Source organism: Rousettus aegyptiacus, unplaced genomic scaffold (assembly GCF_014176215.1).
Source record: "Rousettus aegyptiacus isolate mRouAeg1 unplaced genomic scaffold, mRouAeg1.p scaffold_m13_p_9, whole genome shotgun sequence".
Lineage (NCBI taxonomy): Eukaryota > Metazoa > Chordata > Mammalia > Chiroptera > Pteropodidae > Rousettus > Rousettus aegyptiacus.
The window spans coordinates 4,378,592-4,659,098 of record NW_023416312.1 but is presented as its reverse complement, the minus strand read 5'-3'; the positions used below and the strand labels follow the sequence as shown (position 1 = coordinate 4,659,098).

The 280,507-nt window shown below is 38.7% G+C and overlaps 3 protein-coding genes, 1 long non-coding RNA gene, 1 other non-coding gene and 7 pseudogenes across 14 annotated transcripts; 5 read left to right on the top strand and 7 right to left on the bottom strand.

The window, feature by feature from the left end:
• The first annotated feature begins 1,316 nt into the window (after positions 1 to 1,316).
• LOC118608090 lies at positions 1,317 to 1,435 on the top strand (annotated as a pseudogene).
• An 8,092-nt stretch (positions 1,436 to 9,527) lies between these two features.
• LOC118608087 lies at positions 9,528 to 9,646 on the bottom strand (annotated as a pseudogene).
• A 59,036-nt stretch (positions 9,647 to 68,682) lies between these two features.
• LOC118608376 lies at positions 68,683 to 68,801 on the bottom strand. The gene has a single exon (XR_004952997.1). It is a non-coding gene; the product is annotated as a 5S ribosomal RNA (ribosomal RNA).
• Positions 68,802 to 90,298: 21,497 nt separating this feature from the next.
• Positions 90,299 to 90,417, top strand: LOC118608199 (annotated as a pseudogene).
• A 25,960-nt stretch (positions 90,418 to 116,377) lies between these two features.
• Positions 116,378 to 116,496, top strand: LOC118607930 (annotated as a pseudogene).
• Positions 116,497 to 152,452: 35,956 nt separating this feature from the next.
• On the bottom strand, positions 152,453 to 196,078 carry LOC118607701. Its single transcript, XR_004952764.1, has 3 exons — positions 193,589 to 196,078; positions 192,904 to 192,963; positions 152,453 to 155,964 (listed from the first exon to the last, which is right to left on the bottom strand). It is a non-coding gene; the product is annotated as an uncharacterized LOC118607701 (long non-coding RNA).
• On the bottom strand, positions 164,373 to 164,491 carry LOC118607887 (annotated as a pseudogene).
• LOC118608069 lies at positions 179,704 to 179,824 on the top strand (annotated as a pseudogene).
• Positions 196,079 to 196,291: 213 nt separating the features above from the next.
• Positions 196,292 to 222,805, top strand: AP1S2 (adaptor related protein complex 1 subunit sigma 2). Of its 6 annotated transcripts, XR_004952763.1 has the most exons (7): positions 196,292 to 196,453; positions 198,678 to 198,856; positions 204,974 to 205,082; positions 205,684 to 205,821; positions 210,333 to 210,427; positions 220,523 to 220,531; positions 221,314 to 222,805. XR_004952763.1 is itself a non-coding variant. In XM_016118781.2 (6 exons), exons 2-6 carry the CDS (start codon positions 198,678 to 198,680, stop codon positions 221,359 to 221,361), a joined length of 483 nt encoding a protein of 160 aa, XP_015974267.1. In that variant the 5' UTR covers positions 196,292 to 196,453; the 3' UTR covers positions 221,362 to 222,805. The 6 variants fall into 6 exon arrangements, 4 of the variants coding, with proteins under 4 accessions (XP_015974267.1, XP_015974264.1, XP_015974281.1 ...); XR_004952762.1 differs by lacking the exon at positions 220,523 to 220,531; XM_016118781.2 differs by lacking the exon at positions 210,333 to 210,427.
• A 1,638-nt stretch (positions 222,806 to 224,443) lies between these two features.
• Positions 224,444 to 247,676, bottom strand: ZRSR2 (zinc finger CCCH-type, RNA binding motif and serine/arginine rich 2). Of its 2 annotated transcripts, none has more exons than XM_016118764.2 (11): positions 247,251 to 247,676; positions 246,799 to 246,878; positions 242,658 to 242,739; positions 239,774 to 239,882; positions 239,493 to 239,579; positions 236,739 to 236,777; positions 236,006 to 236,124; positions 231,012 to 231,225; positions 228,301 to 228,356; positions 227,469 to 227,578; positions 224,444 to 225,370 (listed from the first exon to the last, which is right to left on the bottom strand). In XM_016118764.2, exons 1-11 carry the CDS (start codon positions 247,289 to 247,291, stop codon positions 224,925 to 224,927), a joined length of 1,383 nt encoding a protein of 460 aa, XP_015974250.1. In that variant the 5' UTR covers positions 247,292 to 247,676; the 3' UTR covers positions 224,444 to 224,924. The 2 variants fall into 2 exon arrangements, with proteins under 2 accessions (XP_015974250.1, XP_015974257.1); XM_016118771.2 differs by having other exon boundaries at positions 246,669 to 246,878; positions 247,251 to 247,294.
• Positions 247,677 to 249,621: 1,945 nt separating this feature from the next.
• On the bottom strand, positions 249,622 to 278,452 carry CA5B (carbonic anhydrase 5B). 4 transcript variants are annotated; one of them, XM_016118821.2, is made up of 9 exons: positions 278,356 to 278,437; positions 277,137 to 277,282; positions 269,353 to 269,547; positions 264,353 to 264,550; positions 258,744 to 258,862; positions 257,403 to 257,498; positions 256,845 to 256,907; positions 255,744 to 255,899; positions 249,622 to 251,700 (listed from the first exon to the last, which is right to left on the bottom strand). In XM_016118821.2, the coding sequence occupies exons 3-9, from the start codon at positions 269,492 to 269,494 to the stop codon at positions 251,521 to 251,523; spliced, it is 954 nt and encodes a 317-aa protein (XP_015974307.1). In that variant the 5' UTR covers positions 269,495 to 269,547; positions 277,137 to 277,282; positions 278,356 to 278,437; the 3' UTR covers positions 249,622 to 251,520. The 4 variants fall into 4 exon arrangements, with proteins under 4 accessions (XP_015974307.1, XP_015974295.1, XP_015974303.1 ...); XM_016118809.2 differs by lacking the exon at positions 277,137 to 277,282 and having other exon boundaries at positions 278,356 to 278,452; XM_016118817.2 differs by lacking the exons at positions 277,137 to 277,282; positions 278,356 to 278,437 and having other exon boundaries at positions 269,353 to 269,900.
• Positions 258,344 to 258,462, bottom strand: LOC118608417 (annotated as a pseudogene).
• Positions 278,453 to 280,507: the final 2,055 nt, after the last annotated feature.

Below are 280,507 nucleotides of genomic sequence, written 5' to 3'. Positions count from 1 at the left end.
ACGAAGCAACTACCTTTTCTCCAGAGAAGGTGACATTTGATTCTTAAAGGTTAAATGTTTGGCAGAATCTTTTTAACAGAGAAAATAGTATGCGCCTAGGACAGATGCATGAGGGAATGAGCATGACATTGACTGGGGACAACTACAAGTCCAGAAAAGCCATACAGATTGGAAGAGAGGGAGTGGAGAAAGAGCAGTGTAAAATGCAGCTAGAGGCAGGTTTGGGGGAGATTGTGATGGATCTTGTTTTCCTGTTAAGGGTTTTAGTCCACAGGGTATATATTGGTTCGCAAAGAGGACTCCTGGATGCTGTTTCTCTTGATTTGTTTAGACACCCCTCTGTGCTGACTCAGAGTCAGCCTCACTTCTTGAATCCAATTGAGCCATTAGCGTTTCTTCCCGTGTAAATTAAGCCGATGCTGCTAGATAATGATTTCTCATGCCAATGTTAGCATTATGTGTTCCACAGCACTAGAGACGTGTTCTAATGACTGTTTAGGAGTGAAGATATATTGAGGTTCTACACCTAATATTTTCTGGGATCAAGGATGTTTAAAAAAACTGATTAGAGAATCTTGATGTCATTTCAACTCATTAGTTTTAATGACTCTTTCCATCCCTAAATTATGTGTCACCTTCCGGCAGATCACCAAACATATTCAGACATTTGCTTAGCTTTTTATTTAATGGTGAGCGTGCGATGCTTTTGACTTATGAAAGCGACATAGAACAAATATAATAAAGTCCCTGTCCTCAGAGACTCCAGTTTCCAAATAGAATTGGAGTGTGACTCAGCATCCTTTCTTATGTGTCGGGGCAGGGGTGTCATTTCTATTTCTATTTCAGTCAAGCAAGTCACATTTTCCATTCTTCCAGAAAAGTGGATATTCTGTGGGACTTGAATATGAGGGGTCAGTGACCTGGTAGAATTGGGAGAATAAGTTGACTCAATAGGACCAAAGAGAGTAAAGACAAAGTCTTTTCCCACCAGCTATGTATACGGCACTGTGGCTTCCAGTAGTTGGTGTTTCCGGTAGAGTGACAATAAGCATACACAGATAAAATAAATTAATCATAGAGTGGGTGGAATTTGTAGGTGAAACCAGAGTAAAGAGAAGGGGATGCTCTGGGTCTTTTTGAGAGACAGTCTGCCAGGAACAAAGGTTTGAAGGGGAGAAACAAACGAGAAATAAAGGAGATTGGATCTGCTGGGGAAGACTTTACAGTTAAGCTTTCAGTAGCACTTTAGCTTATAAAACACTGGCTTTTAAAAAATCATCAAGATGGCCTGGGGAGCTTCTAAAAATACGGATTCAGTTTACAGCCATGCCACCCTGAACGTGCCCGATCCCATCTGATTTTGGAAGCTAAGCAGGGTCGGGTCTAGTTAGTACTTGGATGGGAGACCACCTAGGAAGACCAGGTGCTGTAGGTGTAAAAAAAAAAAATACAGATTCAGAGGCCCTATCCCAGACCTACTGATTCAGAATCTCCAGGGATATTACCTAAGAATCAGTATTTTTCATGAGGTCTCCAGGGGATTCCAGCATTTTGCTCTGATGGGGACCAAAGATGCGGACAGTGTGCAATCCAGAGATCATGACAACATGACAGTGCTTGTGTTTGTCCTTTTGCAAAGGGAGAGGGTAAGCAAGAAAGCACATTTAGGAAAATGTTGCTATGGGCTCTTTATAACCAAAGTGTGGTCCTTGAGCCAGCAGAATGGGTATCACCTGAGAGCTTAATAGAAATACAGAATCTCAGGCACCATCCCAGACTTCCTGAATCAATCTGCATTTTAACAAGATCTCCAGAGATTTACATGTACATTAAAGACTGATAAGTGCTGATCTAGGCCTTAGGAAGATCTGGCAGAAAAGGTTAAGAAACCAGAGCTGGATCTGAGAACTGATAGGAGACTGGAATCTTCAATTCAGAATGAAACCAGCAGCTGGACCATCATGAAGCAGAATGAAGAACCACTGAATTAGGGCTTTTTGATATTCCTGATAATGGCTGGGAATTATCCCAGACTACATGACAGGTAAACTGTTTTTGCCGCAACACAAGAGTAAGAATCTCATTACAAATGTAGAAAAATAAACAAGGAAAAGCCCAAGATGGTGATATTTTTTTTTTTAAGACTCATGACTCAGAGAATAAAGAGCAAGAGCAAGAAGGCAGCCACTCTGGAAGGAAATGCTAAACCTGCTTTTAGGCATATTGAGTTCACTGTATGAACAAGGGAAAGCAAGGAAGGCAACAGAAATAAAAACTGGAGTCTGAAGGCAGAGAGGCTAATGATTAAGAGGACTGCCTGAGAATCAGAATGCCAAATGCCAAATAAATAGTTTAAACGTATAGAGAAAGGCTCACAGAGGGTCAAGTGATATCAGGCTTTGAGGAGAAGGTCATGTGGTGAAAGTCAGTGGGAACTGAGCATGATTTCAGCATTATGTTTGTGACAACACCGTGGAGAAGCTGCTGGAAAGATTGCAGCACCCCTTGCTTGAGAAGAATCAGAGATGTCAAATTGTAGTGCTGCAGCAGGAACAAAAGAGACAGGTGACTATATCCAGATCCTGTAAAGCTGGGAACCTGTCAAGTTGCCTTCTCTTCTCAACACTCTGTGACTTTTCATGGGGCTGGGAAACTTAGCAGAGAGATGGGGGGAGTCTACTGGAAGAAAGCATCAAGTTTCATTTTGAGCCACGCGAAGCTGCAGAAGTAAATGTGGATGCCCAGAGAAAGCCCAGAGTGGAGGACAAAACTCTTGGTCAGACCCAAGACTAAGAGAACAGCTGAGATGGTGGTTTTAAAATGTATCCATCAGTACTTAATATTCTTTTCTTCGAGAGGATTAATTTCTTTCCCCTTGTATGTGAGCTGCACTTAGTGACTGGCTCCTAACAAATAGATTGAGGCAACAATCAAAGTGCTTAACGTCTAGATTAGATGCCAAAGGATGCTGCAACTTCCTCTGTGCTCTCTCTCTGAGATCATTTGCTCTGGGGGAAGTCAACCAACATATAGTGAGGGCATTCAAGTGACCCTATGGACAGGTCCACACGGTAGGAAACTGGGGCCTCCTGTCTGCAGCTGTGTGAGTAAGTCCGTTTGAATGTAGATCCTCCAGCCCCGGTCAAGCCTTCAGATGACTGCAGCTCCAGCTGATGTCTTGACTACACTCTCAAGAGACTCTCTGAGCCAGAACCACCATCAAGCCACACCCAAATTCCTGACTCACAGAGACTTAATAAATGGTTTTTCTTTTAATCCATTGTTTTATGGTAATTTTTTATGCAGCAATAGATAATGGCTGGTAAGTAGAATGGTAGAGTTGGGGAGAAGAGAACACCACCAATAAGACAAATACGACAAGAAAGAAATACCAGAAAAGGCAAGTGCTAAAGCTGCAGTTAGACCTTGAGTGGGCAGATAGTGTGTGAGGGAAAAGAAAGTGGTCAAATCCAGACAAATTATGGAGACTAAAGTCCATTTGTTACTCAGTAAACACTAAAATTTCTTATCTGGATAAAATATATGTATTTTTAAAATATTACAAATGAGCTGAACTTTCTTACACAACCATATATCTGGAGATTAAACTATTTATATTACATTTACCCATTTGATAAGCAAGCTTGGGCAAATCAAATAAATTCAAATCAATTCAATGAACTTATTTACCACTAAATCGTTCTATGCCGCAGAGTCTCCATCCATAAAAATACAGGGGTATTTTCCCCTTGCCTATGCTCCACGACAACTGGGGGCATTAGTACTACCCAGGGGCACCTAAGTGAGAGAGTGGCACCTTCCCTCTACCCTCAGTCATCTCTCTTTCCAGCTCTTTCTCCCTCTCTCCTGGAAGAAAGTGATCAGTGCAGCCCTAGACCCCCCTGCAACACATCCCTGTATCATTTCTACTTCCCATTACAGATCTGACAAGACAACACGTTGCGGGGTGGATTCCTTTTTAAACATTTTATTTTGTAATAATAGTAAAAAGAGTTTCCTTTTGTTGACATCTACAAAATTAAGAAGTTAGCCTGAGTAAAATAATCTGATCTAAACTATAGACTTCATTCAGATTTCACCAGTCTTTCTGCTATTGTCATTACCTACTCCTGGCTCCAGTCTAAGATATCACACTGCATTTAGTCATCGTGATTCCTTAGTTTCCTCTTATGTGAGACAGTTTCTCAGACTTTCCTGTGTTTCGTGATCTTGACACTTTTGAAAAGTATTAGTCAGGTATTTTGTAGAACATCCCTCCATTGGGGGTTTGTCTGATCTCTTTTCATTTTGAGACTAGGAATATGAATCTTGGGGGGGGAAACATAGAGGCGAGGTGCTCTTCTCATCACATCATATCAAGGGGGAATGTATTAGTTGCTGCTGTAATAAATTACGATGAATTTAGTGCTTTAAAACAACAGAAATTTAGTCTCTTTCAATTCCGAAGGCCATAAGTCTGAAATGAGTCTTACGGGGCTAAAATCAAGATGTTGGCAAGCCTCGTTCCTCCAGGATGCTTCAGGGAAAATTGTTCCTTGCCTCTTCCGGCTCCTGGAGACTCCCAGCATTCCTTGGCTGGTGGCTGCATCACTCCAACATCTGCTTCTATTATCACATCGCCTTCTCTTCTTCCATAGTCAAATCTCTCTCTGCTCCCCTCTTATATAAGGACTCTTGGATTACACTGGGCCCACCCAGATACCGCAGGATCATCTCCCCATCTCGAGTACATCTGCATCCCTTTTGCCATGTAAGTTTTACCATACAATATAGTCACAGGTTCCAGGGATCGAGACCTGGGTATGACCAGGGACCATTGGGTAGGCAAATACAGGCTGCATGATATCCACATGATTTATCAGTAGTGAGTTACCTTGATCACTTGGTTAAAGTGGTGTTTGCCAGGATTTTCCACTGTAAAGTTATTATTCTTAATTACCATAAATATGACCATGCTCACACCTAAAGTAATGATGGTGACATTACTTAGCCATTCAACACCACTTGTATTAAGTGCTACTCCCTGCCAGACCCAGTTCTAGGCCCTAGAAATAAAAAAAGAACATGGTCCAACTTTTGAGGCATTAATTGCCTAACTAGGAAAACATTTTCAATTTCTTTATGTTTACAGATGGGCTTTCTTTCTAAACAATCTGGATCCTACTTAGGTGACGACCTTTGATTGTATAGAAAGTTTCAGGTCACGTGAAAATGGAAACTAATTTTCTTATAGTTTTTGGAGTATGATTGGACTTTCTGTGACTATTTCCCACTTTTATATGCTCTCTTGGATTTCACCCCCCTTCCCCCACAAAGTGGAGTATTATTCATGGGCAAACCAATAAAATTGCCATCAGGTTGCTCACAAGAAAATTTGGCTTTTATTTTGCTTCCAGATAGTTTTATAGGACAAAAATAATACACCATGTTCTTCTCTAAGGAAGATGCTAGGAAACCGGATTACCAGGAGATTTTTCTCCAGACGCCTCTATAGCACTTCAAAGTCAGAGTGGTTCCACAGGAACTCTCACTCAATATAAAAACCCCGTTATTTCTACTGCTTGGAGGAGGTTTGCCTTAAATTAACTTCAAGTCGTATCTGAAATATATATCCCATACCAGGTTCTTCAAGTCAAATAGTCTTAAAATGGAACAACCGAGAAATACACAGGGAATTTATCATTCTTATACTGTAGAATTCAAGTTTCCTTTCACCCTGCCACAATATAGTGCAGGCAGAATCTTACTCAAATTAACTATTGGTTGTTTGCCTTGGCTGAAGTCACTTTTAAACTCTCTATGCTTCCATTTTTCTTCATATGTAAAAAGGATTTAAATGACATTGAGGTTTTCTATCTTTATTTCATAGAGTTGTTCTGAGTTCAAATGAGATAACAAATTTGAAGGTATTTAAAACAATTTTAAGTTACTATGTAGTATTGTGAATTTTGGAGGTGTGGTAATGGTATTATAGTTAGGTTTTTAAAAGTCCTTATCTTTTAGAACATGGGTCAGCGTAATTTTTCTTAAAGGTCCAAATAGTAAATATTTTAGGCTCTGTGGACCATAGGGTCTCTGGAGAAAGCTGGCAACAGACAATGAATAGGCAAATGAGTAAGTATGGCTGCATTCCAAAATATTTTATTTATAAAAAAGGAGGTTGATTCATGGGCCAGAGTTCGCCAACCTCTGTTTCAGAGAAACTTACTGAAATTCTTAGGGATGAAATGATACGATAGCCAGGAGTTACTTTAAAATATATGGGAAGTAGAGAAGTGGGAAGGGGCAAAAATAAAGCAGGACTGGTCCTGAGCTGATAATTGTTGAAGACAGGCGAAGAGTATGAGGGAGTTCATGTTATGCATCTGTCTATTTTGTATCTTTTAAATCTCCCACAACTAAAAGCTTGTACAATGTTAAAAAATGGAATTTAGAGTTAACAGGATTAATAGCATCAACCAAGTAACTACATATGTATGTGTATCTGAGCCCTCGGCTGCCTCGCATAAAGTGATGCTTCACAGAAGGGTAACGCCATCATTCCAGCCGTTCAGATATGCATTTCTTTGGCTCCCCATCAATCCGGAGGCTGAAGATTGAAGTGTCATGGAGCCCATATGATTTTGGATGGCATTGATTTCAGACTGGCCATTGGACTGTCAGTCTACAAAAATGCCTCTAAGATGCAGTAGAAAAATGGACTGATTTTTTTTTTTTTTTTTACTACCTTCTCTCTCTCTCTCACATCCTTTCTCTTTCTTCTCCATGGCCATACAAGTATATTTTAAATTCTGCTTGTGTCCTACAGAAGCCAAAAATGGAGATCAATTTTTAGTCCAAATTCCTTTTTAAGACTAGGTGTGTTACACAGGGCTCTCTATCATGGATATCAGAGAAACTAGAAACGGCAATGCATTTATCCTTAATTTCCTATATGAAGTATATAGGCTCAAATGATTGTTCTAGACCCTTATACAAAAATCCTAGAGTCTTTTTATATCTCGGTGACAACTAAGTGTTCCATTCCCTACCACCATCTGAAAGCTACTACCAGCATTTACCTTCCTATTTTTTCTGAGCCAGATTTCTCTTTCTTTCCTTTAAATTACTAGATAATGAGTAATACTGAATCTATGGGAAGAAGTGAGGACAGAGGATCTAATAATACAAAGAGCCAACATTGCTTCTAGCTGTCTTACACGTGTTCCCTCATGAGGTCTTTACAATGACGCAATGATATAGTATTATTTACATCCCTTTTACAGATGAAGAAATGAGGTATAGGGAGGGGAAGAAACTGACCTGAATTTAGACGGCTAATAAGTGCGTTTCGGTAACTGGGTGCTTAATCACTATACCACACACCTCTCAGCAGGGTACAAAGGAGAGACAATCATACTCCAGAGTTCTCTGGGAGGTGAAATGGGCAAGCAGAAAAGAGAGAAAAGTGTATTGAAATGCAAGTAAATAGAAACCAGGAATAAATAATTAGGGAGCTGAAAAACTAGTAGGGGAAAAAAAAAATACAGAGCCCTGCAGCTGTGGTTTCTATTTCTTCCCTGGCAATGCTATCCTGTGTTTTTTTGTTTTTCTGTTTTTTGGTTTTTTGCTCTAGGGAAATAAACAGGATGTTCGGTTCCTGTCTCATGTCTACAGTCACATTTCTTTAATATCAAAGTAATTTAAGATGTAGAGTAGAGAGAAGAAACTCACTGGTTCCCAATGGTAACAAGACCTCAACTGTGCTTTCTCTTTCAATAAACAAGATGAAACATCCTCACGGAAACATGAAGGAAATTATGCACCATTTTGCTGAAATGGCTTCAGGGTGACTCTTAACAAGGAACATGCCCCTGTTTGCGATCTCATAGCAAAGAGGCGACTCGTAGGATCTGAGCAACTCCTGCATTATGCTCCGTTTCCCTCTTGCACACCTTATTCCCTGTCCTAATTCCATTTTTGTGTCCCTGTGCCAACAGTGAGGATGCCACCTTTCAAAACGAACAGCTAAATTGTTCTGTTGGGATTAGAAAGACCTCACTCCAGTCATTCAAAAACACCCACTCCTCATCCTCATTTGTAAATGTTCCTTTTGATGATTATGATCAACAATAGTCTTGGTCTTTGCATTTTGTACCATTGGAATCAATTCCTAAAACACATTCCCTTTCCTTAATCGAAGGGCTGAAAATGTGGGAACTCTGCCTTTGAGAAAAGGTTAGCCAATCCCCATCCCAAGGCTATGAGGCTGACTTAAGGGCAATGCATCATTATGGTTATAGCAAAGAAAGCCTAGTTGTCAAGCACCCAAAAAATATAAGGACAGAAAGTTAATAACTGAGCAGGCTGTAGCACACGATGATGTTTATGAACTTCTGAGGCATTTTGTTTGAGATCCAGTGACTTGGAATGGTCAGGGGAGCAGAACTCAATTAACAGCTTTTAAAAAACCTTTAATTAAAAAAATTGTTCAGGTGAAAACCATCAGATCAGAAAAAAGAATGGGGAGACACTTCTGTTACTAGGTGATTCAGAAGAAACACAAACTGTACTCTGCAGGAAAAATATCTTTCATCCTTCCTCAGAAACAAGTATGTACAAAAAGCAGTGTTAAAGCATTTCCTTACACGTAGCTGCTGCAGAGCCTAACCTGGACCCGTTGGACCCTTAAATTCTCACTGTGAGCTCTGGGTCCTTTCAGGAGTGTCGGTATGGGGGAACATGTGTAGGCAGGGGATGGGAGTTATAACTAGCATTTGCTGAGTATTCACTGTGTAGAGTTGATTTTCAACTCTATTAGGTAAGTACCATTATTCGCCCTATTTTAAAGATGAGGAAACCAAGGTCCAGAGAGATGTTATAACCCACCCAAGATTACATGATTTGTTGGTGCTAAAACAAACTCAGATTTCAAACTCAGGCAATCTGGCCCAGAGGCCATGCTCTTCATACCACTGAAGTTCCATGGGATTTGTAAATAAGAACTCTGGCTATCTAGAATCAAATATTTCCCAGGTTTCAAATATCCTCTTCTGCAGTCCCCAGCCAAAGACCCAGTATGGAGGGAACACTAGGACCTGGTCATTTTTTCCCAGTGGTATAGAAACAACAAAATTTCTTCCTAGTTCTCATTGCTTGCCATCCATGTATGCATCCCACTGTGGTGAGGAGCAAAGAACATGACTCTGAGCCATGCAAAATTGGTAAAAACAAGCAGTGCAACTCTCAATACCATTTTCCCCCATATGAGACATGCGACTTGGAGCAAGATTCACAACCTTTATGTATTTCTGTTTTATCATTGACAAAATAGGAATAATAATCTCTAACTCATAAGGTAGTCATGAGAATTAATGACGCATAGTGCTGCTCAGTAAACAGTGGTTCCCTTTCCCAAGATCATTGCCAAATTTTGTGCTTTTTTTTTTAGGTGAGGCAACCCTTGGTCGACATCACAGATTGCAAGGACCTTGTCAGTTTACAATCCCTTATTTTTTATTTTTTTACGCCTACGGCACCTGGTCTTCCTAGGTGGTCTCCCATCCAAGTAATAACCAGGCCCAACCCTACTTAGCTTCCGAGATCAGACGGGATCAGATTTGTTCAGAGTAGCATGGCCGTAGACTAAACTTTGTGGTTGATATTCAGTCAGCTCCATTATTGTCTCTTGAAATTAGCTAATTCCCATCTTTTATGGGAAGACTTGATTTTTCTCTATAAGCACACTGCCTTTATGTGACTATATAATATACAGTATAATATATAATAAAATTAAATGTCATAATCGATATACTTATTTTTTTGGACAAACTAAATGATTTGATGAGGAAGTTGATATATAAATTTGATTGAAAAAAGTAAATCTTATTAGTGAGTGGGGGAAATTTTGTGTAATTCATGACATGATAAGAGGAGATGTTACAGTTCTAATAAGGCATGGAATGGTAAAAGGATTGTTAATTGAATGTAACCCCTGGGTAATTTATGGCTATGAGAAAAAAAAACGCTAAGAAAATTTTTTTTTTAATTGCTGTAACATTTATTCACACATAGGCGAGTGCTCTCACCTATGTACTTTTTCATCTACCCACCCATTATTCACCCATCCCCCATTCATGCATCCATCTTTCGTATCCACCCATCGATTTATTATTCAGCCATTCATCTACCCATGTATCCATTCTTCCATTCACCTATCCATTCCATTGATTCACTAAAGGTAGTAACATTGCAGTAATATAAACACACATAAGAAATGGTCGTTACCATATGGGAACTTTGCATTTAATAGGGGAGAAAAGAAAATAAGAAGAAATATGAGAAAAATGTTCCTGAGAGTTGTATAATAAGTCTACAATAAGTCTACAAGTTTCCAAATCATGAGACATCACATCTGACTGAAGAGAAAGACAAAGTTCTTCAATAGAAGAAACAAAATTCACTTTAGACTTTGAAGTTTCTTGAAGAATTGTTAGGATACCAAAAACAAGAGAGTGACTTTCTAGCAAAGAAGTTGGTAGAGGAGGCAAGTGGTAACTCCGGGAATGGTGAATATTTTGGTTCAGCCAGATGATGGTGATAGAACATTAAACCTAAAAGGTATGTTGAGGGGTGGTTCATGGAAGTTCTGCAATAACAGTCTGGGAGATTTTGTGTTTTTTGGCAGGCAAGTGAAAACACTGAGATTTTTAAGTAGTAGACTGATATAGTCAAAGTTGCATGTGCCAAATATTTTAAGTTAATTTCAACTTTCTTTTAGCTATTCAATAGCTAAGATATAATAAACCAGAGGTTCCAAAATTTTCTAAGTTCACAGCATTCTGTGTCTCTGTAATTTTTTCATCAGATCCCTAGGCCAAAAGAAACACCTAACAGTTATATTTTTAAGTGGTTACGTCCAAATAACTTATTAAAATTTGTACCCTAACAACTTAGTAGCCATTTTAAAATATAATGCATATAAATAAAAAACATATTTTAAAATTTCATTCTTAAACGATGACAATTACTTCCCAGTGGGATGTGTGTGCCTGCTGGGCACTGTACAATTTCTCAAACCTTGGAATCAGACTGGTCGCCACCACCCTCATTTCCTGTTCTACACCGATTTTCATTTGGTATTTGTTGTTTACCACAGAAACTGCCGAACGTCCAGCTTCACAAAGACATCATGTTATCAAAAGCAATGTCACTAGATCTAATGCTGAAACCAAACTACATCAAGCTAGTAGTTTGCATACATATACAATGCATATATATATGAAATCAGCGTCTTGTACATTTTAAATATATACAATTTTATTTTTTAATTATTCCTCAGTAAAGATGGACATAAATAAATCAATTGATGATAGATAGATGATAGATTAGATAGATAGATAGATAGATAGATAGATAGATAGATAGATAGATAATCCTGCTGTACCCTTGTGAATATACTGCAGTGCCCCAGGGTAGGTACCTCAGGGTGCAGAACTTGGGAATTCAGTATTAAACCATTATCATTTGCCAGTGTGGGATGGCACTTCCACAAATGATTGGGGGAGGGCAGTGCTTTTCTACAAGGGTGAATCAAAATATCTGGGAGGTATATATAGTTTGTAAAACCATACCTAACAGAACATAAGTTTATATTTAGAAAATAAAAAATATTTTTTGGTTTGCATTTCCTCGGTTGGTGAATATATAAGAAGACGCTAATTTTCAGGAGAGTTCGGCATAAAAGTACAGCATTGGGACAGATGTGTCTCAGAAGTATGTTGTGGTTTAAAACGTCTAAGAAGGACTAAGCCAGATCCCTCACAGCAAAGCGGCAGCTAAGGAGAAAAGCATTTGTTAATGTGGGCTTTCCATTTTGTTTTTCTAGCCAAAGGGAAGCAAGGTACAGATTTCTCAAGTGAAAAGGAAAGCTGAAATTACACCTACATCTTCAGGGCCATGTTGCCAGTTTATCTCGGCAGGCGGAAAATGACCTTTGGGAATATGCACAAGCATTTAGCAGAAAGACTGTTTCTAAATGCGTTCTCAGCAAAATTAAATGGGTTTGCCATGCTCCAATTCAACTTAGCCATGCCCCATGAAACTGAGAAGTTTCCTATAAATTGCATTTTAGAAACCATTAAAAATGTCAAGGAATAATTTCTAAGGGGGGAAAAAAAGAGAAGTACAAAGCGAGTCACTAAAACGGGCTATTCATCATTAATCTTCCTTTCCTAATGGAAATAACTGACTCATACCTTTGCTGAGTTCCATTTTGGGCAACAATATTCTTTATGCTAAGTTGAGAATTTATCCTTCAAACAAAATATATGGGAGATAGATAGTCTTAGTTTTGGCCTTAACAGTGGTTCAAATATGTCTAGTGAATTTATATCTATAAGCTGATTTGCATAAGCATCCTCGGCCAAAGATAGAGGATGCTCTATCACTTAGAGAAGAGTCAAAAATGAGCTTGGAATATAGGTCTCTGGCCTGGCCCTATATGCTCATGTCTGACTCTCTGGAGAAATGGGATAACAAGAAAAACTTGGAACCCATTTTCATGAGAAATTCTGAATATGCGGGTCCAGGCATATTGTACTATAGCTCTGCTGAGCCTGTGAATGAAGGCTATAGGGAACCCGCTGTCACTTTGGCAACTGGAGGGTTCATAGTTTTGGGGTACTGGGACATCGGCGCTCTTCTCAAGGAGTTAGCCGTAGTGATGAACAGCACCAAGTAGCAGATATTCTTGAGGTGTTCATAGGGAAGAAGACGAGAAGGCTTCTCATGAGCCACCAACAAGGGATTTTGTAAAACCAGTGAAATCTAGACTTTTCTTTCTTAACATGACCACTTTTAGTACACACAGGTTGGAGAAATTGAGGTTGGCGTTGAATGAAACAGTACCACATTTAACATGCATCAATGTGTCATATACCTTTGCAGATAAAAATTATGGAAATCTATGAATGACTTTTAATTTGCGGATGGAAAATAAGAAAAATCTAGATAAAATAAAAGTAAGCGGTTGTGCAGTGTTGCATCATCTTGATGATTTACACTTCCAGAGAAATATTTTAAATATATCTATTATATGCTCCAGTGAGTGCCTGCCTGGTTAATGAGTAAAGCCCTGGGTTAGTGCGGAGGTGGGAGGCGGATCAGGAGACCTGATTTCTAGCTCCTTGATCGAGTCGTTATGTAGCTCGTTGACTTAGGCAAAATTTGCATGGATGATTAAATGACTGGCCCTATTCTTCACCGCATCCTCAATCCACACTCTTTGAAGGGCCTCACTATGGACAGAGAGTATTTCCCTGCCCCTTGACTTTGGGGTTCGCTATGTGACTTTGGTCAATGATGTGTGGGTGCAAATAACTGTTTCAGTTCCAAGTGTAGACCTTAAAGGTCTTCTGCACATTACTTGCTCTCTTGTGCCTCCACCATCGCCATAAATACAGCTTATTCTAGTTGGCCCACTGGTTGCAGGAAGATGAGAGTCATTTGGAGCAAACTAAAGCACCTAAAAGGTGAAACAGAATTGCCACACAAACCTAGATTGACCAAAACCCGAATCAGCAAATACCCAGAGATGCATTAGCTAAATACATGCTCATCGTAAGCTGCTAAGATTCTGCAGTTGTTTGTTATGCAGCTATAGCTGACTGACATATCTTGTCTTTCTAGGCTTCAGTTTCCCATCCATAAACTGAATAAGCTTATTATATCACTTCAGATCTCTTCTAGCTTTAACTCTTTTTTCCTAAAGCAAACTTTTCTTCATTTCTATGTGGCCGAATATGTTTCTTTATCTTTTCTTGTACTTCTAAAGCACACTGCTGCACCTGTGAGTCGGTATGTCAGTTCTGTATTTAATGACACTCACTGGGCAATAGAAAAGTCTTTAAACCATAACTAAAGAGCCACATGAAATGTGCAGAGATAGAGGCTCAGATAAACAGTATACATTTAATTTCTGACCTTCAAAGTAAAAGTTTCAGAAAGAGCCCCTCGTTTCTTTAATGAATGAAAACAAGTATGTCTCCTGGACAGATGGGTGTGAGAAGGAGAAAGGTCAGCATCTCCCAGACTCCTGAGAAGCATTTATATTTTTGGCTTACAGAATTCCAGCCAAAAGGATTCGATGAAGCTTTATCTTTGGAGACCAGCTATCATCAGAATCCTCCCTGGTAGAGTATCTCTACAGTCATTTTAAAAAATGTTTTTATTTTTATTTTTTTTAAAGATTTTTATTAAAGTATAGCTAACATACAATGGTACATCAGTTGCAGATGTACACCATACTTATCAACATTTATATACCTAAAGAAGTGATCACCGTGACATGTCCAGCAACCATCTGACACTGTACGAAGCTGTCACAAAGTTATTAGCTATATTCCCTGCGCCGTAGACTACAACCCATGACTTTCTTGCTTTATATCTGGAAGTTTGAACCTCTTATCCCCCTGTACCTTCCTCTCCCTTTTTTGATTTTTCCATTACGGTTGATATTCAATACTTATAGCCGTTTTTATAATAATTCTTGACAACATCGTATGATTTCTTTACATGGCAAAATAATAGTATTCAACTTCTTTAAATATGGAAAGTTAACTTTCTCCTTTTTTTTTTTCTTTTCTTTGTCGCATTAGAGGAAGCCTCAAAAACCTACTTCACTATCAGCACTGAAACTACAGGTGGAATGCAAACACAGAGCCGAGCTCTCCAGGCTACATATTTGGGTCATTAAACTCTATTGAGAAAGAAGACAGGAGATGGACAAGAGAGAAGGGTGTGTGTGTGTGTGTGTGTGTGTGTGTGTGTGTGTGTGTAGATAAACAGGGTACAGGGCTGAACCCTGAAAGGACTAGGGGTAGAACAAGATATAAAGTATGGTAGGCTGAAAAATGCACCCCCCCCCAAATATATCACATTCTAATCTCTGGAACGTTAAATATTACCTTATATAAAAACCAATTCATAATATATAGGCATTATATAATGGAATTTCACTTTCAAGAATAATGACCATGTAATTCCCATGTTCAACACAAAATTTCATGAAACCTGAAAAGAAGATCTTTGCAGATGGGACTAACTTAAGAATCTTGAGATGGAGAGATTATCTGAAATTATCAAGGTGGGCACTAAAAGACAATCATATGTATCCTTATAGGAGAGAGGTAGAGAGGAATTTGAGAGACAAAAGAGGAGAAGACGATGTGGACACAGAGGCAGAGACTGGAGTGATATGGCCACAAAACAAGAAAGCCAGCAGCCACCAGAAGTTGAGAGAGGCAAGGAAGAGAGGGAGGCCAGCCCTGCTGACGCCTTGATTTCGGCTCAGTGACACTGTCAAGATCCTTAACTCAATCACATCTGCAATGGTTTCCCCTCACTTTAGGTTCCCCAATCTCTAGAAATTATTTTGTTCTTACCTTCCAAATACTTGACATAGCTTCCTATATAGAAAAGAGAAAATAATTCTCTATATAATTATATATAATTCTCTCTCTCTGTGTCTCTGTGTGTCTCTCTCTGTCTCTCTGTCTCTTTGTCTCTCTCTCTCTCTCTCTATATATATATACACACACACATACATATACATATATATACATATACCCACATATATGTATATATATAATTCTCTAATATACATTGTGTATATATTTATTAAGTCATATTCATTAAGTCATATTTTCTCAAGCAAATTTAAGAATATAGGCATATATATTCATCAACTAGTGAAACTTTTGATGCAAAGATAAATTTACATCTTTCTTTTTTGAAGAGCCATTGCCCACGTCCAAGCCTAGAGACACTCAGGAGGAGATCTGGTATAATCTGGCCTTTTCCTATTGTTCCAGTGGCTCAGAACATTGCCTAGAAGCCAATTCAGTTCTGTGTGGTTTGTTTAAGGAAGATTAGAGTTCAGGCTGATCTCTTTTTATCTTCTTAATTGTCGGAGAGCACAGTGGGGTCCTGAGGCTGTCCCCCACCAAGCCTTCTGCTTCATGATCACTCCTCTTCTGCTTCTGAGCACTTTGTGGAAAGGAGAAGATCGGTGTCTAACAGAACCAGCTACTGCGTTATGGGTTTATTATTTTAGCCCCTTCTAAGCACTCAAATAAACCTTGGATACAAAGACGATTTGTCAAAGGTTAGAGAAAAAGCTCCATAAGCCATAAGTTGTCAATAAAATTCTATTGAATTCACCTCCTCATTCTTTTTCTGCTTGTCTTTAAAATCTCCAATTGATTTTTTTTTTTTTTTTTCAGAATTCACAGTGTCATCCAGCTAGGGCTGTTTGTAGTTTTTGGCAGGGAGTTCTCAGTGAAATAACAATTATTTGGTGCTGGTTTTGCAAATTCAGCAAGTAGACCACAAAAAAGGGAAACCTATCCCCCGCAGCTCTTCTGGGGACGTGTGTGTGTGTGTGTGTGTGTGTGTGTGTGTGTGTGTGTGTTTGGTCAAATTCATTTCTCGTGCTCACTGCCTTTTGATTGTGCACCTGCAGTTGATCATGTACTATATAACTCAGCTTTGCTTAATCTGATTGTACTTGACTGAAAATGAAAAGCAGTGTTTATACTATCTATTGAAGGGTTTGTAAGGGGAAACTGTTTAAAATTTTAGCAGATTGTTATAGTTAAAATGCAGGGCTTCTTTGCCTTATCACTGTTGAAATTTTGGGCTGAATAATTCCTTTTTGTGTGGGGGGGAAGAATGTCCTGTGCATTAGAGGATGTCTAGCGGTACCCCTGGATTTTATTCATTAGGTGCCAGTAGCACCCCTTCCCCATTTGGAATAATCAAAAATGAGCATTTTCCAATGTCCCCAAGGAATTAGGGGTTGAAAACCACTAGTTTAAACTGTAAATCCATTTTGAGAAAATTCTTGGAGCAATCTGAGGAGACCGTGATGAAAACTGTATTAGAAAGTGTTGTAGCCAGCCTCCAAGATGGCTCCCAAAAATCCAGCTTCCTAGTATTCACACCCTTAGGTAGTCCTCCTCTACACTGAATAGAGCTTGCCTGTGTTGTGTGACCAGTAGGATACTGTGGAACATGTTTTGAGCTATGTCGTAGGAGACAATACTTTCTTCCTTACCTTGGGGACAGTAGAGCCATGTCATTAGGAAAGTAAGCAGTGCTATGGAAAAGTGCACATGGCCAAGAGCCTCATGAGGAAGCCACCTTGGCAGTGGCTCCTCCATCCGCTGTTGAGCCAAGAGGTGACTATAGCCCTGGACAACGTCTTGACTGCAACCTCAGGAGAGGCCCTGAGCCAGAATCACACAACAAGCCCCTCCTGGATTCCTGATGTTCCGAAACTGATTATTCTTTATTATTGTTTTAAGCCTCTAAGTTTGGGGATAATTTGTTATACAACAATAGGTTACTAATAGAGAGAATTTTGAACAGATGAAAATCCAAGCAAAGAAAACATTTCTCTGTCTAGTAGTTTGTTTTTTTTTCAGTCAGAGAGGTTTCCTTTGCTCTAGTTAAACAAAATTTTCAGAGTAGAGTACTACTGATCATAGCATTACTAACAGAAGAAAGATAGAAAGCATATCAAGAGAATGAAACTAGAGTTTTCGTTGGCGAGAAGAAACAGAAAGCCTACTTTAACTGGCTAAATTTAGGGAGAAGCCTAATTTGTAAAATAATGGAATGAAGCAAATAAATCATGTCTTATCTTTGTAAATGTTGGCTGTTTATGTATTAATAGATTGGGTTCCACTTAAAATGTCATTATAGGATATTACAATACGAATCTATCTTTGTTTAAAAAATTAAAATAATCAGTTTATTCTGTGAAATTACGCCATCAAAGTTGTGTATCAGTTAGCTATTGTCACAATAATATTGCACCACAAACCACCTCAAAACCCAGGGATGTAAAGAAACAGGTATTTATCTCTCACTCATGTGCCCTAGGGTCTACTACAGTCTGGCTGATCTTGACTGGACTTAGCTCCAGGTTGTAGGTTCAGTTCATCTCTGCTTCACACGTCTCTCATTCTCCTTAGGACAGCAGCTTGTTCAAAGCATGCTCTTCTCATGGCCACGGCAGAAGTCCAAGAGTGTAGAACAGAAATATATGATATCTCTTAACGTCTTGACTCAGAACTAGTAGGCCGTCCCTTCTGCCCACATCCCACTGGCAAAAGCAAGTTATATGGCCAAGCTTAACATCACGGGGAAGGGAAGTACACTCTACCATCGAGGCTGGGAGAAATGGGGTAGGAAGAAATAAATAAATGTTAAATAATTGTCTAATCTATGGGTTGTATTTTTCTTTCTTTTTGTCCATTTCTGTACACATATTAATTTTCTAATATTGTAGACAAAAACTTGTTTCACAATTTGCAAGCATGACATGTTTCACAATTTACGAAGTTGATTAAATGTATTATAAGTCTCTACTTTCTATCACTTGTCTAACAGGTACAGTATTTTTTTCCTTTGGTTCACCAGGTGATCATATTAAAACATTGTGGGGGATGGTTTGGCTTACACCATGGCGGAGGTATTAATTTGGAATGCATTCAACTGTAAATATGAAACTCAATTTATAGTTGCTGAAACAGATAGTTTATTTTTCTCATATGACAAGCACTTTAAAGGAAGGCAATATTGGGTGGGTGATATCATCGAAGATCCAGGTTTTTATCTCTTTCTGCTCCATGATTGTTAGTGCATTGGTTTTTGTCTTCATGGTCATAGTACGGGTGGCGCGGTTCCATATGTCGAGGGTACATCCCAGACAGAGAGAAATGACAGAGGACCATGGCAGCTGACACAATCTCCTCTTGTGTTCAGAAAGCAAAACATTCCCAGATCCACCCTCAGTGCAGTTTCACTTATATTTCATTAGAAAATAAAGTTTCAAGCATTATAGCCTTTAGTTATTATTTTTTAAAGGCAAAGGTGAATGCTGTTGAAAAGGGGTGTTGAGTCAATCTACAGTCTCTACCACGAGGAGACACACATGATCCCTCTCCCCACATGCCCCTATCTCTAAGCAGTCCTGATCTTCAGGTATCTACTTGTAACACAATATATATCTCATGGGTACCCCCTGACAAAATGATAACCTTGAACCTAGGCTTCTGTTCCACTTAGGAACTTGTCCATCTGAGCTTTTCATCAGGACACATAGAAATTAATTCTGAGTCTTCTGGCTCGATTTAGAAGTTCTGGTATTTTCAAGCAATGCTATAACTTTTACTAATTTAAAAAATACCAGGCAACGCTATTATTTTAAATTTGTATCCTTGGGCAAGTAACTTAACTACTTCGATCTTATTTAAAACACGAAACAAAACAAAAACAAAAACACTGTCTTGTTGTGATGATAATAGGCCACGTTTGAAAAGAACTTCGTTTGAAAAGAACTTCGCACTTTGCCTGGCACTTAGTAGTTGTTACTTGTAGCCAAATGCATTCTTAATTGATATACTCGGGGTGCTTTCGGCCTCATCATCTACTGCAATGTTTCCAGGTAACACTCTGATGAACCGAAGAGGTAAGATGTACTGTCAAAAAAGGAATACTGTGAAATTTTATAATCAGCAGCTGATATCGTACCATTATTGTTTCAAGATACTTCAACTCATTCTAATCTGCAGTTCAGCCTCCTTTAAATATTTGGTGGCTTTGCAAACAGTTCCAGAGCGTGATAAGGCTACCAATACCATGTCCAGAGCCTCTACCCAGTATTGCTTTCATCAGGCTGCCAAGTCTATTGCATTGCATATCAGGCTTCTAGAATAGTCATATGGAAAGAGGATGGGTGAATGGGACTTTTGAAAATATGAAGGCGAAATGCAGACTAATAGAAAATATCATACCTGAAACAAAACCTCTAGGCCAAATAGAAATTGGACTCCTTCCCTTCCTGGCCCCTGATCACCAAAGCTCCTTTCTGCTCCCCCTTAGGGCTGAGATAGGGCGCTGGAGAGAGCAAGACAGTTTCTGCTTGTGCCACCTTTTTGTAGAAATAGAAGCATTTGCTTTTTTCTTTCTCTCTTATTCCTCAAATTCACCAGTTACCACACTTAGGCATATGTTATTTTCCACTCACGGCTCTAATTGGGATTTGGGTCCAATTGCTCACCTAAAAATTTAACTAGATCAAGAATCAATTAGACTATTCAGTCACTAATTGCATGTGACATTAACCCAGATAAATAGACACATGACCTGGTTATAAACTCATTGGTAGGTGGAGTGTTCTTGTTGAATTTCCCTCAATCTCACACACTGGAAGTAATCATAGGTTCTCTCCCTTTATCTACGAAAGATAACCTCAGTAATTTGGGGATGAAGAGAAAGCAACCATCAAAAATTTTAAAGGGAATTATTTCTTCCTATTGTTATTACCTCGAATGTGAGAGGGTTTAACTTTAATGACAGTCCTCAAGTAGAAGGTGTCATTTAAAATTTTTCATTCTGCACATACTTCCATGTTTAGATTAATTTGCATAATCTCTGAGTAGGTACGTGGATACCTATATTGCTCTCTTGTCAACTGAAAGGCATAAAGAAAATGGTGACATTGGTGGCGGTGGGGTTTTCTAAGTGTCATTAGCACCTAAACAAGGGAGAGGACAATTCTGACACTTCAGTAAGGTTTACCTAGACCCTGGATTCGCTTAAATTATCAAAAAAGACTGGGGCTTGAGAGTGCCTTAACAATCATACCCTTATTATAGAGACAGTTGTTTGTTTAGTGTTTGTATATATGCATATCAAACGAAGAGAGCTCTGATGTGTGCGATACCTACACCCACAGGTTCAGTGCTGTTAGGGTGTCCACATAGAGGAGACTTGCCTAAATCATACCTAAAAAAAATTGATGTGAACATTGCATTCCACTCCACCAATAGGGATATGCCCCAATGCCAATCACCCTGGAAAAGGTAAGACATCGCCTTAATGCCATGCTAATAGCTCATATAAACAGTACGTCATGTTGATACAAATGTTCTTTAAGAGCGATGCTTGATGGAGGAGAGTTAAGGGAGCATGAGAATGTTGGGTACATGAAGTAAAATGGGGAATGAAAAGAGGAAGGAATGGAGCAAAGACAGGGGAAACTGGGGAAAGATGAAGCCAAAGCAGCCATGGAACCAGTCTGCCTGGCTGCTCCTGAATCCCAACGAAGCATAAATATCTTTGACGTGAAACCAATGGTTTTCAAAGTGTGCTTTCCAGACCAGCAGCAGTGGCATCACTGAAGAACTTGCCTGGGCCCCACTCTAGACTCACCGAATCAGAAACGCCCCCTGCAGGTGTCGCTAATAATGTACACTCAAGTTTGAGGACCGCCATATACTAAATGTTATCAGTGATGTCCATCTGGGTGTGAACGAGTTCCTATTAGACCATGGACATCTCAAGGGCTATGACCAGGGATCACCAAGGCATCTCCAGCACTGAAGCAGGCTGGCATAAAGCCACTTGGTATATATTGCTTGAATCCATAAGTTATTTTTGTTTGAGGACAGGTAAGTCTATTTCATATCAGCAAAAATTTAATACAGTAATACCAAGTTGGAAAGAATAAAGGAGAAGGAAGTATTGAAAATGGAGTAAATGAGAAGAATAGCAGTTCCACAGTTGGGTTGGGCCAGCGCTGTTTCTTTCTGTTTAGGAAAACAACAACAACAACAACAATAACAACATACTCAGGTGTATCACTTTAAAAGTAGGTTCCAAGTATTACAGAAATATTTGCAACATCTTCTCTCCTCTTTATTTTTCACTTGGGCAACAGGTTAAAATAGCAGTCATCTCTCATGATGTGGGTGGACCAATATTTCAGATTCAATACCCTTTGTACAGGATGATGCTCCATTCACAGAAAACATTAATTTACATGAGAAACAGTAATAATGCCTGACAGATTTTTGAAGTAAATATTGTCCCATTAGGTATTCGCTTTAAATAGTTTTCTCAAGATTTTCATATTCGGAGTTCAAAAAAAGCAAATAAAATATTCTTGGTCGGTTATATTTTAGACTCTTGTGACAGCCTGGTGAAGTGTGGCTGGCTGACCATTGTCAAGGTCGTCATCTAGGGCAGAGGTTCTCAACCAGGGTGATTCTGTCTCCCAGGGGATTTTGGCTGTCAGAACTGGGAGGGAGGCTGCTAAATGTCCTTCAAGGCACTGGATACAGCTCCTCCACTATGACGAAATATCCAGCGCCAAGTGTCAATAATGACATAGTAGAAAAATATCGGTCAGAAACAAGAGGCTCTGCTCCCTAGAGGAGGGGAACCATATAATTTATCATCTAAACCAGGACATGCTTGAGATCAAAAGGGGATGATGCTATTAGTAGTTATGCCAGGATAACAGACATAAACAGGGGCAGTCTCAGGCAAAGCCCCTGGTCCCTGCACCTAATGACTATGTGAACCTGGGCAAACAGCATCCTCATCTGTAAACTGAAGTGATAAGATTAGCCCCCGGGTCTCTTCAGGCTTCTAAGGATATAAGCCCTTAGTGTCTCAGGCATACATTCTTTTTTATATGTCACCTTTGTCAGTCCATCAACTCTTCCAGAGTAGGCCTCTGTCCTATTTATTTTTCTGTCTCTTTTACGCTCTTAACACGAGCCCTGCAGAAATAATGCTTTTTGAACCATATACTTTCCGGCAGATTTACAACTTCCCACACCAGCAAAATGTTAACATGAAAGATTTTAAAAACAAACATATTTTGGTCATACTTCTCCATGGGGAAGGCGGATGGGGTTTGACTTTCCCTTTCTGAGTTATTACTGTGACCATATAGTTTATCTTCTAACCTCTGACACTTTTGAGAGCAGAAGGGAATGCTATTAATAACTACACCAGGACAATAGGCATGAACTGGGAGGTACGAGTGCCCTAACCAGTATGAATGTCATTAGAATTCAAACTGTTCACTAAACACACGCATGTGACTGGCAGACATATTATAACTGCTGACCTCAATTATAGGGCCTCCGTGAAGATAAAACACAGCTAATTCCTCTCATCCACTGGAAACTGTTTGAATCTTTCCTTCATTCTTGCAAAGCCCAGAGCTCACCTTTCCCCACACATATTCCGCATTACACTAGCTGACCTTTTAAGCAAATGGAAAAAGTCCAGGAGCTCGGCTCACATTAATCTCACTGAGTTTTAGCCCATTCCTCAGCTCATAGGTTTGGACAGCACATCATTTAGAGAATGCCAGGGCCCTTCGTGATTCACGTGGGCGGGTGAGGAAAGGGAGGGCTCTCGTTCTGTCATCTCTCTCCTGAAAAAAATGGCAAAGCGTTTCTCTCACCGGCGGAGGTTGGGAGGTGAAAACAGACTCCTCCCATTTACTTATAGACCTGTTTCCCTCTTTCAAAGTGTCCTCGTGAGTATTACTTACCTCTCTATCTCAAGATCTTACGCAAAGTGCGTGTTTAATATATGTTGATTGAATGAATGGATGGATGGATGAGCCATTGAGAAATCCACTTGTCTCCAGTATGGATAGAGATCAATGCTGTACCCCGTAACAGTCTTGGGACTAAATACTTGAGCTGGACAGTCCCTTTCTTACCTCTCCTCTCTTGTCTTTACCTCCTTCACCAGATTGTCAGGCCTTGCACAAGCCACGTAGCATTCCAGCTCTTTGCCACTTGTTTGAGGCAGAGAAACCAATTTGATGAAAGTCCATTCCCACTTCTGGATATTTATGTGAAGAAAACAAAAACATTAACTCAAAAAGATATCCACACCTCTGTGTTCATTGCAGCATCATTTACAATGGTCAAAATACGGAAGCAACGTAAGTGTGCACTGATGGATGAATGGATAAAGAAGATGTAGTGTATACAATTGATCCTTGATCAATGCAGGAATTAGGGGTGCTGACACCTCCCACACAGTTGAAAATCTGTGTATAACTTTTTAAAAAATTAATTAATTTATTTAAATTAGTTTCAAGTATACAATACATTGGTTAGACATTTATATAGTTTATAAAATGATCCTCCTAACTGCTCCTTCTCTTCTCTGGCTCTCCACCTAGCCATTACCTTACTGCTGACTGCATTCCCTATGCCGTGCTCCCCATCCCCGTGACCATCTATCAACTACTGATTTGCACTTCTTTAACCCTTTACCCCATTCTCCCAGGCCCTCAATACCTGCTCTCTTCTGTCCGTTGCCAGGTCATGTAACTTTTGACTCCTCAAAAACTTAACTACTAGCAGCCAATTGTATATTACTGTGTATATTTTATTGTAATAAATGATAAAACAGATTAGTAGCTACATCTATTTTATGCATTCATGACATACCTTTTCCTTAATTTTTTTCTTTTGATATTTCGAGGTTATGTGGTTCATCTGCAAGTTCTTTTCAAATTGTCAGAAATCTCAAAAAAAATTCCTATATATATATATATATATATATTTTTTTTTTTTTAAATTTGTATCGAAGTGGCCTCATGCACTTCAACCTGTGCTGTTCAAGGGTCAACTGTACATACAATGCAATATTATTCAGTCATGAAAAGAAGAAACTCTTACTATTTCTGAGAACGCGAGTGAAACTTGAGGGCATTGTGCTAAGTGAAATCAGTCAGACAGAGAAAGACAAATACTGTATGATCTCACTTATATGTGGAAACTAAAAAGAAAAACAAACAAACTCAAAGATACAGAGAAGGGGGGTGGGCAACATGGGCAAAGGGGATCCAAAGGTACAAACTTCCAGTTATAATTTAAATAAGTCTTAGGGATGTAATATACAGCATGATGATTATAGTTAATAATACTGTATTGTACATTTGTCAACTACATTTCAATAAAAAAAAAAAAGAAAGGAAATGCCATACTCTCCATCTAAAATTACAATGAGCTGATGTCTACAGAGGGGTTTCTCAGCTGTAAAATACCATGATCACAGCAATTACCATCATTAAAATTATTTCAGTTTGCTGGTGTCAGGTAACCTTTGTAAAATGCTATTTTCTGAGCAGAGGAAATGAAGCTAGAAGGTTGGAAAGTTCCGTGCACTGGTAGTGATGATGCGTGGTCTTCTCTGCGGACCTGGGCCTTTTATGCACAGCTTCTCACATGCAATGCGTCGTTCTTCTTGCATCTTCATTCCCTAAATGCAGATGGAGAACTTTGTTTATTCTGGGCACTGTGCTACATGCAAGGACTACAAAGTGACTAAGTAGTCAGGACCACTATCCTGCTTCCGAAGTCATGGTATTCGAAATTGAACTGCCATGTCACTTAAGAGAAGTTTGAAAAACCGTGTAATCTTCTCAACCATTATTCAGCGTATATCTCAAGTTTTTCATCATAAGTTTAAATATTTATAAAGGTTAGAATTACCAATGATTATAAGTATGAAAATTTAAAAACAGATACATCGCTCATTTAAATGTATCTGACAGAATCTAAATACCCTTTGATACCTATCATTATTCATTTTTTTCATATAGAAAGAAATTTTGTAGTATTTCTTTTCTTTTTCAATCTAATATTTTCATTCTACTTCTTCCACAAAATGTTATCCTAATGAAATTTATTTTTATGTTTGAAAGACTCTTGTCATTCTCTCTCTCTCTCTCTTTCACACACACACACCCACACACACACACACACACACACACACACAAACACACACACACACAAACACACAAACACACACACACACACACACACACACACACACACACACACACCACACACTTTTTCCCATGTGAACATCCAGTTCAACTTTTTTACCAAAGTATAGTTCAGCCATGGATGGCGCTGTTGGGTTCAAACCCCAGCTCTACTGTGTAATAGCTGTGCCTCTGGGTAAGTTATTTATCCTCTATGAACTTCAATTTCCTCTTCCATAATATTTGGGAAATTAATATTCCCTACTTTGTAAGGTTGTTGAAAGCATGAAATGAATCGATGTATGAAAATGCTTATTCCAGTGCTTGGCATATAGTAAGCATTTATTAGATGATGGTACATTATTAATCTACCATGCAAAATACCTCTTCACTCACAATATGAGAATGACCCTGCACATTTTCTTCCATATGTACTAGATCCATAATATTTTGTCAAACCCTACTTTTTTACTCCTAGAGCCCCTAACAAATCACCAATTTGCCAGGGATTCTTTTTCCAAAAGTATCTCAAAATTTGATGAATGAGCAAATTACTACTTCTCTCCTGACTGTCTGCCCATTGCCAGGACGAATGGCCAAATTTCTTAATGTAAAAACACTAGAAACTAGAGCTTTCTGACCATTCTAACAAGCTATGAGGAAATGATAAACTATCATGCACATTTTCCCCACATGTTATTTGTAAGTCACACTGTAGCTTTAAATTGTTTTAAGATGATTCATAGCTAATCCTTAATTAAAAGTCACATCGAATGTGATCAATGCATGCTATTTTCTGGTAATCCTAGTAGCTTAGAATAACCTTTCAAGTGAACCTTTGCTAGTAACAGTGATCGTTTCTTGGTTTCCTTAGGAACACATCCAAGGGAAATAAATGCATATGATAAAAAGAAAAACAGAGTGGCCAGGGTGTGGAGCACCTGGAACTCTCACACATGGTTGGGAGGGGTATAAAATGGTACAATTACATTGGAGAATGTTTTTAGCAGTTCCTTATTCAGTTAAAATCTACCTATCTTATGACTAAGCAATTACATTCTCAGATATTTACTCAAGAGGAACACAGCCATATGTTCACTGAAAGATTTGTACAAGAATATTTACTCTGCTTTATGGCCAACAACTCAAATGTTCACCAACAGGAGAATGGATAAAGAGATGGTCATATATGTATGTAATGGAATACAACTCAGCAATAAAACAGGGTGAACCGCGGATATACACAAAAGCATGGATGAATCTCAACAACAATATGTTAAGTGAAAGAAGCCAGATATAAATGAGCACATAGTATATAGTTCCATTTTTATGAAGTTCTAGAATCTGTGTTAATAGAAATCAAAATAGTGATTACCTATGGAGAGGGGACATTGATTGTAAAGGATTACAAAAAACTTTATGGGGTGATGGAAAGTTCTGTCTTAAATGAGGAGGAAGTTTCACGGATGCATATCTTTGTCAAAACTTATCAAACACTACACTTAATATCTGAGTCATTAAAGGTAAATTATACTTTACTGTAAAAGAATATTGAAGAAAAAAATGATAGCATGCAAACTTACAGTTGTAAGGGAGCTTGAAGATCATTTTACCTTAACCGCTTCCATTTCAGTGCCCCCAAATTCCATATAACAGCTCAGGTGGATGACCACTAAGCTTCAGCTAGGAGAAACATAAAATTATAGCCAGTCTATTCTACCTTCAGGCTGAATCACACTGCTGGCTCATGTTGGGCTTGCATTTAACTAAACTTTTGCCCCCACCAGCTAGAACTTGTCATGTGAACACTTGTCAACCCTGAATGCTGTCATCCAGTTGTTCATATCTTAACATCATTAATATTTACACTAAGCATCACTTTCTTCAGTGTCTTTAGAATTCCTCATCTATACGCCACCAATGGCCCTTGGAGTAGATTATCTTAGACAACTTTAGGAAATTTGGGGTGTAAGATTAGTCCCACATAGACATATTCTACGAATATGCCAGGAAAGAACTGCAGTCCAACACAAGAGACACGCATCAGAACAAGAAAGCAGGCTACATAACTCGTGTAGGAAGCCTTATAATTAGACTGTTGTACTTGATGAAACCAGGGTTGGGAACAGAGCTCAAAATCATGACTGATGGGGATGTTTCTTTCCTCTCTCTTGAGAGGTTACAGCATTAGGTTACACCCAGGCTGCAGCTGTAGGAATGAAGGGAGAGCAGTGACCTCCCCTCCATGACTGGACTTGAAGGTCCAGGAAAAGACAAACAATCCCATGAACGGGGTGGGGGGAGCACTGTTGTCCACAAGGAAAAAGAAAATACGACTACATTCCCAGGAAATGATACAATTGAATCAATCCTCTCCTTCAGAAATATAAAATGTTTAACTTCTCTGATTTTTGTTTTTTTTTGTTTTGTTTCCAAATAAGACAGGGCAAAAACTTTATTGAATACACACAAATGAATATTAAAATTCTATTAATTTCTCACTATGACCCTATAGATAAGGAGGAAAGAGAAAGGAAATGGTTAAAGAGATACCCCAAAGATGAGCCACATACCAATGGGAAAGATTTGCACATTTCCATATTTCGCACCTCCCAAATACTAATAGCACCCATTTATCGAATGCTAACTATTTCCCAGTCACTGTGCCAAGCAGCTCAGGACTTTCTTTGATAAATCCTACTATTACTCCCATTTTACAGGTGAGGAAACTGAAGCTTAGAGAGATTAAATAACTATAACATATATGTATATAGGGAATATATAGGGAAGAGTAGGGCTGCAGTTTGAACCCAGATAGTTTACCTACAGAGCCTGAACTTTCTACCACCACATTATACTACTCACAGGCCCTGATCTCCAATACATCTCCATTATGGGGAACACTAACGTCTCACTCAAAGATCTGCAAGGAAAAATCCAACTAAAAACTCAATCTCTCAGAGCAAAAGAAAGTATCTCAAAGTAAGTCTTTAACCTTTACACATACCCATGGACATATGGCAAACAACAAAAGGGAATCAAGAAGACTGTTGAAAATTACAAGTTCTACTGAAAGTAAAATAAAAGAGCTATAGCATTTTCATCTTAATCCTTTTTTCTGGGTTTCTGTTAGGTTAGAATTGTCAAGTAATAATTTATTTTAAATTCAAAACTGGCACAGACTTTAAAGTTAAATGAATCCAAACTAAGGGGGGCGGGGAAAAAAAGGCACCCAGCTGGCGAATTCCTCAGATCAGCTCTTTGTTGTGCATTATTTCATTCCTGGTATGTCTTTCCGATGATCACATTTGCATCACTGAGGATGGCACTGTCAGGACTCCCTGTCTAACATTAGTGACTAAGTGCTCCAGCTATTTAACTGGGATTCTTCTCCATTTGCTAAAAGACTAAGAAAGACTTTCACATTACATTTTATTTTAAAATTATTTTTCCTCAAAGGCCATGATACTTCTCCATAAATATTCTGACTTTCAAATCATGGTTTATCAAATAATAATATTTTAAATGTTAAAAATGAGGCTCTCATACAAATATAAAGCGAACACGTGCCACAGATGTATTAATCTCATTAATCAGAGAATAGCAAGTTAGTAAATTTGGTTCGAAGGAGAATGTCAGGGACTTGAGTATATATATAGGCACTGAAAGAAGGAATGCAGGAATAAGATGACTAAATTAGATACAAAAGTAATGTCTTATGGAGGAAAACTGTAACCTTTGGAGTTACCTGTTTTACTGGAGAAAAATTATTTGCATCTCAACCAGACCAAAAAAGGTTCAAGTCATCATATAACCTTTCAGGGGTTGAGCCCTAATCAAAAGCAAATAGTAAATCAAATGAAGGTACATTTCCATCTAGGATTAAACAATCCTTGGATGGGTCTGTTAGGAAAAGCTCCCATATGGCACCAAAAGGACATGCAGTCATCCTTCTACCTTATTGCCAAGTTTTAGATAACTTTTCTGAACAGATTTTATATCTAAAAAGTATTCGATTGGCAATAGGCATAGAATTTCACGGTTTCACAGTCTTAAAAATTCCCATGAGCAAAAGTATTCTTTGTAGGACTGACTGTGATTTATGACTCCTAACTTCCAGCCTGACCCCTGGCAATCAACTTATTCTAGACAATGTCAGGCAAATTCACTCCAATCCTGTGACTCCATCAACACGTTTGGTATTATTAATGGAATCCCAGTCTACTTCCGAGCACCCTCACCTCTCTTCCCTGATACTAATTCCAAAGCCTGCAGGATACTGTGAGAAAGTACAGCCAAGTGTCTTCAGTGAGGAGGATACCATCTACTTTTGTGTCGCCCCACCTTTAAGTTCCTCTGTGTTCATCGTTGATGTCTTGTTATCTGTTCTTTCTAGAGGGACAATTAAGCTTGGGAGCTGGTACATACAGTCCTGCCGACACGGTGCCTTCTCCCAATTTACTTTTACCACCAAGCAGGCTTGTGTGGCTCAGAAATGCTTCATGAAGGACAGCATATTTGACCTAGCCCTTGAAGTATGTGTAGGACTTTGAAGCATGGAAAGAATAGTTAAGGGTATTCCAAGCAGGTATAATAAGGCGAGCAAAGGCAGAATGTGGGAACAAGAATGCAGCGACTATGGCTTGACTAGAACCAGGGTTTGGGGATGTGAGAAATAAGAGTGACAAGCAGGGGTTATGGGTTATATGACATAGTAGAAGGTAACGTTTGTTAAGTACCTACTATATGTTAGGCACTTTCAAGACTCATTTTGCAATGTCAATTATAAATATTATTCCCTAGTCTACAAATCAACATGTTAGAGAGAGATCTTCCATGATTAAAATATAGAAGCAGAGTATGCCTTTTCTTAAGATTATATGCCTTCCATTTCCTTTATTAATAAACCACTATCAAATGTCAACTGTTTATAAATTTGGCTTGAGAATGGCCTCAGCTGAAAATTACACACAATCTATTCTCCGATGCTTGGGTCTTACATGACAAATCATGCCTAAAATTGATATAGCCATCACAATAATCATCCTAGCTAATGTTTACTGAGAAATTATTATGTGCCAGGCAGATTCTAAGTAGTTTATGTGTATTATCCCCTTTGATCCCCACGACAGCCCTATGAAGTAAGCACTACAATTAATTTCCATTTTGTAGAAAAGGAGTCTATGAAATGAAGACATAAGTAATAGAGACAAGGTCATAGAGTGGGTAAATGGTGGCACTAGGATTTGAATCCAGGCCTCTGACTCTACCTTGAAGAGAAATCTGTGAAAGAAAGCCTGATGCAATGACTACATGATAATCGTGGCCTTTCCAGGACTTAAAGTTTAATATGCGCCTCTCTCACTGCACTCTCGCGCCATCTTACCTCTGTCCTCCCAGTCTAACCAGAAGCCAAGAACCAACATGCTGATGGAATTGCTTTAGCTAAAAAAAATAAACTAACAATAGCATTAGAAAAGTCAGAACATCTCAATCAAATATGGTGATGAAGTAGAGGGTAAAGGAATGAAGAGACCAGAAAAGGACAGTGGACACGCTGTTTAGGCTCGGATTCTGGAACCAATCAATCTTCCTGAGTTCAAAACCCAGCTTCATCACTTACTAGTTATGTGATCTTGAATAAGTTACTTAACCTCTCTGTGCTTTAGTTTCCCCATCTATAAAATGGGGATGATATACCCCAACTGAAGTTCCTTATAAGGATTAAGTGAGTGAATATTTGTAAGGCATGTAGAACAGTACCCAGCATATACTAAGCATATAATAAAATAAATCAGAGAAATTGCAGGTGGGCCAATCATAGCCCTCGTTCATGGCTAGAATCACACTGAGATGTTTCAAAACATATAAAATAGAGAAACAAATGCAAGACTATATTAGCAGCTCCTCTACAGAAAGCAGATAGGGTTTCAAAACCTTTGATCACAAAGCTACATCAAGGGTAGCAACTGGCATATGTTGGGCGTAGGCATAATTACCTTGCTTTGGTTCTAGCACATCAGCATTGACATGTATCATAGTGTGTGTCTTTAAGGTTCAACAACAGAAGAACTTCTGAGTACAAGTCTTCAATAAAGAGAGATGAATATCGCCCCCAAAGTAATTCGATTTTCCTAGTGGGTGATCCATTCATTGTGCTCACTAAAAATGGCCAGTAGCCACATCAGATAATATTTCTCAGGAATGGGAATTATCCCTATTTGGATAACATCCCACCAAAATTATGTAGTGGAAGTCATAAAATTGCAGGGTTGTATATATCTCATTAGGAAATTGGACAGGGACAAGATTGGTAGGCTGAGTTAAACCAGTTTATCTAGATCCTCCTATTTCTTTTCTCCTGAAGATTTCTGCCTCCTATACCAGCTAAGTTCCGTCATTTCCATTTCAGGGACTTTTTTTTTTTTTTTCGTGAGCCTCACTGTGACATTGTTTTATCAAGGAACAGACTTGACAGATAATGACTTGCATAGCTGGATGCTTAGACAAGTCCAGAACAATACATGATAAAAGTATGTGTCCTTTGACACCTTGCAGAGTTGTTCTGGTGCTCTGCTACCATTATTTATCTTTTATTTCCTTTTCAGTGGTTATTTCCACTGCTTTTCTTCATCAATTCCTTTGTTCCCAGATCATTACTGAAAGGCAACTCTTCCATCTCATGCAAAGAAATAGGTTCTAACAGGTATAATTGTAGACTGTTGGGGAAAGGAGGTTGATAAAAACCAAGTTAATTTTTAGTTCAATTCAATTTGTCTAAATTCAATTTAACATTTTAAACAACATAGTTGTTGTGACAAACAAGCAAAATATTCCAGCAATATTTAAAATGTGTGTAATTAGTAGCACTATTTTCTCAAGTTATTCTTTTTTTTCTTAAAACACAGATTTTGCTGTTAAAAATATTTTCTACATCTTTCAATATGATATTCTTATCTCAGGGCCAAAATCATCTTCAATACTTTGATTTTACAATATATCAATTGGCAAATGAAGGCAGATTCATTTTTCAGACTAGTTACTGATTAGAAATGCATCTACTTTTCCCTCAGGCTCTATGTTGTCCCCTTTCTTTCCCCTTTCTCTTTACAGTTGGAATATGTTGGAATATTTCTGTAGGAGACTTTCCTTCTTGCCCAGGACCCTCACTTCCTCTCAGCATACATAAAACACAAAGGTTCTAAAAAAAAAAAAAAAAAAAAAAAAAAAACATTTAATTTGATTATAAGCAAAGAATCCCAATAAGAAATTATGTATAATTTCATGTTACTACTGATAAATACCAGGTGTTGTCTTTTGTTAAGGGATTACTTGTATCTGATGTTTTACCAAAATTACCGTATGTGAAGTTGTTTGGTTGCTAAGTTCCATCTTAATATTGTGCCACAAATATCCAAGGCAGCTAACTATAACTCCTACAAAGGATGCGATTCTTTGTTTTTGAATATCATGCTGCTGATTCGCCATCAACACACATATTGGTATTCCCCTGCCAAACAGTTGCTTGTTCCCATTTGTGATAAAGACAAACTGATATCAGAGGAGCAGGCTATGTCTATTTGCTGTCTTCAAGGAAAGCCGAATGGTCTATAAAACTTTCAAACCAAGAACCTTTGCTTTATCTAATAAGTAGACTTAACTCAATGATTCTTAGTCCTGGATTTTCAAATCTTTCTAATTTTTTCCAACTGTCTTAAAGTGTGTTGTGAAAGCTTTTAAGAAATTAGCAAGTGAAGTTAACTTCGGCTCAACTTAAACTTGCTTGGATGTATTCACTTTGAAGTTCATACATCTATTAAATTAAATAAAAATATGGTAGAGACATTAAAAGATACTAAAAAAATCCTAGGTTCTCTGTAGTAGAAGTAGATACTGATTTATTAAAGACTCAGTGAACTAAAAAATAAATAAAACAGTACAAAAACAAAAATTTTATATATATATATATATATATATATATATATATATATATATATATATATATATATAACTGAGTGTTGAAAGTTCTAGCCCTATTTTACCCTCCCTGGACTATAATCCCTAAAATCGAGGCCTGCTGTTGAAATCACATTAACTAACTGGAGGAGATGAGCCTGCAATGAGATTGCAGTTGTCAAAAATTAAACAGGAAGAGAAAAAGCTTTTTAATGTTAAATATTCCAAATGTTAAATATTAGAACAACAGACAGGCATATAGTAGATCTTCCTTGGTCTCCCAGGTTCTGATATAAACAGGAACCTGACTTAGCTTCAAGCGATCTTTGCTTTAAACCAAAGATGTAAAAATGCCAGAAATAAAGTCTCTTATTTTGATCATATATGGTATCAAATACATCTAAGGCTTACCTACAGACATAAGAAATATATTGAAATAATTTATGAATGAAACAGACTTATCATAGCATCCCATGGTACCCTTGAGTTAAAAGAAAAAAAATATATATATATATATATATGACATGTGGAACAAGAATAATCTGGTTTCTGCTGAATTTTGCTTTTTTAAAAGATTTCATCGCACTAATTCTTAAATCGACACTTCTCCTTAAACAGTTATTTTCCAGCTTTATTCCAGTAAATATTTTGGTATATTAGGATAGGAAAAAAATGTTTTCACAAGATAAAAATGCTGGTATTTTCAACCAAATAAAAAGTGATAAAATTTTCATTAGTTATGATTTTCAAAATGCTCATTATTTGTGTGAACTCAGTGAGGATCTTAAGCCAGAATAAGATAATTACATAGCCAATAGATAGAAGCTCAGCAGGGTCTTATCAGGGACTCATGATGGCTCCAGAAATGTGATTTAGGGCTCATGTGTCTGAACAATAACTGACAGACGATGTGTCAAATCTAAAATGGACACACATTTTTCCGCCGCTCTCATCTACACGCAACATCTGTTTTGCCACCCTCTGCATCTAGGCTGGACGGAAACGGCTTTACCAACAGAATAACAAAATACAGCACAAACGACGCTGTGTCCATACCAGACTTAAGCCTTTAAGAAGCCTGGCGGCGTCTGCATTCTCTTCTGGAAGCCAGCTGTCATATAAGAATTGCAACCACCCTGAGCCCATTGTGCTCTGATAATCCCAAGCCACACGGAAAGACCCCAAGGGATGAGATACTACATGGAGAAAGAGCCCAGTGAGCCCCAAGGCATCAGATGTGTGAGCAAAGAAGCTTTCTTGAAAGTGGACTCTCTACCCTCCACCCTCTTCCCCACCCCCACCTCTTCTTGCCTCTGCCATGGACAGAACAGAAAGGAGCTGTCCATCTAAGCCCTTGCTGAATTCCTGACCCGTGAAATCATCATCAAAATAAAATAGTTGTTTAAACCTCTAAGTTTTAGGGTGGTTTGCTAAGACAAATGGATAAACCAAGAGCATCTGTGAATACAAATAAACTACTAAATTGAAGCGGGACAAGACAAATGTCCCCGAGTGGGGAGGGAGACGAAACCCAGCACCGAGGAGAAGAAGAGGGTCCTTTGGCGGAGAGTGTGGAAAGAATTCAACACACACACCAAAGTTAGAGCCAAAAGAAAGTTGATTAGAAAAGGAGTAACACTCCACAGACAGTGTGGTCTCCTCTCAGAGGGAGAGAGTGAGAGGGACAGTGAGAGGGACCCTGAGTGTTAGGGGAATTCGGTTTATATATAATTCCTTAGAACTTGTGAGTTATAGTTTAAAAGACTTTGTCAACCCATTTGCTTTGACTTGCACATACAGTGAGAAACGAGAAGAGTATGCTGCATGAAAAGGTAAGAACGCAGAGTGAAAGGCCTGCTTGTACTTCTCAGTCTTTTCAATCTTAAGGTTCCCCATGGTTTTAGCCATAGGGAATGAACGGTTTTATTTTGTGTAGGCCACCACTCAAGGGCTCTGTTTTTCCTCTTTCCCTTTCACAGGCGTGGGGAATGGGTCGTTAGCAATCCCAGCAGAAATTGTCCCTTGTTCTACAGGTGGGTCCTCCTGGCCTGGCCGCAGAGCTGACCAGCACATCGCAGTCTCTGACTGTGATTTGATTAACATTTTAATTCTCTCGCCTCCTCCCTACATTAAAATGCTAAAAAAATACGTAGCCTACTTTTACCATTTCCAAATGCTACTATTATTGGTACATTTATTTCACTCCAGCCTTGTCAAGTCTCTGAAGGTAAGTATGTGATATGTTTTCATCTGTCTGAGAACCCTGTTAAACATTCTACACCTTGCTGGTCTTTTTTCACAGCCTTGTAATCATGAGTTTCATTAGTCTATTTAAAATCTTCCTCTTCAAATCATTCCTGAATTATTCCCATTTTTATAATTTGTAGAGCTGCGTGGTCACACAGATCCAAGGACTCAATGCTTGGCGTGGAGGAGGAAAAATAATTTTCTCTTTATACTTCTAGGTTCTTAGCTAAGACTCATATGCAGGAACCCCACTTACATGAATGAGGCAGAGACCCACATACAGGAGAGGTTCCAAGACAGAAAGAGAAAATGAAGTACATCTGGCATCCTGAGCCAAGGAATGAAGATGCCTGAGGCTTCCGAGGGCAGGAGGGTCATTCACAGGATAATAAGAGCAGATGTTCAGTAATTAGAACTTTGCCCTGCCCTGTTGAGAAGCCATAAAAGGTTATCTCCGGTAATAACTCCTATTACATACAAGGCCCCATTTTGATTTCTTTAAGAGAGAAAAGTTTCTCTGGAGCCTGCAGGGTCTCGATTGCCTTCAGCACAAAATAATTCATATGCCAAAGTGGCACATCTTGGGGAGGCGGGTTCTGAATCCCTTTGATGCAACACAGGGCAAATTCCCCTCCCCCCTCCCCCCAGCAGAGGAGAGACGGAACCCAGCACTGAGAGGAGAGGGTGTTTTGGTGGAGAGTGTAGAGAGAATTCAACACACACCAAAGTTAGAATCAAAAAGGAAAGTTTATTAAAGGAGAAAAGCAAAGACTAGAGAAAGCAAAGACAAAAACCCAAGAGAAAGAAAAAAAGCTCCGAGTTTTGGGGGATCTAGTTTATATAACATTTTTTAGTTCCTGTGGTGAGTTAGAGTTTAAAATCTTTGTTTACCCATCTCCTTTGATACCGACATACAGTGAGGAAGGGAAGGGGAAGAGGAGGAAGCATGAAAGGCCTGTCGGAAGTTCCCAGCCTCTAACCCACAGGTTCCCCACGGTTTCAGCCAGAGGGAATGAATGATTTTATTTGTGTAGGGCACCACTTAAAGACTGTTTTTCCCAGCTTCGCTTCACAGTATGGGGAATGGGTTGTTAGCGATCCCAGCAGAAATCTTCCTTTGTTCTGCAGGTGTCCTGGCCTGGCTGCAGCGCTGATCAGCATATTGCAGTCTCTGAATGCAGCTCGATTTAACATTTTAGTCGTCTTGCCTCCTCTCTACATTACCTTCAACAGAAATATGTTCCGTATAAATGACAGACACAGGAAAACTGCGTAACTCTCCAAAATGGCCAAAGACACCACCTTAACTACCCACCCCCAGCTAGAGACAGAAGATGTTTGGGGATGAAGGCTGGTTATGGGAGGCTATCAGGCTAAGCACAGTCAACAAGGGTCCGATTGTTATGCAGATTTAAGTCCTCGCCTTGTCCACTGATGAGAGTTTGTAGAGATTTGGTCATCTTTCCCTTCAGGGTACAAAGAGGGAGACACCGTTAGAGATGGAGATTTCCCTTATAAATGTAAATGTCTCTTACAAAAGGATAGCTTTTACTGAGATTTCAGAGCTTTTCCAGTGTCTGCCGTTACTTAGAAATAACCAGCTGAAGATAATTCTTATGCCAAAGAGGCATATTCTGGAGCAGTAAATTCTGCTCTCCCTCATTGCTTTAATATCTATTGCTGTTGTTTTGAAATTCTTAATAATTTTATAACAAGGGGCCCTGCATTTTCTCAAATTATATAGCTAGTCCTGCTCTTATACACCAGGAAGAAAAATTAATTAACTTTCCATTTCCTATTTATAACACCGTCAAGCTGTACAAAAAGTTTGGCAATAAGGGAAGTTAAATGACTTTTATTCCTATGTATAGCTCCACAGAAATGTTTCCTACTGAAGGGGGACAGAATGGACTGTCCCAGAATGCGCCACTTTGGCATGTGTATTATTTTGAGCTAAAGGCAATCAAGGCCCAAAGACTCCGGAAGAGCTTTTAACTCCCCCTTAACTGCCTAAAAGAATTTGACATTAGGCCGGGTCCAGGAAGAGAGCTGTCACCAGAGATAACTAGAGTATGAGCTAAGTGTGGTGGGCTGGGCAGAGCTAGTAAGTCCTGCTTGTCCAAATTCCTGTGTCCCATTGTCTTTGCATGGCATGGTAAATGTTTGTTTACAAACATTTGTTCTTCCCAACTTCCTGTCTTCCTTCTCTTTGAAGTCCCAAACCCCTACCCCTTTCTCCTCAGTTCAGGATGCCACATAAGCCTCAGCTGCATGATTGTCTTTGAGCTTCTCATGACTATGTGAGCTCTCATATGTACAAAATTAAATGTTTTTCTCCTATTAATCTGTATCATGTTTAGCTTAATGATTAGACCAGCTGAAAGAACCTAGGAGAGTAGAGGAAAATTTTAATTCCCTATACCATATTCTTTTATCTCTTGAGCTTGGTTTGACTGAAGAAAATTAAAACGAGGAAAACTCTTTAAATTATGTTTAAGTTTATGGAACATCTCCCTACCACCAATTGGCAGAAATAGACTAGCAAGAGTTGTAGATGCTCAACTATAAATATTAAAGGGTATTTTCGTCCTCTTACTGGAAATACAAAAATACTTCACCCATAAAAGTAATCTTAATATTTTAGTGTTATGACAGTATTAAGAACTTAAAACCAAATCATAATTATATGCTATTTGCATAGTTATAACTTAGTTATTTTCTGGTCAAAATGAAATACTTTCAAAGTACTAAATTAAACATTTCCTAGGAATTCACCCGGTGATTCACATAGAAGGAACAAGTGTGCTGATTTTATTACCGGAGAGTGGGGTCCTCTCCCGGCGTGTTCTCTAGGGTCTTGATGTCTTGAACAAAGGATCGAGCAAGACACCGGAATACAGGAGGAAAGAAAAGTTTTACTAGAAAGGGAAGTATGCTTCCAGACATAGAAGTGAGCCCTGAACAAAAGAAGCGTGGCTCAAAATGGCCTGGTAACAAACACTTCAGGGTTTATCCTTTTTAGCTAGGGGTGATTACTTTTCTTACAGGAGTGGGCTTCCTTGATTGACAACTAAGATTGAAGGATTCAGTGAGTCATCATTTTGCCTTCTGCGCATGTTTGTTCCCAGAATTCAGTCTGTTATAATGATATTAATGAACTTCTGGGCATATGCATCACATTATATTGATGGTATGAGACTCAGGTGAGTTGAAGACATTGGGGTCTTCATTGCACAGGTTCGAGTGACTGGCTTAAACTGGTACCTAAATCTCTGCCAACTGGTTTCTTCGTATAAGTTTTAAAAATGCCTTCTGACTTGCTTAATTGTGTGCGGATTATGACGGACCGTTCTAGGATAGGATGACCTCAGTGTCTTTGCAGGCAGACCTGAAACCCCCTAACTTTCCTGCCTACCTCTTTTCTAAGAGCCATGAACCCCCTTATTATTAGTATGGATGCTGAGGGACGGGAGGTCTCTTCTTCCGTATCTGCTTCCTGCTGAGAATGGCCGTAGTCCCTGCCCACAGGGGTTTCATGGAGCTGTTTCCCTCTCTGCCTCAGTCAGGGTGGGGTCTTGGGTTTCCTGCTTAAGTGCCATCTCAGTTCCTAGCCAAGGAAAAGAAAATACAAATTTATTACTTAAATCATACATCTATCTATTCATTTCTATTATTAATTTGCCTATTAAGTGAGGAAAGGGAGGCAGCCTTGGTTAACGTATTTCTTAAAGAGTAAAAAGAAAGACCTTTAGCTTAAAGTCTCTTCCCCCGCCCCTCCCCAGACTCTAAGGGCCCTGCCTGGCTTAACACCATTTCTGCTTAACAATGGGCTGATGACCCTTGTCAATAGCCAGAGGATCTGAGTCACCAGGGCAATTATCAAGATTTGAGGGAAGGAGCATTTTTCCAAAGAAAGGAGGGAAGAAAACGTAACTAGGTTTACTAAAAAGATTAACTCTGCAAGAGATGTCCCATTTCATTTCCTGCTAAAAGATTCAGAATTTTACAAGTGATGCCCTTTCTCATTTTGAATGCTTCAGTACTCTACTTTTACCGTTTAGCATACAGAAGAGGCTCAGTGATTGCGTTGCTCAGAAAGCAAAGTGTGAACCATGACTGGCTCTATCTGAGAAGAAAGGAAGCTGCTGGTAGTACACGGGCATTGCCTAAGAGCAGCAGCAAGATCTCAGTGGTCTGCTTTTGATTTCTAAATCACACCGACCAGTTTCCAGCCCTCCACAATTAGTTATTCAAAGGTAAACAGACAACTGCATTGTTTTTTTTAAAGGAGGGGGAACTCTTTGTCTTGTTCACAATGGGGATAAAACACTCTAATTCTGAAGAAAGCATATTTACATACAATAAACCTATCCGTTTTTTCTAAGTAGCTTGCAAGTCAAGGGAAGACAATACAATATGACTTCAATAGTGTTTTACTCAATAACAAAAGTTGTTTAAAGTTTCTACAGTCAGGTAAGCCAATGTATGCTAGTCATGTAGCCCCAGAAATGTTACCCCAAAATTCACGCCTGCCTATTTACATAGTAAAGAAAAGAATGATCTACGCCTGCCTGTTTATGTACTAAAGAATGACCTAGCCTGATTATAGACATTGCATACATATACATATGTATAAATTCACATATATACACACACATTCATAAAATACACACACATAGTAGCCCCAAATATTTTAGTTTTTCCTATGTTACATAAAAAATAACCAGTCATGGCTATTTCTTTATGATTTCTAATATTCCCACTGCTTGCCATCATATCCAAGTAGCATTTCTAAAATTTATGCGGGGTTTTCCCTTCTTCCTATTTCAGAATTTTTACTATTTACTTTAAAAATATTAACTCTTCATTAAATCACAAATAATGTACCATTTAAGTAATTAAAAGGCTTTAGCAAACACAGGGTAATGAGCCTAAGAATTCCTTCGGTGTAGCTTCAGATATGGACAAAGGACTCCCAGCAAATGTATGCAAATCTGTCCGTTTTGAATATCTAAACCTTTAGAAAATATCAGAGCATTTAGGTCTCGACATGAGTTCATCCCATCCTTTATTTTAAAAATCCAAGTTTCTATGTATCTCATGGCTGTAGGACTTTTTACCTTTCAGGAAAGAATCTGGTAAAAACACGTAGCTTTCATCCTGAGTCCCTGCTTTCTGAAAAGTCATTATTATCTGGCATTTTCTCATCTAAACTTTTCATTAATATCTACAGTGCATCATGATCATTATAATAACATGTAGCTTCTGAGTCTTTAAAAAATGAATTTTGTTTTAGTGCTTAGTGTTTTATTAGGTTCTAGGTTTTGAAAATCACTACTCCATATATGACATTTGCTAATCATGTCAGATGATAAAGAAGTGTTCTATTCCCATAAGAAATTATATAGGACAAGCACTCATTTTCATCATTTATGATCAAGGATAAGTTACACAGGCTAAATTATTTTTGCTTCTGGATCAAAATTAATTTTGATTAATTAGTGGATGGGGAGCTGATCCATTTCTTAAAAAATATATTTTTAACCTGCATGTAGTATAGAATCTATATGAAGAAAATTTTAAAACTCTACTGCAAAGCAGAGAGAGGGAGGGAGAGAGAGAGAGAAAGAGAGAGAATCAACTGAAAAATCTACCTGTTTTTCAATAGAGAGAGTCAATATCTTAAAAATATTAATTCTCTATATTTCTATCAGGAAGTAAAGCATGATATTATATGGAACCATAAAAGACCTCAAATAGCCACAGCAATCTTGAGAAAGAAGAACAAAGTTGGAGGTATCATGTTACCTGATATCAAATAATGCTACAAGGCTATCGTAATCAAAACAGCATGATATTGGCACAAAAACAGACACATCGATCAATGGAGCAGAATAGAGACTCCAGAAATATATCCACGCCTATGTGCTCATTCAATCTATGAGAAAATAGGCAAGAATATACAATGGGATAAAGACAGTCTCTCCAACAAATGGCGTTGGGAAAACTGGACAGATCCATGCAAAAAAAGAAAATGAAACTGGTAGATTAAAAAATTAAATGTAAGACCCGAAACCATAAAACTTCTAGATGAAACCATAGGTAGTAAATTCTCTGACATTGCTCTTAGTAATATTTTTTTCTGCTATATCTCCCTGGGCAAGGAAAACAAAATAAAAAAATAAATAATTGGACTACATCGAACTAAAGTTTTTGCACAGCAAAGGAAACCACTTAATGGGAGGAGATATTTGCCAATGATACATCTGATTAGGGGTTAATATGCAAAATTTGTAAAGGACTCATAAAACTCAACACCAAAAAAAAATCCAATTAAAAAATGGGCATGGGACCTGAATAGGCATTTCTCCAAAGAGGACATACAGAGATGACCAACAGATATATGAAAAGATGCAATTCATTAATCATCAGAGAAATGCAAATTAAAACCACAATGAGATAACACTCACACTTGTCAGAAAGCTGTCATTAATAAATCAACAAAGGTGTTGGTGAGGATGTAGAGAAAAGGGACCCCTCGTGCACTGTTGGTGGGATTGCAAATTGGTGTCCCCACTACGGAAAACTACATGAAGTTTCCTCAAAAATTAAAAATAGGACTACCATATGATCCAGAAATCTCACTTTTGGGTATTTATCTGAAGAAAATCAAAACAGTTAATAAGAAAAGACATATGCAACCTTATGTTCACTTCATTGTTATTTACAATAGCCAAGATATAGAAGCAACCTATGTGCCCATCAATAGATGATTAGATAAAGAAAAACTGATACATATATACAATGGAATATTACTCAGCCATAAAAAAGACAAATCTTACCATCTGCAATCACATGGATGGACCTAAAGGGTATTATGTATGCTAAGTGAAATAAGTCAGACAGAGAAAGACACAAATATATGATTTCACTTATAGCTGGAATCTAAGGAACAAAATAAATGAACAAACAAGACAAAAACAGACTTACAGATACAGAGAACAAACTGGTGATTGCTAGATGGGAGGGCGTTTGGGAGCTAGGTGAAAAAAGTGAAGGGATTAAGAAGTACAAACTGGTAGTTACAAAATAGTCTTGGTGATATGAAGTTCAACAGGGAATATAGTCAATAATATTGTAGTAACTATGTATAGTGCCAGGTGGGTACTAGACTAATTGGGGGGATCACTTCATAAATTACATGTGTCTAACCACCATGCCGTACATCTGAAACTAATATAAAATAATACTGATTGTCAACTCTAATTGAAAAATAAAAATTAAAAAAAATTAAATCATGATAAAATGGCTATAATGAAAACAGTTTGATTCTGGCACTTAGTAGAAAGATAAATCAATGTAACAATATACAGAGTATAAAAATAAAATAAAGCAAGCAATTCAGGGATTTACAATTCAGTAAATCATAGGAGTAACATTTTATATCAGTGAAAAGAATATGGATTATTCAATAAATTATATTAGAACAACAAAATACCTATCTGTGGACAAAATAAAATGAATTCATTTCTCATTCCTACAATAAAAATAAATTTAAGATACTTAAAGATTTAAATTCAATAAATATTAAAGCAAATATATAGTAAAGCTGGAAGTTATTTTTAACAAGCATAATCATGAATAGGAGTGGCTTTTCTAATTCAGATGCAAAACCCAGATGTCATAAAATAATGGTTCTCAGCCTTGGCTATACATTAGAATCACCTGAGGAACTTGAAAAAAGTTTCAACTCGTAGATTCTGCCCCAGACAAAATGAATCAGAACTTCTGGGGATGGGGCCCAAATCTCTGTTTTTGTTTGTTTGTTTGGCTGACTGATTAATTTTTTTTAAATGCTTTTTGAATGATTTTGATACACGGTGAATCTTGAGAACAAATACCATAAAATATAACTTTCAAATTATTTCCCATATTCATGAGGAAACTATCTCAGATTTTCTTCGTTAAGAATGGCACATTGCCATTTTTACTTTGCAGCTACCATACCGAACCCTCCTCTGTCAGAGGCTTGCTACCTTCTTGCTACCTTCACCCAGAAATAAAAGGGTAGATTATTTCCACTCTTGGAATGTTGAAAATCTAAGTGTCCATGGGTAGGAAACAGAAAGCATGCTCAAATTGGGTAATTTCAAAAGAGTTTAATAAAAAAAAATTATTTACAGATGGAACCAATCATAACTTGATTGTGGTAGTGATTACATGAATCTACACATGTAATAAAATTTTACAGGACTATACAAAAAAATGAGCGAATGAGAAAACTGATGAAAGCTGAGAAAGTTCTATAGTGTAGTCACTAGTATTGTGTCAATGTAAATTTCCTTATTTTGATGCTCTTACATGTGTAAGACGTTATCATTGGGGGAAGCTACACAAAACTTTTCTGTATTATTTTTGCAAGTTTCTGTGAGTTTATAATTTATTTGAAATAAAAAAGTTGAAAAAAAGACAGAGACTGTATATGAAGATGTAAGTGAGGAGCAGGAAAATCACACAATGGATGTGGTAGAAACACAGATCTCAATAACTGGGACCTGTTCCCCACTCCTAGGCCTGAAATAACAGGAAGAATTGTTAGAAGAGAAAGAGAAAGAGTGACTATTAGCATGAGCTTTATGGAAAGGGCTGACAAGTGCTGTGATCTTGAGACAAAGGATGCCATATGTGCCAAGGCATGGCGTTCATCGAAACTGGGACCTGGCTCATTGTCTGAGGTTGAGCAAAATTAGTTAATGGGCCTGAGAGGAATTGTAAAGTTTGGAACAACCATTGGAAGGGAATTTAGGAGGCAAGGAAAGATTATACAGGAAGTCAATCTGGGAAAAGTAAATAATAACCGAACACATTTGTTATCACATTTTAAGCAGTAATAAATCCCACCAGCATTACATGATTGCATCAGTCAGAAATCTCCAGAGAAACAGAAGCAATAGGAGATATAGATATTTTGTTTCAGGGAATGAAGCATGTGATGATTATGGAGGTTGAGAAGTCCCAAGGTTTGTAGTCAGCAAACTGGAGAGTCAACGTCTAGTTCCATTCTGAATGCAAAGGCCTGAGATCTAGGAAAGACAATGGTATAAGTTCCCGTCTGAAAGTTGGTAGACTTAAGACCCAAAAAGAGCTAATGTTTCAGAGTCCAACATCGGAGCTCAAAGGTCAGGCAGGAGGAGTTCCCTCTTAGTGGGGGAAAAAGTCAGCATCTTTGCTCTATTCAGATCTTCAGTCGATCAGACGAGGCTCACCCACAATCTGCTTCAGTGGCTCTGCCAATTCAAATGTCAATCTCATCCAGAAAGATCTTCACAGACACACCCAGAATAATGTTTCACTAAATATATGGGCATCCCGTGGCCTAGTCAAATCGACATTTACAATTAACCATCACAATTATAGACATTTAAGTTTTTCTTAACAAGGAGTAACTCATCAGAATAGATAGTTGAATGCCTCATTACTTTGTTTCATTCGTTGTGAGATACTCTGAATAATAAAACGTGGATATTGTCTTGGAAGGGTCAAATGATGTTTTAAGATCAAATTTTTTTTTTCTTTCACTCATGCTGGCCATCCTTTCCACAGAGCTGAAAAATTGACTTGAAATATATTTTGACGAGTAATAACTTGGAAATGTGCTCACCGGCCTAAGAAGCTCATCTACACTTTGGATTGACCCCAGTAGGACTATAGTTGTACGTGCACATTATGTTCCATAAGCAATCAACCTGATATAAACCACACGGGGCTCTTAATACAAGCGGTGGTAATGCAAAGAGGTAACACTCTGGGTACTTATATTGCCTATGTTTTTACAAATCAAATGTTACTTAATCTTTTTTAGAAGAATGGGTAGCTGACCTATAATCCCATTATACGTGCCACAAACTATAGCCAAGATGTAACTTCTGATGCTACCGTCACCTTCACACTCAAGAGGTCATCGGTTTTCTCCTTGGTCCTCCACCAGCAAGGAAGTTAAGCTGAGACCACACATTCAGGATATTGCTCCTTGGTATTAAAAAAAAACAAAAATCAAAAAAAGTCAGCTGTCTGCTGTATACATAAAAAATACCCCTTTTTGTGCATTTGTTCATTTATTCAATCTATATTTATTAAGCACCTACTATGTGCCTGGAACCATGGCATGCTGTTATCTGATGCAAGAGCCCTTTCAGAGGGAGCTGTAAGTACCAGGAAACTAGACCATGCGGGATCTCCTTGTAGCTCATTTAGAATTTTCAGAGTTATATAAGAAGCCATATTCAATTCTTTTTACCAAAAAAAAAAGTTTTTTAATTTAAAAGCAATGTATAGTCCTATAAAAAGATAAAATTATTTTTAAGATAATAGATCTTAACAGAAAGTTTTAAATGAACTGAAGAAACTTACAATCATTTCCATCTATGTCTAACATAGCCTAAGGTGACTCCCAAAGAGTCACACCCTTGTATAATGACCCTGTCCCCGCTGACCCCTGAGTGTAAGTGGGAACTCTCTTGCTTCTAACCAACTGAATATGGCAAACACGCTGGGATGTCACTCTCATGAGTACTTCATGTTACAAAAGATTTCATCTTAGCACACTGGAGACAGAGATTCTTCTGCTGGCCTTCAAGAAGCAGTCGTGTTGTGAATTGCCTGTGGAGAGGGCCATGTGACTGGAAATTGTGGGAGGCCTCTAGAACTAAAGGCAGTCTCTAGTTAATAGCCAGTTAGAAGCTGAGGACTTCAGCCCTACAACCACAAAGACACTTGAATTCTGTCAACAATATATGAGCTTGGAATAGGTGAGATAGCAGTGCCAGCTGACTCCTTGATTGTAGCCCAGTGAGACTCTGGAGAGGGGACCCAGCTAGGTAGGACCTGGACTACTGAGCCATGAAGGCTGTAAGATAACAAATGTAGGTTGTTTTCAGTCAGTATGTTTGTGGTATCGTGTTATGCAGCAAGAGAAAACTAATACTCAGTCTAACCTTGGTTTTTTCCTTAAGCTTAAATAAAATATCTTTTTTTTTTTTTCTCCACCTTTCCAAAGCTAGTTCTCTCTTGGGGCTTGTTCATGAGCTCAGGAATATTAACCGGTTCAGCATCAAAAACCCTCTTGTCTTCTCAGAAGCCCAACTTTCTTGGTGAATATTCCTACTGCCACAGAAATATTGTCATCAGGGAAATTGATGAGGGAAAAGGAAGACGTAGTATTGAATTTCAGCATTCTTCAATGAGAAAGTTTTTTTTTCTTTCCTACCTTCTCTGTTTTTATGGCTCTCTTGGTTTCCTTAGAGGAAATAATATCTGAAAACACCCATGTTGATCCTAAGTAAATAGGCCTGTGCTATTCATTTTCACTGAAGACTGGAGTTTATCTAATACACTGGTGGACACAGAACGGGCATGTAATAGCCTCAGTGTGAAACAGAGTTTTTAAGAGGTAAAACACTGAAAGAAATGAGCTTGTCCATAAATCACGTGTCGAAGTGACAATCCAATCTAGCCAAAGGGAGAAAGTGAGGATGATCAAGATCGTAATAAAGGGAGGGGACATAAGGGGATGCAGTGGAGACTGTTGGTGACCTGCCCAGATCCTTAGTACTGTCTGGGGCATCAGTCTCCCAGCTATTATGATTGTCAGATGCTAAAATGAGTCACAGCTGCCCCTTCCAGAATTGGTTTTGGTCAAAAGGAAACTGACTTACTCAGGAGATTTTACACACACATTCACATACACACACATGCTGAAGGGGAGGAAGCTCACAGCCAATAATTATCTCTGTTGAGTAACAAAGGATATTTAAAAAAATCATCTCCCTTGCTTCCATTTGGGATCATACTGTGGTGCTATTCAAGTTCCCGAGCTCCCCACTGGCTCAGGCTGGGGCTGGTCCACACTTAGCTTTCTGTTGCTTTCCTCATGCACCTTCTCCTGAGAACACTCCCTCAGGAAATCCCTTGTACAACCACCATCTCCGGTTATGTTTCCAGGGAACCTAATCGAAGACAGACGAGCTTCTTGGATGTTGACAATGTTCTACTTTTTTTTTTCCTCCTCATTTAAAAGCTTCATTGAGATATAATCACATACCAAACAAGTTACATATATAAAGTATAATTCAGTATTTTTTAGCATTTTCATAGGGTTGTGCAATCATTACCACAGTTCAGTTTAACACATCTGGTACCCATTACTTCTCACTCCCCATTTCCCAACAACCCTCCCTACCCACCTCTAAGCAACCACTAATCTACTTTTTATCTCTATGGATTTTCTTATTCTGGACATTTCATAAAAATGGAATCATAAAATATGTGATCTTTCGTGACGGGTTTCGTCCACTTAGCATAATATTGTCAAGGTTGTCAAGGTTCATCAATGTCGTAGACTGTATCAGCATTTCATTTCTTTTTATTGCTGAATAATATTCTGTTCTATGCCTATATCATATTTTATTTATCGATTCATCAGACAATAGACATTTGAGTTGTTTCCACCTTTTGGTTATTATGAATAATGCTACTATGAACATTCATATACAAGTTTTGTGTGTGTGACATGTGTTTTAATTTCTCTTGTACATATACCTAGGAGCTAAGTCATATGGTAATTTATGTTGAACTTTTTGAATAACTCTGAAACTTTTTTCCAAACTAGTAATACCATCTTATACCACTGAGGTCTTTGAATCCTCAAACGCTTCAGTGATGCTCGCCTGTATGCACTTGTCATCACAGCATACCTTATTGATTTAGTCCAGTTGTATTCAAACTTTGGTTTAATACTAGGCCCCAGTAAAACAGAACTATTTTGATTGGAGCTTAGGTAGGAATTTAGAGCCTCAGTTACTCACTCCTCCCCTTTTAGTGGAAGCCTTTGTAAAGGTCTTCACAGCCCATTTTGAAACCCACTACAATATGGTGAGTATTTTACAGTTACAAAGGCCACTATAGGTAGCAATGGCTTGTACAAAATGACTGTAGATGACCACAAATAGATAAAAGAAATTGTCTAAAATATTTAGAGGAATACAAATGAGGAGCAGGGTTAATTTAGTAGGAATATCAAGGATGCTGGATCCCAGCTCTCCCTCCATATGTGTTAATTCTAGATCTTTAAGGGTTTCTTTGAAACATCTAGATCAGCAAAATTTACAAACATCCAAAATGTTAACAATAGAGATTAAAAGATGTTCACTATAGATCTGTGTAGTAACTATATATTATTTTAAAATTATATAATGAAAATTAAGTGAAAGGGCAGATATGCAAATATCATGTATATTCTGAAGGACTGTGTAAAATACATGTGTATAAATCTGAACAAAGACAAACACAAAATTCACAAAGGTGAACCAGATTGTTTTGTTATTATGGCGATTTTTGAGGAGATAGTTTTATTTTTCATAACATTCCCTAAATATTATGTTATTTTTTAATCAAAAAAAGCCTCAGAAATTTTTTTCTGGAAGATAAGTTATAAAAATAAAAAGACACAATGTAAAAAAAAAATGCCATAAAAGCAAAAATGTTTTCTGAAGTATCAAAGAGAGGAAAAGGTTCTTTTTCTCATTGTACCATCAACATCATTAAGATGGAAAATAAAAAGTGGTTCCCAGGAACAACTGCTGGAGCCATGGTGATCCCAATGGGAAATGTCATAATGCTTATTCAAGCCATTATACAGAGCAATTATGAGTCTAAAAGATAACTTTGCAAGTGATGTGTTCTGCCCGTTTCAGAATACCCATAAAGTTAGTTCCTTAAATTACTACAGTTTGTATGAGAATTCTCCATACTCAAATATTCATGTTATTTTCTAACACAGATTTTTTTTAAGCTTCATTTTGAAATATTCTTAATTGGCATATTGATTCTCCTGAGTGTCTCCTTTTAGAATTTTATATATTACTTGCTGGGAATCTAGCCAATGTTTAATTTTTTTTTGCTGATAAGCAATATCTTTAAACTGGAGAGGAAGTTTTAGGAAAGTGGGTGGCCCAGTATGTTTCCAAAGAGATAATATTCATAGCTACCAGATAGGCATTGTTTTGATTAATTTAGGAAGAGGTAGGAGAGAACTTGGAGTAGGGAGATTTGAAAGATCGAAAGATTATAATAACCTCAAAGTACTAACACCCTGGTTTTTAAAGTAAGTAGGCGTTTTTAAACTAATGGATCAGTGGATTAACATGTAAACTAATTTGAGAGAAGAAAGGAATTCTGCAAAACACCCCTCTTCCACAAAGTTCTGTAGCTCAGTAGTTTGTTAAAGCCAGGGTACCCAGAGCAAGAACTAAGGAACTAGAAATGATGAAAATGTGAGGAACAGCTCCCATCAGGCAAACGAAAAGAGTCCAAAGATCCAGAAAGATTAGTAGAATGTCATAGTTGGGTCCTCCTGTTAAATGGGTAGAATGGCTCCCTTTGATGCATAAGTAGAAAACCATAAGGAGACTTTGGAAGTGTAGGTAGATTCTTGCTCATTCTAGTTAGCGTCACAAGATGACATAAAAAGACAACAGAACTTAAAGCATTGAGGGTATCAACAACATCAATAGACTCTTATTCATACATCATTCTAGAAACAAGCCCACACTCCCTTATTTCCTAGACCCGATGATAAATAATTGCATGAATGCATGAGTAGCCAAGTAGTGGTGGCTAAACAAACTAGGCTCCTGATTGGTGGCTCACAAAAATGTATTTGCTTCAATCTCGGTTGTCTTGAGATCATTTATGCATCACATTGGGTAATAGTCAAGACTCTTTTTTTTGGCTGCAAACAACAATAACAACAACAAACCCTAAAATCCAAATCAAACCATCATAAATAAAGAAAGGGATTTATTAACTCAGTAAAGAAGGTTCTTAGGAGAGCTCACGAAACTGAATGAGGAGAAACAAAAGCCAACACCAAGATGGGTCAAAGCTAGGGTATATAAAGCAAGGTTGGGAGTTACAGAGTCAAAGAGTCAGGAATGATGAAACAAGAAGGAAAATGTCCCAAAAGGAAAATGAGAAGAGTCTAGAAGAAGTCTCGAATCAAGGGCTGGAACCAGGAACTCGATGTCCTCTGGATTTCTCTCTATTCTTCATCTCTACTCAGCTCTGCTTCTATTTGTGTATTGGCCTCATTCTCTCCTACTAGAAGCAATCTTGCAATATAAGATAAATTACATACCTTTCAAGAGTTTCTGGCAAACATCCTAACACAAAATCCAAGAAGAATCATCCCCCATGCACATACACTTTGAATCTAGATAATTCTACAGAAAACTTGAATTGGCATAGTGTGGGTCACATGGTTATCCCCTGGGCCAAACACTGTAGCCATTGTGTAAAATGCCCATTCCTGTGGCAAGGGAGGACAAAGACTGCTATAAAAAAATCCTATCTGAATGCATGGAGTGGTTGTGGAGAGGTGGGAGAAATTCTCCAAAGAGAAGAGAATGCTGAATCAGAAGGGAAATATGAAAGGATCATGGGCAGACAAAAATTATAGCTACCTGAATCCTTATACATCTTTCATCCTCCATATTATCAAAGAATGATTACTCCTGAGGGTAAGCCACATTCAGCTATTGTCAACAATGATATGAAACCATTTACCTAATGATGTTGTTTATTTACAAATACGATCAAACTCCAATTTTTTAAAGAGGGAAGCTGAGGGTATGAGTTCAAATATAATAAAACAGTATTTTCACATAGTTGTCAGAGCTGCAGTATGGCACAGAAGTGTTGAACTTCAAAGTTTCAAAGCTGATTGAGACCTCTCTTCTAACTCCTCATAGTACAAGAGAGGAAGATGGGGCTTTGGGGAGTTCTGTGTCCAGACAATTCCCAAAGCTTGCAAGGAAGAAGGCCAGGATCAGAACACAGATCTTCTGTCATGCAGCCCAGTACTCTTTCTATTAGAGAGAGCAGTGTCTAAATACAAATAACAGCGCAGTTTCCACTTTTAAAATGAAGAATGTAGAATGTTATCTTCTCCCTTGAAACATGTCTGTTTATCCATGGAAAATTTTATTTTCTATCCAACGCAGCTCCTTCGTGACATTGTTTGCATATACCATTAAAGTTAAGTATACTAGTGGAGCTCCTTTCAATCATCGAAATGTGCCTTATTAAAACTAAGAGAAATGAACTAAAAGATATTACTGTCAGAAGACCACATAAAAATGTCTTGAAAACAGGAATAGGATGTGATAGATGGAAGTTTACATGATTTTCAATTAGCTTTAATTATAAAATTTCCAAAAGACAATGCTTTATTTATATTTAAACTTGCCCTTTTTATAAGGCAAATACATAACAAACTTAAATCACACAACCAAGTCTACACATTGAAAAAGGAAAGTCTCATAAAATGTTGCTCTTCTGTAACAAGGAAGAAGAGAAATATGGAAGGCAAAATATTTTTTTTCAAGAAAACTTGAGTAAGAGTTACCTTAGGTCTATTTATTTAATATGATTTTTTAAGATAAGGCTATTTTTTTAAAAAAGATGTTTTTCGTGTTCAAGCATTATTTCTGACATAGTAGAATTAGTTTGAAGCTGATAATGGTCCAATATATACTCACATCAATCATAAAGCCTCTTCAATTCAATAAATACTTCTTTGAGTTTCCTCTATGTGTGAATTCTTTTAAGGGACAAAAAGATAAGGCACCCACTCATGCATTCAATCAACATACATTAAATGTCATCTCTGTGCTAGGCACTTAAATAGAAATAGAGGGTGAAAAAAATGAGTATGTGCAATCTACTATTGTAGAGAAGGAACAGTTCTTCCTCCTACCCTTCTAGGTTCTCTAGCTGGGGCCCTGCAAATTATACTGACAAAAGACAGATTTAACAAGAGAAAAGCGAACATTTATTCAACAGAAGTTTTACATGGCAGAGGAGCTTTCATAAGGAAGTGAAGACCCAAAGAAATGGTTAAACCTGAGTGTTTTAATAGTAGGTTTGATGAAGAGTATAAAGTCATGGGAAAATATGATAGGACAAAGGGTATGAGCTAAGGATAGTAAACTGGGGACAACCTAGTGAGGCCTCTTCATTCAGATTCCCTTCAGCATGCTTTGGTCTTTGAAAATAAGGATGCTCCTTCCCTTGGTTATGGGGAGGGCATCTCTCACATGAGGGTCTTATGACCTGCCTGAGGGGAGAGGACAGGGTTAGAGGGTCCTTTCTGCACCTGCTGTTTCTCAAATTCCTTCAGCTTAAAATATTCAATATGCCGAAGCACCCTATTTTGTGGTAGTGTGTTCCAAATCCCATCACTATTTTCAAGGAACTGATGAGTCAGGTCCAAGTGAACAGACAAGGGAACAGAAACTTAGTGAAATGCATCCATATGTTCGTTGCCGTAGTATTTACAATGGCCAAGATATGGAAGCAACCTAGGTGTCCATCAATAGATGAATGGAGAAAGAAGTAGTACAAACATACAATGAAATATTACTCAGCCATAACAGAGTGAAATCTTGCCATATGCAACAACATGGATGGACCTAGACAGTATTATGCTTAGTGAAATAAGTGAAACAGAGAAAGACATACCATATGATTTCACTTATATGTGGAACCTAAAAAACAAAATGAATGTACAAACAAAACAGAAACAAACTTATAGATACAGAGAACATTTTGATGGTTGCCAGATAGGAAGGGGGCTTAGGGGATGGGTGAAAAAGGGGAAGGGATTACGAAGTACAAATTGGTAGTTACAAAATAGTCATGGGGAATATAGTCAACAAATTGTAATAGCTATGTCTGGTACTAGATTTACTGAGGTGATCACTTCATAAACTATATAAATGTCTAATCACTATTTTGTACACCTGAAACTAATATAATATTGTATGTCAACCGCAATAACAATTTTTTTAAAATAACAATTTTTAAAAAAGATTCTGGATGTTTTCTGGGAACGCAAGTAAAAAGCATGGCTGGGAATAATTTGCAATGGTATGGGATGATTTCTGGAATATATGAAAGTAAAATGCATTCTATTGTACCCAGTGGACAGCCCTAGAATGCCAGTTGGTCTATGAAATTGCACTATCGTTCTTTATAAAGAACAGGCTTGCAGTTTGAGCTTTAACAGGGTTTTAAGATCTAACTCTTAGTGATCCATGAAATATGACTATTATGAAGATGATTTTATAAAAATTATCTATTCAAAACTTTATGTGAGAGCTGCTTAAATGTAATGCCTGGTATATTTTCACTGGTTGATTTTTATATTTGCTTTATTTTTATTTTATTTTTTTTTTACTTAGAGAATTTTGGGTTTTCTGGTTGTCTCTGACTTTCCTAGTTTGCTGACAATTTTTAAGAGTGCTAAGTGAGGTATTGTATATATTTTTAAAAGCTACTAATGTGATTAAAGTCAAGTTAGAAACTAATAAATACATACCTAGATTCATATATACTTAGACCTCTTGTCATTGGTCTAATCTAAGTGGTTTGATTATTTCTAGAGATAAGTAGGACAGAGGTCTGTCCTTTTTCACTGGAGACCTCCTATGAAGTCAATATTTTTTACGCCCCATTCTATGGATTAGATAGAGCCTTTACATCTGCCTTCCAAAAGCAATCTAGAGCTTCTTTAAAGTGAGGTGGTACCAAGTCCCGTGTGTGGTGCAAGAGGTAGGGCTTGTGGAGAGAAATCAGATGAGCTGGAAGGTCCCTTGTTATAATAACTAGTCTCCAAACAGGTTTTCTAAGGAGATACAGAGAACACTATAAAACTGGTCATTTGAGAATGAAAAGTAAAAATGAGAGTAAGGCATGATCTCACAACTTCTGTTTTGGAACATTTATCCCAATTATAATAAGTTAAGTGACTGTGTAATTATTTGTTTAGTGTTCATTATGCCCCTCTGACCGAAAGTTCTGTGATGGCAGGGTGACATCTGTTTTGCTTACCCCTGTATTCCCCAGGACCTAGGACAGAGCCCGTCATATAACATCTAAACTTGATAAAAGAATCGGCAGTGTAGCTATTGTGATATTTTAAAAAGTACAGAAGATGGCCAAGCAGACCACCAAATGAAAAATTGGAAGGAGAAGGCTAGGAATGCACAAAGTGTCTCGAGCTATTCAAACTCAAATATCTAGAGCAGGAATTTTACAATTCCCAAAACTAATACTTTCCCCAACTATCATAATTGTCATTATTTATTTATGAGCATGTCTTCTGTTGTCCAGGGTGATTTGGCCTTAGGGTCCTTTGGTGCTTTTTTTGGAGGAACGCCATTTTCTCTCTTTCAGAATGCCACGCTATGGAATGAGAAGTCACAGAAAGGTTTTAAATGGGAGAATGGCCTGATCATATTTGGATTGTTAAGAAATCACCTTGGGTAACACATGGAGTATGGAGGAGGAACTTGGAACCAAAATTCTATCCTTCTCACCTGGCCCCTGTTTTTATAGTCCTAAGCTTTTACTCATATTATTCTCTACACCTAAAATACTTGTACTCATCAGTAGATAGGTTTGGCTGTAAGTAGTGGTTTACACTATAGGAGTTTTTTTCTCATGAAATAGTCCAGAGATAGGAGGTCCAGAGGCAGTGTGGCAGATCTACCCCACAAGGGCACCCAACAACCAGACCCTTCCAGCTATCTTCTCTGACACCCTTTGTTATCTTTTTCTTCTTGGTCTAAGATGATTTGACAGCATGATCAAATTCTAATCAATATGATGGAAAAATGGGGGTAGGTGAGTAGATAAGGACATACCTCACTCTTTTATGGATGCGTTGGCTAAGTTTCTGTCTTTCTGGCCATTTCATTGGCCAGATCTTAATTGCATGACCACATCTAGCAACCAGGGGGGCTAAGAGAAATGTAATCTTAATTCTGGGAGACCAAGTGATTGACTAAATGGGAGAGGCAGATTCTATTCATTTTAAAGGGGAGGCTGAATATTGAGTGACAAGTAGCAATTTCTGTCACGCTATCTTCTTTTCTCTCTCAAACTATCAAAATCCTTTCTATACTCAGAGTCTGGTCTAGCTCAAATTTCACAATCTCCATAAAGCAACAGGGGTGGGGACAAGAGTAGGAGTGTAGAAAGAAGGGACTAGAGAGCCAGGGAATAATACACTTGCTGTCATCCAAGCTGAGTTTAAGTAATTGAAGGCCATGATTCAGATATCTAAAATCGAAGTAGGGAGACGTAAAAATCAAACCATAAATTTTGAACTCCTTTAAACATAATATGCAATCTTAAGTGTTTTGAGATGCCTCCCCTCTACTTCCAGTGATGAAGACAGCACAAAGGTATGGCTTTGCCTAACTCATACTCTCAAAGTTCCCTCCAGCTCCCAAATTTCATGAGTCTTAGTTTATGAAGTAGAAAAACTTTAAAGAGCCCCAGTCTAACACGGATCAAAGTGTATTGGTCATGACCAAAACAAAACAAAACAAAACAAAACAAAACAAAAAAAACAAACAAAAACCCCCCAAGGGCCCAAGTTTTAAGCAAAGATGCATTTTAAAAAAGGAACGTTTATAGGGAATCCAGCTTCTCTAACCTCAGATGTCACTTGTTTGATCTTACTCAGAGTAGGGAATGAATTCTTTGACTTTCTCTCACTTGTGTCTTTCTTTCATTCCTAAGATTGGAAACAACCCATTACCTGTTACCTACATTTGGCCTCTGGTACCCATGTTTCCCTACCAGTCCTCTAAAAGTGCCTTGAGCAAGCCAAGCAGCTGCCTGGATATTTGTAAATCCTAGGTGAACACACAGACAAACCTCATAATGACCCTCAGTCAACTGCTTTAATTATATTTTAGGGCTTATTTGAAATACCATTAAATATCTTTATGGCTAATCAACACTATAAAAATTAGTTATTAAGATCAAATAACATTTAGTGAATTAGTTACTTAGAAAGGGTTTTTTTAAAAATGAAAATATTTCCCATGTTTCTTCCAAGTCAGATAGAAATTGACAATGCAGTATTCACTCAAAACTCAAATTATTTTAAATATGCAATCTTTTTTAAAAATTAGGACTTGTTTGAGATAGTTACAGAAAAGAATAAGGCCCAAGTAAAGTGAGACAGAGCATGGAGCGAGCGGCAAACAGGTGGTCCGATTGAATCTATGAAGGGAAATGGCCGAGGGAAAGGAGTTGGGCATAAAAAATATCCCAGTTTGTTTAAGAGCAATCAGAAGTCATGATAGCAGATTTTAAAGTAAAGATAGCACCCTGGTTAATTGTCTCCTCTGAGCTTAACCCCAAACAGATGCAAATGCTGACCCTTTATTCTTATGCTTACAGCCCTCTAGGATCTAGATGGCAGCCTGACCTGAATAAGGGGAAACCGTTGACTAAAAATGGCATAGGAGTATTAGGAAAGGGGACAGGGAATGTTCTGGATGAGGCCATGGGCTAAGGATTGCATAATTAAAGCCAAAGAAGAATGAGACTATTAAAGTAGGGACACATGAAATCTAAGTAGGTGCCAGAGCTCATAAACAATCTGAAAAAATTCAAAATAATGAAAAACAGATACTTCCTATTGTTAAATGGCTTTATCTCAGAAATATACTTCTTGCTGATTTGGACAAAAAGAATGATTATTTTTGTTTAAGAATTTTGGGTTGTAGACAGTGACTACAGGCTAATTTATAAGAGAAGACATCTCAGAAGAAAAGATGGTTAACATGGTACATTTATCTCTCTCTTTTAGAATTGAAGAAAATTGACTTATATGAATCTTTATATGTTGGAGGAGGTTCTGGGTGGTTGAGTTCTTTATTAGTATGGCCAATTTGGGGTGGAGAAGTGTGTAGCATGTGTATCGCAGAGGCAAGAACTGGATAATCAAAAGAGTAAATATCATAGCTGCTTAACTTATCAAAATGTGACTTATAATACAGGCAAATGGCTAGAGTCTTCTCTCAGCTACCATGCCCTGGAGAAAGGCATCCAAATTGGGCTTCTTTATCTCAGTGGTTCTGGCCCTCTAGGTTCATGGATTTCAACCCCCTCTGTGCATCCTGATTGCTCTTAGCTCCCAGGATAAGTTGATTCTTCTCTACTTAGGATTAGGATCCCATGTGTCCTATTAACAAACTCTAGGTCCTGGTAAATGTACTAAAACTATGGATTACTGTATTTTTTTTTCACTTGCATTTTTAGTGACTCAACTCACCCAAAAACATCATTTTGGTGCTGTGTGAAAAGTAAAATTACAAGATAGTGAACTTCTTTGTGCAGTTCATTATTTTTCCACCAAAACTCCCTGCATGAGCTCCTCTTAATCCTAGAGAAATTAGAATTGAACACTATAATTTAATTTGATGCAATATGAATTATATTAATTTAGAAGAGGGACATCTTCTAAAGGCCTTGCATAAGGACAGGGCATTTAAATTTTAGTGCCAAATAATAGTCAATCTAGCCTAGAAGGATAACCCAAATGCCAGAGATGAGATTCATAGTGTCTTCAAGTGAGAAAGAATCTTGAAGATTTTTCAAATCAACCTCACCCTCACCATTGTCGTTTTACAATGTATAACTTGCTTGAATCACTGAACTTTTATTCATGATAGGAAACATTATGAAGAGGTAGATTTTTCTAAGCCATTATGTAATTAATAAACTTCATATTAAAGACTACAAAAATATTAGAAATTCATGAGAAGAAAAATACGTAAAAGACCGTTCAGTATCACAAGATGTGCTAAGTGACAAGAAACAAAATTATTAATAAAACTACATTGTGCTCACTGTAACAAAATAAAAAACCCTCATAGTTTAAACTTCCTTCTTTTCATATCTGAGGAAAGACAATTTAATATATTCAGGTATATTTTGTTCTCTGTGCTGAAGATTATAAACTTAAGGTAAAGGTATTCTATAGAGGAAAAGTTTAGATATGCAATTTAAAAGTGATTCAGTATAATTTCCATAGAGAATAACTAAAGGAGAATGAAAGTGGATCTCATACATGGAATCTAAAGAACAAAATAAATGAACAAAACAAACAGACTCATAGATACCAAGAACAAACTGGTGGTTGCGAGACAGGAGGGGATTTGGGGAGCTGAGTGAAAAAGGTGAAAAGATTAAAAAGTACAAATTGGCACTTACGAAATAGTCATGGGGATGAAAAGTATAGCATAGGTAACATAGTCAATAATATTGAAATATCTATGTATAGTACCAAGTGGTTACTAAAATAACTGGGGGGATCACTTCATAAATTATGAGGATGTCTGACAACCATGCTGTACAATTGAAACTAATATGAAAGAATATTGAATGTCAACTGTAATTAAAAAATTTGTAAAAATTTTAAAAAGAGAAAGTAGAATTTAAATGAAATAGGAATGATCAGATTTTGCTTGCTTTTTAGAGGAGAACTGAAATTGAGTGTGTAACCTCAGCAGACCCGAGGCCATGGACATTTCAAAAAGTATGTGTAAGCGTTGAGAAAAATTTAAAACTATTAACTCGATACTTTAAAACATTTCCCAAGAATTGATTTCTCACGCTAGACTTCAAACTTTATTTTAAACAGATACAAAAGAAAATCCCCTTATAAAAGGAAGGGGATTTATGCCTGTTTTGTAAAGGAAACACAAGAAGGAGTTTCTTCTGCCTGTACTGGCGTACATCAACACTGGGACCTAGGATGAGTCTCTGAGCCTCTTCCTTCCTTCTTCTATGATGAAAGAAGGTTGTATGAAATTATAAGGAAGGTCAAAGGATCAACTGTCTTTAGACACTTTTATTTCATAAAATAAAAGTCAAGTGGATTGAGGAAACTTTTACCATTGTTGGAGAATTTTTGTATAATAGTATTTAAATTCTTTAATCAACAGTTTTCATTTAGGACAGCTGGCACAATGACATGTATAGGGTGTGTGTGTGTGTGTGTGTGTGTGTGTGTGTGTGTGTGTGTGTGTAAATAAGTACTGTATACATCCAGACCATATCCTTGGAGTCTTCCATGATTGGACCCTCTGTTTTCCTCAATTATTCAATGAGTCATGACAACTCAACCTTCAAAGCAGATTCCATATCTGAACACTGCTCACTGCTGCCACTCCCGACATCATTGTCCAAGTTTGTCACCTCACTCCCAACTGCCAGAGCCTCCTAACTAGTTTTTCCACTTCCTCTTCCTAAAGACCCCTGGTCTGTTTTCCACAGAGTGACTTTAGAGAACTTTGTAAAACCAGATCAAACCATGTCGCTCTCCTGCTTATAACCAACCCTCCAATGGCCTACTCTGTCATACTCAGAATAAAATCAAACTCCTTCCCAAGGCTGAAGTGTTTTACATAATTTGACCTATGCCTCTCTTTTTGACTCCCTCCCATTCTGCTCTTGCCACCCCATACCCACCCCTGTCTTTGCCCTGGTCTCTGCAAGCGCAAAGCATCATGCCTTCATAGATGCTGTCTTGATCACCTTACCCAAAACAGCCAATTGCTACTTACTCAGTATCCATTTCTTTTTGCTTTTTTTTTTCATAACACTTGTTATTATCTCACATTATATATTTATGGTTGGTTTTCTTCTAAAGAATTTCAAATATTATTGTATTTTTTATTGTAAGTTTATTAATTGTGGGACAGCTTCAAAAATCTACCTATTTACAATGTTTTCATTTTAAACATGATTAAAAGTTTAATGGTTCCAATAAGAGTTTAAAGTAGATAATGGATCTCAGTTTTCTTTTATCTTCAAAATGGCAGTGGTGGTGAGGTAGACAGCTATCCCAAGAACATTTATAAGGTCTGTACACCTACAAATTGATGCAGAACTCTGAGACCATTTTGTTTGATTGTCTTTACTTGTCTGCTAATAATAATAGCCATAAGAAGTTATTAAAAAGTGGCAGTGGTGGTGGCGTGGTTGGCTTGAAAACCTTATTTGTCTGTCATCATAAGAATTCAAGTTCCATGAGGACATGGACTTTGTCTGTCTTGTTCACTGCTATATCCCCCACTGCTATACATAACAGTGTCCAGCATGAAAAGAATGGTTAATAAGTATTAGCAGGATTAATTAATAAGTGAACATGTATATACCCACATATGCACTGATCCTAGGGCAGCTGGAAAACCTGGATTTACTACCTCCGACCACATCTATTTATCCATGTTCCATACAAACATTACCACTTACTATTTTGTGATATGAAAATTGCTCCTTCCCGGTAAAGAAACCATTAAAACACAGTGGCAAGGGCCCTGTCATGAGAAGCATATGTTAGTATCTCTGGGAACATACATGACAGATATATAACCCTGACTGGCACTGGTATGAAAAAAAGAGATGAGGTCAAGGAATCTTCTGAGAGGAGGTGGTACCTCAGTGAGCCCGGTGAAGCAAGATGGGAAGCACAGCCTAGCATATGAGAGAGAGAACTGATAAACTGACAATCAAGTTGGCCAACTGGGTGGTGATGTTTCTCCCCAGACCGAGAGCACATGAAGAAAAATGGGTTTGAAAAGAAAGATGAGGAGTTCGATGTTAATCATTTTTTCCTGCTTTTGCACAATGTACCAGTTCAATGGTATAATTGATCAATGCTCTAGCTAGCAACAGCTCTAGAGAATGAAACCCAACAAAAATATTTCTCAGTTCTTCATGTGGTAGGCCAAGGAGTCATCCATCTTGTTATCTCTGTGGCTTGGCACAATGCCTGCCACATAATAATTGTTTAATTTCTTTAATTGAATTAGATTGAATCTTCAGATATATGCATTGTCATAGGCATTTTGGTAAAGTTTTAATTAATTCCAGGTTGATAATTCAGTATCACTTTTCTCTCCATCTGTTTAAAGGACTTTAATAACTTTCTGAACTTCTCTTCTTGAGTTTCTACATAATCTTCTACATATTTTTTTCTTCCATGTGAACAAGCACCTTCCTTGCATAGCATATGCTTCGCAAGTAGATATTTTTATAGAAATATTTATTCTCATCAAACTAAAAAGCTTTTGCACCACAAAGGAAACTATCAACAAAATGAAAAGACAGCCTGTTGAATGGAAGACGATATTTACAAATAATATATCTGGTAAGGACTTAATATTTAAAATATAAAAAGAACTCATATAGCTCCCTTAAAAACAAACAAATGATCCAATTAAAAAATGGGCAGAGGACCTGAATAGACATTTCTCCAAAGAGAACATACAGATGGCCAATAGACATATGAAAAGATGCTTAACATCACTAATCATCAGGGAAATGCAAATCAAAACCACAATGAGATATCACCTCACACCTGTCAGAATAGCTATCATCAACAAATCAACAAACAACAAGTGTTAGCAAGAATATGGAGAAAAGAGAGCCTTCTCGTACTGTTGGTGGGATTGTAAAATGGTGCAGCCACTATGAAAAACAGTATGGGGGTTCATCAAAAAATTAAAAATAGAACTACCATATGACTCAGCAATTCTACTTTTGGGTATTTATCTGAAGAAAATGAAAACACTAATTTGAGACGATACATGCACCCCTATGTTCACCGCAGCATTATTTACAGTAGTCAAGATATGGAAATAATCTAGGTGTCCATTGATAGATGAATGACTAAAGAAAATGTGACACACACGCAATTGAATATTATATAATAAAGGAGAATGTAATCTTGCCATTTTTAACAAAATGGATGGACCATAAGGATATTATTCCAAGTGAAATAATTCAGACAGAGAAAGACAAATACCATATGATTTCACTTATACGTGGAATCTAAGGAACAAAATAAATGAACAAACAAACAAGACAGAAACAAATTCATAGGTGTAAAGAACAAACTGATGGTCACCAGATGAGAGAGGGGGGACAGGATAGGTGAAAAAGGTGAAGGGGATTAAAAAATTGCCAGTTAAAAAAATAGTCACAGGCATGTAAGTATAGCACAGAGAGTGTAGTCAATCATACTGTAATAATTATGTATGGTGCCAAGTGGGTACTAGACTTATCAGGAGAACACTTCGTAAGCTATATAAATGTCTAATCACTAGTTGTACACCTGAAACTAATATCGTATGTTAATTATAATTAAGTCAATAAATAAGAAAAAAGCTAAAGCATCCAACTTCAAAAATTAGAAGGAAAAAACAGAATAACCCCTACCCAAAAATGTATCAAGTGTTACATAATTTAAATATTAAAAAATTACAAAATTTTAGAAAAAAGAATATTTATTCTTTCTGATTCAGACACATACCAAGTACAAAGATCGGCTCTAGAACAGGGATAAGTAAATGTTTTTCCGTAAAGGGCCATAAAGTGTGTTAAAACTACTCAGCTTTGTAGTACAAAAAGCAGCCAGAAAACAATACATAAACATATAAAAATATATGGCTGCGTTCCAATAAAAATTTATTTATCGTATTAGGCAGTAGGCTATATTTGACCCTCAGGCTGTAGTTTGCCAACCTCTGCTATGGAGTCATATAAATACAAATATATACATGTAAATAATATATAAAAATATACAAGTTATAAAACTGATCTTCAGCGATTTTGAGGAAGAAAAATGATCAAGATCATATTCTTACAAGACTAACTAAAATAAAACCTTTTCCAAACTATACTACTTTCATTTTTCTTTTACATTTAACAACATCAGATTCAAAGCACACCCTGTGAGAAAAGATCAGGGGATCATTTCTGTTCCTTCCTCACTGCCAGTATTTTCTGATGTTATTGACAAGTGTTCTTTCAAAAGGCTGCAGCCCAAATAATTCCTTTCATCTTCATTTTCAAGGAGAAAGTTAATACCTAATTAAGATGCCAAGTCCATTAAAGATGAAAACTCAAATCAGTATTGACACCATTGGAAAAAAAATAGCTAATGTCTCGAACTTGAGTGATTTTAATAGTTTTTAAAGCAACCAAAATCTAATTCTGTTTGTGATGTTGCCCACCAATCAGGGAGACAGGACTGAGTCACTTGGATCTATCTTTCTCTGTACTATAAAAAGGAGCTTAATGTTCAGGTCAGGAACCACTGAAACTTAGTATTGATTTTTCGTGCTCAATTTCTTTCCCAAGTCTTGGTCTTTCACTTGAAGATAATTTCATTACTATCAGGAAGCGCGGGCAACAGAATGAACAGCAAGGAAACAGTTCTGTAAATGGATTCGACCTCTTTCATTTGCTAGCTTAGCCAGGCCAGTTTCCTCATTTAGAACATGATGCTTCACCCTCCTCTAAAACAATATACTTTTTAACATATACAGTGCTCTGAACAATTTAAAATTACTTATAACAAATAATTAATTGAATATTCATGGGCAAATTGACAAAATTTCAGATCTTAATTTCTAGTTTTTTAACAGCCTTCTCTCTATTTAAGCATTTTATTTGTCGACGACTGAGGCTCTTCCCAATTATTGGCAGAAACTAATTGGTTCAATGACAATTCAATCCCCTGCTTTTTGTGTGCTGGCAACTTCTGAGCAACCATGCTCTTGATCACATTTCTTCTATAAGAAGGTAGGAGTTAGACTGAAAATTGTAGGGATAGTCCCAGTAGGAGTGTGGGTTTTAAGGAAGAGGCAGCAAAAAATCAGAACACAAAACTAGAGTTGCCCACTTCCTTCTGGATTTTCAACGTGGCTTTATGAATATTTGGTAGTAGTTCGTGTGAATTCCCAGGACATTATACAAACCAATATTCAAATAAGAATGCAAAAAAACCCCAAAACAACAACACCACTGAATCACAGTTGAAAACCATTGTTCTAAAATAAGCACTTAGTTTTTTGCCCAATGTGTGTTGTTAACCATTTTGATTAAACTGAGTTGAGAAAATGAAAGCATCCCAAGGGACAGATATTGGACATAAAACTAAGTGTTTGCTTATTTTAGAGTAGTGATTCTCAACTGTTATTTTGCCCCCATGGGACATTTTGACAAAGCCTGGAGATGTTTTTGGTTGTCACAACTTGTGGGGGGCAGGGTGCTGCTGGCATCTAGTGGGTAGAGGTCAGGGATGCTGCTGAACGTCTTAAAAATGCACAAGACACTACCCTCTGCCCCCACCCCCACCCAAGAATTATTATTATGCTCCAAATGTCAATAATTGAGGTTTAAAAAGCCTGCTTTAGGTTAGGTCCAGAGCTGGTGCCTGAGGGCATCTCTGAAATCTCAAATCACCCAGAAACTAAAGTTTTCTGCTCACTTGTCCATCAACCAACATAGAATCCATTCAGCCTCCTGGATTCTCACTATACTCCTACTAACTTTCTGTAATGGAGTGGAAGGGGACTTTGCCTTCCCCTCCCCTCTCAGCATTAAGGAGTCTATACACATTGATGTCATAACTCATCTACATGGGAGCCTGGTGTTGACATGCAGCATTAGTCATTGAATCTCATAGAAGCTCATCAGCGTCTCTAGACAAATCTTTTTTGTTCTGATTTAAATAATGCCTTTCTTTCAGAGCTCTTCTAAAAGCAGTCCAATGAGATGCTACGAAGTATGCCAAATCCAATTACTTTCTGCATTCTTGCCTATTGTTTGGAAAAACTAATCCTCCTTAAGCCATTAAGGTCATTCAGAAAACATGCCAAGGTGCCCACATTAAAGGAAGTAGAATCTTAATGAAGGTCTTGACACCCACAAAGTATTAATGAGACGGCAGAGTTGGCTTCTTAGTCAAGAGTCTTAAGCGTGTCCAGAATATAAACAGACATTCTTTATCCTGAGGCAAATGGCTTTCCGATAACAGAGATGATCCTTAATGTCTGATTCAGATGCTTCGTCACAGAATGAATCAGCATAAGTACTGCAATAGTATACAGTACGAATAGTACTGGTTTTCAATGTGTCCTCTGTTGTCATGGAGGCAATTCTCTTCTGGTTTAGAAGGTGATGTGTGGTCCACTGTGATGACGTTTTCTACCTCTCACCAAGCAAAGTTCATTAACCTGCGTGGGCAAGGAACATCAAGGATGCTATGGAAGCCACAGGTGAGGAGTGGAGGAGGACGTCTTGATGGATAGTGCTCTCTCCTTGTGCAGTTCAACTCCCTTACACCTAAGACATAAACAGTAATGCTGATGACAAGTGCATTCATTTTCTATGATGCATAACAAATTACCACAAACTTAGCATCATAGCACAACATACATTTATTATTTCAGTGTTTTGGGAGTCCTTAGCTGTGTTCTCTGCAATCAAGGTGTGGGTGGGGATGGTGGTTTCATCTAAGACTCAAGGACTTCTTCCTAACTCATTCAAGTTGTTGGCAGCATTCAAGTCCTTGGGGTCAGAGGATCAAGGCTCTCAACTCCTAGAAACTGCCTCTTTCTATAGTTTGTTCCCAATATCGCTGTTTGCTTCTTCAAAGCTAGCAGGAAAGAGTATCTTCTGCTTTGAGTCTCTTCTTTCAGGGAAAATCTGGACCCTCTCTTATAGGGCTTCCCTGGTTAGGTCAAGCCCACCTTGGATGTTTTCTCCTTTGATTAACTCAAAGAAAACTGCTCGGGGACCTTCATTACATCTACAAAATCCCTCATCTTTGTCATATTCTATTAGTTAGAAGTACATCACAGGTTCTACCTACATACAACGGGGGAGGATTACAGCAAAGTAAGCACTCCAGGGGGCAGGAATCATCTTTGATTCTACTTCCCACAAGTTTGTGAATGTTGAACCTGACAACACTGACTGGGAAAGAGTAAATGTGTTGGATGTCAGCACCCATATCCTATCCAACAGGATGACAGCTTGGTATAGTAAGTTGAAAGTCGCAAAAAGAAACAGAGACATATCTAGCTTTTAACATAAGAGTGTTGGCTTAAAAGTAGTTCCTGGGAAAAGACTTGGGGGTTTTAATTGTTTATAAGCACAATAAGTAATGTTTGCATAATTTGATTTAAAAAAAAAAAAAAGCTCAAAATGCAATTTATAGAGCAATAATAAATATATAGTGTCCAGATCAAGAAAGAAAACATGAACAGTGGTCTTGGTACCACATGCACCAAACTACATCTGGAATATTTTTTAGCAGTTCAGGGTTTGACATTTTAAGCTGAACATTACTCAAAGGAACCATGAAATTGACTCATATGAAAAATGCTTGAAGGAATTTTTGTTATTTATAAAAGGAACTGAAAAAGGAAACAAGATTGCAGCCCTGTAAGAGCTGAGGAAGCAGAAATAAGACCTAGACGAGAGTTACAAGCAAACACATTTCCCTTCAGTATAAGAAACATAGTTCTAATATTTAGAGTTGTACACTAAAGGAAATTACTTATGGGGAAGGGAACTTATATTTAAGACTAATCCCATCCATAGATGCTCTTGATTCTTTTCCCACCTCCATCAATGATGTCTTTTCTCACCTTTGCCTTTACCTAAACTCGACTTCTCATTGGTGATCATGCATAGGTTTCTCCCATCACTTACATAAGGCAAACTTCCCCAGCCTCACATTCCATCAAGCTTCTTTCTCCCATTCTCTTTGAAGCCTCACTTTTTGAGAGTGTGCTCTGCACTTGTGATCTGCCGTCCATAACCTTCGCTCTGTCAGTTTACCCAGTATGGCTTCTGCCCCCCCCCCCCCATCCAAACTGATCTTTGCAATATCACTGTTGATAAATGCTTTTTGCAATTTCTCTTACATGACACTGTTGACCACATCCTCCTTTTTGAAATCAACTCTTTCCATAGCTTCTCTGACACTGCACTCTCTTGCCACCTGACTCCTCTGGCTATTCTTCTAAGGCTCCTTTTGTGGTCTCTCTCACATCTGATGTTCACTGATTCTCACTGAGGCTCCACCAAGCTCTGTCCTGGGTCTACTCTAGTCTCATTCTACTTGCTGATTTAGTGACTCCTATTGTTCTATCATGTATTCATTGTGAAACCTTGCTTCTATTCTAGCTCTTTCTCATCTGAAATTCATGCCTCTATCTCCAAAGACCAACTGGAGGATGTCATTGAAAAACCCTAGAGTCACCTAAAACTCAACGTAGCCTAATTTGATCTCATAATCTTCCACCTTTGCCCACCCTCTAAAGTTTCCTCTTTCAGGTTACCCATTTCAGAGAATGGTTGGCAGGATGTCATCCTGGTCCCTACCTTCATCCTTGCCAGTTCTCCCTAGTCCATCAATCTGAAAGTCCTGAAGACACTCTTCAGGCCCATCTAATTTTCTCCTTTCCCATTGACACTGCCTTGATTCAAACCATCAACTTCGGCCTGGATTACTGAAATAGATTTGATTCTAAAAGGTACCCTTTTACTTCCTTCCAAAATTCTCTCTATATTACAGGCAGAGTGTTCTTCAAAAGTTTTTTAAAAATAAAATTCTGTTCCTATTTCTACTCTATAATATTCATATGTCCAGCCTCCTTAAGCTGGCATTAAAGGCCCTTTATGATCTAGCCTCTCCTTGCCTCATCTCTTGTCATCCTCTCCCGCCATGTTCTGGTCTCTAGCTATATGATGCCATGAGTGGATCTCTGTGGCAGCAGTCATCCTCTAAAATCCATTTATTTGTCCCAACTTCATGTATACACGATCACTCAAACAGAGTCAGAAAGTCTAGGTCTCTAAATGACCGCAAGAAAGGCTATTTGTCTAGTCACCTGATTGAATGATGATGTGAGCAAGGAATAAGCATTTCATTGTTAATAGTCCCTTGGATTTGGGAGTTGTTTGCTATAGGAGTCAGCTTACATTACTAACACAACTATTCACTTCAGAATTTATAGGTGAAAGAGAAATACACTTCCGTAGTCTTTAAGTATTTGAGCTCTCTTTTTTTTCTTTATTATTATTATTATTTATGCCTATAGCACCTGGTCTTCCTAGGTGGTCTCCCATTCAAGTACTAACCAGGCCCCACCCTGCTTAGCTTCCGAGATCAGACAGGATCAGGCTTATTCAGGGTGGCATGGCCATAGACCATGGACTGTAGCTCCACTGGGGCGCGAACCCAGGACCTTCTGTGTGTAAAGCAGACGTGGAACTGCTACACTATGGAACCACATCCTTGAGCTCTCTTCCTTACAGCTTAGCTTTACACTAATATACTCTCCCTCTTGGACAAGATCAAATACCCTATGTACTCATGCTGTCTCAACACTTGCTGCACTGAAATTTTCTTTGTCTGAACTCCCTCATTTAGCTACTAGATAGCAAGGGCCATGCTTCTACATAATATATCCACAATATTCAATATCCCTGTTCCCAATATCAGCATCGTGGTTAACTTCACTAACATTTGTTGAATGATTATCATGTACTAGGGGCTGTTCTATTATATATATTCATCCATTCCTGAAAATAATCTCTCGAAAATAGGTCCTCTTAGTTCTTTTATTTTATAGAGGTAGAAATTGGGAAACTGAAGCCAAGAGATTAAGAACCCTGTTCATGTTCATACATCTAGTAAGTGAGAAACCAAGATATGGGCCTGTAAGCTTAACCAGTTCAAACTATGGTTTAGAGGTTGAATAAATCTATCTTGAACTAATAAACGAAACTTATTAAGTAAATTCTAGTTGACTGACTGCAGAAGGGATTTTTGCTGTGGTGACAGATTGGACTATGTAAGTATTTCTCGATTGTCTTTGGTGAAGTCCTTTTTAAAATTTCCTATCAATTGTGGTCTGATATTTTGTGTAATACAATATCATGTGCTTGGTTTTCACAGCAATATCAAATACAAGAAAAGTTTCTAAATACTTACTTTCCACTCCTGTATTCAATCATGGTCCAGTAAGAGACTGTGGACTGGTACCAGTCTGTGGACAGCACTGTGAATTCCGCTGGACTATAGGACTTATGAGGTCTTTACCAACTCTAAGATTATATATTCTGCAGCATCATAAACAAGACCCAAAGGGGAAAAGTCTTCTCTTTTGAGAGTTTACAAGGAGCCAGTGGGAATCTTCTACTCTAAACACACCAACCAGCAGAATAATATATGCTACGTACTTTGTGAGAAAACCATACACACATTCAAAAAGATGCAGAATAGACATTTCTCAATCTTAGAGGGCATAAATCCAGGAGAGTGCATTTGACTAATACCCCCAATATAAAGAAGAGAAGCGATGTTTCAGAATATGTCCTATAAAAACATGCAGACAGAAGACCTCATTCAGGTTGCAATTTTTAGGGGATATTTCAAATATTGAATGCTATTCAACAGTTTTTTTAAATTGAGACTTGTTCATACATATTGAAATTGAAATATGTCCAAGAGATTTTTTAAGTAAAAAAAAGCAGCAAAATGATAGCCAACCAATGTCAATTGTTATTGCCAAGTATATATCCAACAAGAAGCCTATATCATTTATAAAAAGATAAATAACCCAAATAAAAAATTGGCAAGGATCTAAATAGACATTTCTCCAAAGAAGATATAAAAATTGCCATTAAGCACACGAAAATATGCTCCAAGTCATTAGTCATTAGGGAAATGCAGACCTAAATTACAATGGGATTCTATTTCATACCCATTAGAATGGTCATAATAAAAAAGAGAGACTATAAGTGAAGAAATTACTGGTGAGAATGTAAAATAGTGCAGCCACTTTAGAAAACAATTTGGTAGTTCCTCGAAATGTTAAACAGAGAGTTACCACGTGACTCAGCAATTCCATTCCTAGGTATAGACTCAAGAGCAATGAAAATGTACATCCACAAAAATGTTCATAGCAGCATTATTCACAATTGTGAACCAATAGAAGCAACCCTAATGTCCATCATCTAATGAATAAACACAAAATATGATATCTCCATACAATAGAATCTTATTCAGTAATAAAAAGAAATGGAGTACTGATACGAGCAATAACATGGGTGAACCTTGCAAACAGCGTGCTAAGTGAAAGAAGCCAGTCACAAAGGACCACATATTGTATGATTTCATTTATATGAAGTGTCCAGAATAGGCAAATCTATAGACATAGATAATAAATTAGTGGTTCCCAGTGGCTGAGGAGGAGGGAATGGGGAGTGACTGCTAATGATCATGGAGTTTCTTTTTGGAGTGATGAAGATGTTCTAAAGTTAGATTGTGGTGGTGGTCGCACCTCTGTGAATATATTTAAAACCAATGAATTGTACATTTTAAATGAGAAATATGTATAAATGTGAATTATATGTCAATAAAGCTACTGAGATAAATAAATAAAGTAACCACTATTGCCAGGTCCTTAGAGCAATTCAGAGACAGATAAGCAAGAGGGATTATTGATCCGTTAAAATAATTTCTATGCTTTTATGCAACTCTAAACATAAAGCCATGACCTGTTCATTGTTCACTAACTTCACCACTATTACAAAAAATAAAGGATTAAAAGTGAGAGCAAGTTTATCTGCATAGACACAGCTTAGTGAAAGATGCCCAGCAAAGACGAATTAGTACGACAGGTCGATGCAAGACAATGTTTCATTAAAACAACTTGCCCTTTAAAATACAAGTTCCTCTTCTGCCTCTGAAAATGAATAGTTATTCAGCTATTTGTATTTCTGAAACTCAAGTGTTTTGGCAGTTCCTAATTGTGAGATATATGAAACATCTCTAGAAATTCTATTGAAAAAGAGCCGTTTCCTGAAGTCTTATAACCATGGCTCACCCCAAGCAGGCAAAAGGTTGAACAGATAACATGACCATCACTTGTATGCATGACACACTCCAGGTCTCCTGATGATCTTGAAATCAAGACATGTATTTCAACTTATAGATTGAAATAATTTCAACTTTAGAGAAAAGTAGCAAAAATAGTAAGAAACAAACAAACAAAAACTTTCACATACCCATTATCCATATTCACTTATTGTTAATAATTTGTTACATTTGCTTTATCAGATTCCTTCTCTCTCTCTCTCTCTCTCTCTCTCTCCACACACATACACACACACTTTTTTCCTGAACCTTCTGCAGATAGCATGTACATTTACCCCTTAATCATCCTTCGGTATGTATCTCCCATATATCCTAACATATTTCTAACATATAATCTTATATAACCACAGTACAGTAGTTGAAATTGGAAAATTTAGCACTGATGTTGTATTTTTATCTAATCTATAGTTCATGTTCCAATTTTAATTGTACTTTATGGTACAGGATCACACGTTGCATTTAGTTGTTCTATATATTTAGTTTTCTTCGATCTGAAACAGTACCTAAACTTTTTAATTTTTTTCTTTCATCATTATTTTTGAAGAGCATGGGCCAGTTATTTTATAGAATCTCCTTTGATCGGGGTTTGTCTAATGTTTTCTCATGATTTGATTCTAGTAATGCATATCTGGCTGGAACACTACACGAGTGATAAGTGTTTCCCAGGGCTTCATATCTGGTGGCACGTGATGTCCGTTTGGCCTTGCTGGAGATGTTGATTTTTGTCATTTGGTTAAAGTCTGCTTCCTTCGGTACAGTTTCTTTTTTGTAACTTATAAGCAATTAATGAAGAAATACTTCGAGCCTATGTAAGTATTCTGTTCCTTATTAAGCTCCCTTCCTCCTCGATTTAGAAAGAGAATTTAAAATAAGCCTCACAAATTAAGAAAAATAATCTCAAAACCCTTGACATGTATAGAGATTGTTTTCTTGCTTCATGCTTGTATTGAGGTTGTCTTAGATTACAGACCCAGGTACGCAGGAACTGATCTGTGAAGCTTGATACAGAATGCAATCGTGATACATATTTATAATTATGAAAAATTCTTAGCAGCAGTGAAAGATGAGCTTAGATTGGATATTTCAGATATGATGGATCCATCTTATGTAATGCTATGCAACAGTTGTAAAAATGGAAATAGTTTCACATATACTGAAATGGAAATATCTCCAAGAAAACTTTAAGTGAAAAAAAAAACAAGATATATAAAAATATGTACAGCATAATCCCATTTATGTTTTTTAAAACTGTATTTGTCCATTTACATATTAATGGGTATAAACTTATAGAAACTTGCCTGGAAGAATACACACCAGACTGTTAAGAGCAATTACCTGCTGGAGGCAAATAGGAAATTGGAGAGGAGGTAGTGCTTGGTTGGTGGGAAATAATACATCCACTTTTTAGTCTAGACACCTCTGTTTTTAGACAAGGATGTGTTTATGTTTCACTAAAATATATTTTAAAAGATATATTTGCTAAAAACACTTACAGTAGCATTATTTTCAAGGTTTCCTTTTTTGATAGTCTGATTATTACTTATGTGAATAAAAAGGCCTTACAGATAAATGAAATCTCCTTTGCCTCAATTATATGACATGTATATGTTGTATACATATTGCGATGTGTGTATTTATGTATATGTAATATGCATGTTATGCTCCCCCAAATTAAAAACTTAAAGGTCATTTTCTACCATTCCCTAATATTCCCAACTTTTACAGTTGGTGGTTATTTAACCTGGAGAGATTTGAGTTAATTATATGAATTCATCTATACACCAGCAAACCAATAATGTAATTAGCCTCAAAGATCATTTACTGAACAGACCTCAGACATTTGCTCAGAGAATTAGAGATGAGAGAATGAAGAGTTAACAAGTATCTACGGGTTTTTTCTATTGCGATTTACATAGATAATGTCACATGGCATGTTACTTACAGCAATTGCTATCTTTTAACTTGTTATTTTTGGAGATTTAAAAATATATACAAAAGTAGACTGTACCTCAATATATCTATCCCCCAGTTTAAATATTACTACCTCAATTAATTTGTTTCGTCTCCACCGCAACCACCACCACTGCCACCACTGTTGGGGGACAATTCTCCATGGGTCTCTTGTGTTTCTGCATATCTTGTGAGCAGAGACACTGACGGCCTTGTTATGAACTATTTTTTCATGGATGTTTATACAATGAATAGTCTTGGGTGATAAAAACAGTGTTGCTCTTCAGAGTTGAAGGCAGATTTGTTTACTGACCAGCATGACAAAGATAATAGCTCCCTTCAGGACAAGGTCAGGCAGGTTGGTTTACTGCCAATTATAAAAGATACAGGTTCCATAAACTCAGGGGTTCCTGGCTGTGATACAAACCCACTGCTTGCACAACATCCACCTGCGCCACTTCACATTGTCCCATGGGACTTGGAAGGCAAGAGGGATCTGATGCGAACATGAAACTAATGCTGTTTGCTGTTTAGCGAACAATAAAGTTCTTTGTCTCTGACCCAGGGGTTTCATGTCTTCTATCAACATCCATGAAATGGTGGCAGACTAACTTGTGAGTTTGTAAGTAAGGTAAAATCTAAGACTCTTCAAAGTTCTTGACAACCACTTCCCCTTTTCCATATTGTTTTGAACAAATCTCAGATATTTCATTATTTCATCCATAAATATTTTGGTAGGTAGAAACTATTTTGAATATTCTTTGAAACCATTGTAATTAAAGGTGATGGAACTTCATTCCGCATAAGTGTTTATATACAAATACCAACACCCCAGGGATCAAGTGTAGTAACTACAGGCCCACGATTCTATCCCCCAAAGATATTCTTGGGACTAAATATATTTTAAAACTCAGACTTTTCAGATTTTAAGAAGGTCATAGAGAACATAAATAATGTATTATATAACATTTCTGACAAGGCCTAGGGCAGCATACAGTAAGCAAACACTATTTTCGCCATGAAACATGAATATTCACACAAAGTAAGTTAAAGAGAAACTATAACTTTTCTTCAGTTCAGTTCAAATTTTGTCACCAAATAAGTTACAAAAGAACTTGAGCTTGTCAGAGTTTGATGATTTTCAGATATGAAACTATAGACATGAGCCTCTTTAATTAAGTTCATGATTTAGGCTCTCACCATACTGAAAAGTAGAACCATTAAAAAAAAAAAAAACTTTTCAAAAAAAACTTTTCACGGACCTTTTATTAATAAGTTTAATAAGTTTGTCCTCTTGTATAAATAGAGCCAAAATGAAGTTCTTTAATGAATTGCTAAGATTTTGAATCACATGTACTAATTTGATTATATTAGTAACATGTTATATTTTATCATGTTTCCATTTTATAAGCATTAAACATTTCTAAGCTCTCCCAATTAAAGTGGAAAATAAATGATAAAGTCATTTAATAAGCTCAGATAGAAAAAAGGTCATGTACAAAAATTAGAAGGCCAATGTTTAACCAAGGAGAAATAAAAAAAAGGGCCCGGGCCAGAACAAATCACATCTAGAAGGTTAGGGGTTATTTACAGCTGTGTGCACCCAGCAAGATGAACAAAGCTCACAGTCTGTACACAAATCACGTTCGTGGAAGATAGAGGAAGCAGAAAGCTCAGGAGGCTTTTCCCTCTCTTCTCTTGCCAAGGAGAAGGATATATAGACTGGTAAACTTGAGGCTGACACAGATGAGTTTAGAACAGATGAGAACATGGTCCCAGAACACTTAACTGCTCTAAATAATATCTACCTCTTTAGGTCTGGTGGATTGCATCTCTGAGTAGGGGGAAGGAATGTCACATTATTTATTGAGTATCCACTATGTATCTGACAATTGGCAGGTGCTTTTTGTATTGTTATTCTAACAAAAATCAGTCAAGTTCAGGGAGATTGAATAATCCAAATAAATGAATGAAAGACTATGTGGCCAAGCATTTGTTAAAAGTTGCTAGGTGCCAGGCACCAGTATATATATTTCAATACATTAACAAATATTAATGTATTCAAGGAGGTCCCAATTTAGTAGGAATGAGAGATATATAAGCACATAATTAAAGTGTTTCATATGTTATATTTTATCATGTTATTGTGGCTCAGAATTTAAAAATCAGATTATGTCACTTAGGATAAGTGCGTTGTAGAAAAAATGAAGGAAATTTTTTTTTTTTTTACCAATGAGAAGCTGGGGATAACCTATCATAGTTTCTGAAAACATAGGAATTTAAAGCTTTCTTTTATATTCAAATAGAAAGTAAGATGCCTTCTGAGAACTGCCTCGTAGTCAATAAGAGAGAGGGTCATTCTGACCCTCTAGTAGACTAAGGGATGCTGCATCTTATATCATAAATAGGCAAATGCAAAAAGTTACAGAAAGGAGTGTTGACAGCTGTGAGATTGTAGAGGATCAGAGAGACAATATCACTCCTTCATATAAGTTTTCCTAGCTCATATTACTCATCTACTCACTCTAAGGATTGACAGCAAGCTCGTCAACCTATAGTTTGAAGAATGCCCCTCCTCATTGGAAAAAAGAACGACATTTGCCCAGATCTCACTGCCTGGAATCTCTCCTGACGTTGCAGACTTCTCAAAGATTCCAGACAATGTCTTCATCTATCGGATCTTTTGCTTGGCTTGGTACAAAGAATATAGGCTTTGGGTTCACACGTCAGCTCTGTCACCCTCTCTGAGCTACAGTTTCTCTCTAGCATACAGAATTTTAAAAAATACATTTTTATTTTCATTTTTATTTTACTATGAGTTTCAAGTATACAGTAAATTGGTTAGACATTTATACAGTTTATAAAACGATCCCCCTGATTGCTCTTTCTCTCCTCTGGCCCTCCACCCAGCCATTACATCACTGCTGACTGCATTCCCTATGCCGTGCTCCCCATCCCCGTGACCATCTATCAACTACTGATTTGTACTTCTTTAACCTTCACCGCTTTCCCCCAGCCCCTTGACCCCCTCGCCTCTGGCTGTCACCAAATCGCCCTCCATATTTCTGAGTCTGTTTTTGATTAACAACTTAATATTTTTAGAAACAAAAACTTAAATAGGATACAATGACTTGGCAGAGAACTCATAAATAGTTAGATAATGGCATCCCACAGTCATTATTTTGAAGACTGTGAAAGTGAACAACGTCAAAAAGAATTAAACTCAGAAATAAATATATGCTCCTGCCACAAGAAAGGAGGTATATTTGTGAAAACGTAATTAGGGTGACAGCAAAAGCAAAGAATAAAATAATTAAAAGCAAAATCATGTAATTATCATCCACGGTCAAGCACACCTTCATCCCTAACATCACTATGGATAATGTCTGTAGCTACCTTAGATGCTGCCCTTAAAATCAGGTGGCACAGGTTTCAGTTTCTCTGCCAGTCCAGCTGCTGCCCCTAAGTCTCTTCCTACACTCTCCTCTGGAGAGAAAACATGTTAAGTAGACTCTGATGGGTACAAGGAGGGAGACATCTCCAGGGGAGCCCTATGGGAATACTGCCCATCAAGCTTGGCCTGGTGGAGTCTCAGGTGGCCAGAGGCCACCTGGAACTGACTGAGTTCTTAGGGTTAGAGAACTACCACGGAGGAAGAGAGGGACTTCAGCTATGCTCCTAATGACAAAATGTGTGTGTTTCAGAGTTTCATCAGGGACCTGTCGTGACTTCAGATAAATCTGGCTCAACTATTCCCTGAGGGGATGAGAAGTTTCCAAAGATTATCTTTACTGAGTCATCTCTGCTCATTCTTGGAATTGAACTGCCTTTGCTTCCCTTGACATTGAGATTGAGACTTGGGGAACCGTTCAAATCACTTCTAGCCACTCGATGAATTTTCTGTGCATTTATTTGATCAGCAAAACCCTGATTTCATTAATCCCAAGTAAATAATAGTTCTCCCTTTAACTCAGGCTCTTCTCTCACCTCTCTGCTTAGGGAATTCTTCCTCATTGTTCACTTCCCTGAACAACTTCCAACAACTCTCAGTAGATTTTCCTGATACACAATCTACCACTATACTCCAAAAACACTATTAAAGTGCTTGTATTATGAAGTTTTTCACAACGATTTTTTTCTCCTTTCTCATTTCCTTCCCTAATCTTTAAGCTCCTTCAGTCATTAATACAGTTTTATTCCTCTCTGAGGTGCCATGAATGTATTGTGATACTTGGCGCCAAATAGACAGTCAATGGATGCTTATGGATTTGAGAATAAAAGATTAAAGAATTTAGATTTAAATTTTCTTGTCTCTCCTATATATTTATTCTGTTAGCAGTTCGATTACACTAGTATGTTTTATTTTTGTATGCCCTGATACTGTTATATAGTTTGTAATTTTCTTAAGTTCTTATTTATTATTTGTGGTAGGAAGCTTCTGATACAGGTCCTAATGAGCCCCACTTCCTGACATTCATACTCTTGTGTAATCTCCTCCCTTTGAGCGTAGGGTGGACCTAGTGCCCAACGGAATATAATAAAGGTGATGAGATGTTGTTCATGAGATGAGGTTACAACACATTGTGTCCCGTGTCTTGCTAGCATGCTCTCTCTTGCTGGCACCCTCTCCTTCCCTCTCATTTGCTCCCCCTGCCTATGAAGCCAGTAGTCATGTTGTGAGAGGCTCTGTGGAGAGGCCCACATGGCAAGGAACTGAATCGGGCCTCCTGCCAACAGCTCATAAGGAACTAAGGCCTCAGTCCAACAACTCGCCAGGAACTGAATCCTGCCAATAACCACAAGTGTGAGCTGGGAAGTGGATTCTTCCCAGTGGGTCTGAGATGAGTGCCGCCTGCGAGAGACCCTGTAGCAGAGGATCCTAATAAGCCACAGTCAGAACACAGACCTTCAGAAACTGCGAGATGGTAAATGTGGGTGGTTTTAAACTTCTGAGTGTTGGATGATTTGTTACACAGCCATAGATAACTAATACATTATCAATCAGCTTGGCTTCACAGATGATAAAACCCAACGATAGCAAAATGCACGGTTTGATTTATTACTAAGCATATCGATTGGTTTGCAATATGTATTAGCAAATTATTCTTCAGGATTCAAAAACTGTGTTTTTCATTCATCAAAATGCCTCACACCTCACTTTGTCAAGTCAGCTTTGCATTGATTTGGGCTTCTGAAATTGAACAAAAAAGAAAACTCGTTTTCATAAAAGGCAAACAGAAGCTGTGCCAAATTTTCTTCCAGTTGACCACATAAACGAATAAGATGCACATTAACCAAATTGATAGATGGTAGGTTATCAGTGGAGAAATCAAGGCTTGATGGGTAAATGTTCCCAGCAGGACTGATCCAATGTGACACAGCAGGACCCTTGCAAGCTCCAGGGAGCACTGCAGAGGCACAAAGCTAACTGCTGTAAATAGAAGCCTTTTTTCCTGTGCAGGTCTCTTTGAGGAGATGGAGAAGAATGTTATCACAAGAAGTACTATAATTTAAGAGAAAAGTCTCATTTTTGTGCTTTGCTCTTTTTTATTTTCTAAAGTGTTTTTGAATTAAATAGATGTGCCTCTCAATTGGGAAGCAATCTCGGCCTGCTAATGTCATGTTTATAAAGACAATCTGGCACATGGAAAAGAGTAGGCTTTCAAAACAGAACGGCCTTCTGCTTCCTTGCTTCTGCTACCTATTAGCTATGTAAATTTACATGAGTTACATAACCTCTCTGACCTTTGATTCTTTTTCAGTAAAATGGGGATTATGATGCGCATGATTGTGGGAGGGGTTAAATAAGATAATACTGTAAATTGCCAGTATTAACACACTAGGTACTAAATGAATAATTATATACATTCAATATTAATATAACTAATATTTCTTGTTAAATTTTATTATATTTTTTAATTTTGGAACATTACCTTTATATTATTAATAATAACATAGTATTTAAAATAGTTTTTTAAAACTTTGGTCAAAGAGTCAAGAGACCTGCTTCTAATCCCAACCCTGCCCTTCATTCAATATATGATCTCGGTAAGTTGCTTTCCATTTATTTATAAGCCTCCTTTTTGTTAAAAGATCAATAAATAAATGGGTTGGATTTGCTGATATTGTCTCTCTTGACACAAATATTTTAGCAATTTGATGATTCTAAGTTTATCTGAGTCTAATTTATTTTCTTTGTCCAAGAAGGTCACCTCGAATGACAGAATTAAAAATAAACAAATGGGACTATATCAAACTAAAAAGGTTCTGCACAGCAAAGGAAGCCATCAACAAAATAAAAGAGCAACCAACTGAATGGGAGAAGATATTTGCAAATAATATATCTGATAAAGGATTGATATCCAAAATAAATAAAGAACTCATATAGCTAAATAGAAAAAAAAATCCAATAAAAAAAATGGACAGAGGATCTGAATAGATATTTCTCCAAAGAAGATGTAGAAATGGCCAACAGGTACATGAAAGTTGCTCGACATTAGTAATCATCAGGGAAATGCAAATCAAAACCACAATGTGACATCACCTCAGAACTGATAGAAAGGCTAATTATCAAAAAGATAAGAAATAACAAGTATTGGCAAGGATGTGGAGAAAAGGGAACACTTGTGAACTGTTGGTGAAAATGTAAATTGGTTCAGCCACTACGGAAGACAGTAAGAAGGTTCTTTAAAAAATTATCCAGTAATTCTACTTCTGGGTATTTATCCAAAGAAAATGAAAACACTACTTCGAAAAGATGTATGCATGCATACCAGGTTCACTGCAGCATTATTTACAATAGCCAAAACATGGAAACAACCTAAATGTTCATCAATGGATGAGTGGCTAAAGAAAATGTGGTGTATGTGTATACACCCCCTCCCCCACATACATATATAGTATATATCTATGTCTATAGAGACAGACACACAATGGAATACTACTCGGCCATAAAAAGAATGAAATTTTGCCACTTGTGACAACATGAATGGACCTTGATGGCCTTATGCTGAGTGAAATAAGTCTGACACAGAAAGATAAGTATCATATAATTTCACTTACATGTGGAATGAAAAAACAGACAAACAAACAAATAAACTGAAGCTCATAGATGACAAACCCATTGGATGTTCCCAATGTTCAACCCTCTACTCACATTCAGTTCTTAAGCAGTAAGAACGACATGAAGAAAAACAGCTCCAGGTACCAGGAGACTTTCTATTTTCAGCTTTAATTTAAGGCAGATTCAATTTAAGGCGTTTTAAGCCCTTGTTTACTATACAAAATATACCCACTCAATTCATTGCCATTTTGGAAAAAAGAAAAAGTTTTCAGAGACTGTAAAATACTAAAATGCAAACTTAATCACTTTTTCTTACATTCCATTCTAATTCTTTACTACTTTAAAACATCCCCTAACCTCACACTGTAAAAACAACAAGAAATTTAGTAAAAGCAATTTTGTCTTTTCTTCAATTCCTTAATGTCCATAGGATAAAATTTGTCAAATCAACATTTTTTTTCATCTACAAGTCAATCATCAGTTTAATAATGGGTGGACTCTGAATAGTCTTCTCACAGATGCTGCAGTTTAGAGCACCCTAGGATGCAGAGCAGGGCCACGAATGAGAACCAAGCATGAGCATGGTTTAGCATCTGAAACATCATCTGTCAATTGCCAAAGCATGAAAGCCCTGTAATCCACTCAAGGAGAGGCCCTCAGGTCATAACTTGCAGCTTATTTTCTCACAAACCTGACATCTTTGATCATCGGATTTCTCAGGCCTCAGAGATTTGAAGTTAAAGAAACTTACAAGAACTCAGTGTACTATTAAGAGTAATGACAGTTGGTATCTGACAGCCTAGCATGCTGCCTTGTACAGTGGCTCCTAATATTCACCTAAAAATGTAGAAAGGAAAATCCTACTGACTTTCACCTTAGCAAAGTGATTAAAGTTCCTAAATTATCAACCTGAGTCCAAGGAAAGACCATTTTATATCAGTATTCTCTGTGTGATATTAGGAAAATATATGATACATTTTAGAAATATTCCAATCAAAAAGTTTTTAAAAGTACAATAACACCTAGAAAATTTACCCATGTAAAATAATTTATTCCTTGGAAATGTGATATTATTGTAGATCTATATTTTAAGGCATTAATAGATAGCATGCCTACTGAATACAAGGCATTTGAGGGATAAAGACTCATAAAACAATTTAGGAGATATTGTTGTTATGCCCAGATCCCTTTACTCAGTCCATATATGCATCCCCAAGATGCTGTGAGTATTGGCTGTTAATGGTCTGCAGCTGTCTTCTTCTCTAGAAAATCATTATAGTCTGATTGGGAGCTGTTTCACTAGGGAGGTCATTCCCTGGAAGTGGTGGCTTGTTTTCATTAATTTAGTGACAAGGATGTACAAAAGCCCACCCACTCCCACATTTGTCTAAAGGTGGAATCGGCTCTCTGGTGCAATTTATGCTCTAAAGCTCCCCCACAAGATCAGTCTGAGATAGTCTCCAGCTTGGATCAATCCTTGATTGATTCCTTCCCTTGTCCTGTCCCAATCCCCTTGATCTCCTTCTCCTGAGGACTCTTCCTCAAAAAGGTATTTGCAAAAAAAAAGAAAGAAATCCACATCTCAGTGTTTACTTCTGAAGTAGCCAATCTAAGACAAACTTACATCCTTTCCCTAAAAATATAAGCCATTTATAAATGTTATCTCAACTATTAATTGAACATTGATCGAATGCAGAGGACTAAAAATTAAAGAAGATTCAGAGTCCTTTTTGGGCTTAAGATAGAATACTAGGCACCAGAGTTACTTTCTTGCCAGATATATGAAAAAAAAAAAAAAAGGACAAAATGTATGAAAAGTGGTTTTCATTGGATTAACTTCAGGCAACAACAGACAGTGATCTCTGAGGGACAAAAAATAAATTAGATGAGCCCAATGACTGCCCCAGCTTACTTCATGGAGAAAGGAACCCAGGAAAGTCCTGGCAGACACCCGAGTTGGGAATATAGGGCTTGGAGGCCACAGTAGCAAGGTTAGCAGGGCACAATACCAAAGAGAAGAAGGCTACAGAGAAAGAGAACTCTGGAGATCTGCAGAGGGTCCCCCTTGAGTAGTCAACTGAGTATAGGTCAGCACATGAACGTGAAGAAAGGAACACCAGAGATTTTAAAGGGAAAAATCCCTAGAGATCACACAGGACCAAGAATAGTACCCATTCCTAGTGGAAAACCTAAAATTTATAGGGGTTTGGGTAGACTATTAAAAAGAGTTTTGCCTCAGAAGTGGAAGAAAAATAGCACTAGACTACACAACACTCTGATCTCACCTAACTATACTTAAAAGCAAGACCCAAAAGTATCAAACTGTTTCTAAGTTACTTAACTGTACCCCAGAACAAAGCTCAAGAATATTTATAGAAATTCAAAAAAGTGTGGCACCCTATATGGTAAAATTTGCAATGTTTGACATTATGTAAAAAATTACCAGGCATGCAAGGAAGCATGATAATAACCCAAAATGTAAATAATTCAATCAATTAAAATACGAAATAACAATAAATGCAAGGATTAAATAATTATAACTATATTTTATATGTTTAAAATATAAAGGAAATATTGAACATGTTAAATAGAGATATGAAAGATTTTTAAGAGACCCGGTTTAAACTTCTAAAGATTAAAATTACACTGTTTGAGATGAAAAATACAGTTGACAGAATTAATGGCAGATTTGAATACAGCCAAAGAAACACCCAGAGTTGAGGGGGGAAAGAAAACAGAGCATCAAGGGTCTGTGAAACTATTTCAAGTGGACATATATATATATATATATATATATATATATATATATATAGTTGTCATCTCCAAAGGAGAAAGGAAATAGGATAGAAAACATTTGATGAAATAATAGACAAAATTTTTCAAATTTGATGAATACTATAAGACCATGTATTCGAGAAGTTAAACAAATCCCAAGTGCAAGAAACACAAAGAAAACTGTAGTAAAACACACCATAATCGAGTTGTTTAAAACCAGTGATAAAGAGAAAATATTTAAGGCAGCCAGAAAAGAAAATACCTATTAAGTACAGGGGAACAAAGCTAATGATGACAACAGATTTCTAATCATAAACAATGCCAGACAGAGGACAGTAGAGTAATATCTCTAAAGTACTGAAAGAAAAACTCAAACTCAAACTCAAATTCTATACTCAGCAAAAATATCTTTTAAAAATGGAGGCAAAATAAAGACTTTTTCAGCCATACAAAAGATGAAAGAACTTACTACGAGCAGGCCTACATACAATAAATATGAAAGAAGGAAAATAATAGATGAAAATGTTGACCTACACAAAAGAATAATACTGAAAATGGTAACTACATGGGTAAATTTAAAGGATTATTCTCATGTAAGTCTCTTTAAAAATCAGCCACTTAAAGTAAAAATAATGAAAATGTATTTGGGGGGTTGTAATATATGTAGAAGTAAAATATATGAAAAGAATAATGCAAGAACCAGGAGGAGAGAAATAGTATACTATCACCTGAAGGTAGACTGCGATAAATTAAAGATGTATACTATATGTTGGAAAGTCACCATTATAATGACACCTAAAAAGTTAAAGATCAAAAGCCACAAAGGAGATAAAATGGAATTATAAAAATTACTCAATCCAAAAGATAGGAGAAAAAGAGGAAAAAGGAACAAATAAGGGATGGGAAAAATATAAATAAAAAGATAGTAGATATAAACTCAACCATATCTATAATCACATATGTGGTGTAAAGGCTCTAAGATGGTCCCCAATTATCCCTGTCGCCTTGTATTCATGTTCTTCTGTAACGCCCTTTTGAGTGGAAGCGGGACATTGCTTCTAACCAATAGAATATGGGATGCCACCTCCATGAACATTACATAAGGTCTTAACTTTCATTTTGCAAGTACTCTCTTGACTCTTTCTCTTGCTAGCTTTGATGAAGTAAGGATGCCATATGAAGACAACCATGTGTCAAAGAACCGAAGGTGGCCTTCATTCAGATAGTACACAAGGAACAGAATCCTGCCAACAACCACATTAACTCAGAAATAAATTCTTCCTCTTGGGCCTTAGATGAGACCTGAGCCCTGCCCCACACTACAACTGCAACCTTGCGAAATATCCTGAAGCAGACTACTCAGTTAGGCTGTGCCTGAATTTCTGACGCATAGAAACAACAAGATAATAAATGTGTTTTGTTTCAAGCTGCAAAGTGTGTAGTGATATTATTCTGCAGCAATAAATAATAAAACATTAACTGTAAATGGTTTAAACATCCAATTAAATGGAGAGTGTCAGACTGGATTAAAAAAGCTAGACCCAACTATATGCTACTTTTAAGAAATGTACTTTATACAAATTAGTATTTGATGATAGATGGTCACGGGGATGGGGAGCACAGCATAGAGAATGCAGTTAGCATTAATAGGATGGCTAGGTGGAGGGCCAGGGGAGGGAGGGAGCAATTGTGGGGATCATCTTATGAACTATATAGATGTCTAACAAAAGTATTGTATACTCAAAACTAATTCAAAGAAATAAATCTAAAAAAAAAAAAGAAATATATTTTAAAGACACAAATAGGTTAGAAATAAAAAGGTAAGAAAAAAATATATTATGGGGAAATCTCTGAGTATAATTACAGATTTGTCTTTTTCTCCTTATGCTTCCATCAGTTTTTAATGTATGTAATAATTTTGTTATTAGGCACATACAAATTTAGGACTGTGATATCATCTTCCTAAATTGGAATCTTTATGACGTGTTCCTCTCTACTTTTATTAATGTTACTTACTCTGAAATCCACTTTGTCTTATATCAATATAGCAACTCCTGCTGGGTTCTTGTTGGAGGACTCTGAGAGGGGTTTCAGGGAGTGGTGATGAGTTCTGCGTTGGTTGCTTTTCTGAAGCAGTGTTAGGCGAAGGGGGATTCAACAAGGAATTGAGTGCTGTCTTGAGGTGAGGGAACTTTAGCAAGATTGGGTCTCTTGATAATAGATGCATGTAGCAAAGTGAGGTTGGCAGGGAGTCATAGTTAAGAAAGCAGGAGCAACTCGAAGAGGGAGCCATTATGACATTTTATAGCTATTGCATAATCATGAGGAGAAATGTTAATTTTGTATCTGATTTTCTCTGCATCTATCTTCCTAACTTAAATGATGGAAAGGTTCCTTTTCTTCTTTTTCAGTCTGAGCTGATTTTTACTCCTTCAGTCCTAGATACTTTTTTACTCTTTCTTAAGAAATACTAAGAAACTATTAACAATGGTCATGTTTGGAACAATGGATTGGGTTGAAAAGGTGAGCAGGAAAAGATGCCTGAACTATTCATTTGCATCTTTCTGTTTTACTTAAATTTTCTAAACATGTACATATGTTTATTTGTTTTTGTGCTTGTAAATGTTAACATGGATTTTCCGAGTGGTAAGAATATGATCTTTTTAATGTGGTTGTTTTCTCCTTTTTATTTATCTGTACACTTTCAGGAATGAATGTTATCCTAAAGTAATAATAGACACTCCCTGCCTCTCCCAAAGTCAACAGTCTGACTGTTGCCAAAGTTTAAACTTGGAGCTCAGAGATAAGCCCTGCCAACCTTCCCTCCTTGCCTTCTAATGTGCTGCTGCTTCCTGTCTCTCTTATGTCATTCATGCTATGTCCTGTCCTTGTCCACCAGCAGATTTGAAGTAAGACCAGTCATAGAATGTGCCTATCACTTCACAGGGTTCCCAGACACTGCACTGGGACCTGTACTTTATGGCCTGAAAATTTAATAAAGTGTTTCCCTCGTTAGCAAAGAAATTTTTCATTTTAGAAGACTGGCTGAGAATGTTATAATTTGGGGGCTTGCCACACAGAAGATTCTGCTTATAGTCTTATGTCTGGGATGAAGAACCAATGGCATGAAAAAAATAGAGTAATTCCCTTTTTGAGCCATTATAACAAAACCAACGACAAATATGGTGAGCCTTCTGCGGAAGCATGCATTGAGTGGTTTCATAATATTCACCCCAGGCCATTATTTTTAAAGAGACTGATTCAGAAAATTTGCTAGTGATACACAGAGAGTATTATCTATTCAAAAATTGCATGAGATTTTCTACGGGCAAGTTCAACCACTGTTCACAAAGAGAAAAATCTATAATATTGAATCTCTGAAGGCAAATTTCAACTATTTTGTAAACAGTAGAGAAATAATGACCAGTTGTTTTTCTGTCTTTACTGTTAACAAGGATCCAAATCAGCAACATCTCTTACAATCTCTGACCTTTTAAGATAGTATAATGATGTTCTAAAGACAATAAAAAGTACCCACGATGTCATTCTGTCAACTCGTAGCTACAGGCTTGTTAATTGAAAAATCTCTATAGAATTAACGCAAAAAAGTTCAAGTCATTAAGAGGAAACAAAAAAACTTTATCTTCTATGTACCATTTTCAATGACATCAAATATTTTGAAAGATAGTCTGAACAACTAAGAATCATTGCCATGAAAATGGTTCCTTTCACAAAAATTTGCTTTTTTTTTTATTCACGGAGACATATCTTAATAAAATATTTTAATGGGGCTCAAATAAGTACCGGAAATATACAACGTATTGTTGCATGGCCATTTTTCAATCATATACTGATGAGTTACTAACAGAAAGACCTATTTTCAAGTATTTATTGAAAAAATTGTGTCAAAAACCACAATGAAACAGTAGAAGGAGTTATTACAGTCAGAAGACCTGAGCTAATCCCAGACCATCATTTTCTAACTGTATAAGTGGGCCTCTCAGTCATTGTATTTGAACCTCCTGTAGCAAACAGAGATAGTATTTCTATCCTGGCTTTATATAATATGGAAAACCTAAATCAAAGAGCACCCTACTTTTGATCCAGATATATGGCTGTGGTGGTGTCAAAATATGTCCACAAATTATTTGATACTCCTCTCTTCAAAAGGTGGAACCTAATTCCTTTCCCCTTAAACGTAGATTGTATTTAGTGACTCACATCTAATGAATAGAATGGTAGAAGTGACAATCTATGACATCTGAGATTAGGATATAAAAGGCATTGTGACTTCCTCCTTGCTCTGCTTCTTTGATTATCCACTCTTGGGGAAGAGAGTGTCCATGTTGTATAGACATTCAAGCAGCTCCTTAAAGAGCTGCACATGGCAAGAAATTTGGATCTTCTGCCAACAACCAGCAAAGAACTGAGGACTCTTTCCTATAGTCATTGCATCACCTTGGAAATGGATCCATCTACCCCAGTCAGGCCTTCAGATGAGAGAACCTGAACCAAAACCATCTAGCTAAACTACTCCTGAATTTCTAACCCACAGAAAATGTGGAGTGATAAATGTTTGCTGTTTTAGGCCAATATATTTTGGGGGTAATTGTTATACAGAAATAGATAGCTCATACTATGGCCTAACAGGAAAAACACGGCTATCAAGACAAGTACAACATGGCTCTCTTTTTAAGTATACATGAAAGGTTCTAAGTAAATTTAGAAAAAGATGAGAGCTTTGATTTAGAAGCCTACAATAAGATTCTCTTAAAGTTTTCACATATTATGGATTATAACAGTTAAAAGAAGCTGCAATTTTTTCTTCAGTGGCAGTGAAGCCTCTGTAGCCTGCAGAAGACCCTGTGAGAAACAATAAAACACCTCTCTAGGTAGAGACTGGTCACACACGTGGGAACACTTCATAAGCATCCTTAAACTCAGGCTCTATACTCGTCATTTCAGATTTAAAGAAAATCTTAGGCAAGCCTAAAGTTATTAAAAATCTATGTCATAAGTATCCTGTCTTCTCCACTAAATCCATATTTACTAAAATGATTTAAAAGAACCAAAGCTGCAGAAGAATGGAGTTAAAATTATAGCAGCAACTGAGGTTATACGAAGATTTTCCAAGAACTACATGAACATAAATAGTTTTGAGGAAATTAATTTCAACTCAACTTCTATATATATGTAATTTTTCCTGAAGGCGATCTGCCTGAGATGTGCATTATAGCTGGTCTTCTTTCCTATCTCTCCTTTCACAAGCATCCTATTTCATGTTTTAAAGGAAGGTATATTTCTTTGAATTCCCAAATTTCATTATTATGCCTTGCCCCAGAGTATGAAAACTTCAGGAGTACCAAACAAAGGGATAGTTTAAAATATTGGTGCTTGTAAATTTCATTTATTCAAATCACCATAAACTCACAGTAGGGCTTTTCTCTTTTTTATAAAATTTTTATTAAATGAGAAGCATAGTAAGACTCATATTGGAATGTCCTCTGTTGAAAAATATTATAGTATGGGGAAGGGATTGTGGGATTGATAAATTTTTTTTTTTTACTTAGCAACCTCACCTCTCAATTCTGTCAACTGTTGTAAAACAATGCATTCCTCCTGAGGATAATTTCTGTGAGATTGTCGATGAACAAAAATATGAAATCACTGTCTTCTGCTATCATTTATTTACATAAGATCCAAAATCAAAAATATATAATTTTTTAAACAATGAAAGCTAAGGGTATTAGGGAAAAGATACTGTTATTAAAGCTGGTTTTGGAAACTTTTTTACATATTAGTTTTCCTCTCTTGAAAATACCATATGTCTTAGACAAGGTTATAAATCTGGGATCACAGTTCATTTTTTACACAAGTATTTATTGAGTAGCTTTTTGTTTACCAGGTATTGTTTTAGGTTCTTGGATACAATGGTACAGAAAATGAACAAAATTCTATGTTCCCATAGAACTTCTAAAAAGGAGAGACAAACAATAAACAAAATAAGCAAATGGTATAGTATATTAGAAAGTTATAAGTATATAGAGAACAAGAAAAAAGGGAAGCAAGCACAATGAGTACCAAGGACATTTGGGGACGTTAAATTAGGAGGTCAGGTATGGCCCAACTTAGAAGATGACATTTGCACAAAGACTTGAAAGAGTTTAGAGAGAAAGACTTGTGGATATTTGGCGGGGAGAAGTGTACTGAACGGGGGAAGGACAGAGCATGCGCAATGGCTTTGAGGCAAAGTATGTTTGGCTTGCTCAAGGAACAGCAAGGAGGCCAGTGTGGAGAGGAATAAGTGAGAGGGAGAGTAGAAGAGTAAGAGGAGGTAGGGGTAGTGTAGTGCTGGACCATGTGGAAATTTATGGGCCACTGCAAGGGTTTTGACTTTCACTCTGGTTGACGGTTTTGTGGAGTGACTCAGTCTTATGTTAAGCAGCATATTAGCTACTGTAGTAAAAATAGACTATAGGGAACAAGGACAGAAGCAAAAAATCCTGGAAGGCAGTTACTGTAACAATCCAGTAAAAGACTGTGGACGCTTAGTCCCAGATGGTAACCAAGAAGGTGATATGAAGAAGTGAGGTTCTGGATATATTGTGAAGGTCAAGCCAATAGGATTTGCTGATAGATTGGATGTAGGGTGTGAAAGAGAATAGCCCTATATCTATTAGAAAAATTAAATTCATAGTTTGAAAGCTTACTGTAAAGGAAACTCTAGACTCAGATGGTTTCACTTGTAAATTCTATCACATGTTTATGGAAGAAATCACACCAACCTTACCAAAACTCTTTCAGAAAATGAAGGATGTGAGAACACCGCCCAGTTCATTTTGTAGTCAGCATCACTGTAATTCTAAAGCCTGATAAATGCAATACAAAAAGAAATTTATAGTCCTGTCAAGATGGTGAAATAGGTAAACACTGTGCTTGCCTCCTCTCACAACCACATCGAAATTACAACTGAACTGTCTATGGCTATGCCACCCTGAACACGCCTGATCCTGTCTGATCTCGGAAGCTAAGCAGGGTCAGGCCTGGTTAGTACTTGAATGAGAGACCACCTAGGAAGACCAGGTGCTGTAGGCATTAAAAAAAAAATTACAACTAAACTACAGAATAGGTATCATTGGGAGTCACCTGAAGTTTAGCTGAACAGAAGTCCTGCAGCTGGGGACACACAGAAGGAGCCACATGGAGACTGGCAGGACTTGTAGAAGGGGTGGTGACATGGATCAGGCTGATCCCACACCTGTATGTAGTGGTTGAGAATGGAGAGCAATATCTCAACTGCAGAGGTCCACCTGGAAGAACAAGGGGTCCAGGTCCAACACCTGGTTCACCAGCCCAGGGTTCCAGTGCTGGGAAGAGAAATCCCCACAACTTCTGGATGTAAAAACCAGTGGAGATTATGACCTAGTGAGATGGAATGCTCAAGAATTCACAGACTTTCCTCTTAAGGGGCCTGTGCACAGACTTACTGACTGATTGATTCACTTGCTCTGAGCTCCAGGTCTAGGCTAGCAGCTCAAAAGGTGCCAGGGACACATGGGGAGGAACTGAGTTGTCTGGTTTAGGAGTGAGGGCTGGAGTGACAGCTTTCTCCCAGACAGAAGTGCTGGCCGAGGGCATTCCTCCTTTGTTGAGCCCTCCCCTATCCAGCTTGCAGACTAGGCGAGCGTCGTATCCAAGTTTCCATCAATGTAACTAATACTGGTCACCTTGCCCAGGTGATTCCCTGAGACCCTGCCTCCCTCAATGTGTGGGCCCACCCAAACTACTTCCAGTGGATTTTCCATACAAACAGACTGTCTTGGCTCATTCTGTGGACTTTCCTAAAATCTCTCAAAGGTTCACAAAACCAAAACAAGCAGTATCTGGCCTTGGCATGCCCCATATATCTTGCTGAGCAGCCCCAACTCAGCACTAGTGGTAGCTGGCCTTGGTCTGTAGCTTGGCCTCTCGAGGCACTTCCAAGGCCAGAGTAGGTGGCAGCCATCTGCAGATTGCTTGCTGGCTCATGCCATGTGACCCTAGGCAGGGAAAGGGCTGCAGTTGAACTCGGTCTATGGCAGGGCCACTCCCAGGAGGCCTCAGTCTTCATGCCTGGTGGCCAGTTTTATCTGAGCCAGAGTACAACTGAGGGTCATACCTGAGAACGACACAACCAAAGGGCAGACAGGGCAGGCACCAGAGCCCTGCTAAAACGAATCCTGCTCCATAGAGTCAGCCCCTGAACAATAGCTCCTCCACTTGTCACGGCCAGTCATCACAACCAATCAGCCCGAGGGGCAATCCCTCCCATTGACAAGCAAAGAACAACCAAAGTTCAGTTACAACAGGAGGGCTCACACAACTCATATAAGGGACATACTTGGAGCACCCAGCTCAGGTGACCAGGGAAGACTATGCCACTGAGACCCACAGCACACCTACTACATAAGGCCACTCAACTAAACTGGGAGACACAGCAGCCGTACCTAATACATAAAAACAAACACAAGTAGGCAGCCAAAATGGGAAGACAAAGAAATATGGCCCAAATAAAAGAACAGAATCAAACTCCAGAGAAAGGACTCAACAAAATCGAGACAATGTACCAGATGGAGAGTTCAAAACACTTGTTATAAGGATGCTCAATGAACTTAAGGGAAAAGTAGATGAACTCAGTGAAGACTCTAACAAAGTGATAAAAACATTAAAATGGAGATAGCGAACATAAAAAAGAACCAGTTGGAAATGAAGAATGCAATAATTGAAATGAAGAATACTGTGGACACTTAGTCCAAGATGGTAACCAAGGAGGTGATATGAAGAAGTGAGGTTCTGGATATATTTTGAAGGAAACTCTCATGCACTGTTGGTAGGATTGTGAATTGGTGCAGCCACTATGGAAAACAGTATGGAGGTTCTTCAAAATTAAAAGTAGAACTACCATATGACCCAGAAATTCTACTTCTGAGTATTGATTCGAAGAAATCCAAAATTCTAATTCGAAAAGGTATATGCACCCCCACGCTCATTGCAGTGTTATTTACAACAGACAAGATATGGAAGCGACCTAAGTGCTCATCAACTGACGATTAAGATAAAGAATAAGTGGTACAATGGCACATTACTTCGTCATAAAAAAGAATGCATTCTTACCCTTTGCGACATGGGTGGACCTAGAGGGTATTATGCTAAATGAAATAAGTCAGACAGAGAAAGGCAAATATCATATGATCTCACTTATATGTGGAATCTAAAGAATAAATTAAACAAACAAACAAAACAGAAACAGACTCATAGATGCAAGGAACAGGCTGATGGTTCCCAGATGAGAGAGGGGTTGGGGGCAGGGTGAAAAAATTGAAGGGATTAAGAAGTACAAATTGATAGTTACAAAATAGTCATGGGAATGTAAAGTACAGCATGAGAAATATAGTCAATCGTACTGTAATAACTGTGTATAGTGCCACGTGGGTACTAGACTAACCGGGAGGATCACTTCTTAATTTAAATAAATGTCTAACCACTATGCTGTACACCTGAAACTAATATAAAATAACATTGAATGTCAACTGTAATTGAAAAATCAAAAAAGGAGGGTGAGGTGAAGGGTAATGAGGTTCAAATTTCCAGGTATAAAACAAATAAGTCATGGAGATATGGTATACAGCATAGGGAATATAGTCAATAATATTAAGATAGCATCGTATAGTGTCAGATGGTTGCTGGTCTTATCATAACGATCACTCTTTAGATATATAAATGTTGAATAACTATGGTGTACACCTGAAACTAATACAATATTGTATGTTAGCTATATTTTAATAGAAATATATTTTTTAAAAAGAACCAAAATATTTTAAAAAGAGCAAAATGTTTGAATAGGCACTTCACAAGAGAACATATACTAATGGTCAAAGAGCACATGAAAAAGTATTTGACATCATTAGTCATTATGGAAATGCAAATTAAAAACAATGAAATACCACATATCCAATAGTATAGCTAAAATTAAAAAGACTGACATTGCCAGATGTTGGCAAGTATGTGGGACAATCAGAACTTTCATGTATTGTTGGTATGAGTGTAAAAGTGTTCAGCCCATTTGACAATGACCTGGCAGCTTTTTATAAAACTAAATAAACATACACCTATGTTATGATTCAGCAACTCTTCCTAGGTATTACCAAAGAGAAATGAAAATATACACAGCCACAAAAAGACATGTATACAAATGTTCATGGAAGCTTTATTTTTAATAGTTGAAACTAGAAACAACCCAGGTATCCACCGATAAGAGAATGGATAGGCAAACTATGTTACATTCATAACGGAATACAAATTAGCAATAGAAGCCACTGATACACATTATGACATGTGTGAATCTCAAAAACATGCTGAATGAAAGAAGCCAAAAACAAAAGAATACATTATTTGATTCCATTTATATTAAAGAACAGGCAAATCTCATCTCTAGTGGAAAATAATCAGGACAGTGGTTTCCCAGTAGGGAAGAGGGTATGAAGTGGGGACAGTGTTTGCCTGGGAAAGGGCAAAAAGGAAGCTTCTAGAGTGATGTCAATGCTCTATATCTTGTTGGGGGTTTGTATGCATCGAAATCAGTGGATGTACACTTAAGATTTGTGTATTTCCTTGTATGTAAATTTTACATCAAAAGAAAAACTTTAGACAAATACTGAACTCTAATTAGTAATATCAATGCTTAAATATGTGGAAAGAGTGTACAGATGTCTTCAATTTACTTTGAAATGCATCCAAAAATAAGATGAGTTATATAGATGATCAAGCAAGTATAATAAAATATAAATGGTAGGATCGAGGAGATAGTATATAAATATTCACCATAAAATTCTTTCGACTTTGTAGTATTTTGAAATTTATCACAATAATACAAAATTTAAAATTAAAACTAGATACATAACAACATTGACATTCCTTCAAGATAAATTTTTTTTCCAAAAAGTACAATACTTAGATGTTGATCTGGAGCTCAGTATAAAAGAATTAGGCAGGCCCGATTCATCAGGCATTCATTAATTCATTCAAATATTTAAGTTATTTATTGAGTACTTACTATGTGCCAGGCACTTGAAAGAAAGCAGAAATGCAGAACAGTCCACACGATAGTCACCTACTTTCACTCACAGTAACCTACCTGGAGAGGAATGTTTTGGGGAAATGAGGTATGACAAGAAAGCCCTTCAATCACAGCTATTTCTTGTTATATTTTGCCCATTAAAGAAGCCATTTTCAAGATGGAAAATGAATACTGTTAAATAGCAACTAATTGCACAGATGCCAGTGTCAAGTTTAAATGGTTCCTTGAACGTGTTTTCAACCTTGGAAGCGGAAAAATTGAGACTCGAGAAAAGAGAGGGCTTCACTCACACAACATGCATTTTTAAAATGTTGGTGCTATGCTGACAGATCTGGAGAGTTCTAAGTGTCCTTTCCTCACAAGAAGCTATTATGCACAAAGCTTGAACAGGGCTGGAGGACCTACCAACGGAAGGAAAAAAGGGTTTCAGAGCTAAACCTTCGATTGCCATGCCTTGAGGTCTCCACCGGAAAAGGAATAGCCCGTGTCTCAGCTTAACAACCGGTCTTGTTTCCCAAAATGACACTGGATTTATTAGATACATATTATTAAACACATGATTTCCCAGTGTAATTCAAGTTACATATTGAGGTGGAGCACAAACCTGGTGAATGTTTTTGCATATAAATGTATTCCGATCTTTGAATTCTTTGTTTCTCTCAGACACAGAAGCAAAGTTTTAGGCTGAGAATTGGAGATAATCCCAGTTACATACTGCTCTAATTCACATTATAGCAGTAAATGCGACTCTGAGTAATTCAGATGTTAGGAAGTATAGTTGAAGAGAGAGGCAGAGGCTGAGAATTTACCAGTCAGAGAATTCGAAGCCCTGCTCGCTGCTCTGGGTGCTCTGACATTTACTTCGGCTTCATGACTCAGTTTCCCATTCTTTTTCCTTGGGGACTATCCTACTCTCTGTTTTGTCCAAATTACCATCAAAGTTTCTATTGTTTGAAAGCCTTGTTAAAACACCTCCTTCTCCTTCAAGGGCCTGGAGGAGGAGTGTCTTGAATTTTATCTTCTTCATCTTTCCTTTAATCTCCCCTCTCTTCCCTAAGAATAGGGGTAGCTTTGAAGGGGAGAAAAAGTCACAGTATGGGCTGTTTTACAGTTAGAATTGGAACCGGAGTGAGATAGTTGTCTGCATTTGCTTCAGAACGTGAAGAACTGGTGGTGCAAATAACATTTGTGGATTCTCTAAAGTCAAACTGACGATTTTCATCATGTAGGTGGCGAAGCCATGTACTTGCCCTCTCTCTGCTGCTGCTATGAAATACTACCCAGTTTCTAAAGTATGAGCCCAGGAATCAGCTTCTCTCTCTCTCTCTCTCTCTCTCTCTCTCTCTCTCTCTCTCTCTCTCTCTCTCTCTCTCTCTCTCTCTCTTCACCGAAGTGCCCTCTAACAGACAAAGGGAAAAATAAAGAACACGACAAACAGTTCTTGTGTCCCAATAAAATACAACACATGCGCATGAGTACACACATAAATGCTTTTCCTGTGTATCCCAAGGGCTTTGCCACATCGCTGGCTCTAGCATGTGAGCAGAAACCATAAATAAGATGCTGTTGCCCCACGAGACAAAAGCATAAATCAGGCTCAGAACTTAAATTTTCCTTTGACTTTAATTTGGTTTTTAAATATCTATCGAGCCTGGTCGCTCACAAGGGGTAGGACAAAGTCATAGGACAAATGCTGTTCATCCCTACAAATCCCTACTCTGCAATTCATACCCTAAAACTGACCCAGGGAATGGGTTCTTATTTTATCCACTGCTCTCATTTCTCCAGATGACTCTCTTGAAATTCCCCTAACAGGAAGGAAGTGTCTCTCCTATTCAGTCTTGCCTCAAAGCACTTGTGGACTAAATTCACTAGATTTCTTCTTTATCTTAATTCAGTTTTTGAGTCAATCCAAACCTCTTTATATTACCATTACTCCTTGCTCACGCCACTGCCTACGTTTTTCTAATTTTTATGTAGAAATCTATGGGTTTTTCTCAGCCACTGCTCAATGAAAAACACGATCAAATTCTTCCTTCATTATTGATTGAAAATTCAAGAGCTAGCATTTGTTTTTACAAATACTACTTTCATCTCATAATTGCTGCTATAATGAGGATTCTTTCTGGTCTCAAGTGACCAAAACCCAGTTCAAATTTACCGAAGCTCAATAAGGGAGAGGTTTTTTCTTTTTCTTTTTCTTTTTCTTTTTGGCTCATTTCATTGACAAATCCAAGAGTTACCTGGCAGGAGCCCCCCAAAAGAATCTCTTTCCATTTCCTGGCTCTTTCTTCTTCCGTGTGAGTTTTATTTTCTGACAATCCTCCCCAAGTAGTGACAAAGATATATATTTGATGTCAAAGCAAACAGCTCTCAGATCAAATTCCGCCTGCTTAGCCCTACTATCACAGAAATACACATTTCCAATAGGCTAGCCAAAGCCCAAAGGAAGACAGAGATCAGGCAAGGGTCTCATGTGGCCCCCATGCCCTGGACAACAGCCCATCCCTCTGGATTTCCTCAACAGAGGGTCTCAGCAGAGCAGCTGGGCTTTGCGTCAGAGAGAAGACAACAACTTCAAAGGCATCAGCTCTGATTTCCTGTAGGACATGCTTTATCCAGGAAAGTACTAGAAGATCCTGCTACTTTGGCAATTGGCAGGTTCCAATTCAAGAGTCTAGGGATGAGCTCACACACTGTTGAGACCTGGGAGACATCTGAGATACAAAAGGTACAAATGACTGTAACCTTTTGAAAACAATGTTCCCTCCTTTGTTCTCTAACCCACAGGGGTGGGGAGCCATGAAGATTTCAGACTAAGTAAAAATGGTCATGTACAGGCCTCTGAGGACACGTAATTTTCCCAGGATAAGAACAAAGGACCCATACAAGATTCTCTGCAGTGAGGCTTGGTGGTGGTGGCAGCTATTTATTTAGTCCAAATCTCTTTAAAGATTACATTAAAGAGACTCTACTGACTTCTATACTTTAATTTCTAAAGTTCTAAATCAAGCTTCTGCGATTTTCATTTAAATGTAAGACGATGGTGATTTTAAAATAATTATCCCTGATGTTTTATAAAAATAATGCAGTTATAAATAAAGAACATTATTTTTAAAACTTCAGTTTGAAATGAAATGTAGACCTTCTAAATTTTAATGCATTATAAACCACCGATTTCATAAAATTGCACCCACTTTTTGAAGCTTCTATCACCCTATGGAAGCAGCCCTTAGAAAAAGGATAAGGCATTTGATTCTCAAATGTCTCCATTTAGCCAATTTTAGGCGGGTTTTCATATATAATCTCCTTAAAATATTATGAAAACACTTTCTACCATGGTTCTAGTATAGCTGGAAAATGTTAAAGGCATGGATTTCATTGAACTACAGGAAAACTTCAAATTAGAAAATGACGAGAAGCTGAGAAAAATGATACATTTTCCTGTAGCCTCAATTGCATTGAAACAGCTAGAATTTTGACAAAACAGATAACCACTGTCTTTAGGGAAAGCTACATATAAAATGAAAATAATTATAATAAGGGTGAAAGAGTTATCACTTCAAATGAGACACGTAAATACTTATTGAGTCATGCATTGAAATATTCACGCCAGAGTGACCGTTAAATCCTCAATATTTTTATATATTAAGAGTACACAAACCTCTAAAATTCACTAGTTTTTATAACATTCAAGAGCTTCAGGCTTAATAAATCTAGAAAAGGTAGGAATTAAGAAAAAGTCAAAACGTTGATTTAAATAAGAAATGCCATTATGTAAGAGAGAAAATGAGAATAGAGATAAAATTCTAAATTCTTTTATTTCCTAAAAATGTTGCTTCTATCCTTTCTAAATACTGGCATATCTATGTTTAAGAATGTGATTGCCAGTCTCTAAAATGACCCCCTATCTCCTGGTTCATATCCTTCTATACTAAACAGGACTGACTTGTGTAATCAACAAAATATTACAGAAATGATATAATATGACATTAAAAATCTGGGTCATAAAGCCATTGTGGCTTCTGCCTTGCTGTCTCTTGGATCACTCACTCTGGGGGAAGCCAGCTGTTGTATCATTATAAGACTCAAGCAGCAACTGGAGAAACCCATGTGGCAAGAAATTGAGCCCTCCAGCCAGTAGTCATGTGAGCCATCTTGGAAGTGAATCCTCCAGCTACAGTCAAGCCCTCAGGTGACAACAGCTCCAGCTGACATCTTGACTAAAACCTTATGAGAGGCCCTGAGCCAGAACTACAGAGCTAAGATGTTCTTTCAATGCAGCATTATTTATAATAACCAAAATATGGAAGCAACCAAAGTGCCCATTGATAGACGAATGCATAAAGAAGATGTGGTACGTATATACAATGGAATACTGCTCAGCCATTAAAAAAAATGAAATGCCGTTTACAGCAACATGGATGGACCTAGAGGGCATTATGCTAAGTGAAATACATCAGACAAAAACAAATACCATGTGATTTCACTTATATGTGGACTCTAAAAAACAAACTAATGAATAAACAAAACAGAAGCAGACTCATAGATACAGAGAACAAAATGATGGTTGCCAGATGGGAGGTGGGTTAGGAGGATGGGTGAAAGAGGTGATAGGGATTAAGAAGTACAAATTGCCAATTATAAAAATAACAAACGGTCACAGGGATGTAAGGTACAGCATAAGGCCTATAGTCAATAAAATTGTAATAATTACACTATGTATGGTGTCAGATGGGTACTAGATATATCAGGGTAATCATTTTGTAAGGTATATAACTGTCCAATCACTAGTTGTAAACCTGAAACTAATATAATATTGTATGCCAACTGTAATTGAAAAATATATATTTTTAAAAACTTAACACATACTTTATTTACTTGATTGAAAGCCTTCTTATGGTACATACAACGTTTGTCGTAATTGATCTCAACTTTGCTCACACTGACTTCAGTAACTTTGGGGAATTGCATTGGGGTTTTCTATACGCAAGATTGTTCAGTTGCTGCTGCTGCTGCGGGTTTGTTTCCTTTCAGGATCAAGGTGGGTACTTTCATATAAAATCTTATTTTTAATTCCTTCTCTGGCAATTCTTTCCTGTATTGTTAGCTTTGCATAATTATACCTATAATGGAACCAGCATCCTAAAGTTACCAAGAAGAATTCGCCTACTCCAACATCATGTGATCTAATTCTACCTTCCCCTTCCTGGGCTCACGGGCTCCTGTGCAGTGGCCATGGAAAAGAGTTGGTGTCTGTACCCCCACCCTCGGATAATGAATTTTTAAAAGAACTTTTTAAAATTCTCAACCACAGTAACTATGAGACAATAAACATTTGTTGTTTTAAGCCGCCAAGTTTTAGAGGAATTTATATATTATTGATAATAGAAAACTAATACAGAGGATTTTAATACAGTTTAGGTCTATAGATGTTACAGGAATCTTTTGTTAAAATCGAGTGATGAATTGTTAACTTATTAGATGATGTTCTTCCTGTGCAAGGATCTTCGATGCTTGTCATGTAGGGCTCTGGCTTGTGAAAGTCCTTTTAATAATAATCACAAACTCAAAAAAATTAAATTATTTGATAATCCTTCACAGAACATTCAAATTATTTTATTACTACAAATAACATGTTAGTGGGAGATTTTCCATACAACTGGACTAAGCATTCCTAGTTACAGAAGATAAATTTGAAAAATTTTATTTTCTATTTATGCAAGAAATACTATTTTCTAAAAATTGCCTGGAAAATACTTAGGGGACTTGATGGTGGTAGTGGCGGCATTGTCACTGAAGATCCAGTAATTGGAACTGCCAAAATTTTTTCATTTTCTCTGATTATCACAAATTCAATCAGAAGAGACTCGGTAAAACAGATAAATCTAAGCGTAGACTTTCAAATCCCTAATATAAGAATGGTTCTGTAGCAAATGAAAAATGTAAATATAAAACACAGTCTCTGGATAAATATCCAGAAGTGAAATTGCAGGTCATAAGGTAGTTCTATTGTTAATTTTTTGAGGACCCTCCATACTGTTTTCCACAGTGGCTGCACCAATTTGCAAGCCCACCAACAGTGTGTGAGGGTTCTCTTTTCTTTGCATTTTCATCAACACTTGTTTGTTGATTTATTGATGATAGGCAAACACTGTTGCAAAAAGATATATGCACCTCTATGTTCACTGCAGTACTATTTACAAGAGCCAAGATATAGAGGCAACCTAAGTGCCCATCAATAGATAATTAGATAAAGATGTGGTACATATCTATGATAGAATATTACTCAGCCATGAAAAAAAATGAAATCTTACCATTTGCAACGACATGGATACACCTAGAGGGTATTATGCTAAGTGAAATAAGTCAGACAAAGACAAATACCATATGACCTGACTTGTTTGGGGAATCTAAACAAATAAACAAAACAGAAATAGACTCATAGATACAGAGAACAAACTGGTAGTTGCCAGATGGGATGGGGGGTTAGAGGCTGGATGAAAAAGGTGAAAGGATTAAGAAGTACAAATTAGTAGTTACAAAACAGTCACAGGGCTATAAGGTACAGCATAGGGAATACAGTCAATAGTACTGTAATAACTATGTATAGCACCAGGTGGGTACTAGACTAATCCAGGGGATAACTTTGTAAATTCTATAAATGCCTACCACTATGCTGTATACCTGAAATTAATATAAAACAAGATTCAATGCCAACTGCAATTGTAACATTTAAAACAACTTTCTAATTGTTTGAAAAATTTTTATAATTAAAAAAATACTGTATTATATACTTGAAATTTGCTGAGAGTAGCTCATAAATGTCCTCGCTGGAAAAAAAGGTAACTATGTGAGGGGATGGATATGTTAACTAAATTCATTTCACAACATATACATATATTAAATCATCACATTATGCACATTAAAATTATACAATGTTGTCAATTATATCTCAATAAAGCTCGAAAAAAGGTGCAAATTTGACCCACCAGAAAAGAAAGAAAATCTCATTCTTGAGGAAAAAAAAAAGGTTGAAAAGATTCCAATCGGCATTGTCCAAAAGGAACATAACGTGAAACATATATGTGATTTTAATTTTTCTTGTAGCCACATTAAAAAGTAAGAAAACGTAGGTAAAATTAATTTTAATAATATGTTTGATCTAATCCAATATATCCTAAATACTATCATTTCAACTTGAAAAATATTAATGAGAGATTTTATATTCTTTTTTATATGACTTCTTCAAGATCTCATGTATAATTTATGCAGCACATCTCAATTTGCACTAGCCGTATTTCAAGTACCCAGTTACGTGTACATAGTACCTACTATATAATATAGCACAGGTATAAACTATCACCTTTTATGTCCAAGCAAGACTCAAAATTGCAAAAAGAATATTTACTATAAAAAAGTGTCACAAAAGCAGGTAAGACTGATCGGCACCACCCAATTTGGCATTTTAGGTAAGAGGACTTCCATTTCTATGTCCAACAGTCCCCTTGGTCAGGACTAGCCCAGAGCAGGGTCAATAAACTTGTTCTGTAAAAGGCCAGATAGTGAATATTTTAGGGTTTGAAGGCCATACAGTTTCTGTCACAATTTCTCAACTCTCCTGCTGCAGACAACACATAAAAGAAATGAGTGTAGTTGTATTCCAATAAAATTTTATGTATGGGCACTGGAATATGAATTTCATATAATTTTCACACCGTGAAATTCTTTTTGAAACATCTAAAAATGTAAAAACCCATTTTTAGCTCATGAGCCCTACCAAAACAGGCCATGGGCCAGATTTTAGCCATTGACTCTAGTTTTGCCAGCCCCTGACCTAGGAGACAGGGATTAAGAAAGGCAGTGCTGAGATGCTGTTTTAATCTAGAACTTTGGAGGTTAGAGAAAGAGGATATGAAAAAAGCAGAGGATTAGTGTCCAACTGTCCCTGTTTTGACCCGAGTTCTGACATGGATAAGTTCATGTACCCCAGTCATGTAATTGATCTTCTCTGGTCCTCAGCTTCTCTCTGCCAGCTAGATGATTACCATGGCAACCTCAATGAGTCCAACAGTAGCTCACATACTCACACTGTGTTAAATCAAAATTGGTAATATTTTAAACAGAGTCTGGGCAAATTTACCTTCTAAAATACAAGAAGAATGGGCTTTGTTGAGAAAGAAGTAGGATTGCAGAGACTTATAAATAGCTTTAACACTGCTATACTACTTTGGAAACAATTCTTACTGTAAATAAGTCAATCATCATTATTACTTATGCATTACAATAAAAGGAAATTGCATGTGATAGTTCTAGAGCCTAATTCTCATTATTATTTATGTTTTAAAGAAAGAATAGATGCATATCTTGAAATATTCGAATTTTCAGACTCTCCACTATAATTAACCCAAATATGTATAGTTGTCCAGTGTTTCACGTTATTTCTTATTTTGCCTTATTTTACATTATTTCGTCAATCTCCCATTAAATCCCAAGAAGACAAACTCATCCAAATCTTTAACCTAATGTAAAATAACCACAAGGGCAATAAAACCTGAATTTTGTTTAATGAATTATATTTCAAAATTAAAGCATAAGTGGAAAACAATTTGTTGATCCTATTTCCCTATCAAGCATTGAGATGACTTTTTCCATAACAACCTGCTCCGAGAATTTCAACCAAAATAAACGAAACCAACAGAATTAGCTACAAGTTACAAGCTGAGTGAGATAGTATGGATTGGCTTTCCCCCAAACTACTCTCACCTTTACCCCTTTTCCCTTGACTTTCTCTATCATAAAGACTAAAAAGCTAAAGTTGATTTAACTTCCAGTATTGTTAGAGTTGGCCATAAGACATGGCTCTGGCCATGAGAGGCCAGCAGAAACCCTTGAGCAGAGTTACTTTACCTGAATAAAAATGAGAGAAAACCTTTGTCCTTCCCTGTTTTTCCTGTCTAGAACATAGGTGTAATGCTTGAAGGCAAAGCAACCATCTTGTAACTCTGGTGACAAAAGCCTTTTGCTATGACCAGCAGAATAAGAAGCTAGAAAGAGCCTAGATCCCTAGACATCAGCCTTAAGTTTTGGATAACAACCTGGGCAGCCTTCCTTGGTTTTTGTTTTGTGAGAATAATAAAATTCTTTCTTACTTACACAGCCACGATTTGCTGGGTTTTCTAAGTTTTTGGTTTTTGTTTTTGCAGGTAATTGTATTTATAGCTGATAAACAAATAAAACAAGATAGGATTTACTAGCCATATGTTACATACTAATATTTCTCAAACCAGAGCATAGATCAGAATCACCTGGAAGACTTATTAAAATTCAAATTGCTGGGATCCAGCCCCAGAGTTTCTGATACAATAGGCCTTGGATGGCTCAGAAGAAATTGCATTTCTAACAAGTGCCCAGGTGATACACCAAGAACCACTGAGTTACACAAGAACATTTCATAACATAACATAACAACACAAAATGTGTAATATAGTATAGCATAGCGTGCCGTGGTATACCATAGCACAGCCCTGCATAGCATAACATAACATCATGTAATATAACATAAAATCCTATTTTCCAAGTTCATATCTCCCTATTTCTTTGCTTTTTAAAAAATAAATTGCTGCCCAAGTTCTGATTTCCAGACCAAATACGCCTCAGCAATCTGTACTTCAAGTGTAAAAGTCCCAAAAAGATCAGCAGACATAGTTCTGCTCCTGTCTGAAGCTAGAAGATAGGGAAAGAGCTGTCTAGCTCTTGTCAGACTGGACTATTTGCCATGTCATTTCCTGGCACATAATTATGCTGCTTACTGACAACTATTCTTTCTGTCCTTCCGTAAATTGTAAATGACAGTTTGGAAGATGTTGGCTGAAAATTCCGAAGAAGAAACTTTTATAAAGAGAGGCAAGAGTAAAATCAGTCAATTTAAAGTAGTTGCTGACAAGCTGGCCCAGAGAAGCATCCTCAAGTTAGCACTCTGTGAAAAAAAAATGGAATCTCTTGTCTTCTCCTCTTTCCTACCTCTACTCTCACCACCTAGTGTCTCAAAGCATGTGATCTACCCTAAAATCCAAATTTAATTAGAATGAGTTAAAAAGTCTAGTGCTTGGAAGCATTTTGCTGCCTTCTAGAATAACACACCATTGAATTTTATACTTAGGGTGCTGAAAAAAGCTTCTACCATGTCCACGTGTTGCCCTACACCCACAGTCTGCCCCTGCCTCCCATGTAATGGCATGCTTCCAAGCCCATCAAAAAGAGCCATTCTGTGAGAAAAGCAATTCAGCTATTTGCCAGGTCTAATGTTTGGTCTGCTTTGGCTCCCCTCCCTGACCAAAAAAATACTTCTGCCCTAATAGCTGCCTGTTTTAAGTCATGGTTTATTAACCTCCTAAGGAAAATGAATCAGTCTAATTCACCTGTCCCTCATCTACAACCCATTGTGCCCAGGATCTCAGTGAGTGGGATGAAATAGCTGGCCTAGGTTAAATAAGCAAGCTTGGCAAGGCTTCATGGAAATACAGAATTCAGGGGCCAGAACAAACTCATTAGTCCTCCTAGAAATGACATCTAAGACCTTGACATTTTACCACTGCTCAGCCCAAGGAGCTAACAAGCCATAGGTCCTTAGAATAGACTTTTGTGATTGCCTATATTTCTTCAAACATTTGCAGACCTTAGTACCAGGAATTTCTAGTTTTAATCCTTTCTAGTACCTATTTTAGCCTTCCAACAAGTTTTGATTCTTTGCCATTTCCCAAGAGAAGCCTGGGAATAAGAAACAGTACAGAGCCCTCACTATTTCTTCTTCTTGATCTAAGTTAGCTTTTCAACTGCAGCCAAAGCTCCTAAGATTCCCTTTAAACCAATCCCAGCCACAGACATTTCAGGGTACTCTATCCAAGGTACTGTGCTGAGGGCACAAATTATAAGTCAAGTGTTAATTAAGCAGGAGGCACAAAGCATCAGTGCAGAGTGACTATAGAGGAGGAAGTCATCCTCAAATACTGGGCAAGATGGAGAAGGCCTCATGGAGGATGTGACCTGGTAGGTGGATAGAACATGACTATAGTGAGAAATTTCTGGGAGACAGATCCTAGGGAAGGGGAACATGAGGAGCTGGCAGTGAGGTATGGTAGAAAGAACATGGTTTTGGGGTCAGACAGACCTGATTTGAAGCCATTGTCTAAATATGGAAATTGAGTGAGTTACTTCAGTGTTCTAGATGCCTCCACTTCCTTCTATGTGAAGTAGGGATAATAATACTTGTCTTGAAGGATTGTCCTAAACCTACCATAAAAAAGGGAGCGAGAGTGTGAAATTTCAACACAGAGCTCAGTCAGTAGAGCTATTGCTGTTGAAAGCTCTATGGGCCTAAACATGAGGTGTAACAACAGCAACTAGTAGGGCCAGTTTGGTTGAGATGAAGGGGACATTAAAAGAAGAAACAGAATTAGTAAATTAAATCCAGGTTTCGGTAGGCCTTGAATGGCAAGCCAAAGAGTTTGAACTTCATTCTAGAGATGATATTAAATCTATCAAAGAGTTTTTAGGCAGGAAAGTGACATATGCAATTAAAGTTCATCCCCTCAAATGCCTATCTGGTCCTTTTCATACATGTTTGGAGAAGCCCAAATTGACATTCAGGTCAGCCCCACAGAACCTTGTTGACATCAAGAGTCTAGGCACAAATGGATCAGGTCATGTGACCCATAATCTAAGCCTGGATTAGGAAAAGCAGTAAAAACGTTCCAGGTGAACAGATTAAAATTCATAGGTCGGGAATTCACGTTAAGAACTCAAGAACAAAGGGATGGTGTATCAATTTTAGCAATCGATTTTATATTCTGAGTTTCATCAACTCTAAGATGCCATTTATAGGGCAAAATGCTGCCAATTAAATAATAAAATACCCTAACCTGTAAGATGTACCCCAGTTTCAGAGGTGTTAAAATGTTAAAATATTTTTTTAAACTGATGAAATAGAAATTTTCTCATTTGTCCAGAAAACAAACCAAAGCAAAGTTCCATTTATGCTGTGCCTATCAGTCCCAAGCACTTACCATAAAATATTTCTGTGCAGCCCTCACATCCATCTAAAGTGGCTCATTATCCTTTTTACTCTCTACACTCCTGCCACCCAAAACCACTTTTGGTTTTTTGAATAGGCCAGTCTCTGCCAACCCCAAGTGCCTTGCAAATACTAGTCTCTCTCCATGAAACCCTGGCCCCTTTCTATAATTCATCCCTATACAGTTTTCAGGCATCGACCCTTTTGCATCTGTGTCAAGAAAACATTTTCTCTGCAAGATACTCATGTTACTACAGTTCAACACATTAAAGATGTCATTAACTCTAAGACACATAACTATTTCATACATCACTAAGAAGTAAAAACATACTGACAATTAAATCATGACCCTCTAACAAGCATAAATACACATCTCAGTTTCACAGATGTTAAAGTGTATGGTGATGGGAGGTATGCTTTGGAACAGATGAAATCTGTAGCTTCCTACAAGTCAGTGATTTTTAGAAAGACATGATACTCGAGTTGAAAGACGATGTTGCCTTCCATACCGTGTCTTCCAGTACATGAGATGAGATGGAGAAAATTTTACTTCCTAGGGGAGCTACAAATGGTAGGAAGACCAAGAAAGCCTGCTCATTGTTAGAGAATTTGGAAGGTGGTCAAAAAAGAGGGAGAGTCATAGAGAGATGGAGATGGGGGTGGGGAGAAGTCAGCTAATAGCAGCTGAGACAAAGGAGAGTTGTTCAGGAGGCAGTTTAAAATTCTTTATGAGAACCCCAAAGCTGGATTAAATCTCCAAGCTAACCTGCCTATGTGGATGCTGTTTTTCAAAAACTGCAGAGGAGCCTTGAACTCTGCTAAGCTCAGGGCAGAATCAAGACGACCAGTATGACTTCAGCAAGGGAGGTGGAGGGGCCCTGTGGAAGTCCAGCATGGAAATGAGAACACAGTGGGAAGAGCCCAGTATTTGCTCAAGCTGTGCAACTGGGGGGTGGGGGGGTGGGGGCGGGGGTTTCAGCCACATTAATCTTCCAGAGCAAAAGGTGAGCTCCAGGTGATCTGGGACACATTAATATATTTATTTTCTACCTGCCTGGGGAGCAGGGGAGATGCCATCAAGCAGAATGCAGCATTAGAATTGTTCTAGAGGTTGAGAATCTAGAACCCAGAGAAGCTAAAAAATTTGACCCAGGAAATACCATTTAAAGATACATAGCTGTTGGGTAGTAATGTTTGCTAGAAATATTGATGCTGTGAGCTATGGACTGAGTATGCCTCCCTCCAAATTCCCATGCTTAAGTCCTAATCCCCAGTGTGGTGGTAGTTGGAGGTCGGGACCTTTGGGAGAAAATTAGGTTCAGATGGGGTCACAACAAGATTGATATCCTTATAAGGAAATGAAGAGACCAAGGCTCTCTTTCTCTTGGTCTCTTCATTTCCTTATAAGGACATCAAAATGTCTTCATGAGTCCCAGACAGTTTTGGAAGGATTGGTCAAGCTATCCTATGCACACCCAGACTGAGGTGGCAAAATAAATGTGCTTTCCATCTAGTCTCAAATTAGTCTCCTGGAGAAGTTAAGGAGAAAAGAAAGCACATAGTGACTTCTTAATGGGACCCAGGAAATTAACCCCAACCAGGAGGGAGACACAGAACACTCCAAGAAGTAGATGTGGCTCTGGCTCTGGTATGTTTATACTCCCCCAAAGTGTGGTTCACAAGGGCTCAGTGGCATGAGCTGGCAGCCCTGCAGAAATAAAGTCTTCCAGCACTAAGGGTTCTAGACTGATATAGGGGTTTGGACACAGGATGGCAGGTAAAGTGCAGGCAGGTAAGTTTTCTACATTCAGTAGGCCCGGTGCAGGCCATGGGAGCCCCATCTAAAAGGGATCCGGAATCAGCACTTGTTATTGCCATATGACGAAGTAAGCATGCACTGCTCTGTCTTGTAATGAAGGAGATAAATGGAATTCTGATGTCCATAGTAACTTTCTCAATCTTAAAATATCGGTAGCTAGTCTGAAGAACTGATATATCCATCAGGCTTCCCATGTACCATCTCCAGGATGGGCCTTTCAGGGAAATCTAGCCGTGTGCTTTACCATCCCAACATTACAGGAATCCTCTATGATTGCTGTAGATTAAGGCTAAAAAAGAAAACTGCCACTAAATGCGTGGCATGGTGCCTTCAGCCATTCCATATTGCTCTGTAATTTAAGACATCACCATTATTTGGCATTTTTCTTTCCAGGAGCTCTGTAACTCAAAGAGGTCTATGGTCTGTTTTTTATGTATCAAAACCTCTGATTGTCAAGTAGAGGTGGCATGATTAAGAGTTCCATCTCTGAAGTCAGATGCAAGGGTTTGAATCCCAGCTCCATACTATATCGGCACAGGAACTTGGGTAAATTACTTAAGCTCTCCAAACCTTAGTTTCCTCATCTGTAACTGTTAAATAAATATTAGCTATTTTTAGCTATTCTTAATTCATATAAACCAGAACTGAATGGGCCATATTGCTTATAAAATTTCTTTACAGCAAAGTTGATTCAAAACATTGACATAAAGAAAAGAGAATGACAGTTCCTCAACATAATTAGGTAGAGATACACTATAAGGAGGTGAATTTCTGAATGTGAGAAAAAAGGTTGAGGTTACCCATGTGGTAAGTGCTGTCAGGAGCCATGGAAGAGCTCTCTGCCCCACCCACCGTGCTTCATATTTCCTAATGCATAAAATTTTATTGACATAAGACAAAGCCTTCCACTCTTGTGTTCAGGGATTTGAGGAAGAGCAAGGCAGTTATTTTGATCCCCACTGAGTCTAACAAAAGAAAAGAACTAGGAGGCAAACCCCAGAGGACGAATCTCAGCTCCTTCTCAGGTCTATGATCAAGGAATGATTTCCTGTCTTGGACAATAAATAAGAGTATCTCTTTGGGGCTGAGATTATAATAAAGATACATGCCTGGGCATTAAAATGGGAACACAGAGGCTCTCATTCTCACTGTACATCATAACCACGAAGCAAGATTCTGAATGACACCTATCATTCAGATAGGGCCCCGCTCTCAGAGATTGAGTCAATTGGTCAAGATAAAAATGCTTTGGAGAACTGTTTGGCAGTTTCTTATAGATTAAACATATATCTGCTCTATGATCCAGGAAATCCGCTCCTGGGTATACACTCAACTGAAATGAGTGCTCATATCCACCAGAAGATATATAGGAGCATGTTCATGGCAGCTTCATTCACAATACAAAAATTGGAAGCAAACTAAATATCCATTAACACCAGAATATGCAAATAAAATGTAGCAGATTGTGGCCATGGAAAACCACACAGCAGTGAAAGAAAGCAACGATCTGATACATACAACAGCGTAGATGAATCTCACTCATAATGTTAAGTGAAACAAGCCAGAACAGGAGTACCTACTATATGATTCGATTTTTATGAAGTTCAGGAACAGGCAGGACTCATTTATGGTGATGGAGGACAGAAGAGCAGTAACCCTTGGAGGAAGGTGCTGAATGAAAGATGTTCTTCTGAGGTGCCGGGAATGTTCTAAATTTTGACCTGGGTAATAGTAAAGGGAGTGGATACATATGGAAAAATTCATTATGTGGTATGCTTAAGATTTTTGCTGTGTGTGCGTATATTTGTTTTTGTTTGTTTGTTTGTTTGTTTGTTTTAAACCTTAATTACAAATAATCTTCGAAAGTCCCCTAAGTGATTCTTACATGTGGCCAGAATTGAGAAGCACTGCCAGTGGACTACCATATCTGCCAGAGTATTAGTCTCCTATCCACAACCAGCTGTGTCCTTAGGTAGCAGATTTCATCATGTCATTCCTTGTTCTTATAAAACCACCCATGATATTTCTGAGAGGCCAACAGAGAAAGCACTAAATGCATCAGTTAAAATTCCTTGCAAGGCTATTATCTTCATTAATGCAGCTTCTCTGCACTCTGCAATTGCTAGTGGGAGTTGAGAATTCTCTTGTCAATCCTTAATCTCTGCAGGTGAGGCTCATATGTCTAGGAAGAAGTCTATGGCTTGGTGACTCATCTGAGGGTGCCAAATTATCCCTAGCTCTCTCAATCTGAAAAGGGAAGAGAGTGAAAGAAGGGTGGAAGTGTGACAGCGTAAAAGACACTAATCAGGTATACGGTTTTAATCCAAATTTGCCTCCAAACTGACCTTAAGCAAACCACTGAAACTCTAAGAGCATCCATTGGCTAATCTATAACATGAGAAAGTGAGCTGTGATTCTAATATTTCACTGACTGTTATAAGTATCAAATGAGACTTTGTGTGTGTGTGTTACTAAATGTGACTATAAAGTCAAAGGAGGAGAACAAAGTTGGAAATGTGCTGATGGATGGGTTTTCTATTAAAATATTTTCCAGCAAAAGACATCTTGTTAACAAGCTACTCTGTATACTATAACGTATATTTCACAATTTATCTACCTCCTGCAGCATGTCAAAATAATTGGTCTGTAATATTTCTAGAATATAATCAGCCATCTCTGGATTTATTATGTGCATGTACATTTGCATAATGATAACTGAATTTACACATCATGCATCTTTCCAGGCTTTAGGTTTCCATTACTTTTTTTTTGTTGCAAATCACAAGTCTCGCTATGAAATATAAGAACCTCTAAGCATGGTTACTATATTCTTCAGCATAAAAATAAGTGATGGAAGTGGTGTTCGACTATTGGCCTGTAGCCGAGAGATTAGTTACCACTTGGAATTTCTCCTCCATTGGTTGGAGAAAAGATGGTTCCAGATTTGGTGCCCAACTCTGTCATGGCAGCAACCCCAATCCCAGTAAGTTGGCAGAATACTTGAGGCAGAATTGCTGCCATCACCATTTTACCTACTATTGGGAAAAGATTTTACCTACTATTGGGAAAAGATTTTACCTACTTCAATCCAAAGGGAGTGGAAACTGAGAGAAGGTGGCCCCAGTAGATACCAATGGCTGACACAGTTGATTGACTATCCCAGGGCCATTTGCAACCCCATTACCCCTTGCTGCCTCATGCTACAGAAAGTGGAAAGTCAAATGCTTTCCCATATTCCCTTGCAGCTTTGGGATGCTATATGACCATATCTGGCCCATAAGATACAACTGAATTCTTAAGCTTTTTTTTTTTTTTTTTTTTTTTTGTCTATAGGGTATATCTCACCAGGAATATGTATATACACATACAGTCAAATTAATGGAGTTCAAAGTAATTTGAACTATTTATCCTCTTGGTACTTTTGCCACTAACTTACTATAATATTAGATTTGTTTATTTTATTTTGTTTTTTATTTTTAAGAAATGCTTTCTAAATCTAATTTCGTTTAGAGTTACATAATATTTACATGATTCCAAAGTCAAATCTACAAAACATGGTATATTAGAAAGTCCAGTTTCTAGCCTTATCTTCTCTACTTGGTTTCTTCCTTTCTCCTACGTGTAACTATCTTTAAAGTTTTTGGCTTATTTTTCCACTTTATTTTTATTTTTTATTTTAAAACAATTTTAGATTTACAGAAAGTTGCAAAGATAATACAGAGTTCTTGTATACCTTTCATCCAGCTTCCCCTAATGTTACATCTTAACCATGGTAGATTTGTCAAAAATAAGAAATTAACATGGGTACAATACTATGAATTAAATACAGATTTCATTATATTGTCATTTTCCTACTAATGTCCTTTTTTCTGGGTGAGGATCCTATCGAAGACCTTGTATTACATTTAGTAGTCATGACTCCTTAGTCTTCTCCAATCTCAAATGGTTTGCTATCTTTCTTTGTCTCTCATGATTTTGACTCCTTTGAAAAAGATTGGCCAGTTATACAATATTCATTAACTTGAGTTTGAAAGATGTTTCTTCATAGCTAAATTCAGGTTATGCATTTTTGGCAACAACAAAAAACAAAAAACTTCTCAGTGCGCCATATCAGGAGGCACATGCTGTCAATTAACTCCATTACTAATGAGGTGAATTTGGTCAAGGTAGTGACTTCCAGGTGTCTCCACTGTAAAGTTACTATTTTTCCCTTTGTAATTACTAAATATTTGGTGAAAGATACATTTAAGCTATGTAAATATCTTCTTTCTGTTTGAATTTTTATCCATTAATTTTAGCATCCATTAATAATTCTTGCCTAAAACAATTATTTGTGTAGCATTTGCCAAATGTTAATTTTCTATTTCCATCATTCTTTCTATACTTATTACTGATATTCTATCAAAAAAAGAACTTCTCCTCCTACATTTATTATTTTACTCAATTATTTATTTATATCAGTATGGATTCATAGATATTTATCTTATTCTATAGGTTATAACCCATTACTATCATTATTTGCTTTGTTACTCATATTTTCCCAAATTTGACCATTGATAGCTCCTTCAAGTTGACTCCCATGTCTTTCAACACACCCCCCTGGCTTTTTAGCACTTTTAATTTCTGACACCACAAGATGTTTTAGGTTCTTCCTGTATTTTCCTTACCCAATCTGGAATCAGTCATTTCTCTAAAGATTCCTGGTTCCATTTATTGGACGGTGGTATTTTAAAATCAACATTTGGATACTATATATGCTCCTTGCTACTGTGTTGTCATTGAACTTCAAAATTAATTATTTTTTTGTTCCGTAAAAGATACTGTTAAGATATTGAAAAGATAAAACACTGGATTGACAAAACGAAGGATAAAAATTATACAATCATCTCAACAGATACAGAAAAAGCATTTGATAAAATTCAACATCCATTTTTGATAAAAACTATCAACAAAATTGGTATAGGCAAAATGGACCTCAAAATAATAAAGGCTATATATGACAAGCCCACAGCTAAAATCATACCCAATGGCGAAAAGCTGAAAGATTTTCCCTTCCGATCAGGAGCAAGACAAGGATGCACACTCTTGTCACTTTTATTCAACATAGTAATGGAAGTTCTAGCAATTAGGCAGGAAAAAAAGGGCATCCAAATTAGAAAGGAAGAAGTAAGACTGTTATTATTTGTGAATGACATGATTTTAAATATAGAAAACCCTAAAGACTCCACCAAAAAACTGTTAGAACTAATAAACAAATTCAGTAAACTCACAAGGTTCAAAATCAATATACAAAAATCTGTTGAATTTTTATACACTAATAACAAACTATCAGAAAGAGAAATTAAGAAAATAATCCCATTTACAATTTTATCAAAAAAGAATAAAATACCTAGGAATAAATTTAACCAAGGAGGTAAAAAACCTATGCACTGAAAACTATAAGACTGATGAAAGAAATCGAAGAAGACACAAATAAATAGAAAGATATTTCATGCTCATGGATTAGAAGAATTAATATTGTAAAAATGTCCATGTTACCCAAAGCAATCTACAGATTTATTGCAAAACCTATCAAAATTCCAACATCATTTTTCACAGAAATGAAACAATCCTAAAATGTGTATGGAACCACAAAATACCCCAAATAGTCAAAGCAATCTTGAGAAAGAAGAACAAAGCTGGAAGCATCACACTCTCTGGTTTCAAACTATTTAACAAAGCTACAGCAATCAAACAGTATGTTACTGACATAATAGACACATAGATCAATGAAACAGAAAAGAGAACCCAGAAATAAACCCACACATATAATAAACCCACACAGTCAATTCATTTTGACAAAGGGAGCAAGAATATACAATGCGGAAAGGGCGGTCTCTTCAAAAAAATGATGTTTAGAGAACTGGACAGCAACGAGCAAAGGAATGAAACTGGACCGCTATCTTACACCATACACAAAAATTAACTCAAAATTGATTAATGACTTGAATGTAAAACCAGAAACCATAACATTCCTATAAAAAAAAGAAAAAAAAATACATTGGCGGTAAGCTTCTTGACATCACTCTTGGCAATATTTTTTTGGATCTGACTCCAAAGGTAATGGCAACAAAAGTAAAAGTAAACAAATGGGACTATATCAAACTGAAAAGGTTCTGCACAGCAAAGGAAGCCATCAACAAAATAGAAAGGCAACCTACTGAATGAGAGAAGATATTTGCAAATCATATATCTGATAAGGAGTTAATATCCAAAATATACAAAAAAAACCCCCCAAAACTGTACAGCTCAATAACAAAAAAATAAACAATCGAATTAAAAAATGGACAGAGGACCTGAATAGACATTTTACCAAAGAAGACATAAAGATGGCAAATAGGTACATGAAAAGATGCTCAACATCGATAATCATCAGGGAAATGCAAATCAAACCCACATTGAGATACTACCTCACATCTGTCAGAATCGCTATTATCAAAAGGACAAGAAATAACAAATGTTTGGAAAGAATGTAGAGAAAACGGAATCCTTGTGCACTGTCGGTGGTAATGTAAATTGGTACAGCTACTATGGAAAACAGTATGGAGGTTCCTCAAAATTAAGAATAGAACTACCATATGATTCAGCAATTTCACTTCTGGGTATTTATCCAAAGAAAACAAAAACACTTATTCACAAAGACATATGCGTCCCTGCGTTCACTACAGCATTACTTACAATGGCCAAATATGGACACAACCTAAATGTCCATCAGTGGATGAATGGATAAAGAAGACATAGTGTGTACATATATACACAATGGAATGCTGCTAAGCCATAAAAAAAGAATGAAATCTGGCCATTTGTGACAACATGGATGTTCCTAGAGGATATTATGTCAAATGAAATAAGTCAAAGAAAGACAAACACCATATGATTTCACTTATATGTGGAATCTAAAAACAAAACCATAGATACAGAGAAAAGATTGGCTATTGCCAGAGGCGAGGAGAGTTGGAGGGTGAATGAAAAGGGTGAAGTGGATCAAGAGGTACAAAATATACATAATAAATAAGTTATAGGGATGCAATGTACAGCATGGTGACTCTAGTAATATATGGCAAAGAAAATAAATCCTAAAAGTTCTTGACATAAAATAAAATCGTAATTTTGTATAGGAACTGAAGGTAATCAGGCTTATTGTGGTAATCATTTTGTAATGTATACAAATGTCAAATCATTATGTTGTACACCTGAAACTAATAAAATTTTGTATTTCACTTATAGTTCAATTTAAATAATTCATACACACACACGGAAATGAAAAGACATGCCACAGATTTGAAGAAAATATTTTTAAAACACAAACATAATAAAGGACTTGTTCCCAGAGTATTAAAAAATGCTCAAAACTCAATAGTAAAAAAAAACGAACAACCCAATTAAAAATGGGCAAAGAATTTGAATGAATACTTCACCTGAAGATATATGGGTGGTAAATAAGCATATGAAAAGACGTTCAACATTGTTAATCATTTGAATATGTAAATTAAGCCACAATGAGATACTACTATATACCTATCAGATGACTAAAATTAAAAGACAAATACTGACAGTACCAAGCACTGGCAAGAATACCGAGCAACTATATGCTCGTTGTCTGCTGGAGGGGATGCCAAATGCCATGGAAAACAATTTGGCGGTTTCTCATAAAGTTAAACATACACTTAACACACTACTCAGCAATCCCACTTCTAGAAATTTATCCAAGAGCAATACAAACTTATGTTCACAGAAAAACCTTACATGAATGTTTATGTTGGCCTTATTCATAATCACCAAATACTGGAAGCAACCCAAATATCCTTCATCGGAGAATATATAAACAAACAGATATACTCATACAATGAAATCTACTTAGCAATAAAATGAAACAGATGACACATGCAACGACATGGATAAATATCAAATGCATTATGCCAGCCAAAAGAAGCCAGACCCAAAAGGCTACACCCTATATGATTCCATTGATATAACATTCTGGAAAAGGCAAAACTACAGAGCTAGAGTCTATATCCATGCCACCCTGAGCAAGCCTGATCCTGTCTGATCTTGGAAGCTAAGCAGGCTTGGGCCTGGTTAGTACTTGGATGGGAGACCACCTCAGAAGGCCAGGTGCTGGAGGCATAAAAAAAAAAAAAAAGAGGGTACCAAGAAACTTTTGGGGTTAATGGAAATGTTCTATATCTTGCTTGTCATTATAGTTCTATAACTATTAGATGTAACACATCACAATGGTTACATGCATTTGTCAGGTTTCATAGACCTATATACCGAAAGGAATGAGTTTTCCTATATATAATTTATTCCTCAGTCAAAAAAAAAAAAAGGGGGGAAGAAGGCTGACAAGAAATTCAAATCACATCTCTGAAACTGCAGATTTTCTGTCTCGTCAAATGCTGCCCACAACACTTAACAGGGAACCATTTAAATTTTCTACAGCTTTTTGTATTTCTGTGATCGTAGGCCTGGAAATAGCCATGAAACATCGTGTGGATAAAGTATCTTGTACATTTGGAACAGGGTTTTACAGGAAAGGATGAGAAAAGCAGCTATTCTACGCTGATAAAAGGTGTAAAAAGTAAATCATGTTAAGAGGCTTAAGGGCCTGACCTCTAGAAATCTTAATTTAAGAGACGCAGGTGGGCCAATTACTCCCTTTGAATAAAAGGCAGAAAATCTACCCCACCTTTGTTCAGGCCAGTGAGTCATTTTGAGCGAATCTGTTCAGAACAATTCCTCAAGGCAGGAGGCATCACTCAGTACTGCTGTGGGAAGAGGTGCCGGCACAGTTTGAATAAAAGCTTTCTCCTCCGTCCCCTCTAAACCTGAAGTCAGGTATATTTTTATCCTAATGTCCTTCTCCCCTCTCCCAATCAAACCCATATCTCATCTTCTTCATCCCTTACAGCCATTCTCTACTAATTACTCCAGAAGTCTGCAAACTGCGGCCCACGGGCCAAATCCAGCATACTGTGTGTTTTTGTGCAACCTCTGAGATTTTGGTGTTTTTTTTTTTTTTTAACATTTTATAATGGTTGGAAAAAGATCAAAAGAATAACATTTCATGAAATATGAAATTTGAATTTCAGTGGCCATAAATAAAGTTTTATTGGAACACAGCCATGCTACTTGGTTTCTGTATTATCTATGACTACAGCAGAGTTGAAAAGCTGAAAAAAGACCATATAACCCACAAAGCCTAAAATATTTACCATCTGGCTCTTTATAGAAAAAGTTTGCTGACCCCCTATTTCGGCATTTTTATTCTGTTGCCTCTAGGTTGATGTCTAGACTATAAGTTTATAAAAAGGCAAGGCCAAGTAGCATCCCCTACACCACATCATGTCTCTATAATATCATAATGCTTAAGGGGCCCACTCCCAGGCACTCACCCTGTGCTCCAGAGGAGGGGTAGCAGCTCCGGAGGCGCCAGAGACATACAAGGAGAGAATGAGTTATGTGGCTTCAGGGTGAGGGCTGGAGAAAGCGCCACCATTGTCCCCATGTTGAGCTCTCCTCTCGCACAGCTGGCAGGCAAGCGCCATCTTTCCTCTGTTGAGCCCTCTCCCCACATGGCCAAATCTATATCTGCATTGGCTTGGTGAACTCTGTTCGCTCCACTCTGTTGACTCTCCGGGACCCCGCCCCACCGAACTTGCATACCACCTGATACTCTTTCAGCGGCTGAGCCTTACTGGCAGCTGGCAGGCAGCAGCAGGTTCAGGGGGCCCTGGATCTTTTGCTGAGCTGCTGCAGCCCCAGTACTGGTGACAGCTGGCCTCGGTTTGCAGTGTGGCGTCTCCCACATTCCTCCAGGTCCAGCACAGGCAGCAACCAGCTGCAGATCATTTTGTAGCTCCTACAAGGTGGTCTCGGGCTGTCACAAGCAGCAGCTGAACTTGGCCTGTATGGGAGCCGCTCTCAAGAGGACCCAGAGCCAACATACCCAGTGGCCAGCTTCAGACCACACCAGAGCACCACCCAATTAGCCCCACAAGCAACACACCCAAAGGGTGGTCTTGGCAGGCACCATAGCCTGCTGGTATAAATCCCATTCTGTGGGGTCAGCCCCTGCACAGCAGCTCATACACTATGATCATGGCTAATCCTCACAGCCAGTCAGCCTGAGGGTCAGTTCCACCAACTGACATGCCAACAGTTATAAAGGCTCAACTACAACAGGAGGGCACACCCAACCCACACAGGGAACACACCTGGAGCGCTCGTCTCAGGCAACCAGAGAGACTGTGCCACTGGGCCTCATAGAATGCCTACTACATAAGGCCACCCTGCCAAGACTGGGAGATACAGGAGATCTACCCAATACATAGAAACAAAGACAGAGAGGCAGCCAAAATGAGACAAAGAAACATGTCCTAAACGAAAGAACAGCAGAAAACTCTGGAAAAAGAACAAAAGGGAGTCAAGCAATCTACCAGATACAGAGTTGAAAACACTGGTTATAAAGATGCTCAAGGAACATAGTGACAACTTTGACAAAGAGATAGCAAGTATAAAAAATGGCATAGAAACCATAAAAAAGAACCAGTCAGAAATGAAGAATATAATAACTGAAATGAAGAATACACTAGAAGGAATCAACAGCTGATTAGAGGAAGCAAAGGATCAAATCAGTGATTCAGAAGACAAAGGTAGCAGAAAACACCCAAAACAGCAATAAGAAAAAAGAATCCAAAAAAATGTGGCTAGTTTAAGGGGCCTCTAGGACAACATCAAGCATACCAACATTCGTATCACAGGGGTACCAGAAGGAGAAGAGAGAGAACAAGGAATTGAAAACCTATTTCAAGAAATAATGATGGAAAACTTCCCTAACTTGGCGAAGAAAATAGACATACAAACCCAGGAAATTCAGAGAGTCCCAAACAAGATGAACCCAAAGAGGTCCATACCAAGACACATCCTCATTAAAATGCCAAATGTTAAAGACAAAGATAGAATCTTAAGCTGCAAGAGAAAAGCAATTAGTTATCCACAAGGGAGCTCCCATACGACTGTCAGCCAATTTCTCAATGGAAACTTTGCAGGCCAGAAGGGATTGGCAGGAAATAGTCAAAGTGATGAAAAGCAAGGATCTACAACCAAGATTACTCTACCCGGCAAGGCCATCATTTAAAATTGAAAGACAGATAAAGAGCTTCCCATACATGAATAAGCTAAAGGAGTTTACTACTAAGCCAGTATTACAAAAAATGTTAGAGGAGCTTCTTTAAGAAGAAGAGGGAAAAAAAAAGATAAAGATATAAATAATAAAGTGGCAATAACTACATGCCTATAAACAATTACTTTGGATAGAAATGTATCAAATGCTCCAATCAAAAGATAGGGTGGCTGAATGGTAAGAAAACAAGATCCTTACATATGCTGCCTACAGGAGACTCTCTTCAGATCGAAAGACACACAAAGACTGAAAGTAAAGGGAAGAAAAAAGATGTTTCATGAACATGGAAACAAATACAAAGCTGGACTAGCAATACTTCTATCAGACAAAATAGATTTTAAAACAAAGGCTATAACAAGTGACAAAGAAGGACCCAGTAATCTCGCTTCAATCCAAAGAAACCCAAAACACTACTTGGAAGGGACATATGCATTCATATGTTCATTGCAGCATTGTTTACAATACCCAAGATATGGAGGCAACCTGGGTGTCCATCAATGGATGAATGGATAAAGAAGAGATGGTACATATATACGATGGAATATTACTCAACTATAAAAGAGAATGAACTCTTGCCATCTGCAACAACATGGATGGACCTAGAGGGTACTGGGTTGAGTGGAGTAAGTCAGACAGAGAAAGACAAATGCCATATAATTTCACATACATGTGGAATCTAAAGAACAAAATTAACAAAATAGAAACAAACTCATAGATACAAAGAATATTTTGATGGTTGCCGGATAGGAGGACGCTTGGGGGGCAAGGTGAATGAAAAGGTAAAGGGATCAAGAAGTAAAAATTGGTCATTAAAAAATAGTTATGGGGATATAAAGTATAGTATAACGAATATAGTCAATAATATTGTAATAACTACCTATGGCATCAGATGGGTACCAGATTTATCAGGGTGATCACTTCATAAGTTATATAATGTCTAACCACTATGTTGTACACCTAAAACTAATATAATATTGTATGCCAAATGTATTTGAAAAATAAAAAATTATTTAAAATACATAAATTACAAAAAAGAACATTTATTAATCTATCAACTCTACAAGTTATACTGTCCTTCCAGTTTAAGTGTAATCCAGAATTGTGATGGCAAGTTATAATAATCTGGGCATTTATCTATTTGCCTGTTTATATTCTAGCATCACTCATATTTTCTTTTGACACTAATCAAATTGTGAAGCCAAATGACACAGCAAAAAGAGCCGGCCCTACAACAGGATTTAGAGTCCAAAACTTTGCATTTAAATTATGCTTATAAGACTTACATTGGATGGTTTTCCTAACATCTTGTAGCCCTGATGTTCTCCTCTGTAAAATGAGAACAAAAATCACACCTCACAAGATTTCTGTGAAGTGGTAATAATTCTGTGAAAGCATCATGCTTGCAAAATGATAATGATCATCATCACGCTCATGATGATCATGATATGGTTCATTCTATCTTGTGGTCCCCTACCCTCAACTTCACTAAAATTATTTCTTTGCTATTGGGAAAGCCAAAGCCAATCTGCTAAGTAAGGTTTTCTCAACTATTAAAAAATCAGTTGCTTAAACTTTTTGATTAATTGTTCCTATAAACTCACTTGACTAATGTTTGGCCCTTAAGCGAACAAAGACTAAACCATTTAATATTGCTTTTTTTCTGTGCTTAGGAAAATCATTTTGTTTTCAATTAGCAGGATCGAAGATATTTCACTAATAGGAGATGATGATCAATTAATTATGAGCTACATTGCTGTATGGAGAAAATATTCACTTGCCTTCCACAGTCTTATTATCCTTCAAAAACATTAGGGGTATATTAAATACAGAAATCACGGTCAGATCTCATAAGTTCTGAAGTAACAATTTAAAATGTGATTAATCATTTCATGGAAAACCTACCTGTTAAGGGCCACAAAGGGACAAAAACAATTGGCTCTAGATGCTATTATGAATAATGTCAACTCCTATGTACTTGAGTGCCAATTTGATTGATGTTGAAAAACAAATGTTGTAACATTTTTATATTCAGAAAATTCATCTCTCTACTTAAAGGACTCTTCAAAGGTCTTCTCTGATTACTGATTATTTCTGAGATCTATTGCTGGAGAACCAATACAATGAATTTTTTTGGCTTCAGACACAGATCCAAGGCTATAGAAGAAATAAGAACTACTCAAGCCTATGCTTCCTTTTGAAGACTAAGAGACCTAGATAGAAGGGCTAAGCTGAGAATGGCAGGCAGGGGCAGGGCAAATTGGGAAGCCAGACAAAAAGGCCAGTTAGCCATTTGCGACAACATGGATGGACCTTGAGATAATCATGCTAAGCAAAATAAGCCAGAAAGAAAAAGTTGAAAACGACATGATATCGCTTATATATAGGATATAAACCTAAAGCAACAAACAGACAGGACGAATAAGCAGAGACTCATGGACATAGACAGTAGACTAGTGGTTACCGGGGGCAGGGGGTGGGGAGGGGAAGGGGAAAGTAGATGGGGTAAAAGGGATCAAATATGCGGTGACAGAAAGAAATTTAACTATGGGTGGTGAACACGCAATGCAATTTATATATATGCCATACTGTTGAATTATACTCCTGAAACTTACTGGATTTTGTTAACCAAAGTCACCATTAAAAAAAAAAAAAAAAAAGGCCAGTTAAATGGTGACTGATTTTCCTGTCACCTTTGGACAATCCATTTCCAAACCAAATATCTGTGATGAATTCATTTACCCATTCAATAACCATTGCCTGAATGCCTATTTTATACGAGGCCATGTGCTAAACACAGGGGATTTAATAGCACTGAATTGGGGATCAGAGGCCTGAATTCTAGTTCTAAATCTAACACTAATCAGTCGTGTGAAATGGGCTAGTGTTGCCTCAACAGCCAGTTTTGAGTTCACAAATGTCCTCTCTCCATTCTGATGCAATTCTGTAAGTATGCCTGTTGAGTTTTCTTGGCCCAAATCGGGAGGATCTGTTTCTTCTAATAAGGCATTGATTGAGAGGTTCAGAATTTGAAAAGGCACTGGTTAGAAGAGTGGTTGATTTGCTTTGTAAAACAAAACAAAACAAAAAAACAGTCACTTTTATTCTTTCGATGATTATATGCAATAAAAATCAGATGCTGCTCACAGTTTGTTGGCCATCTGCTGTGGCATTTCTTTGCTTTAACTATCTCCTATGACCCAGTAGTAAAGTCCTCACCCCAAACACAGTCATGCTCCTTTGAATGAGTCTTGGCCTCAGACAATGAGATCTGTTTTACTCTTGAATACCTGAGTTGATTAAGAATAAAAACCTCTGAAAGAAAAAAAGTAACCCGTGATATTCAAAACTAATCTGATGTTCATAACTGGAACTCAATATTTTTATAATCCCATATGACACACGACTCAGCCATTTTTGTTGTGCTGTTGGACACAAACAAACTCATAGAACACCAGTCTCAAACAAGGTTACTCTAATATCATAATAAAAGAAAACAAGGCCACTTCATAATTTTGTTTAAGCACAAACAAAAAAAAGGCCAAGGTGCCATGCACAAGAAACCCAATCATAACATCATCCTCACTTTCTAACAGTATCCAATCTAGACTAAACTCCTGTTTTCTTAGACTCTCTCCTAACTTAACCAACTGAAGCCCAAGTCTATATGTTTTCTCTAACACCCCTTTCCGAGGGCGCCCCATGTTTCCCTATAATGAGTAATAAACCCAATTTTTTATCCGAGTGGTCTTTGGCTACAGGGCATTGACACCTCCAAATTCATCTTTTCCTCTCTCATCTGCAACAGCAGGAGCCAGGCTGATAGAAATATCACAAAGGTACAAACATACAAAAATTCTCACTACATACAGAAAGCTATAATGACCTGGCAGAATAGCTCTGCACTGCGGTCCCTGTCCCTTTTGTATCTTTTATTTAATTATCTCTTGGACATGGAATCTCCCAAGCCCGATCTATAAAAAAAAAAAAAAAAAAAAAAAAAAAGGAAATTGAAGTGGAATTGTTCCTTGGGAAACCAGTGTCCTTCAAATGCTAATAGGTGTTTCCAGAAAGGATTCTGTGGGAAAATGAGTTTGAGAAACCACATTCTAGAGTAAATCCCTTCTTATAGCGCTAGTTCCAGCTCTCTAAGCTACTTTGAGAGTCATTTAAACTTCTCTTTACTTAAATACCAGTTCCTTATCTGTAAAATAATTCTTATAATATGCCCTGCCTATCTCCCACTGTTGGGGAGCAAATAAAAAATGTGAAAGAAAAGTATTTCAAAAACAGGAGAGCACTCTGTTCAGGTGAGACATAGAGGAAGCATTGACTCCATTGAAGAGATCCTTAAGGGCAAAAGCCTAGTCCAGAAATTAGGCCAAGAAGATGCGTGTGTAAACTAGTGCTAACATAGTGAGGAAGGGAAGACAGGGTGTTCTGGGGCTGTTGCTAGGTGACAAACTACCCCAAAACTTGCCAGAAAACAACAATTATTATGTTCACGGATTCCGTAGGTCAGAAATTTGAACAAGGCATTATGGGGATGACTTGTCTCTGCTCTGAAATGTCTGGACCTTGACTGAGAAATTTCAAAGTCTGCAGGTGACTCAATTACTGGAGGCTACATTCATCTTGAAGCCTTCCTCATTAACATGTCTGATGGCTGACACACTTACACGTGGTCTCTCCATGTACACAAGTTTGAACTTCCTCACAGTGCTGTGGCTGGGGTCTAAAAGAGCAAGAGGGAAGTGCTTGGCATGTTTATGACCTATCTCAAAAGTCACAGTGTCACTTCTGGGCAATCACAAAAGTAACCCATTTCAAGGGGAAGGGACACAGACCCTGCTACACAATCAGAGGAGAGCGTAGGTCACATTAGAAGAAGAGCATGTGGGATGGGAGACATTGTGCCATCTTTGGAATATAGAGCCTCCTAGTCCAAGGTAGATGCAAAGTCAATGAAGGAATATGGATTCCTGGAGCCTGGCTGGAGGAAAAATACGAAGAAATCAAGGATTTTCCCAGGTTTCAAGTCTGTGTAGGAAAAAAAAAATAACCATGAAAGAGAAGATTTAAATCAGAGCTAGTTTGAAGGGAAAGATTAATTCAGAAGATGTTCCCAGTAGCTTTGCCCTTTGAGTGTGGGGAAGATCTGTGCATGTTTACTAGCAGAAATAATGGAGCCAAGAAGAAATCTAAAGATAGAAAATGGAGGAGGGAAAATTAATAGGACAAGATTCTGACGTAGACAAATGTGACCAAATACTCAGGTGGAGATTTAATTTCACAGGAGAAATTCTATTTCTCTGCAACAAGAAAAAAATAAAATGAGAGGATGGAAGAAACAGAACAGAATTCTAAGAGAGACAAGACATTTGAAGTGGAGCGAAGGGGAGATGACAGATGTCAAAATGAATGGCCTATCTTCTCAGGGAAGTAAGAGTTAAGAAAATATTGAAATTCAGATGAGCTGTCTTAAGGTCTATAAGGAAGAGAAATGACTAGGCAAGAAATTGAATAGTACACCTATAAGCTATGACTCAGTATTTCTTATTTTTGAAAGAAGTTGAAAGATTGGCAAAATGGTGATTATTATTGATGCTGGGTGGTAAAAATATGGGAATCATTATACTGTTTTGGCTATGTGTATGTTTGAAATTTTCATAATAAAATGTTTAAAAAATTGAAAAACCCATTGAATGATATACTTATTATCTATTTTTTAAAAGAAATTAATAACATTTCATTTTCATCAAATTGTCAACAAAAACATTTTCCTTAAGCCAATGGCTCTCAATGGAGAAAAGATTATCTATATTTCTCATACATATTATATCCTAAATAAAAGTTCAATCAACTCAAATGGTCTCCTAAAATCCTCTGCCTAATGTTTTTTAAATACCTATTACATACCTTAGTCAAGTTCTGAAATAATTTTGCTTATTTCCCTTAACAGCACATTATTGCTTTTTGTTGAAGTAAAAGAAAGTATGCTTTTATTTCTTCATTATTATTTTTACTTAAGACAAGTTGGTTGCAGGGTTGGATTCTATTCTGTCTTCTTTACATCAATACTCAAGTGAAGAATGTCATAGGGTTTCCAATCTTGTGGAGTTCTTACTCGCATTGAGAAAACATTGAACTGGCAAAATAAATAGTTCAAATCTCAGAAACATATTAGAGTGATATGGTATCCTGTATGCTTTATAACCCTAATCATCAACTCATTTATATTCTTGGGGACTGAAGAAAACATATTAAGAAAGGAAATTCTTGCCCTGTAAAAAACTGTCACAGTCAGCTAGCAAGGAAGATTGAAGACTGAAGAAATATCCACAAAGCAGTCACTTGGTTTTCTGAAGCATGTCAATGATACCCAGAATTTATCAAGTTCATGGTTCCACATCTCAGATTGTGAAAAGTGACTAGGAAATGTTCATGATTTTGACCTTCAGTCAATATCCCTTTTCTGCATTATATTCAAGATAATGAATTTTCACAATTGGCATGTGGCTCAAACCAAAATTCTGAGAAAATAGCTGGTGGGTTTTAGAAATTAGATGGCAAGTAACTCAAAAATTTCAGATGATTTTTTAAGGTACTACAAGTATCTTAAAAATATAATAAGCCTAGTTTTCTAGCTTCAGCTCTTACCAAACTATCCAAATGATGACTACTCAGATAAGAAACACTAGAATGAAGAGCTTAAGCTATATAGTGGATGAAAAACCTGAACAGGATAGAGGGAGAGGAAGAGAAGACCGTGGAGATTAATGAAAAGGAAGACTCAAAAGCGTGAACTCAAGGTCTAAGGGGCAGAAGACACCATGCATTCCTTGCTGAGTGGTTGAATTATTTCTTTCATATCGGGACAGCAATGTAAGGACAGAAAACAGGACATTTTTCAGTCAGATACGTTTTACAGGGCAAAATAATGACTAGCTAACTTCAATCTCAATAACCTTTGACGGTAATTTGAAGAATGCAAAGGAAAAATTATTGATATCAAATGACAGCACCCTCTGACACCATTCCTCCCTTGACTGACACTAATCATGAGTTGCTGTCCATAAAAAGAGTTTTTATTTAATGGAGAAAGAAAGCATATGCCACCTTATCTGAGCATCTTACTAAACAGTAGTTCTGGGATTCATTTGCATGGACTACAGACTATGTCTGGAGCCCTGAACCTAATTCTGACTTTGAAAAGATTGAAAAGAGGTATGATACATGACAAATTAGGGTATAGAGAGATTGAGAGTGAGGCTGGAGTGGGACTGATGGCGAGTTTTTCTCTAAGTCCTCTTGCTTCCTTAGTGGCTATAAATTATCAGCTGAATATACAGAGACGCTCTTTAGTGGCCACAAAAGAGTCACCTCTCCCTTTCCTTTTTGGTTTTAGTGAGTCCCCAAAAGACCTAGTCAAAGAGTCAGTGTTGGATGGACCTCATGGTAGAGATGCCACTCATGGTTCTGCCCTTGTCAAATCATCCCAGGAGAAAGTCCTGTCCATGTATAAGCACAGCTGTACCTACCAAAGAATCTCTGTAATCTCTGGGCCTGTGTGACACAGACCTCATGGTCCAGCTCCAAACCCTGACAGAGACTAATTCTTGTGTTAAGAGAGTGAGGAGTAGGTGCAGACATTATTAACTCAGCAAAACCGATTGAATTCGTCATTGAACATGCATTGAATGCGTGCACTGAATGCACGTGTTCAACAGCATTAAACAAAATAGATTGGACTCAGCAGTGAACATGAAGCAAATGTTCAAAGGCAAATAAAACTTTTGTGTTCAGGCCTCCCAGTGGTGGTTTGCTGAATAATGCCCCTCCCCAAAGATGTCCGTGACCTAATACCAAAAACTTGTGAATATGTTACCTTACATTGCAAAAGAGATTTCGCAGTTGTTATTAAATTCAGGATATTGAGATGGGGAGATTATCCTGGATTATCTGAATGCGTCCAATGCATTCACAAGGGTCCTTGTAAAAGGGACACAAAAGGAGTCAGTCAGAGAGAGAGATGTGATAACAGACGCAGAGAAACAAAGACAGAGACCGTAAGATGTCACACTGCTGGCTCTGAAAATAAAAGAAGAAGCGATGAGCGAAGGAAAGCAGGGGCCTCTAGAAGCCGGAAAAGGAGAGAACACAGATCCTCCCCGAGAGCATCCAGAAGGAACGCAGTCCTGCAAACCTATTTTGAACTTTTGACCTTCAGCACTGTAACATAATAAATTTGTGTTGTTTTAAATCACTAGTTTGTGGTAATTTTTGATAGCGACAATTGGAAAATAATACGCCAACAGCCTTTGCAGACAAGATGAGATCAATTTACTCCTAGTCCCTAAATTACAACAACTTAGGTCCTGTCTCACTTGTCAGTAGAAGTTCAGGCTTCATTTGACTCTTCTCCGCAAATAAAAGAGAAAGATTGCTCCTTCTGGGAGTTTGCCTTGGTCACTTTCCTGCTAACTTAGTCCCCTCATAGTTCGAAGCACTCCTTCCCTCTACCTTTGGGGTCACCGATGACCCTGCTGCTGATCACCGCCCACTCCCAGGCTTTACTTCCCTTGCATTCCTGCATCACCCCTTCGTATTGCTTCGCCCAACGCATAGTCTTGTGTTTTAATGTCACCTTCCTTGATTTCCAAAGTGAAATGCAACGCTGAAGTTCGTAGTAATAAGAAAATAATAATAAGTAATAGTAAAACTATGAGTTGAGGAAGTCACGGCCCAGAAATAACTGTCTTAAATTGAGTTCCCTGGAAGCCGAGCCTGAGATGAGATTTCGGGCATGTGATTTCTTGGGGGAGAAAGGAGTGAGGGAGCAGGCTGGGGCAGGAGGAGGAGCGACGTAATCATGGGGTCTCACTGGGAACTCTGGCTTCAACGCGATCCCACGGGGAATTCTGGAGCACACACTGCACCAGCAGATAGTACCACCTGAAGGCAAAGAAGCCAGCCTTTCACACCCCTGTGTCAGTAAGTCATTGACCATAGCCAGTAGGTAGATAGGGTAACATAACCTCTCAGATGAGGGCTCCCATTCTGCTGAGGGTAATTCTCCAGAGAAAGAGACAGCCATGAACTGTTAACAGTCAACAATCAAGCAGCTGAGGGACAGGAGGACAGGCCCTGTAAATGGGATCTGGATGGGCACCAACAGCATCCATTACAATCACCAAAATAGAGCTCACAGCTAATCTCTGAAGGGCACCTCTGCCAACCTCCCTGGCCTCGCCACTGTTTGAAAGAGTTTACGTTATTCTTCATTTTTCCTCCTCCTTTCTACTACACGATCTCTTCTCCTAAGAGCCAGGATCCCAAAGACATTTATTTCTCCCTTAAAAAATCACCCAATCCTGTTTCAGTTCCAGGATTTTCCAAGTATTGGCAGCCCTCATTCCCTAATCTTGGTCTTCACACTCCAAAAAAACTTAGGAACACAAAATCCCGACATTAGTACCTTTGTCCAAGTCTGACTTACAGAAAATTAAGTAACATGCAGGTATGGCATCAACAGTCCAATCTATGTTGAGCCAAATTGATTAACTGGGTTCATTTCCCTTTCATGACCTTTCACTACTCCTTGGGGAAATGAAGATTAGTCCTCCACTTTATTCCTGCCATTCACAAACACCTCCATGAGAACAAGCAATAACATGCAAGCGTTGAAATCTATAAACCCCTTCTTGGGAAAGAATGTATCACCAAGAAGTGATATTCATACTGCAGGTGGAAACCCATTAGTGGTATTGAGAAAAAATTAATAAAATAAGTACATTTCAAATAATAAATGTACATATTGTTCCATGGAGCAAGTCTTTGTTTCAGTTATGTCTATTCATATGTGTATATGCAAACATTTGTATGTTCAGGGTTGCGATGTATCTTACATAGGAAAGAGTCCAAAAAATTCAGGGAAAAAACTTACCAGTTTAAACCCTTTTACTACCTCTCTCGCTTTCATCCAGAACAGTTTGTTTTCTTGATGTCACTGGAGGCTTAGAAAACTCCATCGACTGTTGTGGGTCTTTGCTTCATATCTACAAAGGAGAAAGATCCATTTGGGGATTTTGGTTTCCCTTTTCCCAAACAACCTAACTCTCAACTTCATTCCACATCCCAAAGGTGAATTGAACTCTACTTCTCTACAGAGCCTGTCTAAAGCTTTGAAATTATAACATTATTGGTTGAAGTAGGTAGAAGTATGTTCCCTAAAGAGATACGTTCAAGTCCTAACTCCGAGTATCTGTGAATGTGACTTTATTTGAGAATAGGGTCTTTGTGGATGTGATCAAGTTAAAATAGGGTCATATTAGATTAGGGTGGGATCTACTCCAGTGACTGGTGTCCTTATAAGAGGGAAATTTGGACACACAGACACACAGAGAGAATGCCATATGATGATAAAGGAAGGTATTAGAGTGATGTGCCTACAAGCCAAGGAACACCCAGGATTGCCAGCAACTCCCAGAAGCTAGGAAGTGGAAGAGTAAGAATCTTCCCTTAAACCTTGAAAGAAAGCATGGCTCTGCTGACACCTTGACTTTGGACTTCTGGACTCCAGAACTGTGAGAGAATAAATTTCTACTGTTTTAAGCCACCCAGTTTCTGGCAATTTATTACAGCAGCCCTAGGAAACTAATACATAGGTTTTTCTACTTCTACCCTCCCCTTTGAATTTTCAAATCCTAGGAAATATGTATATGTGCCCTGCTTGAATATTCATAAAATATGTCTGAAAAGATAACCAAGAAACTGACAACATCAGTTGCCTTTGGAAAAAGAAACTTAGTACTTGCAGAATGAGGGAGGGAGACTTTACTATAATACCCTTTTGAATTTTAAACCATGTGATATATTATCTATTTTAAGAACAAAATAAAATTTTAGAAAATTTATGGCTCGAACTTGTCCTACCTAGCAATCTTCCTTTTCTCCCCAGAAATCTCTGCTAATGGAAGTCCGTCCCATTTTTAAAAAATAAACAGTAAAGTCCTAAGAAGATGGACCTCCCTCTTTCATAGAGAATCCGTGGTTCACAGCCATTTCCCTTTTGTGCCAAAAACCCAGAAAGGCTAACTGTCCAGTCTTACCCAGAAATATCTTTAATCATCTGCTTGTCTCTTACAAGCTATTTGCTTGAGGATAGAAAGATATAAGGCTGGCAGCTGAAATAATGTTCCTATCCATGAGATTCCTTAATCCCTGACTTAAATGAAGAACCATTGTCACAGTTCCTCATTAAAAGACATATTTTATGAGCAGATAATTCACATGGATGATTTAAGAAGAACAAACTCATCAGACAGTTTGAGACTGAATCCAATCAGGCACGCATAGCTAATTATATAATTTGAAGTGTTGGACAAATTGGCCCAATAATATTTTAACATTAAAACCTCCAGTGGAGAGGGTGCCATGTAACTCAAGCCCTTCAGCGAAACACTCCCATAAGACAACCCTATACAATATTGGTGATCAATGTGTATTTCATGAATTGAACCAAATTAAAAACATAAAATGAAGAGCTACAAGAGACTTTGGAATTCTTAGACATGTTTCTCCTGTAATGCTCTAAAAATGGGCACAAAGCTGACTAGGAAGAAATACTGACTTTAGCCGTCTTTTTCCTGTGCCTCAGTTTCCTCATCTGAAAAAAAAGAGTAATATAATATCTGCCTCTTAGGGTTGTTGGGAGGTTAATGTGTGTATAAGAGGTGGAGGTGGATAAGTCAGGGCTCAGCTCGGGCCAGAAAGAAAGAGGAAGAAATGAACAACTTGTTGCTGAGACAAAGCTGCAGCCCAGGCAGAAGCATCACTGTTTCCCATTAGACCAAGGAGCTTCCCATTGGAATAAAAACTAAAAATCAGTGGAACAGACCAATGCTCAAAGGTGAAGAAGGGTGCTTGGGCAGAAATGAGAACTAAATAAGGAGTGGGAGAAATACCCATTATTCATCAAGAAATCCTGACACCATGATTCTTATTCAGGCAGAATTTGAGAGATGACGTTTAGTTTCTCTCACCAGTTTTAGCTAAGGCCATCAAAAATTATGGCTTCCTTTTAAGAATGCAGTATCTTGACCTTGATGCTCAGCATAGTCATGAGCTCACTGCGGACAAGTTGAAGAAGTCCATTTTAAGAGGCCTATGGGAGAAACCTTTCTGATAATCCCCAAATCAAATCCCTTCTGGACTTCCAATTCAATTCAACTCATGAATTATGCGCTGAACACCTATATTGTACAATACCTAATGTACAGTGTTTCTTTGTATGTGCGCCTATGATATATGAGAGAATCTGCCCTTTTAACAAGCCCACAGGTGATTCTTAAGTGTCCTGAAATTTGAGAAGTAATACTTGAAAAGATACAAAAGAGAAAAAGATACAGGTGAAGCACGAACATTCAAATATAAGAGTATTCTTTTTTGAAAAATGGGTCAGAGGGAGCAGTTTCTATTAAAACATAAACTAAAATACAAGATCACATAGATTGAGTCACTATTGATGGACAAACGGAAAGGGTAGGAGCAGTTACGAAAAGGCTGAAGGTAATTGTTCAGCCTCCTGAAAGCGAGGTTACCTTGGGCTTTGAGGATAAGAAGGATTTAAATAGACATAGAAAGCATTCCAGACATCCACACAGTGATGGAAATGAGCATCCAATTCAGCAAATATTCATGAATTACTGAAAAATGATAAACATCACATCAAATACACAGCGGTTACCATTTTAATTTGGCTGACTCCAAATGTATTTGAGGAAGATATTTTTGTTTACAAGTGACAAAAAATTGCAATTTAAACTCACTCAAATCATAAAAACCACAACTAAGTGGTTCCATGTTATTTTCTTTATTCAGGTGTGACTTGTCCCTGTGGCTCATGCAGTGCCACCAAGGACCTGATTTCTCACTAGTTTCTTCTCGGCTTTCCATGGCGTTGGCACCATCGTCACGGCTTTCATGCTGATCCCTTGGCTTGCCCCTCATTACAGCAAAAGGGTATCTCAGGTCCAGAGCTCATATCCTTGCACCAATTTGCTAGGATTGGATTGTCTCTTTCTATGGCCTTGCCTGTCTTTCAGCCCCATCTTGAATCATGTTCTCACTTGCTCTTTGTACTCCAGCACCATTGGCCTATTTCGAGGTCATCCAATATGCTATTCTTACTTCTATCACAGCACATGGGTTTCCATGCTGCATTCTTCCTCTTTGCCTGGTTAACGCACACTCAAACTTCAGCTCCCAGCTTAAACTTCAGAACCTCAAATGACATCCACCAAGCAGACAAGCTCAGCCCCTATCATATGCTCTCAACTCATAGTGTAGTTCTCCTTTGTGGCGATGTATTAATATAACCATTGGATTGGTGTTCGTCTCTTCTATGAGAACAGAAACCATGTCTACTTTTGTTCAGCGCTAATCCTCAGCATCAAGAAAGTGTCTGGACAGTGGGCACTCAATAAATATTTGTTAGTTGGATAGGTATGGATGGATAGATGGATGGATGGATGAATGAACTTGGCTTCTAAACCTGGCCATGTAACTAATTAGCTACTCAGCTTTTCTGAGATTCAGCTCTCTCAACCGTAAAATGAAAAGGTTAGACTAGTTGACCTTAAAGATCTTTTCCGACTTTAAAGTGCTAAATTCATACTGTTACTGGCAAGAGAATTTCTTTAACTGAAGGTATTGGGGAACCAAACTAAAAAGTGATGTTTTTAGTTACTCTGCTTTCCTTTTGCAAATGTTATTTTTAATCTAATTCTAACTTTGTGTGGTCTCATGCAGTAGTTAGCAGTCTGGAGGGACTGGTATCCTACAACTGTTATCAAGCAGCTAGAATTGCCAAATAGCTAACACAAGCTAGAAAAATACATGCGTACTATCTAGGCAGATGCTAAATGAAATGACACTGAGGACATTTTACACATGTTCCTTTCTCTACCCGCCCCATGTCCCAAACTGTGACGATTCAAAGTAAAGGGTTGATTTGGTTTGCTGTACTGCTAAAAATAAAATTTCCATTTTTGAATGATGTTTAGTATAGAATGTTATCATCTTATTGAAACAGTTTTATTTTTAATTTATAAAATAGCCTTGTTATATATAAATTCATAGAAATTTGAATAGATTCTAAATTTATTTTCATTCGGGGTCCAATTCATAGCCATCTATTTGTGCATTTAGAAAGAAATACAATTCATCTTTTCACTTGACATGCCTCTGAAGCACAAAATAAAATTTCCTACCTGTTCCCTCATTCAACATCTGGATCTGAATGATAATCTATCTATAAATAAGAAATAAGAATTTTTATCAGGCAGCTATGCAATCTGTTCAAAAATATTTGATTGCATAACAAATCTCCAAGTAAATTAAGTGATGTTAAGACAGTTTAACTATCATAAAATATTTTATTATAGTCTATATTTCCTTAAAAATATATATTTTCTAATGAAATGATGCAGTCAGTATTGATAAAGAGAAAACACTATATGGAAATGTCTTTGTAAAAAGAAATCCCCCGATTAAGGAAACTGAGGTTCCATTGTTCCTTACATTTCCTCTTCTAAATGGCTGAGGTTGGAACTAGCTAACTGTTCTCCAACCCGTTTCTATTTCCTCCTTGGTTCTCAGGTAGACTACATTTCCCAGCCTCCCATGTGACAGATTCCTGACCAATAGAATGAAGGCAGGAAGTTATATATCTCACTTTCAGGCCTTGCTTATAAAATCCTCCCATGTAATCGATCCTCTACCATCTTCCCACCCACATGTTGAAGATAGCAGAGCTAGGTCTGCCAATTTTCATGAGCATCATGTCGGGCAGAGCCTCCCTCCACTTTCTCATATTTCCAACCAAACTATGAACAAGCAGAAGAGAGACTACATTATCTCATACCTCATTCTTAGTATCTCAGGTTTCTGAGTACAGCACACCACCAAATGCCTCCACTAAAATTTTGCTGTGGGTGATTATTTATTTTTCCTCACTTTTTCTTTATTTTAAATACAGAACAGAAAAAGAGAGGTAAGAGCCTGATGTGTGACTTTTTTGCCCAAGGATCATATATCCTTGTATAAATTAGGCCCATAAAATAGGTCAGCTGCAGAAATAGAGGAAATGTTTAGCTATGGTAGTCTTTTTACCAGGAGGTTTTTTCCCTTACAACAAACCCTTCTTCAAATGAGTGTGTTAGTCTAGATTCTAATAGAAGCAGATGCCAAGATTATATGTGCACGGATTTTACAAAAAGGAAAGTCTGTGAGAGAAAATGGAGCACGAGCCAGGAAGGCTAGAGGGTCATCGGTCTGACTTCAAGTGAAGAAGAGAGGGAGAGAAGATTGGGCAGCAGTGTCTTAATGGTCTAAGGAAGGTTTGGCAAGGCCATCAAGGAATCTTCAAGCCAAAGTTGGTCAACAGAAGAATCCCATGTCCCTCCAGAAAAAAACCTACCTTAGTAACTTTGCCACATGTCATTGCCTGGAAGTGGCCCTTGGGAGGCAAGGCCTTGGGTCAAATATGGAGGCGGATTTCAGAGCCCAGTACTTGGGGTCTCAGTTAATTATGCTCCCAACAGTTCTTCAAAGCACATTCTCATAGCCTCCACAGAGTGTTTTTTAAAGGTGACATGAATTTATTCACCTTACCTATATATCATTTTGTTTCAATAGCTGTTAGCCATGATGAAAACATAAAGGATCAAGACCAGAATAAACCAGTCTCAGTGACAGGTCTTGTCATAAATTTTACCAGTCACCATCAGTCAATCACATAATGCTGCCCTACTGAATAGCAGCTCCTTAACCCAGTTAGGATTTATACTCAACTCCTAGTTATGGAGACTGCAGATAAAAATAGTTTAACCAAAACCAAAAGGTTTATTTCCCCCTCGTATAAAAGAAACCTGTACTTAAGCAGTGCTGAAATAGTATGACAGCTCCATCATGTAACCTGGGTCCAGCCACCTATTATATTTTTATTCCTTCATTCTTAGAATATGACTACCATCCTCAAGGTCACCTCGTGTTCCATAACGGATGCTAGGGATCCAGTCATCATGGCTGTGTTCCAGTCAGGAGTAAGGGGAACAAGTGAAAAGCACAAAAGATATATATGAGCTATGAGCCCCTTGGGGGATGGGGGAAAACTTCTTCTAGGAAGTCCCACTGTATACAAACAATTTCAGCATACAACTCATTGGCAACACCTTTTTACACAGGAGGCTGGGAAATGTATTCTTTTAGCTGTGCAGAAAAATGCTCCAACGGTTTTCATAGAGGAAGGAGATGAATATTGAGCTGCTAGTCTACGTCACAGCCTTTTCTCTGGTTTGGTTGTGAAAAGAAAATTTTTAATTAAAAAAAGACTGATGAGATTTTTCCTGTGCTACCAATGAATAGATTATATTTATAAGAACCATTAATTCGATTCAATTGCTTTCTATAAATTTGCACATATTGTTTTTTGATTGCCTTGTCTATATACCTATTCATTTTGTACTTTCTTTCCTCTCTGGGCAAAAGTAAATTTTTATAGTGGTTTGTGTTTTTGTTTTTGTTTTCAATGTATTAGTGGGCTTCTAGGCTATCTGCCCAGCCCACCAGATCCCATCTCTGAGAACTGTCCTCCAGATATGAGCAGTCCCTGAGTCATATTTATAACTACCTAACCTACCCTTTGTCCCTTGAATATTGGGCCAGGGAAAGAAACTAACCCAAGCTGAGCAGACCCATTTCTCTCTTCTGAGAATGTGGATCTGGGATAAAAATCACCAATCAGTCTTTACTGGTCATTTGAAGAAAGGAGATGTAAATTCAGAAAGAATAGGGATGGCCATCTTCTGCCATGTTTATGGGAAAGCCAAGAGAGCCAATTTTTAGACAGAGGAAAGGGAAGCAGATAGGGTTCAGCTCTTATTTGCTGTAGTTATATGGATAATGCTTTCTGCGGATATTTTCCTAAATGTTACATCCAAGTAGATGACCTGGAAGTAACATAAATAGCTGGTGTAACTAGTGTCAGGTGCTTTTCAAACCACCTTTATTATTACGATCTAACCAATACAAATTTAGACCTTTCTCTCTATGGTCCTTCCGTGTGGTACACTGGAACCACCATGAAATTTGTTGACATTTTATGTATTCTCCATCCCCATTCTCATCCCCAGTATATATTTATTTAAGTAGGTATCTGTTATTTCTTGCCAATAAGAGTCACCCTGCCTTCCATATGCTGTCATGAATATTAAGGGATAGAGGTAGTAAAGAGGAGTTGGGCTATTGGTTTGGTTAATTGGATTAAATTTGAGAAATTGAGTTTAACTGACGTTCTACACTGTGCTAGATCTGGAGACTACACAGATGAATAAAACATGGACTCTGCCCAAGATTTATAATTTGCTATCATAAGCGACTCTCAACCAAACTCTGGTATTGTATATGCACATCAAGTGCATTCCAAGATCTCTCAGTTGGAAGATGACTCAATAGCCTAGGGGCAGAAATGGGGAGATGATTTCATTGACTTCTTAGAAAAAGGAAACACTTTCAAAACAATTTTTTTCCTCTCTGATCTTTTTTTTTTTTTTTTTTTTTTTTTTTAACCTAATCCTCTCTGTTTTTCTGCACTCAGAGTATAGGTAGCTCCACTGAGGAAGGGATCAAAAAGAATGCCAAAGCAAGGTAAACAAAAGAAAAACATCTACATGTGATTGATTTTAGGTGGTTTTCAAATAAAAAAGCTCAGAATTATGCCAGGTTATGAAAGTCTATAAAAATTTTAATACAGATACAAAAAAAAGAACAATACTTTTTCTTAGTCTTCCCTTTTCACTCTGATCTTCCTGTTTTTTTTTTTTTTTAATTGAGTTCCCTGCATTCTGGAACTTTTTACCAGCAGGAGGTGAGGAATCATATAAATTGCTGAAAATAGATGGTAACAGTCAGTCATTTCTTTTATTATGGACCATTAGATTGGTGTATTTGCATGTATCATTAAGATTGATTGCAAATTCTCTAAGAGAATGATGATGCTAGAGATAGTCTGTTTAATACAATTAGAATGTTTCTGTGTTAAAATTACTACATATTTTCCTTGGAGGAGAAAAAAAATGCATCTTTTGCCATGAAAATACCAGTGAGAATAAAGAAGCTATTCTGAATGCTTTTGTCCAATTTAACATTTTTCTATCATAATATGAAATTCTTATGAATTTCATATTAACCAGTGATTTGAAGCCAGGCATTTTCTGAAATGAATTTTTTTTTTAATGCAGAACACAAGATAATCACTATCAGGAACATTATCTTTTATTCTTGGACAGAAAAGGTAAATGCTTTATGGGTACAATTTTCAGTAAAGGCCAATGTTATGTCTCTATAAGAAATTGAAGGAGCATTAGCCTGAGCAATGCTTCTTTGTGTGTGGCAGATGAGAGCTAGAGCTAGATATCAACTCCCAAGTGGGACAGAACAAGAGGCATGGCCTTGTTCAAAGATGCACATAGGTCCACCCCATCCTGTGGGTTGGTTTTCAAGAGAGTTCCTGGTGCCAGATTTAATTTTCACACCTGTCTCCCATCGATACTTGGAACTATTGGTCGAACACTTCCCTATTCACAATGGAGGGCCTCCCTGGTTGAATACTGCTCCCTTCCACTCCTTGAAATGAGAGAACTTTCCCAATCACTCCTTGCATTGTTCTTGTGGTGACACCTGACTCCAGGGAAACCATATGGAAATCAAATCCAATGTAATTCTAAATCTGGAAGAGTTTAGGGAATATCTCCCCAAGCCGGTAGTTTTAAACTAATTTTTAAAGCAAACTTAAGCATTTTGGAGACTGTATTTTTTATTACATCATGAATCTAACATATGAAATATTATGCATGTATTTTATAAAAAGGTGAGAATGGTAAAAAGATTAAAAGACACACAGACAGAAAGTAACGGGATGGAAAAAGATATTTTATGATGGACCTAGAGGGTATCGTGCTGAGTGAAATAAGTCAGATAAAGACAAAGGCCATAAGGTTTCACTTATATGTGGAATCTAAAGAACAAAATAAACAAACAAAAACCCAGAAACAAATTCATAAATACAGAGAACATTTTGAGGGTTACCAAATGGGAGGGGAGTTGGCAGGGGAGTGAAAAAGGGAGAAAGGATTAAGAAGTACACATTGGTAGTTACAAAATAGTCATGGAGATGTAAAGTATTGCATAGGGGATACAGTTAATAATGTTGTAATAACTATATATGGTGTCGAATGGGCACTAGATTTATCAGAGTGATCAGTTTGTAAGTTATATAAATATCTAAGCATTATGTTGTACACCTGAAAATAATATAATATTGTATGGCAATCATAATTGAAAATTTAAAAAAGTATTATTAAAAAATAAAGAAAATAAAACCAGTGGCTTTTTAATAATTTTTCTCTTATTAGTTTCAAGTATATAGTACATTGGTTAGACATTTATATAGTTCATAAAACGATCCCCCTAATTGCTCTTTTTACATGAATAATTTAAATCTGCCTCCTGGCATCAGAAAAACATTCCAGAATATTTTTCAGAGATAAATTTTGGTTATTTGAAATTTAGTGAGATGATGGGTTTTAACTGTATTCAAATGGATCATTAAAAAGGGAGTATGGCTAACTCGGGATTCCAGAATGCCAGAGAAAAGAAAATATTCATGAAAAAAATATGTGGTTTATTACACATACAGAAGCTTAAACTTTTTTTGTTAAAGTTATACTTGAAATGCCTATGGTGTACTATATTACAGATGAGGAAATAGAGTGTGAAATTAAGAGAATTGTTGAGTGGTCAACCAGTTTATATCAAATGGAATATTCACTAAATGCGTTATATAGTGGTTCTTACTCTAGAGAGCGCCACTGTGGAATACATATACTTTGAAAACAATCCTGAGGTGTGTAAAGCCATGTCAATCAATGTTTTCTGCAGATAGTCTCCCAAATGTTACGTCCAAGTAAATGACCCAGAAGGACCAAAGATAGCCAGTAGATCTGGTGTCAGGTGCTTTCCAATTACCCTTTTATTATTATGACCTAACCAATACAATTTCAAATCTTTCCCTCTCTTATCCTTCCATGCGGCACACTGAAATCAGCATGCAATTTGGTCATTTTTTAAATACCTCCTTCATCCTCACCCCACCCCCATCCCCAGTGCATATTCTCAAGTATCTGTTACTGATTCATTTATGCATTTATTTACCAATCTGTGAGCAACTTGAGGACAGAGACTGTATGTAGTTTATCTCAGCATCCTCGGTGCTTGAGATACGGTAAGTATCGAACAAATGTTTGATGAAATGTTTGATAATTATAAATCTTAGTCACTTATTAGTGGTGGGACCTAGGCAGTAAATGAAATATCTGAGGCCCAAGTCTCCTCATCTATAAAGTGGGAATTAACAATAGAATTATTTTTAGAAACAAATAAGATTGTCAGAATATTTGATTTTTATTACATTATTATCATAATTATTGCCATTATTATTCTCATAAAAAATATTCAACCATTATCCAAGAAGAGGGATCGACTCAGTCCTCTCAAATGTATATGGCCAAATTCGAACCTACAGATGGAGCCTAACTAATAAGAAGAGGGTAATATGGGAGATATGTTTTCATTGGAAAATTTGAGTTAGCAGCAAGAGCCCTGTTTGTTCAAATTCAGATACAGATAAACAATGAGTATGGTCCAGGAATAATTGCAGGGTATCCATGGTTACAGAAAATCTTGTCAACATCCATTGTTCTATTTATACCCTGGGAGTTTTGTCACCACATTTCTATAAATAGAGTAGAAATTCATTCATTTCAAGCCTGATTATGTGCAAGCCTCTAATCTTCTTGGAAATAAAAGAACTGGACTCGAGTGTCCTGGGGGAATATGTAATTTAATGGGTGTAATGGGCCATATGTCTGAGGAAGAGTAAACCCAGCAAAGTAGAAAGAAAGTTTATAAAGAGAAATGAGGCTTCCTAGGCGACTGCTTGTGGAAGAGTGACCCTGAAAAGCTGAACAACCTTAAGTTACTTATAGTTTCTCCTGACCACTCATTCAGTTTTAGACACAAAACAAAGGTTTCTGATTAAATATGGCAGGAAAAATGATTTTTTAGAAGAGCCATAAGGTCAGAAAGAAATAAAGAGTAGATGACAGCAAATGAGAGATGGCCATGAAATTTTGAAAGCCGGAAAGCAGTTGGCTAAGTGGTAACCGACTTAACATAAAGCTAAAACCTAAGTATCTACTAGGATTCAGGGCCGGGTAGCAGTGGCAAGAAAAAGCAACTTGAGCTGCAGAATCCCAGGAATGCTCAGAAATTGGCAGCGCCAGGTACTTCTGAAGGCTGAGTAGCAGAAGGATGAAAAACAACCATAGCTGAGGGCAGAGGTTCTGTACTAGAAACAGAGGAATTAGTTCTGAGTTATTACATCCCAAATAGTGACATCCTCCTGCTTGGCTCTGAGAACACCAGCAGCCACTCGCTTACTATCCAGGTAAGAGAATGATCATGAGAAAGCACCTACAGACATGAATATATGGGACCCTTCAATGAAATATCAAGCCCCCCTCTTAGTTACCCTAGGATAATGTCCACCAATTGTCAAGTCCCATCACTGCGCACACTTTCTCCTAAACTAAGGGTTTCACCATTTTACTTTTAAACTACCAAGAATTTCCATTTAAAGGCAGTTTCTAACATGAAAGACAAAGAACAAACATATGGGGATGGGGGTGGGGGGAAGGAACCCAAAGAAAAACAAAAACAATGCAGAGAGTATAAGAAAACTAAATCTCACTATAAGTAATATCCACAAATGATCAAAGAGATTGTATCATCCAAAAAACAAGAACAGCATGCTATACAAAAAATAAGCAGTCAAAGAAGAAATAAAGAGCTCTTTGAAATTAAAAAATAATAAAATAAATCAATAGAGAAGTTGGCTAGAAGATGAAGTTGGAGAAATTCTACAGAAAGTTGAATAAGAAAAAAAAACAAGAAAGAAATGAAAACTACTAGAAAAAGGATAAGAAAATGAAAGGATAAGAAAATGAAAGGATAAATCCAGGGGTTCCAACATGGAACCAGAGTTAAATCTTCAGCTTCTGTAGTAAGAGTTCTAGAAAGAAAGACATGAAAATGGAGAGGACAAAGCAATAAGAAAAATTAAAATTGCCCAGAACAATAAAGGGGCCAAGCTAGTGCCCAGCACCATGCCCTCGCTAACGTATGAATATAAAATTACAGAACACTGGGTATAAGGGAAAGATCCTCAAATCTTTCAGAGAGGAAAAAAATAAAATAAATTAAATAAAAGCTAAAGAAGCAGACTGGCGAGAAGACAATAGAGCGATGTTATCAAAATTCTTTAAAAAAATAGTTTCAGTATAGAATTCTATACACAGCCATATTATTTAATCTGTTAAGGGTAGGAAAAAAAAATATTTTCAGACACATAATGTCTCAAAAACTTCAGGAAGCTACTGAGATGATGTGATATTGTGATTTATAATAAGAAATATATATCCTGGTTCTGGCACAGATCCTGAAGCCCTTGAAATTGCCTGTGATGGGAGCAATATAGGTTTCTTTTTTATGTCAATGAGGTGACTTCTAAAAAGCATCTAAGGATCCAGGCTGATTGTTCTGTCCCATCCTTCTGACTTCTGAGGAGGAAAAAGGGGCTGATATTGAGTTCAATCAGCCATGGCCAATGATTTATCAATCATGACTTTGTAATGAAGTTGACATAAAAGCTCAAAAGAACTGGGTTCGGAGAGCTGCCAAGTTAGTGAACAGGTGGAGAAATGGCAAGTTCAAATGGCATAGAAGCTCCACACCCTCTCTCCATACCCTGCCCTATGCATCTCTTCTATCTGACTGTTCCCGAGTTATACCCTTTTATGATAAATCGATAATCTAGGAAGCAAAAATGTTTCTCTGAGTTCTGTGAGCCTCTAGCAAATTAATCAAACCCAAGGTGGGAGTTGGTGGTGGCAGTTCGGAGGTCAGTCTTGGACTGAGCCGTTATCCTGTGGGATCTGATGCTGTCTCCTGGTTGACAATGTCAGAATTGAGTTGAATTGTAAGACATCTGACTGGTGTCACAGAGAATTGCTTAGACGTGCTTCGCCATAATGAGGGAGTAAACTAAGACAGAAGATAAAGGATCAAGAAAAGGAATCAAACAGATCAGAGCAAAGATAATTAATTCTCTTTCACCAGGATGAAGGTGAAGAAAACCTTAGGACCACACAGCTAAGAAGTGGACCCAGAGAGCCACTGCTTTAGATTGGATAAAGAAGATGGAGAGATAACTTTAAACAAAAAATGAAGCCGCAGATTACCACCACTGTTTGATGGATTCAGAGGGTATTGACACTTCTTGGCAGAATGTTTGGGGGTAAATTAGAGAAAGGTATATAAAAATCTAGGTCAAAAATCATGCAATGATTAGCTCCAGAGAAAATAAGTTTTCCAAGAAAAGAAATGTAATAATTGTATACTAATAGTTCACTTATGCATAATAGTTACAGTCATACCATGAACACTTAATCCTGATGCAATTTTTTAAAATTTGGTATAACTGTAGTGTAGGGGTAGAGTAAGTATATGTGTTTTGGAACTCAGTGTGAGATGGGAAGGGGAGCTGAGGGTAAGAGAGTATAAAGAAATAATATAAACAGAGCCACTTTGAAATGGAGTCAGAGCTGCCATCCCAGAGGGATGCCTTGCATGTCTTATGTCTCAAATCTTTGGAATGTTAAAACCAGGCAAAATGACCTTGGATTGGACCTAAAGAAAGCAGCATTTTATTCCAAACAACTGCTTGCAAAGATAACAAGAGAGTAGATATTAGGACTATTGGACTGAAAATGTAAAATAGTTTTTAGAATTAGCATCACTGTGTTAGCTGATCTGCACATATAGAAATGCCTTCCTTCTATTGATGTAATTGTTCCCCTTCTCCAACTGGAACACTATTTGGGTTTCTGCCTGAATTAGTGCTTCCTAAATAGTATTCTATGGATCTCAAATAAATGCTCGTTGCCTCTCACTTTGACCTTTTGAGATTAACAAGAGTTAAATCTTCAGCTTCTGTAGTAAGAGATCAGTAAATAATATAGAATTAGAAAGACTCTAATTAGAATTTTTATATATTAGAAATATCACAATTGATTTAAAATAATGAGCTAAATCCCAAGAAAAAAATATTTAATAGAATCAAAAGTGGTTAACTCCTAAAAGGTGACAGGTGGAGAAGGGTGGGGAAAGAGATTGTTAATTTTCATGGAACATCTTATAGAACCATATGAGTTTGTAGAATCATGTGATAAAAATTAATGTTTTAAAAAAACATTGCTGTACATCTTCTACTTCCTCCCTCAGATCTACTCTTTGCCCTGCTCCCCTCTGTTGAGTGTCCTGGGAAGTTGACTCATGGTGACCACACTAACAGTCTTAGTTGACTTGGCTAGACAGCAAAGATTTGGAATGAAGGAGAAGAATTAGACCAGGACATTACTGTCATGACTCTGGTTGGGTGGACCACAAGTTCTCTCTCCTCTTACCCTCCAGACCTAATAATGGCAGTAAAAGCTCTACTGATCTATCCTTGAGAACTGCACTTTTTCATGCGATTTCCTTCCACTCAGCCCACACCTAATTTGAACGTGTCATGTACCTCCTCCCAGGGCCCTGACTCATCCAGAGCTTGAACTACATCTGCATCTAGATTCACTAGAAAATAGTTGATAATAATATTAGTAACTTATTATCATAACAATAATTAAATAACACATGCACATCTCTCTTCATTATAAATCCCTGGAATTATTTTAAAACTTATTTTTTGGAGTAGTTATAAGTTCACGGCAAATTTGAGGAGGTAGGGATTTCCTTTATCCCCCTGCCCTCCCTACATGCACAGCCTCCCACATTATCAACACCCCATCAGAGTAGGAACATTCGTTACAATTGATGAACCTACATTAACACCTCATAATCCCCCGAAGTCCACAGTTTATATTACAGTTCGCTCTTGGTGTTGTACATTCTATGGATTTGGGCAAATGTATAATGACATGTATCATCATTATACGATCATACAGAGTATTTTCATTGCCCTAAAAATCTTCTGTGCTTTGCCTATTCATCCTTCCCCTGCCAACCCCTGGCAACCAATGATCTTTTAACTATCTCCATAGTTTTGCCTTTTCAAGAATGCCACATACAGTCATATGCCACATAATGACATTTCAGCCAACAACGAACTATATACATGACGGTGGTCTCACGAGATTATAATGACGTTGAAAAATTCCTATCGCATAGTGACTTGGTAGCCATCGCAACGTCGTAGTGCAGCTCTTTGCTCACATTTGTGGTGATGCCTATGCAAACAAACCTACTTTGCTGCCAGTCGTATGACAGTATAGCACATACAATTATGTACTTGATAATAAATAACAATGTTACTGGTTTATGTGTTTATCATACTCTACTTTTAATCATTATTTCAAGGGATGGCTTTTCTACTTATTAAAAAACAAAGTTTACTGTAAACAAGTATGCCTGTGTTACACTAGCAGCACCCCCATACGGTTCATGTTTATTGGGTCTCTTGATTGCATCATTTTCTCTTGTGCTCGGTTTCGTGTTTTGTCTAGTAATATGCTACACAAGCTTGTAGCCTAGGAGCAACAGGGTATGCCATACAGCCTAGGCGTATAGTAGTCTGTATCATCCATGTTTGTGTAACTACACTCTATGATGATCACACAATGACGAATGATCTAATGATGCATTTCTCAGAATGCATCCCCATCATTAAGTGGCGTATGACTATAGTTGGAATCATGGAGTATGTAGTTCATGTCATTTTGAGGTCTTTTTCTATTTATATGCTCATTATAGAAAAATTGGAAAATAAAGAAAGTAATCACTGTAATTCATAAGCCTGAATCAATTGATATTAATATTTTGGTGTGAAAATATACAGCAAAGTAATAATAAGGCACCCCTTCAAATGGATATTCTTTAGGTGATGTTGAATATTTACATAGGGGAGAGGTCATGTACGGGAATGGCAGAGCATCAGGATGCTTGGTAGTCCCTCTCTCCTAATGTTCCCAGTAACGTGGCTCCACTCACAAAATTCTGCACTTCACTCAGCTATACTCTGAGTTCACCATCTTCACCTCCAAACTACTTTGCAAAGTATTCCAACCACATACAGAGCTGTGTGTAAAAGAATTTCTGTAAATACGATTTTCTCCATTTTGGCAACATTTCCAATGATGTTTTGGTGCTTTGATGATCTTTTACCTGCCCCACATTTTAGTCATTGGTACCCTGGGATAATATCCAGGCATTTTTTTTTTCTACTTTGGCACCAAACTAAGCATGGTAACAGGAAATCACTTCAACATTGTCAGAAGCGGTGAGACTGAACTAAAACATGATCTATAATTTTTCAGTTATCCTGTAAAAATGTCAGCTTATCTTGTGTTTACAATCACCCCCATCAAAGTTTCTTGTGAAGTATTTACGAAGAGATAGTAATTTTGATCCCATCTGATATAAGGAGAAAAATCAAATAAGCGTTTATACATAAACACTTTAACCCGAATGGACTATAGATTAACGAACCCCATCAAGAGAACACACTCTCACTGCTGTTTAACTTTATACTGTTATTGCTAAAAGCACAGGAGCAATGGTGACATCTGGTGTCAGGTTAAAAAGTAACAGGATCTTAATTCCTTTGCGGCGTCTCCTGGGAGAACTTGGGATGAGCCCTGGCTAATGTTCATCTTCATCCTCTTCTTTCAGCAGCTGATGAAACAATAAAACTGGGGACATTGGTTTCTCAGGTGCAGAGATTATATCTTCAGAAATGATGAGGAAAACTCCACTTAGCATTTGACTCCTCTAACTGCCACTTCAAAAATAGGGCAACCAGGAAGCCAAGTCTAGCTCTTCAACTCAGCCTTTCCACTTTGCCAGGATATCCTGGGTAAAACACATGGGCTCTGGGCCTATCCGCTATCAATCTGAAACAGCCAGAGGGGAGCCGTGGATCTCCATAACAGTTGCACTTAGTTTTCCAACTGTTTTGGGCATTTTCCTGATCTTATTTCTTTGGCAGGCCTTTGAACATCACATGATATGACTGGAACCTCGGGAGTCCAATAGATGGCAAATAAAACACTGCTGGTAGCAGGCACCTGGGAAGCCAAATCTCAATTCATGTGTTTTAAATGAGAGCAGTGGTTCTTAAACCTGGCCACACAAAGTCACCCCGGGGAGCTTATAAAAAAATCAATGCCTGGATCCATCCCAGACCAATGAAATCAGAATTTCTGGGAGTTGAAGGCAGACACTTTTTTAAAGCCCCCATATATTTTTCACTTTGCCTTTTGAACCCAGCCACCATGCTGTGAGGAAGCCCAAGTCACAGAGAGAGGCCATGGGCATCCTCGTGTTTAAAGATAAAGGCCTTAGTGTAAATCTCTGATTATTTTTCTTCAAAAACAAACAAAAAAACCTTTTAGAATGACTGAGTTAGGGAGCATCCTTTTAAAATATATTTTGATTAAAAATTATTTAATTTTAAAATTTCACCAATTAAAATGATTATTTTTAGAAATGTTCCTGAAAGGGAGCAGAACATGCCACCCCGAAATGTGTCACTTTGCCATCCATGTAGATTATTTTGAGGTAAAAGTAATCAAGACCCAGCAGACTCAAGATAAAATTTTACCTCTCCCTTAACTGCCTAAAACAATTTAGATAAATGGGGGCCTGGCCCTGAAAGAGCTGTTACGACGAGATCATGAGTCCCATTGGTGAGGCTCACAGCCTCTCACATGTCTGACCTTACACAGTTATTTTGGTGAGAAGTAGGAATCAGTGTGAGGAAGGCATCGCTATCTCCATCTTGTAGATGAAGGAGTAAGGATTTGGAGGATAGTGTAATTTGCACTAGACTACCCCTGCTGCATGTGCTGATGCCAACATTTGAAAATTCAATTCTTTCTGCTTCTTAAGCTTATATTACTTTCACTGTGACACACTGTTTCCTAGATCACGCATTTTCTGAGCTCAAAATAAATATCTTTTTAGTTCTGATGCCAAAATGGAAGGGACTCTTCTTTGTTCAATCAAGAAGAACCAAGAGAAAACTTGACTGGTTCACGTAGTTAATACTAGTTGAAATAACAGCAGTGACAACAGAACATGGGTAAATAATTTATTTTTTCTTGCATCTAATTTTCTTTAGGTGATAGATGGGAATGATGAAAGAGGAAAAACTTAAAGGGACACTACAAATCAATCTAGCGTTTATGACAATTTGACAGAGGAACATTAAAAATTCTTATTGGTATATTTCTCATCTATGTTAACAAGACTATTATAAAAACACCTGGAAACAATAAACAACCAAAACATTCACAGACAGGACTATGGAAGAATGAATCGTGATATGTTCACCAAGTGGAATATAAGAATAGTGATAAAAAGGAATGAACTTCGGCTACAGACGATGATATGAATGAATCGATGCATGTTAGAAACGAGTGAAAAAATACTACATACGTTATGATGCCATTTTTATAAAGCTCAAAAAGAAGCAAAACTAAACAAATTGTTTAGGAATACATCTACACGTGGTCAAAATGTTTTGTTTTTAATAAAACAAGAGAGCAGTTATTTTGGTGAGAGAAGTAGGAATCATGGAAGAGAGCCCGGAAATTAGCATTCCGGTTCCTGTGTATTTATATTTTAGTTTTTTTCCCCACAATTTACATATATATTATACATTAAAGTTATTATTTGTATAGCGTACATAAAATATTATCTAATAAAAACTAAATTAAAAATATATTTTGTCATAATATTGTGGGGCAAATTCTTAAAAGATCTTAAGACCAATCTACTTTCCTTGAAAAGTTAAGACTTTGCAAGCATGGAGAAAGGAACCGAGTGAAGTCTAAATTCCAGTGCAAAAGACCCTCAATGCATTCCTGCAGCTAGCCTTTAGAGCAGCCCCAATCAGCTGACACAGCAGTTTCCTGAAACTAGAGATCATCCTTCCAACCCAATTCCAAACACCTCAGACTTGCTGAACTGGCTCATGTTAGCCAGCCAGCTCCCTTCCACCAGAGAAGACCATTTGCCATATTATATAACCACTTTGAGAGTTCATCTTTCATTCACCACAATAAATCTTTAGTCTGGAACATCAGACAGGGATTTTTCAAAGCCTGGAAAAATAACGACTGTTATAAGCAATTTCCTGTCATACTTTGTGTCCTTTATGCTATAAGGAGAGAGCTCGTGAAAGAGTTTAGGGGTAATGGAAGAGCCTTTTGGGGCCTGGATTTATAATTGAGAGTTTTACTTCAGAATATAATTTCCTATACTTCTGTAGTCTTCCCCCCTCCCGCCCCCCCCCCCACAGGAAATATGGAACCATGCAACATGTTTCCGACTTGGTTTTTAATCCCTTTTACCTTCATGTCAGTCACACGGTAAGAAAGTAGAGGAGTGGGGTGGGGGGAGTGGGGGAAAGGAAGTGAAGATGAGAAAGGATAAACTGGGAGGGGGAGCGCGAAGTGGGGAGGAAGGAGAAAATACAGACGAGAAGAAGGATGAGGAACTGTGGCGTGGGGGGGAAGTGCATTGGAGGGAAGAGAGGTGGGGGGGAGAGAGAGGACAGGAAGGAGGAGAAAGTTACATAATCTGAGCAACCACATTTCCACATGCTTGGCTAGATTCTTTCTATATAGGTCATCTCATTTGCTTCTCTCTCACAACAACCTTGTGAGGTAGGTCAAGAAACCTGAGACTCAGTAAAGACAGAAGGCTTAAAGTGACAAAGCCAATAAGTGATTAGATTTAACTCTAGACCTTGCAGACTCTGAAACCAAACTCCTGCTAAGTGCCCATGTCTAGGAAGTGGAATTACAGAACAAAGCAATGCACCAAGGAGCAGGGGCCTGGAGCACAGCAACAAGATGGGAACCCCAAATATGTGGACATCGATGAGTTTCATCTTACAAAAACAGAGGGTATCTGATATTCTTGACTAGTCTTGCTAGCAATTTCATTGAACAGAAGAAATGGGACAGACACCTAATTCACAGCGCCTGAGACCAATTGGTTAAAAAGAGTGTGAAGAACCTTTAAAGAAAGAGACGGTGTACTACCTAAAAATCCAAAAGACAAGGAAGGTAAAATTGGAGGTAGACTTTTAAGAAAACATATTTCTACTGATTCACAGAAGAGACAGTATCAGGGGATCCTAATTCAAGCTCAAAGCTCTAAAAATATAGTTCTGGCTATTTAATAAGAATACTTATAATACCTCTTAAGACTAAAGAAGAAGAAGGAAAAAAAGAAACAAATTTTGCTATGACCTAAGCTGTTTAAAAAAGATAAGAAATGACCACACAACCTCTCCCAACTCACTGGGACTCCAGGGAGAGTTTCAGGCCTCAAGAACAAGGGGGAAGTAGTAGAGACCCTGGACTCGAAGCTCCAGCTAGGAGGGCTGAAGGGCTCTCTCGGTTCTTTCTCGTACCCCCTACCAGAGTGCCTCAGTCCTAGGTTGCAAGATGGATGCTCAATGGTCGCTGGTGTCCAGGTCTTAAGTCAAAGGAGACATGATTCATCTCAGGTTCATGGCAAGGAGTTAGAGATGCAGAATATGCCAGGAATAGGAGCATGCTTTAACCTTCTAGGGTTCTGCCAGGAAACAGATGGCACATACCCATGGGGTAAATGAGAAGGATTTAATGAAGAACTCTCTATAAGGTCAAGGGCAAGGTTAAGGGAAACCAATTAGGGAATGGTGCAGTACCGTTTGGTGAGCAACTCCCGGAGAACTGATCTCTGAGAGAGGGCCGCCTTGGCACCACTGCCATCATCAACACAAGAATGCAGCTGACAATCCATAGGAGGCCGAGTAGAAGTCAGAACGTAGCACCCACTTTTCTCTATTACCCTCCTCTGATGTCCTGCTTGTACTTCCCATTGTCAGAGAGTAAGTGAACGCACTGATGTAGGCCTCAGAGTAAGGCCAAGAAGGATGGGCAGTAAATCCAGAGGGGCAAACAGAGAGTAGTCAATGCAATCATTAAAAAAAAAAAAAAATGAGTATATGCAAAGATTTAGCTACAAGGATATTCATCACAGCATTGTTTGTAAAAGCAAAAATATGGAAGCGACCTAAATGTTAGATAGGGAAAAAATGAAGTCATATCCACATGAAGGCAGACGTGATCTTACTTATTTTGGTATATAAATTGCAGGAATTAGATTAATGCCTTAAATAAAAAATACTCCTTAAACAGTAAAAATGCTAGTGTGGGGCATATTTATGGATATGGAATAACGTTCATGATTCAGTTTAAAAAAACAGGTTCCAAAAAAATGCGGTAATAATCCCGTTTTGTTTGATAGCTAGCTACATGGATAGATACGCAGGTTTGGAAAAACACACATGGAAATAGTGATTAATGATGCTCTGAGGGAGACCGCGTTTTGTTTCGTTTGTTTTGTTCTTGTGCTTCATTTTCTGATTTTCTCGTGATGAATACAAATTGTTTTTGTAATAAGAAAATACATCTTTTTCAAGTTTATTTATAAAACAGTGTTCTTTTTCCTGGTGTTTTCCTTTCCCTTCCCTGTGTCATCTCTTGCTCCATAACCTTGAGAGTGGCAGCAGATGGCTGGGCAGGCATGTGGATCGAGGGGAGGGGAGGGAATCCCACCATATGGGAGTCATGACTCACTGCTTTCACAGCTTGTGGAGCTCCGAGGACCAAAATACAGAAGAGCGGCAGGGGCCTAGAAAAACCTCCTGTTCCCAAGGTTTAAATCATAGGAAGCTGAGACTTATGGTATATGCCGAAGACTACTTTAAAAAGTATTTTAAAGCTACATGGGAAGCAAAATGAACAAGCAGGGAAGAGCATCACAGCTAGGGAAAGATGTCACATTACCAGAGAGCAGGAGGAGAAGCAGTTAATTCTAGTGTTGCTTTAATGTCAACAATAAATAAGGCTTTCTTCTCCTTTTCTTTTTCTTGGCCATCATCATTTTCTCCATCACCACCATCACCATCACCATCATCATTACCAGCATCATCGCCACCACTATTATTGTAACCTCCTCCAAAACCACTATCATTATCATTTTCTCCACTGCAGACGGTAAACCTCCTAAGAGCAGTAAATATGTCTTATCTTTGAACATACACTGAAACATTTAGTACATGATCCTACATGGGATAAACATGAACTGAACTGACAAGGATAAAGGCGCTCTTGTCAAATGAGCAGATAACACGATACCGTTAAGAAGAGTTAATCACTTTTTTTATTAGTTTAAACTTTTTGGAGCCAGCATCCCAAAAGGTGGGAACTTTATAATCATGTACCCCCGAGTAAAATTATATGTATTTATTCATACATTGTATACATGTTATACTACTATAGTACAAAGTTATCCACATTATAGAATAAACATTAAATACAAATTTTAATGTTGTTGTGAAAAAGGTGGTATTTGTTTTCCATATTCCAACAGATCATCTTGGGGTTCACATACCCTGCTTAGGAACTACAGACCCAGAATCAGAAGTTCTTGACACAAATCTAAAAAGGTGACTGTCCTCAACAAGGGGAGATTTAATATAGATGATATATTTGAATATTGATAATATAGATTTAATATATTTGAATTCCCCAAATGAGTTAAGTTGAGGAATTTAATATGCAAGTACACTCTTGTAATACCTACACATCGCCACCAGGTGACTTGTAGCTGTAGTAGCTGAATATGGGTGGACTGAGCAATAAGCGACATTTAAAGAAAAGCCAACCTTGACAATTATTCAAACGTACCAGATGGTGCCTTGTTCTTGCTACTATCACTATTTAACATTGCCATATTAAATTAGTGTGTTTTCTTTCTAGGGATTTCTTGAAACAAAATAAGGTTTCAGAGGGCATGAGCAATATGTGCCTGCTTCCATCAATTTTAGAACGTGCTTTGATACCGAAGCAACTAGAAATTCTCCGTTACCCGAGAGAGCTCTGCTTTTCACCCCCGTGCATCCGAGCTCTGGGTTGCCCCAGCAGGAGGAAGGAAAAGAAGGGGCATCCTGGCTAGTTCACCAGTGTGGTTTCATTGCATAACTCTCCCCAAATCTCATGTTCATGTCATAATTTCAGATCAAGTTAGGGAACTTCCGCAGAAACTGCCACCCCGGAAGAGTGGGGCTGGGCAAACACGGTGTGTCCTGGGTAGAATAACCTTTGGGCCGCAACAGTTTTATGGAAAGTCACAGTATGACAGGGTAGAGAGAACAAAGGCTTTGGAGTCACATGTGGGATGGAATCCTCCATTTGCTGCCCAGTGCCTGTGTGACATTGGGCCTGCTACGCAACTTCTTTGGTACAAAAGGCAGTTAGTAAACTGCCATAGGAGTTTTTAGGCTTATTGAGAGCTCCAGAAATATTTATAGAGTAGCAGGCACAGAATCTAGGCTCACCATTCCCTCAGTCATGCCTGTGGATGGAAATTCCTGAGGCGTTTCTTAAAAATACACACAGTTCTCCCCCTAGAGAGTCGGTCAGATGGCATTAGCCCAGGGTGGATAAACCAGGGTGAATATTCCCCGGTTATGCAGCCTGCCTACTTTCTTCCACCAAAGGCTCTGCATTCTCTACGCCACTTCCTTCCTCCCACCCTCGCTCCCCAGTCAATCTGCTCTCTGCCATCTGTCGAGTTGGAAAGACCCAAGTGGATGGATTCACGTGAAGGCTTTGAACTGAAAATGACTTACTGTGTTATGCAGACCAGAGATATTTCACAATAAGTGGCATAAACGAGAGAAATTCATTCTAAATAATAGCAGTCATGGCCCAGTGGGAGATGTTTTGAAAAGAGGGATTTCTCAACTCCTGCCATAGCCTACTTGCTGATTCATTTGCATGTGTGTAGGAATCCCTGGGAGACCTTGTTAAAATGCAGGTTTTGCTACAATAGACGATCTAAGGTGGGCCCGAGACTCTGCATTTCGAACAAGCTCCTGGGTAGTCTAATGCTGGTGGTCCGAAGACATTTTGCAGGTCAAGGGATAGGTAATGGTGTAGAAAAGGGAGCTATATCCTTAAATGTGTAAAAATTTACCAACACGCATGGCCTACAGCGATCATGAATGTCTAGGATCTCTTAATTCAGTGAAGCACCGAGAGATTGGGCCCATTGCCAGTACACACACACACACACACACACACACACACACACACACACCCCACGAACACCGAGTCAGAATTTTCAACAACCTCGAAACTTGAAAATCATATACTTTCAACAAAGGAACATTTCTGCAGGGAAATAACAACCACAAACTCCAAAATTTATCATAAAAGTGATGCAGGACAGGCGAAGTTCCCTGAGAAGAGGGTTCCTTGGCAGAGAGTGTGGAAAGAATTCAACACATGCCAAAGTTAGGGTCAAAGGACAGTTTGTTAGTAAAAGGGTTACACTCCATAGACAGTGCGGTCCTCTCTCAGAGGCAGAGAGTGAGAGGGACCAAGAGACCCGTGGAAAGACAGCGAGTGGGAGGGGCTGCAGTGTTTAGAGGAATTCAGTTTATATGTCATTCTTTAGTTCCTGTGAGTTATAGTTTAAAAGACTTTGTTACCCATTTCCTTTGACATGGACATACAGTGAGGAAGGGGAAGAGTATGAAGCATGAAAAGGTAAGAATGGAGAGTGAAAGCCCTGCTGGCAGCTCCCAGCCTTTAATCCTCAGGTTCCCCATGGTTTCAGCCATAGGGAATGAGTCTTGGTTCCTGTTTCCCCTTCTCAGGTGTGGAGAAGGGGTGGTTAATAATCCAGCAGAAATCGTCCTTTGTTCTACAGGTGTCCTCCTGGCCTGGCTGCAGGGCTGATCAGCACATTGCAGTCTCTGATTGTGGCTCGATTAACATGTTAATTCTCTTGCCTCCTCCCTGCATTAAAAGCCTGACGGAGAGCAGAATTTACCACCCCAAAATATGCCTCTTTGGAGATATTGATCATTTTAGGCTGGTTAATTTTAAGAAACAGCCGATAGGGGAGAAGCTCTGAAAACCAAAGGAAATCTCCACGTGTAAGAGTGACTCCCTAGCGGGACCAGGCCTGCTTTCGCTCGGTGGAGAAGGCCTGGGCTTAAGTCTACACAACAACCTTATCCTTGTTTACTGTGCTTTTCCTGGTCACCTCCCATAACTGACTTTCCACCCCTAACATCTTCTTTTGTCTTTAGCTAAAGGTGGTATTTAAGGTGGTGGCTTCTGCTATGCGGGGGAGTTACTCAGTTTTCCTGGATCTCTCCCGTGTATACATGAGGGATCCATGGTATTAAATTTTAATTTGTTTTTCTCCTGCTATTCTGTCTCAAGTCAATTTGATTATTAAACCAAGCAGAAGAACCTTGAAGTGTAGAATAAAATTTTTTCCTCCCTGACAAGCATTTTATCCAGTTATTTTAAAATTACATCCCGATAATTAAAAAAGGTAAGTAGAGGTAAGTGTACTTGTTTTACACATGACAGACAATAGATGAACACTAAGGTAATAGCGGGCAGAGCCAGCACTCCAGAAACAATGAAATTTCCATTAGCCCATGCTGCACAGTCGGCTCCGCAAATATAAAAGGTTTTGAAAACATTCAACTGGCTACTGCTGTTAATATTCTGTAGAAGTTAAAGCACAATGTGAAACAATAAATATACTGAATGTAACAGTTGGGAACAATGGAGCATAGTTCTGGAGTTCTGGAATTTGAACGGTAACCTATTTGTAAACCTGAAAGGTCTCTACAAAACAGCCACTGGTCGGTCTAATAGGTTACGTGGTGCAAACTCTACAAGTGCAATTATCTTGAGGAACACAAGCTCTACCGTGGGTGTGTGAGTGTGAAGCTTCTGGAGACACCGATATCCAGGGTTACAAACATATCACTTGACCCTTCAGCTCCGCGCATCATCTCGGAAAGCCAGTTTTGGCATTTGCACAGATCCAAAGCATCTTCCTAGGGCAGCTGGAACGACATGGCAATGTTTGTTTACAACTCATTTAAAACTGCCACCGTTCTAGAGAAGGTCCCCGCTATACCCCTGATGTGGAGTCCACATTGTCCTTTCTGCAGAAAGTCTTCCTCCTCTCCCTGGAAACCTGGCTTTTTAGCCTCCAGCTGCTGAGCTACCGGGCTGAGAAAAACAGCATCAAGCGATGTCAGCCAGAAATTTTCACTGTGTCTGCAGTTCTGCTTCTGCCTGTGGGAAGATAATATACTCAAACTTACACAAGGCTAGTCTTCTTCATATGTTCCAACTCATTAGATTTTAACCTCTGGTAACTTTTTAAACTAGAAAAGACAAAGGAGGAGGAGGCTTTTTGCTGTCTGGGTCAGGGACAAAAATGGCAAAATCGTGCAGTTCATCTCTGGTATTAAATGCATCATTCAGATTTATTTTTCTTTTGTGTTTTAACTTTTGATTGACCTATAAGGAAAGTGCACAAATTATATATGAACGGTTCAGCAAATATTCACAAACTGATCACATCCCTTGGATAAGCATCCAAATGAAACGGAGCACTGACAGCATCATCCCAGAAACCCCTCCTTAGTCACCGTACCCTCCCTCATCCCCCCTGGAATGACTATCCTGACTTTTAATACTCTATAGATTAGCTTGGCATATTTTCAAACTTTAAATAAAATTCTAAAAACGGACATTTCCGAGATATGAAATTAAAAGGTAATAATATTAATACCAACAACTTTTTAAAAGTTGCTCTTTTTCCCAGTAATTCGAGAATAGGTTTATTAGATAAACACAATGAGACCTGCGCGCTAAGTGCCGGGGTACAAAGACAAAAGGGCCAGATCTCTTTCTTCTATGAAATTCGCACTTTACTTGGGAGGTCTCAATTATTCGAAGTTGATAGCAGATACAAACGATGTCTGTAATGTAGTTTTAGGTGCCCTGACTTTGAAGTAATGCAATAAAACCCTGTCCTTGCCACTCTCTTTGAAATCGGGGTGGTAGCTACAGTGCCTCACGTTAAAAGTAGACATCCAACACGTGTTGTTGATTAAAAAGGCGGCTGGAGGATTCTGAAGTGTAGCTGGAGCAGAGAGAGGTGCCAAGAGGTGGCTGGCTTTAATTAACACTCTGTTGGGAAGAATTAGGCTCCCAGCGGAATTGCCCAGAGTACCCAAAGACAGTGCAGTGATTCTATTTGCAAACCAGTGTGACAAGAAGTGTTACCACTGAGTTATATTTTCAAAACCCATTGTTTTCCCCTCCTGTAAACAATGCCAATTAATATGTAGGATGAGGCTTTCTTATAGTCGAATAAAGACAACACAGCGACCGGGTAGTATGCGATTTGCCACTTGAGCTTTTAACTTATAAATCTATTGCATGCCACTTATCGGTCAAAAATACAAGAAATCATCAGAAAGGTAGATTAATAGGGAGAATAAGATGTTTGTGATATCTAGGTCTTCCTCGCAGCTCAAAAGGCACTGTTTGTTATACTCGTCCAAATATAAAACAAACGATCTGTCTCCAACGTAAACTATTTAGACTGAACACCAGCCAAATGAAAGCAGCTGCCACTAGATTAAAAAGTCATTTTCTCAGCCAACTCAGATTAAAAAAGAAACATTTTATGAACATGTTTCTTCAACTCAAGCAGATTTTTATTATTCTGTGTTTCAGCTGCACATAAAAATAAAAACAGCGTCTCCTGGCATGATCATTTGCCAGAAATATAATTTCAGATAAGCAGATGGTGCTAAACTAAAAATATTAGTAGGGTATTATCTGTAAAATTCAAATCATTTAGTATATGTTGTCTTTAGTCTTTTTTTTTAAAAACAAAGAATGGTTTTATTCTAAATCTATTACACCAAAATATAGCTCATATTTATTTTCAAGGATGTTGGCATTTCTCTTATGTCCCCTATCTCTAGGGGCTCTTGACAAAAATAATAAATTTGCAATATACTGTACTTTCTTCACTCTGGGGCTCTGAGATAAATCCAGATACAAATTTTAAAGGTGACAAATTGAAGTTAGACTTCTCTTTAGTAGTTGACTCGCTTGCTGTTCAAGGCTTGGGCACATTTTGCGTACCAGGAGTCCAAGTTCTAAATAGCCAACTGTCATAAAATGCAAGGAAGCACATAAAAGAGAAGAAAGCACAGTAAATAGCTGAAAGACAGGTCTCCCAAGTTCCATTAGTAATGAAAACAAAAAAATTAAAACAGTCCCTCCAAGAGCTCGGTGAAAGTTCTCCCCCCAGGGCCCAATAGCTACAACTCTGGGGACCAAGCAAAGCTCTGATGCCAAGCATAGGTAAGATTAGAGCACTGCTTTCGAGCTGTCTTACTGCACAGCATACAACAGGTGGAACCATGGGAAATTGCCAGCATCAACTAGTTCTGACCATCGTATATTTCAATTTAATATTGAAACTGCTTCCCAAGACCTCCTCATTTCTAATGCCACTCCTAGAATAAATCAAGAACATTACTCAATAAACACAATTCAGAGTGCAAATCTGATATCAAAAGTGTGCTGTGATACATGTTAAGTGTGTAGAAAATTGAGTCTACTCCTGCAGCCACCAGCATCCATGACTATGAGCGAACTACTTCAGACAAAGAAACAGCTTTGGCATTATGTTTCTGGGAAATAGAAGAAGGCTAAGCTCTATTTAGAAATATATTGGCAGCCTTACAGGGGTATTAAAAAAAATAGATGATAGATAGATAGATAGATAAATAGAGAGATAGAGAGATAGAGAGATAGAGAGATAGATAGATGATAGATAGATAGATAGATGATAGATAGATAGATAGATAGATAGATAGATAGATAGATAGATAGAATCACTCTTTGTAGTGGGCGCTGTCCTGTGCTCTGTAGGGTGTTTAGCAGTATCCCTGGCCTCAATCTACTAGATGCTAGTAGCACATACTCCTTGGTTGTAACAACCAAAAATGTCTCCAGACCTTGTCAAGTGACCCCTGGAGGGCAAAATCACCCTCAGGTAAGACTTGAGTAGCCAACCTATCCTACACATTTCTCCTTACCTTGTGATGGAGAGAGCCTCATTAGAAAGAATAAAGCATTTTCTCAGAGGTTTTGCGTTAGGGTTACCAGATTTCGCAAATTAAAAATGGAGGATGCCCAGTTAAATTTGAATTTCAGATAAACGACAAATCGCTTTTTAGTATAATCATGTCCTAAATATTGCATAGTGTTTAATCTTATTTCTGGTGAAGTGCTAACATCATAAATAAATAACTGTAAGTAAACAAATTGCTAGTTTGTAACAGGGGAAAAACTGGATTAAATAGTTAGAATGACAAAGATAACATAGTTCACAGTCAGTAGGTTTTAGTGAAAATAGCACATACTTTGGAGCCAGGGAGCCCTGAATTGGAACCTGGAAATGTCCGACATAATTCTATTGCCAAGTACTTATGTGAGCCATATGATGAAGAGAGGAAGCTCTTTAAAGATGAAGTGAATAATGCATAACATTCTAGTATTTGGCATTCTCTGTACATATTGGGGCTGATGACCCAGGACTAGGAGCACAGGAGACAGGACATTCCTCTGGCACTGCCACTACCCAGATGTAATCTCATAGGTCCCAGGCACAACTGTGGGGGAGGGGAGGCAGAGGGGAAGCCAAGAAGACTGAGTTGGACTGTAGACTGAAGACTATCTGTCCACCCGCAGCTACCTGTCATGCTTGACCAGAAATAGCTGAATGACCCACTCAGGGCCACTTGAATAGGACTGGAAGCATATGCTGGGCAGAGAGGCATGCAAAGATCGAGAAAAAGAGAATTGCAACCTGACATTGTAGGGCTGTGGTGTTCAACCCTTAAAATGCTCTTGCCAAAAGAGCTTTTCACTCCGATTTTCCACCTTGCAATTGGTCTGACAATGTAGAAAATATATTAAGCTTTTTTTTTTAAATAAAAAGGGACCTCCCTATATCTCTATTTCTTCGTCTGCAAAAGGAAGGAACAGGGCAAATGAACTCTAACATTCATTCCAGCTTTGAAAAATGATGTGACTCCTTCCTTCAAAGGCCTGACTAAAGTCCCAGTTACTCCTGAAGGGTTTGTCTGAAGATCCTGCCTTCACTAATCTGTCCCTTGGATTTTTTGTCTCTACCATCCATTAAAACAAAACAATCTATCATGAGCTGCTTCATATTTTAAGATTATATCACCTTTCTAAGGCATATAGAATAATAAAACAAATATCTATGTATTAACCACTCAATCTAAGAAATCACGTTAGCAGTGTTTTCGAGGTCCCTATGGCATCCTTTTCCCCAACAGTAGTCGCTGCTATCTTGAATTTTGTTAATGATTCTCTTTTCATTACTCCCTTGCTTTTCTTAATAGTTTTACAACATATCCCTAAAGAATATTTGTTTTAGCTGCTTGCTTTTGAATGTTATATATGTCAATGTAGGTGTGTGTTTATACTCTATCTTCTACATTCTGTGATTTCTTTTAATCATTAGTATATTTGGGAGAGTCAGCATGTTGGGTGAAAATTCTAGTTCAATCATGATCACTGCTCTGCAGTATTCCATTGTGTAAATATATTACCGTTTATTTATTTATTATTCTGTCAATGAACTATTGAGTTGTTTCCAGTTTACTGCTATATTGAATAATACTGCAGTGGATTTTTTTTGTCTCCTGATACACATAGACCAGACTTTCTGTAGAGTATAGAAGTAAAGCCATGGGGTATGTTCATCTTCAGTTTTCTGGATGATGCCAAATTGTTTACCAAAGGGGTTTAACAAATCACATCCTTACCACCACCAGAATATCGCCCATCTTCCACAATGAGCATTATAAAAGTAAATAAAAATAATTTTCTTTGTTTACAGAGGGCAAAGAGACCATTTTCCACCCTCACCCCTTTTCCTAGAGTGACTCCTAAGGCATAGTGATATAGCAAATCTGAATCCTTACTCTCCAGTTTTCACAATATAGTTATCTCTAAGGAAGAAGGCCAAATAGACTCTAAATATGTAAATGTGTACCTCTGGAATTAGCTGAGGAGGCTTTTGAGAAGTGTGTAGGAGACCTTCAGAAGGCACAGTCCTTTGTGTCTCTGGGAGATAAGAGAAGTCGTTGTTCATTATTTTGCTTTGGTCTATAATTATGTGAGAATTTGTCCTAACTTCATAGTATTTTGTGCAGACTGCCTGCATACATGTGTTTTCTCTCTTTTCTATAATGGTATGGAGACGATCTTGCTGGCAGGATTTATTTTTCAATCTATTTTTAAAATAACCTTTTAAAACTTTCGGAATAAATTTAGATTTGCACAAAAATTGTAAAGACAGTATACAGAGTTTGCATGTCCCCCTTATTTCTACCCACTAGAAATTTTTATTTTGTTTAATATTTAGTATCTTCTGCTGTTTGCATATACATTATGTATATTACATATATTTGCTAATATATATTTTTCTCTATAAGAGTCTGGGGAAGGTGTTATTCTAGGTTTCAATACAATGAGGACTTAGCTATGTAAAGAAATGGCCTAGTCAAATTTAAAGGTAGAGGTGGGAGAGGGTTGAATTGCTCCCCTAAGAGAAATGTGTTTGGGTCTTAAAAGGAATAAATCAGAAAAGGGGAAGAAGAGAAGGAGAACTGAACAAGGACACAAGCTGATGCAGAGTTGTAGAGGGGACCACAAAATTGTTTTAAGAACCTGAATATTGATGTTAACTTTGGTTCATTGTAAATCGGAGGTGCACCAAATACATATTTTTAACCATATGCCCAATGACTCAAGCCAAGGCCAGAATCAAATATCCTATTCTAGAAAAAACTTCCATACATAAAATTTAATTTTAAGATGTTACAATTTTAGTGTTAAAAGTTATAGTTGTCACTTTTTAAAGTGTGACATTTTACTGTAGCTACAGCAATATCTGAGCTCAGAGAGAAGCTGGACTGCCCTTCAAGCACCGCATCACTTGTTTGCTTTATGCACTAAATGGATATTCATTACAAGTGAAGTCAGAGCCCAATGTTTTTGGCCAGCACTGCCAGCATGGAGTTCTGCTCCTCGTGATGTTACCGCCATTTATCACATTTCCTTCCTAATAGTAACTGAACAAAGTTAAAATTTACCACCTAGAGTAGAAGGTTAGGTGGATGGTGATGGTGCAATTTCACGGAAGGAGGCTCACCAACCGAGCTTTGTATGGGGCTTAAAGAAAATCATTTCTGAACCAGTTAAGATGGTGCGGTAGGTAAACGCTGTGCTCATCTCCCCTCACACTGCAACTGGGGACACACAGAAGAGGACACCCTGAGACTGGTAAGAGGAGCGGAGACATGGAATGGGCTGGTCCCGCCGCCACATATAATAAATAGTTGAGAATGGGAAGAAACATCTCGGCTGTGGAGGTACCCCTGGAAGAGCGAGGGGACCCAGCCCTACACCAGGCTCCTGGCCCCAGGTTCCAATACTGGGAAGAGGAATCCCCACAACCTCTGGCTGTGAAAACCAGTGGAGTTTGTGGCTAGGTGTGACGAAGGGCACTGAGAATCACAGAGATTTCTCTAAAAGGGCCCATGCATGGACTTACTCGGTGACGGACTCAGTCACTCTGCACTCCAGTGCTGAGACAGCAGCTCACAAGGCACTAGGGACACACGTGGTGGAACTGAGCTGTCCAGCTTCAGGGCGAGGGCTGGAGGGGCGAATTTCTCTCAGACAGAAGCGCTGGCAGAGGCCACTATTGCTTTGTTGAGCCCTCCCTCCCAGTGTGCAGATGCAGGCGGCCACCATGTCTGAGTCTCCATCAGCCTGGCTAACACTGGTTGCTCAGCTCAGGGGATTCCCTGAGACCCGCGTCTCCCAACCTGCGGGCCTACCCAAGCCACTTCCAGTGGTTTTTTTGATACAAACGGCCTGTCTTGGCTCATGCTGCAGACTTTCCTAAAATCTCTCAAAGGTTCACAAAACCCAAAGAAGTAGCATCTGGCCTCACCATGCCCTGTTCCTCTTGCTGAGCAGCCCTAAGCCTCGCACTAGTGGCAGCCGGCCTTAGTTCCTGGCTTGGCCTCTCAAGGTACCTAGAAGCCCAGCACGGGTGGCAGCCATCTGTGGATTGCTCAGTGACCCTTACCAGGTGGCCCTGGAAGTACACAGGCTATAGCTAAACTCGGCCTACAGCTGGACCCCTCCGAGGAGGCCCTTGGGCCGGCACACCCAGTGGCCTGCTTCCACCAGCACCAGAGTCACAGCATCTGAGCAGGATACACCTAAAGGGCAGACTGGGCAGGCACCAGCGCTACTAAAGTGAATCCTGCTTGGTAAGGTCGGTCTCTCATTGGTCAGTTTTAAAAACCAATCAGCCCAAGGGTCAATACCTCCCACTGAAATGCAAACAGCAACCAAAGCTCAACTACAACAGCAGGACACAAACAACCCATACAAGGGTCACACCTTGAGTGAGCACCTTGCTCAGGTGACCAGGGAAGACTGTGCCCCTGGGCCCAACAGCACACCTACTACATAAAGCCACTCTGCTAAGACTGGGAGACTCAGGAGCCCTACCTAAGACATAGAAACAGATACAAGGAGGCAGCCAAAATGGGGAGACAAAAAACACATCCCCCATGAAAGAACAGAACAAAGCTCCAGACAAAGAACTAAACAAAATGGAGACGAGCAATCTAGCAGATGCAGAGTTTAAAACACTGGTGATAAGGATGCTCAATGAACTTAGGGGAAGAGTAGAACTCAGTGAGCACTTTAACAAAGAGATAGAAAATATAAAAATGGAGATGGAAAACATAAAAGGGACCCAGTCAGAAATGACGACTACAATATCTGAGATGAAGAGTACATTAGAGGGAATCAACAGATCGGATGAAGCAGATGATTTCTTTAGCAATTTAGAAGATAAGGTAGCAGAGGACACCCAATCAGAAAAGCAACATGAAAAAAGAATCCAAAAAAATGAAGATAGTTTAAGGGGCCTCTGGGACAACATCAAGCATAACAACATTTGCATTATAGGGGTACCAGAAGGAGAATAGACCAAGCAACTGAAAACCTATTGCAAGAAATAATGATGGAAAACTTCCCTAACCTGGTAAAGGAAATAGACATACAAGCCCAAGAAGTTCAGAGAGTCCCAAACAAGATAAACCCAAAGAGGCCCACGCCAAGACACATTCTCATTAAAATGCCAAAGGTTAAAGACAAAGAATCTTAAAAGCAGCAAGAGAAAAGCAGTTTGTTACCTACAGGGGAACTCCCATAAGACTGTCAACTGATTTCTCAACAGAAACTTTGCAGGCCAGAAGGGATTGGCAGGAAATAGTCAAAGTGATGAAAAGCAAGGACTACAAACAATATCACTTGATCCAGCAAAGGTATTGAGGAAGCATTCCTGAAGTTGAGGACGCATTAGTTGAAGATAAAAATAAAGAGCTTCCCAGACAAGAAAAAGCTAAAGGAGTTCGTCACCACCAAGCCAGTATGACAGGAAATGTTGGAGGGACTACTTTAAGAAGGAAAAAATATATATCAAAAATATTAATAATAAAATGGCAATAACTACATATCTATCAACAAGTATTTCATTTTTGTTTTAACGCCTACAGCACCCAGTCTTCTTAGGTGGTCTCCCATTCAAGTATTAACCAGGCTTGACCCTGCTTAGCTTCCGAGATCAGACAGGATTGGGCACATTCAGGGTGGCATGGCTGTAAACTCAACAAGTATTTCAAAGGAAAATGAAATGCTCCAATTGAAAGATAGGTTGGCTGAATGGTAAGAAAACAAGACCCTTACATATGCTGCCTACAAGAGACTCTCTTCAGATCAAAAGACACAGACTGAAAGTAAAGAGATGGAAAAATACATTTCATGAAAATAGAAATGAAAAAAAAAAAATTCTGGGGTAGCAATACATATACCAGACAAAACAGACTTTAAAACAAAGGCTATGACAAGAGACAAAGTAGGACCCAGAAATCCCACTTCTGGATATTTATCTGAAGAAACCCAAAATACTAATTTGAAGCAACATGTTCATCTATATGTTTATTGCAGTATTATTTACAACATCCAAGATATGGAGGCAGCCTGGGTGTCCATCAATGGATGAATGGATAAAGAAGAGATGGTACATATATATAATGAAATATTACTCACTTATTAAATCAATCAATCGATCGATCAAAGAATGAAGTATTTCCATCTGCAGCAACATAAATGGACCTAGAGGGTATTGTGCTGAGTGGAGTAAGTCAGACAGAGAAAGACAAATGCCATATGATTTTTCTTACATATGGAATCTAAAGAACGAAGTAAATAAAACGGAAACAAGCTCATAGATACAGAGAACATTTTGAGGGTTACCAGATGGGAGAGGAGTTGGGGGTGAAAAAAGGAGATGGAATAAGAAGTACAAATTGGTAATTACAAAATAGTCACAGAGATGTAAAGTATAATATAAGGAATATAGTCAATAATATTGTAATAACTGTGTATGGAGTCAGATGGGTACTAGACTAATTGAGGTGATCACTTCCTCAGTTTCATAGACGTCCAATCACTATGTTGTACACCTGAAACTAATACAATATTGTATAGCAACTGTATTTGAAAAAAATATATATATTCTTTAAAAAAAAGGTCATTTCGGAATATTTTCAGGAGCAGCCTTAAGATTGTTTTTCTTGCTCTGGCTTTTTATTTCCAATATGTGTGCCACACTTACAATGCTTCACATGATCAGGGGAGATAAATTTGTCCTCAAACCTTGGATCTGGAAATGTGGCATTGGAGCAAGTAATTGGCTTTCAAGATGACAAATCTATCTCTGAATTTCCACCTGCATCTCAGATTTCATTGCATTCACATCAATTTCAGCATCTTCACTGGAAAAAATGATAGAGGTATCTTTCCGGTAGGTCATAGAGAAAATACTTGCAGCTTCAAGGCACATCAGTCTGGTTAACTGCTTCAGCAGCTCCCAGCAAATAAAGTATCTTCACTGTAAATATAACCATTGATTGATAATAAGCCTTGCTATGTTGGTATCATTATCTGCTAAGTACAGAATTAAAGGTTCATTGTCCAAATAACATTTTTAAAAATTACATTATTGTTGCCTTCACGTATTATTTGGCCTGCAGCTTGGAAAGCACTGTTGATAGTACCGGCACAGTGTTACGGAAGGAGTTCTTGGTTATTAAAAGCAGCGATGAGTTAAATTAATGCTTCCTCAACGTTAGTGATCCTCGGGAATGCTGATTCGATAGTTTGGGGTAGAACCCAGAAATTCACATTTCTAACGAACCCCCGCCCCGCCTCCATGAGATGCAGCTGCTGGTGAGAGCCCCACACTTGGAATAGTTCTTGAGTTAAACAATGAGCTTGTCCCCTACCCACTACCTTCAGTTATGGGTCTGGTTTGCTGAAGAGGTGTCCATCTGCTTTTCTTACTTAACCAGTTTCTAAGCTCCTTTTCAGTCCTCTGTTCTTTAAAAAAATAATAAAATAAAATAATAATAATAATAATAATAATGATAATAATAAACAGCTTTATTGAGCTACAACTAACATACTATACAATTAATCCATTTAAAGTGTACAAGCCCATGGTTTTTAGTATATCCACAAAGTTGCACACCATCACTGTAATTTTAGAATATTTGTATCACTTCTAAAAGAAACTCCATATCTTTTAGCTTTCACCTCATCTCTCCCCAGCCCCTGGCAACCATGAATCTAGCTTCCGTCTCTATGAATTTGCCTATTTTAGGCATTTTATAGAAATAGAAACCATACTGTCGCCCTCTGTTTTTAAATGTTTTCTTGATGGGACAGGATCCCAGCAATATCTGTCACAACTGAACATGATTAGAAAAACAATTCTGTCGGGCACCAGTCTTTAAGAAATGAGGCTCTATGGGATGATGTCTCTTCCTGAACAGGGTCAGTGGCATTAGCGGTAAAGGTTATTTGGATTTCAAAGTTTTCCTATTTACTGTTGTGCTGGCATCTGTTTATTTTATGTGGTCACCACTCCACCTTTTGAGAATGACCCGTTCTTTATTTTGGAGGACTTGTCTTCACTGCTCCAACTGTGTGGTTTTAATGGTATTGCTAATCACAATAGCTTCCTTCCCATCAGTCATGTTATGGACTGAATGTGTGAGGAAATGGGGCCTTCAGAGGTGATTAGTGCTCTGCTCTCAATGAGATTAGTGCTCTGCTCTCTGCCATGTGAGGACATAGCAAGAAAGTGGCCATCTGGAAACCAGGAAGAGAGCTCTGACCAGAACCCAATCATCTTGGCATCCTAATCTCAGAATTCCCAGCTCCAGACTGTGAGAAATAAATGTGTATTCCTTCAGCCACCCAGTCTCTGACATTCTGACAGCTGCCCCAGGTGACTAAGACAACCCAATTCATAAGACAGGGCATATGACACAAGCTTGCTCCATCAGAGGAACTTCCCTGGACATTTTCAAATTAGCCCTAAGGGAAAAGAACTGTTTCTCTTCAGGTGTCTGTGCTGGGAAGATGTGAGCCCATGAGCTGCTATCAACCAGGGTTTCAACGTCCCAATTGAAACCTGCAGGGAGAAGCAGAGATGGGGAGGGAGGTAGAGTTTGAGGAGAAGGGATCCCCATCTTGTCCCTGAGGTTCCCAGGGCCGCCCTGGTTCTTGTTTCCCCAGGACTGTGTTTGTTGATTCTGACCTCTAATCTAGAAGTAGAATGAACCGCAGGAATGTCTGAAGGCTCAGACCCAGAAACTCATGGGAGCTTAACCTTTGACGTCACCAGTCTCGTGGCGAATGAGGGATGTGCAAGGGTTGTAGGCAAGCAGGTAGTCAGGCTCTGTAGGATGACTGAAAGGAGCTAAGAGTGTAAAAAGATCCCAAGAGAAGAGGCGGGTGAAACTTCTCCCACCCAGCAAGATTCTCACTCTGTGCCCACCTTCCTTAAAGGAACCTCAGAGGAATCAAGGATGTAAGCTGCATTGTCTCCTACTTTGTGAGGCTGTTGGACTGCAGCTAAGTTTCTGTATCTTTTGACATCAGAGAAAATATATTCCTTTAACTGTGTGCATGGGCATCTTTCCATTAATCACATTACTGTCCCGCCGAGACAAACCGTGCAATGAATTATCCGAAGATCCTTCCAATAAATTCCCTTTTACCTACAGTCCTTTTTGTTTGCTTTCTTGTCTATTTAAAGAAAAAAAAGTTCCAACTAATACAACTACTGATTCTAAGAAATTTAGTTATCATCCTGCTTATCTAAAGATAATGTACTCACTATACTTTTGTGCAAAATCTGACTATAGAAACCTGTCAATCAGAACACCATGCACCAGCCACCAATCCCAGAGGAGAACTCCAAACACCTCTGCACATCACACCTTCATATCAGAGTTGCCAAAGGAAACACAACACAGGCAACAACTGGATAAAACAATCCTTTACTTACACAGAGAAGAGGCCGAGAAAGTTCAGCTTCAATAGAAGGTGTCTGTCCCCAGTGACCAGCAGGTCCCCTGGGCAGCCAACACAGGGCAATTAGTCTATGCACACCCCTCCAGTGTCACATCAGAAGGACCCTGGCCCCTCCCCAGGGAGTGTGAAATACCAAAAGCTGGGCGCATGCCTGTAGGCCGTTGACATACATACTTGAGTAGAATGAAGGAACATTCACTGAGTATAATACAGGGAAAGATGCCCACACAGGGCAATAAGCCCAGTCCCAGTTGTGTGGGCTCTTTATCTCTTGGTAAGGACACATTCCAGGCCAAAGCCCATTCTGAAATGGCCAAGCAGGGGTCACAAGACTGTGCACATAAGACCGCCTTTCCCAACAATAACCATATCCATTGGAAACTTTGGCTTGCAAGGTACAGAAAACCCAACTCAAACAGAATTGGCTCACATAACTGATAAAATCTCATAGTAAGGGCCCCAGCTCCATTTGTGACTCTGTCCTATGCTTTCCTATGTAATACTGTCACCATTTTAAGATAGGAATTCCTTACGGAAGCGACATGGGTCCAGATTTTATCTCTCCTGACATTACTCTTCTCTAATTGGACAAACAGCATTTCCGAAATAAAGGGGAAGAAGCAATCTCAAAGACCACCTCATTGACCCAGGCTCTGTTTTGACCTAGTTTAGTTTGATAATGGTTGAACTTCAATTGCGCATCAGGTATTGTCCATGAATGAACACAGCCTTGCCTAGAAAAAACTCACAGTCTTCTAGTCAATACATAGTTACTATGACTACAACATCAAATACTAATTTAAAGGTAGCTCAAGAAACACAGAGGAGAGTCCTTAGCCTAACCTAGGGTGTTGTAAAGGCTCCCTGGTAAATATTTCCTGTGCTTGAAGTTATTTCCATTTGGGACTTCAACTCCATACGGACATTCCATGACCCCACAGCATCCACTTAACCTTGGCAGGGACTGGCTCTCATGCCATCCTAAGTCCATTCCTGAAGAAGCCTTTGCAGAATTGTATTTTAGCCAGTTAGTGGTTTTCTTGTTTCCATGTTCAGCCATTTGTTTGTTCCCTTGTTATATTCTGTTTCATTAACTTCTGACAGTATAACGATCCCATCCTGCCCTCCTCCATTTGTTCTTACAGCTCCCCACCCTCTCCACCTACATGTGAAAACTTAATTTTCATTTTCCAATGTATGGAGACACAGCAGCACTTTTCAGAGCAAGTCAGCTGGTACTGGGAAGGCGAGAACTGACATTTTATTAAGTGCCAACTATGTGCCAGGCACAAGAGTAGAGTTGTTTGGTTTTTTTTTGTTTTTGTTTTTGTTTTTTGCATCCAATTAATTCTCAAATTAGTCTGTGGGACTAATAGAAGGTATGTTACTCATAGAAAGTTACATGGCTGCTTAGTGGAGTGACAGGAATCTATAGCCAACGCTGAGTTCCAAGTTTCTCCAAAGCTACACTTTCTTCATTACCCAGTGATTTCAATTTCGTTCACAATAAAAATCATCTAAAGAGTTAAAACAGGCACAGAGACACACACACAGGGACACACACACACACACACACACACACACACACACACACACAGACCTTGACCTCACTGCCAAAGAGCCTTATTTTAAATGAGTGAGGCCCGGGCATCAGTATTTTCCTTCAAAGCTCCTCGGATGATTCTAATGAAAACCCAGGGTTAGAACAAATTGTACCAGAATGTGCTGCCTCCCAAACTATCTCAATAAATTTCATGAAACGAAGCAGAAGCCAGACAGCACTTCAATCTAAAAATAGCTAATAGTGGCACCCATACACAGTAATAAAGGGAACAGGGTAGTTTCACCTAAGACACTTCACTCATGCCAAGAGTTTACGAGAGGCCTGGGACCAAGACAGACAGCGCGAGTCAGATTCCAGAAGCCTGCTATTGACTTTGCTTCTGAGGTCGCCGATGACGGTTGGCTTGTCAGCACACGTCACAGATGCCCTGCCGCACATGCGCTCAGCCCTCCCGGGTTCACCTGAAGCTATCGGGGAAGACAGGCTCACACGTGCGCAGCCACCGGGTCTCTCTGCATCTCTGCCCGAGGGCCTTCTCTTGTACCTTGGGAGCTGGCTCAGCCTGCGCAAGGTGTCTAAGAAGTGCCAGGGATTTACTATCCCCGAGGGCAGCACTTAACCAGTGGAGGATAGAAACCTGTGGCTTAATACCTCAGCTTCCTATCCTCAGTGGGACGATTCGGATGCTGCTGGTTTCCCCAGAGCTTCATTAGCACCTGCTTATACTCACAGCTCACCCTTTCGGGGACTTCTTCCCTATCCTGTCTAATGGTGTCCCCACTCCCTCACTTAGGCTTCCTGACATCACCTCCCCAGTTTACTCCCTGCACCCAAACCCTAGTCTCAGGGTCTGCTTCGGGGGAACCAAACTAAAACAACCTCTAGATGTCTCATTTTTAGCCTCAGATATAAATAAGCACTAAGCCAGCAATGATACTAATTTATACACAAATACTACTTCGTAGCTTACAAAGAGCTTTCACAAATTCTCATTTCGATCACTAAAGGAAGAGAACATTTCCAAACACCATCACCAGAAGGTTTGGGGATAGACGCCGTGGGCTTTGATTTCTTGAGAGAAAAGTATCCCATTATCATAATAAAGACAAGGATAGATTAATTTTTCTCTTTATGCGGGTGCTCTGCTGACTCTATTTCACTATGAGTGGGTTCTTCACAAGAAAAATATAGTCTATTCAAGCAAATATTAGAAATAATTCTATCGTTTTATACGGGGATGCTCAAGCAATTAGTGCAACAATGTCGGTGGTTTTCTTTTTAACTCATCATTACGTAAAATTATTTGCTAAAATATGTGTTGTGGAAACATTTTTCACTGACCTAAAAACAATTTAACATGGGTCACAGACTAGGGATTACAGAGAAATGCACCTTTTTTTCTGTCTTCCTATCATTTAAATAAAAATGGGATAGAAAGGGGGTGATCATTGGCATTGCACCATAAAAAGTAATATACCTGTGCTATTTCTTCGCAACACACAAAAGATCCTCTGGGGTATTATAGCTTATAGCAGTCTTAGCTATAGAAAACTTTAAATAAAATCGACTGGCTCAAGGAAAGGATATTATTATTATTTTGAGAATAAGAATGAGCGAAAATGCCCAGCTTTCTCTGAGTTTAAATCCCTAATGAAAAAGATAATCCTGCAGAAGAAGAATTCGATTTAAGCTATTATTGTCCCATCTGTGCTGAGTCAGGACTGGCCACCTTGCATTTTTCTTCACGGAGAGTAGGGCTCTTTTTTAGTAGAATTGTAATCTTTTCTCTACAATTTGGATCTTTTTGCTGCTGGTTGAATTTCTATTATTCCTATTTTAAAGCATTTTCTTAAAAACCAGATTAGAAGTTCGAAGTTTATACAGGAAGATACCACATTAATCATGTAAGATATTTTAGTTTTATACTTACTTTTCAAGAAAATCTAGATGACTTCTTAAAATGTCTAAGCTATAAAATCCACAAATGAAGCCTTGAACTTCGGGTTTTTTCTCTTAACCCATTGGCTCCTGACCTTAATTAAAACACACTATTTCATTCATCTTTTGGATTTGGTCTAAGTGGTCATGACAAAGTGAGGTGCAAAATGGGTGTTTCATGTTTCCTCATTCAGGGCGATAGTGTAAAGGGGCAAATTGCTTCTCAGGAAAAAAATTAAAACAGGAAAAAGTGCTGATCCTAATTGCATGGCTGAGGGAGAGGGCAGGCCAGATATGGAAGCAACATCTATCTAGGCTCACTGAACAGAAGGGCATTCAAACTGAAGAGGTAGGAATCTGGGGATACTTAGAGAAGTTAGAAAGGGAAAGGAAGTGGGTGCATAGAAAAAAGACACTAGGAATCAATAGAGCCCCCAGAGAGAAGCTGGATTTGCATATTCGACTTCCTCAGTACAGTCATAGCTTCCAAAATACATCAACAATTTCTGTTTTAGCCATCAGTCCCTACTGGAACATTCAGTGTAGAGAAGGGGAAACCAGTAGGTTGGGCTGAGTTTGTAGTCTGACCTTTTTATTCCTGATAATAATAATATGGAGATGTTCACACATTAATTAAAACAGTAGTAGTGTTCCAGATCATCATACTAATTATTACTGTAGATCACAAGAGGGTAAAATGTTAAAAATGTGTATATTCACCTGTTTTTCTGTGCTAAATTAAAATGACATTATCTTGAGGAGGTAGGAAGATGTAATGCCCTTTCCACATTTTTCTTTGGGACTTTTCATCTTTATCGTTGATTTTTAGATTGTGGATAGAAATCCGTTTTGGGGGAAAATTCAAAATGCATTCACTTCTTTGAGGCGGATCTTTATCTAAAAGAGATGATTATTTGTTATCAGCATTCCAAAAAAAAATTTTATTGGGATTATTGCCCTCATCTGTGATTATTTTTATAGTTTATCAAATACCAAAATTCTGGTCTGCAAGCAACTTCAAGAGAAAAGCACGGTTTGAAATCGATAGTACTGAGATTAACAGAGAGGGCAATTTTAATGTTTCCTACCTGAGGACTGTTTGAGAGTCAGCTTAGTTGTTTTAAAATCATCCAACAGCTCCATACGGACTTGAATTTTATGTGCTGCTCGTGAGGATGTCATCATATTCAGATATAGCACTTAAATTTTACCCTATGTTTTGGAACAATACCTGCTTTCCTCTTTGCTAGGGTAGACGCAGTTTTGATATATGAATTTGTATTTCTGAAGTTGTAAATAGTTGACTTAAGTTCAAACACTACCACATAACACAGAATACTTGTTTGTGTTTTCAAATACCAAATATTACTTCGAAATCATGCCTGCTATGACATTCAGATGAGTTTTCTTTCAACACTTGGAAATTATAATATTCTTGGATGTTCTATTTACCAGCTCCCTTTCTCCTACTGCTGTTTGCACATCAGAGAAACAATGCAAGGTAAAAGATTTAAATTTAAGTCATGTGAATGTTCCAAGTGGTGGTGACTGGAACTGGACAGGGGTGGGGCACAGATGTTCCTACGTCACTTTATTCAGAATTTTTTCTGGACCTGGCTAACAGTTAGGTCCTCTGATATCAGCTAAAGCTGTCAAAATTAAATCAGTTGTGAAAACTCAAACCTCAGGAGTCATTCTTTATCCGAAAATCTGTAAGTATTATGCTAACTATCCAGGCCCCAAGGAGAAAATCTGGTAAGACTTGGCAAAAGCAGATTCAAATTTTCTAATGCATGCTTCTCAGTTGGAAACAGATCACTTTTATTACCTTTTTCTTATTTTTCATTTGCAATTTGCGGACTCATAAATATTATACATAGTTAAAAATTGAATAAAATTCTGCGATTTACTTTTTCATAAATTTTTTAGAAAGTAGTTGGCTTGTTCTCTGGTGCTCTCATGATATTGAAGATGAAAAATATTATAGAACCATTTTGATGGATTTTGAGGTTTTAAAAAATGTATAGTGGGGAAATTGACTCTGGAATGATACGGTTTCTGCTTTGGTACCTAAATTGTATTTTTTCTACCTCCATCCCCGCCCTAATGCACACATTCCATTCAATTAATTGCAGGATGTATGACAACTGGAGGGGAACATTCTTAGTGAAAGCAACTACTAATAGTAGAGGAGAGATATTAGTTCATCAAGCAAAATGTTTGTTAACCAGTGGTTTTTGAGTTTGCCGACTTTGGAGATATATTGTTGAAATTTTAACATTTATCTATTATGGGATGTTAGAAATAAATTTAGGTACTTTCAGTGCATTTCTTGGCAGGCTACTGTTAAGAGCACCTAGTAGCTGTTTTCATGTTGATTTTTCTTAAGCAGGCATTTCTTCTTTCTAGTTTTTGTTACTCTTTGAAGGAAAAACTAAGTTCTCAAAATTAACTTTAGATTTGTGTGTGTGTGTGTGTGTGTGTGTGTGTGTGTGTGTGTGTGTGTTAACTGGCCTAGGAAGTTCGTGAGTTTTTTCCATGGGTGACCCATCTCGCCCACCAGTGTTGGAGTATTTAGACACATTTGCAAAAAAAAAAAAAAAAAAAAAAAAAAAAAAAAGAGCGAGAAATAATAAAAAAAAAAGAAAAAATCACAAATAAACATCATCTGGTTAGATTTTACTCATCTTTCTGGTTTGCTTCAATCTTTCAAAATCCTGATTCTGAATTTGGTATTCTTTTCACTCAGGGGTCATCTGAAAATGTGATCAGTTTGCCATCTCAAGAGAGATGGACAGCTTGCTGGACTGGCCTGTGCCTCACCTCAGGGAGCCTAGCAACAGGCTGTCTCATAGGAAGAATTTCAAAACTTTAAGCTGAGAAAGGTGACTGTTGTGTGCAAATTCCAGATTAGGATGATCCATGTCTCATAAAGGTCATTCCATTGACCATTAACCCAAGTCCTCCTAATTCCTGATGATGCACTCCCAATTGAGTACATCCTGCCCCTCTCAACTTCTCAAATACAGAGGAGCAGAGCCCTTCTCCTGGAGCCAATCTTTGGTGCTTCCAACTGTCCCCTTCTATGGAAAGAGAAGAGTTGGGAGGAGGGCATATACCATTGTCTGTTACACATTTCATTGGTCCTCCTCTAAGTTTCCTCGATGAACCTGCCTTACTTCCTGCATTATGTACTATGTGTAGTATTTGTCCATGTCCTGGTATTGAATAGTTGTCATTCGATGTGGAGTAAACACCGCTTGACCTAACGCTTGCTCTTGGAAAGACAGAAAGGTTCACCCGGGGGTGGAATACATTTTCCCTGGGTTTGTGGGCAAGTCATCTGGGTGAGTTGGAATGGCCAATGACTAGGTGGTCACAGGGCTTATGCTCAAACCGCAGAACCCCTGGATCGGGGTATCTGCAATGAACAGAAAACATGGGATGATAAAGCTGCCGTAATTCCATCCCCTGATTCCTCCTCAGCAGTTTGGAGATCTTTTAGAACCCTAAAGATGACAAGAAAGGTATAAGGTGTGGTGGGCAGAAAAATGGATCCTGAAGATGTCCATGTCCTAATCTCCAGAACCTGTGAAGACCTTATGTTGCATGGCAAAGGGGAATTAAGATTGCTAATCAGCTGACTTAGACATAGGGGGACTATCCTGGATTGTTGGGTGAGTCTGATGCAATCACAAGCGTCCTTAAAAGTGGAAGAAAGAGGCAGAAAAATCAGTCAGGTTGCACTGTAAAACTCACATAGCTGAGGGAGGAGTGTGTGCAGAGGCTAATACCTACTGCTCTGTCTGTCATCACCCCAGGCCAAGTCAAGCAGTCCCTGCAGGGCTTGGGGAGGAGGCCAAGTAGCTCCCAATCGCTTCTTGGGAAATAGTTTGGGGACTTTACCCGCATGTGCACTGAGAGCTCTGTGGACCTGCGTGATTGGCTCTGTGTTACTTTTTGGAGTCTGCCTATTAACACAGTGTCTTCTCCGACCTCTGATAAAGTTTAGGAACCCTATTTAAGGCTCAGTTAACTTCTACCCCTGAAAGGAAGTTATGTTTAATAAACCCTGGAAGGAAACTCTGTAAGCTTTGAAGACCCAAAGGCTGAATAGGTGCTGGGAAACAAACTCTTTTGGTAAGCTTCTGACATGAAGCCGTTGCCCTCACCAGGATGCCCTTCCTCTCACAGACTACCCAAGGCCACTTACAGGGTACTGTGCTCCCTGCCCTTCCAACTTCTCCGTGAATACATAGAGCATCATCAGGGTAGGGTCTCTATAAAACTCTTAGAAGAAAACCTACGGGTAAATCATGACTTTGGGTTTGGCAATGAATTCTTACACATGACACACACAAAAAAAAACAAGTAAAAAAATGAAAAAAATAGATATGTTGGATTTCATCAAAATTAAAAACTTTTGTGAATTCAAGGACACTATCAAGAAAGTAAAAAAAAAAAAATCCAAGCTACAAAATGGGATAAAATATTTTCAAGTGATATATCTGATAAGGCTCTAATATCTAGACTATATAAAGAACTCTTACAACTCAACAACAAAAAGATAAACAGTCCAATTTAAAAATATATGAAGGACTTGAACAGACATGTCTCCAAAGAAGATGTAGAACTGGCCAATGAGCTCATGAAAAGATGCTCATCATTAGTCACTAGGGAGATGCAAATTAAAACCACAATGAGATACCATTTCATACCCACTAGGATGGCTATTAAAAAAAAAAAAAAAAAAAAGCAAAACCCAGAAATAGCAAGTGCTGGCGAAGATGTGGAGAAATTGGAATCCTCATATATTGCTAGTGGGAATAGAAAATGATACAGCTCCTATGGAAAACAGTTTGGCATTTCCTCAAAAGGTTAAACATAAAATTACTGTATGGCCCAGCAATTCCACTCCTAGGTATAAACGCAAAAGAATTCAAAACAGGTGTTCAAACAAAAACTTGTACACGAATGTTCATAGCAGTGCTATTCACAATAGCCAGCAGGTAGAAACAACCTAAATTTCCATCAACAGATGAATGGATAAAGAAAATTTGGTATATCCATATAATGGAATACTATTCAGCTATAAAAAGGAATGAAATACTGACACATGCTACAACATGGATGAACTTTGAAAACCTTAAACTAAGTGAAAGAAATCAGACGAAAAGGGCCACATATTGTATGATTCCATGTATATGAAATATCCAGACTATGCAAATCCATAGCTACAAAAAGCAGATTAGTGATTGCCAGGGCCTAGGGAGAAAGGAGAATGGGGAGTGACTGTTTAATGGGTATAGGATTTCCTTTTGGGGTGATAAAGAAGAACTAGATAGGGATGATGGTTACACAACACTGTGAATATATATAATACCACTGAATCGTATCACCTTAAAATGGTTAAAATGGTAAATTTTATATTATGTGTATCTTACTAGAATAAAAACTAATAATAAAAAAGGACAAAGCCATCTAACAGGGTGACTATTCATGTCATGTCTGTCCATCTTGTCCATGAGGATACCCAGACTTGCCAAATGCTTTGCAGAAATCTCTGTATACTCTTTGTATCACATTGCTTTGATTAAGCAGCCTAATATTAGTGAAGTTACAAGTGAAAAGAAATCTGATGACTGATGCGATGTTCTTTGTGACCCCATCATTGTAGCTCGTAGCTCACTAATTTCCTGTGTGCGTGCTTACAAATTATTCTTTGAATACTGTAATGAATTACCTGGAGGGAACATCAAGTATACTAGACTGTTATTTTTAGTATTGTTTCTTTTTACAGAATTGGTTCCCCTCCTCTCCCACCCCCATCTAATCCTCTGGCTTTTCTCCTACTTTCCAACCATAGGAATTCAGGATCTCATTTGTAAGTTTTCTCTGATGGTTTATCAAATCTACCTGGGCCCAAACCCTAATACTTAGAACCAACTGATACTGCGTCTTTTGTCTTGTTTTTCCTCCTCCTCCTCTTCTTCCTCCTTCTCCCAGTCCTCCTTCTTCTTTGATCTCACCTCACACAAATCTCCTCTTCACTCACTTTACTTCGGCCAAACTAGTTTTCTTCCAATTCCTTACATCAAATATGCCACAATTTCTCTCACCAAGCTCTAAGATTTGGCCCTCTCTGTTACCTCTGCCTGGAAGGCCTACCCCCTGGATTCTACTGGTTAATTCCCTCACTTTTTTCAGATCTGTGCTCAAATATCTCTTTGCCAGGAAGGCTTTCCATGATCACTATATCTGAAATAGCAACTGTAGCCCCTTTCTGCATTTTTCTCTCTCACTATTTATCGCTTCCTGACCTAATTGTTTATCTGCTTATTGTGTGTCTCCCACTCTGACTCCCTTGCCCTCTCCCCTTGGCATTTCTCACTGACAGAGCTATGTGTTTCTTTTTGGATCGTCTGGCTCCCTCAGGATATTACGGAGGTTCAGTATTATTTATATAATAAATCAAGATTGGCCTTCAACTCTCCTGACCTATTCAGTCAATCAACCAAGAATTACTGAGCAATCTTTATATGCCAGGCACTGTGTTAAGTCTCTGAGTTACGGAAAATGAAAAGACATGGTGCCTGCTTGGTCACAGGAGAGGCCATGATCTGGGAATGTCAAGGGGGCCTCACCGAGGATGTGAAAGGGCTGAGATTTTTCTAAAGACTGAGGAAGGTCTCTGCAGGTGTTCAAAGTCACTGAGCTGAGAGAGAACAGAGCTCATTCCAGGAAGTTTTCTATTCTGAGGCTGGAGGCCCGGATGCAGAGGAGAAAAGGGTAACACATACCATCACCCAATTATTTGTTTATTGTTTACCTGTCCACCACTCTCTTTCCCCTTACTTCTTGGCCTTATCACCTCCTAAGCGAGCTCTAAGAACCTGACCCTGAAGGGCCACCATGCAGAGTTTGACACTGGCAGATGATAGTGCATGTGACCAAGAACACAGAGAGGGGGACACGAGGGAGGTAGGCCAGCAACTATGATGTTTGTACAAAGCCCTCATTATTCCCACTTGCAGATGGCTACAATACTTAAGAAAGCTGCCAAGTCAGATTAAAATCAATCAAGAATGTAGACTATGAGTCTTAGGTTCAACAGACAGAACTAGCGGTGAGGGAGTCATTGCTATACAAAAGCCTCCCTGTTTCAGCGTAGGTTGGAGCAGGACAGCATTCAGGGAGAGGCTGGTTAACCAACCCAGCATGTAATTGACTCTGTTCTTTTTTCTGTTCTACTAATGATTCATTAAGCAGAGTGTACCACTCACTGTGATCCAGATTCATGACTTCAAATCAAACAGAGGAGGCCAATTTCTGCAAAGTACAGGAAGGAAACAATCAATGCCCTGGGCTTGGCTGGGGCAGGCTATGCAGGCAGGAACCCTGACACTGCTTTTCTCTGGGCAAGGCACTTTGGGAAAACTATAGCTTCAGACATAGACACAGAACCGGTAGTAGAAAAAGTCTAGGCTATGATAAATACATGCCTTCGACTAGGTTACTATCACGTCATTAAAAAAACAAAACAAAACTAGAAATCATTATGAAGTTAGGACATTTTAGTTGTAAATGATTAGATTAGGGAAAGAAATGGACAACTCGCATGAAATATATTAAATAGAAATATTATAGCAGTAAGAAATTAAATTTTAGTCTACATTTTATGACTACAGTAAAGCCTCTGATGACAAGGATCACGAAAAGCCACAGGTTGCTCTGAAAGAAAAGGGTGTGCCTCAGCCTTTGACTGTCCTTATGCGTAATGGGACCTGTGCTGCGGACAGGGAGTCACGGTCAGGACAGAGTATGGAGAGACAGAATGATTTCCTACAGGCAAAGGTGTCAGATGAGGATGCATTCCATCTCCCTATTTGTTTAATCAGCATACAGAACATATTATATGAAAAACTGGGCTAGTCTATGGCCATGACACCCTGAATGCACCTGATCCTGTCTGATCTCAGAAGCTAAGCAGGGTTGGGCCTGGTAAGTACTTGGATGGGAGGCCCCACCTAGGAAGACCAGGTGCTGTAGGCATTAAAATAAATTTAAAATAAATTAATTTAAAAATTTTTAAAAAATTGGAAAATTGGGCTAGACTTGGAGGAAGGAGGAGTGAAAATTGGTGGAATAAATATCAGTAACTTAAGATGTGCGGATGACACCATCTTACCGGCAGAACATAGCAATTATTTGAAACAACATCTGAGGAAAGTAAGAGAGAAGGAAGTGCCGAAGCAGGGCTGCATTTCTAAGAAGACAAAAATCATGACTATAGAGGAAATAAATGTATAACTTTAACATAGACAATAAAAATGTCAAAATTGTTAAGGATTTTGCTTACCTTGGCCCTGTCATCAATTCGAATGCAGACTATAGCCAAAAAATCAAGAGAAGGCTGAGACTTGGAAGGGCAGCCGTGGAAGAATGAGGAAAGATCACCAAGAGCAAAGACGTGTCATCAGAGCCCAAGGCTAAGATCGCCCACACCTTCGTATGCCCAATTACTGTGAACGGATGCGGAAGTTGGACAGTGAAGAAGGCTGATGGGAAAAAAAAAATTGATTCATTTGAAATATTGGAGTTGGAGTTGGAGGGAGTTCTATGGATATCCTGGACTGCCCAAAAAATGAACAAGTGGGTCCTAGAGCAAAGTACACCTGAAACATCACTGGACGCGAAAATGACAATACCGAAGCTGTCCTTCTCAGGCACATCATGAGAAGGCAGAGAAAGGACAGTAATGCTGGGGAAAACAGAGGTAGCAGGAACAGAGAGAGATCAAACATGAGATGGACTGGAAGCCATAGGCCTGAGTCTATAGGAGCTGAGCAGGGCCGTTGAAGACAGGTCACTGTGGACCTCACTCATTCATATGGTCGCCAGGAGTCAGAGCTGACTTAACTGCACGTAGCACACACGCTTTAAGGAGAGCTGAGAACTGTTGGAAAGTTACTATGTGAAGAATTAATAATAATATCCACATTCTATTGTATACCTACTATGTACTAAGCATTATGATAGGTCCTTGGCACACTTTATTTTATTTCATCTGCAAAATAACTTTCTGAAATATATATATATATGTATATATACATATATATATGTTATGATTAACCTTATTTAGTAGATGAGGAAGCTGAGGTTCTGAGAGATTAAGCAAGCTGATTACGGTATACAGAAAAGGTGAGATTCAAAGCCTGAGTTGGCCTGGCTCGAAGGGCATACTATTTTGTATGAGGCTCTGAAAAGCTCTTTCAGGCTTTTGTGACAAATACAAAGTACCTTCTAAAACGGAGTCCTGTTGGAGAGAGAATAAGATGAGAATTAGAAAAGTGTCTTTACTTTATATGAATCTACAATGACAGAAATCACGGTTAGGAGATACAGGTGCTTCAGTAGAAAAAAATGCGTGATTCTCCACTCTTAAATGAAGAGAGATCCACAAACGAAAACAGCTGAAAGAAAGACTCTTATTTAAAAGGAAAGAAGTCACCTCGATGCAAAGTTAAATCATGAATATAAATGGGATATAAAATAAGAAAGTCTCTTCATGAGAAATATGGAGAAGCTTCAAGAAAAGAGTCCCTTCATGGCAGGCTTGTGTGGTAGGTTTTTTGGGGGAAAGCCAAAGAGAATTCTAGAACCTGACCTTCTATCCCATTTATGACTGACTATTACAGACTTTGACATAGAACTCAGAAAACATTCCAGTCCTGTGTAGGGTGGAGAGAAACATCACACTCACACACACAGGCTGACTCGAATGGGCTTTTCCCCAAACTGAAAGGAGCCTTAAGGTTTGAGTGGCCAGCCCTTCATGTAGCAGAGGAGTCCCCTCTGCTACATCATTTGTTTGGACGTATCCAACACCTGGGAGCTCACCTACTTCGATTCCGGACTTAATTATTAGTGGTACTTGTTTACATTTTATCTGAAATCTACTACCTTGTAACTTTCATTCATTGATCCTTGTTTTCCTCTTGAACTAAACAGAATTCTGTCTTACATATCATCTCTTTCAGTGCTGTCAGAGAGCCATCCTTTTGCCCCTAAATATTTTATTCCCTGAGCTAACCATCCTCACTCATTTCGGCTGTTGCTCTTATGCCATGATTTATAGCACTGTCTATGATATAACTCCTATGAAGGAGTTGAAGTTGGTCTATGTCTCTCATGAAATATGTTTCTCAGAATCGAACATAATAAATCAAAGTATGCTAAGATTGATTATCAAAAACATAGAATAGTGAGAATACTGTATTTCTATCTAAACAGTGCCAGATTCCTTTGGGTTCTTTTTTTTTCTTTTCTTTTCTTTTGTAGCCTCATCACACTCTTGGCTCTTATTAGCTTCAGGCCACTCAAATTCCCAAGTCTTCTCTTCCACATACTGCTATTTACCACGTTCTCACTATATCCTTAACTTTGGTTTCAAGGAGAGAACACTAAAACTTGTCCTATTTAAATTTTGTTTTAAAAGAGATGCCCATTTATGCATTTATTCACACATTTACCCCACCTTATTCCAAAAGAAACTAGCTGATACATCACTCCTGGGCCAGTGCCAGTTTGGAACCTGCTTTATCATCTGATTTATTCACACTCCCTCCCAGCCTTTTGTTCTCCATACATTAATAACCAGATTCACTCAGCCTGTATCCAGGTTACTTAAAAAGAACCAAACTAGGAAAATAGCTCTGACCTTTGACAAAGTTTTCCAGATTTGACAAAGATAGACCATTAATGAGCATTCTTAGGATAGAATGGCTATGCTGCTAAATTATCTTATCATCCATCCAGTTTCTCCATCTTTTCCGCAAGGATACCATGAAAGTTTCTGAAAAATGCCTTGCGGAAATACAGAAACCTCTATGTCCATAGGATTCCTTTGATCTACTAGTCTAATGAATATACCACGAAAGAAAGCAACGTCTGTCTGTCAGGCTGTCTTTTCTTAGTAAATCCATGCTGGTTGCTTTAAGGATTACCTCTTCTCTCTCTGAGAGTTCACACACCACCCGTATGATATTCTTAATGGAGAATTATTATTGAAATCTCAGTTAACATTTGCATCACCTACCTTCTCCCCATTTTTGAAAACTAAGACATTTGCCCATCTCCTGTCTTTAAGAAGCTCTTCTATTTCCCATAGATTAGAGATGATATGTTAAGGATCTCTTTTGAAAGTTGTTTTCATATTCTTAGACCTCATGTGTCCAAAGCTGAAGACTCGCATTCTTTTAGTTTGCATCTTTGGAATGAGAGTGACAGTCGTAGGGAGAGAGAACAGTTTTCCCAAAGAATGGGAGTTCTATTTTTAAAAGGAGCGAGGGATACTGGGCAAACAAAAGAGATTGCACTGCAGCAGTGAATCTTCAAATTCAAATACTCTTCAGCAAGGCTCAGTTCCCTCTAGCTAGTCTTTCCTGCATTAGTGTAATGTCTGTGCTGCTCTTGCGGTTTGAGTCTGATTGCTATCTTCCTCCTCCCAGGTTTTTATGTGTCTTTTACAGCCTGAGGTCCTTGGAGAGCCTTACCCCTCTCGCCAGCACATTGAGTCTCTTGGATTACTTCCTCCACTAGTATTAATAAGGGGTTCTGGTCCCTTCAATACAAAAAACAGTCCTTTATGCTTATTTGTAATTGACATTTCCTGGAGGTAGATGTATTCGGTGGGTTTTATTGTTTTTCAGTTTGTTAATATCACGGTTGAAAATTAGCCAAAGACTAGAAAAGATGGAGCCATCAAGGGCTTCCAAGGTCAATAGGCTAGGAAATAAATTATTCCATTATCAGGATGAAAACTGAATCCTCACATTAACCTTGCTAATTGCTTGTTTACCTTGTTTTTATACTTTCTAAGTGAACAGGAACAAAGCCACTTACTGCTGTTCTCATTAACGCTAATGATCAATAAGGAGGAAAATTTTTTTCCTGATTCTTATATTTTATATATTTATGGATGTTTAATTTAGAGCTTATTAGGGCATTGCCAGTTTTCCTCATTATCTCTTCTGCAAGATGAATGTGTTTCTTAGGCAAGTAGTTAACATGAAGCAACAATGACAGACTCAGCTTTTGTAATTAAGCAAGGCTTTCAGTAATATTTACTGCTGGGGATGGGAGGGAAGAAGCAAGCATTAGCATTTTAATATTGACTTATTTTAGATACTCCTAAGAGAAAGAGGTACTTATAACAATTTTGCACTGAATGTTAATGACCAGAGATGATTTGGTGTCCAAGGGAAATGTTTGCCTTGCAACCTCCCCTAAGCTCTTTTTAGGCTCTTTCCATTCATTAAAATCATGGTCTGAAATGAAATCTCAATGTGTGATACCACTTGAATGAATCTGAAAAATGCTATGCTAAGTAAAGGGAGTCAGTCACAAAGGACCACATATTGTATGCTTCCATTTGTATGGAATGGCAGGAATAGACAAATCCATAGACAGCAAACAGATAAGGGACCGCCAGGGCTGAGGAGGGATGGGGAGACTGGGTGGTAATAGCTAAGGGGTGTGGGGTTTCCTTTTGGAGTGATGAAAATGTTCTGGAATTGATTGTGGTGATGATTGCATAATTCCGTGAATATACTAAAAGCCATTGAATTGTGCACTGTAAATGGGTAAATCGCGTGACATGCGAATTGTATCACGAGAAGTTGTTTTTGAAAAAAATCACAGCGTACTCTTTCTGTCGCCATTATATGCCACTCCCTGTCCTCCTCTGGAGTCTTTAGCAAGTGGATTACTTTTCCGTTAGGTCCAGCTGCCATCCCAGATGACTTTGCCATCCACATAGATGACTCACTACTCGACACCTGAGCAAATCCCTTCCTTGGTCCTCTCTGCTCCTGTGACCTTCACCTCCTTTCCACCCAGCCACCCACTCCGCCCTTATTTTGTACCATACCTCTGAAATATGCATTCACACGTCTCTCTCAGAACACAGCTTCCAAAATTTCCAGTTGTCTCGCTCAGTTGTACTCATCATAACCTCGCCTTAATAGGCGCAGGGTCTTCCTCTTCCTTGATCCCGTTACTTTCTTTGTGTTCTATTAGCTCCACAGCCCCCCTCTCTGCTCTCCCTCCCCGCTTTCATTGTCACTGCTTTCCTTGTCTGGCTTGAATTCCATGCCTCATCATTTCAGTCTCCCGTCCTTCTTTCTCAACCATCTGGCAAATCTACCATCGATGCAGATGCATAGAACAACCCGGTCCCCATCTCCTCGCCACCCGCAATCTCCACGCCCTTTTATACCGTTAGCCTTTTATATTGTTCCAAAAGCCCCTCTCCGGTTCTCCAAGGTCTCTAATAGAGACCTGCTCCACACTTCTCAACCCATCTCCACCTCCTTCTTCACGTTCAGCAGATAATTTCACTTCCTCTTCTATGTCAGAGAGGAAGAAGCTCCTTCTCTAACACGGGACCATGTGCCGATCTATGGCCTTTCTTCTTCCCTTACCATCCATTGCTCTGAGCAAAATGTAAGAAATGCCCCTTCTCTTATTTAGTCTATCTGTGCTCTGGCTTGCTTCACTTCCTCACTACTCAGCATCCCTGTAGTATCGAGTATTTATTCCTTCTTCTCATATCATCAACCTCTCCCTCTCTGCTGATGCCTACCCATCAGCATATCTCTCCCTAAGCAACACCAGCAATGCTAAATTGATGCCTCACCCCTCTTTAGCAACCTCTATTTTTTTCCTTCCTCTTTAAATACTAACCTCCGGAAAAAGCTGTGTCCACTTCTCTCTTTATTTTTTTCCTCCATTTGCTACAGTGTGTATTTCTACACATCACTTCGCTCAAATGTCTTTTTTGAATCCAGTTTCTACTTGAATTCTTGGCAATATTTGGCACATTTGACAACTTTCTTCCTCTTATCAGAGCTTTTCCTTTAGCTTCATGACATTACATAATTCTGGATCTGCTCCCATGCTTTTGATCTCTTCTTCTCAGTCTTCTTTTGAGGATTTTCCTCTGCCTGCCCCTTAAAAGTTAGTTTTCAAATTAACACAAACTTAGCAGTTTAAAACATCCATTTATTATCTCTCAGCTTCTGTGGGTTAAGAGTCCAGTCATGGGATAGCTGGGTCCTCTGCTCAGGTCTCACAAGGCTGAGGTCAAGGTCATCTGGGATGACTGGGGCTGTGTTCTCTTCTGGAGCTTGGGGTCCTCTTCCAAGCTCATCTGGGTTGTTGCCTGAATTCAGTTCCTTATGGTTGTAGGACCGAGGTCCCTGTTTTTTTTGTTGGCTGTCAGCTGGGTTCATTCTCACCTCCTAGAGTTTACTCTCAGGTCCTTCCATATGGCCCTCTCTATCTCACCAATGAAGAAACCCCTTCTCAATGAATCCCTTTTATGTTTCGAATCTAATTTCTTCTTCTACAAGTCAGAGAAAACGCTCTTTTAAAAATTTCCATATGATTAAGTTAGGCCCACTTGAATAATCTATTTTCAGGTCAACTGATTAGTAACCTTAATAATACCTGCAGATTCCCTTTGGCTACGTAACCTAACATCATCATGGGAGTAGCAGCAGGTGGGGAATGTCCTGGGAGCCAACTTAGAATTGTGCCTTCAACAGTACTTAAAAAAAAAATAATTATTGTTGCATAAATTCTTCTGTCGTGATCTCATCCTGCTACTCAGCTTCATTTACCAGCTCTATACTGATGACTCACAAATCTCTAGCTCACTAACCTGACTCTAGCCTGAGCCTTCGGACTTGTTATCAATAGCTCCCACTGTCCATTCGAAGGCCCCATAGATATCTGATTTGGGAGGTTGAAAAATGAGTTCGTCATTTCTCCACCCGTCTAACTTCTTCCTGGCTTTTCTCTCTCAGGGAATCATCCCCCAGTGTCATCCTTGACTTTACACCCAGTCCCCTTGCCCCCATAGCAAAACAACCTACTACACCAATCAATCCTGCCTCCTGAACTCATTCCAATCTATCTCCTTCTCTTTATTCCTTGTTCGGGCTACCTTTACCTCTCATGAATTATTCAACAGCTTCTCGGTCTCTCAGCCACCAGTCTTGACCTCTGCTGTGGACACTGGGAATCTGCTTACTCAATATCCATTTCAACCTCCTTGTGATGCTACTTTCAGAAAACAAAAACCCACATTCCTTAGCTAAGCTTCTGGTTGTGATGCAGTTTCCAACGATAAGGTGCACCCACTGCAAGATTTGGAAGCGGGAAGTAATAAATCATGAAAAGGGGGCCTCACCTCTGCTATTTCTGCAGGTGAGTGTGGTTATGGAAGCATTAGTCTTTTCAGTGGCAGTCGTAGAGGGAGTCCAGTGTCCAGACCCTAGCCGCATGAGTGAAAAGAGGCAGGACCCATGGCACCCATTTTGCTGGCAGCAGCTTCCCGATTTCCACAATAGAGGATGTATAGGCCTGAAGCCAGCAGTTATGAAGACAGATTCTTAATATTCCAGCTCACTGGTAATGGCAGGCACAGCAGCTCCCTGGCAGTCAAGTTCTGCAATGCTATTCTGGAAGGCTTTCTTGGAAACTCATTTTAAATTTTGCTATTCCAGCTCTTCTAATCATTTTGAGATGGGACATCACTTGTAAAATTCTTAATCTTTTAGCAGGAAATGAAATGGGACATCTCTTGCAGCGTTAATCTTTTTAGTAAACCTAATTAAGTTTTCTACCCTCCTTTCTTTGAAAAAAAGGCCCTCTCCCTCAAATGCTGATAATTGCCCTGGCGACTCAGATCCTCCGGCTGTTGATAAGGGTCATCAGCCCATTGTCAGCAGAAATGGCGTTAAGTCAGACGGGTCCCTTAGAGTCTGAGAGGGGAGGGGACTTTAGGCCAAAGGTCTTTTTTTACTCTTTAAGAAGTATATTAACCAAGCCCGTTTCCCTTTACTCACTTAATAGGCGAATCAATAATAGAAATTAATAGATATATGATTTGAATAATAAATTAGTGTCTTCTTTTCTTTGTCTAGAGGCTGAGGTGGCACTTCCGCAGGAAACCCAAGTCCCCACCCTGACTGAAGCAGGAAGGGAAAGAGCTCCATGAAACCCCTGTAGGCAGGGACAACGGCCATTCTCAGCAGGAAGCAGATACAGAAGAAGAGACCTCCCGTCCCTCAGCATCCATACCAATAATAAGGGGGTTCATGGCTCTTAGAAAAGAGTTAGGCAGGAATGTTAGTTAGGGGGTTTTGGGTCTGCCTGCAAAGACACTGAGGTCATCCTATCCTAGAAGGGGTCCGCCATAATCCGCACACAATTAAGCAAACCAGAAACAAGTAAGCAGAGAGAATTAGGTACCAGTTTAAGCCAGTCACTTGCACCTGTGCAATGAAGACCTCAACGACCTTCAACTCACCTGAGTCTCATTATACCACATTATAATATGATGCATATGCGCGGAAGTTCATTAATATCATTATAACGGACTGAATTCTGGGAACGAACATGCGCAGAAAGCAAAATGATGAATCACTGAGTCCTGTTGATCTTAGTTGTCAATCAAGGAAGCCCACTCCTCTACGAAAAGTAACCACCCACAGCAAAAAGGGATAAAAACTCCCAAAGGTTTTGAACCACGCTTTTCTTGATCAGGTCCACTTCCACATGTGGAAGTATACTTTCCCTCCTAATAAAACTTTACTGTATTTCGGTGTCTTGCTCAATTCCTTGTTCGAGACATCAAGAACTTTGACAATGCACCAGGAGAGGACCCCACTCTCCTGTAACAATTTTTAGACTGCTTCTGTTTGTATCAGTTACAATGATTTATTTTTATCTGCGACTAAATTCTGACTACGCTATATCCTGCGAGTAACCACATTTCATCCAGAGTGATCTTTTTGAAACTCCAGTACTCAAATCTGATAATGGCATTGCCCATGCTTAAAATCCTTTAATGTCTCCCAATATCCTTATATAAAGCCCAGATGTTTTAACCCTGTTTGAAAGGTCCTTCATGATATGGTCCTCCTTTCCTCTGCAGACTCATCTTTACCCAGGAGTACCTGGCCATGCTGACCTTCCATTCAGGTCCCTAGGGCAGTCATGTACTCATCTCTTTATCTTTGCATGTGCTACTCTCCCTGCGTGGAACACTGTTGCCCTGTCTTCTCTTGGCTGACTCCCACTTTTTTCCAATCTTGGCCTAAAATATGTGTCCTTCAGGAAACTTTCTGACCCCACCACCCATCGCTACCACAACTGTAGGTTAGGCACTCTTAGGTGCTCCTACAGCACCCTGGCCTTCCCCCTTTGAAACACTCCACTGTATTGTAATTGCTGAGTGCGAAGCTTGTCCCTCACCCTAATTATACCATAGGAACCTAGTAGAAAGTCCCATGTCCAAGTTTTTCTCTATTTTATCCCCAGTACCCAGTGAGTGCCTGGCCCAGACTTATTTAATGAAGTAAAGAAATAGAAGCATTTTAAGCAGAGGACCTAATCTCTATTAGATTTGTTTTAGAAAAAAAAAAAAAAAAACACTTAGGTGGCCACACGCAGAACGAACTGTCATGGGATCAGGTGAAGGGAAGAGGCTAAGACAGTCCAGCTTACTGGTCTGACCAAGTGCAATATTAGTGGAAATGAGAATACTTCACAGGCTATGGTAGGGAGAGAGCAGACAGAAAAAAAAAAAAAAACAATAAAACTCAAGGAGTAATTAGATGGGCTTAGTTAATCTTGGTTTGGCATTCCAATTCAGTTTCATTAACATTTTTTCAGTGTCTGCGCAAAGCATTATATTAGGTGCTGTGATATAGAGATTAGTAAGATACTATCTCGGTCCTGGAGATTGCAAGGGTTTCAGGTGGCTAGTGGAAGCACAAATAGTTAAATACTAGGCTGAGAGATAAGAGGAAGAATTGAAGAGTTTAGGTTTTGAGGCGCTGTGTGTGTGGTTTTTCAGTTCGTTTGTTTTTGCTTACAGATAATGGGCAAGTAGTTTATGGGCAACAGAAAGTGTACTGTGGTGGAAAAAACATTGCCTGGAGACAGAACAGGGAGCTCTTAGTTCCTCATCTGCCACTAACTAGGTAGTATGATCTTGAACAATTTAACTTATCTAGAGCTTAATTACCTCATTTGTAAAACAAAGTGTTTGAATGAAATTACCTTTAAAATTCTATTATTTTATATAATTGCTATATCTAAAAGAGTTTTAAAAATCACTTAAAATGTTCATGCATTCTAAATACTGCTTTAGGATAAATGTTTTTACTTTCTCCCATAGTATTTAGAAGACTAGGAGATCATTCGGCCACAGATAAACTGTAAACTTTAGTTCCTTGATCCTAAGACATTGATGATAATATTTTCCACTTTTGACAATTAGGCAGTTTACTGAATGTGCCCCCTCCTCTTTTTCATTTCCTTAGCTTTTTAGCTTTATGATTTTTAAAAAATTTGCCTTTTCTATTACCTGGTACAAAGGCTAGCCTTTGCTAGAGGAATGGAAAAAAGAACTGCAAATCAGTCTTTTTTGCCCCTTTGATAGATGAGGAATTTTAAATTCTGGACTCAAATTGTTTGAGAATTCTCTTCAAATTTCCATGTAAAGGAGACACATGAAGGAGCACAAAAAGCAGGTTTAGTATGGAGAAAAAGAGCCACCCTCTTGAAAAGTCACCTGTCCTTCCCATCGCTATGGCTCCTACTCTTTGTAACTAAGCATGCAACAGCTTGCAAGCATGGCAAGTAATGCTAGCAGCTGTAACAGATGAACCTGGAAAAATCAATGGCTTCATACAAAGTGATCTATCATTCACTTAAAGTACAATTGGTGGTAGAAATGATGATGGTGGTAGTGGTCTGCGTGTGTGTGTGAGCTCCGTGCAGTCATTCAGGAACACAGGCTGACAGAGACTCAGCCGTCTTCAAAGCCTGACTTTCAAGGTCACTCTGGGTATCAACATCCAGAGGGCAAAAGCGGGGTTAAGGAGAGAGGGAAGAGGCTTTCCTATGGGAGGTTTTTCTGGGACCAGCCTGATATCACTCCCATCCAAGTTTCATTGGCTGAGGTGATGAGGAACAGGGTCTAACCATGTGCCAAGGAAGAGAAAGGGCAGGTTTTGATGATCGCAGCGTGGTTTTTGCCAATATCTCCAGGAATATTGATTCTGTCTAGCCATTCCCTTTCAACCCTCTCCTTTCTACCTCATGCCTGTAATTGCTGACAAAATATTTCAGAAGCGATTCCTACTTGACATGAGTAGTTGGAAAATATTTTTAGACTAGTGATATTCATCAAGGAAGCATCTGATATTTATGATGCAACCTTCAGGTTTCTCTAAGTGCTCCAATTTCTAACTTAGACTATTATAGTACATCAGTTTGCACAGGGCATTCACAATTGTACGCCACTCTGGTTTGTGCATGAAGATTTAGTTTCAGTTTCATATAAGTGAGAATATTATTCTCCTAATGTTATCAGATTTAATGAGGTCAGCTATAAAAAATATTCAGATCTCAAGTTACCTTTAGATCATTTATCTGGGAAAATTACATCATAATTGCTAGCTTTGAGAACTTTCCAGTTAGGTATCATAGCTTTTTTTTTTTTTTTTGGTATAGAGAAATGGTTCTTAGAGTGTGGCCAGACCAGTGGCATCAACAGCACCTGAGAACTTGTGAGAAATGCAATTCTCAGGCCTCGCCTCAGACCTGCTGAATCAGAAACTCTGGGGATAGGCCCCAGCAATCTGTGTTTTCACAAGTCCTCGAGAGAACATCCCAGAAGCACTGGTCTAATTGAGTTAGATTACTGCTGAAACATTTCATTTCAAGGACCAGGTCAAAAGGATACTAACTGAAATGTTTCGTTGAAAACATATCGAATTTCTCTCATATTGCTGTGAATTAAGAGTGCTGTAGAAAACTCATAGAATGAAAAGATTGCTAAAGGCCTGGGAGGTCATTACAGCAAACAGTTTGCAAAGGCATCAGACCCGGCGATCTAAGGTTCTATGAAGTATCTTTAGAGGTTTCCTAAAAGAAAATATATTCATATGTTTGATTAGGGACTGCTTCTCTGACCATCCAGGGTTTGTCTCCAAAAGCCAGGAGAAGTGGTTTTGGAACTTTAGGACAGAGTCAAAATCCTACTCATCTTTGTATCCCTGTTACCTTCCAGAGTGCCCGGTACAGAGTAGATAGCTAATAAGCATTTATGTTAAAGGAATGAATGGATAGAATAGTCATCTCATGAATTCGGGTTCTAAAGTAATTTCCACTAATATTCTGGGGTCACTTTGAATAAAATCCCATTTAGATAGCTAATTCTCATTACTATTAAAGAATTCTGACTGCCTTAACTATGTGGCCAGTCTTTTCAGCAGTTAAGGCTTTTACCTATCAAATATCAAGAATAATGCCCCCAACTCCTTAGAGAGAGAAAAAAAACTTATATGAAGACATTTCTTGAAATGTCTATAAAAGATTTCAGTTACTGCATATTAACCTTTGCAGTGACTAACTCAGCGTTTTGACATTTTGGGCTGGATAACTCTTTGTGCTGGGAGCTGTCCTGTACTTTGTAGCAGCCATCACCAGCACCCTCCCTTGCCCATTGTGACAACCAAAATGTCTCCAGACACTGCCAAATGTCCGCTGGGGGTACGGGTGGGGCAAAACTGCCCAGGTTGAAAATCACTGCTCTAAAAGGGAAGAGTCATCTTCCTGCCATTTTATTCAAAGCTATAGAAACAGGCTTCAAGAAAGAGCATATGTTCTACATTTCTCTTTAGCTCATTGTTGAGAATTTCGGCAGTGACAGCTCTATTTGAAATGCTTTGGTTTACACATTCCTCATTATTTTAGGCCACTTTTCTCTTAGGGACAACTTTATCTTTGGAGATGCAAATTCACAAACTCTAAGCATCTTTTTTACACTTATTGTGATCTACACTGATTCATCACTGAATTCTATTACAAGGCACTTTTATTTAATAATTTCTAAGTAATACAGAATAAAGGAACTCTGTAGGAAGAGTTCATAATACTATGTTAGCACTAACAGATTTTTATCTACTTCATTACAATATTTTTTTTAAATTAGCTAAGTAAAACCTGCACTAAAATAAAACATAATAATAACCTTTATTCTATCCTACCTCAAGATTCTGCCCCTCAAAAAAGAGTCATCGTTGCTTCTAGAATGTACTTCCTGGTACCTAGGAAAGAATACACGAATAATTCTATTTCTTGATTTATGTTAGATATTATGTTTTCTTTCTGTTTGTGCTTGAAGATTTAGCAATATTTCAACATCCCCTCACTTCTGCTCCTTCATATTCTCATATAAACATATTACAATTTTTACTTAAATTGTCAGTGTTTTTAATGATGAGCAGACAGTGTATGCTGACATCCTTGTTGACATTCTCATGCTAAAGTCCTGCCTCTTATTGTCCGTGTGAATATATACTTTAAACATTCCTCTTTTTTCCCCCTCATTTAATGACGTTTTGAGAGGAATTGGAGATAAAAGCATATGGTCATTATACATTTAACAGGAAATTAAAATTATTTTTGAAAACTTTTAAAAGATTACATAAAAGTCTCAAAATATTATCGTTAGGAGGTAGACTCCGTTTCACCCTCACCTCTTGCATTTAACATAAATGAAAGCTAGGCACTTTTTTTTTTTAATTTAAGAAACAAGTGATGTTAACTAAATTTATTGTGGTCATTTCGCAATACATGTAAATATCAAACTATTACGTTGTACATTTGAAACTGATATAACATTACATGTCAATTATGTCTCAATAAAAATATAAATAAAAGGCAGATTACCAGAAATACTTCAATTCTCCTTCTGTACACTGGGGACAAGGTTATTTTTGCTACTTAAGGATAAATCTGTTCTCTCTTCTGACCTTGCCGAATTTTCCTTTATCTTCCTGGGCCAGTGAAACAGAAAAACAAAAGACAGCCTTGTATCAAGAAACTACTTGCTCTTGTTCCATGAAAAATGTCTCCCACACCAAAAAAAAAAAAAAAAAATTTAAAAATCTGATTTTTAATTTTTCACAAAAATTGTTCATACCATCATTAACCAAGAAATCAGGACCACCCAGATCACAAAAGCAGAGGATTAAAAAACGATATCCTATTAACATGACAGATGAAGATACTAGGTGAAAAGCATCACACATATAACAAAGCCCACAATTTAAAAACTGGGAATCAAAGTCAAGCAGTTAATTACTAACAAAGACAGTAACAGAGCTTCTTTTGTCTTTCGCAGTGAATTCACAATTAGCACCTAATACTAAGACTGGAAAATAAACCATCTATAATCTACTGAAAAAGACCATCTGTTTCTATAAATTTTGTTCTTATACACTTGCCAAAAAAAGGGAACATATTAACAAAATAATGGGCCCTGCACTGTTAATTGCTAGCTTGTTTGCATTTGTGCCGTTGCTATTAGAATTTAATAAGCCATTCCTTCTGCTAAATTAATAAGCAGCCAAGATTATGTAATAGCTGCTTTCAGCTGCTAATTATTTTTCCCATAATTCCTTTCCCTCCCTACCTCCAACATCCACCTTTTCTTGGCTAGGAACACCAGAGACTGCCAGTATGTCATCAGCAAGTCTCCCCTCCTCATTTTCAGAACAGATCAACATTAGGAGCCTAACCAATGAGTTTAAATTTGGAGGGGGTCATCTCAGGAACCTCAAGAAGATATGTGTTTTGTACAGAAAAAGAGAAAAGCACCGTTTGAATTCAGAGGGTGAGCTTTCATGGCATGGCATCCGTTTCGTGTAGTAAGGGCGAAATGAGACATTAACATGAGCCTTTCCGGTGTGATTGGTCAGGGAGCAGAGAGAAACTTGGGCAGGGGGCCTAAAGACCTACACAAAGCCAGCTCTGTGCTTTGAGTGACCACCTCCTTAATATTCCACTATATATTAATCATACACATTAGTTGGACAATTTCCAAGCAAAGCAGCAGGGCTTAAAAGGGGAGGTATCATATATTTTTATTTTACCAAATAAGGGCATTAAAAAATGCCCCCAAATCTCTATTATATACTTAGTTTTACAGACATTTTAACAGGCAAAAGAACACAATCCCTAATAAAGAATTCCTCTAAATTGATTAAATTTAGCTTCATGAAAAACTTAGCATTTCTTTTTCACTTTGGACCATTAAAAAATTCTGGCGACTATGTTTGGGAACCTCTGCAAAAAGGGCATAGCTTCACAAAAGCAGTTTTCCAGCTTCCTTTGTAAGAACCTCGGTGACGGGTAATGACTAGCATTCGACATGAGAAACCCGTGTCTGTTCAAGCAAGGTCACTTAATCCTGTGGGGCTCCTCTTTCCTCATCTGTAAAAGATGAGGACGAGATGATTCATCCATTCTTTCATTCAAAAAAAAAAAATATGGACATCCATTATGTGTTAGGCACAATGCTCAGCACTAAGGCTCTAAACAAATCTATCATTTTATAGTCCTTATCAGTCAACTAAGATTTATTAGTTGTTATATACCAGGCAGTGAACTAAGTTGGGATGGAAAATGAGTAAAATTCAAGATGCGTTGAACAGGGGCCGATGGGCATGTGAGTAAAAGGGGGATTCGTTCTTACAGGGTTTGAAGTTGAGGCTTCATAGGAGATGTGACATTTGAGAGGAAGGGCACGCCAGGCAGAGCAAGAGGTCTGCAAGGCTAAAGCGGAACCCAGGCGGCTGCGGGGGCGCGTTTCCGTGAGAAGCAAGCGGGAATCGCGAAGATGAGGTGCTGTCTGGGCTTTTGGGCAGGGAACCGACAGTAAGTCATCAGGTCCACAGCACTGAGGATGGGCGAGGCAAGCCCAGGGAAGAGCCATGGTACAGCTCGGGGTAAAGGGTGTTTAGGGATGTAGCAGTGCGATGGGAAGGAGGGGCCGGATTCCGGATAGTTTTGAGCCAGAATGATTGCAAAAGGCCCTCTGAAAGCAAGCACGAGCTCCGCGACGGAGCTGACTTGTTTTCTGCAGGGTTGCAGCATGCCTCACCCCTCACCATAGTCACCGACCGTCGCGCCTCCCCGTCCCACCCTCTTGGGGCACGGAGAGTTATTGGAGCTCGAACTTGGCTCTTCGCGGTCCAGACCTCCCCTACCCGACACAGCGGGATCGACAAAGGGCGCCGCGGAACCCTATCTTCGCGCCACCGAATAGCCGAGGAAACCGCCCGCGCGCGTCCCGAAGGCACACGCAGGAGTGCGCAGGCGCACCAGCCCCTGCAGCCGCCGCTTCCGGGTCACGTGGCCTGGCTTCCGGTCCAGACCCGCCCCCTCGTATTGACGCAGCCAATCGGCTTCCTTGGATTGTGAGGTCAGCTGTGCTGCCTCCGCGGCCGTTGGCGACTGCCGAGCTGCTTCCCGCGCGTCGCCAAGCCCGCCCCTCCCGTCGCCGCAGCCCCAGCTCCTCCCTCGTCCGGCCCCCGGGGCGGGGTCTGTCGGCTCGCCCTCCCCTCGCAGCCTAAGCCATCCCTCCGTTAACCAGGTCCCCTCCCCACAAGCAACACGGCTTCTCTTCCTCCGCTCAGCGACAGGGGCTTCCCCTCAGCCTCAGCCTCAGCCTCAGCCTCAGCTTCAGCCTCAGCCTCAGCCTCCGCCGCGGCTACCGGCCGAGTCTCGCCGCGCCCGCGGCCCGCGGCCGCCGTGAGTCCCGGGGGTCGAACTGGGGTGCCGAGGACGGAGAGTGGGGTGGGAGGGTTGGGCGCGCCCCTAGCCGCCCCGCACGCGCCCCGGCGACCCCACCCTGAGCCCGCCCGGCCCGCCCCTGGGGCGCGGCGCCCGGCAACTCACTTCTCTCGTCGGCTTCCTCGCCCCGGCTTGCGGGGGCCGTCTCGGACGCCGCGGCGGCCCCGCGGCACCTGTGGTTCGGGAACCCCCTCAAGTTTTGCGGGGCGTTTTCGAGAGGGGCTCGCGGCCGGGGGCGGCGGCGGCCGAAGACCCCTGGCGCCCCCTGCGCGGCGGCGGATGCCATTGTCTGCCCCGCTCTTTTCTTGTCACCTCGCCGGGGCTCGGTCAGTGATGGAGTGCGGCCCCGTGGGGTGGCGGGGAGGCATCGGAGACGGCCGGACCCAGGAACGCTGGCCCCGAGCCCGCTCCGCGGCCGAGCCCATTGTTTTTAATACCGATCTCGAGGAATTGAGGTGCCCTGTGATTTGCGGCAAAAAAAAAAAAAAAAAAAAAAAAAAAATCAAAGCGTCGGTTTTTAAACAAGAGGCAAGGAATACTTGTTCCTTGCAAAAGCGGCTCTCGTCCCACGGTAGCACGTTATTTTAGCGAGTGAATTATTTAATCGTCCTATAAAGTGGCGGTAGTGGAGGGTTCAGGACCCCGCTGCACAGACAGCCTTGAATGGAAGCCCGTGCTCCTTCCCAAAGCAAAGCCCCAGCCCGCCTGGTCGCCGAGACCCAGAAACGCGGAGCTAAATAATCTTTTTCCAAGTTCTGATAACGGGCTTCCGCTGAACGCTGTCCGGCGGATGCTTTACTTGCCGCCCTCCCCAAATGCCGCTATCCGAACAGGACGCGTACGGGAGGCACTTCGATTTCCCCAATATCGTTCGCTAATTTTGTGCCAGGGAAGCGTTTTAAGTGAGGTGTGGAATAAGCCAGTTTTAACTTTAATAAAGTTAAAATGCCGCATCATACATTTTCAGTATCCTGCCGATGCCTGTTTGGATGAGTACAAAAAAAAAGGGGCAATAATTCCTTAACGAAATTTAGAGCCCATTTCCTTTTAAATTGGTTGTGGAAATTCTCCCACCCCATGTTCAAATTCAAGATGGTGCGGTGAATATTAAGAATCAGGCCGGAATCTTTTATGCAGTAACACAGTTAAAAGAACTTAACAATAGTTAATAGAAACAAAAAAAAAAAAGATACCCGCCTGAATTCTACCTTTAAATTACTTTTGTAGAAACAGTGCTTATCTGTCTGCTTTTGAGAAGACCGGTTGAATTACAAGATACAAGAAGCTTTTCTTAAAAATTAAGCATGTAGACTAATCGACAGATTTGTAGATTCCAAATATATATAAAATAGTTTAAGTGTGATACATGAAATAGTTTAAGTGTGATATACACTAGAATTCAGCATCCACTCCATCTCTAAATGCTTTTTTAAAAACTTTGAAGTATTTCATGTAATGTCTCTGAATGTATGTAACTCTTATTTTGGCTTTTTAAAGGTTTATATTCTCTTCCATTATTTTACATTACTACGTCTTTATTGTGTGAATATGTATGTTGGAATTTTTAAAAGTGAGATGAGCTACTTAAAAATTAAGCTTTTATTAAGAAAAACGTTCACTTACGGGATCTTTTTTGGGTTGATATTTTAGATCTTTTGTTTCTTATAATATGTAAGCATAAACTGAAGAGGACATTCTAAGTGATAACAGTCTGGTCATAAGTAATTCATCCTGGAACTAGAACAGCCTCAGAGTGAAAAATAGTAGGTCTCCTGTTTCCTTCAAATGTACCTAAACCAGTTGATGTCAACAGTTCTCTTTTGATGCATATAGAGAGAGTGTGGAATATAGCACAAGTATACAATAGTTTCTTAAATTGCAGAAGTTATCTTTCTTTTTCCTCAAAATTTTCACTCCAACTTAATGCCTGTTTTTCTTTTTGTTCTACAGACTCCAAACTTACGTGGAAACAGGGTGGGGTGGGGAGATTTGCATCTGGTAGGAAGATCTTTCTACAGGAATTGCCTCCTGCTTTAACTGGCATGGAAATATTGATGGCTGCTTATCATTTGTCAGTTAAAAGCCGGGTCTCCCAAAGCTTCTCTATAAAATATGTTATCTTAATCTTAACTTTATTGAATCAAAGTCTTGCATGTAATTTTGATTCTGTCTATCTTAACAGATGCAGTTTATGTTGCTTTTTAGTCGTCAGGGAAAGCTCCGACTGCAGAAATGGTATGTCCCACTATCAGACAAAGAGAAGAAAAAGATCACAAGAGAACTTGTTCAAACCGTTTTAGCACGGAAACCTAAAATGTGCAGCTTTCTTGAGTGGCGAGATCTGAAGATTGTTTACAAGAGGTATAATTTTTATTTCTCAGAAAGGTGAAATAGCAGAATCAAATGTTCCATCATTTGTAGTATGGGAATTGCAGGCTTTTGAGAGATGACACTTATAAATAATGATTAAGAAAGATTTAGATGAAAAAGATTTTAAGTTAAAGGTTCGTATTTTTAAAATGACCGTTCTTTTAATTGATTACCCAGGCTAAAATGATGAAAGCAGGGAAGTTGTTTTAAAACTAATTATGTTATTAAAGGCATAAATGATTATGCTTAATCATCTTTTTAGAAAAATTTAATAAATTCATTCCTTTGCAAGGGAAAAAACAGGATTAGTATTTTAAATTGTGTGAGTAATTCTGAGTTTAAGCATTTCCCCCTCCCTCTCCCCCCATATTTGTAAAGTAATACCTGATAATTGACATGCCATTTGTCTGACTTTTAGAATCTTACTTATAAACACTCTTTGGATACATAAAACATTTTGGTCACATAGAGGTTTTAAAATATTGTGTATATACAGGATCTCTTTGCCAGTAATGTTTATTAAATTGAAATATACTTGTTGCTGTGCTGGAGGTGTGATCAGGTCCGATAGATAACTTTGCCAAGAATAGATTTAAAAATTTTTGATGTTGCAAAATGGTTCATAGATTGGCTTTGAACATTAAACTTTTTAAAAAATGCTGTATGTCTTTACTAGTATCTGAAATTTTTAATACCTTAAAATAAATTTCTCAAGATTGTTCTAATCTGGGTAAAAGAAAAAAATGATTACTTTGTTTCTTCCCCATTTTTATTCCTTTTTACAAATAATTTACTGTATTTAAGATATGAGGGTTTCTACATAAAAAAGTCTCTGGGGGATGTGCAGAGAACTAACAGTACAAGCTTATCAAGAGGGTTGAGGAGAAATCTGAGTTTTATCTCAGTTTCCTGCAAGTATGGATGGAATTTTTTGTGGGGGAGATGGCAGAGGAAGTAATGAGATTATATAGGACATAAAGAAATTTAAAATCCCATAAACTCTTCTTTACGGTAGAATGAACTTAGTAATCTTTGGGTGGTTTTGTATCCAGTATTTGGTTTTGTTTGGAAAAATCCTAGTATTTTAGGGCTAGGAATTATCAGAATAACCTAGTCAAGTGATTTTTTTTTTTTTTTTGAGATAAAATTGGTATATACTATTACTTTTCAAGTGATTTATTTTTTATTTTTTCCCCTGGTTCTTATACTCATCATTTATTCTTTCAACAATCATGTATTAAAGCCTTCTATGTTTAAGGCACTGTGTTGGGCTAGTTTTTTTGTTTTTTGGTTTTTTTAAAAAGCTTTTTGCCCTTAGAACCTTAAATGAAGCCAGTGGACGGGAAGCTGCTCTTGTGACATCAAGACTGGAATCCTGTACACCTATTTACAGGGCCTCTACCCTGCCTAGGAGGTGGTTCCTGAGTTTGAAAATTGGCACTATTGATCAAATGTCAATTTTATTTAAAACAGAAAAACTGGAGAACTTGGGAGAAGTGACTTGTCCAAGGTCATATGCTAGTTAGTGAGTGGCTAGGACTCTAATCTTAATCTTGGAGGCAAAGATTTTAAACAGGGGTGAAAAAGCAGACTTGCCTTTTTTAACAGATCCTGGTAATTGGAGAATGGGTGGGGGAAGGGCTGGGACTGGCCCCTGAGGGATCTGTTAGGAGATTGCAGGCACTTAATGAGTTCCTTCCTGAAGGAAGACCTTGCTGTGGGCTCAGCAGGTGGAAAGAGCCGGTACCCAGGTAAGTTTTTAAGAGTTGGTCACTCCCGGGGTGGGGGTGAGGAGGGTGGAGGGATGGCAGTGAAAGAAGTGGAGTGGAGGGAAACCACATTTCTCTTTCTGTTGGCTGGGTGAGTGCTGAGCTAGTAGACAAGTTGACTTTGAGATGCCTCATTTTCTTGGGACTGGCATAGGCATGGAAGTCTAGGGGAAAATGGGCATAAAGTGTTAGATCACCAACATTCCAGCTGTAGGCAAAGGGGGAGGGGAGGGTAAGTATAGGGTTAGTAATGTCAGGGAAGAAGAGAAAGTTTCAAAAATAATGTTATCAGTGCCAAATGTTGCATTAAGTTCAATTAAAGTGAAGAAATAATCTGTTAGATTTTACAGTGAGCATTTCATAAAATGCCCTTTGTCAGGACATTTTCAGTGGAATAGTAGAGACAGAACTCTCGAAGAAATGGAGTAAAGTGAGAAGTGGAGACATTTAAATAGCAAATGTAGACTTTTGGGGGGGAGTTTTGCTCTGAAGGACAGAAGCCGTGGTAACCACCCATAGATAGGAATTGGGGACAGGGTTCAAAAAAGGTGTGAGAGACTTAAGCTTATTTTTAGATAGGGGAAGGAGTCCCCCGTGTGGAGGAGGAAAATACCAGCAAGGGAATCAATCCCGCAAATCAGGATTTCTGCAGCGGAAGGAAATGGCCTATTAAAGGAAAAGAAGGAAAGCACTAGTTGGTGTTCCTGCCCACAGCGTTCAGCCCACCCATGTTGGACCACCGCTTTTTCTTTAAAAGGCTATAAAGGGCAATCTAACCTGACTCTGATACTTGAATCAGGCTCCTATAAATAAAAGGTGCATTAAAAAAAAAAAACAAACAGCTTTATTGAGATAAAAATAACATACAAAACTTAGAATTTATAATCAGTTTTTCTATGTATCCTCCCCCATTTCATACTGAAAAGGTCATCTATTGTACTTAAAGACATATTTTCTGTTGCTATAAACAGGCGATTATTTTTCCCTAGTCCAGCTGGAAGAGAAGACCTAAAGAATTACTGCTTAGCTCCTGAGACATTCTGAGCTAGCATTTTTCCCTGTTTAGATCAGCAAGTAATCTTTATGTCTTTGTTCCTCAGGTTGTCTCATCCACTTTCTCCATCCTGAGTATTTTGCATAATAATTCTCCCTCTTGGGAGGGAGTAGCGGGAAGGGACAGAAGATAAAATAATGTAGCTGGAAAAAATTGAAAGTCTGGGGTCTTGAGTTTTATTTTGTTTTTACCACTAGCCAGTTTTGTGACTTTGGAAAAGTCATTTGGCCTGTTTCCTCATCTCTAAAATAAATGCTCTTGACGATCCTGTGAATACAGAAAACTTTTTTTAATTTCTATTTTGTGCAGCATGTTATGGAAGAGGCACTGGTTAAAGACTTAAAATTAAAAAATACACACGTCTCCGAATTTTACTAACTTGAGAATTTGTCAAAGAGTACTGTATTGATTTTCTTTACTAACAAAAGCATTTTTAATGACATACCAGCGGGTATTGAGAACAGCTTAGTTACATTCACCCACAGTCAGCTGATATTTAGCTGACTGCGGAGAAGTCATGGGTTTTGAATATAAGAATAGGCACTTTCAGATGTTCTCCGAGTGCTAGTAATTAGAGTAAGCCTTAATCCACTCTGCTAAAAATAACCAAACATACCTTTCTTACTAGTCTATTAATTTTACTTTAGATTTAGACTTACAAATATGTACTAAGAACAAAATAAGCTCATTATTGAATTTTTAAAAACAATTTGGTTCTAAAAATAGTACTTCAGGTTCTCATGGTAATTTTTTAGTAAATCAGTATAACAATTTTGATCTCTTCCTCTTCAAAGCTGTTAAAATATTGCTTTGAATGTTTTAATTTTTGCCAGGTGCAAGATTATTTAATCCAGTTACTGGTTATAGTTTTTAATATAAAACTTGGGCTCTAGAGTCAAATTGCTCTTTGTGGGGAGGTTGCTCAGGTAAGCCTGGGTCTTCTACAAATGTGAGCAATGGTATCTCTCTGGAAGTCTGTGTTGTGAAGATTAAAAATGGTGAAATATGCAAAAGCCATGGCTAACATTTAGTACCTCGCTCAGTGAGGGCTCAGTGGATGTTACCAGTTGTTATTATGCTTTTGTTTCCTTCCTAAGCTTTCGGAAAGGTGCTTTCTCATAACGCTGAATAACTAGATGTTCACCTACAATAAAACAATTCATTTAATTTGATGGCTCTTTTGTTGTAGGTTTTTATTCTTATTGTTACTGGTTGGCACTTAGATACATCAGTCCTGGTGATAATCAGATATTTCCAAATAATTCATTCAATTTAGGACCTTCGACTAGTGTTTAAGTGCTGTTTATTTGTAAGTGAAGAGGCAGGCAGTACTATTCGTAGGGAGTGAGGTCGGTGCAAGCATTAACGAGATCTTGAAATTAAAAGGAATTTTACCCCAAACTGATTATTAGTAATGGAATTATTTAGCATTCTGTTCATGTTAGCTAGTCATGTCCGGTATTTATCTACCATTTTAACATCAGTCCCGTTAATCTTTAGTTTTCTTAGTTCAAGAAACCTTACATATCACTTGTATCAATTTCTCCAAATCTAGAACTCTATTTGATGAGCATGCATTAGGGAGGATAGAGACTCGTAATATTCCGTTGCCTTCTGAACATAAAAACATAGGGTAGTGCTGGGAAAGAGAGGAAGCACTTTGTTCAAGTTAGAGGTGGTGCCCTGTTATGTCCTTCATGATATATGAACGCATTCAAATACTTTTCCAAGATTGCAGGAGACCCACCATTTTAAATAACTTACTGTAGAAGTCGGGTAGAATGGGTACGGCCAAAATCATGCTGTGTATGACAAGGGCTTGGTGGTGGAAGGAAGATGGAAAAGTGTCTCAAGTTAAGGTCCGAAGATCAGATTCCTTGTCCCAGTACACACCCACTTGGCAGGCCCTGTATTCTTGAGCTTTAGTTTTGTTTTTTTTTCCCCCTTCCATAATCAGCGATGATGGTGTTTGCTGTTCGAAAGATCAAATAAGATGAAAAGGTTTTGATAATATTGAAATTAACCGACTGTTATATAAATACTAGTTATACTGAAGAGCATGAATTCATTGAATTCCAAAACTGAGATTGCGTGCATTTGTATATTTTACATTAATGCTGTGAACATTATTTTATGAGCACTATTACTTTGTATATTATTTTACATTAATGCTGTGAGCTGTGATTGCCTATTGTGTTTTCCAAAAATCACTTAAAGGCTCTTCAGTGAAAATTACAATCTCAACTGAAATTTGTTTAGAATATCTTAGGTTTTTATTTTGTTTCTTTTCAAAAGCCTTAAATACACTCAACCATGTGAAAATTCTCTTTTTAAATCCTCAAAAGACTTGGTCATCATTTGCTATACCTCGAAGGTTTTATATAAGTAAGCTTTGGCTTTCTTGAGTTAAGTATAACCTTGTGTTAGAATCCTAATTCGAGGAGAATATGACTTTTCCAACCTTATTCCTTCTTCAAAGATGAATAACTTAAGCTTTCAGTTCAGCAGGGTAGAACCTGGAAAATTTGAGGACAGGTCTCCGTTTCCTGTGTTCTCCTACTCTAACTTCTGTAATAACTTAGAACTGTTGTTCTTGGTGGGGGGGGGGGATTATTCCGCAACCCTAGAAACCTTTTTTATTTTTATTTTTTTAATTCTATGTTGTTAGAAGTCAAAATAGTAGTTACCCTTGGGAGTGGGAGGTTGTGACCTGGAGAGGCTAGGAGAGGGGTTTCAGAGGTTCAGTAATTACTATTTAAGTCAGATGCTGGTACACAGGTGGGTTCACTTTGAAAACTCATTTATGACTTGTGTTCTCCTCTGTGTGTGTATCACACTTCAATAAAACGTTCCAGAACATTGACTTTACGTTAACAATATCTTCAATAAGTCCTTCAATTGGAGAGTTTATTTTCTTTTCTGTTTATCTGTAGTTTGAATTAGTCATGCAGTACATTTTGTTTTAATTAAGTGAACCTCAGAACAACCTGGGTCAGCTATGTTTTAGAATCTACATGGAAAGGAGCCTAAAGGGAAGAAGAGCAAAATGGTTACTTTTCCTAGATGGTGTGATTGAGTGATTTTCTTTTTTGCTTGCCTATACTTTTCAAACTTTCTCTTTTTTATGTATTTATTTTGTAATCTAGGAGAAAGATATTCTGTACTCTTGTAAAAGAGGAAGTAAACTATACACGTGAGATCTTTCACAATAGGATATGAAAATATATTTAGGAACCATGATTATAGGGTAAAATCTTTTTCACATTTATTTGTTTTTTGTCACAGATATGCTAGTCTGTATTTTTGCTGTGCTATTGAGGACCAGGACAATGAACTAATTACCCTGGAAATAATCCATCGTTACGTGGAATTACTTGACAAGTATTTTGGCAGTGTGAGTAGTATTTTCTTTTAGGGAATTGAATGCCGTAGTTTTTAAAATATTTTTTATAAGTTTATTATTTGATCGTCTTGGGGGTTCTGACTGTGGGAGAGGGAAGGAATAATGACTCTTACATGTCAGTGTGCCTAGTCAGTTAATTGCCAGAATTGCTTGACCCCACGAACCTACTCATTTAATTATGCTGGTGAGAGTGAAGTTTAAAATAGTGAAATAGAAAGTAGTCTAACTGCAAAGATTAATATTCTGGGAGTGCTTAGCGTAGAGCGCAGATTTGGTTAGCAGTTATAATCACATTATCTACCCAGGAAATATGTAGTTTAAAAGATCATTTTTTATGAGTAGAAAAGTTGCCTGTATTGGGAGTTTGCAGAGTTTGGTCTTACTTTAGCTTGTAGGCATTGTGTTTTCAAGTACTTGAGATCTGAAAATTAAGCTGACTAAACCAATGAAGCTTAGTTAGAAAGATGGCCATTTTTAGAAAGAATTAAGATGGATTCACTCTAGTTAGGTTTTGTTTACTACCTGATAGTAGCTAAGTATCTTTTGCTTTCTTCAGTTTTAACATTTATTATTTCTTTATTTTGCTTTTCAGGTGTGTGAACTTGATATCATCTTTAATTTTGAGAAGGCTTATTTTATTTTGGATGAGTTTCTTTTGGGAGGGGAAGTTCAGGAAACATCCAAGAAAAATGTGCTTAAAGCAATTGAACAGGCCGATCTTCTGCAGGAGGTAAGCTCCTCGTTCTCTTGACGAGACACTAGCATGTTTTGCTCTTGCCAGGGAGTGTCAGTTATCTTCCGTTATTCTTAGTTTCAGAGATTACTCTGAAGCATGCTTGGCATGTACTGTCCATGTCCAGTTTATTCATTGGAATATGTGTCAGTCACGTCAACTCAGTTATCTATGGATGGATTGTTTACTTTGAAGATGGTCTGCTGTATTGATGGCCCATCTTCGACCCCAAAACACTAGAGTCTAAACCTTTAGAGGATGGACTCCTCGAAAAAGGGAAAAGATTCATCAAAAGTAACAGTAATTTGAGAACTCTCCGTTCATTGTTCTCAATTACTTAAGATAATCCCTTTTCTCATTAACAGATAGATAGATAATTAGGAGTTGACTGAGATTATGGCATTTCATTCCAAATTGATTCATATTTTCACCTCATGTCCATTAAGTGCAGATGTAGCTAAGCAAATTATAATGTTATGATTGTACTTTATATATGTGTGTATATACACACACACACACACACACACACACACACATACATACATATATATATAATTGAACTCTAGTTTTATGTTAGGAAAACTAAAAAGTATTTGTACTTCTCTTAGCTCTTCTTAGATAGCAAACCACGTTTTGTCCAGTGAATGCATTCTTATCTTGCCTTGATATCACCAGAGCCATCAATAAACCTCCTTCCCTTTCTAATTTCTACATTTCTGGGTTACTTGTATCTCTGATGCATCTGTACCTTTAATTTCTGAAGCTTAAAATTTTTTAGCTAAGGCTCCCTTTTTTTGAAAACTTAATGATAACCTTAATTCAGGTACCAAGTTGAATTATGCTTTAGCAATAATTGTGGCTTTAATCAAACAGAAAGTTTATAGCATGAGAAGAATGGACTAGTCAATATGAAAAATGTAGTAAGTTTTCATTAAGGTAATTGACTCTCTTTTATTAAAGAAAGCTTTAAATCCAACTTTTTAAAAAATTTCACCTGTCCCTGCCTGCATTCCCTTCCTCCTGTGGTAACCATCAGTTTGCTCTCTATATCTATGATTCTTTTTCTGTTTTATTTTATTTGTTGTGTTTAAATCCTTTTTTTTTTTTTTTTTAAGCATTTCTGTTATAACAGAAATGCGAACTAAGAGAAGAAAAGTAGATCTTTTTCTCCCTTACAACTTACCCATTGGCCTCTTCAGGGAGAGGGAGGGCTCTCCAGAATCCCTCTGCATCAGTCACTGCCTGGGTCAGTTGTGGGGATTGTTCATTTGGGGTGACATCATCTGGGACATACAGACATATTAAATATGAGACAATGCATTGCACATTTAATGGTCTTGAATTACCAAGACAGTGGTTAAGGTGCTTATGCAAGTGAAAGATTTTGTTGGCTGCCCAGATTCCATTCACTGTTCAGTAGTGAGATGAGCGTAGCCCCTTTTCCGTGTGTGTACAGTTAGCCGTGGTTGTTTATTGATTGCACACATGTCACTGGGGAGAATTTTTTAACATCAGGTATGTTAACTACAAGCTCATAGTCTACTCTTATAAAATTGGTTTTAAAGCGAGCACCTTCTTAGTTTGCTGTTTACTAATCATACTTTTCTAAAAATTAGGTCAAAACCAGGATCAGGAATTGGGAACTTTTCATATTTGTCACTTCCCTTCATCAGTTTTATATTTTATTATTGTGGACTGTTCTGTCAGATCCTGGTATTTCCTCCAAGTTGTTCATCATTTCTTGATTGATTATATTTGCCTTAAAACATTTCTAAAGTTACTGAAGTTCAGCTTTTACTTTTAATATTTTTTTCTGGAGAGTACTGATATCTCCTTGTGTCTGGATTGTCTTTTAAACTCTCCTGGGAGATTGCTGGACTTTACAGTATGACAGATATGCTAAGTTTACTTTGTGGGATATATTGTATTTAATGTACTACGAGGTAAAAAAAGTTATTACAGGTCTACATTTATTTGTATGTGGGGGGGATTATATCTCCCCTATTGAAGTTTTTAATAGTGAGTAATGTCTCCCTTTTTAAAGTAGTATTTTTATATCTTTAATTGGGGAAGGTAGAAATGGAGAGAGGATCACAGGATGTCTATAGTCCCATGTAAAATTCTCCCGTCTCACCCTAGTTAAAAAAATTGACTGATGTTAATTAGTTCCTAGTCTTTAGAAGAGATCTTTGGTCCTATCTCTCATCTATCTGCAACTACCTTCACTTTGTTTTGTACATAAACCAAAGTGATAGTACATTAAGACATTTTCTGTTCGGTGGTACAAATGAAATCATTTTCCATATAATTTAGCCATTCAGGTCTTGAGAAGGCAGAAGGTGGCTAGTCTATTCTGAATTTCGAATGAGTTATAAATACATTGTAGGTTAAGGCCTTGATGAAGCCAAGCTACAGTCTGTATGGGATAGTAAGGCTCCATGTTAACAGGGTAACTTGTTACTCAGGTTATTCACCAACATACTCTCATAAGAAATCTAGGGATGACAAGGTGCTTGTTTCCTAAAATGGATTCATTCATATGTTAATATTTGTTTACATCTCTGGGGGAATATTTAAATATTGTTCATATAATAGATGGTGTAATAAGATGAGAGAAAGCATTCTGCAAGCTGCTAAAACAAAGTTTTTGTTGGACACCGTGACAACAAAAAACTATGATGATAGCTAAAGCTCACTGAGCACTGAGATATGAGGCATCCTATGCTAATCCTCAGGATGCCCTAAGAGTCAGGAGAGCCTGTTTAACAAATGAAGTAGGGGCTCAGTGAGGTTCCAATGACTGGTCCTACGTAGCATTTGGCAAAACCAGAATTCCAGACCCAGATCGAGACTCCAGAGCTGTGTAAAATCTTAACTGCTGTGCTGTCTTATATTGTCTTGGTATGTATATTTTAAATACTCTGTTTTAGATACAAGCTTCGGTGTTTCTCAGTAACATAATAAGAAAATTCATCATTCCTCTGGAGGTTTTTCTATATCGAACAGAGTAGTTTCCTAAGGCTAATGCCATCTTTACTTTTTTAGACTGAAAATTTTCATTGTCCAAATTATCAGTAGTTGGAATTTTAAAATTGGATATATAGATATATTTTAAAATTAGTTTCTTGTTGGATTTATCAAAACACCTGGCTCTATAGTAGCTTTTTTGGTCTTATAATTCGGGGTATAGGATTCACTCAATCTATGTCACAAAATTATTTTGTTTATAAAATTTTAAGTATAGCTGTAAAAATGTTTATCTAAATGCAACCTTAAATTTGTGAAAGTCCTAATTATTTGATTTTTATCTAGTTTTTCAAGTACAGTTGCCCCTTGAACAACATGGGTTTGAATTGTGCACGTCCACTTAGACTCAGATTTTTTCAGTAAATGCCCTTATTTTTTTTTGATCCGCTGTTGGAAGTCCATGCATGCGGAGGGCTGACTGTGTGCATTGATCTACACCGTTTTATATAGAGAAGTTAAGCATTCTCAAATTTTGATATCTTCAAGGGGTCTTGGAACCAATCCCTTGAGGATACTGAGAGACAACTTAAGTTTTGAGGGAGTCAGAAGTTATACTTGGATTTTCAACTGCACGGTGTCAGTACCCGATGCTGTGTCGTTCAAGGGTTAATTGTACTGTGATTTTTCTATTTGGTTTCAGGTCTTTTACTTGAATTAATTATTTCTAAACACCAAAGATGGCTTTGAATTTATAATGAAAATATCTGTTGGCTTAAAGATATATGCAAATCCCAAAATGATTTTGATTTAGTCCTTTTTATATTTGTGAAATACATATTTTTACCCTTAAGAATTTTTTTCAGAAAAATTTCTTTAAAATTTGCCTTTAGATCAGTTTGTATAAATATCATGTAATTTGTTTAGGGAGTCCTTCATTTTATAGGCAAACAGGGCAGGCAATGGATAGAGTAGATTTTTTATTAGCATATTATAGTTAGTAAAAGGACTGTAACATAAATGTGTACCTGAATAATAATTGCTAAAATATCAGACATTGTGATTAAATAGCAAAGATATCTTTTTTATTTTATTTAATTATTTGGTAAACAAGGGTTTTAGTTTTGACATTTCTAGACTGAACTCAGATTCCTTTTGGTATTTGATTGTTCGAATATTTAATTAGATTTGGGGGTAAAAGCCCAGAAAAATTGGTCCATTATCCAATCTTTAATGTTTGACGGTTGGAATTTAAAACATGTTTTCTTAACATGCCACTGGTACTTAACTTGATTCTTAAATTATTAAAGTGCAACATGCTGAGATTACTAAATTGACATTCATAGCAGTACTCGGAACATTTTCCCCCACCACCAATTAAATACCTATTTTAAATTAGACTTTTTAGAGGGGAGGGTGTGCCAGGGAGTGGTACAGTTGGATTTATTTTATAAACATACATATAATGACAAAGGAAATGTAGAGTTCATTTTCTTTGTAAAGCCAGGCAATTAACAGTTTTTCTCTGCTCCTTAATTTTATAGAGCCAGAATGAAGAATGGGGAGGTTTGTCTGAGGATATCTTATGATAAAGAGCCATCTAAGGCTTTAGTCCCTTTGACCCCCACCTTATTTATTGGTAACTACTAAATTTACCATTTTTGTGGCATGGATAAAATGGACTGTTTGTTGCACGTGAGATGATAGCAAGTCCTTGCTTGATCCATGGAGATCATATAGTTAAATACTGGGCTTTAACCCTCAGCGGTAGGTGCATGATGGTGTCGATCGATGCTTTGAGATGTGTCAACCTTTCTTTTGTACTAACTACTAACAGCATCGTTTTTGAAATTTGTTCGGGGTTTCCTTTTGAGCTTTGTTTGCTGTTGGTATTGTTTCTCACTGAAGTAACCTAAGAAATGAAAAATAAATGAAGTACCAATAGCAAGCGTTACACTCATGAATTTGCTTCTACTTGGAGATGATCCACTTTATGAACAATTTTACTGGATTTACAGTTGTTGATCTGCCTCGTTTAGAAAGTGGTGGCACTCTATGGAGAATTAGTGCTTCTAAAATTGATTTGTTTTAGTACTGGGATTGCATGATATATCTTAATACTATACAACATCTTTGTGGAATTCTTAATTTATAAGTCTGTTGGACTCCATAAAAATGGAAAGGTAAGACTCTTAGGAGAAAAGGTGATTTCTTTAAAAAAATAAATCTTTTGTAACTTAAAATTCTTTTAAGTAAATAAGTACTTCTTGAAGTGTTTAATGCCTTTTAATATGAAGTTTGGGGGGTTTTTTAAGTTAAAATCTTGCTAATTTCGAATACTTAGGCATGGTAGTCAAACTCAAGAATTACTTGCATTGTTTGAAAACAGATGCTTTCAAATATATACAATAATATTATTTAACAGGAAAAAGCATTTTGATATAAGCCCTCTTAGACAAATTCCTGTAATTCCTTTGTAATTACCAATATTTATGTTCAAAACCTTTACGCCTAAATCTTTTTCTTTTAAATTGGGTTAAAAGTTGACCAGGCCGTAGTCTTTTATGCCAGCACATTTTCATTTTTTATAGTTAAGCTTGCTTGAGGTATGCTAGAACAAATTTTGGATAAGTGAGGTTTAGTTACATTAATGCTCAAAACGGTAAATATAGAAAGGAGGATACAGAAAAAAAACAGAAGGGAGAACAAATCTTGCCTTTCACTTTGCATTTAATAAGAAACAGCAATATCTTTGGTCACTAGTTTTCAGGTTGTAATCATTTTGCTGTATGTTTATGTTTTTTTGAGCTGTTTTTATTTGCTTTTCAGAATTCTAAGGATTCCCTTCTGCTGTTTGATTTTAACTCATTTTAAACCATCTCTTTCTACTCTGGGCTATTTGTAATAATGAAAAGTTGGAATAACTTACAATAGTAACTGTAAATGTGATTTTCAAAAATATTTGACAAAAACCCACAGAAATACATTTTTATATCACAATAGTTATATTCACATAAACCAAAAAAAATTTTCTAAAGTAATACTCTTACTTATTTTGTAGTCTCACATTTTGTTCTGTTCCATTTTTCCGTGCTCATTTTTACTTACTAAATTGATTGCATGAGCCCTAGGATTAGGGCCTGCAGAGAGCATATTACTAGCTGTCGGTGATTTTTTTTTCTTTAAAATGTACTTTTTGAAAAATTTCAGGATTTCAGTTCTTTTTTCTCTATTGACATATTATTTTCTTTTATTGTTTCCTCTGTTGCCTTTTTTTAAAAATAAAAATTCCAATTATAGAAACATTAACAAATACAGGCAAAGTACAGTAGAACATAATCTTACCCACCAACCAGAGACCATTAGATTAACTCACTGTTTTTCAACTGGGGTAGGCGGGTATTTGTGCCTCTCCAGGGGACACTGGGCAGTGTTTGGACACAGTTTTGATTGTCGCAGCTGGTGGTGTGGAGCTACTGGTATCTAGTAGGTTAAGACCACCAGAGATGCTGCTAAACATCAAACAGTGACCAGGACATCCCTTCCAGAACAATGATTTATCCTGCCTCAAGTGTCAGTAGTGCTGAGGTAGAGCAATCCTGGTGCATGTAAGTTAACATTATGGAATTTATAGATTTCATTTACATTAAAGATGGTTACATCTTTTTAATATAATAGTCTGGAGTATAAACTGGCTAGCCGAAATGAATCAAAGGTAGGAGGGGGGAAAAGAAAAAAAAACAGAATTATGAAAGGAGGATAAATGTGCTTGAGAGCACGTAAATAGCTGTAAAAAGCATCTCTGAATCACCGAAATTACTTTTACTCAATAAACCGTTCCTAGGGAGATAATCTATGGTCGACTTTAGCACCTAACCCACAGCAAAGCTTGTGGGATGTCACTATGTAATTTAATTTCCTCAATCACGGAATCTGTTAATGTCTGTTAAGGTAATTGAGTTTTTACCTGGAAACAATTGAATATATCCTGCAGGCAGTTAGAAAACTTTTGAATTTTCTGCTCATTTCCCATCCACCTTAGGGATTTGGTAATTTCTTAAAGGAGGACTAGTTTAAATGACCAGAATTTTGCATATATAGACTTTTATTGCATATAGACTTGTGGGAGAGGGGAGGTTCTACCCAATTAGCCATAAATAATTTACTTAGTAAAGATATTTAGAGTTTGAATATTTGAAATTCAGTGATTCCAAGAAATCTTTTATGTTTTGAAAATCCTGATTAAATTTAGGGTATTTCAAGTTATAATCCAAATGGAATATCAAGGCAAATATTATGCAATGACCCTAAAGTATGCTTAAAACTTTCTTTACAGTCTAAAAGTTACATTTACTAATTATTCTGCTTTTTTAATTTAAAAAGTACAGTTAACTGCCAGAGAAAATAATTTATCACTAATAGGTTTTTAGAACAGGGTTTATTAAGATGTAGTTAAGTTATCTCCATCATTTTAAGAAAATTTATAAAATAAGTATAGTATAAATATCAATAGCACAATTAAAAAAGACAGTAGTAGATGAGAGTAAATAATTCACAGATGAAAAAAGAAACAAATGGTTCTTTTACCAAGAGTCTAAATTAAAATATCAATTAGACTTTTGGGGTTGTTTTTTGGATTGGCAAAGATGAGAGTGACCTCCTCGTTTGCTGCTGTGAGCACTTGTATTCTGTTTTGGAGGATTACTTTGGTGATATCTATTAATGGTTAAATATGTACACCTTTGACCCGTCAGTTGCACTTCAAGGAGTTTTATGCAACAAAAAATACACAAATTCACCAAGGCACATGCTCAGTATAATATTAAGCCATCGGAATGTACACAAACATCTGTCGATGGGAAATAGGTTAAGGAAATTACAATATGGCCATGCATGAAACTGTTACCTATAAAAGAAATGCGATTGATTTCTCTGTGATGATATAGAAAAGATACTCCAGGTATATCAAGTGAGAAAAGATCTTAGAGCAGCACAGTAACTTAATGGTATTACCTCTGAAAATGTTTGAGTGCCCTTCTTTTCTAGAAGTGTAAAACAAGCATGTATTTTATACGTATTTTTATATAGATTTCGTAATTTGTAATTTTTTAAAAGAATGACAAAGTGCTCCTGTGTGAATGGAGGAGTATGCATTGTGTTGCTCAGGCAAAACTAGAGTAGAATTTGCTAAGAAAGTCAGCCCACGAAGTGAAGCACTTGTGTGCTCCTGGCCATTTTAGATACTAACCATCTGGAGCAACCTTATTGCTATTGCCGCTCATTGCTAACTTAAGGTTAAAAAAAAAAAAAAAATCACTTGGCTTTCCTAGTGCCTCACAATTGCTTGCGAAATAAGAGTGACACCATGAGCCCTGTCATCTAAAAGGTACCTTATAAAGTGCTTTCAATTCTTTTCTTTTTATTCATTGCTAAAACTAGATCTTTGTTAGTTTGGATAATCTCTGGCTCTTTGGTCTTCAGCACAAGGAATATGGCTCTGCAGTTGACAGTAAGTACTTTGCCAGAGAATTTAGTGAGGGGCAGTCAAAAGGACCACTGTATTCTAGAACGTGATGGACAAAGGACACTACTTCATAGTGCAAGGGATAAATGAAGCCCCTTTACAAGAAAAACTGGAGTAGAGCTCTAACTTGAACTTACACTTATATATTTATTTTTCATTAAATATAAATGATTTTCTCTGACTACATTGTGTACTAGAAAATCAGACTAGGTTCTCAGTTTTGGATCTGATACCACTAGTTTACTTAAGCATTTCTCATCTCCAGACTAAATTAGCCTTCAGGGTAATTGCTAGCTTACCAGTTTCCATTAGTTTTCTCAGATCGCTTTACTTTGAGTCATCAGCCTAGTATGGTGAACGTCTGGCAATTTTTAAGGTTATGGGGTTTTTTTAAAGGAACGAACATAGGTGGTTTTGAGAACAGGTGTAACTTAATTTTTCTCTGCTGTTTGTTATCCTACATTTCCCACTCTATCTGGTCCTTTTTATGGCAGGGAGGAGATCATTCTTGGTATGGAGGAAAGTCGAACATGTATGTATATTGAGAAGGAGCTTATGCAGACAGTGATGGGAGACAGGAATAGAATAGAGGGGAAAATAAATTTGGAGAGTGAATGGGAATAGAATAAAGCATTGGTCTTGGGTAAGAGTTTTCTTTTGTTATGAGGAGATAGGTAAAGCGGTAGATTTTTTTCCTCGTTAGTTGGGTGAGCAAAACAGAATGTTGTCATTTCTTGGCTTTGAGAAGCTCTATCTAGTGGAGAGCTGCTGGGGACTGAGGAAAAAGAGGAGGCAGAAAACTTGAAAATGTTAAGGGTTTGAAATAGACTTAATGGGGTGCAAATCAGTGATGAGCAAAAGGATTGGCCAGGATTGAAGGCCCATTTCAGATAGAAAATAATGCCTAATCTTTCTTTATTCAAATAATAGATCTCCAAAGAATCTGTACTAAGGGCAACTTGTAGTTTGTATTTGTGCAATACAACTGGATTAAACTTTTTTTTAATCTTTTCCTATTTTCATTCTGGCTTTATTCACACATAATCTAAATCAGTGACGTTTTAGTGTATTAAGAAGCTCAGCTTGCTGGATAGAAGGTAGTATGTCTAGTTCTGCACAGACTTTACTCTCGCCCTCTCTTATTCTTAATATAATTATTCCATGACCCATAAAATGTAGTGGTGGTATGAGGGCCCGGAATACTGGAGTTATATTTAATCCACCATAATAGTTTCTTTGTATATAAGAAAAAAAATAACTTGGTTAATTATGGGCATATCTATCATTTAAAAATTGACCATAAATGTTAAGTTGTCATTAAGGCATTTATTTATAGCATAACTTTTTCGGACCCTAACAGTCTAAACCGGAAAGTTATTTAAAACATGTCATAGCAACTTAGTGGTAAAAGAATATTTATTTTTGTGCATTTTACGTTTTCTTCTTGAACGCTGTTTTTGCAATAAAGAGGGTTTTCTCCTTATGGAGACTATTATTCACAATTGATGAATGCTAATTTCTTAAGTACAATAATCTGGGTCATTGGCTCTAAAGAATAGTTTGGTTTTTCATCAACCCTTTCCTGTCCTAAATGTAATAAAAGGTCTTTCACCCTCGAAAAGTTTTCCTAAAGAATTGCTTGTTCTTTCTTTCATAGTAACTCTTCTCTGTGGAGGAATGGCTGTGTACTCAGCCCTATATGGGGAACTACTTTTTCTTTAAATGGACATAAGCTCTCCATGGTTGGTTTTTACATGGTATGCTATAAAATTAAGAGATAAAAAGATTAAAAGCTATAATATAAAGACTCAAAGAATTGGTATTATTTAGATGAAAGGTATTTTGACAGACTTAAACTTTTCTTATTCTTTCTCCAGAAAACAGAGAATGCATATCCCAGCAAGAGTTTCATGGGGTGTAAGAAAGCATACTAGAATACGTGCTGGAGTACTGACATGCAACAAAATGTAGTAGGATATATAACTCAGTTCGCAACTATAATTTCTTCAAGTTTGTTATTTATATTTTAGCATTATCTGAAGTTTAATTACATTAAGTCCCAAAGAATAGTCCCAATTATTTCATTTAACTGATATTTTCTTATGGAAGTTTGCTCTCGTAATGATCCATCATTTATAGTTTTACATAGAGAATATTGAAAGAGGTTCATTGACAAAAAAGCATTATTAAATACTGTGACTCACTAATGCCATCGATACAGATATAGAATTCCCCTACCAAAACGAGAGCTTATATAAGAAAACGAACCATTTGGGCGTTCAATTTATTATTAATATTATTTTAACTTCTTCATTCTGCTATATTCTGAGTGGGGGAAAAAAGGCAATTAGCTCTTTAAACTGTTTAAGAACTATCTGAGGATTAAAATTTAACTGGCTTTTCTCCTCAGATCCTTTTATATTTAATGGTTATTATATAAGGGATGTTACATATTTTTTTGGAACCGTTTACATGACTGTGTAGCCTACCATTTCAGTGTCAAGCTGAATAAATATTGAAATGAGGGTACTTGAAAAGCACTCAAATAAGTGGTTTAAAACTTTTGAGTCATAAGCCTTTCGGTGGGGATGTAATCCCTTTTGTGAGAGTCTGAAGGGCTATGGGCCCGCTCCTCAGGAAAATCAGTACATGATTTTGCCTCTAGTTTCAGGGGGTTCTTGGAGTCCCTAGAAATCCATCTCTGGACACTTAACAAATCTGTTTGGAGAGTTCTTTCAAATCTATCTTGAGGATTATTTAAAAAATAATATCCTTAGTCTCAGAGACATAGTCTCTGGATTTCTTTTTAAGCTAAGTGAACAGTTCAAAAACTTCCATTGCTACTTGCTAAATACTAAATAGGTGACTACTTTCCCCTTTTTCTTGGGATTTTCCTTTAGGATATGTGAGTTTATGGTCACCCTCGGATGTAACAATTGTCATTAAGGGATTAAATTCCTTTACTTCGTGTAGTAAAATCCTGATGAACTTGAACACTGGTGGGAGAAGGGAGCATTCTAGTTGAATTTTCAGTTAACTCTGTTGACCAGATGACGTGTATTATCAGTAAATACAGTGCTTTAAGATTCTGTAGGATGTAGGTCGTTTCGACGATCATTATACACAGTAAAGTTAGTAAAAGTTGAATCTGAACTCCCGGTCAGTTTAGAAGTTAAATACTCAGCCATAAACCAAAGAACAAAAAACAAACATTTTAAGTTTCACTTGTTTACTGTGTACTAAACATTCTAGAAATCCGATTGTCTATGTCAGCGTGTATACTGTGTGTAAGAACATGTGCATTTCTTTTGTAGCCACGTCATGAATATTTTAATGTCCCCGTGTACTAAATGACTCCTCATCGTGTGTGCAGAATTTCACAGAGGAAATAGAGAGCTGATATACTTATGAAAGAAAATATCCTCAGCTTGGTGACTATCTTGTGTAATAACAATAGAACATTTCAGAACCAATACCTTTACAATTGTAATTTTTTTCCTGTTCCTATTCCTCTTTTCTGTTTCATTTTCATTCTGTATGTGATCTTGATATAGCTTATTCCTGCTTACAACTGGTTTGATTTCTTCTTGAAAAAATATGACCTGTGAATGTTTTGAGTAATATTTCATCTTAAACACATCCATGTTATCATTTGCACACCACCTGATAATCCTGTAAGAGGAAAACCTAGCAACTGTTACATGTTTACCAAAGAAAATACAGCTGAAATGCTAGGTCTAAATAAGCAGTGCGGTAATACATAGTGTGGTTTGGTCTTCAGATGTTAAAGAAAAAAAATAAAACTATATTTAGTGTGACTATATTACAGTCTACGTGAGCTATTGTGTTCTAATGTATCACGTAAAAGTGTATTTTGGAATACAAGAAAGTAAAACCTGTACTGTTATATTTAAGGTAAAACATTCGGTTTTTAAGAAATTTGTAATACCATATTTATTGAATCACATTTGTGCTATATAATATCAGATAATCCCTTTAAGAACTATCTAGAAAGCTATGTCAGAAAATCTCATCTGCAATATCTGTTATTCAATAGAACCCTTTCAAAGTATTAATACTGTATTTATATAGTCAGAGTTCTAATGCTTAGTTTAAATACTTATATTTTACTAGTTATGGTTTTATAATATATTGTCCTTTAAAATACTTAATGATTTGTTAACTATGGTTTTATATTTTCGAATATTAAAACCTTTAATATTGATCATTATTGTGTATACTTCTAATAAAACATGCAACATATTATAAAAGGAAAAGATAATTCATTGTTTGTATCTAGAGAGTTTAAAATTTAAAGCCTGAGTTAAGTAAGCTGTCATTAAACAGTAAATTCAAAAGATGCTCAGACTGGTTTATCACTGAAAGAAGACCTATGAAAATGTGTTAGGCAGATATGCAGATCAGTTCTTCCATTCTTAACCATTCTTGCTGTACTGCATTACATTTGAAGCCCCTTGATGGGCTATCATGAGAAATGGTAGCATTATACATTGAAAGCATTGGGAAACGTTGGTTTTTCATTTCCATTTTTTCCCTCCATGCCTCCCGCTGCCCTGCAATTTATTATCTGGTTTTAATGCTGCATAAATATGCATTGTCTCATGCCTGTTTGCTTTGGATGCAGTGTGCTGAGCTGTAACAAGATGTTGCTTCTTTTGTTACCTGTATACAGCTGCTCGCTTTAAATTAGTAAATTCTGAAACGGCTTTCCTTGCATGTCTAAAATAAAAATATTGCATGTACTTTGTCTCATGTGAATGACTTTTCTTCTCCATCCCTTTTGCTAATGCATTTTACGTTTAGTTTTTCCAGGTAATTTTTTAAAATCATGGTCAAAAACTCTTAACAGTATTTACGAGCTTAACCATTTTTAAGTGTTACAGTTCAGTAGTCTACGTTAAGCATCTTTACATTGTTGTGCAACAGATAGATCTCCAGAAATTTTTCATCTTGCAAAACCGAAACTCCATACCCAATAAACAACTCCCCGTTTCCCCTGCTCCTCAGCCCTTGGTAACCACCATTTTACTTTCAATGCTTCTGTGAATTTGACTCTTGTCAGTAATAGTTTTTCTAGCTAATTTTGAGCTACAATTTTAGTGTGAACATGTGCAAATTACATTTTATAAATGCAATTGGGGGGAAAAAAACTTAATGTACTACTTGTACAAATCTCAAAGGAATAAAATGTGTAAACGATTCTTTGAAATTAGGCCTTTTAGAAAGGACAGATATTTTAAATAATGCATATTTGATCAGCAACATGGTTCTTTTCGAGAGATGCTATATATAAGATTGCAGGCAGTGAGCACATCAGGGAAATCTGACCAGGGAATAGGATGAGGGACATTTTTACATGGGTTAGCTAAGAATATTAGCTGTATAGAACTCAATGTAGACATCCTTTTAATACATTAAAGATTGTACGATATTTTATGGAAATGATTATTTTTAAGTGGCTTCACTCGGCTTCAACAAACCAACACTCGCTACTCCTAATCACGTCATCGACCACCACCACCCCATTTTGCCCTGTTATTTCAGTGCAAGCCCTAGACATCCTATCTTCACCTTTAACGCTAAAGTGTGTATCCCTAAGAGGGAGGAACCACACCCCAAATGAACAGTAATTCCTAATACCTTCTCTTTGGTTCAATTTTGCCTAATTGAAAAATGCAGTTTTAAAATCAGTTTTTTAGAACCAGGTTCCAAACAAGGCTCACATTGGATCTGGTTGATGTCTCTTAATTTTAAACAGCTCTTTTCTCCCCCCTGCCATTGCCTGAAAAATAACCTTTTTCACTCAAGCTGATTTTTACCCATTTTTCATCAATACGGAAACATAATAAAAGGTCATCCATCATATGAACTTTATAGAGAGCTGGTTTATAGTGCTTCATTTAGTATTAAATGCTAAATACGTTCATTTGGATTTCAACTGTAACATCAGCTAACAGATTTTTGAGCACTTTCTGATTCGGGCACTAAAAGCTTTATCTTCCTAATATTTACATGTGAAGGTAAGTACTATGATCCTTGTTTTCCAAATAACAGACCATAGAGTAAGTTATTTAAGATTATTCCGTGTTATGCTTTACATACAATTAAACAATGTATGTATGTATTATTTTTGTATTTATGGTTTAATATAATTTCCCTTTTCCTTGTTTTGTGCTGTACCACCATCAGGATGCAAAAGTAAGTTATTATCGGATACTAAAAATTCTATTCCTCCATTAAAGTATACTGTGCCTTGTAATTACAAAATTGTTGCTATTAGCACCAGAAATTTGACTTACTTGGTCTTTTTTATTGCAATGTGCAAATCAGCTACTATGGGAAATTTTTAAGTAGTTTTTTTCCAGGTATCCTGCTTTGTCTTCCTTTGACGTTTAAAAATGAGTATTGGTTGTTACATAGGACTAAAATGCTTTTGTCCCAGAGCATTCTTTCTGTATTTCCTCCACCAAAGCCATTAGTTGCCCTGGGGAGGTCTGGGGAGGTGAGTTTCTGAAGCTGCTGGAGACAGTTACATCAAAAACTGAGTAAAAACTCAGAGGAAGACATTTCTATAAATACATGTGATCACCCCCCCCCCCCCCCAAAAGCATGGGCAACAAAATTATGTGAAGAATTGAGAGAACTCGGGGGTTTTCCTGCTTTTCATTTAGGGGAGGTTTTGAATTTTAACACTTAAGATAACTTACCTTTCCTGTAGATAATTCGGTAGAAATGCTCTCTCAAATTGCTGGTGGGTTTGGCTGCTTTTTGTGTTACAGCAATGGTGCCCACCCAGCCCACTGGTAGGTAATCAATAGGTATTTAATGCATGCCGAAAACACCCTGTGGTCTCTTAGTAGTAGAATGTGCTCGTACCACTGAATTGCTTGTGTTTTCCGAATCTTGCTCGTCCTGTGTCAGTTTCACATGCCGAGGCCACCCTGGATCTGCTTACCAGAGTCTCACATTTCCCTCCACAGGAAGCCGAAACCCCACGTAGTGTTCTTGAAGAAATTGGACTGACATAACTCTCCTCCCTTGTTGACGACTTCTTGTGGCATTTTCACACACTGTAGATGGTCACTGCCTTCATGTCCATGTTAGCTAATGGTGTAAGATGACGTCTTGTCAGTATTACTGTTTTTGCTCAGCTGCTTCATTCAGGGCTACACAATTTTTTTTAAAGGGAACTTTGGTTAATCAGTTGATGACTTAAGGGGCTTAAATATGAATTACAATCATGTAGAAAAAGGGACCTGGATATTTTAAGGTTTACAGATCTGTTTTAATATAATGTATATATATGAAAATGACACAATCAGGCGATATACATTTATTAATTAGTCTTTGGCAAAGGAAACTTAAGAAACCAAAGACTAGTGCACTTCAGTATATATGAAAAGAAAGGGAATTGACAGATCACGTATCAAACGAATGAAAATTTAACTGTTGAAACAAAAAGAAATTTATACCAAAGACCCTTATCGGAAACTACATACCTTAAAGGGAATGAATACACATATGACTAAATTGGAATTATGCTGTTTAACACTAAATTTCTTAGCCATTCCAAACCTGGGACAAGGGAGACTCATAATCGTGAGCATGTTATTTTTAAGGCAAAGGAACATTTGACTCCTGAGGTAAAACTCTGTGGCCATAATCATCTAGTCACTTAGTTGGATTGTTTCTGATGTCCCCAAATCAAATGGAAATGTTGACTTCCCAGGACTTCTTCCCGACAGCGTCTGACTAAAATGTGTTCCTGTCTTCACCAGGTGTTGGCTAAGCCGTTTAAAGCACCAATATTCTTTCTGGGATGCTTGTTACAGCCAAATTTATTTTGCTCTCCCCTGTGGCTGCCCTCCACTTAGAAGTGCTACAAACCTTAGGGCAGCTTTCTGCCCTTCCACGGCACTGCTTAGTTATCAGAGATCTTATAAAAATAAAAACAGACACCACCTTCCATATAAAAGTGCTAGCTGAATGAAGGAAAATGGCATCAGTGGGCCCTGTATTTTTAAAAGCTGTTTCAACGTCACTTTTATACATACTTCTACATATATGTCTTGACAGTTTACACTTTCATTTGTATCTGCTGGGCTGGATTAAGCTTTGTTGTGATTGTGACCAATATTCAGGCCACGTGTGCACTGTCTTATCGCATTGCCAATTAACTGTAATAAATGCTCACCGTACACCACTGTAATGTGTTTCTCTTTCCAAAAGTTGTCAGCAACTCTGTGGAGAGCTGCTGAAGGAAAATTTTTAAGTTTATTTTTTTTTTTTTTCAGTAAAATGTTGAAAATTCACCTCCACTTGAATGTGGTTGTTAAAAGCACACACAAGATAAATGGCAGATTTAAGGAGTCTTCATATATTTCAAGCCCATTACAAAAATAATGCGAGTTCCATGCTACCGAGAGTTTATCCACACATTTTCAATCAATAAATGCCGCTTAAAAACCTTGATGCACTTGACTTCTACTTTCTGAATGAGCAACTCAGATCACTCCAGGTAATCAAAGGTATTATGCATCACCTGGAAACCTCCCCACACTCCCCCCTATGAACTGGAAGGTGCCAGCACACTCACCCACGTGACCGACATGTGCCAACTACTGCCTCGTGTAAGCAGCAAATCAAAGCTTAGTTATGGAACCTATTGGCTGCAGATGAGAAGTGTTACATACTAAAATGAGGATATTTAAGAACGGGACAACTATCATCAAATTAAGTTGCTAGCTAGTCTGCTAAGAAAAACAGTTACTTGTAGACTTAAAGAGCCTCCAATGCACTGCTATTGACTCACTGAACAGGACTGTGGGCTTCTGCTTACAATGTAGACTTGGAATTTTTTAAATCATAAATAGTAACCAGGTTATAAGTTTAAAGAAACATTAATAAATTTAAGTTCAAGATGGATGTTTATCAGGATAATGAACCAGTCAAAGCTGCTCTTCCCCTCCCCTCCCCTCCATAACATCCTGCCTGTTAACACTTGGGAAAGTCATTAACATCTCATCATTATCTTGAGCACAAGCTGGTGTTTATCCTCCATTATTTTTTCCCTCAATGATCTATTAAAGACTTCTCAGCTTTGAATACCACATTTAATTGTATCTTGGCCGTATTTAGGAAAGTATTGAAAAACATTGAATTTAGTAATAAGTATTCAGCATTAGTGAATCTGGTAGATAATTACAGAAAATTCTCATTTTCAGTCTGGAACAAATCAATTTTCAAATGGAATGTATTCTGGACCACAGAATACATTTGCCTTTTGTAGAGACTACAGATTAAAGCACTCCCATTTTCAGCAGTTATCACTCAGAACTCCCAATCTGAAGCTTTTCCAAGCTATTCCTATTCCATTTCTGTTAACTTCACTGTTTTGTGTAGACCTAAGTCCTTATTTTCAAATCTCAAGTTGTCGACTGCCACACTGTAAAATGCAAGATCCCAAGTATGTCAATGGAAAGGTTACTTAGAAAATTAAAAATTTATGAGGAAGCATGAAAGTATCTTTTATGATCTGAAATCTAATAATATTGTCTAGCTTTTTATAGAATGTTCTGACCATTTTTTTTTCACCAGAATTGCTGCCACGCTAGACATATTCAATAGCAATAACCCTAATTTTCCTGAAAATGACATAAAATTTACACCTATATAAGGAACTCTCCAACACATAAAAAAGATGAACACCTCTAACTCAGGAGGGAGTGCAAAAATGGGGTAGTAAGGAGGGGGAAAATTGGTGACCCTTTAATACTTGAAAACTGAGTAAATTTTAAAATAAAAAAGACTGCCCAGGTATTGTATGTAGAAAAACCCGATAGATTAATAAAGCGCAACCAACCAAATTTATTGGCTATTAAATACAGAAAAAAGTGTTTGGCTCAGCCGGTATGTACAGAAACGAGCAGTTAAATGCATAAAATTTACCAAACTGGCAAAGAGCAAAGTAACTTGAGGTGTGGGAAAACTAAAATGTGTGATTGATAACGTTTTTGTGGAGGGCAATTTGGAAATACTTCAGTATTTATATATCCTGATATATTTTATGCTAAAGAAATGTACGAAAGTATAAGGAAATCCACCACAGGATTGTTTATAGCACAGGATTCTTTAATAGTGCAAAACTTATAACTTAAAAATCCAACAATAGGGACATGGCTGAAGAAACTGCTTCACGCTATGCCATGAGTAAAAATAACATTAAGAATAGGGCTTGATGAAAATACGACAGTGTTTGAACTGAAAGAAAGCATATTCAACTGCAGCCATATGTGAACTTCATGTGGAAAAAAGTGCACACCCAAAACAGTAGAAAACAGAGACTAGGGTAATGCTCCAGTGTTGACCGGTTATCTTAAGGATTGTGATTACAAGTAATTTTCAAGTTATTTGTACATTTTAGGTTTCCTAAATACAGCAATTATAGCAGAATCAGAGCATTTTTCAATAGGGTTCCAGGTTCCAGGGCATTCTGCCAGACCTGCGAACCCACGTGGGCTCAGAGCACGCGAGCCAGGTGGGTACTGGCCACAATAAATAAGATGTAGAACCGTGTAAAACCGCAGTCGGTTTATTTGGACTTGGAAGTCAGAACAGTTCTGTCCCTGCTAGCTGACCTCCTCCCGCCGCGACTCCTGGACCGGGAGGAGCTGCGGCTGCCCCGGCGGCCCCGGCTGCGGTCCCTTTTTCTTCCCCTGCTGCGGGAGCTGTGCCTCTCCCGGCTTCTCGACGTGCGCTGGTGAGATTTCCTGCCCCTGTGGCTGCCTCTCCTTTTCCTCTCCGCTTCCCCATTCCTTTTGTAGGAGCGGGGCGGGCTAGGGCTTCTCCGCCGCCGGGCCCTGCCGTGGTACTCGTCGTGGTGGCCCAGCCTCTCTCTCCTCTCGGAGTTCTTGCCAGTCCGCTCTGGAGACAGGTAGATGTCGCGGTTAGCCTCCCAGAACTCATTGTTGGGGTTTCTGAACACGTGAAGGAAGTTGCAGTGTTTCCCTCTCGGGCACTGTTGTATCTCAAACAAACCTGCGACGAAACAGCGAGGAAGTTAGCACTTACTGCTGGCACTCAATCGTTCTTAGAAGGTACGTCTCCGATGCTCGCGTGTGACAGAACTGTTTTCTCCTGTGTATTATTTAAAAGAGGACTGCGTAAATTGATGGCACAGTTTTGGTTCTCAGAATTTCAAATATATTCAAATGCTCTAACAAACAGCACTGTGAGAAGTAAGAAATCAGGAGTTTCAATTAACCAGAATATCCTGTTCCTCTACCGGATTATGGTGTGGCGTGCAATCAAACAAATGGGGACCACATAATTTTTTCTAGGGTTTCACCATCCCACTCATTGACAGTGTGCGTCCCTAATCAACACTGAAGAACCAGCCCTTGGAGACTCTGTGGCATCGTGCTTTCGGGACATCAATTCATTTTTTTAACAGCAGTAAATTCCCAAAATATGTAAAACAGTTAAAAGTGAAATACCTCCATTCCGCACACTATACACAAAGTGAAAATGGATCAGAGTGCTAAATGTAAGACATGAAATGATACCACTGAATCAAACATACAAGCAAAATCGTCACATCGAGCTAAGCAATGCATCCTTAGATGGCACCAAAGGCACAAAAAAAAAAAAAAAAAAAGACAAACGTGATTTCATCAAAATTTTAAACTTTCATGCTTCAAAGGATAACAACGAGATGAAGACAACCCCATAAAATGGGAGAAAATATTTGCAAATCACGATGAGATTTAACTGCATAACATATTAAGAACTCTTACAACCCAGTAACAAAAAGACATAAGCTAGTTAAAAATGGGCAAAGTATCCGAATAGACATCTCTCTGAAGAACATACAGAAACGGCCAATAATAAGGACACGAAAAAATGCTCAACACCATTAATTACTAGAGAAAATAACCAAACCGTTATTTAAAAAAACAAGTGACGATCCCGTCTGATCCTGGAAGCTAAGCAGGGTCAGGCTTGGTTAGTACTTGGATGGGAGACCACCTAGGAATCCCAGGTGCTACAGGCGTAAAAAAATAGAATAAAATAAAATAAAAAATAAGGGACCGTAAGCTGACAAGGTCCTTGCAATCTGCGAGGTCAACCAAGGGTTGCCTCGCCTAAAAAAATAATAATAATTAAAAAATGATAAAAAAATAATAAAACAAGTGAAAAAGCCTCTTGCTTTGGGGGAGTCAAAGTCACACTCACAAGCAACTCATCGAAATCACAATGGATTCCCAGGAACTGACAAAAGTAACTGCCTTTATGGAGAAAACAGTTCCATTCCTTTCAGTCCCTGAGCATTTAAACTTAAGGAATAATGGTTCTTCCGGTTCTCCGAAGCAAAGAATTCTAAACTTCTTTTCCTTCCTTCAATAAATACTTTTAACTGATAGCATCCAATAAGACCAGGTGGTCAAAGATTCCGACGTATAAAGTACAGATTTTTAAGTAAGAGGTTTTAAGCAAGCAAGTAGAATACAAGAGTCAGGGAAGGGCTCCATCCCTTCGCTTCCAGGTACCTCAGCAACAGTCTGGCTGCGCTCAGCTGACAGAAATGAAAAAAGAACGAGGCCATCAAAACACCGCTACAGTCGGTGTGGCTGAACGCACCCTCACCACAGCCTGCGGCTCCGACCAATCTCTACCACACGGAAGCATATATTTCAAGGAAGGCAGGGAACGCTAGAGGTGGCAAAGATGACCAAAGATTCGTTAGAGATAATCACTGGGGAAAAAACATAGCTCAATGAGGGGAGCCCATGAATAACAAACACCTCTGAACCCGCAATAGGGAAAAGGTGGCTTCCCAGACACGACTTCTCCGGCTTCCCGAAGTGTCAGATACAGGGCCCTGGACGGAGGCTGAGAAGGCTGGAATTCCGGCCCCAGCCCTGTCACCAGTACGCTGTGACAGTCACCACATGCATAAAGCGATCCACAAGGTCTGTTACAGATCTAAAATGTGGCGTCCCTTATAAAATGACCTGAGCTCATCGACCGTGTGAGGTCAAAGCTATGCTTCACCCCTTTAAAAGGTGGTTTCCCCCTAAGAATGCGCCTTTACATAGCAGTGGAACAACTGGGGGGGGATCGCGCTGTATTTTACCACAGATGGCCATTTTCCAGCGGGTCACCGGGCAGAATTCGCACTGGAGCTGGCGTCCTGCGTACCACCGGCCGTTGAACAGAGAGCGCGCCGCCTGGCATTCTTCTTCCCTATAAACCACAAATCAAAGGCTGCACTTTACAGTAACGTCCTACGATGCCGATGAACCCTGCTGTTAATTAACCCCCTTATTAGTTTCCTGTAGGGCCACCAAGCTGACCGCTTTTGTGCTCGAAATCCATTCAGGAACCCCTTTCACTAGCTCTCTGAGAGGTTTGCTGCATGGAAATGGACTCGAGTCAAAGCTTCCTAAACCAAAAGATTGGCCCATGGAAAATGCAGAAGTGCCTTCCGTGGTCAGAGCCTGCTCCTTCTGGGCTGGGACTGCTGCTCTCCTTATTACGATGGCTAATTAACCCATTAGCCATGGCGCGGCCCAGGCAAACAGCGAAACGAGCGGCAGCGATACGACGGCTGCATGCTGACCTCGCGTGGGCTTCGATTCCTGGCGCTTTCAATTTATACTTTCCTATTCTCTAGTTATCCCTTGTCGGTATGCATTTATTATTCGGTAATTTAATTATTAAAGTTATATTAGTAAAAATGTAACTATATTGCAAAAGATTCAAAACTCTAAAAGTATACAAAGATGGAAATACGAATAAATGTATTATTTTCAAATCCCTCCTATATTTCCAGATCACCTCTAAATATTTACATTTTTAAAAAATACCATGCACATGAAACCTATGTTTTCAGTGTAAAAATCCCAGATGTCCACAACATTATACTGTAACAGGATGTGAAGATACTTTATGTTCAGAATACTTACGACTGATATTGAACATAAACATTGCCCCGCAGATGAGGTTCCATGTTGCAGCTGACCTAAGGAGCAAGGAAGAATTCCATCACTAAAAGAACAAATCAAAAAAACCTAAGGGAAAGAATCCCTTCAGTCACCAAGGCACTCTGCCCGGCCCACACTACCAAAAGTAATCAATTCAAGATTCCAAAATCGAGACACAACCCACTCTCCTCACATTTAAGGCATATTTCAGACCGGAACGGTGGTAGAGGCCCCAGTTATCCGATCCCTGTTGGTCCAGATTTTTTTTTTTGTTCCATAGATATGAAATGTTTCACATATACATGAAAATATAGAGACCAGAAGTCAGCCTATCTATACAGCACCCAGATTTAACACTAACATTTTCTTTTTGACTGAGAATGTTTAAATGCATACACGTTGATGTTAAAAGCCCTTCCGGTCTATTCTCCCTCCTCCATCACATACATGAGCACTATCCTGAGGCTGGGTGTATCCCTCACATTCCGACACAAACATCCACCGCCACATACACACGAAAGGCTCACACACATGTATCATATGCATTCCACAAAATACACACGTGTTACGTAGAGAGACATAAAATGCACGTCTATTATGTATGTATGGGTATACACATATTTATGTATACACACACAAAGAAGCACGTACATACATGTAAACTATGTATACTCATTGCTTTGTACACTTTAAAATTTTATATAAATAGTACTTATTCACATTCTTTTTTCAAGATGTAATCCTATAAACTTAATGATTCACTTTACTATATACTGGATATGGCAAATTATCAGATGAATTTATCCAGTCCTCTAGTGACAAGACAGCCAAGGCGCTCCCAATGTTTCATCATAAGCATTATGGGTCCACGGATCTCGCTGGTGTGCAGAGCCACAAGCGGGTGACACCCATCACCTTCAAGTTCTCTACATACTGACAAACTGCCCTCCGAAGTGGCTTTACTAATTCATACGTCCTCCCCTACTCTTGGCATTAAGAAAATTTATTTATTTTTTTTTACCTGATAGGTATAACTATATCTCATTTTAATATGCACCGTTCTTATTACTTGTCAGGTTGAATAGTTAATGATTTGCCTTCAAAAGACACATCTGATTTGATTACATATAATGGTATAAAAAAGTCCTCAAATATTCATACTAATGTTTGGCTTTTGTTTTCAAAATAAACATTTTACAAAATTTATTCCAGATTATTTTGTATTAGAGCATCCAAAAACAGGCAGGATCCATAATGACAATGGATACCACCAGTCTCAGAAGCAGGACCACAGGGCCTTGGGAGGCCACATCAGCCAGTGGTTCCCAAGGACCTGTTAGCTTTTCATGATAAATATAACGTTTTGAAAATTTTCCTGCTAAAAATTTACTTAACAGCTTTCCATTTACAACTGCCAATGTGATTAGCATGAGTGTGGCAGAGACTTCTCAACAAAAGAAAAAAATTCGCGCAGTTAGGGGGTGGCCTGTGGCAGGTAATGGTGTCATTCCCCTACCCAGCCCAAAGTACAGAAAGCGGCTCCACCGTGGCCTTCACGAAGCAGGACAATGCAGGGACGCCCGAGGGGAACCATGGATGTTGTCCAATCCCCTTACTTTTGGGATGAAGAAAAGGCACAAAGAGGTAAGGTGACATGTTCGAGAAAGCAGGCCTAGGCAAAGCGCGCTAATGTGGCGCCGTGTTACGTGTGGCCAGGCGCTTCTGCTTTCGTGTTTATTGCCTGTGCTGACCAGTGTGAAGACAGGAATGCATACACAATAGAAGTAAAAGGCAAAGGAGAAAGAAAAAATTTTAAAAATCTTAAAAGCAGTAGAAAGAAGTATAACCTTGCGTTTCATGAGTGCTCTGTTCCTTGGCCGTTCCAACTTCCTGTCCTTTCCAACCAGCAGGAAAAATCTCACGGATTTACTCGTAGCTTTTTCCAAATCACGAGACATTTCCCCACACTAATGTAACAGAATCATTCAGGTTTGGATCTGATCAAATCACAAGGCAAGAGGCTTCACTGTGACAGAATTCAACCACTGGGTCCCGGCACCAGTGGCTATTACATCTGACTTCACTCTTGCATCAAGGAAGGTGCTAGAATAATTCTGTGTGATCTGAATGCCTCTTTTTTGCCCTATAGCTGCATCACAAACCATAACTGTGGGAACACTATGCTCAGTATTGTTAAGTATCCATTGAATAAAAATAATGTAAAAAAAAAAAAAAGGAATCAAGATTTACATCGTGGGGTAGCCCCAGAAGAAACCTGCACCCAGGGTGGCAGCTACAAGCTGGTACTGCCAACGCAATGCGACGAGAACGCAACAGCAAACTCGGTAACGGCGGACGTTATGTGACTGCGTTCACTGCCTGCGGGGGCAGGGAGCGCGCCTCCATCGCACAGGGATCGCAGGCGGCCTCTGCTGAGTGCTGGGCCGGCTACCTGCACGGCCTGCCACCGACGATTCATCGGCTGGGAAAGCTGGACCGCAAAGGTACTGAAGAGGTGCAGAGCCTTCCCACCTGGCGGGGACTGCCATGCTCGCACACGGTTTCGTGTACTGCGAGGAGGACGTGACAGTCAACGGGCCCGGCACGGACCGCTGCGCACGGCCCCCTCCCCCCCGCACCCAGCCCGGGTAGGCACCCGAGAGCGAGCTGAGCCGGCCCTCCTCCGCGCGCACCTTGAACTGGACCACCTTCCCCACGTTCCTGAACTCCGGGAGCACGTCCTCGTAGAAGTCCAGGAACTGCTGGTAGGTCTCCTCCTCGCTGTACTCCAGGCTGGCGTCAGGGTCATAGTCGTCCCTTCTGCACTGCTCCATTCCAAACGTTGTAAACATGCTTCTGATAAGAAGGGTGGGACTCGACGTCGGGAAATTGTGTTTACGTGAACACCTGCACGTGAAAGAGACGCTTCGATTCAGTGGTCTGACGGTCGGCAATGCCACGTAAAGTGCTTGCTTTAGACTGAGACAGACGTTCAAGTAGCTTGGCTGTTTCAACTTCACTGTAAGAATAAAACCCATTCAGACATGAAATTTCAACACTGAAGAAAACTGTTCTAAGATTGGCCAATATTTTATTGACTCTCATTAAAATGTAAAATTGGAAATTATTTCCAAGTTCACATGCAGCTAAGCTGCCTTCTGATGAAGTTCAGGAAGCCTTCCACATGTGAAAGCAGAGGGGAAAAGAAGGTCAGCTGGTGTGACGAACTGCGGTGACGGGCACACAGATACCCTATGTGAGAATCGGGGGAAAGGTAGGAACAATGCAATCCTGGTTCTGCCATCTTCGACTAACTTGATGCTTAGAGAGGATGATCTGTTTCCAGCTAATAGAGTATCTCAATCTCGTATATGTACAGCGTTTCATAGTTTTCATGACATTTTTATATTTTTTCTCCTGATCCTTGCAGTCTGTTAGGACAGTCGGGGCTAGTATTATCCCCACTGTGCAAAGAAGGAAGCGGAGGCCCTAGAGAAGCACGCTTATCCAAGTCGCATGGCTGGTTAGAGGACCCAAGGCATCTGAGTTAACCTACAGTGTACTACCTGTTCATTACATATGATATGATAAATGTAATTAATATTTACATAAATGGAGGTTAACCATTATGAAAAACAATTTTCTTTTCATAGTGTAAACTGGACCAGGCTCTTTCTAAGTAATTTTAAAAAATCTTTTCTATGAGTTTATTTTCTTATTTACTTCCTTCTAAAATGAAATGAGAAAAAAATGTAGTTCAAGATCCCGAAATATCACAATTTTCCTGATTAACTTTCTTGTTAAAAACATGATTAGGACAAAAATTTTAGGGGAAAAAAAAATACCCCAGAATTTAGGAAGAAAAAAAGTGAAAATTAGGCAAGTGTTGGAAAAAACAATGGCCCTGAAATGACTAAATGTTTAACTCATACTCATTTTCCATGTCCATAATATATATCTGTGCACCTGGTGGGATAATGCATACAAAATGCCCAGCTCGGAAATGTACAGTGCTCATTAACGTGAAACGTTTGATTTTCCAAAGGACCCTCCTAGATTTTTCAGTTGGAGACCTTGTGATGAGATCCGTCTTCCCAAGTTCACCTACCAACAGCAGAGAGAGAAAGGATTCGACCTGGCTGGTAGTGCTTGTGGTGAATCAGAATTTTACAAGTGTGAAGCACATGCAGAATTAAACCAGAAACCAATTAAACAACGTTAAAATTATGCTCACAGGCTTATGCTCTCTGAAGGAACTTGGCTCTAGTTCCCAGGGTGTCAAATGAGCATTTGTGAGAGTTTCGAAACAGAGCCAGTCCTCATTTAGGGAAAATCCCCGCTTGGCGTGGAGACAGGCCATACAATCCGAGTGTATTCAAGGCCAGTCTTACAGCCCCTACTGAAAAGTCAGCTAAGATGAGAGACGCTTGGGAAGGCAGTCGAAAGCTGTGGTACCAAGCCTATGTGATTCTCAGAATCGCCTGGGGAGAACTGAGATTTCTCAGGTCCTGCCCCAGGCCATCTGTTCACACCTCAAGTACTAACCAGGCCCGACCCTCGGGAACAATACTTTCAAAGTAACTCCCCACCTGGTCCTGGAGGTCAGCCATGTTTGGGAACCCCTGGTTTAGGACATGCTATTTACTCATTAGATACTTAAATCAAGCGAGACTGCCACGAAATCTCATAAACATTACCTTAGCCCAGGGACAAGCCAGTAAATGGTGTGGGTCTCCAAATGTCCCCTCAGGTACAGCTAGCTGACTAGGCCACTTTTTCTTTCTTGGGAGCACTCCAGGTACCCGCCATCATTGTCCTCATATGTATGTTGCAGTTAGGCTGCAACCATTTATTGAAGGCCTCTGTAAGACACAGTATCCTGAAAATTATGTCCCAACTATTAATAAAACATTTACTGAAGTTACTGTCTGCCTTCCTACTCAATGTCTTTATACAGTACTTCATGGGAGAACTGTTTCAAATCTGATGCCAGGAAGAGCTCTGTCTTCCCAGAGATCTCGCACATTCTTCCTTTTCTGTAAGAACTACATAGCTCATCAGCTGTTGGGATGTATTAAAATCAAGGGCCTAGTCAGCTAGTTGTACCTGAGGGGACATTTGGAGACCCACACCATTTGCTGGCTTGTCCCTGGGCTAAGGTAATGTTTATGAGATTTTGTGGCAGTCTTGCTTGATTTAAGTATCTAAGTAATGAATAAATAGCACGTCCTAGAATTAAACTCTAATAATTACAAAAACAAAACCAAAAAAATGCTTAGGCTGTGGAAGTGTTTATCTGATGATGTGACAAAGCCCAACAGAAGAGCTGCATGATCTGGATGGAGCAAGTCCCCGTGGTCCCCTGTAAAAGGGGCGTGGTATTTTTGTCTGAAGGGATGGTGCTGGATTTTGTAACTGCTAATTTCATAGAATTTTATTTCACAACTCATCACTTGAATGATGAAAATATCCAAAACGCTGTCGTTTTTTGATAGTTGTGATGATGAAATTTCATATGCCTATGAAAATATTAAGAAATTTTCACAAACTAATCTGAACACTACCAGTATTTCCTTGAAACGACTCTCAGGAAGCCTGACAGTCCATCCCCTTTCCGTAAGTAAGTACCGTCCACTGATTCCCTGAACCCATTCAGGACATCTCCCCTCGTCTCACTTATGCTCAACAGGAGGAGAGTCAGACTCAGATGATCACAAGTCTTAATATTCAAGCAAATGTTAGAGATACATCATAAACGAGGAATCCTACAGCCAGAAAACTTTAAATATAAACTGGTTCAACTACCCACAAAAATGTGAACTCGTATTTCTTTCAAAGGTAATTCACTGTCTATTTTTCTCTTTGGTGGGGGGGGGGGAGTGGGATTGTTTTACATCATTCATTACTATTTCTTGATGAAACTGACCATACATTTGGAAAACACTTGTAAAAGTACAAAGGGGAATAAAGTCTCTCTTTTCCTTAGTTCCCAGGTTCTCAGGAGGCAGCTTTCACTATTGACTTTTCATAGATATTCTGGATGCAGGACATACACAAAGAGTTACATATCCTGCATGAGCGCCTCTCAATCCTAGGCCACATCAGAAACACCTGAGGGCATTTCAAAACTATGGCTGTCCAAGTCTCAGAGACTCTCATTTACTCCATTTGAGGTAGGACATTTTTTAAGCTTTCTAGATGATTCTAACATGAATCAAAGATTAAGAACCACTGTTCTTAAAAAATGTAAAATAGTGTTTAGGCTTAAATTTAAAAAGAAAGAGAATGATGGAGAAGGTTCATATTTTTAAAGAAAAAAAGGAAACTCACATCATGGATAATTTTATGAATAAGATAGACAAGAGAGACAACATACAGTTTCTCATTAAATCATGTGAAATGACCTATTCATACCCCTTTTTAGAATAGGATACTCAGATACAATTAGATTTTTCCCTCTGCAGAATGCACGGTAATAATTAGATTTTGCCTCGGATGGATTCAGTCACCATTACAAATTATTTACCTAATTTGAGCTGTTCATTCATAATCAGGCCACATTATAAAAATCACCACTACCTGGCATACAGTAGGTATAAACAAGTATCTACTAAATGAATGAAGACATCAACACTTAGTTTTTGCACATGAATGTCCTGTTACAAAAACAATGATCCCAAAGACACTGGGAACGAGAGTGTCTCAGAGAATAAGGACGACAAAAACAAAATGAAAACACCAGCAGACACACCAAGAGGGTTTGCCATGTGCCGGGCACCGTTCCACCCGCTTTCCCTGCCTTTATCCATTTCAGCCTCATAGCCCCGATAAAAAGGATGCTATTTTTAATGCCCATTTTGCAGACGTGAGAACTAAGGTACAGAGAACTTAAGTTATCTTCCCAAAGTGACAGCTGCTAAGGCCAGTTTTTGAACCTGGGGCCTGTTGCTGAGCTGGAGCAGACCGAGAGTGGTGAAACAGAATAGTCGCCCCCGCCCCCGACTCAGACCCTGTCTTTCACAGCCATCCCTTTAGGCATCCAATTTTTTAAAGCCTCTTTTGTGCGCAGTGTTTGTCATTCAAAAAATAAAGCCAGACAGCTCCGGTCTCTTGAAACAGATGATTTCCCCATCTAAGTTGTCTCACATGGACTAATCCAAGCACAGAAAGAAACTAAGAAGCAAAAGGTCCCCACAAAGCTATGGAAGATGCAAAGGGAGCCCCGTCAGAGAACTGGGCTAAACCCCTCAAAAGGGAAGAGGCCTGGGGGAAGAGGAGGATGGACAGCTGGGGACTGGAGAAGCAGCAGGGATGCAGCAGATGCCTCGCTGTGAACAGTTCAAACCTGGACTTGAGGGTGATCTGGCTGCAACATCCGTCACATCACTGATAGCCAGGGTTGATCAGCTATCTGGCTGGCTAGGCGGGTGTCTCCATCCTCCCTCACCACCCCAAGTGCATCCCTCCCTTCCCCCACCGAAGAGAGGACTGCTCTTCGGTCAAAGGCATGTCAAGGGCACAAAAGTAGCTACGCTCCCCTACTAGGCCCTCCAGACAAGCTTGCAAAGCCTCCACACATTTCAAACTCAAGCCTGTGCCACCCCCAAAACCAGAACCCAAAAACTTCAACATTTTGAGTCACTTAATTCTAACATGATATAATAACATGATAACATGAATTAGTTACCTATCTCCAAATCTGCAAGCTCCTGTTTTACTGTAGAATGGACAATTATCTCGATCTTTCTCCATTACTCTTAAGTCTGTGGGTGGTTCTGGGTTTTGCCATGTGGAACCCTTTTCCACCTGTTGAAAAAAACCATGAGCTTACCAAAAGCGCACAAACCCATGAAGAATTAAACTTTTACGATGTCTTCAAATATTGTGGTCAAAAACACAAACAGACTCATTTAAGAACGTACGCATTTCAATTGTAACCTGCATTAGAGACTTTACAAACAATTGTGCCTCAGACACGAGCTGTGTGTCTCTCTTGGCTCCCAGCCAGTGCCCATTATCAGGCACCATTACAGCCATTAGGAGCGGTCACCAAGGTTTCCCTTTGTCCATGATTGAGAGGGGCCAAAGGCCTTGTTGGGGAACCAGCACTGACGAAATCAAGGTTCCTCTAAAGCACGTTAAATGGTCCCTCGGGGGTGAGAGTGTGTGATGCTGCTTAAGCACACATTAAGGACTATAAACAAGTATGGTCCACAAGGGGGATTCAATCCCATTCGTTTATGTTCATCAATAAACGTTTGTGGCTCTTACTGTTGCATAGAACACAGAGCCACAAAAGTGATTCCAGATACGCAAACGTGACCTAAACAGTGTACCACAAAATTAACATTACTGGAAGTGCTGTTTTTTAAAAAAATGTTTATCAGTCTCAAATTCTTAATGAAAGATTTTAAAAATACCTGATTTTCTGCCCGTACCAGCATCTTCTGCACAGCTTCCTACAAATGGTGCAAACATAGGGGTAATGAAAACCTGGGAGTCAGGTAAGTCACATCTGGTTTCTCTGGTTAAGAATCTCATGTGTAACAACTTTTTAAAACCCACACATACAAAAGGTTTCAAGTTAATTTGCTTTCTACAGCACAGGTCTTCTGAAGTTTTCAAAGGATATATAGGTGAGAGTTTTTATTCAAACAGGACATTTAATGGCTGAGATGGCAAAATATTGAAAATATCATAATAGCTTCAGTAACAGTAATATTTAGTGTATTTGAGCACATATACCATGTCCTAGTTTTTAAGATGAGGTATTAATGATGATAAAGCGCGATGCTAGCTGAAACATCATAAACATTTAACAGATGCTAAAATATGACATGAACGAGAGTAATTAGGATCGATGAAAAATTCCAAATTTTTCGTTAAAGCGAAGGAAGTCCCGCAATATGCCAGTAAATTTTGACCTCACTGGCATTTAAACAAGTTTTGAAATTATGATCGACGGACTTCACTTCCCTAGACCCTTCAAGCATTACATAAAAGACATCTGGCTAGCTGCTTACTTGCTAACCCCACCTGGTCACTTAAGTGTCCTTGGTAACTTAACATGCTCCAAACGGAACTCTAGTTGTCCCTCCTCCTCACCCATGTAAATGCCCCATCTCAGTTCAAACTAAGAATCTGCAAGTGTATGACCTGAGCTCCTCTCCGCTTCCTTCCCCTCCCCGTCCATTTAGTCTACCAGGGTCCTGCCGACTCCGCCTCATCACACCCCGATCTGTGTACTTCTGTCTTAGGCACTACCATCACCCAAACCACCCCCACGTCCCATCTGGAGCAGCTGCCTTCTAACTAGTCGCCCTATTTCCACTCTTGCCTCCTTGGTAAAGTCACTCCCTGCTTAAAAAGCCTTCAGCAGTTTCCCATTACCCTTAGCATAAAACCCAAACCTGTCCTTCCAACCTAGGAGGCCCCATGTGACCTGACCCTGCCCACCCTGCTGACCTCCTCTCCTGCGGCTCTTTGCTTTGGTCTCTAGGTTTCAGGCACCCTGACATTTCAGCTCCATGCTCAGGCCTCTTCCCTCTGCTTGGACCTGTTTTTCCCCTGAGATCTCAGCACTCGGGTGTCAGCTCACATATCAGCTCTCCAGAGAAGCCTTCCTTGACCAGCGATGTGAAGTACTTCCCAGCCCCAGCCACTCCATCACATGACTCCCTGCTCTGTTTCTTTATAGCTCTTAACATGATCTTACAGCATGTAAAATGAGTTCTTCCCTACTTATCATCTGGCTCTCACCTAGAAAACTAACCCGGTGAGAGCACGGACTGTCTTTTTCGCTGATCTCTCTCCATCCACTATGGAGCGGCTTAGCACACAGTGGAAACAGACTGCATGTCCCTTTATATATGCTCAGAATTGACTTCATTTTACCCACTTCTCCTTAACGTTTCGCCAGACTTCCTTTGAAACGAAAGCCTGAGCTTTTTGAAAAAAAGCCTCAGCTTTTATCTACTGACAGAAAGACCTCAATTGAAGAATATTCTACCATTAAAATGGGGATTGGTTACTCTAAAAAAAAAAAAAAAAAAAAGATAAGCTCCAAACAATTTTCCTGCCTCTAAGAACCTACTGAGGTCATGCCTTATTTGGCAAGCCATGCTCAAATTAGGGTATCTAAGATTTGTACTGGAATTAACCGATAGCCTGAGACAAAAAACAAAGGTCACGGAGGCTGTCTCTAACCCATCATAACTAGGATGTAAACAAATGTACTTTTCCCCATGATAAGTTGATTAACTACCCAATTTTATGCCATTCAAAGTCAGCAATATTACAGAAAAGATACCTCCTGATGAATCAGTCAAGGCAAGATGAGCTGTGATATCTTTGAAATAAATACACCGTTAAGGAACCGCAGCGAAATATACCAAATCGATCTTTAAAAAGAATTCTGAAAATACAGGAGATATATACATATAACCTTACTGATTTTTTTAAACGAGCAACTATGTGTTAGCTGCAATTGTGTTTATAGCCCAATTGGAAAGGAAGGCAAAGTTTAATAATGAAAAATTTTCCTAATTCCTCAAATCTGAGTTCCTGATTTATTTCAATCGATTAATTCTTACTGACATGTCATAAACAGTTAAGTCTCTTATGAACTAAATATATGTGAAAACAATACAAAATATTATTCTTTAACCAAGTCAACCCATATACAACAGAACCCCAGAAAAACCATTTGCTCTAGAGTGGTACATAGTGTAAAGCAAGGGCCAGCTGCCTGTTTTTGGAAATAAATAACAGTTTTATTGAAACGCAACCACAACCATTCATGTACAGATTATCTATGGCTGCTTTCAGGGCACACTAGCAGAGCTGGGTGTTTGCAACAGAGACCATACGGACCACAAAGCCCAGAGTATTTACCCTCTGGCCCTTTACAGAAAAAGCTTGCCAATCCCTGGTATACAGGGTAAAAAGGTTAGTAAAGCAGAAGAAAAACCGTAAGGCATCTGCCACTGCACAGACCGAAAGAAGAGCATCAGAAGGAAATTCTAGTGTATACACTAAAAACATGACTCTTTCTAAACGAAATCCCGAAGCCCAAACCCTGCTATGCCTATAGCTTATTCTTCAACCTCGCCACACGCCACATCTGCTCACTAAGAGGATACGCAGTGCGTTTATCCTCCCGTGACAGGAATCACCTCTCTTTCTCTCCTCTCCTGTAGCTTCTGCTTCTGCTCTTCTTTTTCTTTTTTCTGCTGTTCTTCCCATTCTTCCTTTAACTTTCTCTTTACAGGGGGGAAAAAAAGAATGACAAGTAATATTTTTTCAGACTCACGTTTTAAAACAGTTAACATATGAGGCAAATAAGTGAAAAACTTTAACACTGGTAAAATGGGTGATATCCAGTTTAAGCTCAAGATGCATGACTCTTAATGAGTTGTGGTTAACTAGTTAACTGGTTATCTGATTAATACTGTACCTCTTGTTCTTCCTGCCGTTTTCTAGCTGCCTCTGCCTTTTCCTTCTTTATTCTGAATTCTTCTTGTGCCTTCTGCTCCCGTAGCAACCACTCCTCATGCAATTTCTGCCTATTGAAATAACGTAATCAAAGAAGTGGGCATTAATCTACAAATACACACACACACAATAGTAAAATGACATGTTTGGGAATGTTTAAACTACCCTGAAAGACGCTTTCTAGAAAGTAGTTAAGTGGGGGTAGGAGAAAGAGAAGGTATGAGTAGCAATCTGAAAAGTACTACTTTTCAGCAACTATCTTCCTAGAGGGTAATGCTTTCTAATCATCACTTCTACACTTTGTATCTGTGACATCTTTTACATAAAACAATGACGCAACTTTCTCTGTAGGTTGACTATAGTGATGTTTAGGTACCAATGAAGTGAGTAAGAAGTTTCAAAGCCACATACAGTTTTTCGCATTCAGGAAGTATTACCCTCCCTATTCTACTCCTTTTAAAAGTGGCAGCCGAGACTGCGGCACTAGGGAACCTGGCATCGTGGGCTGTAAACCTTTGGATGCTACTCCATCTAGTTAAGAGAGACCCCTGTGGTTTGCCCCAAGCACCGAAACTGCTGAAAGACGGAAAATAAAACCACGCTGTGATCGTGTCTTTAAAATAAAGCTATGGTTTTAAGAAAAGATGAGGAGGAGTTATAAAAATAAATAAGCAGTATCTAGTTTTTTTTTTTAAATGACAAACTATAAAGAGTGATATTATCTTAAAATGGTGTCTCAGACATCCAATATCACAAGTTACTAATTAAAGATGGGTTATATTGCAAAAGTTGATTAGCCATTTGAGTGTTTAGAACCTGGATTATACTTTCCCATTGAATCTGGAAACAGGAAATGAAATCTAAGAAATTGTTCTATATTGCTTCAGCAACATTAGGAGTTAGGTAAGGTTTTAAGTCTAGCCCAGGGACCTAATCATAATTTCAAATACTCTTATGGAAAAATATATTCCATTTCCAAGTGCAGATTCCAGGAACACACCATGGAAGAGACTGCATATGTCCAAAAGAACATGCAGATTTTTGACCGCTTGGGGATCCAGCACCTCTAGCCTCCTTGTTATTCAAGGGTCAACTGTGCATCATCTTCACAGAAATCTGATGAGAACCAGAGTTATTACAGCACCTCCTACCTGCTAATACTATGTTAGGCACTATATACTTACCACCCCACCCCGTCTACTCTCCTCCTTCTCCGAGGTGGGTGCTAGGATTGACTGACCCACATGCCAGGCAAGGGCACTGAAGCTTAGAGAGATTAAGCAACTTGAACACAGCTAGGAAGTGGCAGGGCGAGGACTGGAATGCAGATCTGGCTAAATGCAACTCCATGTTCCCAATCGCTACTGTATTGTGGGGGGAGAGGTCATTTTGATAATCTGACCTATTTATGTGCTTAGGTAGATAAGAGGAATTAATTACAAGAAAAGTAGCAACATTTCCAGTGAACACACTAAACGGTTAGAGAGTGTCTATAAAGCTTTTTTATCCTTTTAAAAATTTATTTTTTATCATGGCAAAATATATACCATAAAATTTACCAACTTTAAATGTATAGTTGAGTAGCATTAACTACATTCGCATTTTTGTGTACTACATTTAAAAAAAACTATCCCTGAAAAATACTGAGAGAGCAAGTAGCACAATATTTTTGTCATCTTTGGATGAGGGAGGTCTTTTTAAGTCACACGCCAAGGCCGGATATCATGAAAGCTGATGATGTGAAAATCAAATTATGGTAAGTAATGCTGTAAGCTAAGTTAGGACTGATGAATAATGAGAAAAATATACAACATACATATGATAAAGGATTAATATTCGTAAGCAATAACACTGCTTACTTACACTACAAACTTAAAAACAGATATCCCAAAAGAGAAAGATACAAGACTTAAGCAATCTATGAATAAGTAATAAAATATCTAAAGAGATAGTAAACCTTACTAATTTAGAAGTGTACATCTGAAACAATGAAATACAACTTTTCACCACAGGAGTTTTAAAAACTGATAATACTTAGTGTGAGTGAAGGTATGGAGAAACGGGCACCTTGATTCGCTGTTGGAGGAGCTGCAGACTGCACCCTGGATGTCCTTCCTACCCGCCCATCTACATTTTACATATATTTATCCTTTCAGCCCAACCATTTCATTTCTAGGCATTTTCCTAAGGAAATAATAGGACAATTACCAAGGATATCTAGTCATAGATGCCCGCTGCAAAATTTAAAAATTCTGAATGTAAATTAATAAATAATAGTAAATAGTGCATAGTAAGTGAATGTTATTTAATAGCAATAACCTGAATGTTCATTAGTAAAGAATTATAAATTATGAATAAAGAATTATGCTATAGCTATACAATGGATATTGCGTTGCCATTGAAATGGTTGAAATAATCTCTGCATCAACACTGAAAGAAATGTCCCATAAATTTAGCAAAAAAAAAAAAAAAAACTTATAGAAAGATATGTATAAATAGCATCTTATTATAGAAATATGCATGTATAGTACATCTACACTTTCTTATGTTCTTAACAGTGACTATCTTTGGGAGTGTTGAATTCATTGAAGCCCTTTCACACTTATTTTGATGTTTAAAAAACATTTACGAATCAGCAAAAACAGTGAAAAATGCTTCCATTAAAAAAAAAAAAAAATGACAACTAGTTTTGTCCTGTCACCTAGAGAATTAACTAGCTCATCCAGGGTATTGTGGAAGACCGATTCTGTATAAGATTTTATAAAGAAGACCCTAACTAGTTAGTAAAGACGTAAGATTCAAATGAAATGACTGGGTTCACAAGAAGTGCTTCAATCAGCACTGACCTCTCTATCTCCAACTGCTTCTCTTCTTCTAGCTGTTGCTCCTCCTCCTCCTCCTCCTCTTCCTCCTCCTTCTGGGAGAGTCCTGAGGGAATTTAAATGTTTTATTAAACTGAGTATACAAACCCTTAGGCAATAATTCAGGGAAAAAATACATTCTTTACTTGTTACAATTATAGCATGAACCTGTTCTTAGAATTTTCTAAAACCAAGGGCTCCAACCGCCCAAATATGGTACAATGTGAACATCAAAAATAACGATGACAGTGGTAGATAAAACGTTAAATTTAAAACTGATGGTTCCGCAGTGATACTCAAAAAGGTGGTGGGGGTGTGGGAGGGAACATCCATCTTTACAGAAAAATGGTGACTAAGAAATATAGGACACTTAAATAAAGTCATCACTTTTGCAACCCCACTGTTAAGACTTAATTGAGACACAGATGCTAAAAACACTGGATGAAAGAAAGCCTATCGGCAAGAGGATATTTACACCATCTCAAAATAGCAGCCCGCAGATGAGTACAAATTACAAAGGGGGAAACATCCTTTACGAAGGAGCCACCAGATTGGCAGCACAGACCACACTTAGCATCACCAGATGTGGAACCATGGACATTACAGGTTCCCTGATGTATGCAATGAAAGGCACACAGCATCGGCTTCATGTATTTTGCCATAAAGATTAAAACAGGAAAAGCCAGACTAATCCAGAATTCAGGGCATTCCACCAGACAAGCGGCTTGAGCTTCACAAAATAATCAATCTTGGTCTGAGAAAGCTTAAATACGGCCCATTTATATCACTGATTCTTGCTTTTTTTTTACTTGGGTGCAAGTTTAATATTGTGGTCCTTATTGTGAGAAGATGCGGGCCAAAGTATTTAGGGGTGAGGATCATGATATCTGCAACTGACATGTAAAGGGTTCAGAAAAAAATTGTATGTATGTATCTATTTACATATAAAGAGAGAAAAAAAAAGGCGAAATGTTAACAACTGGCAAATTTAGGTGAAGGGTTCACAGACATTTGTGATATTTTTTTCAACTTGGAGTACACTGGAACATCTTCAAAATAAAAACAGGAAAACTATTTTTCATATAATAAACACATATCCTTTCCTATTCAGAATTCAAATTTGAGGGGGGAAAAAATGAGGAAAACTGAAGTGATCATAAGAAAATGTAACAGAAGATCTCAGGCTTAAAGGAAAAAGATTTTGTGTTTGTCACATAGATTGACTATAGGTTTCACCAAAGGCTCACATCCTCCTAATTACAATAATGTACTTTTCTTAAGCAAGTAAACATTATTTTGATACATGAAATTAAAAGAAAGTTGGTAAAAATTAAGATAAGTTCTAACTCACATAAAATAGTATCTAATAATTCAGAGAAATAATCTAATGCACATAAAGCGCCTTGCAGAGAACCTGGCACAGAGGCTCCGGGTGACTTAGAGGTGTGCCCACGGACTGGACGCTGCCTGCACTTGGCTGATATGCAAACGCATTCGCTGTCTGACTCACTTAATCCCCTATCCTGCCTCCAACCAAGCTCTCACACTCCAGAGGTGATCACTAATAGTTCTGGGTGCAGCATTGTCTTTACATATATGTGATGGTACATATACAACATATGTAATCGTAGCTATATGGAATCATGCTATAGTTTTCCAACTTGCCTTTTATACTTAACCCACTTCCCATTTAAGGGAAAAAAAGTCAAACTCGTTGCTAGCGTAAATTTAATTTTACATGAACACGTTCTTTGAGGCTGAAGCAAATTTGACTGGTTTTCGATATGAAAATATAAAAATTTCCTGGAGTTATTTCTAAACAGAACTTGTCTTTAATCCTAATGTCACAGAAATGTATATATAAAGCGGATTCATCAAATGCATCTTTGGCTAACAAGTTCGAGAACAATGTTAACATCACGTGTAGAAATGCTGCGTTTTCTGGGATTTGATATCTTCAGCAACTGAGAATTACCATGTTTTGTAAATAAAAATACCACTACTGAAGACAATACTATAAATAGAATGATGTCATTTGTTTCTAAAGACTATCGATATACTAGAGCGATGTGAAAATAATAAAACCAAGATATTTTGGGGCAAACTTTGGGGGTAAGGTTAGGGCTGTAATCCATGAGTTACCTCGGAGTAAACACTGCAGCCACAAGCACTGCTGGCAAGTATTCCCAGGGCAAACAGGAAATGGGTTAATGTTACCTTAATTTGCGACAAGGCAGCTCATTTCAGATTACTTTAAGCAGAACTGGATGCTAAAGTGGCTACCTGGAATTGAGAGGCCGATATTCCAGAAATTTCTACCAATCATTTGTCAACTCACTCTTACAGCAATTCTTATATAATATCTCTACATTCTAGCTTTTTGGGTAATTTTTGCCATCCAATGTGTGCTACAATGAACTGTAGTATTTGATAGGCTACAGTATTCATGAAGCACCACGAAATAACAAACTGTGAGTCAGGGTGGACAAAAGCAGGAGCAGTCATCCAGAGACAAATGCTTAGCCTTGGATCTGCCATTAGCCATACAATCCCGAGCAGACCAGTAACCTGCATCTTTCCACTGACTAAACTGCAAAAGGACACCATCTACCTGTCTCTCCACAAAGACACACTTTGCAAATAGGGGGCGGGGGTGGGAGGGAGGATCAACATAATACAACAGCTTTAGGATTTCAAACAGGGAAAGAAAAAAAGGTTCAAAAAGGCATATTCGAAGAAACTAGGTTAAATGAACAAGTAAGGTAGCTGAGAACTTTAAGGGAGGTGGGGGTATCACTAAGAGCATCAATAACTCCAACCCACCCTCTACCTAGTTTTTCCCTGATGCTTCTTCACCCTGCCTCTAGTGGACCAGTTCTGAACGCATAAAAAAGGAGATGCTAAAAAAGGATGTAGGTAAACACACTGCTCCTTCCATTCTAAATATTCCAAGCAATGCCACTAAAATAATTACCAGGGAACTCCAACGGTAAATAAAACTTCTATGGCTATGTTTCTAAAGGCCTCCAAATTCTGGTTACTTGAGGCCATTCATGGTCTGTGGACTTCAAGAATTGTCTGATAAGATTTTTTGTCCCCGTTTCATTTCTGATTCTATTTTTAAAATTAAATTTACTGAGGTAACATTGGTTAATAATATTATATGTTTCACGTGTACAACTTTATACATCTATATATTCCATTGTGTGCTCATCACCCACAGTCTAGTCTCCTTCCATCACCGCATGTGTCTAAGATAACTTAATAAACATATTTTGGATAACCTGGATGGCAACCATTATAATCCAATACTCCTGTGTGATTTCAGTGCTTCCATCTGCATTCAGAACTATTATATAATTTTATAACTAAGTTAGTAGTATTAATTTCAGTATATTAAACAGACAGGCTTCATATGTGAATGTTAAATTCTGCCATAGGAAGGCCAAATGACACGATGAAGGTTCCGGTATTTGATTTAAAAAAAAAGTGGTAAATAACCACAGGAAAGCAGTAGTAGTGCATTCCAAACTCCAATCAGTACCGTATTCATGTGAGCATGTTTCCCGCCATCTGTAACATTATATAAACATAGATTTGATTTTTATTGGATGTGTGATTTCGCTTGGCTGTGTAATTTGTAAATGTTTTACAGTTAAATAAGCATTTCATAACTAGTTTTTTGCATACGTATTTCGGTAATACATTAATAACAATTTGAGTTAACAAAGGGTCTCTTGCGTTACTCAAGTTTGAGAGAAACTTGCAGAATGTCTAAAACCCTGACTCCTGCTGGTTTTACAAAGAAAAATATTCACCGAATACTTACTACGTGCAAGAGCTGTGCTAGCTGCTGTAATTCGTGATGCCTGCACCTGTAATATTAGATACTCCATAAATACTTACACATAATTAGCGGGTGATGATTCGCTATGACTTTTTTCCCCCTTTTAGTACGTTAACACTGATTCTGACACGAGTCTAACATAACTTTACCTGGGAGGCAGTAGCCACAGCAATTCATTATCAGATACGGTACTTGGCTTCCTTCTGACACTGGGATCTCAAGTAAGGACGGCAGTGAGGAGAGCAATTTCATACACAGGAAACAAGGTGAGCCCGTTACCTGAGTCTCTCAATCGAGCGAGTTCCTGCCGGCGTTTCTTGCGCTTCTCCTTCTTCAGGGCGGCCCTATACTTTTTGTGGCTGGAAAAACAAGACACGCACACTCCAGAGTCAGTGGCCGCACCTGTGGCTGCGCCTGCCCGAGCCCCCGTCCGCATCTAGTTACAGGAAATCGCCCGGATGCTCGGGAGTAAAATCTTGCTTCCCATTTTTCGATGAAAGCACATGCATTTACCACTGCCTCACCCTTTCACGCCCAGACTGCAGGTCTTCCCCATCCCGACACCTGTTACCCTCCCTCGCCTCCCTGGGCCGACAGACGCCCGTGATAGTCCGGAGCGCGTCCCCGCGCCGCCGCGGAGGCTCGCTCGCTTGCCTAGTTCCCCTTTACTTCCTGCTTGAATATGCTCCATGCCCAGCCTCGGCCCGCTAATTTCCCTCAGCCCAGTTTACCTGGGTTTCTCCGGAAGAACCGGCGTCCCGGGAACAGCCATCTTGCCAGCGCCGCCACGCCCACAAGAGCCGCCGGAAGAGGCGGGCTCAACAGAGAGCGCAGCCGCGCGCAGGCGCAGGCGCCCCGCGGTTTCTCGGGCGGGCAGGAACCCATCCGAGACGGAAAGTGGGAGTTGTTTGTAGGTGATTCATCTTCCGAAACAGTGCACAACTAAATGTCTTCTTCCCGAAAATTCCTTCGCCGTCCTGGAAATATTTCTTCCCTCCCACTGCTTCCCCAATGCCTTATCACTACTTCTCCCCACACTATAGAGGGGTGTCTCGTAGCCAGGAGGTTAAAGTCACACTTTTCCCTCTTTTCTCATCCACTCGCGAAGCTTCACTCTACCCACAGCAGCTCGCCTAGCTTCCCAGTCCGACATCTCCCCAAGCTCCGCCCCCTTCTGCGGCTCCACCTGTCAGCTTAGACAAAGTTTTAGACTCCACCCCTTTCCATTGGCACCGGATAGCTCTAGAGATGAACTTAACTTTTGGGGCTGCAAAGGTGCAACCTCTGCTTCCAAGGAATTTACCATCTAGAAGCAGAGAAGAACCAATACATAAATAAGATAAAATGGTACGGGCAAGTTGAGGCTTGTTGTGGTCGTATTTGTGTTTTAAGTAAATCACTCCGGTTTGCAATATCAGAGATAAAGCCAGAATATCACCATCTAGGTGAGAAGTTACAAGGATTTAAACTGTCGCAATGAGAGTAGGGATTGAGAAAGTAACATCAGCCCTGCTATTACTCAGGCTGTGAAGTATACATACAAGGCCAGGGACAAGACCAAGAAAAAGTTGATTCTACCAAAGACACATTGCAGCTGCAAAATGATTAGTAACCTGCCTTTTGAGAGACTGGATAACTTCCCTGGCCTAACTTTGTTCTTCTCTTCTCCAAATCAAAATGACTGAGCTACTCAATTACTAGACTGTCCCCTGCTTCCCCTAGTCCCTCCTTGGAATCATTTGGAAGCCCAAATTCTGCATAAAGCCTTACTCTCCTTCCTCTTCCGAAGATACTTGGAGTAACACACCTCCAAGTGGACCTTGTCCAGCTCAGAGCATCAGTTATTAGGAACATAGGTTTTGGAATTGGAATGACTGAGAAACTCAAACCTTGAATTTCTGATCTGAGTAAATTCCTTAATGTCTAGACCTCAGTCATCTACTCTGTAAAAATCGAGAGAGTAATAATAGTTCCTAGAGCATGCTACATGCTGGCATAGTGCCTGGTGGTAGTGTCCACAACACATTCGCTGTTATATCATCATCGGTGTGAAAACTTCCCAACCCTCTCAAGAGTGGGTTAGGTATTTGTCCTGCATGTGTTCCCAGCACAAATATTTCACCTTTCATAACACCTATTACACTATATTGCACTTTATTGCTTTCACAAGGCTGCTTGCATTAAATCTTAAACTCCTTGAAGGTGGAGAGTTGACAGTTATATCCCCAACTAGAGAATGCACTGAGTGGCACACAATGCAGCTGTGCAAATCATCAATTTTGCTGTTTCCTGTGACCAGGACTTAGGCTGAGAATTACTGCCATTCCGAAAGCATCAATGTTTGGGTTGCTGTAACATTTCGTATGAATTACACTAGACTTCCACGTAGTAACAATAAGCAAGAATGTCTTCTAGGAAGATACTCATAATAAAAAAGGGATATGGATTTAGATTTTATTATGAGTTAGAGCAAATGTAAATCTCCTTTTATAGGAGACATTTATCTACAGCAATTAACTTCTGAATCCATTTTCATGAAAAAGTTAACTTCATTACAGAAGTTACTCTAAAAGCCAATTTCATTTCCAAACTATATTTAGCATCACTTGAATTGATAAATCATAAGATAAAAATAAGGTGTGTAAAAATTTAGTGCAAAGATATATTCTGCTATGATATTCCAATAAACAGAACAAAGTTAACCTTTATTCTACAATGGAACATGTATTTTCTGTTTTTCTTGGTGCCCGAAATATATCATCTACTTATTCTCAAGTATGTATGTTTTAGTTTATCCTTCCTCTATGGGAAAATGCCTAAATTTTTATTTTATATTGTCAGCAGAAAAGAGCTAATTTTTTTTTAAAAAAAGAAAAGAAAATAGCTAATTATCTAAAAAAGTTAAAGAAAATATCTTATTTATATAAATGATGTAGTAGATAACACTATTCTAAATATGAGTTTTAGTTATTATAAAGTGACCAAAGAATAATCTGTAAATGTATTTTTTGTTTATTGCAAGCAAAAAAAGAGAGCAAGAAAAAAAGGTCTACTCTCCAAATGCCACATTAGGACTCTTTCCATTAGGTTTTTTTGTTTTTTGGGGGCTCTAGTAGGACAATAATAGTAGGATTCATTCAGTGGTCAATGCAGAAATTCTAAGGAAAGAACATTTCATCCCTTATTACTAATTTTAGTATTAGTCATCAGATTTTGTATATTACGTGTATTAATACAGTAAGGCTAAAGAAAGGAAGAACATCACAAAGCAAATATATTTACAGTATTGTATGTATTTATTGAAAAAAAATCCACGTATAAGTAGTCCTGCATAGTTTAAACCCATGTTATTCTAGGGTCAACTGTATATCCTTTGTATCTCAAAGATGTGAGGGTAAGTCGGAAGTTCTGTACCTTGGTTCTCACTCCAATTTGGAAGATTCACTGCAGTAGAATTTTGCACTAATAGTTTGCAAGAGGCCTAGGAGGGAAGCTTGTGTGCCCGGAATGATACATACCTTGTGCATTCACCCTTTTAAAGATAACTGTGGTTTGAAACAGATCAACTGTATTAAGTTAACAAACTTTTTTCCCATGTTTGCATTTTTTTAAGAATCGTATTCACTTCCTGGGGCACACTTGCTTCCCTTATCCAGAGAAGGCATGCGCCCTAGAAGCAAATGCCTTTACCCACCCTCCACCCACTTTAGAGCAGAGATATCCCCCTAAACTTATACATTCAACTCCAACCCTATCTATTTTTCTTACTGAATTTATTGTTTATTTTTAATTGTGGTAAAATACACATAACCTAAAATTTATCATTGTAACCTTTTTCAGTGTACAGTTCAATGGTATTAAGTACATTTATCCAACCCTATCTTGCAGACCAGATGACTAGCATGTTAATGAATGACGTACTACTAGTTAATGCAATATTAAGTCTGTACACAGTCTTACAGGCAATTAGAAACATTTCAAGACATTTACAAGTAAGGACAACAGTAGCGCGGATTCCTCGGAATATGTAGAATTATCTAGATTTTAGCCTGCCTGACAGGTTTCTCCTATTACCGTAGCAAAAAGTCTTCTAAGCCACAGTATAAATTGGGAGATTTATGTTGATCACCTGCTTTGCACAGAACCTCAACTAGAGAAATAAAGTTCAGACAGTTTTAAAGGGAAGCCAAGATAGTTCTGTAATTGTGGAAAATGTTATCATATTCTATGGAACAATGTGCAAATAAGGCAAAATCATACTATACACTATAGCTTTATATTACTGATCATTTGAAAAGTACTTCTGTAAATATATCATAAAAGAATTCTAAGCTCTATGTACTTCAAGCATTTTCTTTAAAATGTTCTACAGTGCATATGTTTTCTATATGATCAAGACTTTAAGTAAAATATCTGATCTTCAGAAATACAAAAGGATTTCCAGATAGAAGTAAATCTGTATTTTCTTAGAACTACACATTTTTTTCTGCATCATAAAGCGATAGTAAGTAAGTAGCATATCATGTACTAGTAAGATAACTAAAGGTTGGGGCAAATGTGCTCATTGAGAAGGCTTTATAAAAGAAAACTCATTTATGATTTGAAATAAAATATACCTAAAACCATGGCCGATGTTCAGCCAGGAAGTACCAGTCTGGACCCCACAGCTATTTCCGAAAGGTCTTCTGAAAAGGACAATATTTCATTATCCCTACTTATAACTCAATAGAACCACTAACTGATAAACATAAAAACACAGCTCAAAAATGTCAGACATAAGATGTTATAATAACCAACAGGTTGCTATAAAAGAAATGTATATCTCTTGCTGCCACTTCAGTGATAAACATCATTCTCAATAAAGACTGAAGAGGCACCTGCCACACTAAGAAATGCACACCTATAATTAGTATTAAATGCAGGCGTTTAGAATAGTCTTAGTTAAAAATTTTTTCAGAGCTAATATGTATTAAAGCAAGATAGCACCTAGATATGGGTGTCTTAGGAGGTCACTTGGCTGGTCGACGGCTTGGGTTTCGCTTGTATATTCAGCACATAATCATGACGGAAGGATGAGCGGACAGTGCGATTCATTAGGGGCTGAAGAGGGCGGAAGTTGTCCACCATTCTTTTCTCTTTCTCCCCCTTGGAAGTGAAAAGCAGGGTCCGAAATTGCTCAAGCTAGAAATGGAAACAGGAAGCATAAAAAATTTCAATAGAAAAACAGCTTCACTTCATGAATAAATTACTTTAACTTGTATAACTCAGAAACATTCGTCTAAAATTACATGCACGAGAGTAGATGTCGTTGTGTGGGGAAAACGACAGGAGGTGGTGAAACTAGCCAGGCACTTGGGATCCAAGGACTGGGGGTCAAAGGCCCTGTCCCCCATATGGAAGCCATTTGCCAAGAACAAGTTACTTCATCTTTGATTGCAGGCACTTCATCTTGAAATAGGCAAAACAGCAGCCTACAGGATGATAAAGGAATGGCCTGGTGCATGGAATAACAGTGCCAAAAATATTTTGTTTTTCCAAAATTTAACTGAATCGTTAACAAGAACAATGTATTCTTGATTGCTTATTACACCTGGGCATCGTGGGCAAGGTGATGCATGTGACGTCTTAATAGGCAGTGGGATACCCTGCCGACACTGTTCAACAGAACTTTCCACGATGATGACGATACCCTCTGCATGGTTCACTAGAGTAGCCACAAGCCACATATGGCTACTAATCAATCTCCTGAAACGTGGCCACTGTGACTAAGGAGTGAATTTTAAATTTATTTTTGATTTAAATGGCCATGTGTGGCTGGCTAGTCAGTGGCTAATGTATTGGACAGGGCAGCTCAATACAAAAAAAGCAACCCACATTAACGTGGCAATGGCATCCATTAATCAGTAGCCCTTGGCTTTCTGTGCAAGTTGGAAAACCGTTAACCTTTCTCCTCACTCGGTCAGGTCAGGTGCATTATAGCTCAGAGAGGACAGCCCGAGGCACAGTAGGCAAGCCCATGAAGGCTGGTTTGGATCAAAGACTTTAGGCCAAGAAAAGCTGTGGAGGCAGGACTGTGACCAGAGGCAGGCACCAAAAATTATCATACTTATAAATTACACATATACCTTCATTAATTAAGAACATGTCCAAGTAACTAAGGTTTAGTTTTATTCAACAAATTGCAAAGATTAGAAATAGCCTAAAAATCAATAAATTACATTGGATCTATAAACTGGACTAGTATATAGCCATTAAAAATGATATTAAAGATAATGTTTATTATCTATAAAACATTCCACACATCACTGAGTGAAAAGAGCAGCAAAATGGTATACACAGAAGGATTATATTTTGTTTTAAAAGTTATGTCTATTTATACAAGTAAAAGACCAGAAGGATTTACCCAAACAGTGATTCGCACTAAGTGGTTAGATTATAGGTGACTAGTATTATAGATGACAGCTCTACCTTTTTTTCTCACAGAAATTTCCATGCTGAAATTTTATTTCTAAAGTCTTCCATATGTATCACTGACCTTCTTGTTTATTTAATTTTTTTTTCAGTGTTATGTCAACTTTTAAATAGGAAGGACAGAAGCAGATTAAGTGTATAGGCCGCTAAGTCAGGCATTAGGCAGTCAAAATCTGCATTTTGTCATTTTATTGTGGATTTCATCACACGCAATTAAAAAATATATATACAGCCTAATTTACCAGTTGCTTTCTTTACGACTTCTGGTTTTGATAGAAAAGCTTCCTTCATCCGAAGGTGAAGGGGAGCAGAGTTTGTGACCCCAAAATATGCCTTTGGCATAAGGATTATTTTGAGCTGATAACTTTTATGAAACTACAGAGATGGGAGCTCTGAAAACGGAGTAGAAGTTACCTTTTTCTAAGAAACAGTTACATTTATAAGAGAAATCTCCATTTTTAAGGGTGCCTCCCTCTCCATGCCAGGAAGAGAGTGACTCTAAATCTCTAGAATCAATATCATCAATGGAGAACTTAAATCTGCATAACAATCTTAGCCTTGTTTACTGTGTTCTCCTAGTAACTGCCCCTAACTGCTTCCTCACCCCCAACATCTTCCTTTGTCTTTAGCTGGAAATGGTATTTAAGGTGCTGGCTTGGGCCATTTGGGGTACTTAGTTTTCCTGAGGCTCTTCCACGTAAACAGGAGGGATCCATGTTATTAAACTCCTCCCCCCCCCTTAATCAATCAATCAATCAATCAATCAATCTCTCTCTCTCTCTCACCCTTCCCTCCTATTCCTCTCCCTCTCCCATTAGCAATTTTATTAAGTAAAGCCAGTAAAGTTCACTTAGGAGAAAATCCAAATGGGCAGCTCATTTGGAGTGCAAATCTGTCTTTTTTATTATTGGAAGTTCTCAGCCAAGAACCTAGAAGGGCAGAGGAAAAATTATTTTTCCTCCCACAGAGCTATACAAAGAAATTTTCCTATCCTTATCCCAGTACTTTTATGGTAATATTTTTAACATTTAATATTTCTGGAAGACACTCTTGTATAAGGTATGGTGATCCCACCTTTCCCCCCGCCCCCCCATAAATATCTGCTCAGTTGACCCTCCACAGTATTTACTGAAAAAAATCTCATCTTTTCCCCCCAACTCAGCTGACTGCTACCTTTATCATAAACTAAATTCTCATATATATTTGGACATATTTCTGAGATTACTATTTTCTTCCCTTGATTGATCTCTTTGTTTGCCAGTACCACACCAATTATTGGAGAATAAACAATTCATAGAGAATAACACTCAAGAACTGACATGAAAGGCATTTTATGATGCCTATTCAATTACATGGTTCGATTTTAAGAATTCAAGTCTTTTTTTGTGTCTCTCAGAAATGTTTTAAATTTTCTCGTTAACTTTTCTTGTTAAGCTTATACCAAGCTATTTTATATACTTTTGTTTATATTATAAGTAGTATCCATTCTTCCATTATATCTTTGTATCATATCTTTTAATTAATTGTAATTTCTAAGTCAAATGTATTGATTTCTAGAGGTTAATACTGTATTTCACTAATTAAAAAATTATCTTTCTAGTAGTTTTTTTTTATTGTTTCTCTAAGTTTTTTTCTTTTATGGTCTCATTGTATTGACTACTTCCAGAATATAATTTAATATGAAATTAATATGGTAATTATCCTTTCTATATTAAGTATACTATTTACTTTAGAACTGAGATTAATCTCTTTTTTCAAGTTAGAGAAGTCTCCAGTCATTTCTATTTTATTGAAAATTTTAAAAAACTGAATGGTGAATTTTGCTAATGGCTTTTAAGAATCTATGGAAATGACTATATGATTTTTCTATTTAGATTCACTGATATGATAAATTATATTAATATCATTCTTAATAATAAACTACCCTTGCATTATTGAAATAAATACTACTTGGACAAAGTTATATATTTCTTCTAATGTAGTACAGGATTCTGCTTCTGATATGTTATTTTAGCCTTTTAAAAATATATTCTGCCAAGACATCAGTCTGTAATTTCCTTTCTTTTTTTCTTGTGGTCCAATCTTTGATAGGTATTGGTATCAGTTATCCTGGCTTCAAAAAATAAAAAAAAGATTTTAGAAGCTTCTGTTCATGTGAAGATGCTTGGTAACTAATAAGTCCCATACAGCAAGTATAAGCAAGTATTATTGTAGTTTAGTTATATTATGACTTAAACAGGATTTTGTGTATTGACATAGTAATCACCACTTAAATTTATTTTCTAAGGAAGAATTAAGTTCCAAGTTCAAAATAACTGACTTAAAATTTCTGGACAGACATTATTGGATTCTGTTTTCATCTTGAGATTCCAGAGCAAAATTACCTTAAGAATATTAAAGGGTTTTGAGCGCATCCATTTCCAGCCTTCATTCTTCCCTTTAAAAGGGTCTTGTTTATATAGAGATTCATATATATATATATATAAAAAACACACAATGTGTAAAAATAAAACATGTCGCTGTCAAGACTGAAAGTAAAACGGTGATGTTTTTCTGTTTTAACTCCTCTCTCTGGTTAATCTGAAGCATTTCCCAATTCACACCCAAATCAAGAAATGAGCACATTTTAATAAAAAAGTACAAGCACTGGAAGATGTTAGAAACTTACACAACTTGACGCCAGAGTTTGAGCCCAGCCCTGCTGGAATGGCGCAGACCAGCATTCCTTATGTGGGAACGGGGCACGAACGTACCTGATCATGATCGACCTCAACGGGCTGCTTCTTAATGATCCAGGTGACAGACTCGGAGAGAGGCGGCGTGGTCAGGGACCCTGAGTAGGTCCAGTAATCTGGGCAGGAGGGCATCAGGCAGGAAGGGTCAAATGACCCAAATTCCACAAGGGCGTCCTGGCCAAGAGAGGGGTCACCAGCTATCATTTCATGGGGAAAAGCACTCAGGAATCGCATGACAAGGTGGTGATTCCAGGAGTGTCTGGGGACCCGCAGCGGTCCAGAGGAGTGCCCTAGGACCCGAGTCACACCCGTGCTTTGTCCCTGCAGTTAAGGGTGTACTGCTCGGTGGGAATACAGCAGAACCCATTCTCTCCCTCCATTCTAGTGAGTTTCCAGCAGGTGGTCTCCTCTGAACTCTTTGGGAGGCATCAGGTGGGGCCTGGTGCTTGAGGAAAGAGGCTTCTCTTTTTTAATCCTCCTTTCTAAAACACAAGGTGAATTAGGAGCAGCCAGGATCCTGCCTAAAAGGGGAGAGAGAGCAGAGGGAAGAGAAAAGGAGAAGACAGAAAGGCAGGCAGAGGGAAAGAGTATGTGGACTTCCAGGGAGCAGCCCCTATGGGATTCTGCACACTGAATAATTAATCTTGAAGCTGGACAAAGGCATCTGACCTGAAGGCTATGGGATAACTGCTCTTTAAGGGCTGATGAGCCAAGTTTCTGTCCAACGTTCCTCTGCCCCCTGCCTGAGGGAGGGCAGCCAGAGTCAGAAGGCTTCTCTGAGTGTTTCCACAAGGATTTACAAGGAGCAGGTGTCGGGAGCAGAGGAGGGGGCAGTACTATGGCCCCGAGTCTCCAAGTGCCCAGTGCCATGGCAGCAAAACCAGAGCGACCAGTGCCCACCAATGGAACCCCTTCTGTCCCCTGAAGGTGGCCCAGGGCCAGGGGTTCTCTCAACACGCCAGCATCACAAATGGCCAACTGTCTTCTAGGCAACTTTCAAGGAGAACTTGAATTACACTGAAATTAATTACATTTTCCAGTTCAAAATGCCTTATTAGTATTTCCTCTGAGAGTGAAATATAAAATATATTTCAAGTGATTTAAAAAAAAAAACATTACCTTATGCTTGATCGATGGCAAAGTATCTACCAATTTCTGTAGCTCTTCATGATGTTTGCCTAGCTAAAGAAGAGGCAATGAGAAACTATTAAGAACAATCGACATCTCACTTGTGAAACTATAAGAATGTGAATTAAATTTAATCGCTTGATTATACAAAAACGAACCAACCACACTACTTAAACTTCACTTAAACTAGTAATTTAGAATGTTATAAATATCACTGAATTAAATTCAAGACAGAACGAATGAGCAGGCTGTTTGCTGACACCACTTAAATGTCAGTTCTTAAATTGAAACTTAAGTGAATTAAAATTAAAAACTGTTCCATAGTCAAAATAGCCACATTTTAAGCGCTCAGTTGCCGCATGTGGCTTATAACCACTCTACTGAACTGTGCGATTTTATACAATTTGAAATATATTCATAACAATCTTGTATATTTTAACCATTGTTTATTTTTACCCCAATATTCATAGAACTTAACACTGTAGCGTTGTACCTTTTCATCCTGGAAGACTGTATACACATCACTTAAAGCTGGCAAGACATTTTTACCTTTAAAAATACTCCTATCACAGCCAAACCATTTTCTTCCAGCGCTGCATCCTCGAAGGTTTGAAATTTCACTGCATTCCAATGCACCAAGTGCAACTGAAAACACCATGAAAAGATGCTTTGACACGTGACCACATAGGATCGCTCCAAAACAAACGGACAGCCTTATTTAACATATATTTTAACATGTTTCCTCACCCAAAATAAAGCCACTAGGAAAAGCATACAGCAATCTGCTGTAAAATGAAATAGAAACAAAGAACGAGCAGAAGCGTATACAGTAACAGCAATTATTACTACTTTGGAATAGAGTGATTTATTCTAGGAGAAAAATAGAATATATATATAGTAAAGTAAGTAACATTTCAGTGAGGAAGCACCATTTGTCCATTCCCATCTTGATTTGCATGAAACACTCATATCTCAAATCCACTTGCATCTAAAGAAGAGATGTTTATCTTGAGAGAAATAAATTCTCCCTATGGGAATTAGGCAGGAATTGAAGACACATTTCTTTAAGGGAGAACCACTTAAAATATCTTCCTTTTTAAGGTAACATTTAAAAGTAAATTAGGGGGAAAGTTGTAAGAAAAAATTCAATTTGCTTACGTGCTCCTTATATTTCCCTACAAATCATTCCTCATCCATCATTCATGAATGAATCATCACCAGCTTCCTAAATGAGACCCTCACGGTCATGGTTGCCTCGCCTCGCCTTGCCTGGCCTCCCTACCACCTCCCCCTCCCCCTTGGCCCCCTCCCCAAGATGACCCAGCCTCACGTCCTGTTGCTTTTATTTCAGAAACACTTGCCAACCTTGCTCTTTTTCTCTATTTCGATTGTCATGGTCTTCCTTTAGGTTCCCGTCATCTGTCACTTTAATTAACTGGACCTGGTGGTCCTGCATTGTTGCCTGGGTTTTTTGTTTGTTTTTTTTTTAACACCTACAACACCTGGTCTTCCTAGGTGGTCTCCTATCCAAGTACTAACCAGGCCCGACCCTGCTTAGCTTCTGAGATCAGACAGGATTGGGCACATTCAGGGTGGCCTGGCTGTAGACTGCCCAGGTTTTTACTGTAAGCTATGATTTGAGCCTAGCCTAGAATTCTGAAAAAAAACATCCTATTTAGGAATCCTAAGGTTCATTTCTGCTATATTATTTGAGACGAGGGCAGTTATCATTTTACATGTAATAACTGGAAATAACCTAATATGCCCTCAAGAGAACTATTTAGATTTCTAGGAATCACCTGATTCTTTCTGACAATTTCTTAAAACCAGAAACTCAGAACTCTCCCTACTCCTCCACAGTTGTCACTGTTCCCAAGCTTCTCAACATACCTCTGCTGGGTAACATTTGCTGTCCACAGTATGCTCAGAGCCCCAGGCATCCATGGCCCCCCAGTGAAAATGAAACTGCTTCAGTCGGTAGTTATGTTCTAGGGGTCCTCCTGTGATCACTGAAACGGCATATCCAACAATTTAGAGGACAGGTTTTCACGCCGTGGATGATTGGAGGGAAAAGGTTAAATCTGTGGGCGGACCTTCTATATGAACTGTCTTAGATGGAGCACACTCTATCATATACAAGTGTTTATAAACTTGATTTCCACACACTTAATACACGTGTAAGGGGAGAACCTGCACTTTGAATGACACTGAGACCTAACTACACTCCAAGCTACATGCAATTGTTAAAGGGCAATTTTTGACTTGTTTTTATATTCTATATTTACTGTGCTCAGGTATTTTTGTGGGTACAGTAAAATGCAAATTTCTCTCAACACATCATCTAATCCAATATCATTAAACTGAAATATGGGAACGAAAGATATTCTCTTTCTTGTTTATGCACTGATACTTTGCTCTGCAATTTCTGAAGATACTAGTGTTTTGTTTCCATTGAGATGGAGTAGAAAATTTACAAGTGAAAAATTATTACTCATCTCTTTTTGAACAGAGTAAACGATGTGAGTTATCCACACACTTCGCCACTGGCTTCACTATGATGGATAATACATACCTTTTGTTTAGACTCAAGTTTTCTAGAACTAATGAAATCAATACATTATAGTATGGGCAAAAGAGTCAGATACAAGTTTTTTAAGTGACTTTTCCTGAGGGTTTGGGTGGTGCTGGTTTTTTGGTGTTTTCATTTTATTTTTTTGCTTGAATTCCCTAAAGCATATTAGTTCCTCATTTCTTCCATCTAATCTGACCCTGTAATGTCTGTCTGTGGTTCAACAAATATAACATGAAAGCCATCCGCCTCATCTATCTTAATGACTTTTAGAGTTTAGTGCATCATTCGTGGAATTTTATGTACCAAGCGACAGTACAGTGATCCCAACGACCAAGAACACCGGATATGTCATGCAATGGTCTGCTTGTCTGCTTTTGAAAATAATTTACCTAACTTCCTCTTTAAAAGGAAGGAGTTTTTTAAGAGGTGAGTGAAGTCACCGATGACCACTTTTCTTCGGGGGACAGAGGAGGTGTAGAGAATAGCACACGATTCACTAAATTCATAGGATGGGACTGATATAAAAATAAAATGTCTCCAACAGCCACTTGAGTGAGTTTGAAAGAGGATTCTTTGCCAGAGAAGCCTTGAAATGAGACCCATCCGTAGTTGACACCTTGATCACAGCCCAGTGACAGACCCAGCTAAGCTGCACCCAGATTTCCCACCCCTCAGCGCAGGCCGCAGAACTCCCCACGAATCGGCTCCCGCCAACATCAGGATTTCCTTGTCTGCTGCTTCCTTCTTCACTTCACACACGGTAACACCTAATACAAGCACCACACTACCTCACACGCTCACCTCTGCATGGACGGCCCAGGTGTCACCTCCACCGGGAAGCCTTCTCCCACCAGACCCCGCGGGCACACTTTTCTCCCAGCGTCAGGCGATCCACATTAGCATCATCTCATCTATTTAAGGGTCTGTCTCTCCAGCACACCGTGAGCCTCTTAAAGGCAGGACCATCCCTTCTTCCTTTTTCTTTTCTGAGCACCTGGCACAGTGCCTGGCACTTAGGAGATCCTTAATGAAATGAGTCACTAAAGAAATAGACTGTGAAGTGTCTGTTGGCTTTGTTAGTCAGGTGGCGCAGATGTGTGAATGAGAGGGGCAGGTAATTAGCAAGAAACAGGGCAGAGAAGCGAGACAGAAGATAGTGAATTAGCGGAGCGGTCAGTCGTAAGAAATATCAAATAATTACATACTTATTTGAAGTTGTTGATATTTTGTTCTCTCTGTACTCTAACATGAGACAGGATTAAACTTGTAAACAATTGGATAATATAAAACACCTAGGATAGTGTCAGGCTTACGGGAAGCAGTCTCTGCAGTATTCTCTCCCTTCTTTTGCTTTTAACGTCAAGGTGAGGGAGCTAGCAGAGAAACAGATAGTGATGGGAAAGGTCACACACAGGTCCCATACGAATAAAAGTAAATGCAGGAATGGGCATGAAGCCTTTTGGGGAGATGGAAATGCCCTAAAATTGGATCGTACTGATAGTTGCGCCACTCCGTAAATTTACTAAAAAGCATTATGTTGTTTCTTCCAAAAAAAGTGGACGTAAGACCAAAAAAAGTGAAGAAGAATTTAAAGTGTTTGTGAAAGCATTCTTAGTAAGTTCATTGTTGATGCCCTCTGAAAGTTAAGGTAAGTGAAGCCAGATCGAGCAGGAAGCATTCTCAGGAGATCAATGGGACTCCTCTCCTTCTCTTTAATGCCCGGTAACATTGTTTAGGAGACAAATTTTAGAGGAGGTGATAATTTTCAGGGATCATCCATGGGACTCAGCTCAGGCACAGTTCAGCACCCTTCCCCACAATATTTTGCATCCGTCACATGCGCGTATTAAAATCAACAGCTGTGTCCTATTCAGGAGAGTCAAATAAAAAAAATACCCAGCAGAGACCAATGGTATGAGATGCTCACATATCTTCTCTTATTATCCTTTTAATTTCTGTAAGGCTGGTTATGATGTCCCCTCTATCATCCCTGATTTAAGTAGTTTGGGTCTCCTCTCACTTTTGTTCCTTGGTCTACCTAGCTAAAGGCCTGTCAATTTTGTGGATCTTTCCCAAAGAACCAACTTTTGACTTCATTAATTTCTGCTCTTGATCATGACCTTCTGTTTGCTTTGGGTTTAGTTTGTTCCTCTCTTTCTCCTTTAAGGTAAAAGGCTAGGTTATTGATTTGAGAAATGTCTTCTTCTCCAATATAGGTATTTTCATCTATAAATTCCCCTCTGAGCGCCACTTTTGCTATATCCCATAAGCTTTGGTATATTTTGATTTCGTCACATACATTCCCCAGATCCTTTCCTTTAGTTTACACTTTATCCTTGGTTCTTTGCAAAGCGCGCTATAGCCACACTTCCTACTTCTTTTATTTTGGGGGGAAATTTATAGACATTGATATGTATTAGATTCTTTTCTAGGATTAGAGTTGTTTCTTGCCTTTCTTCCTTTCTAGGGTGGCATTGCTTCCTTTTCCTTTTTCTTTATTTTTTATGTTCATTCTTTCTTCGTCTTTGAATGCTATCGATTATTTTGTAACAGCACGGAGAAATAGAAGTGAAGAATAAGCAGGAGATAGGAGGCAGTCACTGAAATGTAGAAAGAGAAAGAGAGTTAGGTACTCGTTAAAGATTAATGGTATCTTAAAGAAAGTAATCGTTAAATCGTAATGAAAAGGGGTTATCTATTTTGGTCCTTCCTGGCAAAACAAGTGGAGAATCAGCAACCTCTCTACAATTTTTCTTGCATATTTTATAAAAGGAGTGTGCCCGACTCTCCTACGGAAGGTTAAGATCAAAGAATGATTTAATTAGTTGTGTTTGGGGATATCTAAAGAGCTATTATAAGGAAAATGTTGGTTATCTGTTTTCCATATGAGATTGCCCATGCAAATGGATGGATAAAAATTCTTGTATCTATTGTTCAAAAAAGAAAACATGACTAAAAAATAAAATAAAAAGCTATTTGCCTTGAATGATCTTGGGATTAACTCACTCGATTAAGAAACCCATTAAACAACTTTCTAAGATTTCTAACTTGATGAAGCAATAATATATTGGCAATGGTCCCTAGACTGTCAAGATCATTAGAAGACTGACCACCCTTTAGGACCCTCGGAAGAGAAGAAAGAAGGCTGCCAAAGACCCAGCTGAGATTGAGACTAATTAATTGAGAGGGCTGCTGTGCATCCAGGGTGAACGTATGAGAGCTGGCGTTCTCCAGATTGGGTCTGCCCACTAGTCTAGTTCTGGCAGGAGTAACAGTAGAGCTCTATGGGAGACAAGCAGAGTTTGCTACATGCAAGACAGTCACGTGGAACACAGAACTTCAGCATGCCATTTTCAAGATTTCTGAAATCCTTATACAAAATGTAGTATTACAGGCTTCCAGTTGAGGTGGGGACACGCTCTAGGGTTTTGGAAAAATTAAGAAAGATACTGATAAATCTAGAGAAAAAGGAGTAATTTCTTCTTAGTTCGAGAAATGTAAATAAGATGTTCAGGGTTTTGGGGTCGTGTGATACCATGGAAGAGAAAGAAGAAAATGGGAGATAACATAAAGACATCTAAACCCTTAAGGTCAGACCCGAATACTTCCTGAATCACAGCAGAGATGCTTGTCAGAGAGAAGAGAACCAGAGAGAGATGAACGCCAGCAGAGGACCAGTCTGTTCGCAGTTGGGCCAGAGGGCCATGTCTAAGTATCTGGGTATCACTAGGGAGATGCAAAGAAAACCAAGACACAGTTGAGAACCCTAGAGCCAGGATAAACACAGGAGTGAACACTTCCACTTCTGCGTTAAGTTCATTCACGAACACTTTCACGAGCTCACTTCCTTATATTCATTAGAGGAAGTTCATTTTCTTTAGCTCAAGGTTTCTCAATCTCGGCTTTATTGATATTTAAGGCCGGATAATTGTTCATGAACCCTGTCCTGTCTATTGTCGGGTCTTTAGCAACATTCCCCACCTTGACTCACTAGACGTTGGTCAAGTGCTATCACCCTCCGGTTGTGACAACATAAAATACCTGCAGAAGTTGCCAAGTGTCCCCAGTCCCTGGGAAGGAAGAGGTGTCAAAATTGCCACTGGTTGATAACCCCTCCTTAAGCCTTAAGATACACTATTTCAAATAATAATGACTTCAGACTAATTAGGACTATTTGATACCATTAAATGTGGTTTGAAAAATGGAAAAACGAAAAGAAAACCTGCATAGAATTAATCACATTCTGTTTTCGATACACACTAAAAGCTTTGGGTAAGCTTTAAATCATTCAGATTAGTTCATGTCTAGGTAGGCTGAAAAAAAAAAAGGAAGATGCAAAAGCAATATAATGTTTTGATTTTAAAATGTTTTTAAAATTGTGTTACTTTTTAAATGAGGTATCATTGTTTAATTAACAAAATTAACAGAATACAAGTTTCCATTTTCTGACATGGAACCATTCTTAACTAGTTAAGACTGTAACCTCATGCAAACATGAATATTCTTTTTGCCCCATTTCGAAGGTATTAAAATCTGATCAATTAAATCTGATTAAACAGTATCACTACTTTATGTTAAAGTGTCTTGCAAACTTATTGAGCGGGGAAAATCACTTTATATTCATAAACACATACAAAAGAAATTTTGGACAAAGCTTTCATTGATTTCACACCTTATTTCTATATCAATTATGAATCTATACTTAGAAACAGGCATATTTATTAAGAAAAAGTACTCTATACTAGTAGGAGAAAATGTGCCTAAAAACTAGAAGGGATTTTTTTCATGCATTGAAAAAGTAAGTCCAATGAGTCCTGTTATTGCTAACGAAAGAGGTCCGCGCTGCCATAGAGGGCAGCGTGATGTAGCCTTTGCCAACACAACAGTGTACCCTTAACTCAGATGAGCCCACCAGTTTGGTTCTCACCTGATTTATCTGTAGAATCTTCAAATTCCACGAGGAAAGAATACCCGTTATTCCAGACGTGGAGGCAGGTGGTCGGGTCGTAAGAGATGATGAGCGGTTTTAAGTCAGGATCGAAGACACTGTCCCTCCACCGGATGTTGATGGGTGATTGGCGCTCGCCCCTCGGGACCATGTCCATGCTCTCCCAAAGTGGGTGCACTAGGAGAAAGCACATCAGGCCTGCCATCAGAATGTGTCCTATCCAGGATCACACACCAGGCTGTTCCATTTGGAGAAAGCCTCTGGACACTAATGATGACTAGAAGTCTCAGAACTTAGCCACTTAGGAGCTTCATGGCCTGATGAAAGCAGAGGACATGGACACACAGGTCAGAGAGCCCCTAGCAGAGGAGCAGCCTCTGCTGTCTTGTTAAACTAAAGCCTCTCAGTCAACTTTCTAATTTCGCCTAAACCAAGTGCGACCCAGTCCTGTGAGATTAGCATCATGAGAACATGGGTCTTCTCAAATGAATTTTCTTTATTGATAATTTCTTGGGCCCCACCTGCCAAAGTAGTTTTAAACACAGAGAGAAATTAATGCAATTTTCAATAACGGACTTATTTTCAACAAAGGAAATGGGGGAAGAGGAGGAAGAATTTTTGAAAAGTGAACATTCAACCAAGCATTAAGGTTTTAGTTGTGCGGCTAGTAGAAATAAAGGCTTGCATAGCATGCATCCTATAATTTAGCTTCCTATTTTGAAGATTTCTGGATTCCTTACACACAATGTAATATTATAGGCTTCCAGTTGAGATGGGGGCACACTCTAGGGTTTTGGAAAAATTAAGAAACATACTGATGAGTCTGGGAAGAAAAGGAATAATTTCTTCTAGTTCGAGATATATAAGTAAGATGTTCAGGGCTTGGGGACCCTGTTGATGGGAAGCAAGGTGGACTGCCCCCAAATCTCTTTGGCATAAAGATTATTTTAGCCTGATTATTTTTAAGAAATGGCCGACACCTGAGAGGCTCTGAAAATTGAGAAGTTACCTTTCCTTAAGACATTTACATATATAATGGAAATCTCCATTTGTGAAGGTGTCTCCCACCAGGAAGAGGATGACCAAGTCTCATAGATGGAGAAGGTGACTTTGATCTGCATAACAATCATCCCCTTGTTTACTGTGCTTTTCTTGATAACCTCCCCATAACTGACTCTCCTTCCCCAACATCTTTTGTCTTTAGCTGAAGATGGTGTTGAAGGTGGTGGTTTGGGCCATTCCAGGGAGTTGCTCAGTTTTTTGGGTCTCTACTATGTACCCAGGAGGTATCTGTGTTATTAAACTTCTGTTTATTTTTCCACTGTCATACCATGAAGAAGAGGAAAATGGAGGACGTAGAGACACTTAAGCCCTTAAGGAGAGACCCAAACACTTCTAGAATCACAGCAGAGATGTCAGAACAATGAGAACCAGAAGGAGATGAAACCCATTGGAGGCATTATATGATCCCGTATAAATACACATGCTGAGTTAGTTCACTTCTTATGTGAGCTTTGAGGACTAGACAGCAGTGTGCAAAGCCTGGGTAGAATATTAGCATTGCTAAAGATTTTAAGAAATGAGGGAGAAATAGGCAGATGTGATCATGTGATCACAGATGTCTGGGGTAAACCTGCCTATCAACTAGTTTTGTTTTCCTTATCAGTAAAATAAGCATTAAGCGCCTCCTCTGTGCCTGGTACCAAGTTCAGCCTGGGCCTGTAGAAAAAGTATAGGACTCAGGTCCTAAAGACCTGGAGTTGACACAGGCCCTTTGAGCAGATAAAGCAAATACACATTACATGAGGCGTGGTCGGGTGCTAAATGGGGTGAGAGTGAATGCAGTGTGAGTTCAGTAGAAGGAAAGGTAAGAATGGCTGGAGTAAACGTCAAGACCGGAGTTTGGGAAGACGGAGCAGAGGCCAGAAATGGGCTGGTGGTTGTGGGCAAGGCCAGGAAAAGATAAACCTGAAAGATTTTTAGAGAAAAGTTAATGTGGTCAGTAGGGTAATACGAAATAAAGATTAAAAGGAGAGTGAAAGCTTCCCAGTGATGGTCTTTGTCGCCTTCAATCAATCCACAAGTGATTGAAAGCCACTCAGTTCTGGCTTGCAGAGCAGAAGGCAAATAATTAATTACACGTTAGATGTGGGGGAGGGGGGGAAGACAAATAACTTTCCCTCTACTCTCCTGAATTCTTGGCTAACCTCCTTTATAATAAAAGACAGACTAAACAAAGAAAAACAGAAGTTTAATAATATGGATACCTCCTGTTTACATGGGAGAGACCAGGAAGACTGAGTAACTCCCTGAGATGGCCCAAGTCGCCATCTTGCCCAGACCAAACACTCTCAGACAGTCCTCACAAACTCTGGGAACTTATAGTCTAAATGTCCCCGTGCCACAGTTGTTTCTTCATGCGCTTTTATGGATAAGCTGCCATGGTGTCCCTCAGCAGCTGAGCTACTGAGCGCTTGTCAATGAGAACAGATGATATGCCATCCTGACACGGGTTACGTCGCTCTTATATCAAAACAACTTTACTTATAAAACAACTTCATTCTTCGATCGAAACAACTTCACTCTTAAAAATAACTTTAGTTTTTGTCAAAAACCAGTAGATTTTGCGGGGAGTGGGGAGGTAGTAGGGTTAAAGGGGGTCAAATATGTGGAGACAGAAAGAAATCTAACTATGGGAGGTGAACACACAGAGTAAATATATATATGCCTTACTGTTAAAGTGCGCAGCTGGAACTTATTGGATTTCGTTAACCAATGTCACCATAAAAAACTAATTAATTTTATAAAAGAATTAACATTAATAAATTTATTTTGTCATGGTCTACGATCTCATGTGTAATTTTTTCCTAATGTGAACATTAGGCTAAATTTCACTAGATGATACACAAGTGAGGTTGATTTTATTTTGCTCTTGGGCAGTAGGCACAAGGCTTTTCTCTATTTTGTCTTATTACCAGTCCCACGCTTAGGACTGCCAACATTTACGGCCTACTACTTGACTTAACAGCAAACAGCAATTTGAGTTGACAGCCAGTGATCACTTGGGGGGAGGGTGGGGACTGAAGGACCAGCAGGGAGCACAGGGCTCCAGCAAAATGCTGCTTCCTGAATTTGCCAGATCCTCCTCCTTTCTGTGCAACTTATTCTGCTTCGCCCAATCCTAAAACCTGTCAGACAAACACCTGAGGGAGCCGCTGAGACCATGATGATGATGATGATAAAGATGATGATGGATAAAACAAGCCCAGGACCACAAGACACCCCAGTGATCTTCTGTAACCCTCAACACTCCTGGGTCATTCTTGGTCACAAGTGCACACGGGGCCTTCTGCTGGGGTACCGAGCTCCTGGACATAGTGAGCACTGTTTTTACACCAGGATAGCAGAACAGGACGTGCTCAGTGCCCAGGGCGGCAGAGACCAGAAAACAGGGAGGGATGGTGTACCAGGCCCCAGACAAAATCAAATGGTGACTGTCACCTGTTTTTCTTAGTAACTGACAAACAAGAGCACCTGATGTGGGCATTAATCAAGGGAAGCCCCCACATCCCTCAGCCACCACTCATTTTTGTTCCTGCCAGCATGAAAGAAACAAAACTATCCTAAAGACAGGAGCATGTCGCATTTTAGAACTATAACTTTCCACTTTCTGATAAAAAAAGTACAACTTTACTAACTAGGTAAATATGACTATTTTTTTTTCCACTTGAAGCCTTGGACCGCAAAGTGCCAGTGTTGAGACCAAGCTAGTCTGGGTAGGATGTGGGCCAGCTGGGAGGAAGCCACACCCGGCAACCAGAAATGTATTATGACTCCGGCCAGCTCATTTCAAAGAGGACACAGTCAGCGTTGGAGGAAACAAAATAAACTCTCAATCAAAATGTATTCGTGAAGCAGTTTCAAGGCAGTGCGTTTAGCTAGGTGAGCATTACTGAGGAATTCCTTTTCTGTGCACATAGAGTCGAAGAGAATAAACCACAGAGGAAACGTTTAAGAACCGAGATTTCTGAAAGAAGCTAACATTGGAAAAGTCCGAGTCAATTCATGAGGAAAAGTGGAAAATACATAAAATATCCTTCACCATTTCATTAAATCCATCTCTCCACCAACACACACATTATCCTCTCTTATCGCCCCAGTGGGTCTCTACCAGGTTTATTTTGTCCCTCGGGACATTCAGGAATGTCGAGACTCTGAGGGATGCCTTCCCACTTCCTACGTGCGCAGGACAACCTCCCCTCCGCCCATGTCAGTAGTGCCGCACTGGAGAATCCCTGCCCCGCAGAGATGTGGATGGTGACTCATTTCTGGAGGGCACGAGATGAGACAGGCTGCAGGGAAGACCACTCGATCTGCAGTGTTTACAGCAGAATACACACTTGGTGAGCTGGTCAGCCAGGAGGAACTGCTATTCGTTCGCTCGGGAAAGCATGTTCCAGAGTGTGAAGCTACTGTTCTGGACGGCTCATAAACATTAATATGCAACTTCCAGAACGTTAAGAGTCATAGAAATAATTCACAGCCTGTGCATGAATTTTAGTAAAAAGACAATTGCTCATAAGAAACAATAAAGAATAGGTTCCCAAGTATTTGCAACTCGGTTGTCTCCCTTGTCCCACTTTTGCATGACATCATTTTAACATGTTAAAACCCGTCAAGAACTTTCCAAACCTTACTATGGTAATCATTTTGCAATCTATACGTGTATCCGATCGTCACGTGGTATACCTTAGACTCACACAACGTAATATCGCAATTACGTCTCACTAAAGCTGGGGAGAAAGAACTTTCCACATTTATTTCAGAGGACAAAGAGAGAACAAGTAGTTAATTCTCACCGTTCTTAAGGCATGCAAACCCACTCTGGAATGCCACTGACATCCTATCTACAAATCCTCAACACGCGGCATTCTTATGAAGCAAGCCTCCTGCTCTCCTTAGGGCAGCAGTGGACTCACGGGTTCGGTTCCGGGTTTTGTAAGTGCAGGTGTAGAGGCTGCAGGGCCTCGCTGGCATGGGCCTCGGAATCTGGAACCTTCTCCACAGCAATCTGCATGGAGAGGCTTGAAAGATGGCTCTCAGGCTATTCATCACCGCCATCTTTGGCTTGAAGTCTTGATCAGTTCCCAAAGAACTTGCAGGAACCTAATAACCTAGAGGCAGGAGGACAGAGGAGGAACAGCTGTCAACAGTAGAAACCGACGATCGTGTGGCAACCTCTAAGACGAAACATTCGGACTGTTAGTCCACACCGTGGCGAGGGGTGGATATAAACGAGAGCCTGTAGTTTATCCACTCTAGTGCCTCGAACTCAGTGGTCTCCTCATGGCAGGGTCCGGATGACTGACTCAAGTGCTCAGCCTTTCCTTTGGGGTTTGCAAATATTAGAGGTCCAGAGAAACGATCCTCTTTAAACATAGAAGGAAAAAGACTGTTTATGATACAGCTTCTTAAAATTAAAAAGATATTCACTCCACGAAAGCCAAATGGTCCAGCATGGTATTCATAGGAGAAAAGCAACCAAAGGTTAAAACTTCTTCTCGACAGCCTGAATAAAAAAATCAGGCTGCATGTGGATGGCTTAAGAAAAAAAAAAAAAAAAAAAAAACCCAAGATACATCCTGCCAAAATAGTCATGGGCGGTTTTGAAATCTAAGCTTAAATCTAATCTGTGTCTCTGCCAGTGTTAGGTGTGACACAATTTACCTCGATTATGGGGAAAATGGAGGTTAATCCTGAACTAATTTACAAGTAGATTCAATTTGAATATCCATTTATGACCGCACTGAGACCCCCGCCCTTCACGTGTTCATCTCAGAAGACGGTGCTTTCCAAGGCGCCTACCACAGGGTTCTGAAATCACAACGATACTAACTCTGAACGCTTCTTCCCCACCCCTACCCCCCAATACGGCTTCATCCGCTTTTCCTGAAAACTTCTTTCCTCATACAGGTAAGCATACAAGGTTAGATGAAAACACACACACACGCACACGCGCACACACACACACACACCTTTTTTATTTTGATTACATTCACTCCATAATAGATTCCAAGGTGTTTAGAGTCACCACATCTGGACAGCCATTCAGGACACCATGTGAGCAGCCATGAGTATGGTTTAGCTGCATGGCTGAGTGCCTTAGTCCTCAGGGTTTATGCCTTTCCTGGACCACCCTTCCTCCCTCAGTGCCTGGTTAATTCTATACATCATGTGACAATCACATGAAACGTCACTTCCTAAAAGCCTCCGTTGACCGTGCCCTCTCTTCTTGGTGAGCCCAGTGCCCTCTCCTTCTTGGTCACAGTGCTCATCACAGTTGAATTAGTTAGCTCATCAAGGAGGTAACTTGTGACTCTATCTTCCCAGAATCGAAGCCCCATGGTGGTGGGGACCGTGTCTGTCTCCATCACGGCTATATCTTTTAGGGGCACAGTACCTGGCACATGATGGCTGCTTGATGATCTGAGTAGGGTTCCCTGATGATGGAAAAGACCTTGATCCTAATTTCAAAACTGAGAACTGCGAAGTGACTGCCAGTATGTTCTTAAACATTATTAAGGTTTTTTCCTTCATCCACACGCCACCATCGCCCATTTGGAGGGTTATTTATGCTTTTAAATTATTTACACTTTTAAATCCTTGTACTCTAACAGGAAGCTCTCACACCCCCACCTATAGGATCTGAAGGACCCGTGAAGTTCTGCCTGATCCGAAAGAGACACATACCAAAATATGAACCTCACCTCGTCTCACAGAGATGAAAAATCTGCCAGGAATTAATTTTCATTTCAATATTTATTGTCATTTCCTTTGCTCCAGGCCCTGCGTTGGGTGCTGGATGCAAAGATGAACAAGGTCACAAAAAGGAAGCCCTGATCCATGCTACAATGTGGATGAACCTAGAAAACGATGCTGAGTGAAAGAAGCCAGACATACGAGGTCATATGTGGTATGATTCCATTCTTAAGGAAATACTTAGAAATGAGAAATCTAGAGACAGCAACCAATTTAGCGGTTGCCAGGGGTTGGAGGGGGATGGACAGTAATTGATTAATGGGTACAATTGATTAATGGGTTTTCTTGTGGGGTGATGTAATTGTTTTGGAACTAGATAGAGGTAGTTCGCTGTGAATGTAATGAATGTTCCTGAATTATACGCTTTAAAATGGTTGATTTTATGTTATCCGAATAGTAAAATATGCATCTTATGGGAAAGGAAACACATCAATCCAGTTCTCGGCAGGTGTTAGTGCCTCCTGAAATTCCACCTCCTGCCTATCAGAGGCCACAGTTTGGCAATGCGGGGGGCGGGCAGGTGCCAATAGATGCAAAAAGAGAAATTGAGAGGGTACTTACTAAAGACACATGTCGCTTATAGACTTGAACTTTATCATTCATACCATCTTTCCAGGAAGAGTATAAGATACAGAGAAAGCACACTAGGCTCCCCAGCGATGCAGAGAAAGGGGGCCCACATTCCGATTTCGCCCTCTCCTCATTTCTACTTCACTGCTATTAACTGGCTGTGAACTAGCTCTTCTTTCCTGTACTACTGCCCTTGATCCCGCCAGAGGAGCTGGATGGAAGCCTAGACCCTAGGAAAAGGAGAGAGAAATCACACCTGAGGTGTGTCCAGTGAAAGCAGGAAGCAGAGCTACTTCCTCCTACTACCCTGAAAGGAACGACTGAGGGCTCCAGGCAGGACTCTTCATAATCAGCTATTAACAAGCCATGTGCCCGGGCAAATATTGCAAAATGGGGTGTGACAAGGAGCCAACCTTTCAGCCTGCTGCCATGTGCTCTGTTGTCCACATCGCTTTGCCAATGAACTCACTGACCTTAGGGAGTGGAGATGCTTGTCACCACGTGAAAGGGGACTGGTAGGAAGCCTGTGAGCCCCACGGAGGCTCCTCGCCTGTGAGCCTAACTCTCCACGTGGGGTTTTTAGGCTACTGACATCCAAAGTATGTCTTCACTGCCAAAAGGGTCGGAAATTCTCAAACCAAGTTAAAATCACTTTTGTTCATAGTAGTTTTATTCGTGTTTGTATATATACATTTCTGCAGGGAGCAGGTATGTCAAAATGTTCCTTAATTCTGTTCTTCTTTCTGTTGACTTCTATTCCTGAATTAAACAATAATGAGCTACTATCTCATGCAAAGCACTGTCCTGGGTAAAGATGAAAAAGTCTTATTTTCCCTTCCATTTCCAGAAGCTTGCAACCTACAAGGAAAAATTATTTAAACAAAGAACTTCTGTTTTTTTAGTTACTTTTTTTATGTTGTGGTGAAACATACAAAATATTTATCATTTTTACCTTTTCGAAGTGTATAATTTAGTGGCATTGAATACATTCATAATGCTGTGTACCCGTCACCAGAATCTATACTCCAAGCTTTTTCAGCATCCTCTATGTAAATTCCGCCCATTAAATAATAACTCCCCATCCCTCCTGAGGCCCCAAAGCCCAGGACCTTCCATTCTACTTTCTGTCTCTATGCATTTGCTTATTCTACATACTTCATGTAAATGGAATCACATTAATATTTTCCCTCCAAGTCTGGTTTATTTCTCTTAGCATAATTAAACAAATACTTCTTAATCAAAGCCAGATGTAAAGATAGCCCAGACTTAATTCAGTGAGAACATAGGACAGAGGCTCTAAATTGCGGGAGGATGTGACATCTGAACCATGTGTCACAGGAGAGACAATTTCAACAAGAAGGGCAAAGGCTGAGAGATGGAAAGGGATAATGTCAGCAATGATGAGGACATTTAGGGGGACAGGAGTGCTTAGAAGCTGAGGTCAGAAAGGACAATTGAGGTTGAAATAGGCAGAACTTTGGGTTAATTTGGTAATCGGCCCTAGTTTCAGGACAGGAAGACAAACATGTGGAAAAGGACTCCTTTCTGGCTTACAATCTAGATTTAAATAGAAGACTCAGTAATTTCCAGGAATGCAATGCCAAGTACACCGTATACTCAACAGAAGAGACTTGCTGGTTTGTCTTCCAAAGAGAAGGTTGTTATAAAACAAGGCCAATATGCCTGGCCACCGAGGGAGTTGTACACGAGTGCGCATGCCCGTGGCCCTGCACAAGGCGCCATGTGAAGCCTGAAAGCATCTAGTTCCGGAGCCCCGAGGTAAGGCTGAGCTGGAGCTGGCCAGCTGGGCCAGCTGGGCCACGGCCATGCTCTGTGCTCTGATAGATAGTCGTGCTATCTGCACACCTGGAGGCTGATGACACCTGACCCAGAAGTGCCCCTTGCCCACTTCTAGACTGGCTCTCTAGGGCCAGGGGGACACAAGAGCTCCAGACGGCCTAATGTCAACTCTGGGTCATCCTCCTCCACAAAGCCCACCCAATAGTGGTCTGGAAGTCTGAACCTCTATTGGAAGTCTGAACCTCTCTATTTGTCTCCCAGGAATGCTGCTGATCTCACTGCAGAGGACACTGACTCTGAAGATAACCTTGTGTTTTTAGACCAAAAAAAAAAAAAAAATCCTGTTTTTTTGTAATGGAGCCAAGTGCATTTGAATTTCTCATAATCCCAAGTCTGCTATGAATAACTGTTAAGGTGTTGGTGAAGCAGATATCCAGGGGATGCAGTGGAAAGCGAGGCTGGACGGGGATTTAAGATTAATTCAGAGAATGCTAATTTCCAAGAGGATGGAAGGCTCTTGGATATTATTGATGTGTATAAGAGGAAGCACTGATGGTTTCTGATGACTCCATCAGCACAGCACAGGATGGATGAGCATGGGCAAAGGGTAGAGCCAGGGCGGTTTGTGACAAGGTGATTCTTTCAACCGTTCTACAGTCAATCCATCACTCTTCTCTTTTTTCATTTACCAAGATGTCAATTAGACATCTATTAAATGCCAGATACTATTCCAGGTTCATTGGGGAGAACAAAACAAAGTCTCTACTCTTGTGGAACTTTCGTCCTGGTAGGAGGAGACAGACAATAAACAACAATTTAATACATACGTCAGTCATAAGAGACAATTAACTTAAAATATGTTCAGCGAAAAGTAGAGCAGGAAACGATGAATTTGAAGTGCCACTGGGAATGGGGTGTTGAATTTTTAAGTAAATTGTTTGGGGGAGGACTTATTGAGAAGGTGAAATCTGAGCAAAGAATTGAGGAAGGTAAAGGAATTTGTTACATGGCTATCAGGAGGAAGGGTACCCCACATTCGAGGGATAGTAAGGAGGCCGAAACGGCAGGAATGGAGGGAACCAGGAAATAGAGTAGGAGATGAGGTTGGGAGGTAATGGATGCCAGAGCAAGCAGATATCTAGGCAATGGTCAGGATTCTTTCTGTAACTCAGGTTTCTCAACCGCAGCAGTGCTGACATTTCGGACCAGATAACTCTTTGGTTCAGGGGCTGTCCTGTGCCTTGTAGGATGTTTAGCAGCATCCCTGGTCTCTACCCACTAGTTACCAGCGGCACCCTCCCTCCAACTGTGACAATCAAAACCATCTCCAAACATTGCAGATGTCCCTTGGAGAAGGGAGATCGTCTCTGATTAGGAGCCACTGCTCTAAGCAAAATGGGGATACAATGGAGTTTTGGGAGCAGAGGAAGGACATAATCTGATTTATATCTTTAAAAGGTCATTTGGGGTGACCTTTTGGAAATCAACTGGGATGGAAAGAAGCAAGGAGACACTTCGGGACGATCCAGGAGCTGGACCCAAGCATGTCACAGGGGTGGTGGTGAGAAATGGTTGGGTGTTGGCTCCGTCTTGGAAATACGACCCGTAAGATGTGCAAGAAAGGAGCCAAGGATGACTGGAAGGTTCTTGGCCTGAGCGACTGGCAGGACGGAGCTGCCATGAACTGAGATGAGGACAACAATGTGTGGAACAGGTTTGGGGTGGGAAATCGGTAGCTCAGATTTGGGCACGTGGAGTTCGAAATGAGATTCCAATAATCTAAATGGAGAATATGAAGCACTGAACCGGATAGTGGCAGTAGAGATGGACGAGGAACTTTGTATTTAAGACATCGCCATTGGGGGGGAGAGGGGACACAGAGTTTACACTCGACTGTCAAAGAGAAAAGGGAAGAAGCTGAAGAAGGCCTCGTGATTTTACGGCTGGATGCTGCTGCTCATGGAACGAGGATGGACCCCCCGAACGGAGAAACAGGACTAGCACGAGGAGAAGGTGGGAAGGGAAAGATGGCACTCTTCATCTAATTATATGTTGGATCTGAGGTCCAAGGGACAGTCGAGAGGAAAGGTCTGGAGAGAGGTGGTGATACAGCTCTGATGCTCAGGAAAGGTCCTGAGGCTAGAGAGAGAAGGAGTGGAGGCCAAGAGATGGAGGAGGAACAGCCAAAGGCAATCAAGGAAGGAACGGAGCATGGAAGGTCAGGGGCAAGGAGGTTTCCAGGAAAATTCAAAGAACAGAAACTCTATTTAGCTAATGCTAGGCTACAATACCTGTAACAATACATGAGGTTATTTATACTCAAGCCTAAAGCCCTTCTGTTATGTTACAAGTTCTACTGTGAGGTGGTTATTTAAACTTACCCAGGATCTCATAAAACCCAAGCTTGGGAAACCACAAATAATGTTTAATTATCGAACATAATACATAAAGATGAACTACTACCATACATTACCAGATTTCACAGAAAATCTGTCCTTACTTAAGTTTGTCCTTAAAGATAGGGACAGTTAAGCTAAAAATAAAAGGTCAAAGCGAGAGGCAACAAGTGTTTGAGATTCAAAATAATAGCTTATTCAGGAACCACTGAATCAGGCAGAAACCAAAATGGTGGTCTGATTAGGAGGTGAAGACGCAAGATTTTTATGAGAAAGGAAAGGGGAATAATTACATGAATTGAAAAAATTTATGTGGGCATAAATAAGGTAAGGAAGAATTTCTACGGATGCAGATAAGCTAACGAAGTGATGCTAATTCTAAAGAACATCTTTCATTTTCAGTCAGGTAGTCATATCTACTTTACTATGAGCTTTGCAAACAGTTGTTTGGGATACAACACGACTTTAGGTCCAGTCCAAAGGTCATCTGCCCAATTTTAACATTCTAAAAGGTTGAAGAGTAAGAGTTTCAAGACAGTTCCTTTGGGATGACAGCTCTGACTCCATTTTAAAGCGGCTCCATTTAGTTAATTTTTACAGAACCATGGGCTGGTTGTGGCCCAGGAGGGCTAAGCCTTCTGTACTGTATGACTTTGCTATCACTATTTATGTACATCCTTGGATTTTACTAAAACGTTCCTTATCTGCTGATTTGCAGACTTAGAAATGTGTGAAAAAGATTCTGAAAGCCTTGAAAGGATCATTCAAAATCATCTATTTATCAAATGACAAATAGTTTGAACACTGCCTGATTAAGCAAGAGACATTTATACATATGCAAGAGATAGCAAAAAAAAAAAAAAGACCTACTAAAGGTTATGATTACATTGAAAAAAATTCCTTGATTCTTACCAGATTGACCCTCCATTTTTTCAGCCTCTAACAATTCTCTGAATTGAAGGTTGTTTCCATGTCTTGACTGAGAAAATAGCTTCCTCTTGTCACCCGCTTCTGAGAGTATGTTCCTAATCTGGAGTTGCCAAAGGTTTCAAAATACATTTCTAGCTACTGCTTCATGTGCTGCAACTACCAGCAGCCCATGAGATGAAATGCATTATATTCCTTCCATTAGAGTTCCAAAATGTTCATGTTTATTCAATCGCTCACAGCTCACTCACCCAGTCTTTACTGCGTTCCAACTGCGAGCCTGCACAGCCTTTCACCGGGCTCCAGGGCGGTGTGTATAGGCGCAGAGAATTGGTGCCCTTGCTGCTCTCGACCTTCCAGTCAATTTCAGGTCTGGTACTACTGAGGTAAAGATGACCTGAGTAAAGGAGGAAGGCCCTAGATAGCTGAAAGGTTTTCCATTTCCAACGTATCCCAGAACAGCGAGCATTCTGATGGATGCGTAGGGGTAGATCAGGGGTAGAGTCTGGGGCAGCATCCTTCACCAGAGAAGTCGGGCTACTCCTTTCCATATCCCAGCCAGGCTTTTGATGGCAGAGTGAAGATGGCCAAATTATCAGTAAAGGCAGTAGGGGAAGCAGAAAACAATGTGGTTTGCAGTGGCTGGGAGAGAACAAGTTCTATCCAAATTAAGGTGCACATATTAACTTCTGATACCTCTCAGACCTTCCCGGTAAAATTCACGGGAGGGGAGGGCACTTATCTGAATAGTAACGAGTTGCCACCGGCCTCAAGGCAGTAGCAATTAACACTGAATACTACAAAGACTCACTTTTGTACTTCAGAGGTTCTCCTCCAATGATGGAGCTGGGCACAAAACAAAAAGGCTAGGAGGAATTTCTGAATAGAAAAGGCCGAGGTTTGTCCTGGCGACACAGCTGATGCTGATCACTTGCCTTCGGGGTGGCTGTGACCCGTGCATAGACCCTGGGCATAGTCAGGGGAGGGAAGAAATGCAATATGGACCCGAGCCAGTCCCAGCTTGCCGCGCCTTGGCTGGTGAAACTGCAATCTCAGATTTGTAGCCCTTACCCCTGTTCCCAGCTATTTCACGCCGGGTTGGACTTTTCTTGAGTTATTCACACCCACCAGCCCTAGCAACACTCGCTCCTAAGGAAATGCCCTCACGGCCCCTCACCCCCCATTCCCAGGGGCAGCTATCTTCCCGTCAAGTGCAAATAACCCTAAAGGAAGTGCAGCCATACGGTTGGTGACTCTCACAGAAGAAGGCTGTGGGAGGTGGGACGTCGATGTCCGGATGTCGATGCCCTACCAGCCTCCTCAGTCCCTCGGGGCGTCCCGCGGGGACCTCGGCAATATTTGCAAACAGCTAGCTGTCCGAGCTCCGAGACCCGGCGGGGTCGGGGTGTGTGAGGAGGGTCCCAGACCTTCCCGAGGCGGCCAGCCCCCGCTGTAGCCCCCAGCTCTTACCTGAGCGCTTTCCCAAGAGCACGAGCCTTGCGGATGGCTCCAGTGCCGAGACCGCGGCTTGTAAGCTGGACCATCATTGCCACGCCCCCTCGTCAGGGCCCATCGTTCGGGCTATGCCCCTCCCCTCTAGGCCACGCCTCATAAGCATGGTCACGCCCCCTCCACGTTCTAACCGCCCGGCTAGGCTACTGCTCTTCTGGCTGTCCACCGCCTCCGCCACGGCCACGCCCTCCTCGCTTGGCCACGCCCGCCAGCCCCGCCCCGGCCCGCTCCTTGGTCACGCCCCCGTGCTCCCCTCCGGCTCCGCCCCTCCGGCTCCGCCCCTCCTGCTCCGCAGAACCCATTACCCTCCCGCCTACGGGGCGGGACTGGGTCGCAGGAATTTGATGTCGCTTGGGCAACCTCCTCAACTTGGCTCTAGAGAAACCCTCCAGGGCCCGGGAACTGAACGCTGGCGTCATTTTGTCTGGTGAAATCCGACTGCCAGCTACAAAATGACTTTCTTCGTTTTTTTTTCCCATTTCCGAACATCAAGATGATATACTGAGAGCCTGTGGTTCAGTAGGGAAACGTAGACACTGCACGGGCTATGCAACCCTGTTCCCTCCCATTCGTTTTTATGTCCACTTTACTCAAATTTCTTCAAGCTAATCTTCACGTTCTCTGAATTCTGAATTGTGGACCGCTGTTTCTTCTAGTCCCTTAGCCAATCTCAAAGCTTAGGCGGATGAGTGGAGTAAACAACTGTATTTCCTGACTTCTCCAGATGAACTTTCCTAGGCCTTCTCCAGTGAGCGCTTGCTGTCTAGGGCCTGTCGAGACAGAACACTTAAGATTGAAACTCTGGCTGCAGCCCCGCGTGCACTTAGAGATTACTCTGCTAGCCTTACTCTCTCCATTTACGACTCTGGGTCCACGAGAAAAATAGGAAGAGGTAATAAACAGCTTTTCTACTCCTGTACAGAAATTTATGATTCATCCTTTCAAATCATATTTATTGACTACATGCTCCCCTGACAAGACAAGCCTCAAGGAGCTTACAGTCTGAAATTGTCCCAACCTGGGTTTAGATGTGGCAAGAAATGACAAGACCATTAGATGTGGCCAGTGATTAATTGGAAAACAATTTGGTAATCACAGATCTTCTTGATTCTATTAGTACAGATATTTTTGGAAACCACTTATATAGGCGTTGGTACACTTCTTTACACAGTAAACTCCTAGTATATCTTCATTGAAAATTTACCCTTTTCACATGCGTAGAAAGATACCATTTCCCCCTTCCTAGTAGCGTGATTTGCTACTTTTATATCTTCATATCCCAACAATAAAATTTTTATGACGGCATAGTTATTTTTTCTTTTCTTTCCACCCTCCATTCCATTTCTGGCTTAAAGATAGTAGGAACTATCAAAAGCCTGTGCTAGAAGGAACACAGAGAAGAGAGCAAGTTTCAGGAGAACACCCTGACCCTGAGAACCTCGCCTCATTTATAAAATGTTTCAACCGTCAGTCATTTTTGCCTGAAAAATTAACTCGCAGAAATTGATCCAAATACAGCCTATATAAATTACTGAGCTGATTTTTATAGTTAGTTCTACTTCGTATTCTTTCAAAAATGATTTGAGGCAGCTTAGAAAAACACAGACATTACTAGATAAAATAAATAGTTGAAGGAGCCAGGGAAAGGGGAACTTAATGGAAGGAGAATAATGCAGCTGATGATAAGATTAGCATTTCAGTACGCAGGCCATCGGACCCGAAACAGTTGTTTAAGGTGGGCCACAGATTTTTTTTAAAATAATTTTTAAATTTTTCAATTACAGTTGACATACAATATTAGATTAGATTAGGGTGTACAACATAGTGATTAGAAAGTTATATAACTTATGAAAGGATCACCCAGATAAGTCTAATACCCATGTTATCCTTGCTCCCTCTATTTACAACTCTGGGCCCAGAAGGAAAAAAATTGAAGCAGTTATAACTAGCTACTGTCCTGTCCAGAAATTTCTGAATAGGCACCTCTGAGGAAAGAGCTCACTCCATTAGCCATTCAGTCGCTCATTCATTCAAATCATATTTCAAGTAGTATATTTCAGTTACAAATAAGACCAGCCTCAAGGAGCTTATAGCCTGAAGTTGCCCTAAC

Bases quoted from the DNA above. Each gene is read 5' to 3' on its own strand.
- AP1S2 (XM_016118781.2), top strand. From the start codon at position 198,678: ATGCAGTTTATGTTGCTTTTTAGTCGTCAGGGAAAGCTCCGACTGCAG. The intron at 198,857-204,973 runs GTATAATTTTTA...TTTTTGTCACAG, and splicing joins CTGAAGATTGTTTACAAGAG to ATATGCTAGTCTGTATTTTT. The intron at 205,083-205,683 runs GTGAGTAGTATT...TTTGCTTTTCAG, and splicing joins TTGACAAGTATTTTGGCAGT to GTGTGTGAACTTGATATCAT.
- ZRSR2 (XM_016118764.2), bottom strand. From the start codon at position 247,291: ATGGCTGTTCCCGGGACGCCGGTTCTTCCGGAGAAACCCAG. The intron at 228,357-231,011 runs GTGCGCGCGGAG...CTTGCTCCTTAG, and splicing joins GGAAGGTGGTCCAGTTCAAG to GTCAGCTGCAACATGGAACC. The intron at 225,371-227,468 runs GTAAAATACAGC...GTTTCGTCGCAG, and splicing joins CTGGAAAATGGCCATCTGTG to GTTTGTTTGAGATACAACAG.
- CA5B (XM_016118809.2), bottom strand. From the start codon at position 269,494: ATGGCGGTGATGAATAGCCTGAGAGCCATCTTTCAAGCCTCTCCATGC. The intron at 256,908-257,402 runs GTAAAAATGTCT...CCTCTTCTTTAG, and splicing joins TGATAGGAGTATTTTTAAAG to CTAGGCAAACATCATGAAGA. The intron at 255,900-256,844 runs GTAATGTTTTTT...TCTCTTGGCCAG, and splicing joins TGCCATCGATCAAGCATAAG to GACGCCCTTGTGGAATTTGG.